This window comes from Candoia aspera, chromosome 3 (genome assembly GCF_035149785.1).
Source record: "Candoia aspera isolate rCanAsp1 chromosome 3, rCanAsp1.hap2, whole genome shotgun sequence".
NCBI lineage: Eukaryota > Metazoa > Chordata > Lepidosauria > Squamata > Boidae > Candoia > Candoia aspera.
In genome coordinates, this window is record NC_086155.1 from 186,748,345 (window position 1) to 187,036,702 (window position 288,358).

General features: G+C 40.0%; 3 protein-coding genes across 5 annotated transcripts; 2 read left to right on the forward strand and 1 right to left on the reverse strand.

Annotated features, from left to right (window-relative positions):
- The first annotated feature begins 66,595 nt into the window (after window positions 1–66,595).
- KCNS2 (potassium voltage-gated channel modifier subfamily S member 2) lies at window positions 66,596–68,029 on the forward strand. The gene has a single exon (XM_063300260.1). It carries the CDS (start codon window positions 66,596–66,598, stop codon window positions 68,027–68,029), a length of 1,434 nt encoding a protein of 477 aa, XP_063156330.1.
- Window positions 68,030–82,934: 14,905 nt separating this feature from the next.
- Window positions 82,935–233,971, reverse strand: STK3 (serine/threonine kinase 3). 2 transcript variants are annotated; one of them, XM_063299543.1, is made up of 11 exons: window positions 233,770–233,971; window positions 220,474–220,554; window positions 215,441–215,569; window positions 212,396–212,510; window positions 207,582–207,746; window positions 206,690–206,857; window positions 169,049–169,186; window positions 167,010–167,135; window positions 155,312–155,513; window positions 145,702–145,877; window positions 82,935–87,093 (listed from the first exon to the last, which is right to left on the reverse strand). In XM_063299543.1, the coding sequence occupies exons 1-11, from the start codon at window positions 233,790–233,792 to the stop codon at window positions 86,935–86,937; spliced, it is 1,482 nt and encodes a 493-aa protein (XP_063155613.1). In that variant the 5' UTR covers window positions 233,793–233,971; the 3' UTR covers window positions 82,935–86,934. The 2 variants fall into 2 exon arrangements, with proteins under 2 accessions (XP_063155613.1, XP_063155614.1); XM_063299544.1 differs by lacking the exon at window positions 233,770–233,971 and adding an exon at window positions 231,986–232,109.
- A 25,979-nt stretch (window positions 233,972–259,950) lies between these two features.
- OSR2 (odd-skipped related transciption factor 2) lies at window positions 259,951–264,583 on the forward strand. Of its 2 annotated transcripts, none has more exons than XM_063299545.1 (3): window positions 259,951–260,742; window positions 262,022–262,121; window positions 264,024–264,583. In XM_063299545.1, the coding sequence occupies exons 1-3, from the start codon at window positions 260,018–260,020 to the stop codon at window positions 264,204–264,206; spliced, it is 1,008 nt and encodes a 335-aa protein (XP_063155615.1). In that variant the 5' UTR covers window positions 259,951–260,017; the 3' UTR covers window positions 264,207–264,583. The 2 variants fall into 2 exon arrangements, with proteins under 2 accessions (XP_063155615.1, XP_063155616.1); XM_063299546.1 differs by having other exon boundaries at window positions 264,106–264,583.
- Window positions 264,584–288,358: the final 23,775 nt, after the last annotated feature.

Consider the following 288,358-nt stretch of genomic DNA (forward strand, 5'->3'; position numbering starts at 1 on the left):
ACCATAAGAGTTTCAGATGCTGCCAGTGCATCTGGTTCAAAAAAATATAACAAATGTTTTATCTGAAGATACTCCCTTTCAACTTTTTTGCAGTCCTCCTTCTTCAACCTGTGAAGATTGACAGAACAACCAGAAGTGTGGAGGCATTGAAGGAGAGTTTTCCTCTAATACACATTTTTGAATCTTTGTCTGCAAGATAATATCTGCTCAAGACTTCTTCCCCTTTGTGATTTGAACTCTGCAATAGGCATGAATGTGGGGTGTAGGACAAAGTCTATCAATGACTGTTATAGTTATTGGAGAAGAAGAATCTGCTCTAATGTTCACAAGTTCAAAACAGGCAGAGAAATATGTTCTCTCATTAGATGTTCATTAAAGAGTCATATTTAAACCAGAGCTTCATTCCATTGCAATTGGCTTTATTCCCCTTTAGAAATCTCTTGTGGAGGCTTAAAGGACATTCACACAGCAGTGATCTGTGGGCAGCTTGAAAATCATTTTAACAAGTTATCAAAAGAACTTGTTTAAGCATTGGCCAAGGAGATTTTCTTCCCTGATGTAGCCAGTACATAAAAGCTGTTAACTGAAGGTTCATTGCAAAGTATTATGTATTATTATTTTTTAAATCTTATGAATCTTTTGGTCATAACAGACTGAGATATGGCAGTCTGACAATGGGACACCTTCCAATTTTCAATAAGCACAAGAACCCCAGTAATAGCTGCAATGGAATTTTTAGAAAAACCCCAGAGTGATAAAGAGTGCTTATACAGTGCAAAGACTTGGCTATTCAATCCAGGGTTGATGGACAATGCAAACTCTTTGGTGGAATTATTTTCCATAATGAAAAGGGTTGCTGTATTTTAATAAAGATCTGAATAAAAACCTTTCTCATTACTTCCCCCTCCCCTAGCAATAAATGAATTGTTCAGTGATCATATAGATTCACCATATAGGCTGGGATCCTCATAATGTCATGCCCCCCTTGCATAATCGCTCATCCAGCTCAATTTAAAGCTTCTGCGTTATCAGCAAAGGAAGCTCAACCATGACTCCTAATCAATGTTTTTATTTCTAAAATATTATTTTACCAGAGTATTTCCTATAATAGTTTCTACTGCTGTTAACATTTATTTAGGGATGGGTGCTTTCATAATGATGTGAAAATCCTTGCCTAGGGATAAACTAGGGATTAAACGTTTAGAAATAGAAGAAGAAAGCAAAGGGCTATCAAGGAGTTGGCTCTCATTCCTAGACAAATAATAAACATAACCATACCAAGCCCACATCTATTATCCCTTGGAGCAGCAATGTTCAGGTTATAGCAGTGAGACCTCAGCTGTCTCCCATAGGGCACCCTGTGTAATGCAGCGGTTAAGGTGCAGGGCAGGGGCTGGGGAGACCCAAGGCCCAATCAATGATGGCTCTGACTAAGTGACTTTAGGTTACTTACAGTCTCACAGCCAAACTCCTCTCACAGAACTTTTGAGGTGAGGATAATATGAGTTTAGACTCCCATGTATACCACTAAAGTAAATGAGAAAAAGGATATGGATGTATTTGCAAGTAAATAAATGGAGGAAATGTTAAACTCTCTAATCCCCACTGAAGCAAGAAGTAGAATCAAAGATCTGCTTCCTCACCTACATTTCTTTAAAACTCAAAGGCTACATTCTGATGACCTTTAACAAAATTAAACATCCTGTAGTTTTCTTTCCCAAGGATGATATAAAATCTCCCTGTCTTCTTGCCTCTTAATGGCCTTTGCAGCTGAGAGGTAAAAGGTGGCTCAACACCTCTTCAAAGGAGAAACAGAAAAGTATTTAAGATTTTATCTTTGGTTGTAATTTCACTGAAGAATCCCAAGGGCTAATCATCATTTAGGTAGGTGGTAGATGTGGCCTTGACTTGGTAATAAGGACCATTCATCTGAGATGAATAAGCTTTGACCTATAAAGGCTTATCTACAAAAATTGTGCTTCCCTTCCAGGTGCTGTTAGACCAGTTTTTTTTTCAAATTTGGCAGCTTTAAGATGTGTGGACTTCAACTCCCAGAATTCCCCAGCCATGTTGCCAAGTTTGAAAAACACTGTGTTAGACGATTTGTTGCATTCATTACAATGGAATAACATGGTTTCCTTTGATTTGTTTAGAGCCGATTTCAAGTCAACCCCCAAATGGGTTGGGGTAACAGCCCCCAGAATTCCCAACCAGCATGCTGGGTTGAGGAAGACTAGTTTATAATTCATGGAGTTAAACATTGTGATCAATTTGCCAGGAAAGTCATGGCAGAACCTGTCCTTACTGGAATTCAGCGATATATATTTTATGAAGTATAAAAATAAAATGAGTTGGTGGTGGCAAAGACCACTTCCCAAGATGTAATAATGGAAAATTCCCTTCATGAATCGGTGTTTAGACCTCACAAAAATGCGCAGCAAATTGCACTGTGATTTATTTGTCAAAGTCTTTATAGGCTGGGCGTTACTTTACCCCACAGCTGGAGTCAATTTTTAATATTTAAAAGTGGAAAGAAAGCAAAACCTAAACACATACAGATTTGTCTGTTTTAGATTGTGCCTTTCCCAAACATTACTGTTTAGAACTGAATCCTGAATGTTTCTCTGGAGGAAGGGGCAACTTGTATTATAATTTGGGCTGGACTGATGAGACCAAAAGATCTCTTCAACTGCACCTTCCATGACCTGAGATCCATAATCTCTTCAGCTTCAGGACACAACCATTGCATTATTTTCCCCCTTTTCCTGACAAGGAACATGTGTCAGATACATTTCTCTTTGCTGTCCTGTCTTTTATGGGGCAAACACTAAATATACTAGGTGTGGTACAATGAACTCTGTTTAAAACTCAGCAGTTGACTGAACGACTGCCAAGGAAACAGACTAAAACAGAAAGAGAGAGGTGGCATTGCTGATTTACATCAGTCTTGAATCACACACAGTTAGGGCAATTGCTACAGCATTGTACAACAAGAAACTTTTCCAATGTCCTTCAACTTTATTTGCTTAGCCAGAAGATGCAAACAGTGTAACGGCCCCAATGGCAAAGAGATCCAACCTCAAGGCACATCTTGCAATCAAAATAAAGGAATCTGTCTTTGGCAATTTATTTCCAGCTGCTTTTAGAAATGTTCAAGATCAATTTGAGAACTAGGTATTGACTTGTACAGGCATCCTTTACTATTTAATCTAGATCACTCTTCACTTTTCAATTCCAAACCAATTCATATTAAGTGTGCTTGTGATCATACCACTGACAAATGCACACTGTGGGAGAAGGCATTTTCTTTTGTTTAAGTTTCTATGTCCAGGCAGGTAATAACTTAGTCATAGAATCAACGAATGTGAATTGGAAGTCATTTAGTCCAGCCCCTTGCTTAGTGCAGGATTTACGATGCAATGTCAGCATCCCTGACAGACTTTTTTTTTCTTATAAGCATCTGTTACATGCATTCTGGCTGGGTAGAAAAGGAATGAGGAAACGATACCCCATGCCGTTCTTCTGATAATCAGTTTCACTGCATCATGGCAATTTTGAGTCATCGGGTCCGTCCATTAGCTGTTCTGCTTTGCACAATAGATTTTACCCCACCAAGCATCCCAAATAGCTTAACTTTGAAATGAACTCTTCTAAAAATCCATCTTCTTTCCCCCAATTGGACTGGGGTCACGAGGAAGGAAAGATTTAATTCTTCCCTCCCCTACTGCAATTATTAGAAAGAAAGGGGAAATACGTGCATTTATTATGTGTAGGTGTTTTCCCTATGTAGCTACTAGAATGATGGGAGACAGGTGGAATTGTGGTCCTGGCAAGAGGATGGGGAAGGATTAGGCTCCCTTCTCCTGTGGTGTAGCTTTGACCCAAAATACGCGTATAGTGACACCGATACTTGCATAATGTAGCTGCTTTCAAAAGAAATCACATTGGGGGATTCCATCATGATCTTCCCATGTGGCTAGAAAGAGAGACAACCTTGACTTGAGCTTGACTCTTGATAACTGCAGGAATTCACCCACACAGGACTTTTGGTAACCATATAGAAGTAGTCGTTGCTGCCTTCTGGGACCTTTTTTGACTTTCCAGCCCTTCCAGCCCTTCCTAGTTGTCTCTCATCCAAAATCCAACCCAGCCTGACCTGACGAGGCTGGTCGATTTTTTTCTCTGCAAGCTTGTGAGTCCACTGCCAGTCAGTATGGACAATGCCAAGCTAGATAAGCTAAGGCAGCTTAATTGGAACTGGAATCTAAAGAACATCTGTAAATATTGTGTGAATCAATGTAACCACAATACTTCCTCTGCCACTATCATGAAGGTATCCAGAATGTGCATCCATCCATGCGCTGATAGCAAACTGCATCAACCAGTCAAAGCAATCCATATAAATGTGACCACCTTCACACAAGTTCCTATAAATCTGTTGGCTGGATTTATACATTGGATTAAGCCAAATTTCAAAACCATAATTTGTTGAACAAGCCACACTAGTCTAGCTCACACATAACATTAAGTTGTAATAGGTAGGTTTACATGTCACACTGACAAGCCCTATTAAGATAGTGCGATGTGTGAAGCCAGCCCCTGAGCTGAAAGTATTTCACCGAGTATTATGCCTGCTGCAGCTTGACTTCATTAGCAGTAGACCTCCTTCATGTAAATACTGAGCTGCTAGGCTCCTCTCACCAATTTTCAAGTAGTGAGTCACTTGCTTAAAAGAAACAAGTGGAATCTTCATCTCATGCACAAATGTGCCATTTCAGATCTTGTCTCTGAAGCTGTGTTTACACATGCAGCAGATAAAATAGGACTGAGGGATAGCTTCCCATAGTGGTAGAAGGGGCTGTATTACTGTCTTTCTGCAAAGCTTTTTTAAAAATGAAGGAGGATTCATTTTCAATGTTTCTCTTTCAATTAAAACCAAAACTCTCCTTGCAACTAGCCAACCTGCCCAGTGTTGGAGATGTTAACAAATCAGCATGCCTCAATTAGCATGTAAATGAGTTTGTCCCATGATGCAACTCTCCATGCTTGTTAGAGGAAGCTGTTTCTTGCCACCACCACTTCTTCTCTCTTTCTCCTTCTTTCACCAACTGAGGAGGCAGCATGCATGCTGCTCTCTCTCTCTCCATTTTGGCAGCATGCTTGGGCCTTGAAGAAGGATTTTTCCCATTTTCGGCATGCAGCTCTTAGCAGCTATGAGGGCTAAGAGTTCATTAAGTTTAGGGAACAGAAGAAACAAAGAATCTTCATTTTTCCACTGAAGATGGATGTAACTGAACCAAGAATAAAATCAGTAAGACTCTTTTTACTTTCAAACCTACTTTGTCTAAGTGTGTGATTCTTTATGCTTGGGAGGGCTGAGTGTGTAAGATCAATAACCTGTATTTCTCTAACATGCTCATTAAAGCTATTTAAGGTAATATTCTTTTTCTGTGTGCAGCTTCTCTGCTGTGTTAAGCTCTGCTCTATTCAGTGGTCTGAGCTGTCCACTAATGGCTTCACCCAGTAGGGGGTGGGCTGGTATAATATTTCCCTGGAAGTACTAAGTTGCACGCAGGGAGGGGTGCTTTTTTTGACATGATGCTGGCATTCCTCACTTGCAATATTAATGACCTATCCAACATTACTGCTGCATCCAGCTTTTGTTCAGATCAGGCCTTAAATTTGGGATGTGCAGTTTGGGCCACGAAGGTTAGAGGTAGGCATTGGTTGCAAGGAATATGGTTGCCACAGCCCCTCCTAAGATAGCACTTGACATTTTTAATGTGACAGAAGAGCCCATGAAAATAAAGAAGCAGGAATCATATGAAGTGCATTTAATGATTAAATGACATTTTAATCACATTGTGTGTAATCCAATTTAAGTTTTGTTCTTTCTACCAGGCCCATTTATTTTGGGGAAGGTGACCCCTGCACACAAATTATGGACCTTTGCTGCATCCTGCCCCTCCCCTCTGAGTTGTTGATCCTTGCTTTAGATGGAGCCTTCAAAGATGCCACCTTGGAGAGTTTCCGTTTGAACTGGTCCTCCTTGCAACAACACGTGACATGGGGGAACTTTGTCTTTTTTCTTCCATCTCACTGCTCAAGCCCACTGCTTTGCACACTTTTGGAGCCTCTTTTGATCAAAACAGTATGTGGCCATAGATGTGCTTGGAGGGATTCGAGCATCCACACAGAGCCTTGCAAAGCCTCTGTTGGAAGGGGGCAGAGTACCAATTGCTATTGTCATGGAGACAATACCAGGCAAGGGAGTGGAGAAGCATTACGATTTATTCAGGCTCCCTCTTTTCCCATAGTGATGCTCTGTTTGGTACAAGACTCGTGCCAAATGACAGCCGCTTCCAGCTCCACAGAGACGCTCTGTGTTTTAGTAAACTGCATATGGAAACATGCACACACTTGGAAAAACAAAGGCATGTGCCTTTGCATGGCATATCACACTTCATGGCCAATTTCAGCCTCAGAGCTCTATTGTTCTGCTGGTGATTGGCACCAGTTCCCCGAAAGTCTGCCATGGGTGTGTTTACCAACACAGCTCTATTCTTTAACATACACCATATGTCGGAATTACAAAGATGAAGGAGAAGGCTCCCATTTGGTAATGCTGATTGGGCTTTTTCTTTTCCTTTTCTAGTTTTTATATTATCTTCCCCCAGCAGAGTCAAAATGGATGCCAAATGGAGCCCAGGGTAGATCAGAAAAGCGATCCATTGGCCATAAATGCATCTTGCTCAAGTGGGAGGGACCTGCGGAAAGCCATTCTCTCCCCTAGGGGGAGACAGCTCAGGAGAGTCTTGATTTTGCCCCCAGGTCATCAGTGGCTTAAACCTTGGCTTTGAAAAGGGTTCCAAGAGACATTTACAACAGCTGTGCTAAACTAAGCTGTGTTGGGTTCTTCCTGATTGATCTGGACAACAGAACAAGAAAGATGTTGTGAAGTTCTGTCCTTGTGGATCCCAAGATGAAATCATACAGAAAGACCATCAGAATTTTTGGCTATGATATGTACATGGACCGTTTAGGTTGTAAACAATACAGGCCAGAGTTGACCTAGGATCCACTTCCATTCCTGGAAGAAATGTAATTTGGGCTGGCAGCTGAATCTGTCTTTAACCCTGGCAAGGGGGGGCTGCATTTTCAACCCTGGTTAGATTCTAGTGCAGCGTTTCTCAACTTCAGCAACTTTAAGATGCGTGGACTAAAGTTTCATGCTGGCTGGGGAATTCTGGGAGTTGAAGTCCATGCATCTTAAAGTTGCTGAGGTTGAGAAATGCTGTTCTAGTGTGGTCCAGTTAGGCAGCAAGCAACTACTTTCCTCTTGGTTTGCATAATGTATCTACTAAGTTAAAAACAAATATAAAATACTTCATTCTTTATGATTAGTGTATTCAGTTTCTCCTGAATTAAACTGCCTTGGTTTTTCTCATTGCTTCATGCCTCAATAGTGAGGAATAAAGTTCTTGCATTGAGTAAAAGACATTCAACCCAACTCATTCCATTCAGAAGGACACAAGCAGTTCTTTCCTAATATCAAGTCTGTTTGCACAGCCTCTTTCATGTCTGGAAATGATATTCCCTTCCATCCATATGCAGTCATAAGAACTGGGTGAAGATAAAAGTTTCTGCTCCAAATTTTAGTTAATATGTAAACATGGGAGCTCACAGACATAACTGCTAGCAAATATATAGATCTGCTGGTTTGTAGTCTTGCCCATATTTGGTATTAACAACAGACAAGGAAGGACAACCTGGTTTCTGATCCTCCCAGAACCCCATCTGGCCACATTTGATAAAAGTCAGCAGTGCAGCATATTTTCCTGCAACATACATACAAAAACTCTAGTGTGTCCACCACAAAATAGGCTTAGAAAAAAGAAAGGAAACATCCCAAATTCCTCCCCATCAAGACCAGAAAAATACAGATAACTGGGTCTTTTCCCATGCACACTTTCCATCCTTGCTCCACCCAGTGAGGTCCATGTCTTTCCCCATTGTTGCATGTCTTCCACAACCACCAAGCGATTGCCCAATACTTGTTTTGGCATTAATATAATTGGATTTCTTTGTCATTGCAACAACTGGATCAACATGGTTATCATGAAGTTTAGCTGACTTTAGAAGAAAGTGGACTAGGAGGAGGCAATTTAGGGTACCCGCAGATGTTTTGGACTACATTTTCATTAAGACTGAAGGAAAACACATCCTGATTTGGGATTATAGGAGTTGTCATTCAAGACAGGCAGAGGAAACCAGCTTGCCTATCCTTGATTTGGATGGAACCTCAAATTAAATCCTAATTTAGGTAGAATCAGATTTCAAGAGGTAGCAAATGCAATTGTGTCTTTCAGAAATTCCAGTATATTTGGAACACATATCAAAGTTTCCCATTCAGACATAGCAAAACATGGTGATTGTTCCAATAGAAGAGAATATCCGTAGCTCAGGGTTGAACTGTGGAGTCCTTGGTGCTCTCTGAGCTTGGTCATTTGCTTGCAGACGTTTCATTACCCAACTAGGTAACATCATCAGTGCTGGTGAGTGTGGGATTTGCAACACAGAACAGTTCGGAAATCTCAGTTTGGAAAAGAGAACATCTCAGTTCCATGATACTGAAAAAAATACTCCTTTGTACAGTACTGTATAATAAATGCAGCATTACTGTTCTATATTAATTGATAGATAGATTGATTGCATTTTTAAAACTTTCCTTTCCTTAAAAGTCCAAGACCACTCCCACCTCCATAAAGCTAAAATTCTAGAACCAAGCATAACACTAACATAACTAAAAGTAGAATTAAAAACCTATTGTCAGGTAACTCTAGAAATTTAGAATTGGAAAGACCTTGGAAATTACTTAGTCCACCCACTCTTTTCAGTGCAGGAAACTGGCCACTACAGCATCCCTGAAATGTGGCTGTCCAGCTTCTGTTTATTGCTAGACACCATTTTCTCTCTGCATGAGGATGCAAACACGTTGCAACAAGTGTGCGTGCACATATTGGGAATCCTCCAGCCCCACATCTTTCCTAACAGGTATATTTCAAGAGTGCAAATCTTTCAGACAATCACAGCAATGGTTTCTACAGTCCTTGGCCCCTTTTTCAAAGACTTATAGCCTCCCTCTCAGCTGCCTTAGGAAAAGGCATAGTGATACTAGGGAGAGAAGACATCCTCGTTTCTTTTTGAAGTGAATTTTGTGAGATTCTGATGGGAGAGCTGCATTTATTTCTTCTTTTAAGAAAACCACAGAATCCCCAGAATTGTTCAGCTGGTGCATATTATGCAAACTAAGACATTTACATATGTTTCCCTGTCTAAAGCTGGATGGCTTGCTGGGAGTTCATTAACCAATTTATTTTGACAGCCTTGAGGCAGAGGTAACAGAGGTTCCTAGAATGCTGGTTTTACTACCATCTATGAGACTGGGTCATGAAGAAATGGAAGTGACTGAATGTCTGAAAGAAACACTAGGCTTTTTCCCATTAAGTTTTTGCATATTGTTATCTACTCTATATTGCATAATGTATCTTGTTCAAAGGCAAGATACCCACAATGGCCAGATGCTATGGCCAGTTAGGATGAGACTGTTATCATTCTTGTGGCTCTTTGATCACAGAACCACATGGCACCAAGAATAGCCTGTAAGCCTGGAAGAGGACCATATTTATTTTCTTATTGTTGCCAGTGTCATGCTGATTGCGCTCTTCACTGGTTATCACCTTCCTATGATGGGTTTGGGTTTTTTTGTGATCTCTCTTTTGTTATGCTTCCCGCATAACAAAATCGATGAGCTTTCATTAACTAACTTGTCTTTTGTTGTATGGTTTGGGACCACTCTCCATTGTCATAATTACTGCTGGGCTAGAAGTTAACAATTTGCCCACCATCACAGTAGGCTTAAGGGACAAAATAGCTAAACAAGCCTCGTAGTGTCTGCGGCTTGCAGAAAATGTACTATGCTAAAACCAATTTGGAGGATTGAGGGCTGAGCATGCAGTGGGAGTTCAACCTTTTTCTTATCCTGTTGTGTAAACCAGGCCATCAAATCAAGCAATACTATGGTTTATTTGGGGACTGCCTGCACTATGAACTTAGGGATTGTGTTTTATTAGCCTGGGTTTGGGTTTCAAAGGGTTGTGCTTTTGTCTCTTTCTGACCAAAAAAGAAAGAGATTCTGTCTGAGTGCGCCCTAAGTCCTGTGCTCCCTAGTGACAAAGTATATGATTTATCCACCCACCCAGGAAACTTAACTGAGTAAATTATTGAGTTTCAGGGGGATGAGGGTATTGAAGAGACAAGTAGAAATAGGTCCTCCTCCAGCTGCCCCACTGCCATTCTTTTTTCCATCCATTTCAGTTACTATTTACACTTCTAAAAGGGCACATTAGTTGTCTTTAGACAATTAATAATCTATTTTGCAGGGCAAACACTGAGTCATACTGTGACTGTTTTCCTCCTGTCCTTTTCGGTCCCTTTGTCATGCCTCCATCCAGAAAGGTTTCCTTAAAAGAGAGGAAGGGAATGAAGAAGAATGATGCTTAACCTTTCCCGCCTTTCTTTGGCTAATGAGTAACCTGATTTTGAGGTTATGTCTTAAAAGTCTGCTAGGATATATAGCTTAGAAAGCATGTAAATATCCTCCATTATCTTCATCAGTGAGGTGTGTGCTTAATAGGAGGAGAAGCTCAGCTCTTCACATTTTTTCTTTGGTCTCATTTTAGTTAGGTTTATTCCATTGTGCTAGATTTTGTTGTCCAGCTGTAATAGTTATCTCTGCTCAACATCCATCTCTTCGACAACATTGCTAACCTAATCTGAATGTCTTAAAATACTATGAATAATGGTGACTCCAATCATACAGTACTTGCTTGAAGGAAGAATGGGACAGAATGAACAAGAATAAACCCACATGAAAATGACATTGATCAGAAAGATACATATTTCCTTGATTAGTTTTTTGTCTTCTGTTTAAAAGCTCTCAAGCAGAAACGCTGGAAAAAAAAACTTTTCCTGGGATATTTGAAAGGCCACATCAGAAGATGATTCAACAGATTCGTATATATTCATTTTCCTAACTTCATTTTATACATCTCTTTTGGGGGAGATGGGCGGTGACAAAATTTGATAAATAAATATATCCATGAAATGCTAGAAAAATTGAAGCCAAACTATAAGAATGATGACTCATTGCAAAGAGCATGTTCATTTGGCCTAGTCTCAGCCAACCACTCCACATGTTATGAGATGCTGGAGAACTTAATGAATAAAGATGCAGAACTGGGACAGCCAATGAACTAAGCAGGCATCAGAGAGAAAAATATATACCAGAACATGGTTAGCCATTAAAAAAAATAGAAAGGCTGGCTGGGGAATTCTGGGATCTGAAGTCCACACGTCTTAAAAGTTGCCAAGGTTGAGAAACACTGCCCTACACAGTGACATTGACAAAGGAATCTGGAAAACAGTTTCCCCCCAAAATTTTAAGAAATGACAGGTGGTTGGTATAAATTCTAATGTGCTCTTTCAAGTATTTGAATACTCCCTCCCTGAAGTGAAGTGGGTGGTTTCCAGAGACAGAGCCTTCTTGGTAATGGCACCCCTATTAATAAAGTCCTGCCCTTCAGCGCTTTACCTGGCATGACAAGTGGTCCTTTTCAAGCAACTGATAAAAACAATATATATTTTCTGGTTTTAATTAATTACTGTAGTCTTACTCTTGCATTGTTACATATTTCCTCTACTGCAAAATGTTATTGCTTTGCTATTATATTTTAGAATGTGTGTAACATTAAAAACACAATGCTATAAGCCCCTTTAGCAATCTTGCATTGAAATCTGGGGTTTTTCTTGGTTATTGTTTGTATGTATGCCTTTGAGTCAGTCTTGACTCCTGGCGCCTGCCTGGATGGGTCCCTGCAGTTTTCTTGGGAAGATTTCGGAAGTGGTTTGCCATTGCCTCCTTCCTAGGGCTGAGAGAGAGTAACTGGCCCAAAGTCCTCCATGGAGTCATCCAGCTGGCTTTGTGCCTATGGTGGGAGTTGAACTCACGGTCTCCTGGTTTCTAGCATGGTACCTTAACCACTACACCACACTGGCTTGCTGAAAGATAAAATAGATACACTTAAGCAAACAAATGCATATTTTAGTAAAATAAATAAGATGTCATCAATTTGCATTTGCATCGTCAATTTGCATTTGCAGTACACTGATTGTCTCATTTAGCTTCCCCAAACCAGTGTCTGCCAGATGTGTCAAACATTCAGTGCTGGGTGGTTACAGGAATTAAAACCTAACACATCTGAAGGGGAAGTTTAGAGAAAGCGGGTCTAATTGCTTTATTAGCAGTAATTATTTTGCACACTGCTTTGTATATTCAGTCATAGGAAAAGTATCCTTGGAAAAAGAATGCATACATGGACATGAGAAATCTTTTCTTCCCCCTGAAATTTTAGATGTGGAAAAAAAAACCCTACTTAATAGAGACTTTTGCATTGTTCCCATTTCACAAAACCTAAAAATTTTAACCTAAATCAACTTGACAGTGTCCTTTTAAGCTTTTCATGATGTGGATTCTTTGAGTTATTGTTCACTTGTCTGCTTTTCATTTATATATATTTTCTTTCAATGCAACAACAGGCTGGTTTACTTTTAATATCACTGTAGCACGCAAGCAATAAAAAGAATGACATGTCTTTCAAATGTATGAGTTTTTTACTCTATTAAACAAGGCCTAAAAAGTAGCAGGGATTCTTGAATCTAAGGAAGCAAGCTTTTGATTTTATCCTTAACAAATGGATACTGGGCCATAATTAGAATGGACCCACTGAAATCAATACGTCTTAGAGCAAGACTAATTTATGGACCTCTTGTTTTAATAGATGCTGTTGTTCTGCCATACTGCCCCCCCACACACGCACCAACCTTAAGAAGGATTCAGAATAACTAAAATGGGCAGAGAAGGGCAATCATTTTAGGGTGCATCTGTACAAACAATATTTCCAATTTGTTCTGTTGATCAGGCTTCACCTCAAGTTCTGCATCCATATTTAAGTACCACGCTTGAAGAAGAACTCAAACTCTCCAGAACAGGTTCAAAAAGGGGTGATGAAGATGATCAGGAGCTTGCAAAATAAATCCTGTGAGAGGATTTGAGGGAATGGGGTACATTTAACCTTGCAAGAAAACAACTGAGAGGGATATGAGAGCACTTCTAGTACTTGAAGGGCTGGGAAACACAAGGCCATAGTCTGTTCTTTAATTCTCTATGGAATGACAGGCTTATGTTACAGCAAGGCAAATTCCCCTACAGACAAAAAGGCATGTTAAGTCTCCTCTGAGCCCAGTGTGAAAAATCTGGAAGAAGCAGGATAGAATTCCCCACCCATCTGTTGCAACCCCCTCCCCTTTTGCAGGTTAAGAACTATTCTGAAAGTTGTATACAAGGTGAGAAGAAAAATATATCCTCAAACTGAGGAGAAAGAACTAAAATGGTGTTGGAGTGGTGGTGGTATTTCTAAATATTCCTCTCATAGATATACAGTATTATGGAAGACTGTTGCAAAATCCAGATAAACACTAGGTGGCAGCAAAGAGTTGTAGCCTTATGTGTCTCTTGGTGGCCATCCTGCTGTTGCTTGGATTATTGTTGTCCTAATCCTGTGATATTGAAACAATGAGTTTTTAACTCAGAATCTTTCTCTTGGTTAAGAGTTCTCTTTCAAGTGTTCCATTATCGTCCACACGTATCAATGGTGGAATTAAGATGTCACAGTACTGTTTCTCCAGAAAAATAAAATCATTGATGAACACTGTGCTTAGCAGACTGTTTCTCACTCATCCACCCACCCACCCGGACGTATGTACTCATCCTTATCAAATTGGTTGCATGGGGTGCCATGATGTTTCTGTCACATGATTGTCTCTGTGAGAAGCCTGAAGAACATCTGACCCAGCCTAGAGAAAAGCAACCGAGGTAGGTTTGACTACATGTTAAAAAAATTAAAATGTCCAGTGCAACTCAGTTTCCAGAGAATATAAAGTATTCATTTTCTGCAAGCACATCTGTTGTTCAGGAAATCAGTCCACTGAGGACATAATTATCAGTGTAGAAATGTGAATTGTATGTGGGAAATTTGAGAGCTTTAATTTAGCAAAAAATGACTGGTGAGGAATATGGAACAGTAGAGGATTTATAACAGTACACATAATGAGAAATGTCCTTCTCCTTGTTTTGTAGCATCAGAATTCACGAGCTTCTGTTTTAAGTTGCTCCTCCCTTCACAACAGTGTGGGAGGAGATTTCTGTGACCCCACCCTTCCATCTGCTGTGCCATTATATCTCATACCATTTCCATGGATTCCTCAAGCCAAAATGGGCTACCCAGTGATACTGGGGAGAACCAGTTTGGTGTAGTGGTTAAGACACCAGGCTAGAAACCAAGAGACTTTAAGTTCTAGTCCTGCCTTAGGAACAAAGCCAGCTGGGTGACCTTGGGCTAGTCACTCTCAGCCCTAGGAAGGAGGCAATGGCAAACCACTTCTGAAAATCTTTCCAAGAAAACTGCAGGGACTACTCCAGGCAGTCGCCAGGAATCAACACTCAAGTTTAAGGCACATACACACACAAAAAAGATACTGGGAGAAGGTTCTGGTTAAAGAAAAGAAATATTTATTTTCACAACTTGTTATGAAATCATGGAATGTGCTGCCCTAAGATGTAGCTGGAGGAGCTACTTAATGATGTTTCTGCCTGTGGTGCTAAGTAGTCATTAAGTATAAATCCTGCTTTTGATTGAAAGTTTATTAAAAACACATTAGCATAAATCCAAACATTAAAACAATTACCTTGAATTAAAATAATGCACAAACTGGCCTAACATGGGTAGAAATAATATCAAATGAGTTGCTTGAAAAAGTATCTCAGAAAAAGCACACTGTAATCCTATACTGACTTAACTGGGAGAAAGCCCCATGGAATGCAATAGGACTTATTTCTGATGAAATAAGAGCTCTTCTTTTACAACCAATTGTAAAGAGTTAAGTTTGTGTCCCTATCTGAAGAAAGGGAAGGAGGACCTTTTGATGCTCTCCCCAGGGTCTTTGTATGCTATGCTCTTCCTGTCAGTGTAAGACACGTCCACTTGTGAGGAATGAGAAGTGGCAATGATCCTCATAGGTATTTTTGCTGTAATATTTTACATGTTTACATGTTTAGATATTTCTTGACCTTGCCTCATTCCACAGGCCAGGGACTGAGAATATAGGACCCTTCAGGTGTTCTGTCTTCTGTTCCCCTAATCCCTGATGGTGGCTCTGCTACCTAGAGCTGATAAAAATAGGATCCATCAATATTTAGAGGGTGATGTGGCTAGAGGAACGGGAAGGGGGGAAAAAAGCCTTGTCTGAGAAATTGATGGAAACCACATTGGTGGTAGAAGGTAATGTATTTGATTCTGAAATGCATACCATTCTCTTTGCTTAGAGGTTATGGTCAGCTCTCAGTTTCTTGTTATTTTTCTTACTGTGTGTGTGTGTTGATTTTATTTCAAGACCAGTATGATTGCATGTTCACTGCACAGCTTTCTTTGATTGGAGGGCATGGGTTCTGTATTCTATCACTGACAGCTATAGCATTAAGTGTACAATGGCAGGGAAGGGTCATGATTACCCAGAGAGAAAAATAAATGTGTATGCACTTATTGGCTTATTTGACTTGGAAGCTCACTGTTAGGTATGGCTGCCCTGAGCGTTATAATTGGTATAAGAGAAGCTGCTTAAGGAGTGCAATCAATTTAAAATATTTAAAGAGAAACATGCATGAGTAGGCAATCTATCCTACTTGCTTTCCAGAGGGTGGCTGTTCCACATTACTCTGCTATAAGCAGTAACCATCTCTTACAAGATTTCCTGGGGCCCATTGATCTACAAAAGGGCAGTAGGTTTCACGTAAAACAGGGTCACAAACAGTAAAACTTCTGACTTTCTTTTCTGCTTTCAGTTCCACTTTATAGAGTAGAACCCATAACAATTAGATTAGCTGATTTTCCTTTACCACCTTACCCCATGGGGGGGGCAGGGAGAGGAAGGGGGGAATCCTTTCATCTGTGTAAAACAGCACTTAAGAAAAATGCATTTCTGATGTCAATGTCGCTATTCAGCCAGCTAGCAGTCAGATGTATGTTTCTGGATTCCAAGGTGTTGTTCATCTAAAATAATCACAAGGGCATCTTTTGAACAGATGTTTATAATAGGAAAACTGCTACAGTCCATAGCCAGGACATACAAGAATGTAACTTAAACATAAAATAAAAGAACTTTTCGTCACCATCTTGGTTCCGCACTGATTTTATAATTAATCCCTTTTATAATTAATCCAATCAATTATTTAATGTTTAAACAATGTTTAATAACATGCATGAAACTTGATAGGCTTTATGATGAAGACACTCAAACACCTGACTCCTCCCTTTCTGGCCGTAGTGGCATCTAGTCTGTGAGTTGTTAGTACTAAGTTTGCCATTCATAGGAATAGGATGCAGAGAACACAGCCATAACAAATTTACCACCAACCAGGACTAAGTGGATTGCAATGGCTGGGGGATGCATTTGGCAGGGGGAGGGGGGCATCTTAACAGCTAACTTTGGATGGGTGACTGGGAAGCCAGGAGCTACCAGTTCAGGATACAATTCCTGCTAAACACGGTTTATGTGGTGTAGTGGTTAAAATAGTGGGTTGGGAAGCCTCATGTACAAGCTCACCGTCAACCTTAGAAACTCACAGGGTGGCTTTCAGCTAGTTGCTCTTTCTCAGGCTTGTTGTTGAACAGATAAAAGGGAGATCTTCATGGAGGGAACTTTGAGTTGCTGAAGAAAAGGCAAGAGAGAAATTGAGCAAATAATTAAATAAATAAAATCAAACATATTCTAGCTAAATGCCCATGAAATAATCAAGTTAGGAGGGACCTTGGATTTGAATCTATTTTGGCATTCCAGCTGCAGTGCATCTCCAACAACTATTAGTTCAATTTCTGCTTAGCGACCTTTAACAAAGGAATCTTTCCCTGCTCCCTGCCAGCAGGTTCCTCTATGCCCTATCAAGATGTTTCTCTGAATATTTTGCCATAATCTGTTCTCCTCTAATTGCCACCTGTTATTTACTTGTTGCTAGAAGTACGTCCCTGTCCTCCTTCAAGGAGTTCAAGGCAGCATATGTCATAGCTTTGCCTTCATTTCTCTCCTCACACAATAAAGCTGAGCATTATGTTTTTCTGAGAAACAGTGACCAGTCCAACTCACCCAAGAATGTCCATTTTGGAGGGTGGATTTAAACTCTCTGGCGCAATAGAAGTGAAATTTCTGTTTTCTGAATAACAGCCCTTCAAATACTGGAAGGCAGTTGATTGATCAATTACGTGCCATCAAGTCATTGTTGACTCATAACAACCACAAAGATATTCTCCATGACCATCTACCCCTAACCTGGTCCTTCAGCTCTTCCAACATTGCACTCATTGCTACTGTAACTGAGTCCATCCACCTTGCTGCTGGTCACCCTCTTCTCTTTCCTTCTACCTTTTCCAGCATTAGAGCCTTCTCCATAGAGCTGGATCTTTGCAGTAGTTAAATATTATTACCAAGTGTGCTGCTTTTTATTTGTTTATTTATACGTATCTTTATTTTAGGTTGCATCTATTTGTCCCTGTTCATCTTCCTGAGAACATTTTAATTAGAGCAACTCATAAATGTACATAAATAAAATTTTCTCTTCCTATTCTTCGTTCCTTGATAAAATGCCTTGCTTTTTCAACTGTTCCTTTGAACTGTACTAAGTTCTTCCATTAAGCCTACTGTTTGCAGAACCTGATTTTCCCCCTCAGTGTAATTTTGTGTTTTGAAATATGCTGACATGCAGCCAAGTATTCCCAGGTGTTATCAACTAGTAGAAGAGAAGGTTTACCTTATAGTAGATGTGCTCAGGGACAAGCAGACAGTGAGTTTGATTTATGGATGACACCAGATTTTTCAGGACTTACAAACTGATTGTGAAAGACTCAAAAAGGATTTTCTCCAAACTGGGTAAATAGGCAACATGATGATAAATGATATGATTGGAAACAAGTGTAAAATGAAGTATTTTAAGACAAACAATTCACAAAACCCAATTTTGCCTAGGCAAAGATGGGATTTAAACTGACTGTGACTGTCTGGGATTTTGATGGGTAGCTCTGTGAAAACAGTGACAAACTCCATGTCAGGGATTGTTAAAACTGGTAGTGGAAATAAAACAGTGTCTTTTTTAAAAAAATAAAAATGATATGGCTGCTTTTCGAATATTGTGCACAGATCTGATTGTCTTGCTGGGAAGAGTAGAAAAGGAAACAAGCAAAATTTTAAAGAGGGTGGTGCATATTTTGAAAGAAAAAGGCTGAAGGGAGGTGATCGAATTGTGAATAGTGTGCAAAAAGTGGAAAAGGAGGCACTTCCTCCTTTTTAATATAATAAAATAAGTCAAAGTCACCAGTGAATTGGCTGCCAACATGATCAGAAGAAGCAAAGGTTCTTCACTCAGGGAATTCTTCAGCTGCAGCAGCATGATGGTTAGAAGAATGTTAAAAGGGCATTAGACAATTTCATGAAGCAAAGGCCATTCATACAATTACAGTAGGTGGTTGATCACTGCAGCTAAACTTGATTCTTTTCAGAAGTAGTACAGTGATACATCATATACCATATTTTGGCCAGAATAGAAATCCACAGAATATATATAAGTGAAAATGATAAACAAGCCCAGTCAAATGCCTTTAACTAAAATTAGACTGGAATAAAAAGATCCTTAATGCACATTTTTAAAGTGTATATCTGTGGTTAAACATGAATCTTTTGGAACAGAGCTCCATAAATGAGGCTATCACTGAAAAGGGTCCATTTCTGCTCTCACCTTAGCAGTATATCTTGAAGAAAGCTTCTGTGGTCCATCCTAGAGTTTGGTCCAAAGTTTTTTCAAAAAGCATCAGGTGGCTGTTTCAGAAAAGAGGAGGATAGAAGATATTAATTAATCTGTCTTCCTGAATTTAGTTCAGCACTTAAAAAACTACACTGGGTTGTATCATTTTGTTTCTCTAGTATAGTTTTTACTTAGCATATTCTTCTTTTTTGGTCTCATTCTCTATCTGTTGTGTTAAGCTCTGTGTATAATGTTGTTCTAAATAGGAAACTACTCAGGACATTAGTTTCACTCTAGATAAAGGTATTTAGGTTCGCAATTCAAAATCCAACTCAAAAGCAAGCCCCACTGAACTAAATGGGGCTTACTTCTGAGTAGGCATGTATAGGATGACTCTGTCAGATGTTAGACATTCCTAAAATGCACACTGTTTGGATTAAATACTTAAGATAGGATCAGGTCTGGCAGAAGAGATATATTGTGGGTCTCATCTCCAAAGGTGTTACATCTGGCGGGCCCCAGGAGACAGGCCTTTTCTGCCATGGCACCTGCCCTGTGGAACATCATTCCTCCCAAGGTGAGACTAGCCCCATCCTTGATATCCTTCCAGAAGTCCCACAGAACATAGTTATGTCAACAGGCTTGGGGATCTCAAGCAAGTGGTGAACTAGTGAGTGGCTGCATTGCTTATAATATCAAATCCTCTCTGTTAGTCTGTTAATAGTAACACTGCTTTTTTAATTGTAGAATGTTTTTTAATACTGTTTATTTTATGGGTTTTTTTTTATTATACACTGCCCAGAGTCATGTATAAATAGGCTGCCAATAGTAAGGCTGAACCTCCTGATGCACTCTAATCTGTGGGGAGTTTTTAGCTTTTCTATCAAGAATTTCTCCCTTCAGCCCAGAATTCAGAAGAATCAAAAAGGAAGGTGCCTTGGATCTTCTTGTGGAAGTCCCCCCAAAAAACCAACCTTGTACAAATGTTGCAATACAAGGGGTGGCCAGGTAACTGTTCAGCCTTGCACGTGGGAATCTTTTAGTGATAAATTAACTTATTAAACTAATGAAGCCATATCTCTAGGTTTAATAAAGAGTTTATTGAGAAAAGGAGAATGCAGGAAAACCAGGGAATCAATAACCACATACAGAATTCCAAATAAAGCCCATATAGTCAGTCTAGCTAAAGTAATTCCTTCCTTCCTTCTTAAGTAAGATCTTGGGTTTCAGGACATGTTCACCATTCATTGCAGAGAGTATAGTGGAACAGAGATTATCTGAGTCTTCATCTTCGATGTTATTAGGCCTGCCTGTCTGCCTGCCTTCCTTTCTTCTCATTTTATTGGATACAAAGAAAAAAATGAAAGCTAGCATCTGTGGGGACACTGACATTTTCTCCATCAAACAAATACTCCATCTCTGATGTCCAGCAAATCAGACATTACTGAGTGGCTGAACCTACCTTCCTGAAGAACCATGTTGGAATGACAAGACAGTCTACTTTCTACCACTTGTGGCTTTGTGTTAAAAATAATATAGGAGAGACTTTTTTAAAGACAAAAAATGAATCCCATTTATGCAGGCCTCTCAACATGAGGTTGAGTTATCAGATGCTTTAGCTGGCACTTTATGTTATATCTGAACGGAGGAGTTGTTTTCAAACTTGGTTTAGTCTTGGCATGTAGTTTGAACTTCACTTTTGAATGAAAGTGTTTCCCATCTCCAGGGCATAGACTGTGATGTCTACACATCTCCTTTATTAATACCACTCATCCACTAGCTAGTCAAAGAAATTGGCCCCTTTAATAGAGCCTGATATCCATTTAACATTATCTTCACTTTGCATTCTCAGATCTTTGCCTACCCCAATATTTCATAAATAAATCCTGAACTCAGAAGTGAAACAGGTTTCTGTTGTGCAACACAAAGTCCAGGAACTTGAAAAAGGTTTGTGAACTTTTGCAAGACTACCAAGTTGTTATTTTGAAGTTAAAGAAAGGATTCTGCATGCAGTAGAAGTATTTGAAACAGGAACACTATTCCAATAGTGATGATTTTAGTTGTTGTTTTTGTTAGGCTTTGTTGCTTTTACTGGGATTTAACCAATTTATTTTTTGCCTTTTTCTGTTTACTATTCTGTTACTGCTTTCAGTTCCCTCCATGTAAAAAGACAGGATATAAATTGAAATAGTAATGGAATTTTAAAAATCCAATTGTATATGGCATCACAGCTGCTTATGATGACAGGACAGGAAGTAGGCCAAAAGACATCTCAGGCATCTCCACAGTGGCAGATTGGACCATCTATCCATCTTCTCTGACATCATAATGATAGGGGAAGAAGGAAGCTGGCAAAAGCCATTTATTTATTTCCAATTCATAGGCCACCTCATTCAGAGTTGCCTTGAGTGGCCTACAGTTCAAAACAAACCAAAACAATGCTGGCTGTAGAATTTTGGGAGTTGAAGTCCACATATCTTAGAGTTGCCAAGGTTGAGAAACACTGATGTAGCCTAATCCTAGTATACAAGACATATTAAAACAAATTGCTCATGATGACAGAGATTATTTTTGTATCAGTTGTACCAACTAGATTTTAGACTTTCTTACAACATTTTATGATATATAAGAAATGTATTCTATAGTAGCTATAGAAGTGGTTGTATGAAGTGCTTTTGTTGGGGTTTTTTTCTGCCAAGGTCTGTATATGTGAAAGAATGAGTAGGGAAGGAGGCATCTGGAAACTCAGTTAATATCTGCCTCTCTTTTCTATTTCATCACATCATCTGGAGAGTTCAACCCCCTAGGGCAAGATGCCTAAGTGTTCTGTTTGCTCTGGAAGGGGTTTGATTTTTCTGGAAATGTAACAATACAAATACTTCACGTAATGGCCGTGAATAAAACATTTTCTAAATACATGCAATGTGAGATGCAGCTGCAAGCTTGTAGAAGCTAAATTGGTGGGCAGAAGTGACAAAGCACTCTTATCTTCAGGAATGCAAAAGGATAATGGATCCCTATTCAGTCACTTTTAAAATCCTGGGTTTAATTAAGGTCTTTTCATTTCAATGGGCTTACTCTAAATGATATTAAATCTGAATCCAAACCTATACTATATAATTATACAAACATGTGAATCTTGTAGTCAATGGCAAGCATTAGCATTATGGCAGGATAAACCAGCAGCTCTCTGCTATTCATTAATTCAGCCCAACTTTTTCAAGTTTCCATGCAAACCTAAAAAAAAAGCTGCTGCTTTAAGAGTCATGTTAACGTTAGTAAGTGCATTTTGGGGGGTTCCAAATGTTGGAATTATCAGGGGTCAACTCAGCATTGTCTCACGAGCATAATAAGAGGGTTTGTCTGATAGGCCTGTCTCTATTGTGCTTGTGGGAAGTCACATGGGTCACCTGATTTCCTCTTCTTCCTTCTTCTTGAGTCTGGGAGATTCACAGTCTCCATCTTTACTTCATGGGTGTCATGTTCACTGTTTCAATGTATAGTATACATCGTAACATTTCACATGCCATGGCGCTGACGCGTGCTTCTGTTTGGGAGGGAGCTGCTGTGAGACCTTGTACCAAGCTCTGTAGGTGAAATCAGTACAATGGAATGTGTTTGGGTTGTGTTCTCTGTTCAAGGCCTTTTCCCGCAGACCATCAGAGACCGTTAGGAGCACCTGGGATTGTGAACTTGGGAAGATTCTATGGGGGGAGGGATCTCATTTACACCGAGGGTTTTTAGTTTGCATTTGGCGTGCTTTTATCATTCTCAGCTTTCTCTGTGATCCTGCACAGTGTTCTTTAATAAATCAGATATCTTTGAATTCCTGCTCATGAGTCTGGTAGTGTTTTAGAATAGGCAACCATTACAATGGGCAGACATGCAGGCAGGAGGACTGAATAATGCAGGCCTTGTCCTCTAACACCTCGCTTGCACACAGACCTTCTATTCCACATAGAAAGTGTCTACAAAGAATCAGTGATGAAGTGCCTTTCTACTATGAACCTACCTGTATCCAGATCTGCTGAATAAAGTGAGCTACCTCTACTTTTCTTCACCTAACTGCTGTGTGAAGACTGAATTTATTTCTGAACACAATTAAGCTTAATGTGCAAGTTCTCTTTTCTGGTCCACGCTTCTACTCTGCAAGATTGCTGTTAGCTGCTTGGAGTTCTTTTATTAACCTTTAAAAACTCCATCACCAAAAGAGTATGATATCTTAAGAATATTGATATTGTGTACACAGAAATATAAGGGTTCACATGGACAGGAAGGCTCCACTACCATTACTCCAGATGTTCATCAGATGGCAAAAAAGAAATACAAAAAACTTTGCTTCATCTAATGGCCATCCAGATTTCTGCAGCCGAGATCTGGTAGGCCTGCCTAAAAAGGATTCAGAATTCTCCCCTTGAACCTTTGTCTTCCCCAAACAAACTAGAAACACAGCCAAACTAAGAGATTAAAACTGGACAGTCCTCTTAACACTTGTCTAGCCACTCTTGCCACAGCTGGAAGCCGACCCCCAGGCAGTTACCAGAGGGGTGGCAAAGAAATCAGGGGGAGAGGATGGCTTTTTAGCCTCCAGATCTCCAGTGCGACAGATCATTACAGGGGCCTGGAGAACCATCAGCTCAAGAGCTACCTCCTCAGCCTTACTTGCCAGCCTGCAAAGAGACTTTCAAGAGAAGGGAGGATATTCATTCAGTCAGTCAGTCAGTCAATTTCTATAGCTCCCCATCTCAGCAAGTGACTCTGGGCGGCTATAGTTATATGTATCTAACAGTAATCTGGAATGTTCCTGAGCATCTGTCACTGCTCTCCGGGGTCATCTGCATGGCTGGTGAGCTATGAATGGTAAAGCAGAGAGCATTGCCTATTCATTGAGCATAACCATACAGATACACACACACAAACACACAGAGTGGATCACCTAGCTCAGGCACAGGTTTTGACAGTGGACTAGCCATCTGTAAACATTTGTTTCCTTCCTTAGGGACAACAATTGGATTGTTTTCCAGTTAGCAGCTGAATCCACCAATCACTCCTCTTGAGTTGTCATGCATTAAATCAGTGGGGGGAGCACTGGTTGCAATGACAGCAATGTGAAGTACGCTAGCATACTTTTGTATGTCCTTGTAGATTGAAGGAAAACACATTAATGAGACCATATGGAAGGGCCCAGTTACATGCAGATTTTTTCCAGAATCACAGGAAAAGTAGAATCTTCATCATCTGGCATTTGCTATGTCCTTATCTGTTAGATACTGTGCCAAGTTGCACAGCAGTCCACAGAGGATATTCCTGCCCATCCACCCTCACTCAGAAAGCTTTAATAAAAGCCTCCTTTTTGTGTTTATGATGGTTTTAAGTTGTTGCAGAAAGAAATCAGAACTTCTGCCCTGGCTTGCCTCAGCCAAATCCTCTTCTATGCTAGGCCTTGCTTTGTCAGTCAGTGTAGGTACAAAGTTATTCTAAAGCCTCTGTTTACAACTGAGGGGAAGAACGAAAGAGCAAACAGCATGACTGCCAGGCCTACAGCTATGGTTACATCACAACCAGAGGTTTTTATGAGCAATGCTGGGCACTTTTAAAGGCAGGAGCTGATGCTCCAAAGTCCCTAAGAGGATAAAATCAGCATGGCTGGCCCGAACATGAGCTTTATAATAGCATTTGCAGCCCAGGCTTGTTCAACAGCTCTTAACAGTTGGATAATTTTACATTTTCTAAGATGAAAATGTTAACAATTTGATCCTTTGTGAGCTGGCCCTTGGACACTTCATAAATTTGGCTGGAGAACCTAGTCTTATTTATAAGCACAAGGGGTTGGTATGTCTGCTGTAGCTAATTTCCCATTGGATCTGTCAGTGATCTGGTTACAGCTCCTTAATTGCTTGCCCAGGCTGACTGAGCCTTGCATCAAAAGCAGGCTCTCCTTATAAAGAGAGGGGGAAGAGAGCTTGGGGCTGGGTGGGAGGGAAAGGGAGTCCATTCTCTAGAGCAGGGTTTCTCAACCTTGGCAGCTTTAAGATGTGTGGACTTCAACTCCCAGAATTCCCCAGCCAGCAATGGGAGTTGAAGTCCACATATCTTAAAGCTGCCAAGGTTGAGAAACCCTGCTCTAGAGCAACTCCTTGGGAAATCTGCTTTGTTCAACCTCCCTTTTGAAAGGGCACCTCTTCCTACCTTTAGGAAAAAGAGCAGTAGTCGTCATCTTTGTTTTCATCATCTTGAAGGGGAAGAATAACTGCACCTTGCACTATATTGTTAAATCAGGCATGCACAATTCCTAATTCTAGACTACCTGCCTAATTTGATACCCTTGACATGTGAAGCAGAAGTAAACTCACTGAATGATGGTACTGTAGATTTTAAGAGTTGACAGTTTACTCAGAAATTGTATATTCCAGTCCCTTTCTCAATGCAAGTTCTGAAATATAGGGTGCAACTGAAATATCCTCAGGAGAAGCCTGTCCAGACTCTACAAAATCCATCCAGTGAATCCTGCCCATACCCCTTACCCTAACTCTGCGGAGAGCTTAACCTTACTGCTAGGAAGTTTCTCTTCATGTTTCATCACACCTCTGTTTCCTTGAATTTTCAAGGCTGCCTTCTGCAGGACAGCTTGGGGCCCAAATATCTACAAGAGGACTTCAGAGTATGCATTTTTTTCTTTTTATATTTTTATTGTGGCACCACCAGAGTTATGGAACAACCACCCCACCTCAAGGTAGTTTGACTGGAACCTACATTGCAGATTTTTCCATTCCAGCTCAAAACGTTTTCTGTTCACTCAAGTAGCTTAATTGGTTTGCTGGTTTCCCTGCTAATATATGGCTTTGTTAGTGGTGCCTACTTTTTTTGATCCATTCTTCCACACACACCCTCCACACCGTATTGGTTAAAGACAGCAATATACAAATTCAGTAAATAGATAAATATTTGTATACTACTTACAAATAGGGAGGGGGAAAGCATAAATAAATAAATAAATAAATAAATAAATAAATAAATAAATAAATAGTCTGTACAGTTATTTTGTGTCGTATTTTTAATGTCAGCCTGACATGGATTGGGAGAAGGAGCAGATTCCAAATCCATAAGTAACCCATTACAGTGACAGCCATAAGACACTGATAAGTTCTTTGATCCTGCACTACTCTGTTGTTCTAGACTTGCTTCCTTGAAGATTTAACATTCCACAATTAACATTTTCCCAAGTCAAGCAGCAGCTTGAAAGGAAAACTGTCAGCTAGTTATATTCTTGTTTGTCTTCCGCCACATGGCCATAGGAGAAATGGCCTTAAACCTGATATGCCAAAATTATTCCCCACAGAGATACAGCTGAAATCCTGGAATAACAAGGTAGCATAAACACAGTCAAATACAGAAGGAGAATGAAATGAGAGCAACAACCTTTTCTTATTTTTTTTTTCTTTGTTTCAACATTGCTTTCCAAGTTAAAATCTGGCAAGAGGCAAACCTATTACTAGCTAAGTTTACTGTCTAAGCGGGATAAAACATAATACGCTGTGCTGGGATTTAGATTCGTACTCCACCCAAGAGCTGTTCCTCCGAGGGTCACCATACTTTTCCTGGGCTCAAATTTGCCCCTGCTGGAAACTGGAGCAGCTGACAATGAATATTTTTTGATTTAGAGGTAGATAGAGAGAAAGTGCAGTTTCTGAGTCAGAATTAGCACATCCCAGACCTGTCATCTTGTTTGCTCACCAAGCGATAGAAATATAGGATGAACACAGTGGAAAGATCACACTTGGCTGTGGTTGGCTTTTGATGGGCCTTGAGAGTTGTCTTACCACCTTATCTAGACCACGGTTGTTTTTGAAAGCGATTTCCCTCCTCGTTACACCTTTTTCTCTTTCTCCTTCCTTTATCTTGTGCCCATCTGGATCCTGATCTTTGGGCTTGGTCTACATATTTTACTTTGTTCTATTGTTGCTGATTGCTTTGCTTTCCAGCCTGTGTGATCTCTTAGGATGGCTTAGTGTTGACTGTTTGGGTAATTTCAAGTATTGATCCTTCCCTCCTAAATCAAACTGGCATCTAACCCCTGTACAATTTTTAATGGGATGAAGCAGGAGGGGCAAGCAGGAGGTTAACCAGATAAAGCAGGAGAGGGCAACTTCTGTCTGGGCCAAAAGGGGGAAGGACCAGGATATGATGCAGAAGGGAGGCGTGTTTGGTTTTTTATAGCAAGGTAAAACAGGTTTGTTAAGTCTCTGCAAAGCGTAAGGCATCCATTTTGACTCTTATTCCCCCAAATTCCCCCAAACAGGCAGAAGGGATAGAGTTTCTGGCCACATCCATTCGGTGAGTTGGAAAAGGCTGCTGGGAGGACTTCACTTTCACACTCCCAAATGGAAAGAAACAATGTCTACTATTCTGTAGATTAGATTTGGTTCATCCCTTAATCCAACTGAAGCCACGTTTTCCGCACCTAAGCTATTCGCTTAGATATAGCTGTTGTACAACCTATGAGGTTTACATATTGCTTTATTTATGTATTTTGTTTGTTATATTTTGTCTTGCTTTTCATTCAGGATATCAAGTTGGCATATGTAGCATTTCCTCCCAACCCTGTGAGATCTGTCAGGTTGTCTAATGGTATGTGGGAATGACCTTGGGACACGGGGTGGGGGGAAGAGCTGCAGCCAGGGCAACAGTTTGATAAGAGGCAGCTGAGCCTGCAGAAGGAATATGGGCATGGCAAACATCTCAGAAGGGACCTCCCTAATTTTGGGGGCTATAAAGGTGACGGGGGAGAAATGTACTTTCAGACTTGGAAGATTCTGTTAATGTAACCTTACAATAAAGTAGAACTAGTTCTTCCGGATATGCTTCTTATCTGGACTACCTTGCAAGGCTGACAGGCTGAGAGAGTGCCTAGCCCAAAGTCCTCCATGGAGCTTCTTACAAAAAAGCTTGGACATCTCACAGAGGGGAGCAAATATGCTATTAACTCCCCACTACAGTGCCTCCAGAAAATCAAAGACCTAAAAATTGAATGAAACCATAATTTCATCTTCTAAGTCACAGCACTCTTTACATCCATAGATCTGGAACTAACAAAAGAATCCATGGCAGCAGTACTACACAACACACCTGATCTAGCCAAATACACTAAGCTCAAAATACCCAGAATCATGGACTTCATTGACCTCTGACTCACTACCTACTTTCAGTTTGATGGACAAATATACCAACAAATCAGAGGAACACCCATGGGATCACTACTCTCAGGACTCAGAGCAGAGACCGTAATGCAGTGTCCAGAAACTATAGCACTCCCACACATACAACCCAAAGTATGGATCTGGTATGTAGACATCACCTCCATCATAAAAAAGAGGAATAACTAGAAAAGACAGATGAAACAATTAACAATATCTTCAAAGGAATAAAATTCACAAGGGAAGAAAACCGCATACCACCATTCCTAGATATCCTCAGTAGAGGAAACTCTATAGAAAAGAGTTTCTAGATAGATAGAAAAGTCTATCAATGGCAAATTAGAAACACAAGACTATCAAAAAACCACCCACACCAACCAAGTGCTCCACTACCAAAGTAACAACCCAACCTCCCAAAAGAGGAGCTGTGTAAGAACATCATATAACGCACTGCAGCAACCCAGAAGACCAGAAAAAGAAAACAGACTGCCTACACAGCATCTTCCAACAAAATGAATACCCACACAAATTTATCAGAAAGTGCTTGACCACTCAACCAACATAATCTATGAAAAGGATAACACTACCATAGATCAAAAACATCTCAGAAACAACCAACAGATTATTACAACCACACAGCATCACCATAGCACACAAACCAACTAAAGCCCTCCAAAATATCTTAAGTAAACCAAAAGACCCAGTAGTCCAAGAAGAAAAAACAGGAGTTAACTACAACACTCAGTGTAAAGCCTGTAGCAGCTGCTATGTAGGACAGACAGGCAGAAGACTAGCAGAGCGCATCCACGAACACCACCTGCAGTCAGAAGACACGATGAGAACTCCTTAATCTCATAACACATGGACAGACTCAACCATACTTTCAACTGGGTAACTGTGAGCATCCTAGACCAAGCTAAATCCAAAAACACTAGGGAATCCCTGGAAGCTTGGCATTCAGACAAATCAGTCATCAATAGACACATAGAGATAAACCACATTTACACACCATTCAAAAGAGACAATAAAAAAGCTAAGAAGGAAACAAAACCACCAGAGCACTTCCTCTCCAGCAGCCAACACCCAGATAAGCAGGGATTAACTCCAGACAAACAATCAAACAGACCAACCATCAAGCAAAAACAATACCCTAATCGAGGAACTACCAAGGAGAAAACCACACCCTCACCAACATGGGCAGGGCAAGCTACTGTATGTAAATAGGGAGCAAACCCCACACTCACCAGCACTGATAATGTTACGTAGTTGGGTAATGAAACATCTGCAAGCAAGCAACCAAGCTCAGAGCACACCAAGGACATCACAACACTGATTTCATCACTCCTCTCATATTAATGGAAGTTAATTCAGCAGATCATATATGCAATAAAGTAGGAGAGCTGGGGATGTGGGTAAGGAGAACATCTCATGAGAAAACAGTGAGAAAAAAGAGTTTGAGAGAAAAGCTGCTGGGAAGTGACTCAGCAAACAGCACAGGGACAGAATAGGAAAAAATAGAGACCATGTCCTCACTTGTAGCAAACCATGGACAAACTGTGGTTTTGTTCTGTTTCTAAAACAAGCTTGATTATATTTATAGTGCAATATTTTCCTCTTATTCTGACATTGTGCAAGGATACCCTCAAAGTGTATAAAATCTGATGGGTCTGGGGCTCATCCACATCTCTAGCTTACCTTGACACAAGGTTGGCCTACTAGCCATTTCTTGAGAACGGGAATGTATACCATCATCCTCAGGCTCCTTTCAGCTAACTCTAACTTCCACCCTTCTTTTCTTGTTCTATATCAAAAAATAATTTTCCAACTTCTGCTGGAGCATGCCTGCTGTGCTTCACTTTTGTTGTAGGCAAATGCCTTGGCTCTGGCTGCCCACTGCATACTGTGGCAGAAATGCTCACTGGTTGCTGCCCTCCACAGTTACTTCAGCTTGAGCTGCTGGGCTGCCTTCTCCCTTCAGAAGGGAACTTCCCATGGTGGACCAGCGAACACTGGACCTTTTATTTTTTTAACTGATTCACTGGTGGACTGGTAAAAGGCTGGATTTTTAAATATATTAGTAATTTTATCAGTGGGCCAATGAAAAAATAGACTTGACTTGATTTGATTTTTCTTTTCCAGGTGAAATTCACAAAAGTTCTCCCAGTTTCCCTTTCTATCCCAAATGACACAAAGAAGAGTAAAGCTGTGGTATCAAGTGGGAAGGTAAGGTGTCAGATGCAAGGAGAGGAGGTCTCATACAAAAAGTCTATCAGTGGACACTGCATATTCTCAAAGACCTGTCCATGGAAACAGATTGGTGCTTGCTTTCCAGGTAGACCATGGTAAGTGAATGGCAGTGACTGAGAATAGAGAGGCAGACAGGGACCCGGAATGGGGACAAAGCATTTGATGCTACTATTATTAGAAGTTAAGAAGTTAGTTCCCAAGCCGGGCTACAATAGAAGGCAGGAAGACACATGTGGAGGATCAGGAAACTTGCTGATCTCTGCCTGCTTGCTGATTTGGCAGAGCCCAAATCAGCAAGCCAGCAGAGATGGGCAATGGCCACACTGATCATGCCTTGTCACCTTTCTTACAGATTTCTAATCCAAAAGTTTAAGCCAATCATTAACAATGTGGGTGCACCTACTCTGCTTCACCTGTTTACACTCTTATAGCATGGACACCTCGCATGTAGTCCCCCTCCTCTCTTATCTGTGGTTAGCCACAATGCCCACAGAAGCAGCACCTACAGTTAACTACAATGCCTAAGCCATTAATCTTCCTCACACACAACTCTTGTGATGTGCTCACTTACCCATAATGACAGAGCTAGCCCTCCCCTGCAAAATGGCCTCACTGTTGCTCATGACAACCTCCAGCTTCCCACCAGTTCTTATGCTACTTTAGATATTATTGTAAACAAATAAAGAAAATATTCCAACAGTATAGCCTTCTTCTGCTCAATGATGGGCAAACAAGCATTATAACTTTATGGTGGGGAAAGGCCCACTCTAGAAAATGAAGCATTGGAAATAGGGTTGTTTAATATAGGATCTAGCTCTCTATAATTCCTGATCAATTCTTAAGGCTTTGCAAACCCAGCTTGACAGCCTGACCTAAAGACAGCAGCAAGAAGTAGCAGCAGGATAGCTGTGATCAACACCAGGTGCTTTGGAACTGCCATTTTAATTTCTTTCAATCTGTTTGATATAAAATGGTGACTCTGAGCAGCCAAACAAAGGCCCAGGCTAAGTGTTGGGGCAGGAAGGGGAAGGCACAATGTCCAAGGATGTCATGTGTTGAAACAGGCCTACTGCTAGGACCAATTGAATTAATGTAACTGTTGGGTAATAACAGCTAAGTAAATACAACACAGGAAGAACAGAATAGAGCTTCTGGGACAGCAATATTCCCTTTAATTTTTTTTTTTAATGTAAGTTGGCTGAAATACAAGTACCGTCATATAGATTAGAAACAGGCTGAGCCCTATAAACAAAGAGTACTGAATGATAAACAGCCAGGCACAGAGTTCATCAGGAAGTATCCAGTGTGATACTAGAGGGCTCTGTGTTAGATCTGGTTTTATTTAGCATCTATATTAATGATCTGGAAGAGAGGAATAAACAGCATGTTAACTTAGTTTATATTCCTTGTAGTAGATTATAACAAATTGGAGGTGTTGCAAACTGCTGCCAGATCCTGAGAAAAAAAGGAGAACTGAAAGAAACACCCACAGTGTGGACAATCAATATCCAGCAGCTGGTGAGACTCTGGTTTGAAAATGACAAAATGCAAATGATACTGGAAACAGAGGGGGTTTGGGGGCAGAGGCTGCTTTTTTCACAAAAATGCTCATTGGAAAGGAGAGAATTTGGAGTGCAGCAATTCAAAAAGCCCCAATCCCATTGTGATGAGCCACAAGCATGTATGAAAGATCATAGTAGGGAACGTATTGGGGAAATAAGCCAAATGAATTGATGAATGGCAGGGAATTGATGAGGAATGCAATGAGATCTTTGATGGTTTACTTGGCAGTAAAGCAACAGCAGAGAGATCCCAAGGGTTCTATTCTTCCTTTTTACTCTGTAAGCCCTGAAGAACTGATAGGGATGACTGCCAAGAGAACGATGCCTGACTTAATTCATGTGTACCGAAAGTCCTCCTGTTGAGTTGTTATATAGCTGCAGCAGTGTACAAGAAACAACAAGGAAACGATATGGCCTACATACTTATGCAGGAAGCCCAAAGCAGGATATGAAGGGAATAGCCTACCTACATCCTTGCTCTCCCAAGCTGGCAATTGGCAAGAGTAGGTGGGCGGGGTCCATGACTCTATTTGCAGCCCAAAACCCTGAATTCACACTGTTAAAATTTAGTGGCAAAATGGCTAATTATCAGGGGCATGAATTTTCAGGGGTTTGTTGTTGTTGTTAAAAATGAGATTGAGACACAAATCATTCCCATTTGCACCCTTAAACACAGCAACCCCTCTCCCTCCAAATGTGCCACTGAACTTGTGACTATGAAGGTCTGCCAATTTTCAACTGTGTTTTGCTGGCACTATTCTGAAACTGGGTGGGAAGGAGTGGGAAGGATTTAAGTATGGAAATGGTGTTTTGAGTCCCAGAGACCTTCCACTGTCGTTCCTTCAATTCACTACTCCAAAATAATAAAGGGCCCCACAAAATTGCCCAGGACTCTTCCATAGACACCATAATGGAGGCAACAGAATGTTGATTGCCTGTTGTGAGGTGGGAAAATAAAACTGGGAGAAAGAGGGATGGGATGGGATGGACTTCCTTGTAAAAGTCATTGCTGGCTGCTTTGGTCCCTAACAGGAGAATATTTCACTGCAAATCCCACTGGTCATGGCTAATAGCTATCAGTGCTCTGAGAAAATAAGCTACTGAACTCACAGCATGAGTTCAGTTTGGTCACTGTTGTTACCCAAGTGACAACAGACAGATGCAAAGATTTCTAATAGTAATTAAGGAAAACTTGCTCATGAACATCTTCTGCTACCACTGTTTTATCCACCACCCGTTGGGTGAAATAATAAAACAACAGATGTTTGGCAAGCCCTATAGGGCAGAAAATTGCCTGGATTTTTATATGTTCTTGATACGTCACGCCTCATGTAATCCTTGTAAGTTAGGAGGATCTGCCTCTAATGATGCGACTTGGTATATTTCCAGACTCCACCCAAAGTGAAGAGATGACCAGCCACAGCCATAGAGAAAGTGACTTTTGAGCTGCAACTATTGTATAGCAAGCATCACTGCCTGTTGCCAGTTCCCATACTTTACCGGTCATGCAGGTATGAATTGCAAATACAAAACATGATACCTGCTTGCCAACATAGTTAAGTTGTTGCTTCCTTTATGTTATGTCCTTTAGGTGTGTCTTCCACAGGGTTCCTTTCTGTGGACTGTTTGAGACAGCCCTGTATGGTTTTCTAAAAGTTGTCTTTGAATACTAGATGGAAAGGATTTCAGCTATGGGGATATCATGTATCTCCATGCCCTTCTAACTCCCAGGATGCTCTGTTCCACTTCACTTTGTCTTATTTTCTGGGCAAATAGACTTATTTCCAAACAAAGAGCTGAATTTTAGTCCCTTACTATTTTTATTTCCTTCAAAATACATAAACTGCCTCTTTCCCTAAAAAACATCCTCCCAAATGGCTGAATCAATCAACGGTCAACAAATGAAAGACAATAAAATGTGCCTACAAATATAACCCTAGAATACTCCTGGACTAAAAAAATTACAGAATGAATAGAACTGAATCCAGTCCTGTATGGATACAGACCTAGCTAGTTCTGCCGTTAGGAATCTGCATCAGAGATGACACAGGGACCTATTTGATTGGGCAAACTCAAAAGTATAACAAGAAATTACATTGTTTAATAATGACATGGAAACGCTAATCAGACAAAATAAATGAGACGGTGGTTGTGATATTGAAAACAATTTTAATATACCTGCATTGGAAGAGAGCCAGAGATATTGAAATGTGCCTGATATATTTGAAAAGTCTTACGTTTCTTGTCTGCTGATAGGACAGGGTTTTTTTTTCTTTATTGTTGCAGACAAAAATGCTGCAGTTCTGTTTTCTGTGCAAAATGTTTCAGTGCACAGATAACAAAGTAAACGATGCTTCTTTTCCCTTTCCCTTTCCCTTTTTTCCCCCTTCCTTCCTTCCTTCCTTCCTTCCTTCCTTCCTTCCTTCCTTCCTTCCTTCCTTCCTTCCTTCCTTCCTTCCTTCCTTTTCCCTGCTTTTACTCCCTGGGTTCAAAGTAGCATACCTACCACTCCTAAATCCAGTTTTTACCCACAACTATCTTGTTAGGTAGGTTGGGCTGAAAGAGTCCCTGGCCTCAAATCCCTCAGGGAGCTTCCATAGCATTCTGAGGATGGACTTAAACATGGGTCTCCTTAGTCCATCTAGCACCTTCATTTGCTTTCTCCTTCTGTTGAAGTGAAGCAAGCCAGGTGGCCATAACGGCAGAGCCTTTTCAGGTCTGGCACCTGAACTCTGGGAGATCCACTTGGCGTCCACCTGGTTCAGTTTTCATTATGCTCTGGCCATTTAGACGAAAGAGAGGCACGTTTTAGTGACAGAGAAGCATATCTTTGAGGGCAATGAATGAACATGGGTGGATGGGATGCATCATATATGTAGACCTGGCCAGGATTTTCCATGGAAATTTAGTTATATGCAGAGTTAGGTTCTTTGATTATTTTATCCCGCCATTATAATTTTGTGTAAATAACTCAAAGCAGGGAACGTACCTAATACTCCTTCCGTCTCTATTTTCCCCACAACAACCCTGTGAGGTGAGTTGGGCTGAGAGAGACTAGAACTCAACGTCTCCTGGTTTCTAGCCTGGAGCCTTAACCACTAGACCAGTGTTTCTCAACCTTGGCAACTTTAAGACGTGTGGACTTCAACTCCCAGAATCCCCTAGCCAGCATGGCTGGCTGGGGAATTCTGGGAGTTGAAGTCCACACGTCTTAAAGTTGCTAAGGTTGAGAAACACTGCACTAGACTAAACTGGCTCTTGTTTTGATGTTTTTCCCTACATTTTGGGAACATCAACCAAGGATTCAGGGAGGGCTGAATGGGGACATCAACCAAGGATTCAGGGAGGACTGAATGGGGACATCAACCAAGGATTCAGGGAGGGCTCAATGCATACTCTTGCTTAAATTAAATCTCAGCATTATGATGAAATTAGATGCTGCTAAATATAATCATGGTTGGATGGTTTTATAGCATTATAATTCTTCACTTTTTCATTTCCTTTAAAGTGTTTATGACCTGGATCCCGGGTGCAGCTGCAGATATCTCTCATGGCATCTGCCAGATTCTGTGCCCCAGCTGACTTTTTTAAATAGATCTATATTTAGAGATATTTAGATATAATAAATTAGATATTTAATATATCTAAATATATCTTTGTCACTCTCTGTATAAATATAAATATTTTAATTTTACGAATTGGGAAGCCCTGGCACATTACAAAAGCAAACTTCAGTTTCCAACATATTTATTAAATTTCCAGCATGGCTATGTCCCCAAATGCTCCGTAAGCTTTTTTAGAAGGCAACTTGGTGTCCTCCTGAAGCTTTGAACGACAACTTTAGTTTTTCTATTTCTAGTTTTATTGTTGTTGGTTTTATACTGTTTTGTTGGACATAAGCCATCCAGAGTTGTTTCCAAGATGGGCGGCTAGAGAAATGTTTTAAATAAATAAATAATCCCCTTATCATTGCTGGTCTTAGTTCAGGATGATGGAGAATGAAATGCAACACTAAATTGCCTGTTCAGCATTTTGTTTGGAAATAGATCCCCTTGCTTGGAAAAAGAATAGAGATTGGCAGAATTGTACAGACCATCCTGCAGATGAGGGGTTTAAATAACATTCTGGCAAAGTAAGTGGCCAACTCTTTTGTGAATGGGCAACCCCATAATCATTTTGTGAGAGTCCCTGCGACAGTCCAAAATTCCAAATATACCCACCAGCCCAAAGTTTGGGGGATCCCTGTTTTCTATTAAAAAAAAAAAAAAAAACTTGGAGACTAAAACAAGTGTCGTGGAGAAAGAGATTAAAATGGTGACTCCCATCTTCAGAAAGCAATGCCTTTTCTATGAGTTTATTCCTTTCCAGCTCAGCCCCAGCTGAATGCCTGAATGCAAGGTGTTTACTGTTGCTAACAGATGGAAAGGCTGCTTGGAATGTTTAATTCATAGCAGAACATGCAGCTCTTGCCCCGTGCAACTCGGCTCTTATCCGATGATGATATAAATAAACAAAGAAATATTCAGAGAAAACAAATCACCAGTCCATCAAAATGCCTGATAAATTAGTTCAACAGTCTGGACTACAGACATATCCAATGAATCATCATCTGCACCCAGAGTAAATAAATTCAGATTAAGCCAAACTTGATTGAACCCTGCTGAAGTTTGGCACTGTGGATCAGTCTGAAATCTCACGTTAAGAACACATAATCTCATAAGATTTATGACTGTTATTGCTCACCACATGTGTTTCTAGGTTACTGTTTGCTGTGTTAAGAATGGGATGCTCAGAGTTTATAAAGTTCCTGCAGTTGTTATATACTTTAATCTCTTTAAAAGCATGTGTGCTTTGCTTAAACTCACACATTTCTGGAGGTGAAAAGCGAATTTTAACCTTTGTCACATTTTTTATTCCCATCTTCCTATCTTTATATCCCTGGCTTTTAATCTGCAAGACCTTTTGGATCAGAATTCTTGTAAACAGTATTGTTCGGTTTGGTTTGTTTTTAGCAGTGAAAACTTCCAATTTGAGGGATGCAATTTGGACCTGAAGCTTTATTTTGTTTTGTTTTGTCTCACTTCTGATAGCCAGTTTCAAAAATGTGTAGAATTTGCTCATTGCCCATAGACAAAACACATATTTTTTGTCTTCCATGATGTTCTCTGACCAAATCTAGTTTGAAAGAATTCATAACACTTCAAACTTACCGCTGGGGGGAAAAAAAAAACAAAGGAGGACAGTAATTATAAATTTTTCAGAGTCTGTCAGGAAACCTTCCTAGGAAAGCCACAAGAGACAGGTAATATATTTTCCCTCATCTTAGGTCCAGAACACCTTTTGATTTTTTGAAAACTATTTTTAAAAGAGTACATATAAATATTTTTATGCCACTCACTGGAGGAGAATGAGAGTTACAGTATTTTTTTTTTATTGTTAGGAAAGACTTCCCTAAAAGTGCCCAACATGTTGGAGCCAAACCGCTAGAAAGTTAGTATAAAACTTAGGCCAGATGCTATTTGAGTTGCAAAGTTCATAATATAGTATTTGTCCTAAATCTAGATTTTTCAAAATTCTTTCCATATCCCTTGCTATTTAGTTCTAGAAACCTTAACTCTAAAATGAAGGCTGACATTGGGGTCAGCATCGTTGTGTCCCCATGACCTAGTAGGAGTGTACTGCCAAATCCTGTTGGTCCTTCCTTCTTGCTCTTGTTTCCTGTTCACCATTATCTGTGAATGGGATTTCCACCTTTACTGACGGTCAATCCAGAGATGCATCCAAGATTGTATCACCTAATGTAATTATTATATTTGTGATACCATGCAGGAATCCATGGATTTGTGATAGTTGCATGTTAACTCTCCAGTGAATGGAGATGATAAATCAACCAGAGATGACTGTGGTGAAGTGTTAGAGTCTTCGACCAGGACTAGGAAAATAGTGGAAAGCTCATTATCTTTGCAAATCTCTCCAAATATTTCTATTCTTGCAAACCATCCTTGTTTCCACCACATCCCATATACTAATCCATGCATCACTTAACAAACTAATCTATCTGTAATTTTTGGTTTCACTTTTACTACTTTTCTCTTTATATATATAGTGGAACCATAACAACATTCTTCCACATCTCGGAGACAGATACAGTCTTCCCACAGATGTTAAATAAGTTGCACAGCCACTGCATTAGCAAGCCAGATCAATATTTTATCAAGCTGTCCCATGTTAAACTGTAGCATTACCATTTTTCAACATTCTCACAGAATTCATGACTTCCTTTTCAGCAATTTTCTTGGATATATTTGTAGCATTCATTTTTATATTAAGTTTTGAATCTAATGTGTCTTAATTTGTCACCTATGGCAACAAATGAATCTCTCAATTATTGTTTAGTTAACCATGCTTTGCTGAATAAATCACAATTGGTTCATGCAAGCTACTAAACTATTGACTATAGTTGCAAAATATAATGGCTGGGTTCACACAACCCACTTGTGTGAACTAACTAAATGGATAAAATAACCAACTTATTGGGCTTAGTACAATGTATGAATTATTTGCACTGATTCTAGTTATCCATGCAAACTAAAAATTACCCAGTGTTAAAAAGATTCAACTGTAAAATGCAATACTTAGTAATTTGCTTAGGCTGGTGCAAGAAATGACTCAAGGATATGACTCAGGTCCCCAGACAGAAAATGACTCTTGATATTTTAAGAAGGCTATAAAATGTAAGTAGTTTAATTGTAATCTTCCAGGACTTGTTCCAACTATGACTTTCCATTGTCTGTTTCCACATGCTAGTTCTCATTCTGCTGCTTGGAGAGATCTTTGAGGATTCAAGTTTTAGCATCTCATAAAGTCGCAACCAGGCTGCAGCCCTGTCTCCAGTTAAGAATAGAGCAAATCCATTTCCTAAAATAAAAACCATTGAGTTACTTTAAGATACATGATCTCATCCTTTAAACTTGGGCAACAGGTTCAATCATAATTCTTTGAAAACATCCCATTCCTATCTATATAAATATCCCATTTGTATTCATAATTTGAAGTGAACCTGTAGTTATAAATAGAGAAAGAAAAAACAATTTCCAGCTAGAGTTCTTACAGTAAGACTGCTTTTATACTTATTTAGGATGAAATTTCACTTACACAATTTAATCCTATATCATTCTGATAGAAGATATTCTTCCTTCTAAATATCCTTTTCTTCCTTGTTTGCAACATATGAAATATCCAGTTCTTCCTTCTAAATATCCTTTTAAGTCATGAGAATATTTTTGTTGTTGTTACTAGATTGGGGAATTCTACTATGAGACTGCAGTGTTTAGTCCTAATCCATTAATTAATTAATTAATTAATTAATTCCTAATCAGGAAATGTCATTGTGTGGACTGTAGTGTCCCCCACCTGGCACCACTGGCCATGTTAGCAAGAACTAATAGGAACTGGAATTCTACTGGATGGGAACGACACCTCCTGTGCCTGGTATAAACTTGCTTTAGGAGAACTGAGAATCAAGTTGTTGTTTGTTGTTTATTCGTTTAGTCGCTTCCGACTCTTCGTGACTTCATGGACCAGCCCACGCCAGAGCTTCCTGTCGGTCGTCAACACCCCCAGCTCCCTCAGGGACGATTCCGTCACCTCTAGAATATCATCCATCCACCTTGCCCTTGGTCGGCCCCTCTTCCTTTTGCCTTCCACTCTCCCTAGCATCAGCATCTTCTCCAGGGTGTCCTGTCTTCTCATGATGTGGCCAAAGTATTTCAGTTTTGCCTTTAATATCATTCCCTCAAGTGAGCAGTCTGGCTTTATTTCCTGGAGGATGGACTGGTTTGATCTTCTTGCAGTCCAAGGCACTCTCAGAATTTTCCTCCAACACCACAGTTCAAAAGCATCGATCTTCCTTCGCTCAGCCTTCCTTATGGTCCAGCTCTCGCAGCCATATGTTACTACGGGGAACACCATTGCTTTAACTATGCGGACCTTTGTTGTCAGTGTGATGTCTCTGCTCTTAACTATTTTATCGAGATTTGTCATTGCTCTTCTTCCAAGGATTAAGCGTCTTCTGATTTCCTGACTGCAGTCAGCATCTGCAGTAATCTTCGCACCTAGGAATACAAAGTCTTTCACTGCTTCTACATTTTCTCCCTCTATTTGCCAGTTATCAATCAAGCTGGTTGCCATAATCTTGGTTTTTTTGAGGTTTAGCTGCAAACCAGCTTTTGCACTTTCTTCTTTCACCTTCATCATAAGGCTCCTCAGTTCCTCTTCGCTTTCAGCCATCAAAGTGGTATCATCTGCATATCTGAGATTGTTAATGTTTCTTCCAGAGATTTTAACTCCAGCCTTGGATTCCTCAAGGCCAGCTTGTCGCATGATGTGTTCTGCGTACAAGTTGAATAGGTAGGGTGAGAGGATACAGCCCTGCCGTACTCCTTTCCCAATCTTAAACCAGTCTGTTGTTCCGTGGTCTGTTCTTACTGTTGCTACTTGGTCGTTATACAGATTCTTCAGGAGGCATACAAGATGACTTGGTATCCCCATACCACTAAGAACTTGCCACAATTTGTTATGGTCCACACAGTCAAAGGCTTTAGAATGGTCAATAAAACAGAAATAGATGTTTTTCTGAAACTCCCTGGCTTTTTCCATTATCCAGCGGATATTGGCAATTTGGTCTCTAGTTCCTCTGCCTTTTCTAAACCCAGCTTGTACATCTGGCAATTCTCGCTCCATGAACTGCTGAAGTCTACCTTGCAGGATCTTGAGCATTACCTTACTGGCATGTGAAATGAGTGCCACTGTTCGATAGTTTGAACATTCTTTAGTGTTTCCCTTTTCTGGTATGGGGATATAAGTTGATTTTTTCCAGTCTGATGGCCATTCTTGTGTTTTCCAAATTTGCTGGCATATAGCATGCATTACCTTGACAGCATCATCTTGCAAGATTTTAAACAGTTCAGCTGGGATGCCGTCGTCTCCTGTTGCCTTGTTATTAGCAATGCTTCTTAAGGCCCATTCAACCTCACTCTTCAGGATGTCTGGCTCTAGCTCACTGACCACACCATCAAAGCTATCCCCGATATTGTTATCCTTCCTATACAGGTCTTCTGTATATTCTTGCCACCTTTTCTTGATCTCTTCTTCTTCTGTTAGGTCCTTGCCATCTTTGTTTTTGATCATACCCATTTTTGCCTGGAATTTACCTCCGATGTTTCTAATTTTCTGGAAGAGGTCTCTTGTCCTTCCTATTCTATTGTCTTCTTCCACTTCTGCGCATTGCTTGTTTAAAAATAATTCCTTATCTCTTCTGGCTAACCTCTGGAATTTTGCATTTAATTGGGCATATCTCCCCCTATCACTGTTGCCTTTTGCTTTCCTTCTTTCTTGGGCTACTTCTAGTGTCTCAGCAGACAGCCATTTTGCCTTCTTGGTTTTCTCTTTCTTTGGGATGTATTTTGTTGCTGCCTCCTGAACAATGCTGCCAACTTCTGTCCAGAGTTCTTCCGGGACCCTATCTACTAAGTCCAGTCCCTTAAATCTATTCTTCACCTCCACTGCATATTCCTTAGGAATATTAGTGAGCTCATATCTAGCTGATCTGTGGGTCTTCCCTAATCTCTTTAGTCTGATCCTAAATTGTGCAAGAAGAAGTTCGTGATCTGAACTACAGTCAGCTCCAGGTCTTGTTTTTACCGACTGTACAGATGTCCGCCACCTTTGGCTGCAAAGGATGTAATCAATCTGATTTCGGTGTTGTCCATCTGGTGAAGTCCATGTATAAAGCCGTCTCTTAGGTTGTTGGAAGAGAGTGTTTGTTATGCAGAGTGAATTGTCTTGGCAAAATTCTATCAGCCTATGTCCTGCTTCATTTTGTTCTCCCAGGCCATACTTACCTGTAATTCCAGGTGTCATTTGACTGCCCACCTTAGCATTCCAGTCTCCTGTGATGAAAATAACATCTCTTTTAGGCGTGTTGTCCAGTAGGTGCTGCAGATCCTCATAGAACTGCTCTACTTCAGCTTCTTCAGCATTTGTGGTTGGGGCGTATATTTGGATCACTGTGATGTTAGATGGCTTGCCCTGAATTCGAATTGAGATCATTCTGTCGTTTTTTGGGTTGTATCCAAGCACTGCTTTAGCCACTTTACTATTAATTATGAAGGCTACTCCATTTCTTCTGTGGTCCTCTTGTCCGCAGTAGTAGATCTGGTGGTCATTTGATGTGAAGTGGCCCATTCCAGTCCATTTCAGTTCACTGACGCCCAGAATGTCTATCTTTAATCTTGTCATCTCACCAATAACCACATCCAATTTGCCCTGGCTCATAGATCTTACATTCCAGGTTCCAATGGTGTGTTGATCCTTAGAACATCGGATTCGCCGTTCACCACCAGCACCGTCGGCCGCTAGCCGTCCTTTCGGCTTTGAGCTGGCTGCGTCATCACGTCTGGGGCTAGTTGAGCTCATCCTCTGTTCCTCCCCAATAGCATTTTGACCATCTTCCGACCTGGGGGTCTCATCTTCCGATGGTATACCAGAATCAAGAGAAGTGTTCTAATATTGCTATGAAAAGTAGTCAATCCATGATTGGCAATAAGCCCTGTATCTTCACCTCCTCCAAGGGTCTAAAAACTAAGACAGTGAAAGTTTCTCCCAATGGTTCTTCACACAAACATTCCAACCCTGGCATCTGCCCCTTTCTGGGGATTTGAAATGTGCAGCACAATAGGCAGTAAACATGATCTGGTGTGAGAATACATATGTCTTGTCTACCCAATTATTGGGTGTTGGAAGAACAGAGGACCAGTTTCCTGGGTGAAGTGTGGTAATTCCAGCAATAGATCTGCTTCCACTGGTGTTATAATTTTGTGAGATGTATTTAATTTGACACTAAAATACTGTACTATGATTTAGGGCTGGTATGTATGCTTGTGCGATTTTTTTTTTAATCCACTCTGATGGTTGACAAATAGAACAAATAGTTGTTTTGCTGCTGCCATTTATTAAGATAACTAGCTCTTAATTTCTGTCAATGGCACAGAACGATTTGGCTATTGCTGATGTTCCAGATTTGGACTGCAACAATTGACTGACCATCCGGTCATCTTTCAGGAGAATAATTGGGTCACTTAACCCATTTGGTGATGATGTTGATCTCCATCATACTTTAAACTACTGAAACAACATTTCATATGCTTGTTCGGGATCCAATTTTATATTCATGTTCAAATATCAGATCAACCCCCCTGCTTGCAGACATTTTCAAAGCAAGGAGAAATGCAAACACAGTGCTGTATGTCTTTTGAGTACAGAGTCACTGAAGTTGTAGTTGGTTACCTACTCAAGTACTTATTCTGTGTTTAAGGGCAAATTCCAGCTTCTGCTTACAATGAGATCAAAAGAAATGTAACTCTGATTCCCCTTCACATAACACAATTAACAGAGTTATTTAAAGATTCATACAACATGCAATGTTTGATTAATTTTCCTGTGGAGTAGCATATGTTTTCTTTATGATTCAACATACTGCTAATTAAATCATAATTAATAAATTACTTCAATAAGTACGTTAAGCATTTGGATGAATGCAGCTAATATGAAATATAATCCTATGCAGATTTCCAGGAGTGTCTTGCGAGACTCAGTGGATCTTAGTCCCTGGCAAGTGTGTTTAGGAATTGGAGGCCATAATATGCTATCTCTATGCCTCTTTCAGGGAAACAACACTGGGAGCAATTAATGGTACGCATGGGGAACAGGCTTACTGAGTATGCTTGCTTATTTAGAATGATCAGATAGATCAATACTTCTTCTCCAACAAAGCCAATCAAATCAAACATAAGTTAACCTCTATTTTTACTAAACCACTGACTCCAATGGACAGTGGAGAAAAATTACAATCACGTAAGATACAGTACAAAGAAAGTGAAGAAATGTACAGTATGTAGAATGATTGTTCTGTTCTGAGGACTCTCCAAGTCTTAAAAAGTCACTGACTTGGAAGACAATGTTTCTGGAATGGAAATGGTGTGCATTCCAGGAGAACGTAGCTAAAGACTCTCTTGAGTCAAACTCAACTCCCACCCAACTCCCACCCATTCTTAGCAAGAATGCCAAAGTAGTGTCCCATTGTCTTCTTCTCAGGAGAACCTAATGTGTTTCAAATGCTAAAATATCATCTTGCCCCTCTACCTGTTTTGAAGAGCGCCAGAAGCTGGCACAATCTCTCAACTGTTCTTTTATGTTTATGTTTACTACTGGTATTGCAACTAATTGCTATGGGAACCATAAAAAGAGGGCGAAGGAAAAGGTGGAAGATAAGAAGGATAAAAGTAATAATGTGCAACACTTTCTGTGCCTTTTCCCATTCTTTAAGCAATGAGATGAAGCTGCATAGAAAGAATAGATAATGGGGTAATACAGGTATGCGCATAAAAGCCAGGTGGAGTTTGATTGCACGTCATGGCTGCCATCTTGACTTTTACTGCCATATCCTGTGGACCTGCAGTAAGATACTAGAGGCCTTGGGAATGTTCCTGCTGAAATCAGAAACCATCCGTGCACCTGGCCAACTCACAAGAGCCTCAAATAATGCTGTGCAAACAGCCAGAGGCTATTTTACTAAATTTCTTATAGGCATTATTTACATTACACATTCACAGTCGTTTCCCCCCTAAACACATGCAAGGCGTGCACCGCAGCCCAGCTAATTGATATTTATAAAGCTCTTTCAAGATCACGAGCAGGGAACCACCAGCCTTTTGATTTGCTTCAAGACCACCTGCATAGAAAAGGGACGCTTTCCTTTGAATGCTGCCTGGTCCGATGCAGCCGCCGACCTGATACCACTCCGGGGAAACTCATGGAACAGATGTGGCTGTCACTTTTAATTTTTATTTTTCTAAAAACACAGAGGGCAAGGAACGCCTTGAGGTGGAGCAAAAGCAAAACACAACCCCCCCCCAAAATGAAGCACAGAAAATGGAAGAGCAAAAGAAAACCCGTTGTTTCTAATTTGTGCCGTTTGAGGAGGTACAATTGATGTGTTGGGGATGGCTCACTCTTTCCAGAAAATGAAAAAGAGCTGGATTCAGCATCCCCTCCCCTCATTCTAAGCAGCGATATGACATGTCCTTTCATCTTTGTCATCTCTTCTTGCATCTGAAAAAAGTACTACAGAAGGAGCAAATATAATATGCAACAGAGAAATGCTTTCATTCTTTCCTCTCTCTCTGCTTCATAATTATCCGCTTGCATTCTTGGCATAGAAGGGCTCTCCTTTGTATCTTTTACTGCTATGTACATTCATAGCGATAAAAACAATCATTTTTAACCCTACATCTCAGGCATATTTCACCAAATGGGGCACAGAACCTTCCTCAGCTTTTCTGTTTAAAAGCATGCACACATATACAGTACATTTCTAGCATTGTGATTGCAAAGAATAATTTCAAAGAAAAAAAGATGACGGGCATCATCTGCCACTCAGCATCTGCCAAGCCTCCAAGAAGCAAACACACATCCCATCTTGACTTTTACTGCCATATCCTGTGTACCTGCAGTAAGATACTAGAGGCCTTGGGAATGTTCCTGCTGAAATCAGAAACCATTCATGCACCTGGCCAACTCACAAGAGCCTCAAATAATGCTGTGCAAACAGCCAGAGGCTATTTTACTATATTTCTTATAGGCATTATTTACATTACACATTCTTGTGTGTGTGGCTTGTTGCTGAATAAGCCAAAATGGTTGAGCCCACATACCATATTAAGCCCTGATCCATGATTTGGATACCCCAGTGACAGAGTTCAAACCACCACTAAGCCAAACACAAGACCAAGTTATGGCTCACTAAGCCCAAAATTAAATCACATGATGATTCAGACTTTAACCCCATCCACTTAATGATAGCATAGGGCCATGGTTGGTTGTCTGTGGGACTGCCTATCCCCAATTGTTTCTGCCTGCCCAGTACGATTGGGCAGAGTGGGTGTGCTCCAGGCCCCCTCAATTAAATGCTGTCATCTTGTGGGACCAAGGAAGAGTGGCTTCTCTGTCACTATCCCTGCCCTCTGGAATAGCATCCCCTCAGAGATACATTTGGCACCCACTCTCCTGGGATTCCAGAAAGCCCTTACAACCTGGCTCTGTTCCTTGACCTGGGGTAATGTGTTTGTGGAGCCCCCATTGTGTTTTTGTATTGTTATGGTTGGGTTTTATTTGTACAGTCTGACGTTGTAAGCTGCCCAGTCTTTTGGAGTGGGCAGCTGTAACAAATTTAAGTTGCCATTGTCATCATTATCATCATAATCATCATTGGTTCACAGCAGCAATTCCCACCCCTCACTCCCATCCCCTTGGCTCTGCCTTTATCTTGTCCTCAACCCAGGAGTTAAACACGCTTCATTTGGCATATGCTGTATTTGAATAAATGTAGTATTTTCCTCCTAATTCTGACATCATCCAAAGATAGCTTTTCTAAGTGAAAAATTCATTATGCTTCACCACCCATTACCTTGGAGGTGTAACAAAATAACCAGTAGTTCATGTGATCAGAAGTGTGTTTTGGAAGTATTGGGAGATGTTGGCCACCATTGGCCCCTGTTTCAGACACACCTTTCTCTTCCAGCATCCAACAGAGAAAAACAGACCTTTGCTATTTCATTTCTTTGTATTTGTCCATTTATTCACCTCCCACACCCCAAATGAAAAAAATGTTGATTGCCTTGCAGCTAGTCCGTTTTAATTCCTCGCCTTATAACAAGCAGCTAGCTGTTTGTCAGTGACTTGGAACAGGTGCAATTAGAGGCAAGATAGAGGCCAGCAGTGAGGATAGCAGATGTCACAATGGCATTGATTTGTGTGGACTCTGGGATAGGAGAGTAGCATTTTACCACAGTAGTGGGGAAAAGACCTCGGTGAATTTTGCAAATCCAGTCAGTATCTTAATGTTTCCTTGGTCTCAAAACATAGCATAATCCAGAAGTTTAAGGGAAATGTCTAATTAACAATTAAAGAAAAAATATTTTTTAAAAATCACTATAGATGCCCTGGCCACATACAAAGTCCTAGAAAGTCCTAAAAATATATTCAGGCAGAAGCTCTGCCAAAGGGTCCAAAAGGGGGTGTTTCTTCAAAATAAATAATCGGTAGACCTCCTGTTGTGAGATGTGGTAAAACCGAGCGGGATGAATACATTCTGAGATCAAACAAGTTGAGGAAACGAAGACAATCGTGTGGTTTGAAGAATGATCATGTTTTTAATTTATGGCTTTCAATAGTATGGTAATTGGATTCTTGCACCATGCCTCAGCTGGATGCTGTGTATTAAGGAAAGCACATTAAGGTTTAAAGCACAATTGCTTTGTCCAAGGCTGCAGTACAAAATCTGTGTCTGAAGTTGTCCTTATTATCTTCCTGCTAAGTTTGCATTTCTATAGCAACAGCATGCTTGCATCTGCCTGACAGTTTCCCTGTTTCCCAAAGAGAGCATAAGGGAGATGTAGCGGCAGCAGCAAGGATGATTCGTTACCTTAAGGAAGTGTAGGAATCAACAGAATGGCACTGATTCTAAGGATTCATTTATTGCAAAGCCTATCTTGCTGACTTCACCAACCTGGAGTTTCCATCTGTGTTGGACTACATCACTGGCTAGAGCATCTGGGGATTATGGGAATTATAATCCTACACATACAGAGCATACAGAATTTTGGATAGTTGGTACACACTATGACCCACCTAAAATGATACTTTCCAGTAGATACTTTACCAAGGGCCTCACTGAAGATCTTCAGGGACAAAGGACTAACAACTAGGAGAAATTACTGATGTTGTGGCCAGTTTGTAGGCTTTCTAGTAAATTAGATTAGACCAATAGAAGAGAATATCTGTAGCTCAGGGCTGAACTGTGGAGTCCTGGGTGCTCTCTGAGCTTGGTTGTTTGCTCGCAGGTTGGTTGTGAGCAAACAACCAAGCTCAGAGAGCACCAAGGATTCCACAAATTAGATTAGCTTTAGAGTTAAATGGACCTAAGTATGATCAAGCAAGGTATTATTTTAATTTAATTTAATATGTAAATATTTTACATATTATATCTGCCACTTCTTGTTTCTATTTATTTCACCATATATAAAGCATATGATTTTTTTTCAATATCATGCTGTGAGAGTGGTAAATATTGATAGCACTATAGCTTAGATATTTGTATCTGCAATATGCAATAACTACCCAGAAGTGAATGCATTTCTATATGGAGTCTTTGCACTGCTCCAGAATCAGTAGGGTTGCAGCTGGGGCACCAGCCACAGCTGGGAAAAAAAACCCTGACCACACCCTCATCCCTATTAAGCATCTGAATTATTAATTTCAAGCTTAACTGTAGTCCATCCAAAATTACAAAAAATAAAATTAAAAAAAGGAATCTTTCCATCTGCAAGGTAAAGTATCACAGGCCTTGTGATCAGTCCATTTTCCTTCCCTGTGGCAGGAACTCATCTGATCCCACCTCCCAGTTCTTCATCTGACATAACTTTCTATCCCTAAGTTCTTAAAGGCAAAAGAATACTTCATGATCCCCTTTCCTAGCAACCACTATTATTATTTTTTTGCCTACAGCCAAGTCCATTAAACAATCATGCCAGCAGATTGTACTTTAAATTGCAGCCAGCATTGATCTTAGCTGTTTTGACTCTTTGCAGATCCCAGTAACTGTTTCAGCCTGCCTCTAGGCAAAGGGAACTGGGGGACACAGATCAGAATTCCCTCCCTCCTTCCCTCCCTCCCTCCCTCCCTTCCATGGAGGGAGTACTGGTGATTTATTTTCCTTCGTTTTTGTCTGGGGTGGAAACCAAAGGAGTGCCCCAGTCATTATCCTGGATCTTGCCCACTTGAAGTGAAAAATTAAGTGAATCCAGACAATTCTGTCAGCAAAATGCTGTGCTAATTGATCACAGCAATCAGACAGGACTCCTGATGTTCATTCTTTCCTTACAAGCAATTGGTCACTCAAAACATGGAGGCAGGCGGACAAGTTGCTGATGCAATAAGAGAGGAGAAATAATGGTCATTTCATTTCATTTCATTTCATTTCTATGGCCACCCATCTCAAGTACATAACTTTGGGTTTTGCCTCTCTTATTGCCACAGAATAAGGTTATTTGAGGGACTGCCTCTCCCTGGTTATGTCTACCTGTCCCACCAGAACAGGCAGGAGAGGCCTGTTGTGGGTCCCGTCTGCTAAGAAGTTCCATCTGGTGGGACCCAGGAAACAGGCCTTTTCTGCCATGGCACCTGCTCTGTGGAACATTATCTGCCCAGACCTCAGATTGTCCCCAATCCTCTCAGCCTTGAGGAAGACCCTGAAGACATGGCTCTGGCACCATGCCTGAGGCTCTGGCAATGGTGGGGAGCTCTTACAGTGGCTGTATTGAGCTGATACAGAATGAATTCTGCTGCTGATTGTGATTTTATATTTTTTAAATTGATTATCTTCAGCAAAGGATCGCTACCTCGTCGTGGTGCTGGAGCTTGAGCACCTCAATGATGCCATGAGCTAAACCATGAAGGGCCACCCAAGATGGGAAGGTCATGACAGAGGTCAGATTAAATGCGATCCCTGGGAAAGGTAATGGCAACCCACCCCAGTATTCTTGCCATGAAAACTAAATGGATCAGTACAACCAGAGATATGTTGGTATACCATCGGAAGATGAGACCCCCAGGTCGGAATATGGTCAAAATGCTACTGGGGAGGAACAGAGGATGAGTTCAACTAGCCCCAGATGTGATGACGCAGCTAGCTCAAAGCCGAAAGGACGGCTAGCAGCCAACGGGGCTGGTGGTGAACGGTGAATCCGATGTTCTAAGGATCAACACACCACTGGAACCTGGAATGAAAGATCTATGAGCCAGGGCAAATTGGATGTGGTTATTGATGAGATGTCAAGATTAAAGATAGACATTTTGGGCGTCAGTGAACTGAAATGGACTGGAATGGGCCATTTCACATCAAATGACCACCAGATCTACTACTGTGGACAAGAGGACCACAGAAGAAATGGAGTAGCCTTCATAATTAATAGTAAAGTGGCTAAAGCAGTGCTTGGATACAATCCAAAAAACGATAGAATGATCTCAATTCGAATTCAGGGCAAGCCATCTAACATCACAGTGATCCAAATATACGCCCCAACCACAGACGCTGAAGAAGCTGAAGTAGGTCAGTTCTATGAGGATCTGCAGCACCTACTGGACAACATGCCTAAAAGAGATGTTATATTCATCACAGGAGACTGGAATGCTAAGGTGGGCAGTCAAATGACACCTGGAATTACAGGTAAGTATGGCCTGGGAGAACAAAACGAAACAGGACATAGGCTGATAGAATTTTGCCAAGACAACTCACTCTGCATAACAAACACTCTCTTCCAACAACCTAAGAGACGGCTTTATACAAGGACTTCACCAGATGGACAACACCGAAATCAGACTGACTACATCCTTTGCAGCCAAAGGTGGCGGGCATCTATACAGTCGGTAAAAACAAGACCTGAAGCTGACTGTAGTTCAGATCACGAACTTCTTATCGCACAATTTAGGATCAGACTAAAGAGCTTAGGGAAGACCCACAGATTAGCTAGATATGAGCTCACTAATATTCCTAAGGAATATGCAGTGGAGGTGAAGAATAGATTTAAGGGACTGGACTTAGTAGATAGGGTCCCGGAAGAACTCTGGACAGAAGTTCGCAACAATGTTCAGGAGGTGGCAACAAAATACATCCCAAAGAAAGAGAAAACCAAGAAGGCAAAATGGCTGTCTGCTGAGACACTAGAAGTAGCCCAAGAAAGAAGGAAAGCAAAAGGCAACAGCGATAAGGGGAGATATGCCCAATTAAATGCAAAATTCCAGAGGTTAGCCAGAAGAGATAAGGAATTATTTTTAAACAAGCAATGCGCAGAAGTGGAAGAAGACAATAGGATAGGAAGGACAAGAGACCTCTTCCAGAAAATTAGAAACATTGGAGGTAAATTCCAGGCAAAAATGGGTATGATCAAAAACAAAGATGGTAAGGACCTAACAGAAGAAGAAGAGATTAAGAAAAGGTGGCAAGAATATATGGAAGACCTGTATAGGAGGATAACAGTATCGGGGATAGCTTTGACAGTGTGGTCAGTGAGTTAGAATCAGACATCCTGAAGAGGTTGATTGGGCCTTAAGAAGCATTGCTAACAACAAGGCAGCAGAAGACGATGGTAACCCAGCTGAACTGTTTAAAATCTTGCAAGATGATGCTGTCAAAGTGATGCATGCCATATGCCAGCAAATTTGGAAAACACAAGAATGGCCATCAGATTGGAAAAAAATAAATTATATCCCCATACCAAAAAAGGGAAACACTAAAGAATGTTCAAACTATCGAACAGTGGCACTCATTTCACATGCCAGTAAGGTAATGCTCAAGATCCTGCAAGGTAGACTTCAGCAATTCATGGAGCGAGAATTGCCAGATGTACAAGCTGGGTTTAGAAAAGTCAGAGGAACTAGGGACCAAATTGCCAATATCCGCTGGATAATGGAAAAAGCCAGGGAGTTTCAGAAAAACATCTATTTCTGTGTTATTGACTATTCTAAACCCTTTGACTGTGTGGACCATAACGAATTGTGGCAGGTTCTTAGTGGTATGGGGATACCAAGTCATCTTGGATGCCTCCTGAGGAATCTGTATAACGACCAAGTATCAACTGTCAGAACAGACCATGGAACAACGGACTGGTTTAAGATTGGGAAAGGAGTATGGCAGGGCTGTATACTCTCTCCCTACCTATTCAACTTGTACGCAGAACACATCATGCAACATGCTGGGCTTGAGGAATCCAAGGCTGGAGTTAAAATTGCTGGAAGAAACATTAACAATCTCAGATATGCAGACGATACCACTTTGATGACTGAAAGCGAAGAGGAACTGAGGAGCCTTATGATGAAGGCGAAAGAAGAAAGTGCAAAAGCTGGCCTGCAGCTAAACCTCAAAAAACCCAAGATTATGGCAATCATCTTGATTGATAATTGGCAAATAGAGGGAGAAAACGTAGAGGCAATGAAAGACTTTGTATTTCTAGGTGCAAAGATTACTGCCGATGCTGACTGCAGCTGGGAAATCAGAAGACATTTAATTCTTGGGAGGAGAGCAATGACAAATCTCAATAAAATAGTTAAGAGCAGAGACATCACACTGACAACAAAGGTCCGCATAGTTAAAGCAATGGTGTTCCCTGTAGTAACATATGGCTGCGAGAGCTGGACCATAAGGAAGGCTGAGAGAAGGAAGATAGATGCTTTGGAACTGTGGTGTTGGAGGAAAATTCTGAGAGTGCCTTGGACTGCAAGAAGATCAAACCAGTCCATACTCCAGGAAATAAAGCCAGACTGCTCACTTGAGGGCATGATACTAAAGGCAAAACTGAAATACTTTGGCCACATAATGAGAAGACAGGACACCCTGGAGAAGATGCTGATGCTAGAGAAAGTGGAAGGCAAAAGGAAGAGGGGCCAACCAAGGGCAAGGTGGATAGATGATATTCTAGAGGTGACGGACTCGTCCCTGGGGGAGCTGGGGGTGTTGACGACCGACAGGAAGCTCTGGTGTGGGCTGGTCCATGAAGTCACGAAGAGTCAGAAGCAACTGAATGAATAAACAACAACAAAATTGATTATGGACAGTTTTCATATGTTTGTTTATTGCTTTTTTACTTGTCTTTTTATTGTTTTTACCTGTTGTGAGCTGCCCAGAGTCTCTTAGATGAGATGGGTGGCTGTACGAATCAAATCAATCTATAAATAAAATAAGACCAAATGTGGGCACATACTCATACTCAGTCAGATGAATTTCTTGACTACCTCTATCAGAGCCTTAGGTGTTTTTTCTTTCGTGTCATTTTCCATAGCAATGTTTCTCATCCTTGGTTTCAACTCTCAGAATTCCCTAGCCAGCCATGCTGTCTCACAGGTTCTCAGTAAACCAAGCAGCCATTTGAGATTGGCCCATGGAGAGGCCACTCAAGGACAATTTCTTCAAGGACCTGGGTTGCCTCACAATGCCAACAACAAACCAGGCCCTCAATAGATTCACCTGCCAGGTTGTCTGGAAATTCCCAAGCACCTCCCCAAACATCCAAATTCATGAGGCACTTAGGGCAGACCATATGGGTGGCAATCAAATTGCACCTGGATCAAGAAGCGTTGGTGATAATGGTCTCCCAAATCCAGATCATATAACAACTGCTTTCAGCAAAAGACATGGTGTGAAGTGTGTCCACATATGTATGTGAGGCCTGAGATCACCTAAGACAAGCCCATGGGTGCCATGGAGGCCATGAACTCCTGGGCCTGGCATCTATAATATCGAGACTGATGTCTCCCAACAATAGAAGGCGATGAGTCTCTATCACCAGTCTAGCAACCAGATCCAGAAGGCCAAGGAGGGACCCTGCAGAGTAACAGGGCAGCCAATGCACCCGCAGGATCCCTAGTTTCTCTCTATATCTTTATGTTATCTGTCTAATATAAGCACTCACACCCTGCCACTGGAGGAACAAAAACCTTGATCACAGATAAGGTGTCCTGGTAGATCAGTGCCACCTCTACTCCCCAGCCTTGGCCTCAAGATGATGCAGGACCCTAAAGCAACAGAGCAGATTTCAGAGAGAGTGATAGGCTCTGTAATACATGCCACGTCTGCCTGCTTGTCCACTACCAAATCACAAATGGACATGGTGTTATTGAGCATCACCACTGCAGCTGCCAATAGGCTTTAAAATACAACCAGAGAATGCTGGTTTTGCGGCTACCTCTTCATAGCAGTTGCACAGATTTTTTTTCTTAACGTTTTTTAAATACACGCACATAAATAAACACACACAATTTTGTAAACGCACACAGTCATCCTCTGCATGACATTGCTGATTAAATAATCTCCTTCTGTAGTTACTTGACCTATCACTGCATGCTGGTGGCACATGATTTGGGATGATTTGATCAGATGGCCAGTAGCACAAAGCTTTCTAGCTGGAAGGTGTCTCTTCTTTTCCAACTCCTATCCAAAGTAATTCCCTGTTTTTAAAACATCCCCAATATTAAAAAAGAAACAAACCTCCAATCAAACACAATCAGAAATCCTGAGTCAACCAATCTAGCCAAGGATGTGCAACTTTTTCAGGCCAATACTAGGTCTTTAAGTAGCATAAATGGACTCTATGTTCCAGTTCAACAGTAAGTGCAGCCTGGACAAAATAGAACAAGGATAAAACGCAAATTTGATTTAATTTATTTTCATGTATATTTAATTAATTAAATATTAAATATTCTTCTAATGTGTTTAACGATTTCTTCCTTCTGTCATTCAAAATAGAACAAGGATAAAACCCAAATTTACAGTGTTAGGGCCATTTGGGGAGAAGTGCTGGAGATCATACCCAAGAGAAGCAGTCCTGGACCTCAGGCTGGCCATCCCTGGCATGACCTATATACATACACACACAACACATACGTGCCCTGTTTTACATGTGTCACTTAACATCTAACTGCCTGCTTCATATATCAGCTAGTTTAAATCTAGCTGAGTCCAAGGCAACTAACGTTTAAAAGATGTCTTACTCCCTGGAAGCCTGAGCCAGCAACCACACAGTAGGCCTTGCCCTTTGGGGTCAGGTACCTTTTTGAGCTGACTCCAACCTCTGTGGATTAATTAGGCTAGAATAATCTCCTCTGTCACACTTTCTGCTTTTTCCATCATTACTTCAAATTATCTCACTTCGGACTGAAATAGATTGAAACTTGAAAATAAACCTGTCACATTCACAACATGCAATTAAGACATTTCTAGGTAAAGAAAAAGAAAACAAAACAAAACAAAAAGTCTTTCTGTTACTTAACACTCCTTTGAATTTAGAGACTGATGCTCATGTTACAAATATGAAGAGAAATGAGGAATCAGCTCGGTTATTTTGCCTGCAGTGAAGGGTGCAAATTAGCATAGATATTTTTGTCACAGCCATAAAGAACAACTTGCACGTCTCAACACTTCCCCATCCATCTTGATTGCATTTTTTTTACAAGGACTATTAAGTCAGTCTTGCTAACCTTGGACCTTCCAGATGTATTGGATTCCAACCTTCATGATCCCCAGCATCATAGCCTTTGGATCACAGGATCTGAAGGATGATATGATAGCACATATGGAGCGCATTAGATTAGGAAGACTGTGTTAAGCGAAAAATAGCAATACGTTAGATCTGCTAGAAAAGGCTTTTACTGATCATAAACTACTTGGATATGGTGGTCAGTCTTCCTTGCTGATAAAACTTTATTGTACCTTGTGCTCCACTTACTATATTTTTTAGCTCTCTGAGGTAGTCCAGACAAGAAGCACACCCAGGAGTCCTAGCTCTGTCTTTATTGTAAGGTTACATTAACAGAATCTTGCAATACTGAAATATCCCTCCTCTCCTTTCCTTTTACTCTCTGGAAAACTGGGGAGGGTCTGAATGTTTCCCATGCTCTCCCTCCTTCTGTGAGCTATCTTTTACAGACCAGTTGTCCAGTCTGCAGCTCCCCAAGGTCATTCCCACATACCATTACAACACTGTTTTTGTGACAGAACATAAAAAAGCCAAAGTTAGCCTGATTCTATTGATTGCAGCCAACAAGCCTACAGATAAGCCTATAACAAGAAACCCTCTATACATTTCTCAAGGGCTTTGGTTGTGCTCCCTGGAAACCCCCAAAACTGTAGCCAATCAACAGTTCTTGGTCAACATACAGTAAGTGCCAAATGGGTGGGATTTTGCTTGCACTGCCATGACTGCCATCACCATTTTTCTACCCTCTCCCCTTTTCCTGCTGGTACTTCTGGACCCAACTGTAATTTTTAAAATTATAATAGGGCAGGCAGTTATTAAATACATTGTTGAAAGGACATGTTAACACACACACACACACACACACACACAAATACTTAAACACACAAAAAGGGATCAATTTTTTATCCCATCCAGAGGGATTTATCCCATCTTCTGGCACTCCCCTTCCAAAAGATGGTATGCTATATATGCTCCCTGGTTGCATTTTTTGCACCCTTTGTATATAGCTATAAGATCAGCTCATCCAGTTGTTACAGGCAGGTAGTCTGGATGCAAAGCTGTCTCATAAGACATCATCATTTCTTGGTCCAATGTGCAATAGGTTCAATCCAGATTATGACTGCTGTCATCATGGAATAGTTAGTCTAAGTCATGGAACAGTCATGGAATAGTTAGACTAAGTATAGGCCATAATCCAAAATAGAATGTGAACATTTCAATTATACAACCATACTCATAAACCGGGACGCGGTGGCGCTGCGGGTTAAACTGCTGAGCTGCTGAGCTTGCCGATCGGAAGGTTGGTGGTTCGAATCCGCGTGACAGGGTGAGCTCCCGTTGCTAGTCCCAGCTCCTGCCAACCTAGCAGTTCGAAAACATGCAAGTGTGAGTAGATTAATAGGTACCCCTTCGGTGGGCAGGTAACGGCGTTCCATATAGTCATGCCGGCCACATGACCACGGAAGTGTCTACGGACAAACGCCGGCTCTTTGGCTTTGAAACGGAGATGAGCACCACCCCCTAGAGTCGGACACGACTGGACTTAATGTCAAAGGAAACCTTTACCTTATTCATAAACCATTTAAAAAGGAAAGTTCTACTGCTTTAAAAAGGATCTGGTTATCTGAGGGCCTGATTATCTGAGGGACTACCTATCTCCAATTGTTTCTGCCCATCCAGTGGATCGCTTCAGGTCCCTTCAATTAAACATTGCCATCTTATGAGACCTAGGAGGCATGTTATCTCTGTCATGGCCCCTGCCTCTGGAACAGCATCGCCCCAGAGATATGGATGGTGCTCACTCTCCTGATGGTGCTCACTCTCTGGAAGGCCCTCAAAGCCTGGCTTTGGTCCCAGGCCTGGGCTTTGTGTTTCTTATGTATATGCAGGGGCCCTGTTGTATTTGTATTTTTTATTATATTAGTTTTAGTCTGGGCTGCCTGTTTATGTGGTTTTAACTGTTTTAATTTTTCAAATTGTTTTGTAAGCACCCAGAACCTTCTGGAGTGGGCAACCATAACAAATCTAATAAATTTAAATTTAAATTAATCTGTAAATTATGTCATTTCTCCTCCTTTCACACAGCAGCGTTATCCCTTAGCCAATAATGACTAGCACATTATCCACTGAAGACTGCTTTCTCCTTGCCCCGGACCTGCCTCACCTGATACTCTGAAGGGTATATCCTGATAAGTGCAGCCCCAAATTTTTTATTTTTACTTTTTTATTTTATTTTTTGCCATGTAACACTGCTTGCTTGGAAAAGATATTCAAATGTTGTGATGTGTCTATATGTACAAAGATCAGAATAGTGTAAGCCATGATATTTCCTATGACACTCTGTGGAAGCAAAAGTAGGACTTTAGATCATTATGGAGAAAATCTGTCTACCCAACTTGACGGCACATAATCATTCATTCAAACACTGCATCCATAAAGGAAAAGTATGTTAGTCTTGGGTTTTGGGTTACTAAATGCACTTCCCCAGGAGCTGTATTTTAAAAACCAGGTTGCCAGCATATTTAGTTCAATAGAGTCAATTCTTATTAGATCAATCAGTTTAGGTTTGCAGGGTTAAGAAAGTTATGCACTGTTCCAGACTTCTGGTGGGGACATGGCAGACTGAACAGCTGTGCCCTCAGGCTCAGTGGGCAGAACTGACAATGTGGCAGTTTTTTCGGGCTCGGACAGGTTTTTCCTGAAGCCCAGGAGTGTTTTTCCAGAAAAAAGAAAACACCTGGAGTCACCCCATCTGTCCTCTGGATGGCTGCTTGTAGCCAGAAGATCGCAAACAGCATTTGCACTTGACTGGTAAGAGCAGCTGGGAGGCTGGGACATCACCATTTCCAAGCCGCGCTGTAGCCTTAAAGGGACATGAAGACCAGCCACCCCATTTCTAAATCACCCAATTCATATTTCTTTTAAGTACATGTACCCTAAGAGAGGCTTTCTATAGCAAGGAGAAGCAGGTTCTCTTGGTGCTTATCATTATTTTGGGGATTAATTTTTAAACAATTCTTTTTAAGTTTTGGAGTTTGTTTTCCATCCAAATATTAAGGAGGATTGAGAGTAAATAATTGTCTCCCTGTTATTATTTTTGTACTGAATTTGTTGATATTAGCATTTTCCTACACACTGAATTGGCTGTTTTGAACTTTCAGTTTTCTGCTTCCACTTTCCCTGGGGAACTGTCTGCATCCTTTCCCTTGTGTAAACATGTTCTGGAATTCTTTCATATCTTCAACTTTCGCTGGTTAAGCTCCTAGGGGGTGCCATAATCTACTGCCTGAGACATGGAGGAGTTTAAGCAGACTTTCTCTGAGTTTCACCAAGATTTTAAACAGATTCTTTCTGATTCCTGTCAAGTTTTTATGCAAGGCATTCAGGACATTGTGGAAAACTTGATGTCTAAAATGTGTCATCTGGTTGGGGGTGTCGTGGATAAAACTGAGGAATTTAACAGTGACAGAAATGTGTGTTCTAAGAGTGAGATCGGGACTTCTGTTGAAATGCTGGATGAAGATTGGATAGACGAGTCGAAGAAACTAAAGGAAGAGATTGAGTTGCAAGCCATAAGTGAAATTCATCTTCTGATGGAATGCCATGGAAAAGAAGGGGTTATTGTGTATGGGAGTTTTCCTGAAGAGAAGTTGGAGTTTTTGAGGGGGCCAGTTGGGCTGTTTGATTTTTTTAAGAAAAATGCTCTGTGCACATTGTGGACAGTGGGATAAGGGTTTAAGAATATTTATCTGGATTGCTTTTAGGGTTTGCCTGATTTCATTTATCTTTAACAATTTGGATTAAGATTATTAAGGTATAATAAAAAAAATAATAAATATCTGGTTTTGGGTTTAATATGATTAGGATTATTAAAATTGTTGTATTATCAAGTACAATGGCAGACAATTTGTATGCTTTTTAGTTTAATCTTTATTATAGTAGACAGGAATGTATCGAACAGTAGTAGGAAGGAAATAATTAAATAAATATTATCTCTGGGGGGAAGTTGATTAGGAGGTTTATATTTTTTCTTTTCATTTAATATAAGGGGAGGGAGCAACTGTATTTAGTGATTTTTATAATGTGCCAATGGAATGATTTATAGAAATAATGTGATTTTGGTTTAATATAAAGTAAGTGATTGATTATGGAAAATTGCTGTATATCCTTGCTGTTAAAAGTCAGAAGTCACCTCTTTTTGTAATTTTGAAAATTTTCTCCTGTGTTTCTACACCTTTTTATTTTTTTATTTTTTTCTTCGTAGTTTTTTGTTTTTCTGTAGCTTTTATCTTTGCTTAAACTTAATAAAATTCTTATAAAAAAAAGAGAAAGATATGCACTGTTCCAATGGAATCCTTCAAAGAGGTGATGGATACTGGCAAACTTTTGTCCCAGTGCAGCCCTGGATTAGCCATTAAGCAAAATGGCTTAATGGCTAATCCAGGGCACCAAGGGAAGGGGCACCACAGAGTTTTTTCCCAAGTGATCATGCCTTTAACTCTTTCACTGCCACACTCAACTTCAGTTTTCAGCATTCATTAAATCTTAATGTCTTGTCAGTTAAGCAGTGGAAGGGCCAAGGGGTAGCATTGTTGGACTGTGTTTAGAGCATCAGCTGGTCTTAATCCAGCCTTGTCCCAGTGAATGTGTGTTGACAGACTAGGAATGATCAGATACAAACATACAAATACTGAAATGTCTGAAGAGATGCAAAATAATGAACTGCCTATCTCTGACATTTGCTAGGCAGCATGATAGAGGAAAAAAGCAAATGCTTACCTAGTAAGTGGTTGTGCTTCAGAAAATGTATTCAGCATGATTCACTCCCATTCTCTAGAGCAAGGGAAGGAGAGCAGTTCTCGTCTATTCCAGCATGCATCTGGGGCTTAAATTATTAATTTAATTTTATGGGTGCATATACTGTAATGTTTAGGTTTGGGATGCTTTATTTTAATTATTTTTGTTGCATTTTATTGTTCTGTTGTTGTAGCCTGCTCAGAATCTGCTAGGATTGGAGTATGCTATAAATATTGTAAAGTAAATAATACATCTTGGAATAATTACGTATACCATATTTTAGAGTGTCCTAATGCTAAGCTACACTAGCGAGACACTTGCATAAAGTATCTTCAAATGTAAAAGAAAGCCAAGTTTGACAGGACCAGTGGTGTCCGCAAGAAGGAGATCAAAAACATCAAGATGGTGGCCCCAACCATGTGATTGAAACTTCATACTTTTTTAATGTGTGACACCCATTTAAAAGGGGTGGGGCTTCGATCATATGGATTTTTTTACTATCTGCAGGCACCCCTGGACAGGACTTTCAGTTTGAGTTCAGCAATGGATGGATAAATGCAGGTGTGTACAAATGAGAACCACACACCTTCACGGAACATTTAGAGCAGAGTTGCGGAACTTGAGTTACTTTAAGCATAGTTGTACATTAAATTAAATTAATAAAATATATGTAATATGGTGACTCCCCATATATGTAATAATTTTCCCATTCTGTCACATTGAAAATTCCAATTGGGTGGCCCATTTTGGAGGGGCTCTGGGGACACAGCTCAAGCTTTGGGGAATTATATATGATCTTAAGCTCCTCCTACTTTAGAGGACCTTAGGTCAGCATGCCAGTACAGCAATATTTTTTAATTGAAAGATTACTCTAATAAATCATGGTGCTTCCAGTCTTTGCAAAGAGGACAGCATACAGACTAATTTCCAGTAAAATTATTTCAACAGCTGAACTTCAGTGTGTTAGCTTTGCCCTCAGTACTTCACAACCACTGCATCAATGTGATCTTCTTAATGTGCATTCAGCTTGTGGAAAACACAAAGAGAGATGAATCATGACAACAGGAGATGTACGGAGAAAGGTCACGGTGTGTCTTGATAATTTGCAAAGAAGAAAAGAGTCTAGCAGTGATGCCAGCAAATAAATTCACCTATTTTATGCTGATCATCAAGTTGATACCAGGCTGCCTGGAGATGGCAGGATGGATTCACATGTTCTCCTAGCTGACAATTTTGCTTGTTTGGGGAGCTAATAGCCCACCCATAAAAAAAAAATCCCTAAAGTGTCAAACATAATGTCAGAGTACAATAAAACATATTCAAAGCACATGAACTAAAATATACACAGAGATACTGGAAACATGTAAAATCATAGCATGAGAACAAATGACCCAAGCTAGATGAAATTAAGTGCAAAATCCTGAGAAAATGAACCAAGATACCAAAACAGCAGCATAATAGGCAAGTGTCCCTTGGGAACTGCATTCTACCAGTATGATGCCACTATTGAAAAAATGGCACTTCCTCTACGTGTAGAGTGTGATGTGGGCAGTCTATATGGAGCCTGAGGCATGTCCTTAAAAAAAATACTTGGAGTATGACATACTTATATCACAATTTGGATGTATCAGTAATGTGAGAATGAGAGCCAGTTTGGTCTAGTGGTTAAGGCAACAGACTAGAATCCAGGAGACAGTGAGTTCTAGTCCCGCCTTAGGCATGAAAGCTGGCTGGGTGACCTTGGGCCAGTCACTCTCTCTCAGCCCAACTCGGTGCAACGTAGACTAGCCTCCTCGTGATGCACCCTGGGGAACGTGACTTGTCACGGCTAAATAGTCTACACGTCTGGCTGCTGGACCTCACAAGGACTTCCCAGCAAGAAAAGCAGCACGAACACCGAACTGCTATGCCATATGATTAATTAAAATAAATAAATAAATAAATAAAGTGAGAGCGGTGTGTATACATGTGCCTCTACTATGAAAATGGGATCGTTGGCCAGGTAGCTGGTCTTTGAAGCACCTCTGGTTCACTATTTCATACTTCCCATCTGTAAGTCTTCATTCATACATGGTGGCCGTCATAATAAGCCACCCCCCAATTGTTTTTTTGTTTTGTTTTTGGAAACAGGCAATTGCAGGACTTCAGAGGAAAGGGTTAAAAATGGAAGGCCGCCTGCTGTCATCAAAGTTACTCTGCCAAATGCAAATATATCCATTTTAGAGCAAGGATGAACAGTTGGGGAGAGGAAAAGGCTTTGAGTGGCATGTTAAAGTTACACTACAAAAGTAGGTATACTAACCTCACAAGTAACAGTTCATTATCTGGGTTATCCTGACCCTCAACACAAGAGAGAGCTCACTGAAGAACAGGATTTAAAGGGGTAAATGAATGAAGAAATCCAGAGGCAAACAAAAATCAAATGCCAGGAATTTCTTTGTAGAGTTAGAGCTTCACAACTGAAAGTTAAAGCAGGTCCTCAGTTTTACCCTGCTGAAGTTGTATTAGAAGTATTAGAAGATTCTGACTCCTGATCCAGCCTGATTGTTCTCAGCAGCTTATTTCCAAGTATCCCTGCATGGCTCAGCTGTCCCTTAGAAAAGTGAGTACTCCTATGCCTGTTTTTTGGCATTCTGCACCTGGATACATGTGCCCTTAAGGGTGGAGAAGACACCTGGTTCAGATCAGAATCCGCTACTCAAGGGCAAGAACTGTGGGGCTCTTCCTGGCATAGTTGCTGGGGTCTGGAATTATTGTATCTGGCCTTAGGACACCTATTCCAGGTTCTCCTGGTCCTCCTTCTCATCTGACAGGACCATGACAGTGGAGCCAGGACAAAGGCTAAATTACAATGAATTATACAAGATGCATACTACTCATACATTATTCATATAGTTAATAAGCTTATTCCCCATGTAGCTGATAAATATCCCCATCAGTCACATTACAACCTCCAATTTGGCAGCAACCTTTAGAGGGACTGTGGGTTGCACCCAGGGTTTTGGACCACATGCAACTCTGTGGCCTTAGGTATGTATCCCTGCCTTAAGAAGACTCTGGGGATGAGGAAATGCTGAGCCTGTTGTTCACTGTTTATTTCCCATGCCAAAATTATCTATCTTATAGATTTCTCCAACCTGATTTAACTTGGGAAAGACTCTGAAAACCTCACCAAACACATAGGACTTGCACTGGTTTAGCTGCTACCCAAGTTGTAGAAGACCAAGCCACATTTTGGAAGGACTGGAATAAAAACCATGCATTTCTCAGGGAGAAGGTATAAAACAGCATCAGACCAGTTTTAAAAAAAACCAGACTGTTGCAGAATCTGAACATGCTAGTCTCTTAAGCTTTTCCAACTTGATGCTTTCCAGAAGATTTGGACTGTAACTGCCATCATTCCAACCAACATTGCCTTCATTAGACTCAGAAGTGGAAGTAGCCAGTGAAGCTATTGGCTCAACCTTTCGCTCCATATTTTCTGGCTGCAAATTTAAGTAGGTCTCTAGACTTTAGCTGAGTCCTAACTAGAGAGTGGCAGCAATGAGATAGAGGGCTTTCTTAAAAAAACCCTCTTTGCATCCATCTGGAGGTCCAGATTTTTGCACCCAGATATAGTAGCCCTATTGCCCTTCAGACAAGTTTCCAATTTTACTAATCCTTAATAATGCAAGCATTAGCTACAGAAGGAAGATCAGTTTATAGGACTGCCAATGGAAGTAATTAGGACTTTTGCATGTAAGTCAGAAACCTGGCCAACCAGGCTTCCTGCTCAGATGCCATCAAGACAGGATTTGGGAGCAGACATCAAGAGGTTCACTCATCCTTGGAGGCCTTCAGATGCAACTAAATTAGCTTGCCTTATTTGGAAGCAATTCTCATAGATAGATACCAAGGGAATGAGTTAGACCATTATCCCGCAGGTAAAATGACCAAACTGGACCCAGTTTCCACTTATTTATTTATTTATTATTCAAATTTCTATCACCACCCATCTCCCCCGGAACAGGGGCACTCTGTGAAGCAGGTGTTGGTTGTGTAGACGCAGTATATGAATGTGTTCTTCCTTCATACTAATGTCAAATTCACGTGCAGAAATAGTCCTCCTACTAGGCAGTGAGGTGACTGTTTAAGTGCCAGATTAGGGGCAGGCATTAATAGTGCCTCCTGGCTGTTTCCATCTGCTAGAGCCATGTATGTTATATAGCCTATCCTAGGCTCCTAGTGCCCCAAGAATGGTGGAAGAGACTAATCTGTTGCTGGTGCTAAAGTAATATTCAACTGCTAATGCAGGTGGCATCTGTTTCTCTGCTTCAGGCAGCAAAAGTCTTGGGTGTGCTGCCCATTGAGGATCTTCCAGTCCTTAATAGATGCACTAGAGATATCTGAAAGAAGGCTAATTATGTGTTGTATGCTAATTTTTTTGTGTTCCGCTTCTAAAGAGGAAGAGACAACAAGCTCTGAAGTTGCTGCAATCAGTTTTATTGGCTGACCAAAATTCTTCAAGGCTTTGGAAGAGATATCCCACTGAGGTCAGCAGTGGTTTTCTGGGACTCATTGTGCTAAAACAGAAACACATAGCAAGGAATCAAGGTTTAGGACTTGGAAATGTATGGAGCAGAAGCATGGCTGACTTGGAGGATCACCATCAGCAAGATTTCAAGGGCAAGAGTGTTGAAGGCAGACAACTAACACAGGTCTCATTCTGTGTATCAAAGGAGAGGCTGGAACCTGTGGAATGCCTATATGGAAGTGGGAAAAGGAAGATTCCCTTTGGGGTTGGTTTTTAGGAAGAAAACTCAGGATAAAATGCTCACAAGAAAAGTAAACAATATCCCCTTGGACAAACCTCTATATGCACCTTGCACACAGTCTGGTTGGGTTCATATTACACAGTGAATCCCAAACTATGCAATCACATTTCAGTCTTGTGTGTTATGCAAAATCAACCCATGTGATTAGTGTATGGTTTAGTGTGTCATGGAAACCCAGACAGTTGGATTAGTTGAGTAGATCATGGTTAATTATGGTTGGTTGTGCCAATAACTGGTTGCCTAGCTAACCACATACTGGTTGGATGGGATTTCTTCTATTCAACTTCTGAAAACAATGGATTGTATCTGACCCATTTTCTGTCTGTTCATCTTGATAACAGAGAAGGTACATGATGTAGTCCTTAACCTGCCTGCCTCAAGCTGTTGCCCTTTAGTTGTGTTGAACAATTCCCATAATTCCTTAATCGTTAGACAGCTTGAAAACATATGGAGGAGACCACTTTGGAGAAGGCTGTCTGAAGCCACCTCCTTTTTGTGAGAAAATATGGGTTATTAATTCCGATCTTTAAAGAAAAGGTGTAGGCAAATCAGGAAAAATGAATAGGCAGAAGGTAACTAACTCTGCTGGAAAATAATGAGAATGATGAGAATAATAATAATAATACCATCACTTCAGGCTGCACTGAAACCCGTGTGGTGGCAGGAAACAGACTGTACACGATGGTGGGGAATTCCCTAGACAACCTTCAGCCCCCTCCGATCCGACCGTGGGCACCTTCCTCCTTTGCCTCGAGCGTCTCTCAGGTGCCTAGCTCCGCTGCAGCATCTGAACCGCCGGCAAAAAAGGCGGCGCCCACCTGGGGAGCGGGGGGAGAAGAGGCGCGTCCAATCCTCGGGCAGGGCTTGGCTGGAAAGCGCGGGGGGCTGCCGGTGGTCGCCATGACTGCTGCTGCAGCAGCCGCTGCCGCTGCCTGGAGCTGAGTCGGGAGGCGCGGCTGGAACGGAGCTGTCCATTCAGCACCACGGCGCGACGCTTTCGCCTTGGGTGGCGATTGTATTCCGGGCGGCTGGTCCAGGATGTAAGTCTTTGCCCGCTTACCTTTTCTAGCCAACGCGGTCCGTCTACCTCCATCGTACAAAGGTTATGTGTCGAATCTGGGAGCCAAGGCAACTAACCCCTAGAAGAAGGACCCCGCCCAGCAGTGCTAGCGGGCTGCTTGGGGAAGTTTCAGAGTGAAAAATGGGTCTCAGCAGCTCTTGAGGTATTGGGGGCAATGGGGAAGGGGGAGGACTGCTTGTGTGTAGGGTTACTCTAGCAATTTCATCATCAGAAATCACTGGCTTTCCTAGTTCCTTGTGATGGTGCAGACATAATAGCCAAAAGAGGTGAAAGGAAAGGTGCACAGGGATTCACCTTTGCTCCACTCACCAGTGCTACCGAGTTTAGGGAAAGACACTGTTTGCACCTGGAGCCTCGGAGCTGTCTTGGCTGCCCATCCAACCATTGAAAGCCGTGCCCTATTTTCAGCAGCACCATTCTTGTTTGAGGAGGGGGGAATAACAACCAAGAGCTGTATGAGATATTGTGTCAGTTACTGTACTGCCAAAGGGAGTGCAGGAAAAGGAATGAATGAAAAGGGGTAATCAAATATAACATATTAATTTGTGATTGAGCATTAATTACCACCTTCTTTCCAGTTACGTACAAAAACTGCATCTCATAGAAAGAAGCTGATGGTGTGGGAATCTCAAAAGGTGGGTGGTGGTATATATATGACTGTATTTGATCCAAGTATATCCTAAAGGGGGAGGAATGGAGAATTCTCACTCCATTCTATTGGCTAACATTGATTGCCTTCTTTTATTATTCCATAGGTCTTCTCTCTCCATATAGATCTTGGAAACATCCACAATGACAGGGTTGAATCTAAGGGGTTTATCTGATACCTATTTTGAAGACAATGAGATCAGTCTCAATGTCGGAGGCTTTAAGAAAAAGATGAGATACAACACATTATTGAGATTCCCCGAAACAAGACTGGGTAAGCTGCTGAGCTGCAATTCAAAGGAGTCAATTTTAGAGCTTTGTGATGACTATGATGACACTAAGAATGAGTTCTACTTTGACAGAAACCCTGAACTTTTCCCTTATGTGCTCCATTTTTACAATACCGGAAAGTTACATGTGATGGGTGAGCTCTGTGTCTTTTCCTTCAGCCAGGAGATTGAATACTGGGGAATCAATGAATTCTTTATTGATTCTTGCTGCAGTTATAGCTACCATGGGAGAAAAATGGAACCAGATCAAGAAAAATGGGAAGATCACAGTGATCAAGAAAGTACCTCTTCTTCATTTGATGAGATCTTGGCCTTCTACAATGATGCTGCTAAATTTGACAAACAACCATTTGGGAAAGTGAGGCGGCAGCTATGGCTAGCTTTAGACAATCCTGGCTACTCTGTCTTGAGCCGAATATTCAGTGTTCTTTCTATTATGGTTGTTCTTGGATCAATAGTAACTATGTGCCTCAACAGCCTTTCAGACTTTCAGATTGTTAACAGCTTTGGGAACTCAGAGGAAGACCCTAGATTTGAAATTGTGGAACATTTTGGTATTGCATGGTTTACTTTTGAGCTGGTGGCCAGGTTTGCAGTTGCCCCAGATTTTCTTCAGTTCTTTAAGCATGCACTCAATCTGATTGACCTCATGTCCATCCTTCCATTCTATATCACTTTAATAGTTAACTTGGTGGTGGAGAGTAGTCCTACATTAGCCAATTTGGGTAGAGTAGCCCAAGTCCTGAGACTGATGAGAATATTCCGTATCTTAAAACTTGCCCGGCATTCAACAGGCCTTAGATCTCTCGGAGCCACCCTCAAATATAGCTACAGAGAAGTAGGGCTTCTTCTCCTTTACCTCTCAGTTGGGATCTCTATATTCTCAGTAGTGGCTTACACAATTGAAAAAGAAGAAAACCGAGCCCTGGAAACCATCCCTGCCTGCTGGTGGTGGGCTACAGTTAGCATGACCACAGTCGGTTATGGTGATGTTGTCCCAGTGACCATAGCAGGCAGGCTAACAGCTTCTGCATGCATCTTAGCTGGCATCTTAGTTGTAGTCCTTCCTATCACACTTATCTTCAATAAGTTCTCTCATTTTTACAAGCGCCAAAAGCAGCTAGAAAGTGCCATGAGGAGCTGTGATTTTGGGGATGGGATGAAAGTGGTTCCCTCTGTCAACTTAAGAGACTACTATGCCTACAAAGTTAAATCCCTTATGGCCAGTCTCACAAACATGAGCAGAAGCACACCCAGTGAACTAAGTCTAAATGATTCCTTGCATTAATCTATGGTTCAAAAGCCAGGTTGCATGATGAAAAACCAGGAACTGTGTTTATATTAGTTGTTTCTCTCATCTGAGCCACTAATGCTAATGCACACCAAAATAAGAAGATCCATATAAGCTATTAATTTTGGTAATAATTCACATTTACTTGAGCATTGTGAATGATTCATCATGCATCAGTTTTAGGAACAATGTGTGTTTTGAAGTTAGCTCAAGTTTTACTGCCTTGCAATTGGAACACATATTGAATTGATCATAAAGGGATATGGGGAAATGGTCATGCTATCATGGAACTTTTGAGTTCCAGCAAGAATGAAGTTTAGTTACAGGTTAGCTCCTAGTACATTTTCATCGAGCTCCTACGAAGTAGCCTCCTAATTTTTGTGTTGAGTATTGTGGTCTCTATAACATGAATGTTGATGGTAGTGTGCTTCCTTGTCACATATATAATTTATTCTGAAAGTCCCTCTGACCAATGAAATATTTCATGAAGACCACAAAAACAAACAAAAGTCACCCCCCCAAATAGAAATATGATTAACCCAATTTCATAATCTTTGCAATATACTGCAAACATTTCCTAATTTCTCTTTAACTTTAGAAGATCAAAGATCTATACATATCACTAATATTGCATTTCAGAAACCACTTTCCACATCCATACATTACTGGGAATTCATTTGGGAGTTAAAACTGCCCCTTATGATAAGTAATGCTGTTGTAACATATTTGTGCAATTTTGATTGAGCTCGACTGTTCTTAAGAACTTGACCCTGAGTCTCATTTGTAAGATATTTTAAAAGTAGCAAAAAACATGCCAGCTTGGATATGAAAAGCTATGGGAAGTGATTACCATGGGCAATTAAGAGGCAGGATCAATTCTGGTTTTTCAAAACCTAACCCATACTAAACCCTGCCACTGAGTTCTGATTAAGAGTGTTCTTATATATAGAAATCCATCCTGGCTCTGTTTCTTGGTGACCTTACAGTGTGAATAACATTGACAGAGTGTGACTGAATGCTAGGGACTGACTTTCAAGTAGATGTAAAGCATGCTGAGTATACTATTCAAGACCATGCACTATTCACCTACAGAATTTTTCTTTCTCTGGGGTTCATTGATTAAACTCTATCAAGCCAAAGAATTGAGATTTAGGCCTATAATGACAGATCTTGAAAGACATTTCTTCTTCTTCTGCTGCTGCTGCTGCTGCTGCTAGTGAAAGATGCATTCTTAGGCCATCCTCTCAAAAGGATCTTCATCAAAATGAAGTTCTCCCAAGTATTTTCCAAAGCTACATGAGAAAATGCCTAGATAGCATTAACTGATACCACCTATAAAATCTGGATAGAGTCTATCATGCTCAAATTTCCATAATAAAATTAACTTAAAATATCTGAGCTAAGGGAGCAGTGTAGATTTCTACCTAACTAAGATACTCATGCAGCTCCTGCTGAAAAGAAATATACCAAATTCAGTGGTATAGAGTCTATCACACACAAACCGAAAATGATCACTACATAATTAAAAAACATACTTTTAAAATGTCATATTTATTTCTAGGATACTTTCCAGTTCTATCATAATGACTGGCTGAAAGCATAGAGGAAAACTAATGCCCAACCAGGTAATGGTTCATTTAGATGGTAGCCAATTAAACACTAACATTCCTAAGTACATTTTCTTCAAGGTAAAGATAGAACTATGTGTTATTCTATCACACGCAGAGACACCATTTTATCATGTATACTTGTTGTGAGTAGATGGAGAATAGGAGGAGAGCCCATTTTGAGTACAAGCTGATGCAGGTGGGTGTCCAGGACAGTGTCGAGATACTATTAGTATACTGCCCACCCCTCTGCCTGAATTACCTATGGTAATCAGGTAAGGTCTTGGATTATCCTAAACTTCTTGTCCTGGGAGATTTCAGTGACCATTGAGGAGAGCTTGAGGCTTCACGTCCCTCCCCAATGACTATGGGGCTATCCCAGCTGGCCCCACATATACAGTAAGGCACAGAAAGGATTTTGTTTTTTCTTCAGGAGAAGTCGGTGACCATAAAGTGGAGGTGTCCTGGGTGACTTCATTTTTATGGACACATCACATCTTTGTCTGTTTTAAACCTCTGCAGGGTTGGATGATTGGCTGAGCCTTCCATCAGCTTGCTGAGGCTGGTTGGGACGATAGGAATCCAACACAGGAAGGCAACCGTGGATATGCTAGCTGGGAATTATGGGAATTAAAATCCAACAATATACTGCTGCTTGTTGTGATAGAATATCAACAAAAAAATTGTTCCTGGCTTTTGGAACAATAAATATTAATTGATTGCTATATGTAAGGCCACTGACATTACCACATCGAAATATTAGCAAACTATTGGATTTACTTTTTCTGTACTGAAAATGGTTCTTACCTTTATCATACAGTAATGGGCAGAACTTTGGATCTCAGTAGAAAGGTACTTCTTTATTAAAACCATGCAACAGCTCACACAAATACTAAGAGCGAGAGAGGAGAGGGAGGAAGAAGTTAAACTCCAGAAGAAATTCAAAAGCAGCGTACATCTAAGGTGTCCAAGACATTTGTGGGGCATCACAGAAGCAATGTAGGATATCTGTGAAGTAGCATGTATTGTTCACAGGTTGAATTCTAGGACCAGCCAAAGCAGAACTATCCCTCTTGAATTTGTATCCTGCCTCACTGCTCAGAAGGGAGGGCTAAGAAGAAGCAGAAGAGAAAGAGAACTATCAAGATAGGGCTTTAGTGCAAAAATGCAAGCCCCATTCAGCAGAAAGAGCAGGACGATCCCCCAAACATAACAAGACTGACTTCTCACATTCTGAGGTGAGTAAAGTAAAAGAAACCTCACCTCAAACACCCACTGGCTTTTTTCATATATCCAAAGTCTAAAAATCACATAATTGGACCAATGAGAGGAAAGTCCAAATTCTTGCTGCAGGTTGGACCAGTTGCACAAATCCCTTGAGGCACTGTCTCCATACAATATTGCCAAGGTTCATACAATTATACATTGGAAATCTTTGCTTGTTCATTATACAAGGAACTTGCTGAGGCTCCTCAAACTGTTTATACATAATCTGATCTGCTCATTGGTACGTGGGCCAAGTGTTTTCTCTGTGTAAACTGTGCAAAGGACACATACCTGACATCAAAGGCAATACTGAGTGCATTGTGGCTATTACACAAAGAAAGGTTTTAAATGGTTAAATAAGGACTATTTTTTTTCAGATGGGCAATCTCCTGTGTTAAAAAGAATCATTTGTTATAGAACCAAGGCTTCAAATATTAAGTACCAATGAAAGATTAACATGTCATACATCCACTAAGAGCCAATGAATTGTTTTACCATTTGCAATGAAGCAATGAATGTTAACTCAGGTTTAGTTAGAGTCAACATTAATTATATTGGTTGCTAATTGCATATGTCGGAAGAATTAAAAATATACAGTATATTCACTGATTAATTAATTGACCAAGAAATGTAAGAATTCAATTCTACTTTAGCACAGCTTCTGGGAGTTTGGAATTCATACCTTTGGAATGGCTTCTCTCAAGTCCAGAAATGGGAAAGCTCTGTTTTGTGTTCCTATGGAGGCAACCAAGCCAACCATTCTGTGCAGAGGCCTTGAGTGAGCCCCCTTCTCTGAGCCTTCTTCACTTTCTTTAGTTTGTCTACTGTTGGAGGGCCCATCATGATTCTTGTCCTTCGCCTTTGAGGAAGCATAGGATGGTTTCTGTTAATGTGCTTGGCTTATATCCTCCTGGAAATATATATGGGGAAAAGTATATATGCGCAAACCCTATGTGGGATAAGTCAGAGACTACTGGCTTCCAGCTTTGTCTTACATGTAAGGAATACCCAGAAACTCAGCATGGACTTCAGTGTACTTAGCCACAGCAGAAAAGGTAAAGACACCCTCAAGTCATGCTTGATTTCTGTGACTGCACAGATACATCCACGTAACTATCTTGGCAATTCTACAGCTAAATTAATTCAAACATCCTCCCCTCTCCCCCACTTATTAATCAAAGTTTAGAATAGACTCTACTGACATTGAACCTGTTTTAAACCCAAGAGTGCTGTGCAGTGAAGGGAACTTTTCAATAAAAGTTAGAGTATCTGAGAGGGAAGAGTTAGTCTTTTCCTCCCCAAATGCTGCCATCCCAATAAAGAAACACATAATTACCCTCTCTATACCTTCCATTGCTATGAAGCTACTTTAAAGACTTTTTGCAATATAGAGACAGTGAATTTTTTAGGTGAAAGACTTGGGGAGGGTCTTAGGAAGCAACCCTTGTCTTAAAAAGTCCCACTCCAAACAAAAAGGAAGTCTTAAAATTGGTTCTGTTGACTCCTTACTTGATGCAAGGAATTAAGACCCAGAAGAGGGAGCAGAAACTGTGACTCCAGATAATGCTAAACTGTAACTTCCAGCATCTCTAGCCAGTGTGGCTAATGGTGGGGGATTCTGGGAGCTGAAGGTCAACAACATCTCAAGGGTTGTAGGTTCCCTTTTGCAGTTTAGCAGGACTTCAACCAATGTGGTCTTATAGTCATTAGTTGCGTTGTCAAATTTTTTATGCCATAAGAAAGGTTCTCTTGATGTTAGAGGAAATCGATCTTCCATAAATTTTGCTCATTAAAGCTAGTTCTGCCCTCTGGGGCAGAAGAGATTTGTGGAGGAGGGGAGATTATATTTCATTCCTATTTTATTAAGCTGAATATTAATGAAAAACAGCTTCTCCTTTCCTTCCCTTTGTCAATAAATAGAGGACACCACAGTCCTCTTTTCTTTTTGGTAGACTGGGGGCTTGGCAAAGCATCAGTAATACCCAGAGGTGCTAAATCAATATGCTGTGACCTTTCGGCTCTTTCATGATGAGTCTTCTCTCCAGGGGCCTCAGCCGTGCCATTGTTCCTCATGAGATGCTTTCTAAACTCTGTGTTCTTTACTCTATTTGCTATTTACGTCCACATGCAATATTTTTAAAAGCTTTCCAATATTTCTAATGGCAATCATGGATAACATTCATCTTGTTCTCACAATTTCTGTTCTTTGGGAGGAAAACGTCTCTTACAGTATTGCCGTTTCTGTCTTTCCTGGACTAAATTGGAACTCATCTGGGATGAAGTCAGGAAAGTGGTTCCATTTGCTTGCTGTGCTCTGAGACAAGGTTATAATGACACCCCACTCCATCCCACCCCCCAGCTTTTAGAAGTATCTTCAGATAACTACAGCCCTAACAGAGAAGGAATCCATTCCATTGAAACAGGAGATAATCCATAAGGAACTACACAGAGGAAAGTGCCAGCGTATTCATTGTGCAAAAATAATCCAGATCTTTCAAACATAAATCAAGGGGTGGGAAACAATGGTTGGTTTAATCATACTTTACTTAATAAACCACAACTGGCTGGTATTATACAATGTCCTAAGATCTGAATGATAGTTTACAGGTCAGAATGGCAGTGTTCATACCACATACTAAGCCAAATTCAAACAACTCACATTATGGCTTAGTATGTCAACAAGCAGATGATACCACTTTGATGGCTGAAAGCGAGGAGGAACAGAGGAGCCTTATGATGAAGGTGAAAGAAGAAAGTGCAAAAGCTGGCCTGCAGCTAAACCTCAAAAAAACCAAGATTATGGCAACAAGCTTGATTGATAACTGGCAAATAGAGGGAGAAAACGTAGAGGCAGTGACAGACTTTGTATTTCTAGGTGCAAAGATTACTGCAGATGCTGACTGCAGTCAGGAAATCAGAAGACATTTAATTCTTGGGAGGAGAGCAATGACAAATCTCAATAAAATAGTTAAGAGCAGAGACATCACACTGACAACAAAGGTCCGCATAGTTAAAGCAATGGTGCTCCCCGTAGTAACATATGGCTGCGAGAGCTGGACCATAAGGAAGGCTGAGAGAAGGAAGATAGATGCTTTGGAACTGTGGTGTTGGAGGAAAATTCTGAGAGTGCCTTGGACTGCAAGAAGATCAAACCAGTCCATATTCCAGGAAATAAAGACAGACTGCTCACCTGAGGGAATGATATTAAAGGCAAAACTGAAGTACTTTGGCCACATAATGAGAAGACAGGACACCCTGGAGAAGATGCTGATGGTAGGGAGAGTGGAGGGCAAAAGGAAGAGGGGCCAACCAAGGGCAAGGTGGATGGATGATATTCTAGAGGTGACGGACTCGTCCCTGGGGGAGCTGGGGGTGTTGACGACCGACAGGAAGCTCTGGCGTGGGCTGGTCCATGAAGTCATGAAGAGTTGGAAGCGACTGAATGAATAAACAACAACATGTCAACAAGCTAATGCATTTATTATATACAAACAAAATATCACAGAATAGATCTCAATTTTTTTTAACCAGGCTTGATTTCCAGCAAAATTGGAATGAATGGAAAGATAAAGCTGGTTTGCATTTTAAGCTAAATTTAAATTAAATTAAATTAAATTAGAGTTAAGATTATTACTCTTCATGTATTAATTATTTTCCTTCTGTCAATATTATACATTAAAAATTAGCTGCAACTTTTGGGAAAGCTCTGAGGCCCAGTCCCAAGACTTTTGAGAGTTACATACAATCCTAGGCTTCAGGTTGTATATGGCTAGCCTAATCTTTGATAAACTCTGCTTTCTTAGTCTAAATTAGACTAAGATTTAGACTAAGAAAGCAGACTAAGAACAGAAGTCTAACCTCTTCTGTTGAGCAACAGCACACAAAATACCCAGCAAGGAGTTAGTACACAACATAACAGGAGACTCCAGGTTGGGGAAGGCTGGTCCAATCTGTTACTTAGAGCTCAGTTTTCCAAAATTGAAGATTTCCTTTGCAAACTTGCATTAATATGCTTACCAACACAAATGTTTCATTAGAGAAAAGCTTGTATTAAATTCTGATGATTGGGGATAGATACCAACCCACCTACACCTACCCAACCCCTAAATAACTTAGTTTTGAATGTGGTAATTTTAAACTAGCATAATACCCTTCCCACCTATTGTACAAATATTCATATAGCTATCCTGCCTTCTAACATTCCAGGGTTTTTTCCCCTTCCCCTCCACATTCGACAAAGGAACACCTGACAGCTTTGAGTATATAAACAGAACTGATCACTATGGTTAGCAACTGAACAAGGTTTAGGTTTACCATACCCGGCATAGTGCTATTGGGTAGCTACCAGTAACTTAAGGATTATTGCATTATGGAAGATAAACAAACCTGGATGCCATTGCATTTTCCTGAAAGTAGAGTAATCAGTCTTCAATATCCTTGACTAATATAAAGGACCACTATGAAAACAGCCTATGGTTATGTTCAATCAGCAATTTGTATAAAATGTATACAACCACAGTGGTCACACTTAAACTGTTTCTGCTGTTTTGGAGGCTTTTCTACCAACATGGTAGAAATTTCCCATGCTCAGGGACAAATGAAAGCTTTTAGCTATAGCCAGATACTCACTTTTCACTTTTTGGCTGGCACAGTAGATTCTGAGCAAGCATTGTATGAGAAAGTTGTGCAGTGAAGCACCGCATTTTGCATCCATAATGATTCTTTGCAAATGCAATGAGGGAAGAACAATTAAGATATTGTTGTCTCAGTTCCCTGGCCCAATAAACCTAAGATGACAAGGACATATTCACTCCAGTTCCTTCTGGTCTGTTCCTAACATCGCAGAAATAACCAATCCAGCATTCTTTGCTAAAGTACAACCACAAGAGGAGATTTTACAGAAATTCAAGACAAATTAAAAATTGTATGGGTAAAAAGTAACAAAAAAGTAACAAAAACAAATATCCACACCTTGACTTGCAGCATTTATGCTTCAAGAACACACTTCTTCACATGCACACAGGCTGGGGTAGATTAGATTAATAGAAACTGAAAGAAAAAATGGACTAGGAATCCTGAAAAAAAAAATCTGATCTTTTTGGAGGAAATTCCAGAATTTAGCAATCCTTGGGATCCTGATTTTTTTAATGAGGTAACGTTTTTCTTGTTGCAAGATCCTTAATATCAAAGACATTTCTGATTGCATTTCCTTTAAATTCTAAACTATTCCTCATATTACGCCCATAATATGCCCAGAAGGAGTATTGCTATGCCTCCGGGATCTGGAAGTGGGTCTAGCATTGTTCTGATTTCAGTCTGATCAGTTTCTCTCTAGGCCAGGGTTTCTCAACCAGGGTTCCATGGAACCCTAGGGTTCCGTGAGAGGTCACTAGGGGTTTCTTGGGAGATCATGATTTATTTAAAAGAATTTAAAGAATTCTTTCAAAAGAAAGAAAAAAATTCATAATTTAAAGAATTCTTTCAAATTTGGGCAACTTCACATTAAAGAGGTATGTTTCATTATTTTTAGTTTAAGAACACTGTTAATGCATATATACAGGCCTACACATGAAACGAATATAGTAATTTTGTAACTTGTGGCCTTTATTTGAGCCTGAATGTGCAGGGGTTCCCTGAGGCCTGAAAAAAATTTCAAGGGTTCCTCCAGGGTCAAAAAATTGAGAAAGGCTGCTCTAGGCAGACAAAAGGCATGCACAATGAAGACAATGAAGAAACTTAAAACTTGAAAATGTTATCTAAGTAATGAACAATCATGGCATTCTGGTGTGAACCTAATGCGGTAGTCTGCCAATTTCATTTTCTCTGTTACTTGACACAGAACTTTTTCAGCAAGTACTTAGTTTAAGATTTAAATGTGTGACAGACTGATATATTATTTTATCACCATGAAAATGCAAACTGCAGTTGCTAAGAAAACACATGTTCTTAAATATTTAGAGGAGGGGAATTGCTTCTACAGTATGGCATGAGACATCGCTTTATATTTTCTTTGCTTAGTGTAATAACAAAATACGCTTTTTTTTTTTTACAATCAGGCAATTACAAAAAAGAATCTAAGCAAGCAGGATTCAAGCTTGAGCTTGCTAGAAATACAAGGAATATTTACTGACCTTGAAGGAGTTGTAATTTCCAGAATCAGATGGATTGTATCCTGTGATTGTCTTGCTGGATTCTATTCATTTTCTTTGAGAAATCTTAAAGAATGGGCAAAATACCAGATAATTGATGAAGGGGGAAAAGGAGGATTTGAGGAACTACAGAACATTCAGTTTATCTGGGAAGTTTCTAAAGTAGATCTAAAGGGATCAATTTGAAAATAATGCTATGATGACTAGAGATCAGCATATTTTGTCAAGAACAAGTCCTGGCAGATTGATCTTATTTAAAATTTTGATTGGGTAACTTCCTTTGTAGTAGTAAAAATGCTACGGATGTAATACATCTTGACTTCAGTAAAGCATTTCACAAATTACCCCCTGCCATTACTGTACTTATAGTACAAGCTTGTTTCTGTAAGGGTGGGCAGGATAGCATACTCATTTGGAGGGCATAAATAATACTCTAGAAAATGAATACAATAGGCTAGAGAAGTGGGCAGAAAACAACTTATGAAATTTTGTACAGTTGGAATTATTAAAAATTAATTATAACTATTTCACATTTGGTTCTTTTTTCTGCCCAAAGTGGGGAAATCTTAGTTTTTGTCCAAAGGCTGCTGTCCCTCTGTGGAAAATGGTCCAAGGCTGTTGCTCAGTGGTGGGATTCCCTGCTTGTTCCCCTCTTTTCCTGTTCCTCTGCTGTTATTACCAATGACATCCACCAAATGTCTTCTTTGCAATTTCCATATATGCTGCTCTGTTGATTGGTGAGAAAGGAGTGAACAGCACGGAAGGAGGAGCAAAGGGAGAGGGGTGTGGAGCAAGGGAAAAAGAATGGCTCCTGGACAGATAGTTTGGGGCAGCCTTTCTCAACCTTTGGACCCTGGAGGAACCCTTGAAATATTTTTCAGGCCTCAGGAAACCCCTGTACATTCAGGCTCAAATATAGGCCACATGTTACAAAATTATTATATTCGTTTCATGGGTAGGCCTGTATGTATGCATTAACAGTGTTCTTAAACGGAAAATAAATAATGAAACTTTCCTCTTTAATATGAGGTTGCCCAAATTTAAAACAATTTTTTAAATAAACCGTGATCTCCCAGGGAACCACTAGTGACCTCTCGTGAAACCCTAGGGTTCCATGGAACCCTGGCTGAGAAACTCTGGTTTTAGGGAGTGTGATGAGAAGGCTCACACATACCTGCTGCGTGGAACAGATGGGCAGCTGTACAAATTTGATTAATAAATAAATAAATAAATAAAAAGCAGAAACAGAAGGGGTGAGATTACATAAATGGTATCCTAGAATTTATTTCTGCTTTTTCCCTCCCTACCCTTTCCTTTCCAATCTCAGGAATAATCCTTTCAGAATTAAAACATTACAAGGATTTGGGAATAAACATGTGAACCTACTTCCAATAAGTTAAAGAGTGTAGAATTAATGAGCTGATTTGGCATTGTAAGCAAAAGAATTACCCAGTAATCAAGACCTAAAGTATTTATTTCAGAAGAGTTTTGTTTTGATGAACACATTACTTTTTAAACACGAATGGGTTGTTTTCCTTGCATAGCCTAGGAATATTATTTTCAGGCAGACGGGACTAGTAATAAATGTATAGAAAAATATGGGTTGCAGCAATTTTTTTAGCATATGGTTTTTATGTATAACTTTTTAGATGTTGATTTTATCTTATGTTTAATACAAAGTAAATTTATTTCTCATTTAGACAAGTAAGTATGCTTTAACATAAACGTTAGATAAAATGTAATAGTGTTGCCCTTTAAGAACTATGTCTGTTGTTTAGAATGTCTACATTCTGAACAAATTCCATGATTTGTTTTGCAATATAAAATCGGTAATCAAATAGTTTGATTTTTTTTTAAAAAAATCTAACCCTCTTGACAATAGTGTCTTCCAAAATGAACTGGGCTACCAATAACACTTTCCACACACACTGGATTCACTTTCTCTATTTTTGTTTGTGCATCTTGCTACTTAGATAACCAATTTTCAACCTTTTCCTGTATGTGGATTGTCATCAAAAATTATGGCAAACTACTATATAAGCCAAAAAGGGACAACATCATGGTGCCACTGGTGCTTCAACATACTTGATTATGCATTGGTGTGACCAGAATTGCAACATTAAATAGAAAAATAATTTTAAAAATTTAAATGGCTGAAATCTCCCAAGACTGCTAAATCTTGAGAGATGTTAGTGTTCTTGCCCAAAATCTTACTCAGTTTAAGGGGTAAGGTGAGGATCAAGCTAGAAGTGCACCAATTGAAGTATCTGTGGCCACACTAGGATTATGTTGGAGATCCAGGATTTAGAGAATCATATATGCCCTTCCTTGTGATAGATTTCTTATTTTCACTTCGCCATTTTTGCTTTCTACAATTGATTCTGCTTGCACATGGTGGAGCAAACGAAGCCTTAAAAAGAAGCATGCTATAGGTCTCTCTGTAACCACATAAAATGCGTGAGCGAGGAAGGTCTCCATTGAATAATGAGAGGATGGGCTACGGTTTGATAGCACATTATAAAAAGTTTCTATGTCCTTCAAAAGCAGATAAGGTGTAGTATTTTAAATTGCTATCTGCTTGTTTTAAAAAACTGACATTCAGATAAGAACTGACAATTCAAGGTAAATTAGAGAGAAATAACTCTTATGGTAGATAAAATGTATTCTCTTAAGCTTATACAGTACAGGGATGGATCTAGAATGCAATGTATTGAAGTTCTGTTGACATTGGAAGAAAGGGCAGGAAGATGATCCTCACAATGCCTTAGCCCAATGGGGCTCCTGACATATCCAGAAAAATGCCCTGGAAACCAGGAAAGGGGTGGGGGCAAGGGCTCACAAGATTCATTGACAAAGATTTCCCTGGCCATTCCCTGCAGCATGAAAGCTCTATTGAAGCCCATGAAGACTCATGAATGGAAAGAGCCTATGGTTCATGGCATGGCCAATCAGATCCAGACACCCTCAAGAAGTCATACTGTACAGTATTACTTTTAATAGAATGTTTTAATGCAAATAGTCATACCCTAAAAGTTATAAACTGAAGGAAGCAGACATCCAAGGAAATTTTAAAGTACAATCTTGCTCACTCATTTTTGCAGTATAGGACATCTAAAAATGATTCGCATGGTAGTTTTTTAAAAAAACATGTTTTCTTTTTCAAATTGAGTTTAGTTCATCTATTATTCCTTTTAATAAGCATCAAAAGATTTTAAGACAAAGACCCAAACATAAACTATATAATATACAATTATGGGTTGGAATAGTATACTAAAAATATTGCATCTATCACTAATTTTAAAGATACAAAACCCCAACTTTCTCAAAATTCACATCAAATTTAAATGGAACTGACATTTTGTGCAGCTTTCCAGGCTAAATCGCAGCTTTGCTAATAACATTGTTCTTGTTTTATCTGCTCTCTGTCTTTCTGGGGTCTTGTGAGACTCAACAATTTTTTGATCATTAAGTCTAGTTATGACTATTCAACTTGGCAACTAAAAACAAGATCAGGATATTCTGAAAGAGAGAAGGAAGGAATTTTGTTTCCTTCTGAACCATAGAAATTATAGAGATCCTCTTTCTATCATGCCTACATTTGGATTATTATGCACAGTGATGTTGAAAGCAAATAGATTGGCTGATCAGACCTTGAAATAAAGATGATCTGGTTTTCTCATCCCTCGTGTCCATTTAAAAATAGTGCCCTATATGTAATTGAGATGTAGCATATGGGCTTCCAAGAAGGATCTCAAAGATCACAGCTGAGTTTGAGAGCTTTAACCTTTCAAAGTGATTCTTAACACTTTATATTGCAAACATCCATTTGCCTAACACTATGTTGTATCTTATTCTGTTACAAACTTGGAACCAGCATTTATATCCTCTTCAATTATAAATGTGGCAGTAAAAGATACCCAGCCACCCCTGTACATGTCAGCAGCATTTACTACCACACCTATGAGATGTCCCCCCTCCCTTTACATATGAACTGCTTAAAGTGCCCTTGTAAGAAAACATCCACAAGAAGCTGAACTGAGCTAGGGGAAGGAATCAGACAGGGCCCAGTGGCCCAGTAAACCAAACTGTTTATATTCGCTGACTTTATCTCAAAAAAAGTTTAGCTATCATGCTGACCTAGTAGGAAGGGATAAATAATATCACCCAGATGGGTTTATCAAGAACATTCCAACACCATGCTGCAATTTACACACTGGCCTTTTCTTTTGCCTTGCCATTGTAACGTAGTAGGCCAAAGGTATATAAACTGTGGTTCTGCTTTTGCTCAGCAAGCTGCCAATGCTTTGCTGGGAGCCTGGATTACACTGTAGTTGTTTGCATACTTAATACCTTTATGTTGTATCTTCAGAGTGATTGGGTTGCTTTAGGTGAGCCAGGTTTTGGCCACAAAGTAAGAAGTCCCCATGCATCTGATGTGGTCTGAATGTCTCAGACCGTGAGATAAGGAAGATTATAGAATATTTAGAGATGCACTACACATTGCAGAACTTAGTTTGGCTTTGATATAAATTGTTGTGACTACATATTTTGGGTAAAAGCTATATATTAAATTCTAGTGTGAATTCCTTTCTTTAACTGGTCTTTTCCTTGTAAGATTGGGAAGTTAAAAAACAATCCAGAAAAAGCAAATGGCAAACCACTTTTGTATTGCTACCAAGACAACTGCAGCTACTACACCCATGTAATCACCAGGAATCAAGTTTGATTCAAGGACATCTTTACCTTTAGCCTAATGTTTGGTTAAATGAATTCTTTTGGAAGGAGTTTTAAACAGCTAGAACAATTTTATTAGATGATCCATGGCACTGCATTGTGTTTGGCTTCTATGATTGTTTTTCAATTATTAATCAAGTCAGACTTATTCTGGAATGTATTTTCACCCATTTATTAAATAATCACATTATTGACATCAATATGAATGAGGATAAAATCTCATTATTGATGGCTTGGCAAATTTCATAGTTTCAATATATTGGGAATTAGGACATGGTGATTTTAAGGAAGAAAACGTGAGAAGCAGTCCCAGTACAGTTCCCTATTCTAGCTGTGCTCTGGCCTACATACTAAAGATAGTGGATAGTGCAATATTTATGTGGGGAAGGGAGGAGGAAGATTATTCCCTTGAACCTCTCCTCCCAGTCCCTCTATCAACCAAATAGCCAAAGGGACTACTTGTGGAGGGGTGGGAGTGGGGTGGGAGTGGGGTGGGCACCCATGATTGGCTACAGCCAGTGTTTCTGGACCAACCCATTTGTCCCCTTTAACTTGTTCACTGGCTTTGTATAAGAGGTTAATGGCTGAGAAGTGGTATTAGAATGAAACTGCGCCAAATAAAGCACTTCTCCATTAGAAGGGAGTTATTGTAGAATTACTACTCTCACAACAAAAACATTTTTATTGTCAATTCCACTGCGCATAAGGAACATTTCTAGCTGCAAGTTGGTTTACTACTGACTTCCTTAAAATAATCCATACATTTTGCTCGCAATCTCTTAATTTAACACAGCTTCTGGGAGATCACTCTCAATCTGATTTTCAAATAGCAGACTAAACATGATTTCCATTGGTGTCTTCTAGAGAAAACTTTAATGCAAAGACTTGCCATTAAAACAAACAATATTCTAAGCAAAGCTGGCAAGCATTTGCATTGGTTCTAAAACATGCACATCTACAATTAAATTCTTCAATTTCAATGGAATTTACTCCCAAGTAAGCATGTCTAAGACTGTAGCTTAACTACAATTCCAAGCATGTTTATTCAAAAGTAAATCCCACCAAGTTTGATTGAACATTCTCCAGTAAGTGTGTTTAGTACACTGCAGCTTAAAAAAGCCAGTTGAAATGACATTAGATCAGGCATTGATGGAAAATAACTTTTTATTCAAAATGCTAACAAACAATTATCTTTCAGGGTTGGGGGAAACTGTACTTTAAAACATTAAAACTTTTATATGTGAAACAGGAAACAAACCATAAACCAAACAGTTAAAATTTCACAAGGTCAATGCTAGACTTATTGCAAGATTTAATTTTAAAAAAAGTATTTTACAAAGATATTTTCAGTAGAAATAAAAGTGGTTGGGGGCACAAGTAATGTATGTTTCAATAAACATTAATAAATATGAAATAATAAAGATCAACTGCATATAACTCCTATCCCTAAATTTCATTTTTATTATACAACTTGTTGCCTGATCCATTAACAGTGATAAAAATCAAATTATCTCCTCAAACTGATTATAATACTAAACTAACTGTAGAGAAATTAAGGGAATTCCAAACAGTATATTTTGTGTGCTACTTCTGCAATGTCATTTGCTTTAGAAAATGATTTTTTTAAAAGAATAAACCTTTTAACTACAGTGTTCACTATAGTTCCATTTTCTGGAATGAGAGGGCAAGTGTGATATTCACTGGCCCAATCAGGATGTAACATTTGCAGCTTTTTAAGCATGCATGCATGCATGCGCGCGCGCGCGCGCGCACACACACACACACACACACACACATATATATATATATATATATATATATTTGCTTGCTTGCTTGCTTGCTTGCAGATAATATATATAATTTTATTTTATCCTAAGAATGATCATTCATCTGCTAGCTAACATCTCTCAGCTTAATTTATAATAAAAGCACAAATTGTCCATATAAATCGAATTTAAAACAACACAATAAAACAATCAACAATTATTTAAAACACCAGTCAATTATACGCAGCAAAGGCTAAAGCAAGCATTACAAAAAAATAAAATATATTGGAAATAAAAAATATTTGTCTTGTGCCCATGCCTTCAATCCTGGCTTTGTCCCTTCCTGTCTTGGTGTATTGCAATTAACTCAGGATATCTTCACATAATCATGGGTTTCAATTATATTTGCACCTGGAAACTACAGGTGGCTTCAGAGCAAGACACAAGCTGAAATGACAGTTTGCAACTATCTGTAAATTACTGGCTTGTTCTGAACTGTCATTTGCTACCTGGATGCAATGGAAAACTAATGGTTATAGTCACCAAAAACTTCCTGGGTAACTTTGGCAAGTCAAGAAGAGAGGAAAGGACAGCATGAGGAAAGAGTGAAGATTGTGCATATCTTACAACAAAATGTACATGTCAAAACTATGTTAGTATCTGATCAGAGATCTCTCCAAGTGCTATGTCTTAGCCTAGCAGCTGGCTTTAATATTGCCCTTCTGGATTTCACTGTGTTAATAATAATCAAAGCAATACCAAAAGAAAGACTCAAGTAATTTTTAATTGGTTAAAGTCAATTATGCATAAGGCACACCAGGAAAAGCCAAGGCTGATGCCCTGATTAATCTTTTTGGTATTTTTCACAGATCCAAAAAAGAAGTGATTTAGACATTCATTTCTTTAAAAATGTACAAGATTTCAAAATGCTCTGAAAAACTTAGGACATTAAAGAAGGGGTCTTGCTGGACAATGAACACTTGCTTGGGACTAAGCTCATTACACGGAGCACATTTCTCAGTGCACAGTGGTAAGCCTGTGCTGCAACAGTTCACTCCTAGCTCTGTATGAAACAAGGGGGTTCTGAACTCCTTGTTGCTAGCAGCAAACGTTGGTCTTTCCACTAATTCAAGCAGCAATTGTTGATGCTGCTCTTTCAGTACTGGGATTTTTTTTCAGGGTGGGACCATGGCTGGTTCCTGCACTTTTAGATCTAGGAACCTATGCAGTCATATACTTAGGAATCATTCTTGACTGCTGAGTTCTATCCTACTTGCATGCTACAGACCCTAGCACAGTCTTGGCAGCTATTATGACACACAACTCTGCTGGCATTTCAACAGCTTGGGATTTAGGATGCCCATATTGCCCATATGCCTTGGGATCCTTCTGTATCACAGATTATTATAAAGTGTATTAGGAAGAAGGTTTATAAGTCACATTAGAATCACTTATAACTAACTATATATCTGCCTTTCTAGCAGATATATAGCAAAATGATTTAGATGCTTTACCCCCCCAAAAAAATTCACAGTACAGTACATCGCAATAAATCTGATATGAAAAACAGTAGGAGACATCAGCCCCAGTGAGTTTGCACCATAACTTTTTCTATTTCATTCATTAAGAAAATTAGGGTTTATAGCAGCTTTTTTAAGCTATAAAAGGTTAAGTGATTTTTTATTTATATTTTTTATTTCAATTTATGCACATGTACTCATACACATGGTAACATTGTTCTCAGCTGAAATATAAAGGAATGGTAATTTATTTCAATTATTTTAAGGCTTTTCAGAATATGCTATGTGGTTTTCCAGTTTTCAGTGCATAATGTAAGTGGTTCACAATGACTATGGACAATTCACTAAAATTCAGAATCTTACCATGTAAATTAGTGGTGAGGGGGAAGGTCAGGATGAAATAAACCTGTGGTCCCTGTTAACATAATTGTAACATGACTTGCAAAATGGATTCCATAAGCATACAAAAGTAGCTGTCTATACAGACAACAATAAAATACTTTTCACATACTAGATAGAAGAATGAATCAAAAACCAGGGGGACTCTATAACATATTGAAGATATTCAATTTAAAGGGTATATTTCCAAGAAAGCACACGAGAGAACAGACAAAAAGATCTATACAACACTACTGGGATACCTACAATAACAAACCTATTACCAGGGAAATGATTACAAAGAAGAGCTGCTGACAGGGAAACTACCAGGAAAAAAAGAAAACTAAGGGAAAACACGAAAGAATGCTGGAATCAGAGTAATGTTCTTTGGCTTTTCAATTAGTGTTTCTCAGAGTGTGCTCGTAATAGGAAAAGATTTCCAAATTTCAGTAAAATAAGGGGGGAAAAGTAAGTGGAGTGGAAAAGTAAGCAAAAAAATTCATGCTAGCTTATTAGAAAAAGATAACCTTTATTATAGAGCCAAATGAGATATTGAAAATTATGAAAAATGGAAAATAGTGACAGATAGAAATATGCACCATTAAGATTAGTGATCTGCATTTTTTCTACATTAAAAAGAAGGGGGAGGGAGGAGGGAGAGAACACACAGTATATAGGCACTTGTTTCTTACACTGTAAGATCCTGCCTAATATAAGTGAAAGGGACAGACTTAAGACAAAACCCACATGGAATTTTTCCAGTGCAAGTCCCCTGGAAAAAAGGAATTGCTTAAGACTGGATAACCCTGTTATTTTCAAAGAGAGATGCCCAAGCATGTAGAGGAGTAGACCGCATGCTCCATCCTTATGTAAGTATTTCTCTACGCTCAACATCAAGCTCCTGACCAAAAACCCCATGAGGCCCATGTGTGTGCTTGCACAAGCCAGCTGGAGCTAACACTCTTTACCTGAGTCAGGCCTTAATACAGCAATACATTCCATTTAGAGTGTGACCATAAACATACCCTTAACTTATTTTGCCCTGGCTTCCACTAGTACTAACTGCAAGCACCATTTATAGTTAAGAAACATTAAGCATAAAAATAAATAAATCACCTAAGCATGTAGAATAAATATGCCTTTAACTGATAGGCGCCTACATTGCCACTTAAAGTTCTGCATTAATTGGAAAATTTGAAATAGCTTTAAGTCTTACCAGGACCCCAACTCATTACTGCATAACACACAGCATTACTGAAACCCTGCTGAAAGAGATCAGGAATGTGAAACTTCTATTGTATTAAAACATGAAAAACAGAGCAGATTTTTCACTTGGGCTCAAGGACATTTGACGTGCTTTCCTTTAGTACTTCTGCTTTAGTTGTGGCAAAGCTCAAAGGACTCGTCTTCCAAAACCTGTAGTTACGAAGACTTTCCCAGTGTCCACATCCACTTGTAACATTATCTCCTTAAGTAAGGAAATCAGAAGTTCTGCTGCCTTCTTTTTTTTGCATCCATAGCATCCAGAATTGGTTGTCTCTTAGCAGTATATCTTTGACGAAGCTCTTCAATTTCACGCTCCATCATCGGATCTAAAGCCTTTAATCTCATCTGCAGCTCTTCCAAACTTAGGTTTTTTAGCTGTTCAGGAAAGAACAGAAACATAGTAAAATTTCATTAATAAAAAATATTTCCACCCAGAGTAGAAGCTGCAAATTAATATGTAACTGTCTACTTTTCTCACAGTCTCTTATATAAAATGACTTAGCAAACAGCGAATGAACCTCACCCAAGGGACTGTCAGGAAATTATCCTTATTTATCAACCAGCAGATTACATTCAGTTTAGTTTGCATTTAGCTGCAGGATAGATGGTTTTCAAAATTTTGAGACACACATGAGGGTATGCAGTACTGAATCACTTATTTTTTAAAAATTAGTATGTATGAAAATATATTGATAACTAAGCATAAGGAGTTTATGACAGAAGTTAAATCAACTTGTAAAAAACGACTAAGGTGGTCCAATAGGGCTGAAATAATTCTGTTTTCCACTTTGATCACTTCCTTGTGGTTCAATGTGAGCTGTGACTTTCTGACATTCTCTCACTTTATCTTGTGATTATGTACCAGCAAATTATTAATATTAATGTTGATCTGCATACGCTGCTTTAAAACTTTAATTTAATAGTTCTCATATAACACAAAGACAACTAAATTTTAGTATTTGGACAAAAAGTGGCCAGGGAAAAGTGGAGAGTGGGAGAGCATACCATTGAACAAGCCCTTTCCTATATATATCTTGGTTTATTTTTCTCAGCTTTATGGAGCTGGCCTACCCTTTATGAGGTGCAAAAACCAAAGGCTGATCAACTATTAAACAGGATTCTGAATGTCTAAGTCCATCAATCTGGGCTTTCTTAAACTAATATCAACCAGTGGCTTCCTTCATGGGGCTGAGGCATATGGGAATATAGATTTGTATGATTTGGATTAAAAAAATAATGACATTTTAATGACACATGCAAAATAAAATAATGCCTAACCAAAGATTAATAGAGAGTTCAAACACAGATACAAGAGCTAGGATATTATTTGTATTTATTGAAATAATAAAGGTGGGATAGAAAATAAATAAATAAACCAATTCTGAACGAGGATCAATAAAAAAAAATGAAAATTCAAAATTAGCAATAGTTAACAGGTACAAACATTTGAACTTGGCTTCCCATATCATGTTGGTGGATATTTTGACATATTGATATTTTTCTCCTCATCGTTAACAGTTTAACCAGAAGAAGGGCTGGTGGAAGTTGCTATGTATCATCTACTCTACTGTGCATTATTTACTTCTGATAAAACTAGCCTGGAATACCAAAGCCAAGACATCACTGAAACTTTTGAGTTCTCTTGTATAAAGCATTTCTTTTATTCTGTAGGTTCTTCCTGAAGACAGAAACTGAAAATAGGATGAAAATAATTATGTAAATAATATAAATTTGCAATCTAGCACTTTTTCTGGAAGACTTAGAATCACAAAAGCCTGCTAGTACAAGTCTGTACAGTTCTTGAAGATTAAATTAATTCAGTTTGGATCCCATAATTATACTGGAGTTAAAGAGGCATCCATATCATCCTTTGTTCAAGCCTTACAGGACAAATTTCAATCATCAACACTGAGAATGAAGTTGGGAGGTTTGAATGGCTTCATAACACAACATGCTTTACCTCAACTCTCTTTTGGATGGCTACATTCAAAGGCAGGGTTTGTACTATTTAAATTAAAAAGAAGCCATTGTTAAGAACCGCATCCCTGGAACCCTCTGAAATGAGATATTATAGGTTGTCATCAAACACCCTACTCTGGATGACAGGGTTTATCTAGACAACCTTCCTTAACCTGGAATCCTCCAAAAGTGATGTCTTTTAAGTCTCATAACTTCCAGCCAATATGGAGAAAGCCTGGGTAGAAATTATGGGGACTCAGCTTCTGATATATCTAGAGAGCATGAGGCTAAGACTGTTTTTACTAGACATGCTGCTCCAACCGTAACTGACTGAATGGCATAAAATGGCATAAAATATATCTAGACCCATTTCTTCTGGTAAGTTTTCAGAATTAAAACTGCCTTGGTCATCCTGATGATTTTTAACAGGAAAGAAATAGAGAAAACAATCTGTTAATTTTCCTGAATTTCTCAGCAGTTCTCAAAATGACCATCACCGACAAAATGATGATCATAGTATGATTTTACACTGACTGCTCACAGTAGGTAGGGCTAGTGTAAGGGCTAAACTTCATGGCTATTGCTATTTTGTTGTTACCCTGCTTTACTCCAGGAAGCTAATAATAACTGAAGTTGGTTGGGAAAAGACTGACTCAGAATGAAAAATAGGAATGGGAGGAAAGCTTTTAAGCAAAGCTTACTCAAAACTCTACTTCTCTTCATATATAAAGAAGACAAAAACTGTGATGTGATGTTGTGAAAAACTATTATTATCTCCCGCCTTCTTAATTTGTTTTCTCATATGCCTACTTGTAGTTTCTTGCAAACTCATGACTGCACAGAACTGGCTATGCTAATGAGGCCTCAAAGCATTCCCCCCCCCCCCTTAAATATAGATATTTCACTGGATTACTCCCACACTTATTTCAAGGCAAATTGGTTTAGGAAGATAAAATCCACCTGAAAAATGGTCCAAATTAAGGAGAAGAGGAAGGCTTTTTTTCCCTCTCAGAATAATACATTAGCAATTTTGAAAATGGAGTACCTGGTTAATTCCTTAGGAGTTTTACAAAGATAATTGATAATAAAGGTTATTTACAAAGACTCATGCAGAGACCTGATGATACTGGGGCCTTGTCAACCAAGCTGGGGCTCCAGGCTGGGACTACCCACCTGCGCTTGCAGGAAATAATCCAGTTTCAGAATGAAAAACAAAAGAGTGAGATTGATATTTATTACACCATCCCGGGGCAATAAATCATCATGAACCTGTCAAAGCTGGTGTCTCTGTATGTGTGCATGTATGTATGCCAATCATGTTCCCATACTGATTTTTTAAAAAGGCTTTAAAGAATCAACACGAGCATCTATTACTTGTCCTCAAAGTTAATTGATACTCAGTATTTCCAACAGCATTGCCTCTAAATATAAGGAAAACTAGTTCAGGAAAAGATCAAATAAATAAAAGATTAAAAAACTGAGATTGTGATCAGGCTGATTTAAAACAGAGTTAGTTGTAAGATTAAAAACTACATGTTTGAAAATACTTTGGGATAACTATTAGCAAATATTAGTAAGAATCATAAAGTACAACAAAATTTCAAAAATTCACTGCAGGAAAAACTTAAAGAATGTGATTACTATCAACAGCATACTATTTGAAACTAGGGATATGCTTAAGGATGTTTAGCTGTAGTCTTCAACTGGGTTTTAAAATACACTTTAATTTTTGTAAGTAAAAATTGTTACTACTTTCTCTATGCCAAGGAGATGGACTCAAATAGAAATAGTAACAAAATAAATAACTAAAAAATAGAAAATATTTGTAGCTATAAAATATACTTCTCTCTTCCTTTAAAATAATAAAAATTTACCCTTTTTTGTCAGTATAATGCCTTTGCCGGGGCTACCATATCCAGGCTCCAAATATCCAATCAACCACTAGGTGGGAGCAAAGAGATACAGAAAACTAACTCTCTACTACCATCTGCTACTATCTAGTGATTGTACAAATTTCTGTAGCTCAGATATGGTAGGAATGCTGTGTAAAATGTGCATGCACATGTATGCGTACACAAATCAAAATAATGTAGTAGGCAGAAAATGCAACTCACCATATAATGATTCAACCTACAGTAACAACTCTTCCCTATAAAAGGCATTTGCACCAAAATGAACAAGCATTCACTGAAACGTTTAATTGTGTAGCTAAATCATTTCCTCTTTACTCCTGTTATTAAGTAAGTAAAAGCTAAGAATAAAAATCCATAAACTACTCAGTTCAGCTCATAAAGGACAGTTTAAAGCTATCCATTTGATTATTTCCATCATGATTACTTAGGAAGGATTAAACAGAAACTTTATTTCCTGTTGAAGAAAACTCTGGCAAGAATACTCCATTGCTTCATCAGATAAAAACAATTTCCTGGTGAAGCTACTCTGTAGTCCAAAAATATCCTTGTGTCTACAAAACTGAAAACATATATCATACTTTAATTAAGTTGTACAGCAGAAAAAAAAAATCTGGGATGCAAAAAAAAAATCCCACCTGTTTTTGTAAAATATTGCTTGAAACAATGACATTACTACTGAGAATCTCCTACAACAACCAACCTCTACTCTATGAAAAAGAGGTTACAGAGCATTCTAATATGACAGCTGCAAGAGAATGGGCAAGGTCTTTAAATTACATTTTGACAGTTTCTTTTTTTAAAATTGCATTTTCTTCTAAATCAAGCAGCACTATTTGATGCCATTCTCTTAGTTATAAGGAAGTACCTCCCGTTTTAATACTGCTATGCTGGAAATGAATTTTTGAGAATAACAAGGGCCACCTGCGTTCTGCAAACAGATGCACAAATCTTCAGCTCAGATGTAAAGAGGCTTTACAAGTTTCTGTGCCTGTTCCAACAGATTTTCCTAGATGTCACTGCATCCAGCACAACAAAATAGTATGCAGAACTTCTGCAGATGCAGTCAAGTTCTTTGCATCATAGCAACAGAATTAACCAAGTTTACCTAACCAACTAGAGAAACTATGCAGTGGGTAGATAAATACACTTGTGTTAAGAACTCATTGCATCTATTTTCTTACCATCCTTTTGGAAAACTGCAGAAAAATCAAATATATCCTAGATAAGCTGTTTCATGCTCTCTTTTTACAAAACGGATATTTCTTCATACAGCTAAACCCTGAAATCTCTTCTTTGATGTTTCTGTTCCTGCCTTTAACAAAAACTGAAGCTTTCTTTCGTGTTACAATAGCAAAGATAGCAAATGAAACAGAATAGTCATGCTATAAGTGTTCTGTTTTCTACATAAAAGGACGGGGAATAATTGAAGCATTTAAGTTGGTAAAATCCTATATAGCACTGTCAATATCACATTTGTCTTGTAAATCAAACACTGCTGGTTGGAAACCCAATCATTTATAAGGTAACTAGTATAAATAGTGAGAGCAGTCTGGTGTAGTGGTTAAGGCAGCAGGCTGAAACCAGGAGACTGTGAATTCTAGTCTTGCCTTAGGCACAAAGCCAGCTGGGTGACCTTGGGCCAGTCACTCTCACTCAGCCTTAGGGAGAAAGCAATGGCAAACCACTTCCAAAACTGTTGCCAAGAAAACTGCAGGGACTAGTCCAGGCAGTTGCCAGGTGTCAACACTGACACAAAGGTGCTCGCACACATGCACGCACACACAGACAAAACGGTATAAAAAGTACATTTTAGAAGTAACTGCTACTTTAAAAGATGCAGAATTGTTGGAATTAGGCACTTTGCAGCTTGGAACAATCATGGAGTGTTTTCAAAAACCCTCTGAAGCACCAATTGTAACATTCAAGTGCCAAATAGGTAGGCAGAACCAATATTTGGATTAAAAAATGTCATAATGTGGTACACACAGAGAAACTGTTTTGTAAACAGCAGCACTGGATTTTGAAAGCAAACACAGCACTCTAAAGCCAACAGCAGACTGTTGGAAATATTGTTTAGAAATGTTACATTCCAAGCATGAGCAATTTATCAAAACTCTTCCTTGGATGTCCAAAGAATTCCCAAGAAACTCCACAAAGGTACTTGCCAAATACTATGATACCTTTCTTCCCAGCATGTTTTAATGAGCATCAGCTTTTAAATTTTAAAATAAATAATGCACATTACTGAAACAAAACATTCTGCAGTAGAAAACCTGGCTGAAAAATTGTACTTCAGAATAGAATTTCAAGCTCTTCGGCCTTTTAAGTTGATATATACACCTCAAAAGGCACAAAAGGTTAATGGTGACTTAACCAAACCACGTGAGATACAGAAAGGGACAAGACAAGGATGCCCTTTGTCCCCTTTACTTTTTATTCTAGTTTTGGAAGTGTTAAATAGAGGTATCAGACAAGATGAAAAAATAAAGGGTATGAAGGTTAAAAAGGAATTTTATAAATTGAGGGCTTTTGCTGATGATTTAGTTTTGGCCCCAGAAGATCCTTTGAATGATATTAAGCACCTGATGAAGAAATTGAAAGACTTTGGGGCAAAGTAAAAAACCAAGAATTAAGTATAAATTCTTACAAGATGCTAAACAAAGAGGGGGCTTAGGATTACCTGATTTGAAACTGTATTTTGATGCTTGCTGTTTGCTTTCAATGAAGGAGTGAGTGACTTTGAGGAATAAGAAATCCAGTGATTTCTTATTCCTCAAAGTCACCCACTCCTTCATCCAAAGCAAACAGCAAGCATCAAAATGGGAAGGGCATGATTTGAGATTCAGGTGGCACAGCTGTTTATGGTATGAGAAAGTTCGTTAATATGGATTTTAAAAATCATTTTATTAGACATGCCATACTAATAGTTTGGAGTAAATATAAAACAAGACTGTCTCCTAATGTACCCTTATGGTTATCACCCCAGGAAGCTTTTTTAAGAAGAGAGATGAGTGTGAAATCATCTTGGCTGACATATGCTGAGCTATTAACTTTTGTGGAAGGAGAGCCTAAGCTGAAAACAAAAGAACAGTTAGAAATGGAGGGTCACACTTCTCATTGGTTTACTTTGCACAACTGACAGAGTGATTTAATTTGGACAAGATGATTTAGAATTTTGTTAATGAAAAAACCCAATTTGAAATGGATTTATGTAGTAATGATGAGCATGTTATTACTAAGATGTATAAAATACTATTGCAAATGAACATGGAGGATGAATGTGTTAAAGACTGTATGATCAAATGGGCAAAAAACTTTGGATATATCATGCTTGATCAATGGGAGAATATGGGGGACAAAGGTTTGAAATTTACACTGAATTACTATTTGAAAGAGAACTTTTATAAGATGATGTACTGTTGGTATTTAATACCTGGTAAGTTGCCAAAGATGTATAAGGGGGTATCAAATGTATGTTGGAAATGTTCCCAAGGTGAAGGTACTTTTTACCATCTTTGGTGAACCTGTAAGAAAGCTAAGAAATATTGGGAGCAGATATGTATTATAATTCAAAAGATTCTTAAGATGAATGTACAATTAAAACCAGAAGTTTTTCTTTTGGATTTGATGGACAAATAACTGGAAACAAAATTTGGGGCTTTGTTTTTGTATATAACAACAGTGGCAAGACTTTTGTATGCACAAAGGTGGAAGGATTCACAGATTCCCACAGTGGAAGAATGGATGGTGGAATTAATAAAACCGGCAGAGATGGCAGAACTGACAGCATTGATTAGAGAAAATAATTTGTCTAGTTTTGTTTCTACGTGGAAACCACTTTTGGACTTTCTGCTTGTAACTGAAAAAAATGTAGTTTGATTTTGGGTTTTGATGATTAGGTTGTTATAGTTTATAGAAATAATGTTTATTATGGTTAGAATTAGAGTAAGAGGTTAGTGTATTGTGTATTTGTATCTGTGCTGGAGAAGGTCAGAAGTCACTCCTTTTGTAATTTTTTTCCATCTATTTCTGCACTTTTTTAATTTATTTTTTTTCTTTTAGTCTTTCTTCAGTCTTTTTTATATTTTTGTATTTTACCTGTATCCTGAAACGTTAATAAAGTTTTTAAAAAAAAAAATAGAATTTGAAGTTCTATTTACCCTTAAGGGCACTCCTCAAATAGACAGCAAGGTCCTATTTCCAGAATAACTTAAATAACATGTTTTATAACTCATCAGTATTACTAGACTACATAAGTCTAGTAGTGAGAGGAAATGCAATTTTCTGTTGGTTCAGGGTGTTGTTCTTTAAGTTATTGCATACTATCTTTACACAAATACACTTGGAGGCAGCAGCGGCCATGGGAGGGGGTGTCAAGATGGCAGCTGTGACCATGTGATCAACGCCCTACCCTCTTTTTACATGCATCACACAGAGAGCCACCATCTCAACATCCCTGCCCCATGAACATCTCTGTTTGGGGGGGATAGGAAATATTTGAGCTCCTTTGACTCTTCTGAAAGATTAGCTGCATCCGTTCTTCCTTCCCTTGCTGGTCACCTGGCAATGGCCATTGCATCAGATTGCAGAAATGAGAGTGAAGACAAGCAAGGCTACACTATTGGCTTTGATGGGAGACCAGCTTGTTCCTCCTGTCCCCATGCAGTTTCCACCACAGCAGGTTACTATAAAAATGACTTAAAGTCATTTTAAAGAAGGTGTCTTTCTTTAGCCCTCATTTTTCCTTTTCAGTCTTATCAATGAGTCTATAGGAGTCTTTTCAGCTGACAGTCTGTTGAACTGAATCTAGCAAATTAACAGATAATACTTGGAAGTTTTAAGTTCTTGAATGTACTGGGCTTCACTTCTGTAAAAATATACATGATGTCGCTGTTAATTACATTCTGCGTCACTGATATTACTTGGTTCCTGAAAATGTAGTCTAATCAATAAAGCAACATTGCTTAAAGAACACTGGCAGAGTTACACAGAAGTCATTTCAACTAAATTTGCTTCCGGGTCCAATTCAAGGTGTTGGTTATTACCTTTAAAGCCCTACATGTCACAGGGCCAGGTTACCTGAGGGACCGTCTCATCCCAATTACATCGGCCCGCCCCACCCGATCATCCAGAGAGGGCATGTTACGGACCCCGTCCATAAGAGAATTTTGTCTGGCGGGGTCCAGGAAGCAGGCCTTCTCTGTGGTGGCCCCCGCTCTCTGGAATATCTTGCCCCCGGATGTGAGGCAGGCCCCCTCTCTCCTGACCTTCCGGAAGGCCCTGAAGACCTGGTTTCGGCGTCTCACCTGGGGTGGGAAAGGGAATAACCATTCTTGGGGATGGCTCGCACCCTAGAGTCCCTCCCACCAGCCTGGATTTTACATTTCTCTTGGATTATATTTATTTATTGGGTTTTATTATAATTGTTTTATGTGATTTTAATGTTTATGTTTTATGGTGAATTTTATTGTAAACCGCCCAGAGTCCCTCTTCAGGGGGAGATGGGCAGTGGCTAAATATGAGTTTGTTGTTTATTCGTTTAGTCGCTTCCGACTCTTCGTGACTTCATGGACCAGCCCACGCCAGAGCTTCCTGTCGGTCGTCAACACCCCCAGCTCCCCCAGGGACGAGTCCGTCACCTCTAGAATATCATCCATCCATCTTGCCCTTGGTCGGCCCCTCTTCCTTGCGCCTTCCACTCTCCCTAGCATCAGCATCTTCTCCAGGGTGTCCTGTCTTCTCATGATGTGGCCAAAGTATTTCAGTTTTGCCTTTAATATCATTCCCTCAAGTGAGCAGTCTGGCTTGATTTCCTGGAGGATGGACTGGTTGGATCTTCTTGCAGTCCAAGGCACTCTCAGAATTTTCCTCCAACACCACAGTTCAAAAGCATCGATCTTCCTTCGCTCAGCCTTCCTTATGGTCCAGCTCTCACAGCCATATGTTACTACAGGGAACACCATTGCTTTAACTATGCGGGCCTTTGTTGTCAGTGTGATGTCTCTGCTCTTAACTATTTTATCGAGATTTGTCATTGCTCTTCTTCCAAGGATTAAGCGTCTTCTGATTTCCTGACTGCAGTCAGCATCTGCAGTAATCTTTGCACCTAGGAATACAAAGTCTTTCACTGCTTCTACATTTTCTCCCTCTATTTGCCAGTTATCAATCAAGCTGGTTGCCATAATCTTGGTTTTTTTGAGGTTTAGCTGCAAACCAGCTTTTGCACTTTCTTCTTTCACCTTCATCATAAGGCTCCTCAGTTCCTCTTCACTTTCAGCCATCAAAGTGGTATCATCTGCATATCTGAGATTGTTAATGTTTCTTCCAGAGATTTTAACTCCAGCCTTGGATTCCTCAAGGCCAGCTTGTCGCATGATGTGTTCTGCATACAAGTTGAATAGGTAGGGTGAGAGTATACAGCCCTGCCGTACTCCTTTCCCAATCTTAAACCAGTCTGTTGTTCCGTGGTCTGTTCTTACTGTTGCTACTTGGTCGTTATACAGATTCTTCAGGAGGCATACAAGATGACTTGGTATCCCCATACCACTAAGAACTTGCCACAATTTGTTATGGTCCACACAGTCAAAGGCTTTAGAATAGTCAATAAAACAGAAATAGATGTTTTTCTGAAACTCCCTGGCTTTTTCCATTATCCAGCGGATATTGGCAATTTGGTCTCTAGTTCCTCTGCCTTTTCTAAACCCAGCTTGTACATCTGGCAATTCTCGCTCCATGAACTGCTGAAGTCTACCTTGCAGGATCTTGAGCATTACCTTACTGGCATGTGAAATGAGTGCCACTGTTCGATAGTTTGAACATTCTTTCGTGTTTCCCTTTTTTGGTATGGGGATATAAGTTGATTTTTTCCAGTCTGATGGCCATTCTTGTGTTTTCCAAATTTGCTGGCATATAGCATGCATTACCTTGACAGCATCATCTTGCAAGATTTTGAACAGTTCAGCTGGGATGCCGTCGTCTCCTGTTGCCTTGTTATTAGCAATGCTTCTTAAGGCCCACTCAACCTCACTCTTCAGGATGTCTGGCTCTAGCTCACCGACCACACTGTCAAAGCTATCCCCGATATTGTTATCCTTCCTATACAGGTTTTCTGTATATTCTTGCCACCTTTTCTTGATCTCTTCTTCTTCTGTTAGGTCCTTGCCATCTTTGTTTTTGATCATACCCATTTTGGCCTGGAATTTACCTCCAATGTTTCTAATTTTCTGGAAGAGGTCTCTTGTCCTTCCTATTCTATTGTCTTCTTCCACTTCCGCGCATTGCTTGTTTAAAAATAATTCCTTATCTCTTCTGGCTAACCTCTGGAATTTTGCATTTAATTGGGCATATCTCCCCCTATCACTGTTGCCTTTTGCTTTCCTTCTTTCTTGGGCTACTTCTAGTGTCTCAGCAGACAGCCATTTTGCCTTCTTGGTTTTCTCTTTCTTTGGGATGTATTTTGTTGCCGCCTCCTGAACAATGTTGTGAACTTCTGTCCATAGTTCTTCTGGGACCCTATCTACTAAGTCCAGTCCCTTAAATCGATTCTTCACCTCCACTGCATATTCCTTAGGAATATTAGTGAGCTCATATCTAGCTGATCTGTGGGTCTTCCCTAATCTCTTTAGTCTGATCCTAAATTGTGCAAGAAGAAGTTCGTGATCTGAACTACAGTCAGCTCCAGGCCTTGTTTTTACCGACTGTACAGATGTCCGCCACCTTTGGCTGCAAAGGATGTAATCAATCTGATTTCGGTGTTGTCCATCTGGTGAAGTCCATGTATAAAGCCGTCTCTTAGGTTGTTGGAAGTGAGTGTTTGTTATGCAGAGTGAATTGTCTTGGCAAAATTCTATCAGCCTGTGTCCTGCTTCGTTTTGTTCTCCCAGGCCATACTTACCTGTAATTCGAGGTGTCATTTGACTGCCCACCTTAGCATTCCAGTCTCCTGTGATGAAAATAACATCTCTTTTAGGCGTGTTGTCCAGTAGGTGCTGCAGATCCTCATAGAACTGCTCTACTTCAGCTTCTTCAGCATTTGTGGTTGGGGCGTATATTTGGATCACTGTGATGTTAGATGGCTTGCCCTGAATTCGAATTGAGATCATTCTGTCGTTTTTTGGGTTGTATCCAAGCACTGCTTTAGCCACTTTACTATTAATTATGAAGGCTACTCCATTTCTTCTGTGGTCCTCTTGTCCGCAGTAGTAGATCTGGTGGTCATTTGATGTGAAGTGGCCCATTCCAGTCCATTTCAGTTCACTGACGCCCAGAATGTCTATCTTTAATCTTGACATCTCACCAATAACCACATCCAATTTGCCCTGGCTCATAGATCTTACATTCCAGGTTCCGATGGTGTGTTGATCCTTAGAACATCGGATTCGCCGTTCACCACCAGCACCGTCGGCCGCTAGCCGTCCTTTCAGCTTTGAGCTAGCTGCGTCATCACGTCTGGGGCTAGTTGAGCTCATCCTCTGTTCCTCCCCAGTAGCATTTTGACCATCTTCCGACCTGGGGGTCTCACCTTCCGATGGTATACCGACATATCTCTGGTTGTACTGATCCATTTAGTTTTCGCGGCAAGAATACTGAGGTGGGTTGCCATTACCTTCCCCAGGGATTGCATTTAGTCTGACCTCTCTGTCATGACCTTCCCGTCTTGGGTGGCCCTTCACGGTTTAGCTCATGGCATCATTGAGGTGCTCAAGCTCCAGCACCACGACAAGGTAACGATCCTTTGCTGAAGTAAATATGAGTAATAATAAATAAATAAATAAATTCATTAATAATAGGTATTATGGTATCAGATTAGATACTGTTAATTATATAAATGGAATCCATCAGATCTTTCTCATGGTAAGAAATGTAGGGTTTTGCACTTAGGATGGAAAAACCAGATACATAGATACTTGTGAGAGAATCTGGGTATCCTTTAGATCCAGCATGAGCCAGCAGTGTGCTGCAGCTGCCAAAAGAGCCAATGCAATCTGGGGCTGTATCCATAGAGGTATAATGTCAAGATAATAGAAAGAGATAGCTTTACTCCATGCTGTACTGCTCAGATAATACCTGGAATACTGTGTCCACTTCTAGTTGCCAGAATACAAGAAGAATGCTGAGAAACTGGAAAGTGTGCAAAGATCGTGATGGGTTTGAAGGCTAAATCCTATCAAGGATGGTTAAAGGAACCTGTATGTTTAGCTTAAAGAAGAGAAAGCTGATGGGAGACATGATAACACTCTTCCAATACTTGAAAGACTGTCACAGAGAAAAGCATTTGAAGGTTGGACAAAAACCAGTGAGTAGATGCTTTACAGAGGGAGATCCAAACTCAAAATAAGGAGGAACTTCCAGTCTCCTGGAGTTGAGGGTGCTCCATCACTGCAAGTTTTCAAGCAAAGGCTGCACAACTATTTGTCTGGGATGGTATGAGGATTTCTCTCCTGGTCACGGGGTTGGATCAGAAGACCTCCAATGACCCTTCCAACCCTGTGATTCTATGGCTTCCATCGTGAGTGGAATACTTTAATATTGTAAATAAAACAGATATTTAGTCAAGAAACATGTTATACATTTGAAACAAGTTGTTTATTTCAAAAAACAAGTTCTTAGCAACTATTTAAATAAATCTAGCAGATGCTCTAATCCTTATTAGAGTTTTTTGATTAAAAAAATATGGATGGCTAATACTGTATTTCTGAGTCATCTGTTTTTCCATCTGCTAGTAATTCCTACAATGTGAACTATCAACATAACGACTAACAATAATTTTCTATGGCAATTGCAATGGTGGTTTGCCTGTAGCACTTTCTAAGATTTAACTAGTGCATGCCTCAGATTGTTTTGAGTTGTTAATAGATTCAAGTAACAGACACTGTTTCTTCTACTCCACATTGCCATTCTAATTCATTCCTCCACTGCCTGCAAAAATATGGTTTTATTTTATGAAGTTTAGTCCACCAAGGAGCTCATTTTGTTGAAAGCTGTGCCTGAAATAAGAACAAGCATGTTAAAGGCCAGCCAGTTTATTTATCTGAGGTCAACAACCTACAGACCCAAACTGCTTATTGATAGCATTATTGGTCTCACTTAATGACAGATATTTCTATAAGCATTCACCTAACAATAGTGAACTTGTATCAGAGAAGCAGAGGGTTTTTTTCTTCCAAGTGATTTCCCGTGGGTGCAGGATCTGCTTTTCAGACCAACCAAATGCGCAACCAATGGATCAACATTCAGTTGGGCATTAGCATTGAACAAATATGTAGCTTAAGGACCAGGCAGATTTATAATCACACAAATTTTCATGGATTACATCCACTTTGCTAGATGAAGAGAACACATTTCTGTGATTTTGTAAATATACATAGCTGGATGGCAAAGGTAAAGGGGAAAAGGGGCGGGGTGAGAACGGGCAAGGCTACTTTGGGATCACTTCATCCAACAGTCTCCCCAATTGGTCTCCTATTCTGAATATGTTTGAAGAAATTTTGTCTTCTTTTCTTTGACAGGTGCTCCTCAAAGTGTAGTTTTTGTTTCTTTTAGGGTTAGCATATCTTTTGCCAGAGTTTGTATTCTTTTTTGGTCCCTTCATCTGAGCAAGACATTAATTTTTTTAAGAAAACTTTGCCAGTGAGTCACCACTCCAAAATTATTCACTATCTTTTCGCAGGGGCTGCTATGGTCCTATTGATAAATTGAAATTTCCTTCTGCGCAGGTATTTTTAGGAAGAGGAGTGATAATTGAAATGAGCTGATTTGACTGCTCCATGCATACCTTTGATGAACAGCACAGCAAAAATTTGACCTTCAATGAACAGGTGAGCTTTCTGCTATCTTCAAGAGCCACCCCCTTCTCTTCCCATCTGCTCCCAATTCTCAGCATCTGTCCCCTCCACTAACAGTGATTTTGCTAAGAAAATTCTGCATCACAGTATAATGGGCTCACTTCCCCATGTGCTCAATCTATTTTAATGCTTGTTGCAATTGCATTTTGGAAAGTATGTGAAAGAGATAGAGAAGAGGTAATTGACTGAAACCCCAGGGTCAGAATAGTTCAACATACAGATGAATGAACAATGTAGCTAAACTGAAGATCCCACAGAAACTTCAGTCTCAGACAATTTCTGGCTTAAAAATGGGGGAAAAAAAACCTCCTTCATAAAAGAAGTAAAGGCTAATTTGTGTACACAAGAGTAAATTAATAGGGAAAAATATTATTAATTTAAAACTGAACCATGAATTGCAAAGCTGGCTCTCAGATGTATTCCAGGTTCTGGCTGGAAGAGTTTAAGAAACCCTGCTTTAACCTTTGACCTTGCTTGTTAAGGTAAAGGTAAAGGTTTCCCTTGACGTAAAGTCCAGTCGTGTCCGACTCTAGGGGGCGGTGCTCATCTCCGTTTCAAAGCCTTGGAGCCGGCGTTGTCCATAGGACACTTCCGGGTCATGTGGCCAGCATGACTCACGGAACGCCGTTACCTTCCCGCCGAAGCGGTACCAATTAATCTACTCACATTTGCATGTTTTCGAACTGCTTGGTGTGCAGAAGCTGGGACGAGCAACGGGAGCTCACCCCGCCGCGCGGTTTCGAACCGCCGACCTTCCGATCGACAGCTCAGCGGTTTAACCCGCAGCGCCACCGCGTCCCTGACCTTGCTTGTTGGTCACTCTAATATCCTGTCCTGATTTAAGTATATATTCAAACTGAAATTCTATCACTGTAGTTTTAAATACTCTTAAAGCATTGTGGAAAAAATGGAAGCAGACCTTCTTGGCTCTCCCTTTTAAGGCTTATCTGTTTGTTTCTTCAGTATGTAATACATGGTTACATACCTATGTTGAGAATTCTATACAGGCTAAAGTGCCAGATACAGATCTTTCTTACTTACTTACTTACTTACTTATTTTTTATCCTGCCTTTATTATTTTTATAAATAACTCAAGGCGGTGAACATACCTAATGCTCCCTCCTCCTCCTATTTTCCCCACAACAGCAACCCTGTGAGGTGCGTTGGGCTGAGAGGGAGGGACTGGCCCAAGGTCACCCAGCTGGCTTTCATGCCTAAGGTGGGACTAGAACTCAGAGCCTTCTGGATTCTAGAATGCAGACAGTACCTTTTGTGTATTTTTTACTGGACCCCCTTCAATGTACACATCAATCTCACTAAAATCTCACTAAAACAAATTCCTTCTTCACCAGTCACCCCGCAGTATGGATGATGGAAGAATATGAATCATGTAACTAATACCTTTGGAGTTTAGAAGAAAACAATTAAAATAAATAAATAAATAAAAAGCAATGAATGCTACGAGAACAGGGGTTTTGGCAGAATGTGCTAGCTTCCTCTGCTGAATGCCACAGTAAACAAAAAACCTTGCCCTACTTCAGTCTATCTAGGGAACTTGTGTTTCTTATAATTTCATAAGACAGCTGAGCTATCTACAATCTATTTTTCCATCCTAGTTTGTTGCTCTGTGCTCTTGTCTAAGCTTGAACCTGTATGTTTAATTACAATAATCATCTTCTTAAGACTGGCTCAGAGATACAAAAGCTAACTTTTGCACATCCTGTCCCTATTCATTTTTTACATTGTTAATCATATATAGAGTAATGAGTTGAACGTTCAATATCCTTCTATTTTATTGATGACTATGTATCATACTGATGCAGCAGCTTACTTCCTGCTCTGTCAAGAAACAGATTTTTTTCGTTTTTGCAGCCCCATAAATTTATCTGTATTCTTTAAGTATTTTTTGGTATTTATTACATGCTGTATTCAGTTTATATCATATTTTCTTTATCTGTATCCATAAAAAAATATTTATTTAAACTGACTAATAGGACGACCCTTCTCAAGGAAAGTACATGTGCAACTATCAGACTTTTACAAATCTTCCACTTATCATACACAGACAGTAACATTAAAATTGAGGGGCCATATTTATTTAAATCCCAGATGCTCCTATAATATACAAGCTGCTAATAAGCTCAATACTGATCCCTCTTCTAATTCTTTCGAGTGGAACTGTGAAGTGTGTGAGATAAAACCACTCTCAGTCTCACCATTCATGTGGGGAAAGGGACGAGGAAAATTATCCCACAAGAATTGTATTCATTTAGGTCTGAAATCCATACACATATACAAATTAAAATGGTAGTCAAGCAGACATGATATTGGAGACTAGGAGGTACAGGTCCTTATTGTTTCTCTTTTGATACCTAGGGTCTACAGAGAAGAAAATCAGAATCTGAAAAACAAATGTTAATACTGCAGTTCAAAATAAAAATGTTAATCTGTCCTATAAATTTCTAGAACACCCACAAAAATCAGTATCTTTTTCAAAGCTTTTTAAAATGTAGAACCTACTGTGCTCTCCAAAATTTTAGTTAATTTAAAAAGCAGGCCTCAAGATTAATCAGCTCCTACAGACTTATCATGTACCACTGCTTAGTGGTATAGCATATGAGTGGCATAGAGGAAAATATCTAGCTACAATTCCTGGCACCTCCTGTTAAAAAGATCAGATGGCACCTGTTACAGAAATCCACTGCCAGGCATAACAGGGATGGAGAACAGGATCTAGTCCTGCAGCTGGATCAAGCCTGCACCAGTTTAGGAGATATAAGTAATGCCAGGGCATAGAACTTACGAGACAGAGAGGCCCAAGTCTTATTCAACATTCCATCCAAATATCATTCCTCAAGGGCACTCAGACAACTGCACTTGTAGGCATTCCAACTGGATGGGATACTCTAAATCAGGAACCACAGACAAACTCACAGCCAAGGTCCCTGCAATTCTGATTTTGGTAAGCTCACTCCACTGATATTTTCTCCCGTAGCAGAAGGCACAGCGGCAGACTCAGGCTTGCAAATTCTCCTGCTTGGCCCTTACAAGCTCTTGCTTTAGAGGAGATATTATTAAGTCTGGGCTTGGAGGCAGGACCTGGCCTTGCTTGAGGCCCTGTAGGCTGGAGGTTCCCTAGCTGAATTTTCCTCTCTGCAATGTGAATTTGGCAGAAGACGGCTCCTTATGTTTCATGGTATGCCATCAGTCGTCTTTTCCCCCTTCTTGCTCCACTTCATTTACAGGTGACAGATTTACCCTTGGTCTCTGAGGCAGTGGTACAGTTGTCAAATGCTTGAATGGGGCTTCCCTCAGTTCTCTTTCCTAATAGCCTATGATGTATATATATGCTGTGTCGCCTCCATTTTGCGGCAAACAAGTATAGATGGTTTGCAACAGATACAAAGAAAATTTATATTACAGACTGAACTATGGAGAATCTGCCATAAGAGATTAATTTCAAGCAAACTATATGCCAATTATTGTTTAAATGTAACAGTAACATTTTTATTACAGTAATATTTTATTACAGTTCTCCTTTCACTTTCGATCTCCAGGTTACATCAGCCTAAAATAATGTTATCCTGGTAAAAACTCAAGTCATCCTTCTCATAAACTTACAGGTGACATTCTTAATGGCATATTTAAAAAACACCTATTCTTCAAAAATTAACAGAAACACACCTAATGAGTTGCAAGCAGGATCGAATTATCACAATACTGTACAGTAGTAACAGGTTGGTGTTTGATCAAACTATGGCAACAAAAGTGCCCACCCCAAAGTCCCCACCCCTGGATAAATGATATTATAAAGGGCCACTTGAGAGGAAATAATTTCATTTGATCCCTAAGTTTGCTTTTACTAGCATAAATCAGGACCCAGTCAACCACTGCTGAAGAAAGCATAATTATAGTAGGGGAAACAGCTGAAAACCAAGATAAGAATTAAGCTTCTTTGTATATTTGTTTACGTTCTTTTATAAATTCAACAGCATACTTTTCTCTTTAATAATATTGCCTTTGTTTCAGCATGATAAAGGCACTCAACACAGTATAGTAATTGTCAAACTACTGCCAGTTCAGAATGGCTCTGTGCAATTCCCTCCAGCTGAATGAACCAACGAGTGATTTAGGAAGTCATGAGGAAATCCAAATGAAGTGATTTTTCCAGGTTGCCCCACTTCTGCACAGTATAATAAAGGTAAACATAAGAATGATATCATTTAATCTCTGCTATTCACCTTTCCAATGACCTTTAAGAAAATAACCTGAAGGCAGATTAAAAAATAAATAAAAAAGCACATGAGTCATGCAGGCAGGATAATATTACATCCTTACCCACCAGCTAAACACCTTTACTGCATTAATCTCTCCAGAAATAAAAATAAATGTAGTTGGACAGTAATATCTCAAGGACAAAATTAACATTTTGCTATATGATTAGATGGAATATGCGTATATGATTTTGAATTGTATTTAGGCATAGCTGTATTCTTCAGCAAAGGATCGTTACCTTGTGGTGGTGCTGGAGCTTGAGCACCTCAATGATGCCATGAGCTAAACCGTGAAGGGCCACCCAAGACGGGAAGGTCATGACAGAGAGGTCAGACTAAATGCGATCCCTGGGGAAGGTAATGGCAACCCACCCCAGTATTCTTGCCATGAAAACTAAATGGATCAGTACAACCAGAGATATGTCGGTATACCATCGGAAGATGAGACCCCCAGATTGGAAGATGGTCAAAATGCTACTGGGGAGGAACAGAGGATGAGTTCAGCTAGCCCCAGACGTGATGACGCAGCTAGCTCAAAGCCGAAAGGACAGCTAGCGGCCGACGGTGCTGGTGGTGAACGGCGAATCCGATGTTCTAAGGATCAACACACCATTGGAACCTGGAATGTAAGATCTATGAGCCAGGGCAAATTGGATGTGGTTATTGGTGAGATGTCAAGATTAAAGATAGACATTTTGGGCGTCAGTGAACTGAAATGGACTGGAATGGGCCACTTCACATCAAATAACCACCAGATCTACTACTGTGGACAAGAGGACCACAGAAGAAATGGAGTAGCCTTCATAATTAATAGTAAAGTGGCTAAAGCAGAGCTTGGATACAATCCAAAAAACAATAGAATGATCTCAATTCGAATTCAGGGCAAGCCATCTAACATCACAGTGATCCAAATATACGCCCCAACCACAGATGCTGAAGAAGCTGAAGTAGAGCAGTTCTATGAGGATCTGCAGCACCTACTGGACAACACGCCTAAAAGAGATGTTATTTTCATCACGGGAGACTGGAATGCTAAGGTGGGCAGTCAAATGACACCTGGAATTACAGGTAAGTATGGCCTGGGAGAACAAAACAAAACAGGACATAGGCAGATAGAATTTTGCCAAGACAACTCACTCTGCATAACAAACACTCTCTTCCAACAACCTAAGAGATGGCTTTATGCAAGGACTTCACCAGATGGACAACACCGAAATCAGATTGACTACATCCTTTGCAGCCAAAGGTGGCGGACATCTATACAGTCGGTAAAAACAAGACCTGGAGCTGACTGTAGTTCAGATCACAAACTTCTTCTTGCACAATTTAGGATCAGACTAAAGAAATTAGGGAAGACCCACAGATCAGCTAGATATGAGCTCACTAATATTCCTAAGGAATATGCAGTGGAGGTGAAGAATAGATTTAAGGGACTGGACTTAGTAGATAGGGTCCCGGAAGAACTCTGGACAGAAGTTCGCAACATTGTTCAGGAGGCGGCAACAAAATACATCCCAAAGAAAGAGAAAACCAAGAAGGCAAAATGGCTGTCTGCTGAGACACTAGAAGTAGCCCAAGAAAGAAAGAAAGCAAAAGGCAACACTGATAGGGGGAGATATGCCCAATTAAATGCAAAATTCCAGAGGTTAGCCAGAAGAGATAAGGAATTATTTTTAAACAAGCAATGTGCGGAAGTGGAAGAAGAGAATAGAATAGGAAGGACAAGAGACCTCTTCCAGAAAATTAGAAACATCGGAGGTAAATTCCAGGCCAAAATGGGTATGATCAAAAACAAAGATGGCAAGGACCTAACAGAAGAAGAAGAGATCAAGAAAAGGTGGCAAGAATATACAGAAGACCTGTATAGGAAGGATAACAATATTGGGGATAGCTTTGACGGTGTGGTCAGTGAGCTAGAGCCAGACATCCTGAAGAGTGAGGTTGAGTGGGCCTTAAGAAGCATTGCTAATAACAAGGCAGCAGGAGACGACGGCATCCCAGCTGAACTGTTCAAAATTTTGCAAGATGATGCTGTCAAGGTAATGCATGCCATATGCCAGCAAATTTGGAAAACACAAGAATGGCCATCAGATTGGAAAAAATCAACTTATATCCCCATACCAAAAAAGGGAAACACTAAAGAATGTTGAAACTATCAAACAGTGGCACTCATTTCACATGCCAGTAAGGTAATGCTCAAGATCCTGCAAGGTAGACTTCAGCAATTCATGGAGCGAGAATTGCCAGATGTACAAGCTGGGTTTAGAAAAGGCAGAGGAACTAGGGACCAAATTGCCAATATCCGATGGATAATGGAAAAAGCCAGGGAGTTTCAGAAAAACATCTATTTCTGTTTTATTGACCATTCTAAAGCCTTTGACTGTGTGGACCATAACAAATTGTGGCAAGTTCTTAGCAGTATGGGGATACCAAGTCATCTTGTATGCCTCCTGAAGAATCTGTATAATGACCAAGTAGCAACAGTAAGAACAGACCATGGAACAATGGACTGGTTTCAGATTGGGAAAGGAGTACGGCAGGGCTGTATACTCTCACCCTACCTATTCAACTTGTACGCAGAACACATCATGCAACATGCTGGGCTTGAGGAATCCAAGGCTGGAGTTAAAATCGCTGGAAGAAACATTAACAATCTCAGATATGCAGATGATACCACTTTGATGGCTGAAAGCGAAGAGGAACTGAGGAGCCTTATGATGAAGGTGAAAGAAGAAAGTGCAAAAGCTGGCCTGCAGCTAAACCTCAAAAAAACCAAGATTATGGCAACCAGCTTGATTGATAACTGGCAAATAGAGAGAGAAAATGTAGAAGCAGTGAAAGATTTTGTATTTCTAGGTGCGAAGATTACTGCAGATGCTGACTGCAGTCAGGAAATCAGAAGACGCTTAATCCTTGGGAGAAGAGCAATGACAAATCTCGATAAAATAGTTAAGAGCAGAGACATCACACTGACAACAAAGGTCCGCATAGTTAAAGCAATGGTGTTCCTCATAGTAACATATGGCTGTGAGAGCTGGATCATAAGGAAGGCTGAGAGAAGGAAGATGGATGCTTTGGAACTGTGGTGTTGGAGGAAAATTCTGAGAGTGCCTTGGACTGCAAGAAGATCAAACCAGTCCATACTCCAGAAAATAAAGCCAGACTGCTCACTTGAGGGAATGATACTAAAGGCAAAACTGAAAGACTTTGGCCACATCATGAGAAGACAGGACACCCTGGAGAAGATGCTGATGCTAGGGAGAGTGGAAGGCAAAAGGAAGAGGGGCCAACCAAGGGCAAGATGGATGGATGATATTCTAGAGGTGATGGACTCGTCCCTGGGGGAGCTGGCGGTGTTGACCGACAGGAAGCTCTGGCGTGGGTGGTCCATGAAGTCACGAAGAGTCGGAAGCAACTAAACGAATAAACAACAACTACAATAGCTGTATTAGGTATGTTCGCTGCCTTGAGTTATTTATAAAAATAATAAAGGTGGGATAGAAAATAAATAAAATTTAAAAAATTCAGATGTATTATAAACATCATTAATTTTATTTAATTAATTCAGAATTTAATTTTATTGACATTCAGAATTTAATAAAGAATAAAAAATTGTGTATCCAGCATTCTGACATATATCTATTATCATAAACTCAGCATCAGTGTGGAACAATGGAAGTAGTAAGAATTGTCCTATAATATTATAGCCTGGATTTCTTTTTTGGCAAAGTTGCTCATAGCCAAGGTTAATGATCCAATTAGCACCATTTGGTGATTATATGCATATGTCAAGGATCAGCAGTCTTTTAACAAGATAGACACAATAACTTGATTTCATACTATGGTGGTAAGATAAAGTTTGTGAACCCATTACAGTTATTCATAATCCTACATCATCATCATTCCTACAACACCTACAATGTCATCTGAACTTCATCTAAGTCCTAATAATAAAAAGATTAAACAATACACAAAACAGTATACTGTGAAATATCTGTATTGAACACACTGAGAAAATGTTCACTGTCATTGCTGGAAAAGGTATGTGAAGCTTAAACACTGGCAGTTGGTGTCACCTGCTTTAGCAGCAGTGATTTCAGCCAAATGTTTCCTGTACCTTTTGATTAATCCCACACATCAGTGTTGAGGTATTTTAGCTTATTCCTCTTTATGACATGCTTCAACTCATTGGTATTATGGGGCTGCCTTGTATCAGCTGTTCACTTGAGGTCATGCCACATTTTGATTGGGTTAAGGTTAGGGCATTGTCTCAGCTATTCTAAATTGTTATGAACCTGAAGTGAGAGACTGCTGGTACGAGAATTTTAAAGATTTGTATGGGATACATTGAAACGCAGAATTAAAATGAATGCTATAATTGTTAGTACTGTATACATGAAAAAAAAAATGAAAAAGGAGTTACAATGCTGTTAGAATGTGTAAAAATGGTAAGGTTGGAGGATGGTATAACAGAGAAATGTTAAAAAATGGATGAAGTTAACTTATGAAATTGCTGTGCAACAATGTGTGAGGAACACATTGAACAACAATGTCACCTGTGCCCTTATTGTTCCCCTATACAAAGGGGAAGGTAGCAAGAGTGAATGCAAAAACCACAGAGGGATTTGTTTGTTTAACGTGCCTGGGAACATGAATGGCAGGATATCATTCAGAGAGTATAACAGATGACAAGGAACAAAATTTGGGAAGTACAGTGTGGCTTTATGCCAGGCAAGGAATAGATAGATTAGACTTTTACTTTTTAATTGGTCATTGAGAAATGGATAAATGTAAGAAACTATGTTAATTTACTGAAAGCGTATGATAAAGTGAATAGGCTTAAATTCAAGGATTATTTACATGAATATGGAGCTTGACTCTGCATATTGTATTAGTAAAGCATTCTGGTACAACCAGGAGCATTGATCTAAAAATCAGTACATGAAAAACCAAGGTAATTATGTTTGACAGAAAGAATGGCAAAAAACTAGTGGAAATAGTTTAATTTATGCACATTGGCAAAATGTTTATTAAAGATGGTAAAAAGGAATGTAAATACAGAGGCTTCACAACAAGGTGCAAACCACTGGTAACACTCAAGAGCAGAAAGGCCAGATTAGACTTGGCCAGCAAACACCTAAAACAGCCTGCCCAGTTCTGGAATAAGATTCTTTGGACTGATGAAACCAAGATTAACTTGCACCAGAATGATGGGAAAAGAAAAGTATGAGAAGGAAAGGAACAGCTCATGATCCAAAGCATACCACATCATCTGTCAAACATGGGGGAGGCAGTGTTATGGCATGGACATGTATGGCTGCCAATGGAACCGGGTCACTGGTGTTTATTGATGACCTGACTGCTGATCAAAGCAGCAGGATGAATTCTGAAGTGTATAGGGCTATATTTTCTGCTCAGATTCTGCCAAATGCTGCCAAACTGATAGGACGCCACTTCATATTGCAGATGGATAATGACCCAAAACACACAGCAAAAGCTACCCAAGGATTTCTCAAGGCAAAGAAGTGGGATGTTCTTCAATGCCAAGTCAGTCACCTGATCTCAACCCAATAGAGCATGCTTTTCACTTACTGAAGACAAGACTGAAGGCCGAAAGACCCACAAACAAGCAGCAGCTGAAGGCAGCTGCAGTAAAGGCCTGGCAAAGCATCTCGAGGGAGGAAACTCAGCATTTGGTCATGTCCATGTGTTCCAGACTTCAGGCAGTCACTGACTGCAAAGAGATTTCATCCAGGTATTAAAGGAGATCCTTATGTTTGTAATGATGTTGGTTTGTTCCATTACTTATGAGCCACCAACGATGGGGTGGGGGGTGTATGCCACTGGCTGTACTTCCTGAATGGTTAGTGCCCCACTTTTGTCAAACCCCTTGAATTACAGCTGAAAGTCCTGACTTCGCTCCCATCTGGGTGTGTTTCCTTTCAACTTCAGTGTGGTGGTGTACAGAAGCCAAATGCCAGAACTGACTGTATAATGAATGTGTTATTGCAAATAACTTTTAATAAGTTTCCTATTCTTTTTCTTATTTTCAACCTTTAATTTCTTTGGCTTAGTATTTCTTACTCCTTTTTGGTGGTCTGCATAATGCTGCTTCCCCCCAAGATAAATAGCATATGTATTGCTTGTAGGTAGATGCAAAGCAAAAGGAGTCAGTGCAGAATAATAGCTGCACTCCAGTCCCTTGAGTGTACAGCTAACTGGAATTTCTTCTTGTTCATCGTATCCATGAGCCACCATAAAACATGGTAGCCCATCATGTAACACCCAGCCTTTTAACCTGGAAGGTGAATTGTCTGATGAAGCAGCTGGTTTAAAATGAAATATATTATCTACTTCAAACCTCCTTTCAAGAATACATATCCAACAGAATATCCCAGCTGCACAAGTGCTCAGTCAGATATATACTCACATATGCATTTGTGTGTGCACTCCACTGAAAACAGTACAATTGCAGATACAAGCACCTGTATTCACTCCACTGCTATTCTACCAATGGTGGAATTTCTCTAGCTAAGTCTTTGCTGAGCAATTCTTACCTGTACCAATAATATAGTAAATTTGATTTCTATTTACTCCATCTCATGATGTCCATGTATATATGCATCATTTGATTGTTTGAAGACGATGTTAGCAATGAGGAAATCATTGGTTTGGCAAAAATGTGTAAGTTGTTCTCCTTCATTTCTGTTTCCTAGGCCATACATCTAATTATATTTTCCTCCTTGCTACTTCCAACTAGAATATTCCAGTCTACAAATACAAGCAGCACATTTTGCTTCCATGTTCGGTCAAATTCAGATTGAATTTGACCATAAAACCAGCCAACCTCCTCTTCTGCATCCAAGCATAAGCTTGGATCACCATCATATTAATGGCTTGTCCACAGAATCTAATTGATTTTATTCAGGCTCTGACTGCACTATACCCAAGTACTGTCTTTGCTATACCCTTTGTAACACTATTCTTTCTTTCTTTGATCTTCTGACGGAAAGTGTCCAATTCCTGTCCATTTCAATATGCTGATGCCTAAGATGTCAATGCTTAGTCATTTCATTTCATTTTCTACTGTTTTAAGTTTTCCCATTTTCATGCCTCTTACATTCCATGTTCCCACTGTAATTCAATTTTTGCAGCTTCAGAGTTTATTTTCCTGCATGGCAACAACAGCAACTAGACATTCCAAAGGCTTTAATCTCGCTGCGTCATAAGCAACAGTAGTATTTCAAAAGATCCTCAGTTCTCTCAGTAGCATTTTGAATGCCACCATGAGCCCATCACCCAGCACTATGTCGTCAATCATTGCATTTAGTTTATCCATGTAGTTTTTTATGCTGGATCAAATTATATTAAGAATGTGATAACTTATTTAAGCAAGCATTTAAAAGCCACCCAAGAATAAAAAACAAACGAAAACTGGAAGCTTTGATTGTGGGAAAAATATAATAATGTAAGGAAGTTATTCCCTATATATTATGTGATGTGTGTGATACGCAGTTTATAATAAAAGGAAAAATAAGTCTGAACACTTGGTGGAATAAAACATGTAGTATGCATTGTCAGCCATGGACATGGCTAAAAGGGAAACCTAACTGAGCCATTGACTGCAGTGTTGATTGATTTTTGAATAAGCAAGCCAAAAACTATGTCAACCACACAAAGATTCATAAATCAAACAGAATTTGAAGATGGAGCTTTCCACAAAGTCAAAATCTAAGACCAGAAGTGGTGTAGTGGTTAAGACTCTGGTCAAGGACTGGAAAGACCCAGGTTCAAATCCGTTTCAGCCATGGAAGCTCCCTGGGTAAGTTTGAACTAGCTATTTTCCCTTAGGAAAACCCCAGCCTACATCAAGGGGTTGTTGTGCAAAAAAAAAAGGAAGGAGTGCTATGCAGGCTGACTATGTGGGATACAAATACAAGCGCAAATTACAAAATGCAAATGTATAAAGCAATTAGTGAAACCTTATTTCCAACACTAGCTGACCAGAACCAAGGGCTTAGAAAGCCAAGTTCCCATGCCTTATTTGCCAACTATCATAGAATAAACTCTTTATAATAAAACTCCTTGTCCTGAGTAGGACTCTAACTCTCAAATAAGTTCTTACTTCTAAGGAGACTTGATTTTTAGACATGCCCTGAATCTTTGGGCCTAAACCTGCAGGCACACATTTTACTAACACTTGGAGAGGCTTCTGTCTTTCTTTCCTAGTCAAGTGAGAATCCTTCTTTCTGATGATGGTCCAAATTTGGACCTATACTTCCTGAGCTTCTCTGTTACTAACACGAACATGGCCTGTGACATTTTTGCATTTTTTTGTCATCCTTTGACAATACTCCTCAAGAGGAGGCATAACTACAGGTCACAGAAGTCAGGATAAACTAAAGCTATTAATCCATCTGTCACTTTAAGACTTCTTTCAGGATGAAAAGTTAGATGGAAGTTAACTCTCTATTCAAATCCTGTAAAAATTATCTTCTGACTTTGAACAGCATGAAATTCTCTTAGCAAAACATGCTAATTTTTGTTTATAAATTACAAACATCAATGTGATTAGTGTTGTCAGGAAAATCCATGGCAATACTGAGTATATCATCTTGGATTAAAAAACAAGCATAGTCTCTCCAAAACAGGCCATAACAAGCAGTCACGCTTGCCCAATACAAAATGAACAAAATTGATTTCATGCAGTATAATCATAAGAGCATTAATCATATCAAATATTTCCTCAAAAGCTTGGCAAAAAACTGACAGGGATTTCTCTGCCTAAATCTAAGCTACATGCTGAGTTATAAACAAGTAATCAGAAGTTAGTAAACACAACCTAATTCATAGGCAAAAATGAACAAAATACATGTGCATGCATGTGTTTGTGTGTGCAGCATCAACGTTACTTTAAAAGCAGCACATGGGCCCTCTAAACTTAGTAAGATTCATAATAATAAGAATCTTAATGATGTCACATTAACAAAACATTGATCAGAAAACTTAAAACTGTGCAATTTGTCTATAATGAGGTGGAGTTTGTGTTTATTTGATTTGAATGATGACAAGATCAGAAAAAGCCAGGTCAGAATGAGAAGCTTCAGAGAAAAGTGATAAATTTCTCCCCAGTTTCTTTAAGTTCACCTTATTACTTTATCTGGTTACAGATTACCAAGTTATACATAGTAGTAGGAAGGAAATAATTAAGTAAATGTTATCTTTGGGGGGGAGTTGATTAGGAGGTTTATGTCTATATATATTTCTTCTTTTTTTTTTAATATAAGGGGATGGAGCAACTGTATTTAGTGATTTTTATAATGTGCCAATGGAATGATTTATAGATATAATGTGTTTTTGGTTTCATATAGAGTGAGGGATTATGGAAAATTTGTTGTATATCCTTGCTGTTAAAAGTCAGAAGTCACCTCTTCTTGTAATCTTAAAAAAAAAAAATCTCTTGTGTTTTTCAAACTTTTTTTAGTTTTCTTTTTTCTTTTTGTAGTTTTTTGTTTTTGTAATTTTTATCTTTGTCTCAAATCTAACAAAATTCTTATAAAAAAGATTATCAGGTTATATAAATGCATTTGCTTTTTCAGAATTGAAATAAGTATTAATGCTAGAGCTTTGAGATGAAAAGCAAGGAAAAAACCTTCAAAGCAGGACTAATAGCACACACAGAAGCCACAGTTCTTGCTTTAACTGGAAAAAAATCCACAGTTCAAACATATGTAGCATAACATTTGTTTTTGAGTTATGCTTTATAATGCATCTTCTTACTTCTACAATTTTTTTAACATTTCCACTGTCACATGACAACACTTCCTAACTGCCATGATCACACATAGAAACATTTTCAGGCAGTATAAATGTTTTCCAAATAAAAAAGGAGTTAAACAAAACATATCACTCTATACAAAATGAATTTTCTCTTGTGATTTTTGACAATGATTTATGTCCAACTCTCATTCCTAAATTTAAGTCATCATATAAAAATTCATCAAGGTAAAAAAAAAGTCTTAAATAGCACATTTAGAATTGTTTCCATTATTAATATATTCATTAATGGCATTTGAATAAAGTGCTACTGGATATATAGTTTCCTACCATTTTATAATTACCTCTGCTTCTAATTGTTCACGCCATGTGATTGATAAAGACAAATGTATAACTCAAAGAACTTTGTGTTTGTAACAATATACATAGCCTGAAAACAAATATCATTTTTAATGAGAAAGATAGAGTTGCATTAACCTTAATGAGCTGGCGATTGTGAGAGATTGTGTGTTGTCAAAGAAGGCATGCTTCCTCAGTCCCATAAGATGACAACATTTAATAGAGGGGACCTGGAACACACCTACTCCAGGTATTATCATGATATGAAGCTTTTTGTATCAGTTTTCATAAAAAATCATGAAGTTTTTGTTTTGTTTTTACTTGAATCCCATTACAAGACACTAACTCTTTGTCAAAGCCCCCTTCAAACTTCTATTCCTCCTTTCACAGAATCATTGAATTATGGAATTGGAAGGATCCAGAAAAACCAGCTAATCCAAGCCTCCGCAGTGTGCCCAGAAACCAATTAAACCATTCTTGAGAAACAGCTGTCTACCCTTTTTTTAAAACCTCCAGAGATGGAGAATCCACAACCTCCATAGGTACAACAGTAGTTGTATAGACCTTACCATCAGGACATTTTCCCATATATTTGAACAAAATATAGGTAGCTGCAACTTATACCCATTATTTCTGGGCCTAGTTTCTGTGGCAGTGCAAAATAATTCCTGTCTATCTTCCCCATGGTACCCTTTTATGACCTGAACCCTGATATCTTTGCCTTGCCTCAGTCGGCTCTTCTCCAGATGGAGCATTCCAAGCTCCTTCAGCCTGCCTCACGCAGGTTATTCTCAAGTCCCTGTACCTCCTTTGCTACCCTCCTCTGAACCTTTTCTTGTCAATATCTTGCTAGATGTCCTCCCTGGGGTGAGATTTTTCCCATATTGTAGTGCTGGCAGAAACAGCAATATGCTATACAAGGCTTGGGATGAGAGTGATAGAAAGGATATAATCTCTGTTCTATCTGTGATAGTTTAAAAAGAGATTCTGACACTTTGAGCATCTGTGCTGCAACCCTCACATCATTCCCAAGTATCTGTCGGCAATCATTTGTATCCTGCCATAAGTCCAAGAGCTCAACAGAACTTAGAGATATCTATTCCTGTTATCCCCACGGCAACCCTTTGAGGTAAGTTGGGCTGTGACTGGCACAAAGCCAAAGTGTGCCCATGTCTGAAAGTGGGCTTGTAACCAAGTCTTCCCAGTCCTAGTCCAGCACCTTAACTATGACACCACCTAATTATGATTGTGCAGGCTAAATTGATTTGTAGGCTGTATACCCCTTACCTACTGTTCATATAGATGCATGCTGCATGGGAAGGATGATTTCAGAAAATGTACTACTACCCCACATCAAGGGATATCCAATTTAGAATGTTAATTTGACTTATAATTTAACTAAACAAACCAAGTCATCTTAATGTATAAATAGCTGAGATTTTTTCCAGTATGTAACAATAATTTTAAAAATCAGGAAATATTTGGAAAATGTTATTTTTATGCAAATTCAAACTTCTAATTGCAATTGTTTTTAATTTGAATATATTTAAATATGTTCAGTTAGCATATGTTTCTCTGAATTTAAATTTTAAGGGAGGAAATGAAGGTTATGAGCATACTTTGTATATGCTCGCTAGGCATAAGCATCCCCCTGAAAAAAGGTAGCTTTAACTTTGATTTCTGGTCGTCAAATTGGACTTGTACTATGGTCCTTTATTATGGTACTGTTTAAATTTATGAAGTTTTATCTAATTCATTCATACAAGATGAATGAAATAACGTTTCAAAGCCTGCCTAGTGCATGGGATGTTACCAGCTGAAGGCAGACATATATATTAAAAGTACGTTGAAATGCAGTATAATAGCACCTTTTAATTAAAAGGCAGTATAATTAAAACTTATATTCACTTAGCTACATGACTAGATACTAAATATTATGCAGTTAAAGTTTAGGAACAGATATAAGAACATAATTGTTACAGGTATGTAAAATCTGTGAGTGATTTAATTTAAATGCCGCAAGCAGCAACTTCAAGCAATCTTTGACCATGTAAAATGTATTATAAATAGTTCTATACACAACATTCACTTGGAAGCTCACTAGAGACAAATAATGGCCTTGTATTTTGTTCTCATTTACTCTGAATTATCCAAACCTTCTGTTTTCAATACACCTGGCATGGTTTAATTACACCAAACAAAACCTCATTTAAACAACAAGGTGACCTTGAGTGTAATCTATCAAAACAACAGCTAGCTTTAAAAGTTAGCAGGTTTTAACAAACTGCCAGGATATACAAGAACATTTTTCATAATGTTCTCAAACAGCTTTTAAAGTAGTTTTAGTATATTTAAGGAACAGCTGTGTACTGGTAGTCCTTGGTTTACGACCATTCGGTTAGCGACCATTCAAAGTTATGATGGCGCTGGAAAAAGTGACTTACAACCAGTCTTCACACTTATGACCTGCACAGTATCCCTGCAGTCACGTGATTAAAATTCAGGCACTTGGCAACTGGCATGTATGTATGACAGTTGCAGCATCCCAGAGTCATGTGATCACCATTTGTGACCTTCCCAGCTGGCTTCTGACAAGCAAAATCAATGAGGGAAGCTGGATTCACTTAACAACCACATGATTCATTTAACTGCTGTGGTAATTCACTTAATAACTGCAGCAAAAAGTTCATAAAATCAGGTGTGACTCGCTTAATGACCACCTCGCTTAGTGATGGAAGTTCCGGTCCAATTCTGATCCTAAGTTGAGGACTACCTGTAGTCTTTTTGAAACAATAAATCCTCAATATTTTTTCATCATTAATTAAATTATTTAGATTTTAATAGACTTCTATGTAATTGATAAGCACAACTTCTTAAACACTCATATTAACTACAAGAGAAAATGTCAGAGTGATAATGGCTTCTTAAGAGTCCCTCTTCTGGGGGAGATGGGCGGTGGCTAAATTTGAGTAATAAATAAATAAAATAAATAAATAGCTTTAACAGTAAAAGAACATTGGCAGACTTGGCCCTTCCTCATAAACACAGTTGTATCATTCTTCTAGGAACCCTACTCTTCCTAAGAGTTATTAAAATATGATAGTAGCCAAATTATTTTGGAAATTTAACTTTGTTCAATCAGTGCAGAAACAACAAACAGTAGTGTCTCTAATGTATATAGCTCCATCCCAAATCAATAAAATAGAACCCTAGTGAAAGCTTTAGATGTGAAATCTAGACAATGAAAAACACAAAGAGCTACGGAACTTTAGGATTATTATTCCATACAGTGTTATGGAAAAGGATGATCTTACCTTAACATAGACAAGTATTTATATATTTCATTTCACCATTGCTTACACTTTTAAAAATGCCTCAAAATACCATGGAAAGCCATTGTACATTATTTCTGCACAGCTGCTAGTATATATTTGTATTTATGATAATACAGCCAAGGCTTAATTATTCATGGTTCAGCAGAATGTAGTAGCAGCCAACAGACAATAATCAGGTTTTTATAGGCTTATGACTATCCCAGCCACAACTGGTTGTACTCCCAGACTTCAGATTTATTTTTATGAAAATACACAATATGTTATATTATCTGTTAGTTACTACCTCAGTATTTCTATTATGAAAGGAAAACTGTCTTCTCCATCTGCTGCAATTTGATCAATCTCAGTCTTGGCCTCTATTTTCTTCTTTCCACAGCAGCAAATTGTTACTAACACCATTCCTTTAATGACATTCCATCCTAATTATTAATGAAATTAAACAGATAATCTTGCTCATATGGAAAAATGCTAAGAAAAATCCAAATCATCATTGTTCATGGTACCTTAAATATATGGCCTTTAACTGCTACCAACTTTAACTAGCTTCCAGGAAGATTAATATAGGGCACCTCCAGGGATTGATATTTTTTATTTTTTATTATTTTTTATTTTATTTATTTTTTATCCCACCTTTATTATTTTTATAAATAACTCAAGGAGGTGAACATACCTAATACTCCCTCCTCCTCCTCTTTTCCCCACAACAACAACCCTGTGAGGTGAGTTGGGCTGAGAGAGAGTGACTGGCCCGAAGGCACCCAGCCGGCTTTCGTGCCTAAGGCGGGACTAGAACTCTCTCTCAGTCTCCTGGTTTCTAGCCCAGCACCTTAACCACTAGACCAAACTGGCTGATATTCATTACTAGGGCAAGGATTTCTATGACATGTCATATTTTTTCTGGAATGTTTATTTGAATTTATAAGTAAGTTAAAACATGTTTTAGAGTAATCTCATGAGAATTAGATGCTTTTTATTTTGCCTGAAAAGTCATATTTTGACTTTTTAAAGGTGTTATGTCATATTTCTGCTTAATTTTGTAACAAACGTCATATTTTGGTCATATCTGGTCATTGGCAACCCTCCTGATAAGCCAGCAAGTTCAAGCCAGCAAAGAAAGTGAGAATTTGCCTGCTTTTTTCTTTTTCTTATTCGCTCCCCAACTCAGGGAGGGGTGTGTGTATGTGTGTGTGTGTGAGAGAGAGAGAGAGAGGGGTGGGCGTGGGGAGGTGGGAACAAAGGCTTCTCCCCTGACCAGACCTGAAAAGAAAGGTGAAAATTTGCCTGTTTTGTTTTCTTTTTCTTATTTGCTCCACAACTCAGGGGTGTGTGTGAGGGAGGGAGGGAGGGAGGGAGGGAAAGGGAAAAGGCTTCTCCCCTGACCAGGCCTGAAAAAAAGGTGAGAATTTGCCTGTCTTCTCTTTTTCTTATTTGCTCCCCAACTCAGGGCTCTGTGCTTATGTGTGGTGTGTGTGTGTGTGTAAGAGAGGGAGAGCAAATGACTTCAGCAGGCAGAAGCTTCTCCCCTGACCAGGCCTGAAAAAAGAGTGAGAATTTGCCTATTTTTTTTCTTTTTCTTTTTCTCATTTGCTCCCCAGCTCAGGTGCATGTGTGTTTGAGGTGGTGGAGTCATGTGAGAGCTGCAATCTGATTTCAGCATGCCTAAAAGTAGATGTTCAGCGAGTGTGAAATTACGGCATCTTGTTCAAGAATTTGGGGGGCAGATTTTCAGTAGTGATGGCGATATTTTGTTTTGTAAATTGCATGAAGTTAAGGTATTGGCCCAAAAGCGTTTTAATATTCAACAACACTGTGACACTGTGAAACACAAGAGTTGTTTAGCAAGATTTACCTTCACCGAGAACAGGCAACGTCTCCTTTTCAAGAGAGCTTCTTCTTCAACTGCAGGGTCATCAAATACCCAGTCAGAATTTTGTAAGGAATTTACTGTGGTGGTTACTTCAAATATTCCCTTAAGGAAATTAAGTAGTGGTAGCCTCAGGCATTTTTTGGAGAAGTACACCAGTCACCCGATTCCAAATGAATCAACTGTAAGGAAAAATTACATCTCTGCCTGCTATGAAGATGAGTTAGGAAAGAGAAGATCTGCTGTTGACAACAATAAGATATGGGTTTCAATAGATGAAACAAGTGATGTAAACAGAAGATATGTAGCCAATGTTATTATTGGCACTCTGAAATGTGACAAGCCTGGTGAAGTATTTCTTCTAACATCTGAAATTCTACAAAAAGTAAACAATTCCACTATTGCTATGCTCTTTGACAATTCTATGAAACTATTCTGGCCAGATGGTGTAAAAAGGAGAAATATCCTTCTCTTTGTAACAGATGCCACTCCATACATAACTAAAATAGCCAAGGGACTTAAACTTCAAATTTGAAAAAAAGCAAACTCATCTGGAGAAAATTCTGGCTCGAAGTCTTCAAATTTTGCTTCAAGTCCATTTAGAACATGACTTATTTTGCAAAGTGTTGAATAACACAAAATGATCCATATTGCATGCCTTGCACATGGTTTACACAGAGTGGCCAAAGAGATCCAAAGCAACTATCCTGGTGTAGATAAGATAATTTTGAATGGGAAAAAAATGTTCATTAAAGCTCCACTTCGAGTACAAAAGTTCAAAGAAATTGCTTCTACTTTGGCTCTACCTCCCCAACCTGTCATGACACATTGGGGGACTTCGCTGGATGCGGCTATGTATTATTTCACAAATTATGCTTCCTTGCAGTGGATAGTTAAAGAATCTGACTGTTGTGAATCTTCCTCCATCAAGATTGTGCAAGATAACTTTTCTGAGAGCTTGCCTGGAAACTTAGCATATATAGGATCTAACTTCAGTGGATTATCAAGAGCAATCACCCACCTTGAAACTGTAGGAATGGAACTTAGTGATGCACTGAACATTGTAAAACAAACTGAGAGTGATTTAAAGCAAGCAAAGGGGAAAGTGGCTGAAAAAAATAGTGATAAACTGCAAAGAGTGCTGCAATCTAATCTGGGTTATTCAACACTTTGCAAAATAAGTAACATTCCAAATGGACTCGAAGCAAAATTTGAAGACTTTGAGCCAGAATTTTCTCCAGATGAGTCTGCTTTTTTCAAATTTGTTCCTATAACCTCTTGTGATGTTGAAAGGAGTTTCTCCAGATACAGGAGCATACTGGTGGACAACAGAAGGAGTTTTGAGTTTGATAACCTCAAGATGCACGTGGTCATCCAATGCAATTCTGCTGTTAATGAAAACTAATCCAGGGATGACCATTTTACTCTCAAAGTGTTCACTCGATTCCTTCAATACTAGCACTTCTGCACTGGAAGTGAAGAAGAATAAACCTTTTAATTTGTGTTTGTATGTGTGTAAGCACAGATTTTTAAAAATTGGGTGCTAATTTCAGAAAAATTGTGAAGTCATATTTTTGGTTTAAAAGTCATATTTTTGGTTTAATTGGTCATATTTAAATGGTTTTAAGGTCATAAATGCCTGCGTATTTCTAACATTTTTAGGTCATAGAAATCCTCACCCTATTCATTACAAATGATTCTGTGTTATGCTATGTGGCTTGAAGGAATCAGAAGTATCCTATCTTCACAAGGCGCATGGTCTCCATTTCCAGAAAAAAAATATAACAATATTGTGGAGGTAACACTGGTCACACAACCTGCGCTGTTGCAGGTCAACATTAATAGAGCTTTTTGTTCCTTATATCCTGCTTTGAACACTCAATAAAAAGCTGAATAAGTGCTAAATATCATCTTTTTTATTATTAATTGGACTTATTGTAAGCTGAACCAGTCTCTGAACATACAATTCTTCTATGAAAAGGTTCCTTAAATAAAATTTAAATAACCCACAGCAGGAAGTATAAAAAGGGCTACAGACAAATTGCAGTGGGTTGAGAGAAAAATGCAGTGCTATTACTCTCCTCCACCCGCCCCCCACAACCTTCCCCAAATACTTGATCTTTAGAAGTTTGTAATAACTCCTGGTTAAATTTAATCATATTATTAATTGTTAGCTTTAGCCTATTGCTTAATATAGCATTGTGAAATTAATATAAGATGTGGCTATCTCAGTATAGAAAAAACAATTTCCCCCTGCAGTTATATATTATATACTAATTTTCTATCAGTAACTGGGTGTAGATCATTCCAGCTTTGAGTAGATAGTATGTTTGTTATGTTATACACAGCAATGTGACAAACTTTTTGCTATCTGTTGCACTGTTTTACCTTTTAAAGCCTGTTTTACTAACTTCTCCCTGTTCCCCCTGCATTCTTAATTATATATCTGTCTACCCCTCTTGAGTATTCCACTCAATTTACTAGTACTCTGGATAATGGATTGCTTCCCTGAGATGAGCTGCACCTCACAACAACCATAAAAAGTATGTTTAGCTCAAGCACGGTGAACTTGATCAGGAATGGAGACAAAACCCATGTTAGGATTTCAGATAAGCAATTGTGCACTGTAAAAAGAGGCAGTGTTGTTGTAATGCACTCTTAAAATATCTGAAGAAAAATCAGAAATACTGAGTACAAGGATTTTGGCCTTTATTGTGTATACACGAATGCCCAAGAGTATGGCAAGAAAATGATCTTGAACTCTCAGTTTAGGAAGACCAACCTGATTTACTAGATATAACAGGGAGCTAGCAGGATACCTGCCATGACAGGAATACAGGTAGTCCTCTCTTAATGAGCACAATTGGGACTGGAATTTCAGTTGCTAAGTGAATTGGTCATTAAGCGAATCTGACTCAATTTTACAACTCTTTGTGTTGGTCGTTAAGTGAATCACCATAGGCGTTAAGCAAACCATGTGGGCATTAAGCAAATCACGCAGTCCCCCATTGATTTTGCTTGCCAGAAGCTGGCCAGGAAGGTCGAAAATGGCGATCACATGGCCATGTGATGCTGCAACGGTTATAAATGCGAACCGGTTGCCAAATGTCCAAATTGTGATCACGTGAATGCAGGGATGCTGCAACAGTCGTACATGTGAGGACCGTTGCAAGTCACTTTTTCCAGCACCGTTGTAAGTCCAAACCATCACTAAACGAATGGTTGTTAAGCGAAGACTACCTGTATAGCAAGTGAATAATACATTTTTTTCCAAAAGGAGCAGAGGTAATATAAAAGGAAGAGCTACACTCTATGTTAAAAGTATTCACCCCTCAAACATTCAAGAGAATGAGCTTCCCAATGTAATAAATAATATCTATGTTAAAGTAAGTAGAGGAATGAATAAGAGCAATACAATTGTTGATGTCTATTGTCACCTGCCAAATCAAAAAGATGTATATTATTATCCATAAGCAAGCAGCAGATCTGCCCCAGTGCAGCACATTCCCTATCAGCAGATTTTGTTTGTTAAATCCAAGGATTTATTGCAATTATCATAAGACAGCATAGAGTTTTCAAGATCACAAGCAGCCAGGTTAACAGGATCTTAATTTTTATTAGGTAATTTCCTTAAGAGGTTGAGGATATAACATTATCTTGATTTCTGCTAGGCAAAGATTTTCTGAGTTTCTCCAAAGTAATTTGGACTGGTGGATTCCAGTATTAGCCTCCCTGTTTACATACATTGATCAGACAGTGATCATTCCCCAAGATCAGGACCTTGCCCTTGTAGTTCATATTCGCAAGAAAGATAATCAGAATCTTCCAGCTAACTACTGCCCTGTCATCTCCTCAGCATTAGCAGCAAGATTCCACTGTAAACAGAAGGCTCCTTCGGCTTATCTATAAATTATATGACAAGTCAACTATAAAGGTCAGATGTAACTCCCAAAGCCATTATACTAAGGAGATCCCTGTTAACAGAGCAGGGATGCATTCTAGCACCATCATAATTTAATTATTATATCAATCCTATAGTTGCCAGGATTAATAACCTTGCACATCATCTCCCAAAAGTGGCAGAGAAGCACATAGCAATTATCTTATATGCAGATGATGTAGTTCTGCTCCCACAGATCCAGACTGGGTCAAAAAGAGCATTGGCCAAATACTGTAATGCAAAAGCCCTAGAAATTCACTACAATAAAACCAAGGTGCAGGTATTTGCAAAATGCCCTAAAATGCACATCTGGAAATTAAATAATCATCCAATCAAGCAGGTTAAGTCATTTAAGTATCTCAGCATTGTATTTCATGCCACAACCACACACAGGTTACATATGGAATATGTAATCTGAAAAGACCAAAGATTTGCCACAGCCATTCAAACATTATTTTATACCAAAGGGGCATCGTATATTTCTGCATACTTCAAGTGCATTCAGCCCATGTTTGGGCATAATTATTATTTGGTGCTTAGATGAGCTCATACTGTTCTTATGCCCCTTTGGAAAGAGTACAGACTAAATTCCTCAGGACTTTATTCCAAGTCCCATGTTCAGTTTCAAATGCAATCCTATGTTGCAAGGCTGGTTTAAGATTGAATCCAGCACTTAGATACACGTTTTCACATATTGGACTAAACTGCTCTTCCCCCTAGGGAATATCTAACTCCCTAGGTTCTTTCTGATAAATTTGTTTCCTCTTGAGAGAAAGGCAATACATAAAAAACTGGAGCTTCTGGGTTTTCCTTAACTCAAGCGCACATGCTAGGGCACAAACACATAGTAGAGGCGATCAACCAATGCCTCAAGGACATTCAAGCAGACCTGATGTCCCTCCCCAAAGACATATTTCTAAGTAGCCCCCATATCCCTTACAGACTAGCCAGATATCTAAACCCAATTACTATTCCCAAACTAAGGAGGGCCTTAACCTTGGCACAGTTCAACACACTTCCATCAGCAGCTTTAGAAGGGAGATACAAAGGCATCCTGTTTAAATCCAGTCTTCCCCATGTGGTAAAGAAGTCACTGAAACCACCAAAAATGTTTTATTATACTGTCCATTTTACGTTGATACTCATTGTGAGCTGTTAACCCCAAACCGAATTAAATATCTTGGTCACTCTGATCAGTTTTATTTAAAACTTTTATTTTCAGATTCAAATTATTTCCTCTCCATAAGTGTGGCCAATTTTTTTCACAAAATATCTAAGATACACAGCAGTTTGACTGATCTGTTTACCTAATTGGTTAATCAATTTTACACATGCAAGGTATTTAATGGACCAGTCATTGACGACAATAAAAATTCTTTTTCTACTATTTCGATTTCAATAAAGCATTTGACAAAATACTCCATGATGTTCTGATCAGCAAACTAGTTAAGTGTGGGCTGGATGGCATGTCTTTTCAGTGAACCCACAGTACACAAAGAGAACTTGTCAATGGTTCCTCATTCAAACTGGAATGAAATATCCAGTGCAATGCCATGGGGTCCAGTTCTGGGTCTGATGCTGCTGCCAATGTAGCTTGCATGCCCTGGGCTGCAAATAGGGTCTGTGTCACCCGGGGCAAACATGGATTCAGCGCCCATTTTGGTGCCCTCCAGCACTCATTTTGGCACCCCCCCTGCACTCATTTTGGCGCCCCCCCAGTGCGGCACCCAGGGCACATGCCCCGGTTACCCCCCTAGTCGCAGCCCTTTTTTTTCTTTCTTGATTGTATAGTTTTAGTAAATAACATTATTACTTTACTATTGTTTATTTTTGATGTTATGTAAATACATTGAGAGCTCTTCCACCGAAGTCAAATTCCTTGTATGTCTAATCATACTTGGCCAATAAAGTATTCTATTCTATTCTATTCTATTCTATTCTATTCTATTCTATTCTATTCTATTCTATTCTATTCTATTCTATATTCTGTGCATGCCAAACTGAGAATCCACGTCTACACAAGTGAGACATGGCTTATTGTTATGCACATATTCAGACTACCCCATCTCTTCCTTCAGTTGGATATAGAAAAGGTTTGAAAATAATAAGCTTCTAAAAATCAAAGAACTCTGCAGAAGTCCATGAAGCAAGGCTGGAAGCAAGCAGGGTTTTCTGTTTCTTTGACAGCCTCTGATTTAAAGTTTTGGAATCTTCAAGGAAGATATCCAGGAAAGAAAGCAGAGGGCCTTTCCTTCAGGAGCCTGCTAATTCTGAAGAAATAGGTAATACCTCTCAAGATTCATAGCAAAACTAGTTATGCAATATCTAGAAATGATAGTCTTTCTATTAAATGAACCCAAAGTATGGATCTACCTCCCCACCCAAGCATGCACAAAGCAGGCAAGATAGAAGGATACTGAACTCCCGCCAACTTATGAACCTCAATTCTCTAAAATTCCTGCACTGATTATGTTACTTAGTAGGGTATGAAACATATGCAACCCCAAAACCAAGCTTGGAGAACTCAAATAATACTTTGGGTTTCATCTATTAAGTTATTGTTTTACTATCTGTACCAGGGTTCCGTGGAACCTTAGGGTTCTGCGAGAGGTCACTAGGGCTTCCCTGAGAGATCACAATTTATGTAAAAAAAAATTTCGAATTTGGGCAACTTCACATTAAAGAGGTAAGTTTCATTCTTTATTTTTAGTTTAAGAACACTGTTAATGCATATATGCAGGCCTACACATGAAACGAATATAATAATTTTGTAACTTCTGGTCTATTATTTGAGCCTGAATGTGCAGGGATTCCCTGAGGCCTGAAAAATATTTCAAGGGCTCCTCCAGGGTCAAAAGGTTGAGATAGGCTGTTCTGTATAGTGGACATTTTATCATTTTATTCTGAGAGATATTGTAAACTATCAACAGTCTCCTTGACTGCAGTGAGAATCAATCTAATACATAAATAAAATATCCAATTCTGGGCAAAATACCCTAACAAAATTCAGAAGGATGCAGAGAAGGACATGTTGTGGGATAATTTGGAGATTTATGAAGTCTTACGAAGGGAGAATGAATGAACCAGGAAATTAGAAATGTTTAGCTTTGAGAACAGAAAACTGGGTGGGGAATATAACAAAACTTTTCAAATACCTAAAAGGATGTTACAGAGAAGGCAAACAAGACACATTCTGTAATATCTCAGAAAGCAGGGCATAGAATTTTTTATTTAATACATAGTAAGATAGGCCTCATTTGAGTATTAGAAAAAAGTCTCTGAATTAAGAGTTGTTTGCCAATGGAACCAATTTCAAGAGCAGTGGTAGTTCCCCTTCTCTGGGTATATTCAAGCAAGGACTGGACAAACATCTATTTTAGATATCTTACTTTAGATTCCTGCATGGAACATAGATTTGAATGGCCTAAATAGCACTTTCCAATTCTATAAAATTCCATTTATATATACTGTAATATAAAGAATTACTTTAAAACTAACTATTTATGGAATTTTAATCGGAATGTCAATAACTATACCTACAACAAAATAGTAAGCTTCTAAAAACTATTCTCTTTAAAACATGTTTCCCCTCTTTTTTTAAAGCCATAAATCAAACTGGGGACCAAACTAATACTACGTTGCAGAAGGGGAGATCCAAACTGTGCTGTAGTACAGTAGAATCTAAAACAATGTACTGTATACGACTGTATGCAATGAGATCAGATTCCAGCAGTAATTGTCCACCAGCTTGCCAAGGCCCTAAACTTCCTCTGGATGACTGGGAAACATGGGAATGCAGTGGAGGAGAAGGAAATTTCACCACCTGAACAGGAATCCAATGTGGAGCAACTCTGTTTCACCATGTACTATCTGTACTGTGGCTTCCTGACTTGTGTATAGGTTTAGCAAGAGGACAACAAGTTGTTGTGAGATTCCCATTTTTCTAAGCACATTCCACAGCTTCATGTGATCCACACAATCAAAGGTCCTTCAGTGATCAATGGAAGTACCAACTGACTTCTTTTTACTATTCCTTGGTTTTCTCAATTATCCAGCATGCATCAGCAATGTCTCATGTCCCTTGGCCTATTCCAAAGCCAGCTTAAACATCCGGCGTCTCTTTTTCTATATGCTCTAATCTGTATTAGATGATCTGTGTAAGCGTTATCTACTATATACCAGAAATCATATTCTTTCTAGATTTTTCAAAAGTTTGGGATTTCGCAAATGGAGTATCTCTGCTTGGCATATGCCTACCTTTGACTATGCCTGGAGAAGCTTTGCATATGCAAATATAAAATTAATCGAAGAGAGTATTTGTGGCTGAGGGTTGAACTGTGGAGTCCTTGGTGCTCTCTGAGCCGTGTTGTTTTCTTGCAGACATTTCATTGCCAGACAAGGCAACATCTTCAGTGAGAAAGGGGTTTTTGTACTGAAGATGTTGCCTAGTCTGGCAATGTAATGTCTGCAAGAAAACAACACGGCTCAGAGAGCACCAAGGACTCCACAAATATGAAATGGATTACTAATATATTTTTAATTTTTTACCCTGCCTCTTTTTCATGGGCTCAAGGCAACATGAAGAGCATGCTAATTTTCCCTCATAAGTACCCTGTGAGGTCGATTGGGCAGAGGGAATAAATACGGAAAAACACCCAGCAATTTTCTTAGCACAGAGTAGAACCCGAACTTGAGTTTCCTAGGTTCAAGTCCAGCACTCTAAGCACTACTGTATACTACAATAACTGTAATAGTATGTATGTCATGAATTAAATGAGTGCTAGTTATGTAATTTTTTCATACAAATCTGCTACAAGAATTCTACATATACACGAATACATATGAAATACATATGAAATATGTATGGATAATAAAGATGAATTTTTAAAGACCAATATTACTTTAACTTACAGATTTACCTAGCATTTAAAACACAACCAAGCTCTGAGTGCTGTTCAGCCGGGGGAAAGCATGTTGGAAGGAGAAAGGGGCACTTTTAAGACCAATATCAGCATCACGTGAGTCTGTGTATATACAAATGCACAAAGAGATTAACTTATTACGTGTGTCTCATATAAAATAATATTTAGGGCATATTTTGAAGTACCCATACCTCCTCAGCTATGCCAAAGGGTCTTTAAATGTTAAAAGGATTGTTATAAAGAACCTACATCTGCTTACATAACATATTCAAAAATATGACAGAAAGAGAGAATGTCACTGATATTTTAATGAATGTTGCGAATATCATATGATTAGTTTCCTTTTCTAACTGTAATCAGCTTGGCAGATTTGAAAGGGATATTTTTGGCAAGTGATTATACAACACTAAGAGTAGCTAATTAACTGTCACAGAATAGAGTATTATAGTACAGGGGGGAAAGTTCCTGTAGGCACAAGTACAGTAATACATAAAGTATGGACTTGACGTAAACTAGCAAACCCCCTGCAAAATTCGTAATTATCAAAACTTGGTTAAGTATTTTAAGACATTCTTTCATTATAAATATAAATACAGGTTCTAGCCAGTGGTTTAAAAGTAAACCACCTGATTCTTGATTAGAAAGCTAGAAGTATCATGTTAAAATTGTTTTACATTTACAGGGAAGAACAAGTATAAATTTGGGATGCAGCTTTATTTGTAAATGTATCTGACATGTAATATTAAGGAAGAAGAGAGCAGAATCAGCCATATTATTTAAAAATTAAGATCCTTATTAAATATATTGAACTTTTTACGTTCTGGTAAAATCTTTCAGTCCAATACAAAAGCTGAACAATGTGATTAGTTCTCTGATTCACTGCCAGTTATGCAGATGGCTAGCAGTATTTTCCTCATTTATTTATTTATTTTCTATCCCGCCTTTATTATTTTTATAAATGACTCAAGGCAGCGAACATACCTAATACTCCTTCCTCCTCCTATTTTCCTCACAACAACCACCCTGTGAGGTGAGTTTAATATCCTCTCTGTAAAATTATATAATGAACTATATTTTATGAAATACTTTGCATTGGATCCAAGAGGGGCACAAATAGATGAGAATACTGGGCTTACATTTTATTGGTGTTTTTTATTTGCTTGGTTAAGGCATTTTACTCAATTTTTAAATGCTGAAAATTTAAGTCAAACAATCAAAACTGTTTTAACCTCAGTGCAGACAAAAACACTGGCTCCAAACTACAATACCACATGAATTTCCTGGGTTGGCTTGGAAGCCGGTATGACCAGAAAAATGACTTTCTTATGTACTGACAGACTGAGAATAAACCAGTATAATAATTTAGTTTAAAAAGTTAAAATATTACCAATGCAAGCAAGCATTCTGAAATGGCAAGTATACAATATATTTCAGCCATTCTGACTAAGCAAAACTTCAACTGAACTTGCTGTAGAGTATTAGTAAAAAGGGATAAAGAGAAGCTGTTTATTAGCCTAGCAAAGCACACTACCTAAAAATGTACACATTTCTCATCCTTAGTAACTCAGAAATGAAGTTTGTTTTCCTGTTGGGAAAAAATATGCAAATAACTATTTTGTAAGACAGCACATTCTGCCTAAGTAGGCATGGATGATCACCATCTTCAAGCAAACTTATGTGCAGGAATCAGCATCTGAAGTAAAAACTTCTTCTGATGTTTTATATAGAGGAGCAAATGGATCCTAGGTTACCATCTACATGTGAAATGTAACATATGTTTCAATAAAAATATCCTCCTCCAAGCTTAACAATTAAAAAAGAAAAAATTCCTAATTAAGTATTTTGCTTTAACACCTTCATCATAAGTAAATAAATAAAGAGAATTGTGCTGTAAGATGTGTGCTGTATACAAAATAAGCTGGAGAACTTAAGAAAAGGTGATGTCAATTTGGAGTTGTTGGGTTGTTTGTTTTGGTGTCTTCAAGTCAGACAAGTTCCTGCAGTTTTCTTGGCAAGATTTCAAAAGTAGTTTGTCATTGCCTTCTTCCTATGGCTGACTGGCCAGCTGGCTCTGTGCCTAAGGGAGAACTAGAACTCACAGTTTCCCGGTTTCTAGCCTGATGCCTTAACCACTACATCAAACTGGCTTTTTACATCAATTTGTACACGCTGAAAAATAGATTTCACCTAGGGGGAAAAAAAGCTTTTCATAGTCTAGATCTTTAATTAAAATAGTCAGAAAAGTTCTGACAACTGCAAAACAACTTCAAAAACAAAAGCACAAGGAAATGTCCTCAAACCTTCATAACTTTTAAAATAATACAATTTAAATTCTTGGCCTGTGGTGTTGCTTAGCTTTTTGCTGAGTTTAGCCAGAACAAGAAAACTATAGTTCAGCCTTCCCTAACTAGGTCCTTTCCAGGTCTATTAGGCTACAACTGCCATTAACCATGCTGATCGAGAATTATAGGGACTGCAGATAAAGACCTCCCGTTTAAGGCAGCTGCTATATCTGATTATTATCATAACCAAGAATCCTGCAGGAAACCGGAGCTGTCTTAAAAATGTACAGAAAATATTTATTATGCCTGGACAATATTCAACAAGAAAATAGAACAATCTGGACTGCTTAAAGATCCTAACCTCAACTTTGCAGATAAACTATTAAAAAAGCAGAATAGTTTTTCCTATTATGACAGATCACTTCAAATTCCAGCTCTGACCTGCTTAGTACCTTCTCCTGCTTTCCATTTTCACCCCTTGAAGTCTTTTCCACATTCTCTTTTTGAGGTGAGGGGTGGGGATTTTAAACACTATTATATATAAGCAAAATTATATGCATAAATAAGAACTGGAAGAAGCAAAAAGAAAAAAAGTATGATTTACCATTATTGATATTTTAAGTTTTTCACCTAAAATACTGGGGAATCTGAATTATTCCTGTTTATCTATGCTAAAATTTTGAAGTTTCTCTTTGAAATTTATGTATAGCAAAGTTCATCCTTGGCTGCTACATCATCAATCTTCCCTTATCCCACACAATTTCAACTGTTTGTTTTAAGTAGAATTGTCTTTAAAGGCTGTTCCTCATGTCTGAGTTAAAGTATTACCCATCTGTCCTTGACTTGTCAGAAAACTATGTTGACACAGTATGTGTTGCTTCTCCTGGTGATCCCTATTCTAACAGGAGTTTGATGCTGGCAGATGGTGCTGTCCTTATTTATGGTGTAGAAGGTACATTAAAGACAAGGATGGCTGGATTCCTCAGCTTTATTTTCTTCCCCTCCTACCAAACATTTCCAGCTGACAGCAAAACATCCACCCATCAATCTCCTTAACAGGGGAGGGGGAATGGGAAAGAGGCAAGTTTTGACAGATGGTTTTGCACAGTCTGTCTCCCTTTGGACATGGGTTTAGCACTATTCTGGAATATTCCAGAATAACGCCTGTCCAAAAGGAGCCTATCAGCGGATATTAGAAAAAGAAAACCTTTTTTTGAAACCAGTCCAAATAACAGCTGACAGGCATGGGAAGAGTTGCACTGTGAGATGGGAGAGGGAGGGAGTGCCCTTCTCCCACTTCATTCTAGCACTTCCACTCCTGCCTCTGCTTATCAGCTGCTGTTCACAATGGTCCAGGTCCCTGAGCACAGGATCAGCATGGACATCCGGCAGGCACGTGGGGCGAGCTGTACTTTCCCACTGCTAAGTCCTGTTAGTCCTGGACAATGCCAAGGGACCAAAAGGTATGGGCATGCCTACATTGGCCTAAAGTAACCAATGAGTGATGGGCTGAGCCCACTCCCCCAGTGGTTGGAATTGCAGTCACCTAACACTGACACCTGAAGAGGCTGCTAAAATGTATCAGATTGCAATTATGGCAAAGCTGCTGTGACTTGATGCCTGCTTTAACAGGAAAAACACCATTTTAACATGGGAACAGCTAACAACTTTAAACTGCATTAAGCATGGCTTGGGGATGAGATGGAAGCAATGTCATGAGGGCATGACAGAAAAAAAAGGCTGGTAGGGCATTTTTGTGCTGTGGTTGTGTGCAAGTTGGGAACGCCCCCTATGATGAAGAAGACTGATAGGCCTGATTAGACCTGTGGGCCAATGATTCTCCATCCCTGATAAGACAGATTTAAGTCATAGAACCATTGCTTTTTATACTTTTGATGTGAGGTGGACTGGAAGTGTCCTATGAAAACTGGATTCATTTTTTGAGGGGAAAAACTGAAGAATGGGCTTTTTAAGACAAGTAGCTGTACTATATCTTCCTTGTTTTTATTTTTAACATGAAAAAAATGGAAGTGATGTTTTGATTGCCATGACCAGCTTGGCAGGATGCCCTCTGAATTCTGCATTCTGGATAAAGTTCAAAATAAATGCTATTGAGGGCAGCCAATCTGTTCTTTTTAAAAGCGTCTCCATTCCCTCATTTTCAAAGGTAACACCTCACCCAAAAGCCCTTTTTATTTCACCCACTATCCAACTTCACTGATATTTCTCCCACCCTCAGCTTCTGCAGAGGAATGATTAACCCTGAAAAAATGTATATGGGAGGGAGGGTGTTCAGTCCAGCTTGATTACTGTAGATGCAGCAAATGATCCATGTGAACAAGACAGGCAAGAAAAAAATCTGGAACACATACCTATTTCAGGGCCAACTTGCTTGACTCCGTGAAGCCAATGAAAACTTAAAACTATAATTTGTTCTCTGCTCTGTTCCTATGGCAACAATTCTCTAATCACAGAAAACAAGTCAGATTCCTAGAACTATCCACAATTTCCCTCACTAGTTTTACACTAACCAACTTGTTTAAGATCACCAGCGGACTGTTGCCATAGCAGCTGATGAAAAGAGTGGAAAGAACAACTGTGAAGAGAGGCAACTGCCTACATATCTGATGTCCTCCATTAACTCTCCCCATGTTCCTTTTTGACATTTTGCTTGTACTCAATTGTCTTATTTCCAATATGTATTTCTAATGTAACTGTAAAGCAATCTGAAGTAAGGCATGAATGTTTATGGCTCAGATATGGGAAAGACATTCATATATGAAAATGGAGGTTATCTCCCTTCTCTCATTGGAATGGGTTCCTCTGACTCTGAGAAGGAAGAGGAACACCTAGCAGATTCTCAGCCTACGGTTCATGTGGCAACAGGCTGTCAGCCCCCTGTACCTGATGAGTCTGACTCAGTGCAGATGGTCACTGATTCCAACAATAAGGAATCAGAGACTATCCTTGGGAGTGCCAAGCCCCAAATCAGCTAAAGGTGAAGCAGAAAAGGTCAGCATTAACTCTTCTAATTAAGCACAACCAAGAATTCTGGTTATAACAGCATGCTCCAACCCCCTTCTCATTCACTTTCCTGCTTCTGACTTGTGTTCCTGTGACAGCTTGCTCCAGGTTCTTCCTGCTTCTTGCTCCATGATCAGACTTTGGGCTTGACTTTTAGACTGGAATTCATTGATATGTGATTTATCAAATAATTTGATCTCCTCTCAGCACTCTTGCCTCCAGACCTAAGCTAGCAGTTTGTGACACTGACATAATATAATACAAAATGCAATAGGAGGCGGGAGTATTAGGTATGTTCACTGCCTCGAGAGAGAGAGGGGATAAAATAATCTTCTTCCTCCTCCTCCTGTCTAAATTACCAGTTCTTATGGTTACTGGTAGAATATTCATAACATGCTAATAAAAACTCAGACTTCTAACTGCCAAATTTCTTGTTTGCATTAGGCTCACGCTTGCATAGGACAGTAAACATGTAAGTTTCTATGTAAAGTGGACGGGAAGAAGAGATGAATGTATTACAAACCTCCACAACATTGTTAATTTCATCTCCTCCTACAAGTGAAGGCAGCAGCGTACAGCTCAGAGTTTTCTCTATCCATGGAGCTCTGTTCAATATTTCAATATTTTTTAGTGACTATATACTGAAGAATAAGTCAAAATAAATCATTTTCAGTACCGTTTCTTACTTGATCTGATTTCTGTCTGTGTGTTGGGATTTATCTGATTTAGGAAGGAGAATTTCACCACTCAGTCAAAATTGGAAAGAGTGGCAATGTAAAATAATTCATCTAATTTTGTTGTATAATTATAGTTAGAGTCTTGGAGGCTTTACATATTGCTTGCTGTGTTGATGCTGCAACAGCCAAACTTTATTTGCCAACCCACCTTCTTCCTGCAGTAGCTTGGGAAATGATCTGTATACTAGTGCTGAATGTCTTTCTACCAGCACTTTCAAAGAAGATCTGGAAAGGGAGCAGTAATAAAAGGCAGAATGCCTGTAGTATAGCTTCTAATTCATCAATAAAAAACCCAGAAAACATTTTTTGCTGCCATTCACTCCTGCAAACATATTTTGTAGAGCAGGAGCTGAAATTATTATTGAATTAAAATGGCTATCCCAACCAATATACTAACCAGAAATAAGATCAACTCGCTGACATAAAACTGATGATCTGTAGTAGTAGCAGATGATGCCATAATAATTCCAATGATGCTTATGAGAATGAAATTAACATTTTAAAAATGTCAGGACTATGTACCTATAACTATTAAACTACTGGTTTTATCCAGAAATAGCAACATATACCTTTAGGACTGGAAGTTAATGTTAACTTGATGAAATGTAAGTATTTCACAAGTATTTGTGTTCTGGATATATTTTTGAAAGATAATATAGAACAGTATTAAACTTGAAAATCATGCAAAATCTAATACAATCCTATCAGTAGCCTTTCAGGCAACAACCTCAAGGGGTATTGCAGAGTTCAGAGTTGGATGGAATAACACAGGTTTACATGGAATGAAAAGAATCCCATTTCAGAATTAGAATCACATTAGACAAATAGCATCTTGAATCCCAAAGCTCAGTTACTGTCATCTGTAGAAAACATCTTCATGTTTTTAATCAAGCTGCAAGTATTTCAAAGCTATCTGAAAACTCAGGAAACTACAGAGAAATGCATGAGATATTAATATGAACGATTAGTTACTAAGGCAACAGTGACAAATATAACTGTGCTGCTTTTCTTTCACTATTCTCACCATTTTCTTCTATTCATCATTATTTTCAAATTATTCATGAATAATAAACCTGTTCTATAATTAAATAGATGTAGGAAAGTTGGCCACCAGCCTCTATAATCTTACTGACTCTCGAAACTGTCAAACAGTTACAAAATTTATCCTAGCTTGTTTTATAGGTTAACTATGATGAGGGATAATAGGGTTTTCTTTCCAAATCAGGCTGACTTCTTAAAATAAGCCTGGAAAGATCTAGCACAAGAGTAGCAGACTCTGTATTTAAATGTATAAACTCTGCTCACGAGGACAGGATAAGGTGACAAGCAAGCTTACTGGGTGGCTGTTCTTCCCCATTCTTCCTCTTCTTCCTCCTCCCCATTCTTAGTATCCTTGACATATGGCAGGCAATTGCTGGGAAAATGCAGCCTCCTCTAATATGGAATTGGCTCTGATACTTTAATGATGCTTTGAATCCCTATTCCAACCTCTGAACTTCTTGTGCGTTAGCTATTTTAGATGATGTAACACTAACTATGGCTTAATAACGGCATACAAGTGCTGAGCCTTCTTACACCGCTGTGAGAAGAAGAGAAGCTTTTACTAATTCTTTTAACTATTCAGGAACTGCCCCTTAGGCCTGGAAAACAGTTATTACATACATTCCTAATCTCTTACTCTATTATGTAATCAGTTGTCAGATGTACTTTTTTAATGCAAACTAAGCACTTCTTATTTACAATGTCATCATTTTACAGTAATTATATTTTAATATGTTTGTTGTTCTTGGAAGTCACTACAGAATTCTACCTCTTCTAACAAATTACCTTTCTACCCAAAAAAAATGGATCCACCAAAATATATCAAATAAATAAATAAATGAATGAATGAATGAATGAATGGTATAACAGCAACACATGATCTACATGTTCATTATTTAATATTAAACAATCTGGATACCATACTTACATAAAACAGATTTTAACAAACAGACAGTTTTCCCCCCACAGGCACTAATGTAAAATACATTTGCCTTTTCTAATTTTTTTACTTATCCTAACTAGAAAAAAGAAGCACTTACCGCATAGATACAGTTAAGATAATTAATTACATCAGTACTGATGAGGCTTTTAATAGCTATTTACTCTATTAGGTCATTTTCTACCTAATTTCTGTTTTATAACTACGTCTTAGATTCAATTGTTAAAACAATAATGCAAACATTAATAATAAATTGTCCATAGGATACATACAAGACTTTTTTTAAAAATACACAAAAGCCCACATTCAAAGAAAGAAAAAAATGTGTACTGTAATGTTTTTACAGAACATGATTGTTTCAGCTTTAGAGCTGTATAAGAAAAAACATTATTATGCGTTTTTTTAGTCCAAGCTAAATTTGTCTTAAGAGACTTGCATTTCTAAAATATAGTCCAAAATAAATTCTTGCGTTTTGTTTTCCCTCCTTCGAATTCAGGGGCATCTGCAGGGTGTGTATCAAGAGAGACAAGATGGTCTCTTTTGGTAGCATGACCTGTTCCTTTGTACATGTTTGTGACACTGTGTCATGAGTGCCGTTGAGCTGAAGACATCAGCGCAATGGCACACATGACAATAGCAAGGAAACAGGGGAAGGGGCTCAAGATAAGTAGCCATCAACTCACAAAGACTGAAGGACAAGAAACAATGGCTAAACGGATCGCGAGGCACACCCAAGCTGTTAGCGCTAACGCAACGGAGATCGCCCAGCCGACAGCAATCACCGGAGGAATAAAGAAACCGATGATGGGCGATCCCGGAACGCCAGCGGGGCCTCGCAACCCCTCACCTACCGGCAGGACAACGTGTTGGACAAAGGGGGGTGACGTAACCGCGAGTGAGGGGGCGCTGACCGGCGCGGGGTATTTAAACCCCGCACCGGCGCGCTCCTGTCACTCTCAGCTTTTTTCCTATACTGTACCTACACTGTGAATAAATCAGAGCCTGTTCCACAGAACCAGTGTCTGAGAATTATTCAGAGGTAGGCAGCGCATGACATAAAGCTGAGAGTCATAAACTCAGCCTCGCCGAGCCCCACCGGACGACAACGAGCCGCGGGAGGAGTAGACGGCGAGAAGACCAGGAAGATGAGGCCGGCGCGACGCGGACAAGGAGGGCGAGCCGCACGGCAAGAAGCAGAGGAGGACCGACCGAGGCCAGAGGCACCGCGGACTCCCGGAGCCATGGACGCCCACCCGACCCAACCCGAGCCTCAGCTCCAACCCCAAGGGGAGATGGCGACGGAGGCAACCCGACCACGGGAGGGAGCAACATACCTTCCGAAACCAGCGGAGAACCCCGCGCCCCACATCGCACCCCAGCAACGGGCGTGGAGCGACAGCCCAACGGTAAGCACGGAGGAGGACGATGGAGACACCCAGCAGACGGCGGAGGAAGCGGACCAACGGCCGAGAGAGACTGAACCCCACCGGCGTACTACCGCATCCGAATCAGGGAGGGGGACGAATGGAAGACTGCGTTCAACTGCCCCCTAGGCGCCTTCCAGTACAAAGTGCTGCCGTTCGGACTCGCGGGGGCCCCCGGGGTGTTTATGCAGCTCATCAATGAGGTACTGCATGAACACCTGTTCAAAGGGGTCCTTGTCTACATAGACGACGTCCTTATCTACACGAAAACGCACAAAGAACATGTGACCCTAGTCAGGCAAGTCCTCGACAAGCTCAGAAGGGCGCAGCTCTATGCCAAACCTACAAAGTGCGAATTTCATAAAGCGCGCCTAGACTACCTGGGGTACCGAATCTCCGGAGACGGCATAGAAATGGACCCCGCAAAAGTCGAGGCGGTGCTGAACTGGGAACGCCCCCGCAACAGACGCCAACTCCAGAGCTTCCTCGGCTTCGCGAATTTTTACAGGTCATTCGCCCGGGGGTTCGCAGAGATAGCCCTCCCCCTAACGGACCTCCTCAAAACCAAAGGGGTGGGGGACACCCGACGCGCCAAGAACCCGGGCACAGTATTGAATTGGACTCCCGCGTGCCAGACCGCATTCAACAAGCTGAAAGCGCTGTTCACCACGGAGCCAATCCTCGCGCACCCGGACCCAGAACGGCCGTTCGTGGTCCAAGCCGACGCCTCAGACTTCTCCCTGGGGGCCATCCTACTCCAAAAGGACCCCACGGGACTCCTGAAACCATGCGCCTACCTGTCGAGGAAATTTTCCGAGACAGAAAGGCGATGGCACGTCTGGGAGAAAGAAGCCTTCGCGGTAAAATCGGCGCTAGAAACATGGCGACACATACTCGAGGGAGCCACCCAACCATTCGAGGTCTGGACCGACCACCGGAACCTCGAGGCCCTCCGAACGCCCAGACGCCTTAGCCCAAAACAGGTCCGATGGGCCCAATTCTTCAGCCGCTTTAAATTCCAGCTGAAGTTCATGCCGGGCAAAAAGAACTTCATGGCCGACGCCCTCTCCCGACTGCCCCAGGACGAAGAACCCGCCCCAGACACCATTGGGACGGTCCTATCCACCTCGCAACTGGGGATGGCCGTGACCACCCGAAGTGGCGCCCGGAGGCAGCTCGACTCTACGGCACAGCCGACGGCGGGACAACCTGCGACCAGACGAAGCCCACCGCAACTACCAGGGGGAATACGCACGGACATCGCCGCCGCCCTCAAAACCGACCCCTGGTTCCTGGCAAACCCCGACAAGGTAACGATGGCACAGGACCTGGCATGGGGGGAAGGCAGAATCTATGTCCCGGACTCGCAACGCCAAGCGATCTTGCATAGGTCACACGACGCCAAGCAAGCGGGACACTTTGGGTTCCTCAAGACCCTACACCTAACAAGGCGTCAATTCTGGTGGCCCGCGCTCAGACGAGACGTGAAAGCATACGTAGCGTCCTGCCCAACGTGTGCTAGGGCCAAACGGGCACCAGGCAAACCCGCGGGGCTATTACAACAGGTGGCAGAACCCTCCCGCCCATGGGAGGAAATCTCTATGGATTTTATAGTGGACCTCCCACCCAGCCAGAAGAAAACGGCCATTTGGGTGGTGAAGGATTACTTCTCGAAACAGGCCCACTTCATCCCCTGCACGTCGGTCCCATCCGCACAACAACTAGCCAAACTCTTCCTCATCCACGTGTACAGGTTACACGGATGTCCCGCACGTGTGGTGACCGACAGGGGCACACAGTTCACCTCTAAATTCTGGCGGGCCTTCCTAAAGCTGACGGGGACCCAACAGGCCCTATCCACTGCCTGGCACCCCCAGACGGACGGAGCCACAGAGGTCCTTAATGCCACCCTAGAGCAATTCATACGCTCATACACCAACTATCATCAAGACGACTGGGCCGAACTGCTCCCGTTTGCCGAAGTCGCATACAACAACGCCGTCCACACGAGCACGGGGAAAACTCCGTTCGAGGTAGTCTCGGGGCGTGACTTCGTCCCCATACCGGAGCTACCACAACCCCCGGAACCCCAGGTGGACGCTAGCGACTGGGGACGGAAGATTGCGGAATCGTGGCCAATAATCACGGCAGCGCTGAAGGATGCACAGGCGGCCTACAAAGAGCAGGCCGACAAGCACCGGCGCCAACAACCGACGTTCCAGGCGGGGGATATGGTCTACCTATCCACCAAATTTCTAAAGTCACCCCAACCCTCGAAAAAACTGGGGCCTAAGTACATCGGGCCGTTCCGAGTCACGCAAATAGTGAACCCGGTGGCAATACGCTTGGACCTGCCACACAACCTACGGAGACTCCACCTGGTGTTCCACACCAGCCTCCTGAAACCGGCAACCACCTCACGATGGCACCCAAGCACGCCACAGCCCTCACCGGTGATGATCGACGGGCAACATCACTTTGACGTAAGGGACATACTCGACTCTCGCAGGCAACGGGGAACTTTACACTATTTGGTCAGGTGGGAACACTTCCCCCACCCAGAATGGGTGGCGGCGCACAACGTTAATGCGCCTGACCTGACCCGGGCTTTTCACCGGGCATACCCCGACAAGCCAAAACCAAGGCTAGCAAGCCGTCACCTGCAAAACCCCTCCCCCGCAGGCCCCCCCCCGCCTACCGTGCCCCAAGGGAAAGGGCCCCCCCAAGCCCGCGACTTGGGTGGACCTCCTCCCCCGGGACTCCCCCCCCACCCTGGGCCCACGAGGCAGTAACAAGCGTTCGCCAGCACCCTCCCCCCGCCCCGGGCCCACGGGGGAGTGGCAAGCAAGTCAACAGGGCATCCTGGGGGCAACACCCAGGAGCACACATAACAAAGGCGACGCACTTTGAATAAAAAAGAAGGGCCCTACCTGGAGCCGATAAGCACCCGACCAGCCACGCCTCTCTCCTCGCCGAACTGAGCCAAACTAACAGGGTGTGGCCGGAGCATGCGCACGCCAGGGTGTGACCTGGGCATGCGCACTAAGGACACACCCTAGGAAAGCACGTGGCAGAGGGCGGAACAAAGGGAGGGGCGAAAAACACTCCGGCGGGAATTTAAAAAAAAAAAAAAAAGTTACTTTGACAGCTCCCCTGGAAAAAAAAAAAAAAAAAACCAGAAAACCGGGGGGGGGGGGGCACTATTCGGACAGGGGGCAGTATGTCATGAGTGCCGTTGAGCTGAAGACATCAGCGCAATGGCACACATGACAATAGCAAGGAAACAGGGGAAGGGGCTCAAGATAAGTAGCCATCAACTCACAAAGACTGAAGGACAAGAAACAATGGCTAAACGGATCGCGAGGCACACCCAAGCTGTTAGCGCTAACGCAACGGAGATCGCCCAGCCGACAGCAATCACCGGAGGAATAGAGAAACCGATGATGGGCGATCCCGGAACGCCAGCGGGGCCTCGCAACCCCTCACCTACCGGCAGGACAACGTGTTGGACAAAGGGGGGTGACGTAACCGCGAGTGAGGGGGCGCTGACCGGCGCGGGGTATTTAAACCCCGCACCGGCGCGCTCCTGTCACTCTCAGCTTTTTTCCTATACTGTACCTACACTGTGAATAAATCAGAGCCTGTTCCACAGAACCAGTGTCTGAGAATTATTCAGAGGTAGGCAGCGCATGACACACTGACACACACAGAAAAGAGGCAGGGCTTCAACTGCACTCTTCTTTTGTCAATTTTCACTCCTAGCCCTACCCCATGGTGGGGGTAGATACTACCGCTGTTTTTCTTTCTAGTCTCTGTAAGATTAAAATCATGATTATACCAATACAGACAATGGAGTCTCAAATTATTGTTTAATTACTGATTGAGAAATATTTGTAAAGATTCTGATGGTCACTACCACATTTCAGAGTCTCATATTCTGTCTTTTCCTGTCTGTCTGTCTGTCTATTTCAAATTTCTGTCACCGCCCATCTCCCCTAAAGATTCTGGGCGGTTAGAACAGCTAAACCTTCTCAGTACACATTAGGGACTAAGTAACTGGAATGGATTTGCAAACCAGAGTCTCCTGTTGACTACAGTCAGGACAAACTGCATAAACATAAATAAATAAAGCCTTAAAAATTTATTGTGCTAAAAGAAAAGAATAAATATTGCTATCTCAGAACAAGGCACACTTTACTGGAAATTCCCTTTAGGCTCCTTTAATTCTGTAAAGATTATTTTAAGTTCTACATAATTATATAAACATAACAACTTTTACTAAAAACATCCATTAAATGGCATAGTTAGAAGATATATATTGCAACAAGTCTCATCCTGAGCAATTAGGTCCTTGAGATTCAATCACTTATTTCTGACATTGTTCAGTGTATCACGGGAGGTTGTATATTGGAAAATCTCATCAGAAGACAGCAAAGGAGAAAGTGCTATACTTGCTGAGTGTTTAAAATAAATACCTTACAATAAAAACGTTTTTAATTTGCTATCATTATGATCAGAGGGGATTGCTGATGGGAAACGCAATACTCTGCAGGAAGGAGGACTTAAACATTTAAGTTTATGTATATTCTGGCAATTTTAAGTTCATGCAAGATTTTCTGTGTAGTTCACAGTTATTTAATTTATATAAGAGTTGATTGTATCTGACCTAATTTTAATGGATTTTTTGTTTTGTTTTGCTTGCATTTTGCTGAACTTGAAGTAACTACTGGCAAACAAAATCTATTTCCTCCCTCTCTCTATAACGAGACTGATACAAATTAATAACCACATTGCTTTAGAATGATCCTGGATATTAGTTTACTTTTCCAGTTTAGAATTTAAATTGCTATTCCTTTTTGAAAGAACATTCACAATTAGATATTTTTGATCGCATTTACTGATAAAAACCATATTAACCAGAACTCATTACGGAAAAAAAATCATCAAAAGAGAAAGGGTAGAATTCTTACGGTAAGCTATCCATTATTCATATATTTTATGAACTGCATAAAACAGTATGTCAGCAATTTAAAAAATATATATTTTAAAAGAAGTACAAAATATATGCTCCGCTGTCCTCTATTCATCAGCAAGTGTCAGGCCATTAACAACTGTTAACAATGTACACAGCATCTAAGGCATTTTGATTTTGTAACTTAATCCAAATTCATGTACTTTTGAAGAAAAAAAGAAGAAACATTACTGATATTTTTCAAAAGAATGTTCATCAATTAAAAAAAAAACCCTAACAAGTATTTTATACATGAATAAATGTTGCTATACCTATAATAACAAGTTTTATTAACAACTATCCTTTCTGCAATGAAGTGGAAATCTTGTAGATGGCCTGAACTTTCATACAAATAAGATTGACAATACAAATAAATTATTTAAAAAATATCAAAGTTGATTAATTTCTCTCTGACAATCTGTAAGTCACTGACAGTTGTGGCAACACTGGATATTTATTAATATCCTAACTTCCTAATGAAAGGTTAGATGCACTGATTTCTTCAGTAGGGGAAAGAAAGAAACAGCTGGATCATCGGGAGAGGAAATAATACAGTACTGTGTGACTGAAAGAATGCACTGCAAATTTTATTTATTTGTAAACTGTATTTTCTAGTTCGAAGCAGCAAATTAAATGTTGGATTGTATCCAATTGTGTCCTCCAATAGTATAAGGCTCTTTGACTCAGCAAAGGCTTTTATGGTTGGAAACTTTTTTTAAAAATTGACAGTTTATTCTGTAGTACAACTATGACCTTCCATACCGCTCCAGAAGTCCCGCAATAATTGGGGGATAAAGTAGGATAATTGCAAGAATGGTTCAGAGGGGGAAAGGATCTCTGAACATCTATTCTTCCTGTTTTCTGCACATCTAATATTTCCAAGGACTCTCTAATGTTTCATAGTAATTCAAAAATTGCTTCCTCCCAGTCCAATTTTTAAAATCTTTGGATCGAAAAAGGCTTTTCCCCAGTGTAGGAAGGAATGACTCCAAACACACATAGAGGAACTGTTTCTTAGAAAATACAGGGAAAAGTATTACACTTAGTTCCAAATGTATGAGATTATCAGTTTAGAGAGAGGAAACCAAAGAGAAAGATCAGTCTACTTCTATTTGTAAGATTTTAGTCTCCTATTACAGAAAGTAATATTCCACATGAATACATGCTATTGCTATATGCTTAACACAGTGCGTAATGTAATATGCACTGAAGATACACTCCATGATAACATAATTCCCAACCACAAAGATGTAGGTGGACGTACAGTATATACTTGTATCATGTAGAAATACTAAATCAAGAATATCCACGTAACATGCAATAACATTAGGAAAGCAAACTGTACATAGTAACTTACAAAATCAAAGTCACCATCTTGGGGAACTTTCCAGTTATCAGGGAAAACATTCTTCGATATGTGGTAAGATTCATGTATATTCTGGTTGCAGTTTTCATGGGCCTTATTCTTGGAATCCTGTTTATCAAAGTAATCCATAAATGAAGGTCGCTGAGCCTGTGGTGATGTAGCATTTCCTGATTTGAAAATAAGAAAATTGTAGTTAAAATATAAAGAGAAACAATTCAAAGATCTCAAAGTGAGTTGTGCTGGCACAAAAGTTAAGTTGTCAACTTTTCCAACTATTAGAGAGGATTAGACACAAATTTGCTAAGAATAGCAGATAGGAAGAGAAAGTAATGCCTACCTTCTTGAAATGCCTTTAAAAAAAACCCTGCAATAATACACAAGAGAAGTGCACTGAAATCACTTAATTAGATGTTCATAAAATGTGTAAGGTTCACATTAAAGGATAATGTTTGACTTTCAGAATGTCACAGTCATTTTCAGAATTGCCTCATTACTACTTAGGCTGAATTTTGGAGGAAGATATATTAACAGAACTAATTCCCAACTGAAAAGCCACCTTCAAGGACTTACATTTTGAAATAAATAGATCAAAATTTATAATCCTAATACTACAATACTAGCAAGAGACATATTAAGAATCCCTGCCTTCAAACTAAAATTATAGGTATTAGAATAAAACAAACAAATCTCTGTTAATAAATGTATTAAGGGGGGATTACAGTAGTAGGGACATGGTGGCGCTGCGGGTTAAACCGCTGAGCTGCTGAGCTTGCCAATCGGAAGGTTGGCAGTTCGAATCCGCATGACAGGGTGAGCTCCCATTGCTAGGCCCAGCTCCTGCCAACCTAGCAGTTCGAAAACATGCAAATGTGAGTAGATTAATAGGTACTGCTTCAGCGGGCAGGTAACGGCGTTCCATTTAGTCATACCGGCCACATGACCACGGAAGTGTCTATGGACAAACACCGGCTCTTCAGCTTTGAAACAGAGATAAGCACCGCCCCGAGAGTCCGACACAACTGGACTTAATGTCAAGGAAAACCTTTACCTTTACCTTTTTACAGTATGCTTTACATGCCACAAATACTGTTGCACTTTTTTAGATATTAATTTAAACACATCTCAAAAAGCAAATCTGAGAATGATCTCTACTTGCAACTTATCCAAATATAGTATATTGCAGTGGGCTGGATGGACAAATTGTCAAACTTAGCATTAGGTTGATCCATGCATTCATGAATTGAAAGGGAAAACACAGCAATTTCTATGGAGCATTCACATTGCCTAGAGGTGACAGACTCATCCCTGGGGGAGCTGGGGGTGTTGACGACCAACAGGAAGCTCTGGCATGGGCTGGTCCATGAAGTCACGAAGAGTCAGAAGCGACTGAACGAATAAACAATAACAACATTCACATTGCAATCAGCCAAGGAAAAGGCATATCCAAGGTAAATGATGAAAAGCACAAGAGTTAAGAATTCTCGTCACTAGAAATCAAGGAAAGACTGTAGCCTTCAGACTCCACAAGAATACAGGAAGAGTTTTGGTGACTCCGAACAGTCACTCATGCCCTGGTTATCTCCCATATAGATTACTGTAATGCGCTCTACATGGAGCTACCCTTGAAAAATATCCGGAAGCTACAGCTGGTCCAGAATGCTGCTGCGTGGACAATCTTGGGTGCTCCAAGATTTGCACACATAACACCTTTGTTGCGTGAGCTCCACTGGGTCCCAGTTTGCTTCCGGGTCCAATTCAAGGTGTTGGTTATCACCTTTAAAGCCCTACATGGCATGGGACCAGGATATCTGAGGGACCGTCTCATCCCTATTACATTGACCCACCCCATCTGGTCATGCAGGTCATGTTACGGGCCCCCTCTATAAAAGAATTCCATCTAGCGGGGTCTCGGAAGCATGCCTTCTCTGCTGTAGCTCCCGCCCTTTGGAACATCCTTCCCCCAGAGGTGAGACAAGACCTGGTTTTGTAGGCAGGCTTGGAATGGGAGGGCAAATAATTATACCTGGGGATGGCTAGCGCCATGAAGTGATCCAGAGGGACCTACCACAGTGAAGGTCTGATTAAAATCTCTTCGCCATGTAGATTTTACTATATTTATATTTTTATTGTATTTTTAATTGTAACAGTTTTATATTTTAATCTTATTTTATTGTAAGCCACCCAGAGTCCCCCCGTTGGGGAGAGATAGGCGGTGAATAAATTTATAAATAAACAAACAAACAGAAAACTGAACTGGATCAGAACATAGGTATACTGTACAAATGTTTATGGGGAGCTCATAAGCAGGACAAAGGGGCAGCTGCATCTTTCATTCAAATGCCCTTTGCTCTTGTCTCAGCATTTCCATGCTTTCCAATCAGCTCTAAAGCCCGCTGCTTGGTAATTTGCTTGGAAAAGTCACCTTCTAGAACAATAAACTGTCTTCTATGCCTTTCCAACATCCTCTTCAGGGAATAGCTTAAAGAGAATGAGCAGCAGTAAAAAGTACTAGCAACCCTACAAAGATTAACTTGTGCAATATGCTTACAAGTTTTCTATTGGTTTTCTTTTTCATAGCTTACCTACTTTCATCCAAATTCTTGCCTTATTTATAGCACCAACTTTAATCTTCTTTTTCCTTCATACACTATTCATTTCCCAAAGACCAGTATCTTGCTTGGACTTTGAAGGGTAGGACTACTAGTCCCACTATATAGATTTGCCTTGAGTCTTTATTCTAAATTAACTTACTGACAATTTGCATCCCTATCATAGCTATCAAGATGCAGATTAAAAATAGATTGTATAATATAACCAAAAGATTATATGTACTTCTGAACTGCATGTTCTTACCTGTTCTCTGGAATGAATGTTTATTTATTTATTTATTTATTTTTAGGAAGAATCTAAAGAACTTCAGGAGAGCTGTCCTAGATAATACTAAAAGCAACATTCTATTCCATGTTGACAAATAGAATAAATTGAGAAATCTTTGAGCAGAATGTAAGCATGATCACATTCTTCAATTAACGTTCCCAAAAAACTGATCTTGAGAGGAATACTATTTCTGATGCTATTAATAATATGTAACCCAAGGCTACCATAACTGGACTGCAAAAATCCAGACAACTACTTGATACCAGAAAAAATCCAGACAACTACTTGATACCTTTTTGCTGCCATCTAGTGGTTATCTAGATTTTTACAGCCCAGATATGAAAACCCTAATACAGTATAGGCATTGTAGCTAGTAATTATCATTTACCTTATTTCTACCTTTGTCAGCGCTGCCTAAATGGATGGACTGTCATGAGTAAGGATGGCGAGCAGGGGGCTCCCATCCAGACTGTCAAGCGCATGCGTAGCACTGAGGAATTGGTCAGCCATTCAAAGAGACACAGATCGGGACCGCCTTAACCTTTGGGGTTTATATGTCTGGGTTTTCCCACGCTTCTTCAGTTTGTTAGGATTCCTGTTAAGTACTAGCAATAAATATTAGAGACCAGTTCCTTGTCTCAGCGTGTTTCCTGGCTGTTAGGACATGGACATTCATTATATTTTCTCAGAGTGAATTTTGCAGTTAACTATGCCCTGTGTGAAGAACCTTGCCTTTTTATCTGTGAATCTCCCAACGTTTAGCTTCACCAAATAATCCTTGGTTCAAGCATTATGGAGAGAGAAAAACTTTCCATCTTCTCAGCGCTATGCTTAATTCTATAAACCTCTTTCTCTTTATCCTCCATTTTTTTTCCTTTGCTAAACAGCCCCAAACACACACGCTGATCTAGCCACTTTATCATTTTGGTTGCCTTTTTTTGCATCTTCACAGCTATATAACACCCCTTCTTGACATGTGAACAGAATTATACACAGAATGCCAAGTGTATTTGCATTATTGATACTACAGAATTTAAAAAAGAAGCAGCAAGAGAACAAAGCATTGAAGAGAAATAATAACATATATTATGATGAGGAAGTGGAGAAGGGAGTCACTGTTTATGTGGAAAATGGTGTATGAGAAATAACAAATATATTTAGTAAAGATATGGCTTTCCAAATTAAAGCCTGACAAAATTGTTTAAATTCAAGAACAATCTAATCAAATTGGTCATCATAGAAAGTCCATCATGTCCATTTGATTTTTTTTCCATCTTCCATGTTTTATATTATCATATGTCCTCTCCAACCTGGGATATTTAATTTTCACTGTATTAGAAAGACCTCATTCCTGAAAATGTGTACAGGGCACAAAGTATTATTTATTGCTAAGTTGAATACAAAATGAAAGAGTAGAATGACAGACTTAGCTCTGTTCCAATTCTCAGCTTTATCTGAGTACAACTTCTATTTGCTGGAAGAAAAAAAATACTTCTACTGACCTTTTATCATAGTATTCAGGGGCCTAGTTGCCTATAAACAAATTTTTAAAAGAAGTATTACTGTGGCTTTTATTCTTGAGCAAGAAAAGAAAAAGTCATGGAGAATATATGCACAAAATCTGATGTCAAATATTTTTGCATTGCTAGGAGAAAAAGAAAATCCTCTCCCCTCAGCACAGAACCTTGCTATTTTATAATTATTAAATGTGCCACTCAACTATTAATAAAAAAGTAAACATGGCTTCAAGTCAAGCTCAGCACCTAGTAACTACATGGATACACTCGTGCAGTTTACTTGGCAAGAATGGTTTGCCATTTCTTTTGGGATCTTCTCAGTCTAGCCTGTAGCCCTGAAATTCCTCAATGGCCTTTCATATAAGTACTAATCAAGTACACAAAAAGCCAGCCATTATAAACCATATTCCAGGATCAGGCTGCCAGATCCACGTTGCAAGCCATTACAGCAGATGGTAGCAAAGAATTAGGAGTTTCCACATGTCTGCTGCCATCCAGTGGTCATCCAGATTATTTTGCAGCTCAGATGTGGCACCCTTATGCAAAGAGCCTGTGCAAAATTAAGTCAAGATATACATAGATCTTTGTCTTCAAAATATTACAAAACTTGGGAATAATTTCAGATGTCCTTTCTATATGTGCATTTTTTTCAGCTACGAACAATGCTACCAACTTGATTTTTAAAATGCCTTTCCAAAGTCTATTATACAATCAGATATAGTACTAAAGCAAATCTATGCTACCTGGGTACAAAAGGATGACTATATTTACAGGATGAACACATCTTTAGATTTATGATTTTAAAAATATCTTTTTGAAGTTCACTATACAATCAGATATAATACACTTGGGTAGTAAAAGATGAATATGTTTAAGTATATACAGGATGAACACATCTTCAGATTTATGAGTTATGATTTTCCATGATGATTGAAACTTACAATTGATGCAAAACATGGAGCCTGCAGGATTGTCTTTTTGCAATCTGTACATATACAGTAATTAAATAAAATCCTCATATTCAGAAGAAATACAACCTTCGGTATCAGAAGCTGAGACAAACAAGAGGAAAGGACTACTGTATTGTTTCCATGCCTTATTAGTAAGCTTCTGAAGGTTTTAGATTTATCTGTATTTGACATTTGCTAGATGGATCCTTAGAATGTGACCCAGAAGGTCCTTCTTATACCTCTGTATGAATAAGGTGTAAGGCAATAGAATGTATTGTATTCATAACGACATAGTATCACAGACATTTTCAATAAATGCACAAATCTACAGTGATTTATAGGGACGCGGTGGCGCTGCGGGTTAAACCGCTGAGCTGTCGATCGGAAGGTTGGCGGTTCGAAACCGCGCGGCGGGGTGAGCTCCCGTTGCTCGTCCCAGCTCCTGCTCACCTAGCAGTTCGAAAACATGCAAATGTGAGTAGATCAATAGGTACCGCTTCGGCGGGAAGGTAACGGCGTTCTGAGTCGTCATGCTGGCCACATGACCCGGAAGTGTCTATGACAACGCCGGCTCCAAGGCTTAGAAACGGAGATGAGCACCGCCCCCTAGAGTCAGACACGACTGGACTTTACGTCAAGGGAAACCTTTACCTTTACCTTACAGTGATTTATGGGATGGACAGAAAATCATTTTTTGCTTGAGGACCATATTTTCTCCTAACTAACCTGGGAACTCATATATATTAGTTTTTGGCAGGTTAAGCCAATAGGGGTGTAGGATCACATTCTGGCTAGAGCTGGTAAAAGTTATAATCCAAAATATGTGGACAAAAATAGGTTGCCTATCCCTGAACTATGGTTGTTCACTAATCTGTAGGCCACTGTTTCTGGTGGAGATCAAGAAGCTTAGGAAATTGGAAGTACAGAGATGAAAGGGTATTCATTTTGCAATTGAGATCAAAAGTTTAGGTTTCCAGTGGGAACATGGCAGTCTGAACAGCTGTGCTCGCAGGCTCCGCAAGCAGAACTGACAACACAGCAATTTTTGGGCTCAGGCAGGTTTTTCCTGAAGCCCAGGAGTGTTTCTCTGGAGGAAGGAAAATACTCAGAATTACCCCATCTGTCCTCAGGAAGGCTGCTTGCAGCCAGAAAATCGCAAACAGCGTTTGCAATTGACTGGTAAGAGCACCAGGAGGGTGGGACGTCACCATTTCCAAGCCGCACTGTAGCCTTAAAGGGACATTAAGACCGGCCACCCCATTTCTAAACCACCCAAGTTATCTTTCTTTTAAGTTTATGTACCCTAAGAGAGGCTTTCTACAGCAAGGAGAAACACGTTCTCTTGGTGCTTATTGTTATTTTTGTGATTAATTTCTTTTTTAAAAAATTCTTTTTAAGTTTTGGATTTTGCTTCCCATCCAAATATTAAGGAAGGTTGAGAGTACGTAATCATCACCCTGCTATTATTTCTGTACTAAATTTGAAGATTTTAGCATTTTCCTACAAGTTGAATCTGCTGTTTTGAACTTTCAGCTTTCTGTTGCTACTTTCCCTGGGGAACTGCCTGTTATCATACTTTGACTTCTGTAAACACGTTTTGGAATTTTTCTATTATCTCTCACTTTTGTTGGTTAAGTACCTAGTGGGTGTCATAATCTACTGCGTGAGACATGGAGGATTTCAAGCCGACTTTCTTGGATTTTCATCGAGACTTTAAATAGATTCTTTCTGATTCCTGTCAAGTTTTTATGCAAAGCGTTCAGGACAATGTAGAAAATATGAGATCTAAAATGTGTCATCTGGTTGGGGATGTCATGGAACAAATTGTAGAGTTTAACAATAGAAATGTTTCTTCTAATAGCAAGATCGGGGCTTCTATTGAAATGCTGGATGAAGATTGGATAGCCGAGTTGAAGAAATTAAAGGGACTGATCGAGTTGCAAGCCATAAGTGAAATTGAATTGCTAATGGAATGTTATGGAAAAGAAGGGGTTATTATGTATGGGAAGTTTTTTGCTGAGAAGTCGGAGTTCTTAAGGGGGGCAGTTGGGCTGTCTGATTTCTTTAGGAAAAAAGCTCTGTGTGTATTGTGGGGATATGTAAATGCTCTGGTTTATTTTGAAGTGGGGTAAGGGCTTATTAATATTTATCTGGATTGCTTCTAGGGCTGGTTTGACTTCATTCATCTTTAACAATTTGGATTAAGATCAATAAGGTATAACAATAAATGCTTGATTTTAGGCTTAATATGATTATTATAACTGTTGTATTATTAATTATAATGGCAGGCAATTTATATGCTTTTTAGTTTGATTTTTATTATAGTAGACAGAAATGTATAGAATAGTAGTAGGAAGGAAATAATTAATTAAATGTAATCTTTGGGGGAAGTTGATTATGAAGTTTATATATATACTCTGTGTGTGCATGTGTGTGTGTGTGTATTTCTTCTTTTTCTTTTAATATAGGGGATGGAGCAACTGTATTTAGTGATTTTTATAATGTGCCAATGGAATGATTTATAGAAATAACATGATTTTGGTTTAATATAGAGTAAGGGATTGATTATGGAAAAGTCATTGTATATCCTTGCTGTTAATAGTTGCAGGTCACCTCTTCTTGTAATTAAAAAAAAATTCTCTTGTGTTTTCACTTTTTTTTTAGTTTTTTCTTCTTGTAGTTTTTTGCTTTTTTGTAGTTTTTATCTTTGTCTTAAATCTAATAAAATTCTTATTAAAAAAAGAGATCAAAATTTTAATTTCCCACATTTCAGTATGCTTTTCTAGAAAACTGCATATCTGTGTTAATACACTGCCACCCAAAATAATTGAACTATTGTTCTTCTCTTACATTTGTTTTCCATAACATTGTCTTACGATTCTTTATAATACTCTTCCCTTACATGTTAATTAAATTAATTGAAGACTTTGGTAATCAATCTATTATTATTATTATTATTATATTTTATCTGCATCTATCTATCTCAAGACAGCGAACATAACTAATCTATTCACAAAATTTATAAAGCAAATAACTAGTTCAGCATCAAACACAAAATTTATAGATTGATATATTCTACTCAAATCATCACTCATTGATAGAACTCAAATCGTCACTCAATGATAGAAGATGTATCTAAAAATACATGTTTTGAAAAGGCTAAATTTTAAACCTTACCTAATTTTAATACCGTATATAAAACTTCATGAGTTTATTCTAACAGTTTGTATAGGAGCAATTTTATCATATGTGTATCCATCAGAGATATGGCAATATAACCATCAGGAAGAGTAAACATCATGCAATGCACACTTTGGGGAATGATCAGTTAAGTCAGGCCACCCATTTCCAGCTGAATTCCAGCAGTGTTCTGGTAAAATTGTTCCTCTCAGTTAATCAAAAGAGAAATGTGTTACAAGAAATTATTGCTTGATTCAGCACCTAAGGTCTTCTAATATTCTTTTAACATAATGTCAAGCAAATTCATTTAGGAAATTTCAATGAATAATTGAATATACTATATATTAGGGTAGTCTGAAGAAAAGCAGCATGAATAACAAGAAATAGAAGAAGAGTTGAATTAAATCAACTCAAGCAAAGAAAAGGTATCATTCAAGAACATTTTTACACATACATATAACTAAAATGTACTTAAAGCTATTCAACCATAATTTTTGGTTCTAAGATTATATGCATATTCAAATTTATCCAAAATGGCACCATATTTGAAGGATGTAGTGCATCTATGTATGCCTTTAAAATGCCCTTAATTCAAAACATTCTATAGTTCTAACATACATTATTTTTCCATTCATTCTACACTGAACTGTTGCATTACCAGCTTGAATAAAACACTAACATTTGAAAACATAGATTTCCATAGCATAGCATAAAGCATGCAGAAGAATGAGAACTCCAGAGATGGAAATTCAGGCATCTTGAACTGCCCTCCAGAAGAAATCTATGTATCTGAGCATTTTTTACGTTTGTCATTTTGTTTTGGTAGCTCAGGTGAACAAACTATTGGAAAGCAGTTGCCAGGGAAAATTTTAAAAATTCAAAATACAGATTAATTTCAATTTGCACAAACCACATGAATGTGGCTAGTAGCTACAGTGTATTAGCCCAGATGTATTGGTCTTAATTCTAACATTCATATAACTGAATAAAAATAGGTATTCACTGCTTACACTATTGGAAAAAAGCATTTAGAAAAACATTTAAACTGTTTCTTTTAAAAAGAAAAATGAAACATACTTTTCATGGTTCCATCTTCATCTTCTTCTTCATCATCATCATCACTGTTTATTACCATGGTTCCCAAGTCCAACTCTAGCATGGTGCTGTTATGTTCAATCATAGTTTGAGCACTATCACTCATTGTACTTGTGGCCCTCATTGTACCTGCATTCTCAGATGTGGTCTTCACCATGGTGTGGGAATCAAGCTCATCTTCATCCTGCAACCAAACATTGAAAAAAGAAATTACCTTCAAAAACACGCTGATCATGAGAACACTGTGACCTTCAACGATCTTCATCAGATGTTCAAGGACTTTCCCAAGTTGTCTCCTCCTTTCCTCAAAACAGCCACACAAAGCTTTCCATGGGTCACAGCTCCCCCAATGCTTTGGGGAGGAATGTATTGTTCATATGAAGATACTCTGCAACCCCTCCACATACATACACCTTTCAGTGTAATATACTGAAATAAGTTGTCTAAGTTTCTATCCCTTGTGATTTTTTGGTTTTGGTTTTTTCTTATGCTGATATTTTTAATCTTCTTGTAAGCTATGCGGAGTTGCTTGATGAGTGGGCAGTCTTAGAAATTGAAGAGGTAATATATTACTTTATATCACCTTTTTATATATACATACTGGTATAGAAATGTATACTGCTTAGCACAATATTTATGTATGTACTTATGGTACTTTGAAGTGCCTTTGGGTCATTTGACTCAACAGCATCTCTCAGAGTATCATGTTCACTGCGTCTAGATAAGGCAAACTGAGATAAGAGTTTCACATATAGCTGGGGCAATAAGGAATGTTAGTAATATTTTCATGAGGCTGGGCTGGAGGTGGCTAAAAAACATTGTTTTTCAAGCATGGCACCTATTCATCTAGGATCCCTCTAGAAGTTAAACTAGACCCCATAGTATTGGCTTTCTGGAAGCTAGCAAAGATTGAACTCTCCTGGAGGCTGTTTGCAATATGATCTCTCACAATCACCATTTGTTCCTTTCTATTCTATTTTTATTCTTATTGTTGGCTTTGGGGTTTTGTTTGGAGTTAGCCCTGATGTTATGAGAGCTATAAAGTAAATTGTTAATTGTTCTGTTTTTTCCCCTTTTCTTATAGTGGAGGTTTGATTATATACATATAGTTATGTATATAAAGGCAGTTGCTTTATTACATTTCATTTTGTTGTAAGCTGCTGGGAGTTTTAAAGGTTTGGCAACATACTAATGATAATAACAACAACAACAGAAAGTCAACTTTTTCCCTCCAAAAAAGAATTTTATTTTTGGATTGGGCCATTTTTAGCCATGCCTACTAAAATCACTTAAAATCAATTAATACTTGCTAGTATGAAACTATTCTCTCATTTATTTTAATCGATCAAAACTAAGCCTGGGTCAGTCTGTGCTCATTTTATTGCCTGCTCTACCATGTTAATCCATAATATCCTTGGAAGCTTTCTTTAGTAACACCAAAGCATACTATTTCTACAAAGCCATAACAAAACGTTACAAAAAATTTGGAAAAGGTACCATAAAAGAAAAATTATAAACACAGAAAACTGATATACAAATCTGTTTTAAATCACATTATGGGGCAATCAATGTGATTCTATTTATTAGCGCTCCAAGGTCTCAGACAACTATATTTCCCAGTTCTACTGCTTAAGGATTTTTTTAACCAAATACTATTAAGAACTGAATCTGGTACTTTCTTCGTGTAAATTACGTATTCCAACACTGAGCTATGCTTTTTTTGCTAGGAAATAGCCATAAAACTTCAGTGGACATGTATTCAGTAAATCTACAACTAAATATTTTTTCTTCCAAAATCCATCTCAACTGGCAAGCCGACTTCTCTCATTTGAATACAAAGGGTTTGTTAAAGTCATGATAAAAGGAGCAAGAAGAAAACCTGTTGATGCTTTGTAGAAAAGTATCTGCTGAGCAGATGCTCCAGGACTTTGGAGCAGAGTTAATTCCAGCAAAGAATACAAAAGCATTCCCAATCAGTGGCAGTAATGTGCCAGGAATGTAAAACAGAGAACTGATGATAATCCAGTTCATGAATCATAAAACCCATATGGAATAGAAGCATTTGAAAACATTATTAGGAAATCCTACTCCCTTTCTGAAGTCAGATGTGGAGGATGTGCACAATATCCAAGCTATTTAAGGACTAACATGCTGTTCTATGCCTCAAGTCCTTTTATAAGGGCACATTCTACTACCCACAAAAAACATCAGAATGTAAAAGAGCTGCTTCTTGATTGTATAAAAGCTTTCAATTAAGTGTCTAATTTTAGGTGACTCAAATAAAAAGAAAATTCTTGACTTCAGCTTGCTTTGGGGGCCAAATGAGATCAGCCAAATAAGCTTCCAAAACCTATTCTAACGTCAGCAAGTTTACAAAATGGCCCTACATGTTTCAATAACAGGAAAAAACCAAATCTCACTAATGAACGCCATGCATCCCCTCATGCAAAACATTCTTGAGTTCTCGGGGGCAAAGAGGAATCATCTTATGAAGCACTATGTCAGATGATACCCGTGGAATGTTAAAAAGTATCGTTTATGAGGATAAGACAACTCCTGCTTAAAAATACGATACTGGCCTTTTATGGATTTTTTTTCCCCCTCTTTAACACTGTTCTTCTTCTTAAGCCTTGCTTTTCTTCTTCTTTTTCCCTATCCTATTAAGAGATAAATATTCCTTTTATTTTCATACACTGAATTATATCCAGTGATAACTTTGCAGGGGCAGAAAACATACCTATGCAAGATACTTCTTTCAAGACATTCCTACATAATGCAACCAACTACTTCCAAAGAGTCGTTTCCAAGCACGGGGTTGAGCACTACTTGAACAGTATGTTTTGTTGGTCAGAGCACTTCAAAATAAGCAAACTAGAGTAGCAAAAACTAGGTGCTTTATTTCACATGAGCAGAAGAGTTTTCTATGCAAAGTTTCAATTGGATGCAATCCAATATATAATCCAACTCCCTTGGAGAGGAGTCATACAATTACTGCCTTTTTAAATAAATGATAAACCAAGTACCACATAATTAATGGTGCTTCTTTTAAAACAGGCAACTAGAACTGCAATTCTATGGATGAGATATTTAAAAAGCAGTTAAATTTCAATAGATACACACAGATTTGGTGTCTGCGTATGTGTGCACATGTGTGTATGTATGTATACACACAACACACACACACACACTTATTAGCTGAAACACCTCATTTTTCAAACTGAAGAAATACTGAGAACATTTTACCTCATTCATATTTATAGCTATTTAATTAACGTAATTTAAAACTCTGAATGAAAATCCCACCTGTACAAAATATTTTCACTGACAAAATAGTCAGCTTCTTTAAAAAATCTGTTTTTTAATGAATGGAAGATAAGATCTCTAGCTTATTTATAATATAATGTTGGTTGCATGTAATCTTAAAACTCTTTTCTGAAGCTACATCAACAATTTATTTCTTTTTGAGGGTCAGTCACTGACCCCCAAATGTCAATCAATTTGAATTCACTTACCATAATTCGAACTTTAGTAGTTAATTGACAAACCATTTCCATTCCCTCAGTAAAATAAAATAAATAAAATAATTTTATTATTTAGATGTTCAAAATTGTCATTTTAGACTTCAGCTGTTTAAAGTCAAGAAGACATGGTTTACATATTTTTGAGTTAATTCAAATACTTTATACATTTCTTGTTTTTTTGCTAATATTTTCTGCCTTCAATTTAATTCTATTCTAGAATAAAAAGTCATGATTTTTCTATTTTTGCTGTTTCTCTTCTGAACGGTTTTTTATCCACATTTTCTGTTCATTCTCTTTTCTAATCTTCACCATCTTTTCCAAAATTCATTGCATGTCACCTTCTATCTCTATGGGACTTTTTCTAAAGAGAATGGAAATTCTTATTTCTTTTACTTATTTCATAAAAAGTCATATTTAAATATGTCAAATTATCATAAATGATTATTTATTTTGCATAATTGGAATTTATTCAATGGTACAATTCTATTGTACATTTCAACAAGAAATGAAGAAATGGATCAAAATTCAAAATACTTCCTCCATTCACAGAAGTTTTAATAAAAGTCTTGGCATGAATTTGTTCTGATGGCTGACTAGAGGTAGATTATAATAAGGTTTACTACCAAACTTATTTTTCCTATCTTGTTTCCTACATAGCAGAGCAGTCTGAATTGTGAGATTGTGGGAATCTTCCACTAATTTGCAGGGAATATCTTAAAGCACACCATTAATATACTTCTTAAAGTTCAAATAAACTAATTTAGAGATAGAATTGCATTGAATTATTTTTTATTAACAACTGCAGTATCTTAATTTTTTTCTCAAAGTGTGTTTCACTATATATACAATAGATTAAATTCTAAGTTTTTGCTGGGTAAATGAAAGGAGCTTCTGTTTACTAAAGAATATTGCTCACATGAGTACAAACCACCTTTTTCATTTTGGAGCAATACCTTAAGAGTTAGGTCTATGCCAATTAATTCAGTAATTATTTCTGACTCTGCAAATGCTATTTAACATTTAGGAAGTTTAATGGATTATATTCAATAAGCCTCTTCAGAACATACCAATCTCCAATTTTATGTTTTTTGTAAACCTCTCAGATAATTCAAAAGTCACCAAAACAAAATATCAAATAAAATAAGCAATAACATTTCACCATTTATTTACCAAGCAGACACTTGTATCCTGAACTGATATAATTGTTCTCAAGGAAGGCCTTAGCCAAGAAAAAATGTACTTGAAAGTTCTTAATCCACGCAAAATATTTAACATATATTTCTGATCCATGTCAAGATAGACTGTAGGACCCACATTAGAGTATTGGGACCATTACTGTAAAGTTCTGAAATTATACATTTTTTATGGAGAAGTAAGCTTTGTTAATAGGTCACCCAAGAATTAGCATTTTCAAGCCTATTTTAATTCCCTCAAGTAAAGTAGTAATAGGAGGATTTTCCCAAGCCATTCTGAAAAATCAGTAATACTGCTGCCAGTAGCAACAAAACTGTGGGCACTCTGAAAGACCACAAGTAAATATGTTCTCTCTTTGGAGCCCAAAATGCCTTTCCCATTTAATGTACTGTTGAGTATGCAAAATAATACTCTTCTTTCCCTTCCTCTCTGAAAGAAACACTACAAGCACATCACTAAGAAATAGTAGCTGAGTTATGAAAATATTCAGAGGAGTAATAGGTTGCTTGCTAAAACAAAGTTTTATTTTATATGTGTATGAGTATATGACGATTCAGTGGGTGCTTTTAAATGGCAAGACAGCAAATGGCAACCCAGATTACTACGAATGAAACATATTTATATTACACCTACCTTTAGTGATGGACAGCAGATAGCATAATCTATGTACCATTTGTCTCAAATGTTACAGTAATGTATAATCTTTATTATCATATCCACCTGCTAAATCTTCTGATTATCTACAGATCCAAAATCGCATTTAAAAAGAAATAGTGTTCCTATAATAAACTTGAGTGTTTATCCTTAATGATATTCTTTATGACACTTGTGCATATTGTGCTTGTGCAAAACGAGATGTTTCATTTTCTTTTCCAGATCCACTCACTGAAGCTGAGAGGCAGAACCAGATGCTTGCAAGGGAACTGAGGCTGATTCAACGTCTCCTGAGAACGTCTTAGCATGTGTGTGCCTGTCCAGAAAAGAGTTTCATTGGAATAGCAGAGGTAAGTATCCACACATATGTCCAGAAGATCTCAGGGGTGACCAGAAGTTCACTTGCACAAATCTTCAAGTGATTGCAATCATGACTGCTTCAAAAGATATTTTGCACATTAGCAAAATACTTCGTTTAAAGATCTGCAGAGGCTACACTTTGCACATTCTATAAATAATTTTGTAGTTCCAATACATTTATTTAAAAATATTATATATCATGATAGAATGAATTAAAGAATTCCCTCATTCAATCAAATACTCCCCAATACATGCAGTGAAATTATATATGGAAGATACTAAAAAGCTCTCCTCTGAGGAAAAAATAATAAAATACGGTTGTCAGGATGCCAAGCATAAATGACTGCTAAAATCTCTTTATTTGAGGATGTTAGATACAAGATCTGGTGTTTTAAACAGTTATCTATCTATCTATCTATCTCATCACATTAACTTTTTCCTTCCATTGTTTTGAAAGAAGTTATCTTAATTCGATTAAGACTTCTAAAGCTGGAAAACTGTGGCTCAGTCTCTTGGCCTACAGCATATGCATGTAACTTCCAGCCCAGGAGCTAAATGTGTCCTGTTGATCAGCTGCAGCCTCTTATATCTTCCGCCATCTGCCTTATCCTGCCATCAGCTCTCTCTCTATATGGGAGAAGTATTACAAGAGAATAGGTATACTTCACGTCTGTCATTTATTTAATCCATTTTAAAGCTACAGATCAATTGCAATATGAAGGTTATGATCACTATCAGTATTATTTCTGTGTGGGTACCTGGACTAAAACTTTTTAAAAATAGTATTTATATTTAATAATTTTTATTCCCACCCACCTTTAATGTTTTAAAATGGCCCCTTTTACTGTTCAGTCCCCAACATGACACTCAAAGAACAGGGATGCGTAACTGCAATCAAATACAAGTTGCATACCCTTGACCTAAAGGGTATCTCACTTGTTTAGTATCTTCTTTACGTCTTTTAACATCTACTTGGGGGCAGCGGGGTAGACGTCTGATTTACAGGTTTTCTTAAGAAGTGTTTACAGCCAACACAATATTTCTTTTCTAACCAGTTGGGAAGTCCTCAACCACTGTCTAGACATTGGAAAGAACTGTATGCAGGTAGCAGCATCCACAGGGAGATTATATGCAGTGTCTGATGATAGCAGTGTTACAAGGTAAGCCCTTCCCCTTTTGTACATGCATTGTGACATCACACATGTCCCAAAGGAGGCGAACTTGGTGATGAAAGCAGCAGAAGCCTGCAGGCACCCATATACTCAGGTAAGAATCTAAAGCTCAGTCCAAACGAAAATGAAGTATTGCTGGTAAACTGACACCAGGCCTGGTCTTATAAACTATTTCCTTCTTTTGGAAGGAGGTTAATAGTTTGCTTACTTCTGGCTTGAACACTGGTCCAGAAGGTCAGATAACAGTAGTAGTTAGGACCACCATCTCTCAGTTTTCATTACAGGTAGTCCTCACTTAGTGACAATTGGGGCCAGCAACTCCATCACTCAGCACCATGGTCGTTAAGTGGAAAATCATGTGACCACAGCAGACTTATGTCATTCCCATTCAATCATTAAGCAAATCACTGCGGTCATTAAGTGAGACATCATGTGACCACAACTTGCGATACTACTTCAGCATTCCCCATTAACTTTGCTTGTCAGAAGCCAATGGGGAAGCATGCAAATGGCAATCACCTGACCACGGGACGCTGTACTGGTTGTAACTGTGTGCTGGTTGTAAATGTGTGCTGGTTGTAAGCACCTGAAAGGGGTTCATGTGACTGGGACACTGCAACAGTCGTAAATGTGAGGATTGGTCACAATGCTTTTTTAAAACACTGTTGTAACTTTGAATGGTTGCTAAACGAGGTAGTGGGTAAGCAAGGACTACCTGTAATACACCAGCTGTACTTCTTCATAGAGAAGGTATGATCCATGCCTTTGCTGACTCCCATGTGCAATACTGCACTGCACTCCATGAGGAAATTGTGCTTGAAGAGGGCTTGGAGACTGAAACCAGTGAAAAAATGGAGAGAGGGGCAAGCACTTTCTATTTTTCACTAACTGCACTGGTTTCCAATTTGCTTCCAGGGGCAAATAAAAACATTACTTCTTTCTAACTAAACTTAAAAGAGTGTTTAGCTACAGTATCTTAAACTTCATGAACCCTGCTATATGGCTAACATCAAAAGGGAAAATCTGTTAGGAGAAACACAGCACAGAAATTATTCTGTGGAATCATCCCAACTATGAAACCATCTCTTTATGGAATAAGATTGGCTTCATCTTTGTTTAGTTTTAAGTGGTCTATTAAATTTTGTTGTTATGTGGGGCTCTTTAAAAAATCTGAAATTTCTCAATTTTAAAAATGATGGTTTTTCTCGTTCTTAATTTATTTGATATATAGAGAAAGAGATAGAGACAGAGATAGAGATAGAGAGACAGAAAGATATAGTTTTTAAGTTACATTTTTCATTGCAATTCATTTTCTAGGGTACCATTTCTACCAAGTACATTTTATTAGAACAGAGCAAGCCTTTTTCTAACAACTCTCAGAAAAAGTTAAGTATTTCTGCATACCTTGCCAACAAAAGGATGATTTTCTCGGATAAAACTAGTAAAGAATTTGAGATACATCTGGAACCTGGCAATTATGAAAACTGAGAGAAAGTGTACACTAGAGGGCAGCAAAGACAATTGAGTAAGTTGGAATGTTCAACTTTTGAAACTTGTACCATATAAAAACAAAATCATACTTTGTACAACACAAATCAGTCTTCAAAAAATAATGCAAACACAGTTACTGCAGCATTTCAATAAACTACTTTAGTAGCCATATGAATATATAGGATAGAAATGAGCACAGTGTGGAAGACAAAAAGAACTAAACCAGTGACTCTAAAAGGATCTAATTATTGGCTATTTGAGTAACACATACATTATTTCAACTGATTCCAATAAAACAACACTAAAGCCCATGTAATGCTAAAGCTACTTTACATTTTACATGCATTTCTATTGTCACAGAGGAGTAAACTTAATTTGTTCAAGTTCTCTCATTTTTAACTCCATTTTTTAAAACAATAAATACTGTTTGCTATCTAGGGACAAACAGTTGTAGGAACCACAAGCATGGGAGAAAGCATATTATACTGAAAAGATCACTGTAATTTTTCCTTTCTTGTCAAATATTATAAAAAAATGTGCTAACTGAATTTACTGATTTGAAGTGTTTTAAGTAATATTCTGATAATTTACATGGAAATAATTTATACTGTCCGGTAAAAGTTGATTATTATTCATTTCTTAAATGATCCATAGAAATAAATATTTTGACATGTTTTTTGGAGGCTGCCAGGCAACAAATTCCTTTACATTTCCATAATACAGCTGCCCGACCTCAGAATCAAATCTGCATCATACTTCAAAAATGCATAAAAGAGATTTTTAGTAATGTGTTTAATAAAGCTTAAACTAACATTTAAACATTGATATTGACCTTCTGTAGGCTACTCAGCTTGCACTTTCTGAGTAATTTTTAAAAATCTATAAAATTACCACAACACCTATCAAAACATATCAATTTGCCAGAACATATCCTCATCAGACAAGTTATTTCAGTAACATGCCTAAACTTAGCTGTAAGTTTTTTGTGGCTGTATTCAGCTTAGCTTTAAAAAGGGGAGAAACTGGTACTTGATTGTGAGAGTTACAAACCCTACAAGTACCTCATTCAAGTTTTCAAAAATACAATTTTTTTAACTACTATAGCCATTTTCCTTTAATAAACATCTATACTTCAAAAATAGCTTAGAAGAATCGCTTTGGATTCCATGTAAGTACATAACTAAACAGGAGGAAGAGGAGGAGAGGAGCCCTACTCCCAGTGACTCTGGGCAATTTATAAATGATTTAAAACATGAAAAACAAGGCAGTAAAAAAAAAGGGTGGGAAAGACAAAAGATGACAAAATAACAAATCGGGTGGAAACGAAAGAAAACAACCTAGGAGGCTTCAGTCATCCTTAGCAAAGGCCTAGGTGAAATGCCAAGTCTTCATGCCCCTTTGAAACACCAGCAGGGTGGGGATCATTCGGAACTCAGGGGGAACCTCATTCCAGACAGCAGGCACAGCAACAGAGACGATGTGCTTCTGGGGTACCAAGAGATGGCATTGCTTAATTGAAGGAACCCAGAGCCTGTCAACCCTGCCAGATTGAATTGGCCAGACAGATACTATGGGAGATAGACAGTCCCTCAAGTTACCAGGCCCTATGCCATGTTTAAGAATCTTTAAGAGTCACTTAATGTCATGAGTACTGATGGCGAGCTGGAAGGGGCCTCTATCCAGGGGGGAAAACGCATGCGTAGTACTGAGGAATTAAGCAGCCATTCAAAGAGACACAGATCAGACCCGCCTTCTTTTGGGGTTTATCTGTCTGGGTTTTTCCCACACTTCTTCAGTTTGTTAGGATTCTGTTTTATGTAGCAGTAATAAACACTAGAGACCTACTCCTCGTCTCAGCGTGATTTCTGACTGTTAGGACACTTAGACTCTTAAACTCTTAAACACTTAAACTCTCAGACTTTAAGAGTCACTTTAATTAATCCACTCCTTAAATCAAGAGCATCTCTTTTGAGACACACACAGAAGCCTGCTTTAATTAGTAACAGAGAGGTGCTGTGTTTTCATGAAGTCCAAAACACAGTAGGAAACCTATCCTAACTTTATTTACAAGTTCAAAATTAATATGAAACTTATGAGTCTTTTTCTTATACCTGTGCCTCTAAAAGTATTTAAATCAGAACTAGTTCTAATAACTGCCTAACCAGTTTGTAAAAGTTACATCCTCTTGTCTCTGCTCCTTCTACTATGTCTAGTAAGAGAGACTGCAAAAGTATTTTTTCTTTTCTCAATACATGCAGTCTAACATAATGCCATGCCTTTCACCTTTGATAATTACACTGCCATTCATATTATTGAAAAATCTTTGTCAGGCAGAAGGGAGGGTTGTTAGTGCTCTGTATGCAAATAGCAAAACCAAACTAATTTTCTAATGCAAGTATTTTGAGTCACATCTAGTAAATTAGCACCTCATCATAAAACACATAGCACAAACACCCTGGTTAAGCCACCAGATGTAAATTGCTGCTATACTCCATTAGACCTAACACATATTCAACCTGACGTTTGTCTTTGACAATGCTATTTTTTTCCTAACATGTCCCTAACAACTGTTCCACTATTGTATTTTAAAATAAAAGCCAAAAATGAGAAAGAACAGACACAAAATCAGCCACATTAGAATTATTAAAATTTCTGAATAGTCACTAAAAGATTGTATGCTTTTCTTTATTGTAATTTTTCCTAAAAATTCTATTCCTAATGTACTCAAAGGGTTTATCTTTGAAACCAAGGAAGGAATGCAACCTTCTCCCTTAGTATTTTATGAAAGATTCACGTGAAGCCCTGAAAAACTGCTTCCAATCATGACTGAGCTAGATGGATGACTATTATGGGAACAGAACTGCATAATTTGACATGTGGAAAGTACAAAGTGCACATGGCAAAACAGCCATATTTAGAGAGCGGGCACGTTGGATCTTTGCATCCATTCAAATTATTTTCTTCTTAGAAGATGCTCCCATAGAAGATATTTATTTTCCCTTAAGTTCAAAGATCAGCTAAGATATTGGTAACAATAATTTTTAAAAAGGAAGTGAACTTAATTGTTCATGTGCTATTCAAACAACATATACATACCAATTTTTTTTAAAGAACCAAGAAAACATTTTTGTCACAAACTGCTTTTTGAACTGGGGATTATCAAGGAGGAAGGAAACTCAGAAAAATTAAAGAGAAGGCACCCCTCTTGATCAAAACCATATTACTTAAATATATAGATTATTTAACAGGCCAAAAGTAATTTGAAAACTTAATTAAATTTTCACACACCGAGTTTTCATCTTCTTCTTCTAGCTCCCTCTGCTGTTCTTCATGCTTTTTGGTCTTAATTTCCATAGCTTCAGTAATCAGGTCTCTCAGAATTGAGACTTGCTTGGCATTTTTAATAAAAGGATGCTAGAAAATAAACCCACACGGTTATACAACATGGAGCCTACAATCTGTACTAACAATATAAATAAAGTAACATGTTAGAACAACATGCCAATCAACTTCACAGACCAGCACATGAGAGAGCATTTCCCTTTGGACAGCAATTAAAATCTGGAATAAGAGAGCGTATGATCTGTTTAACTGCTTTACAACTAAATAGGATTTTCCTTTTTGTTTGTTTAGGTAAACAGCAACCATGAGAAGAATGTTACAACAAAACACAACTGCTTTACAGTTAAGGATATAATTGTCCAAAGGAAATGTGAATTAAGTGGTAAATAAACGAAGAGAAGATAGCCTGACAGAGAAAAACAAACTTTGTAATGCATTCGGTTATATCACTTTAATTCATTTTAACAAGCTGACAATGCGAATTAGCAGTCATAAGCAGAGCAGCCACTATAGCATGAGAAATCTGTATTCTGACAGAATACAAATCACTGAGTCATTGGCAATGATGAAATATAAATGAAGCAAAATTAAAATCATCAGGATGGGCAGTTGAAATTCAGCAAAAACATATCTATTTAAAGACAGCTTACACTCCTGTTTAAAAACTTCCATGCATCCTCTGTCAGTACTGTGAATTTGGAACTTATTAGAACATATCCCTAGGAAGCACAGTCAGCGGTGAAGGATGTTGGGAATTGAAGTTCAGCAACATCTGGAGTTTCACTGGATGTCTACTGTGAAAATCATTACTCATTTCCTGAGCATAACATAGATACCTTCCCATAAGACTGTGCAAGAGTTCCAGGGATACCAGCTTCTTTTCAGTTGTGGATATGAAATATGGAAAGTGGCATTTTTCTCTCATATTATATAGCCAATGCTGTTGTGATTGCCCAGTCAAATGTTGCTGTGTATTACAGGCCATGACATCAGTTAGGAAAAATGAACTTGCCCAAATTTAAACAACAGTAAATTATGCCCTTCTTCTTCCTGTACTGTCCACAGACTCTGCTTTTCTTTTTCTAAATCTTCTTTGTTGATTTTCCACTCAATGCAAACATCCAGATTCATCTATATAACAAAAAACTGGTATTCTTCTGTAACATATTTGCCACCAGTGCTATAGTGGGCAAAAAAAAATCACAAAAATAATGAGGGCACTTTTGAAGTCACTTCTCTTGACTTTCACAAAAGAACCAAAATTATAGTGCAAATCCTTAAAAGGATTATAATGAAAAAAAACATAAAGGTAAAAATTTAGCACCAAGAACAAACATCAGAGTCTACTTTGCAATATATATAATTTAATATTTAAAGAATGGAAATATACACAAACAAGAAAGGGGGACTCAAGCAGAAGAGAAGGATGAAAAGAAGAACCAATGAGAAGGATGAAACTGGTCAGACAATTCATATCCAAGTGTGTTGGCTAGTGAAAGGTATTCAGGAAATTACTGCTTGGAGCAGGAATACTGACTGCAGAGACAGTGTTATTCCAAAGGTCGCATGTTCAAAACAAACAGCAGTTTGAATACCAAATATGTGGAAAACTCATTGCAAATCAAAAGGATTCCTCAGATCTGCTTTTCTTTTTTTTTAAATAATTTTTATTAGAAGTTTTACAGAGAACATAAAAACTAACATTCTTTTTTTCTCTCTCTTTCTTTGCTTCTCAGATCTACTTTTCTGAAGGAATCAGCCACTTGCTAAAGAGACCTCCCTTTTCTTGCTTACCAAGCAGTTCCAGAAACAAAGTACAGTGAACCCCTGTCACTTGCTGTGGATACGCTTCTGAATCTTCTGTCAGCTATTAAGTGGAGAAAAAGTAATTCAATGGGGGCACACGGAGATTTTCATCTCACTGAGCAGATATTCAAGCTCTCCCGGGCTGACAGCTTCTTGGAAAAAACTAGCTGCATACTGACCTGCAGAAGGTGGGTTGCAGTGGCTCTCTGCTCTGGATTCTTCACTAAACATTTTTTCACAAAGTCAGTGAATTCATCAGACCAAAGCTCCGGCTTCCGGAATGTTGGAGGGGGATTTGTAGGAATCATAAATATTGCCTGGGGGGAAGGGGGTGACAAAAATAAATAAATAAGAATGTCACTATTACAGTAAAACAAGTAAGAAGTGCTTCAGTACCAAGCTTCCACTACCACATTCAGTACAATAAGTAATGCGACTAAGATCTCACTGGAATTGTGGAAAAGGTGATAATTCCATTTTCTGCAAATGGAAAAAAAGCATCCATTAATACATCAGAATTACATTTTATGTCATACTGTTTCTCCAAGTCAGTTCAAATATTCTAATACTTATCTTTTGTGAATACATCACAGAAACTATTTTTACCTTCAGAAAAAGCTGGCAACAAATAAAGTTGTCCATCATGTGTAAAAAGATTAACCACTGCTATAATGATTTTCTTTATGGTGATACAAGAGGATATCCTGATTTCAGCAAAAAATGATACAATAAATTTATTCTCTTTAGAGGTCATACCACCAAATTAATTCTTTACTTGTCTAAATGAATGTTAAAGAATGCTGAAGATATACATTTGCTTCTGTCCTTGACAATTATCAGCTTTGGACTTTGATTTAGTAAATTACCACATTATCTTCAACTTAACAAAGCAAATTTGTAGTAGCTTTCAGAAATCTGTAAGAAAAAATTTGTGTTAACTACTGTTTTTATAGCATCATCATCACAAAATAAACTTGGTCTATATAATAATTAACACTGATCTATGACACGCTGACTCAGTATAAATTTTGCTACATAAGCCACTATATACACATATATTAGAAAAGGTTGCAGCCTTTCAGGACTTCCGGTGGGGACAATGGCAGCTTGAGCTGTTTTTTTCCGTTGTCTATGGACTAACCTGTCAAAGTGGCTTTTTTTCTTGGGCTCAGGCAGGCTTCCTTGGAGCCCAGAAGTGTTCTCTGGATTAAGGAGAACCCCAGGAATCACCTTATGTGTTCTCCAGATGGCTGGTCACAGCCAGAAGACTGCAAAATGGTGTTTCACAATCGACTGGTAAGGAGGCAGGCCGTCGTCTTCTTCCCAAGCCACTCTGAAGCCATAACGGACCTTAAAACTGTCCACCCCATTTATACAGCACTAAGGTTTTCTTGTTTGGATTTTACCAAAGAGAGGCTTTCTACAACAAAGAAATGCGGAATCTCTTGGTGACTCTCATTATTTTTGAAAATTATTAACTTGGGAGTTTGGCTTTTTATATATAATTTGTTAAATTGAGATTTAAAGAATTTTTTTAAATTGCTTTTTTTATTAAAGTGATTTTTGAGGAATATAAAACTTTCTCTTCTTCGTTGAATCTGTGGATTGGAGTTTTGATCTATTTGGTTTCATTTTCCCATGGGAGTGCTGTTTGTTATTACTTTTTATTTTCCTGATTGGCCACACCGGAGTTAAAAAGGCTGGAGAGAGTGTTCAGTTACAGCGTTAATGACTTTCTCTTCCTGAGGCACTAGAGGGCACCATAATCTATCTTACCGTTAAGAAATATGGAGGAAATTAATTTGATATTTAAAGAGCTCTAAAATGCTGTTATTCAAGGCTTGGAGCATTTCTCAGAATTTGTGGAGTCCAACTTGTCACAAGAATCAAGCGAAACTGATAAGGCTGAAAACTACCTTAAGAGTAAAGTGGTTTCTCCAAAGAAAAAGATGAGAATTTGTGACTTACGTTAAATGGTCAAAGGAAAATTGAGTTGTCGAAAGTTGACGATAGGAAGACAGTGTTGCCACCACACCATGATCAAGAAAGAGAAATTCTAGAGGCTGGAAGATTTTGGACAAATATTTGGGCTTTTAAAGCAGGTTGTAGAATTTGAAATTGACAAGAAGAAAGCTCTGTACCTAATACTGAGACATTGTAAATGCCTTGGTTTACTTTTAAGTGGGATAATTGTCTAAATGTGTTTATCAGGATGGTTTCTTAAAGGTTTGGAGAAATGGTTATTGTCATGAGTAAGGATGGCGAGCAGGGGGCTTCCATCCAGGCTGTAAAGCGCATGCGTAGTACTGAGGAATTAGGTAGCCATTCAAAGAGACACAGATCGGGCCCACCTCAGTCTTTGAGGTTTATATGTCTGGGTTTTTCCCACGCTTCTTCAGTTTGTTAGGATTCTCTGTTATGTAGCAGTAATAAAACACTAGAGACCTATTCCTTGTCTCAGCGTGGTTCCTGGCTGTTAGGACAGTTATGCTGTTCTGAAAATTCTTACATTTTTGGTAAATGTCTAGGTTATTGTTTAAACGTGGTTATCAGGATGGTTTTTTAACAGTTTAGATAAATGTTTATGCTGCTTGGATAATTTTATACTTTTGGTTAATGTTAGTTTAGTTGGCAGACAGGAGCAAATTATAGTGAAGACAGGTAGTGTTTGTTACTATATTAGGTTCCAAATTATGTTTGAAGGGTTTTATATGTTTTTCTTTAATTTGGGAAGGTAATTTTGTTTTAGAAGGGAATGTAACAATGAGAATTTAAATGCTTTATAGAAATAATATTTACTATAATATGAATTGGAGTAAGATATTGATATTTATATATATCTTTGTTATAGAAAGTCAGAAGTCACTTTGTAGTAGTTTGCTTTGTGTTTTTTCACACCTTTTTAGTTCTGTTTCTTTTTCTTTGTAGGCTTCTTTGTTTCAATCTTTTTAGTTTTTATGTATATTTTGAAAATGTGTTAATAAAGTTTTCTAAAAAAGAAAAAAGAAAAGGTTGAAGCCTTTCAAGATGTTCCGAGGTCTTCAGCATTTTATTTAAGGCTATTTGAGAATCACACTGTCGGAAAATGCAATTTGAACTACTGAATTTAACCATTTGCTCAGTGCAGGAATCCAAGCTAAAGCACCCCTGATAAATCTCTGGTTTCAATGCATCCTGTTACTGTTAGGAACTTTCTTCTAGTATTTAATCTGAATCTGCCTTCCATAGCTTCAGACCTTATTCCATTATTCCATTATTCCATGACCTCCACTCTAGAATAATAAGGCTTGAGCTTCTTCTCTGTGCCATGCTCAGGTTGATAATAATGACTGCTCTTTTAGGGCCAAGTAACAGGCTACTTAAAACAAGCATACATATAACTATTTATATGAGCTATTATGGGCTGGATCCAGACTTAGCCATACTTAGGGAAGCCCACTGAAATTAAGAGGACAGTCAGAATTACTGACTGCCATGGCCTACTCTTAAACACGACTTCTTAAAGAACCAGATTAAATCCAACTGCTACCTTGGTAATTGTCCTATTCAGACTATGAGGCGGCCAGACAGAATTATTATTAAAACTCTTTATTTAAAGCAACTATTTACAGTAATAAAGTCCTGGTGAATAATAAGGCAAGACTGTTTCAATCAAGACCACCCAGGCAGTAATGGAAGAACAGGCAAGGCTGCAGGGTCAGACTGTGGCAGAACAGCAGAGCAGAATTCAACTAACTCACTGATAGAAGCTGCTGGGCTTGTTGAAGCTAGAGTGTGTGGCAAGGCAGGAACTGGAGGCAAGAGTCTATGAGCTGGCACACAGACAGGACTGGGCTGGCACATGGAGGCTAGGCAAGACTGAACTGGAACCACTGGGCTAGGCTTGACTCTGGAGGCTAGGCTGGACTGGACAGGACAGGACACTCTGGACAAGGCTGGGAACTGGAGGCAAGGATGAACTGTACTGGAGATTCCAGGCAAGGCTGAGAGCTTGAAGCGAGGCTGGGGTGAACTGGAGATCCTGGACAAGGCTGAGCACTTGGAACACGACTGGGCTGCACTGGAGTTCCTATGCGAGGCTGAGCACTCAAGGCGTTACTAGACTGGACTGGAGGTGCTAGGCAAGGCTGAGAGCTTGAAGCAAGGCTGGACTGGACTGGAGATCCTGGACAAGGCTGAGAATTTGCAGCACAACTGGACTGGAGACTCTGGGCAAGGCTGAAAACTTGAAGCATGACTGGACTGGACTGGACTGGAGATTCTAGGCAGGGCTGAGAACTTGGAGCATGACTGGACTGGACTGGAGATTCTGGGCAAGGTTGAGAGCTGGAAGCAGGACTGGACTGGACTGGAGATTCTGGGCAAGGCTGAAAACTTGGAAGCATGACTGGACTGGACTGGAGATTCTGGGCAAGGTTGAGAGCTGGAAGCAGGACTGGACTGGACTGGACTGGAGATTCTAGGCAGGGCTGAGAACTTGGAGCATGACTGGACTGGACTGGAGATTCTGGGCAAGGTTGCAAGCTTGAAGCACGACTGGACTGGACTGGAAATCCTAGGCATGCCTGGGAGCTAGGAGCAAGGCCGGGTGCAAACCTGGATCGCTCTGGAATGTGGCGGCGAGGTCCAGAGCTGAACACGAGACTGTGCTTGGCAGGGATGGCAGGGAAAGGATCCTCTGAAGCAACTTTTGCAGAAGGCAGTTCTTCGGAGGTAGAAGGTGCTGGCGCTGATTCCATTCTGGCTACAGGCGAGGCTTCTGACACAGGTGAGGACTCTTCCACAAGGGCTGTGAGCTCGAAGGATTGGTTGTCTCCGGCAACTTGCTGTCAGTGCGTCTGCCTTTTTATCTGATCCTTTGCACGCCTGTTTCCCTCTGCAGCCAATTGGGCTGCCTTTTCCGTGCTTTTCTGCATGCCTTTCCTGCGCGCTGATCGGCGGATTCCAAGTCTCCTCTGAAGTCTGGCCAATCAGCGTCTCGAGCTTCTCCCGCTCTGCTGAGTCACTTCGGAGTTTTGTTTTCCCAAGTTCTTCCTGGTAAGTTTCTGTTTCTCCTTCTGACTCAGAGTAGGTTTAATTTTCTGAGTCAGAAGCCGACTGAAACCTCACAGTAATAAAGGAGTCAGCAAATCAGGTTTTCTCAACCTTGGCAACTTTAAGATGTGTGGACTTCAACTCCCAGAATTCTCTAGCCAGCCATGGAGTTGCCAAGGTTGAGAAACGCTGAGTTAAGGCAACAAGAAGAAGATAACAATATAAGTCTCCCCATCCCCATCCCCATCCCATTCCTGCATAGTGATCAGTCACCACAGAATTAATTACAAGTTCAGTCAAAGGCAGTTTTAAACCAAAAGGTTGCTTAGGTGGGACTAGGACTATCATTATCTGAACTGCACATCTCTGTATAATCACTGCAGTGAAGATCTCCTTACTGCCATTTAGAGGTTATCCAGATTTCTGCAACCTAGATATAGTAGCCTTAGCTAAAGGCTTCCAACGTTAGACCAACACTTAGCTCCAAAATTTTACTATTGGAATCAAACTGCTGTTACTCATATGCTTTACAATGCTGGTGTTCCTGCCAGCAACACTGCGCTAGTCGCTGCTTCAGGACAATTCAAAGGTAGTCCAACATAAAGTGCATAAGAAGAGTTTGGTTTGAAAGCAACCAGTGCATGAGTGACTAATAACACAACAGATTGTTCTAGATACTTGCAATTTCCATACAATCTGACGACGACGACGATGATGATGATGATGATGATGATGATAGTAGTAGTAATAGTTGTAGTAGTAGTAGTATTGGCCACTCATGTAATCCACCAGGCAAAAAGTATACTCAATATGTGTACTTAGACAATCAAATGGAGTGCAACTGAGTCCAAACCACATTCATACCTCTATTCAGATCAACCAACTTCCAAAAGATGAAACCTCTATCTTTCCTGGATCAGGTTTCAACTTCTTTTAATTATCTGCCTCAGTACCACAGTCAGAAATACTCTTTTGAGCACCTTTTTAGAGCCTTAGATAATAAAAATGCAGAGGTATACATGAGTGTATTATTTATTAATTTTATTCATATCTTTCTGTCAATAGTGGGTCCAAATCTACAATAATTTTAGCCACTGAGACCCAAGGTTTATAGAAAAGATCTACACTAAATTTCCAAAAAATATGATCCAAGTTTCTCAGAACTTGGATATTATATTGTTTAATATGTTTTTTTTTCCTATGAGTTATTGTCTCTTTTCATGCTGTATGCCACCTAGAATCACACTGATGGTTGAGTTGGGTGGCCTTATAAATCTAATAAATAAATAAAATATATAAATATCTAGCTTGCATCTCAAAATCTCTCCTGCATTAGCTCAGCTAACCTCAGAGACATGAGATTTTTTCAACTTAAATTCTGACTAAAAGTGATTTTAAGTATCTGTCTTTGGTGTTCTTGTATCTAGAGTCCAGTATCTAGTTTTTGTGTTCCTGAACAGAAGAGATTGAACTTAGATACTATGGCTTATCAACCCATTAGTTGGTCTTACCTGGAATTGAAAGGGCCAATACAGAGATATATTGATTTTGATGCTGATCTCCAGAGAGACTGGTATACAACCCCCTCTAAGAATGGTGTGGCTTATCTATATATTGTTCATCCTAGGCAATTACTTTTTTATACCTTGTATTTATTACATAGAGTAGCCAGATTTAATGCCCCTGCCTGCTGTATCTCTGTTACTGCTTAAGAATTGTTTATCTAGATAAACCATATTGTTAAGCATCTATTTATTACTTAAGAATCTGTTCATTTTTCCTCTTTTTGTTTTGATTATTCAGATTAATTTAATTATTACTTTTCAGGTTATAAAAGGACACTTGGTCTTTGTCAGTAAATAAATTTCCTAGCCCTGCAAAGAAGCTTGAAGGCACACCCACCCGCCCACCTGCACTTCGTAGCACCTGCCTGCAGCATCCACCCATGGCACCTGCACACCCACCTGCACTTCGTAGTACCTGCCCACAGCACCCACCCATGGCTCTCACCTGCAGCCTGCTTGCCTGGGACTCCTGCCTCTTCCCACATCGTGCTCATGTGACATCCTCACCTAATGACCTGCGTGGTCCTGGGGTTATGATGGCAACCGGGACTGCCAGGACTGCTGTCACTAAGCGATGTTGCACTTTACAACTGCATTGCTAAGCAAAGGAAATTCTGGTCCCAATTGCCATTGTAACCCAAGGATTACCTGTATGTGGAAAGAAATTCAACACAAACTTCTAGTAATGGCCATTGAGATAGGATAAGAACTTCTGTGTCTCTAATCTGAAGCCGACTAGTCAGGCAAGGATATTAGTATAGTAGTATTGAATGCTGCCAATAAACAAAGAAGTATCAGTCAAATGCCCAATGCAAGTAATTCATTAATGTAACCAATTCACTACAGCAACCGAGACAATTTTTATTCTATTTTTGAACTGGAATGGATTTAAGCGATCTGTTTTCCATGAACTATCTGGAACAAAGGAAACAGTGTTACTTTGTTATATTTGTCTAAAGTCAAGAGGTTTAATGTTAGTTTCTTTTGTATGTTTTTCACTTCTGCTCCCATAAAAACATCAACTTCCTTCAAAGGATAATTAACTATCTTGGAAACCCAACTCCTCTTTAACTGCTATGATGAGCAAATGTTTGTCTAGATACTTTGACCAAACATTATGGAACAAGCATTTATAACTCAAAATGTTGTACCATCCATCTTATACCATTACATGACACAATATCTGATACATACAAATATATCCAACAAAATGCACTGCAAATTGTCACATTTTTATTACTTTATCCATTAGATATAATTCATTGTCTGAAACAACTGTATTGACCAGCTTTGAATAATCTTCTAGTAATGATTCAATATCACTACGGTAGAGGGAGAAAAAGAAAACAATGCTATTAACATTTCTGAAAAACTAGCTTAACTGAGTTTTGCCTCACTCCAGTCATCCAATAGTAATTTATTTTATTTATTTATCTAATTTATCCCCGCCCATTTCCTCCCGTCGGAGGACTCTGGGCGGTTTACAACAATCAATTAAAACCATCACCCTAAATACAAAGAGAATTTCCTATAGAAGGCTATAGTAGAGGGAGAAAAATTTAAGAAGTTACAGTACTTGCATTTAAAATATCAATTAAGGAAATTAAACTTACTTTGAATTAAGGAAGTGTGTATTCCCACACAGAGGCAACCATAAATAGCATCTAAGCTTTTCTGTTTAAATTATGTTTTTAATATTGTATAGAATTCAACTAGAATATTTTGCTTTTATATCTTGTGCCAGTAATTTGGCTGTCCATAAATCTGTATCTATGAACAGCATACTCCCTTAAAATAATGACCTTTGGATATTATTTTATGCACAGTGTGGTGCACTTAAATTGGTGCAGTAATAACTGACACAGAGGGAGGAAAAGATAAGGGAACAATTGCCATATGATTAAGAGTAAAGATGAGTTCCTGAGCTAGGCATTCTATGTTCAGGTACAAGATTATTCTGCAGTTTTACTCACATTGTGATAGCAACGCAAAGGGTCAAATGGATAAAAATGGCTTTCTGAACACTTTTCCACTCAGACCCTTCAAATAAACTTAATTTGATAGTTATGTACATAAACTATGGTCCCTTTATGCAACCTGTCATCAAACTGCATGTGAGAGGTAAGCAACATTTACTCTGAATGCATACACAGATGAGAGTAGAGATGCAATCTGATGTGCCAATAGATATTACAGACTCAGATGAGTAAACTCTTCCACACATCCCAAACACATCCCAATGTTCTGCACCTTAGAATAATTTCAGTTCTACAACATTTTCATCCAACCATGCTCTAATATTAAAAGTAGATCTGTCTGACAGGGTGTGCTTTTGAGGAAAAGTAACCACAATGTATCCCATACATACTGCAAAACAGGCCAATGCTTGTTATTTGTATTCCAAGAACCTCTGGATTTGTTTATTTTTAAGGGACATTTTACACTTTCAAAATTATAGACAAACCTGAGAACCCATGGAAAAATAATTTTTAGTGCAAAATAAGTTGTCCATCACTAGAATGTCTGCACTTACAGTATAACTCACCTTTAATTGGTAAAAGAGCTGTATGTACCTGGAATGAGTTTATGTTCCATTTCCCTCCTTTGTTTGCTTGCTTGCTATAAAATCCATTCTGATGTAAACTCCAAAGGTTGATAAACGATTTAAAAGCCATCACTATTTTAACATGACCCAAGTCTACAGAATGCAATCCCGGAAGCAGTTTTTTAAAACAAGGTTTAATCAGACTGAAAAAAAATGGAAACAATTCTTCCTGTATCCTGGGGGACAAGGTAATATAAATGATACAATAAATACAAAAGGAGAAAGGGAGCTGATTGTGAAAGCTAGATGTGCTCCAAACAATACACAAAGTTGAACCATTTATAACTAGTATACTCTAGTGCTCAAAAATAATTCAAGATTCAGGGTGATTCAATTAATGAACGCTATGTAGATGCCAATAAAATCTCTCTATGGGGCAGAGCCCCATACATTGAGACTTTTGTGTGGCATACTTAACATAAAGGTTGAGATATGTTGTTCATTGCATTGAAGATCTTGGGAATAGAAGCTGTAATTAGTAGAATTGGAAGAAAACATCAAATCAGTAAGGTTGCAGACTACTGTACAGATGTCCCATTAAGTTGGCATAAGGACTATGAAAAGCAGCTTATACACGTTGACTATAACATTTGAAGCTCCACTGTTTTCAACAGAAACTAGCACACTTCATTGTCTACAGACTACCAACAACATATGCCAGCAGTGGAACTACTGCTTTCTGTTATGAAACTTGGCATAGATTTTTTTTGAACCAAAGCCAAGGTTCAAAAAAAAAAGTACAGAAATAAAAAATCAATAATGGATTCATATCATTTATACCGAAGTAAAATTTTAAACTATGCATAATAGCTCCAGAGAGGAAGATCAGCACAGGGTCCATAGTATTTATGGAAAATGATTTAATCCTTTCATTACACACTATGTTTTTCCAGTCACCAGCCCAAATAACTAGTTACAAGGACTTTTAACTGGATTACAACAGAACAATAACACCCTCTTGAACTTTCCCCAAATTCCTCCACTGTACATTTTCATACTTTTCCTTATCTTATCTATACCTTCTTGATCTTCCTCCTACCTCTTAAATTGCTAATTGGTTGATCAAATCACTTTCCTATCAATACTAGTGAGATTAGGTTTCTTGCATAAACTACAAATTTAACCTTAGAAACATTAGCTGTTCTCAAACCACACTCTCAGTTTATACTGAGGCCAATGTGGGCATTTAAAGAAAAATATATCCTGGGTAACTTTTAGATTATAATTTTAAAAACTCCATACTGATTCAATGTAGCAAAATACCTATCCAACAAAATATATACCATTTCTTTTGCAGTCATTTAAGTTTTGTTAAAGAAATAAGTTTTTGAGCTGGAAAATAAACATGTAACATTTTTATAGACAGAAAGTTAGCATAGGTCACAGATACAATTTTGTAGACCTTTGAAAAGCTTTTAAATATTTATTGGTCCAGCCTGTATATAAGATTGAAGCTAAGAATCAGAGTTTTCATAACAGAAACTTGTAAGCTCCTGGCAAATTCCAATTATCTTAAGTGATTCATAACCCAGTCTATTATGCTTTTACCACAAAATAGTTAAGATATGATCAAACTATTAAGAATTTTTTAGCTCCAAAAGAAGCTAAAATTTCACAATATCTTTATGACTTGGTAAAGGAGTTATATTCTATTAGTGAAGAACGAATGTTACAAACTCAACTCAATAGTTTAAAGAGATCATAACAACCAAAGCAGATGTCTAAACCTGTTTTATATGCTCATATTTTATTTATCATACAGGAAAAATTTCCCAACTTTCTCTTTTCCTGTATGAGTCCTCAACTATGTGATATTTTGTTTGTGTTTCAATTATACTAATTCAGTGCAGGTCATTTACTTTTTACTGAGTCCAGATGATATTTACTAAACTAAACATGGAACAATTGGTTTTTAAAAAGTATTCTGATTGCCATTGGGTGGGTCATACAGTGGCTATAAGGTATGATTGTCTTGATTAACCCCAAAACAGAAGTTAGCAGCAACTAACATTTTGCATTATTTTTATTTTCCTCAAGCTTACATTGGCATTTAAACTACCACTTAATAGTCAGTTGAAAGGTAAAAACATCGCTTCCTATTTTTCTTTTCTACAACTTGGCTTAAAATGCATTGTTGGTACTCCTGATATAGAAACAATACAATTTGCATTTCTATTTAAATGTCAACTGACTGCCTTTTTTAACCCATCTGATGATTTGAAGCTATTCCATAATGGTCATGACTGATTTACTATCAAAACCAGCAAAGGTCTAAACTTGCCCTGCTTCTTCAACAATATTTATACTTTTAAGTTAACCTGAATTAAATAATTAAGCACTGGTTGATCCTATTAACATCAATGGATTTCAAAGTTTAAAGACAAAAACCTTGAATGAAATTTTATCAGTGACACGGTCTTTATCTTTCCGATACAAAATTCCTTAACCATGCAGGGGGTTATAACATAGCTACAAATTTATCTTGAAAACTGCTGGATGGCCTATCAATTGCCTGTCCATTCTAGCACTCTGTATGACACAACAGACAACCAGAAGAATCCTGGAAGTAGCAGCCTTCTTTCAATGATACTTCCTAGCAACTGAATCTTAAGCAGGTGCCTTTGATTGTGGAACTAGTTTGTACTCATCAAATCTAATAACGACTAATAGCCCTTCCACCTTGAATTTGTCTAATCTCCTAGACAAACTGGTCTAATGATCCCTGAATTAGTCTAACTGTCACACCAATAGCAAATTTCCTAATTTAACTATGTGTTGATTAAGAAAAGATATATTTTACTAGTATTGAACCTCCCTTCTTTATTAAATTTACAGCTTCCTAATAAATTTGGCCAATATACCTGAGAAGCCAATATAATGCTAATTTCTTTTTAAAAAACAAGAAATTTTAAGATGTGCAAATGCTTGAGGTTTCTTGCAAGAGTAAATTTATCAAAAGAAGCTTAAACTGCTTTAAATAGAAATGAGAGCTGGGTCAGGAGAAACATAAGACTGGGTTAAATGCAGCAGGAATGGATTACTTAAAAGACAAGAATGAATTGGCACTGAACGAATGTGAATTGAATACAAAACTGAGCAACCAATATGAAAGAAGTATGTTGAAGTGATTTGCTCATATAGAGAGAATGAACAGGATCTGAACTGCAAAACAAAGTATGAAGGAAGAGTAGATGGACTGAGAGAAACAGGAAGACTGAAGAAGTTGTGACTGGATAGGGTTGGTAGGATTCTCAAAAGAGAGGTGAGAAATTTAAAAAATAAAAGGTAATGTGGTAGAAATAAGAATGGTGTGCATTAGGTATAGTGAACAGAGTTGGTATAAAGTTGATTTAATTTTTTCCTTTTCTGTTTCTTATCTCTTATCTTTAATTTGTTTGGCTTACAATTTCTTACTCCTTTCTGCCCTTTGCATCATGTTACTTATCCTGAACAGGAATAACATAATGATTATGTATGTATGTATGTACGTATGTATAAATTACAGCCATTTAGTTTAATGTTTATCCTGGATAAATTGATGGAAAGTATTATGATAGTCTTATCAAGCGTACATAAAAATGAGTCTTGCTGAAGAAGGTGCAAGACTTTTTTAAAATGACTATTTCTCAGCATGCTTTTGGTATTCTTTAAAAGTATAAACAAGTGTGTGATGAAGTAATCTTATTTATAATATCTGTAAGTTTTTGCCAAAGCATTCTGAGTAAACTTAGCAGACATGGGATAATAAAACAGACCTTCCTATGTGATATTTATTAAATTATTTCTTATCCATTCTGTATCATGAATGTTTTATTGGAATAAACTAGTAATTAAAACCCAATGCAAAGCAATTCATAAAGCAAGCTATACCGAGTATGAATTATTAGCAGTCACAGGTTTTTTTGCTAAATCAGGCCTTAACCTTATATTTAAATGAAATTAAAGCTGGCACCAGTGATGATCTTTGGTGGAAAGGTATTCCATAGTTAAGATGCCAGGGATAAGAAGGCTCCTCCTGCATTGTTACATGATGTAAAATTCTCAGCAATGGGATGCAGACACCTCCTTTGCAAACATTAATACACAAGCAGGTACTAGCACAGTCCTGCTTAAGTAGTGATATCCCAATAACTGTAGCTTTAATTGTTATTACTAACACCCTGAACTCAAACTAGGTATGTACTGGTAGCCAATGCCAATCTAACTACTACTTTCTGCACTAACTGCAATTTCCATGAACATACTGTACTAAACTACAATGTCTTTGTTTCTAATAGTGAACCCATCAAAGCTGGCCAAAAGCACTCTTAAACTTCTAGTGAAAAAGATTATTTGAACAGTATTCCTAAGCTACAGTTAAAATATGTTTTATCCCAGAGTGTAAATCCATCCATTCAGAGTAAACCTGTTAATTTTCCAGCCTTGGAACCCACCACTCCATAGAACCATCATAATATCGTGATTCAGCTTTAACCCATTATAGCCATCCAATATATCTGACTATGATTTTGATGACAGGAAAAAAATAGAATTGGCAACTGTTATATCACTGATGCCAACTACAAATTCCCTGACAATATTAATAGCTTCACATAGATATTAAGCCACACAGAAAATAAAATGAAACCTAGTGGTACCATAGAGCTTAAAACTAAGGGGCCAAACAGAAGCCCTCCAATCCTAACTACTGGAGATTCTCTATAATCTACTGAGATATCCTGATGGCTCTTGCCTGGGGCAGGCATCTCTCAGGACAATCAAGGCAATCTTGGTCTCAAGTCCTGGATCGAAACTAATGTGGAATAGTTCTAAGTAAGTTCTAAATAATCTATTCCTTATAAGAACATATCAAAGTGGCTATGACCACTTTTCAAGCACTTTGGGTGGAGGGGTATTATAGCAGTGGCAATGATGGGATGGTGATATCAGCAACTGTCTAGCATTTTTCATACCTATAGAACAAACGAGCTCTTTTTCCAAGAAAGCCATGCTCCTGTCAAAATAAGTCAGCAGGCAGTATCACTAATATAGTGAGAAGTTCATGATTCCCATAGACCCATTAACTAAGAAATGGATTCCACAGGAATTTGTACAGACACTAGTACTAAATAAATAATGCAATGTTGGGTGAGAAAAGAAGTGAATTAAGTTTGTGACTGATATTAAATTATTTAGGATGATAAAAATCCAAGTGTGTTACAAGAACCTTTAGAAGATCACCTTGAAACTAGCTGAACAAGGAAAACAACTAATGAAATGTAATAAAAGTATTGGGTGATTAATACTGAAAGAAAAAAAGCTTTTGAAGTAAACTTGTTTCAGATACAGATTAATCTGCTTACTTCAAAATGAGACATTGAATAAATGTCCATATTTTTTATACAAATTTAATTCCTGGTTTATATAATTAATATGTAATCCTCAGGTTACTTATTATAGTTACTAACCTAAAGGGCAGAATTTCCAAACAGGTAGGCATTTATGTGACCAAGAAATCTCTCTGCTGCCCAACATGTCTACATGCTCATTTGAAGTTATCTGGAACTGTTTAGCTTTTTATAAGTAACACAAAAATTTTAACTAAATTTTATTAAACTACATGAAAAATAGAGACTTCCAGGGAAGAAATGGCAAACTGAAGATGGCTCTGCTAAGAGCAGAGCCGACAACTGTGGCAGAATGAAGAGCCTGTGCATGGACTGCCTCTTCGTGATTCCTCTCCAGATAAGGAAAGGACTCAGAATCACCCACAAGTGCTCCAGACAGTTGCTCCTCATGAGGAGACCGCAAGACAGTGGTCTCTGGCAGGTTGAAAGTTCTGGGAGATGAGGGAATGCCATCTTCTCCCAAACCACAATTGGCGCCTTTATGGACACTGGGTTTGCATACTTCCTTTTCTAATCACTTTTGGAAATTGCTTGTTAATTGCTTTTCAGCTATTAGAAAATTTTGGAGCAACAGGTTTTACAGGTTTTACAGCACCTGTTCAATCCTTACTGAAAGAAGTTGTAAATACAAGTTTAAGGATTTTAAAAAATTATTTTTTTGGAATAAACAGCAAAAGGGTAATTAAAATGTTATTTTGGAAAATTACAAACGGACTAAGGGTCCAGACGGATTTCAAATAAGATTTTGGAATTAATTATAAGAATCCTTCCTGTAGGAAAATGCTGTTGTTTTAATTTCTTTAAAAAAGAACGTGATAGGATGGGACTTCCAAGGTTGGGCACTAGAGGGAACCAGAAGCAACTGAAGATTACAATTAAAGGAGAAGAACACTTAAATTTGACTTACTAATGCAGAATGGAGCAAAATCCTTTGACTTTGGACATATTGAAGGGTATTTTTGAACAATGCACCCAGAAGTTAATTTTAAGAGTGTCTGTCATTATAGATAGATTGTGTTTAAAAGATGTTATGCAAGAGTAACAAGTTTTACCGGACAAGACTGAGACTGATCTGAAAGTGGATTTAAAAAGGACAGGCTACAAGAATGATATGGAAAAAGCTGCTATACTGGATATAAAATGAAACTGGCTGAGGTCTTAATAATTAAAAGGGATAAACAAATAACAAACCAAGAGTGACTTGGATAACTTTCCTATATTGGATTTACAAAAAACATTATCAAAAAACAGAAAGGCTTAGAGAACACTTTGGAACCATTCTGTGTGTGTGTGTGTATGTGTGTGTATTAAATTATTAATTACCTTTTTTTAAAAATAAAAATTAGATAGACAGATGGACAGACAGAGAGACAGGATGGTTCCAAAGTATTCTCTAAGCCTCTGGAACTGATAGTGCACTGGAAGATTTTCTGCTGTAGTGAGGAGGGAGAATTGCTAAAAACTGTGCCCTTTCACTTACTTTATCAAAAATGAAGTATCTTCAGTTAAGTGTTTGTCTAAAGACAGAAAGGGGATATTTTTAAATGGGCAATAGGATTTTTGTAGTCAGTATCCAATTAATTCTACACTATCTTTTGAGTTACATCATTTTGTATTTTTATTACCAACAGCCACCCTTCTTAGGATGGAGCTTAGTCCACCTTTAATGGTAACTTTTATTCATATATCAAACAGTATGGCAAATGTTTGCTTGACAATATAATCCAGGAGAAGGCAAGTGGGTAATGTATAGCCTTTTAGCCCCATTTTTTTCAGCCCACTGAATTTCCCAAAAACATTTTAATCACCAAAAGTATGATGGTGTCATTTGTCCCTATTTTAAAAAAAAGGCTAACATAAATTTGCTAATCCTCCAGTAGGATTAGCACATCTATTATGCTTTTTTAAAAAATCCTTACCATTACAACATGCCAAAAATGTTAGCCCCATTACCTTTTAGTGACATCTCTGGGTCACTGCCATGACTTCAGCAAGTCTTAAAGGTTGGGGTTTTTTTTTCTTTTTACAGCAGCCCCTAGCAGTAGGTGTTGCCCACCTCTGTCTACCGATATTCGCTCCTATCCAAAAAAAATGTGTGTCCTGAATCAGTCAACTCAAATACGAAATCTGGCATAACTCTAGGACTGACAGGGGAAATCATTAGTCTCTGAAAACAGACTCTGTGGCTGCCTGTTACTTGCCTTCAAATGTGAAATAAACTGTGCCAGGCTTTTGTAGCCTTAAGACTTCTATTCCTGCAACTGAAATGGATAGGAAGATATTATTAAATTCCCTTGGCACAAAAAATCCATGTATGTTGCCAACCTGCAGTTGAAGATGTCCTCCATTCATTTTCCTTATATGTCACTAAACAAAATTTTCTTAGCTACTGGGCTTTGATTAATTAGATTACAAATCAGACAAGGCATTTTTATTTTCAAATAGAATGATTGCCCAGATCTTGCAAATCAAGGCTTCTTTGAAAGTGGTAGCCTCAGAGTTAAGCATCTCACTTAAAAGGGTAAATGTTCTGTGTGTGTGTGTGTGTGTGTGCGTGTGTGTATGGTGAAGATATGAAAAAAAATGTTCTTTAGTATCTTTCTTTACGTACACATAATGTAATGGCCTATAGCTACATACACAATAAACGTACTTGGACTTGGAGTCACCCTGAAACTATCCAGATTTGAATATCTGTTTTTCATTATCAAACATAATAGATATTACAGGAATATGTCCAGAGAGCTAATTTAGCATAGTAGTTAAAGGCACCAGGTTAGCAACTGGAAGACTAGGAGTTCTGGTCCTGCCTACTAAGTCAGTTGGGTGACTTTGGGCCGGGCACCGTCTGTCAGCCACAGGAAGAAAACAATGGCAAGCCATTTCTAAAAGTGTTGCCAAGGAAACTGTATGGGCTTATCCACACACCTGCCAGGAGTCAAGATTCAAAGACACATGCACAAAAAAAAGGAATTATGTTTAGTACATCCACCCATCACAGATGTATTTAAAAATAATTTAAACACAAGTCTTATCTTGGACAGAAAAGTTCAAACTGGGATTAACTCAGAGTTCCCCAAAGTGGCAAAATTGACCCCTAAGGGTCGATGGGACTATCCAAGAGGGTGATGTTGTTATTAGTAGTAGTAGTAGTACTATTAGTTAAAGTAGTATTTATTAAATTATTTTCTTATAATAGGTGTTTGGGGGTTAATGAACAATCTGAAACTTCATTAAGGGGTCAATGAGCTGAAGAGTTTGGGGACCCCTCAATTAACCGGACTACCTCTGTAAACTTAAGAAAGAGAAAACCAAGAAGGCAAAATGGCTGTCTGCTGAGACACTAGAAGTAGCCCAAGAAAGAAGGAAAGCAAAAGGCAACAGTGATAGGGGGAGATATGCCCAATTAAATGCAAAATTCCAGAGGTTAGCCAGAAGAGATAAGGAATTATTTTTAAACAAGCAATGCGCGGAAGTGGAAGAAGACAATAGAATAGGAAGGACAAGAGACCTCTTCCAGAAAATTAGAAACATTGGAGGTAAATTCCAGGCCAAAATGGGTATGATCAAAAACAAAGATGGCAAGGACCTAACAGAAGAAGAAGAGATCAAGAAAAGGTGGCAAGAATATACAGAAGACCTGTATAGGAAGGATAACAATATCGGGGATAGCTTTGACGGTGTGGTCAGTGAGCTAGAGCCAGACATCCTAAAGAGTGAGGTTGAGTGGGCCTTAAGAAGCATTGCTAATAACAAGGCAGCAGGAGACGACGGCATCCCAGCTGAACTGTTCAAAATCTTGCAAGATGATGCTGTCAAGGTAATGCATGCTATATGCCAGCAAATTTGGAAAACACAAGAATGGCCATCAGATTGGAAAAAATCAACTTATATCCCCATACCAAAAAAGGGAAACACTAAAGAATGTTCAAACTATCGAACAGTGGCACTCATTTCACATGCCAGTAAGGTAATGCTCAAGATCCTGCAAGGTAGACTTCAGCAATTCATGGAGCGAGAATTGCCAGATGTACAAGCTGGGTTTAGAAAAGGCAGAGGAACTAGGGACCAAATTGCCAATATCCGCTGGATAATGGAAAAAGCCAGGGAGTTTCAGAAAAACATCTATTTCTGTTTTATTGACTATTCTAAAGCCTTTGACTGTGTGGACCAGAACAAATTGTGGCAAGTTCTTAGCGGTATGGGGATACCAAGTCATCTTGTATGCCTCCTGAAGAATCTGTATAACGACCAAGTAGCAACAGTAAGAACAGACCAAGGAACAACGGACTGGTTTAAGATTGGGAAAGGAGTACGGCAGGGCTGTATCCTCTCACCCTACCTATTCAACTTGTATGCAGAACACATCATGCGACAAGCTGGCCTTGAGGAATCCAAGGCTGGAGTTAAAATCTCTGGAAGAAACATTAACAATCTCAGATATGCAGAAGATACCACTTTGATGGCTGAAAGTGAAGAGGAACTGAGGAGCCTTATGATGAAGGTGAAAGAAGAAAGTGCAAAAGCTGGCTTGCAGCTAAACCTCAAAAAAACCAAGATTATGGCAACCAGCTTGATTGATAACTGGCAAATAGAGGGAGAAAATGTAGAAGCAGTGAAAGACTTTGTATTCCTAGGTGCAAAGATTACTACAGATGCTGACTGTAGTCAGGAAATCAGAAGACGCTTAATCCTTGGGAGAAGAGCAATGACCAATCTCGATAAAATAGTTAAGAGCAGAGACATCACACTGACAACAAAGGCCCGCATAGTTAAAGCAATGGTGTTCCCTGTAGTAACATATGGCTGCGAGAGCTGGACCATAAGGAAGGCTGAGCGAAGGAAGATCGATGCTTTTGAACTGTGGTGTTGGAGGAAAATTCTGAGAGTGCCTTGGACTGCAAGAAGATCAAACCAGTCCATCCTCCAGGAAATCAAGCCAGACTGCTCACTTGAGGGAATGATATTAAAGGCAAAACTGAAATACTTTGGCCACATAATGAGAAGACAGGACACCCTAGAGAAGATGCTGATGCTAGGGAGAGTGGAAGGCAAAAGGAAGAGGGGCCGACCAAGGGCAAGATGGATGGATGATATTCTAGAGGTGACGGACTCGTCCCTGGGGGAGCTGGGGGTGTTGACGACCGACAGGAAGCTCTGGCGTGGGCTGGTCCATGAAGTCACGAAGAGTCGGAAGCGACTAAACGAATAAACAACAACAACAACAACATCTCTGTAAACTTATATTAAATCATAGCATCAAGTTATTCTTAACGCTAAATTCAAGGAGCACTCATTTTACAACTCTGTTGGTTAAATTTCAGTATATCTTACAGAATTAGATCTCTGCCATTTGGATTTAATAACATCTCACAAATGATCTTCAAAAAAGGAAGGAAAAGCCATATTTGGTAGACTGTCATTGGAAAGGTTATTTAAAACTAAGCAATCACATAGTTCTTTCAATTCTATCATATTACCAATAATTTCATCAGAAACATATGTTAGCAGCACAATTTAGCTAGAATTGAACAACTTTTTTTCACTTTCATAACAAATTAGGCAATGCATAGCTGATGCATCTGAAAAAAGTTACAGAATCACAAGCCTTAAGCCAAAGAACTGGGTGTCATAATCCAAACCATCACTGACTGAAATTCAAAGGCAAAGGAAGTCAACACGTTACACTACGCACCCAATTGCTTTTATTTATTATCATCTTTATTTGCTAATGGCACTTAAATGCTTAAATATATTCTGAAAACTAATAAAAAATCTGTAATACTCATTTTAAAAAGAGGAGGAGGGGACAATGAAATATGCATTGTTACACCTACATACTGTACAAGATTTGTATGTTCCAAATGATACAACAAACTACTTCATCTGAGCTACTTTGTGATGGCCAACCAATCAACACTTTTACTTTTTTTCCACTTGATTAGAATTCAAACATACAGTTACCCATTTGGGGTCAGAGCCACTATATGTAGGTTAAGAGGGTTAATGAGATTAATGGCTCATCCAGAACTTTTGTTTGTATGAAAAATGCCCATGTGCCTGTAAGGAGAGATGAAAATCAGATGAAAGTGTGTAAACACTATTGTGTCCTCAGTCACTCCTGCCACACAGTTCTATGTTTGGATACTAGAAGGTGTTAATTATTTGTTAATTCCCAATAAAGGTTTGTAATATAGGATGCCCTGGCTAAGGTCTATAAACACAAAAGAAACTATGGTTTCATATTGTGGCTATTCCTCTATTTTATCTACAATTTCAGCCATAGTTAGGTTCAGACAACATACTATGACTAACTACAGTATGGTTTAGCATGACATATAAACATATTAAATATTTTATTAGACATTACACACTTACATGTACACTATTCATAGCAGTGAACAAACCAAACACCATCTATATAAATCCAGACAAAATCCATATAACTTCATTAAGATGCCTGAATAGTAATAAAAACAACAATAGTAATAATAGTAATAATAAAAACCCCTTCCTCTGCTTTTCCTGCCTCTTTTTATATTCTGTATCCAAAATCTATATGTGCCACTGTACAGGTACCTTCCCGCATTTCCCCCTTTTCATCTACCTGCTTGTGATCTTGTGCTGAGTCATCTGTCTTCCCCACCCCACCCCAAAAAACCCCATGACCTTGGCACAGACCCAACCACATTCCTTTGGCCTGCCACACTGCTGATTTGCAAATTACAAGTCAAGCTAAAGAGGAGAACAAAGCTAATTAGTTTTCACAATATCTCTTTAGCATATACCCATCATTTTCAAGAACATCAGGAATCATTTTCAAGTCCTGAATCTTACTGATAGGGAACCAGGGGAAATATGGAATGAAATCAAAGAAGCTAACAGTGAAGTAGAAAGAGAGGAAAGCAAACTTGGATGTCAGAATAGACAGTAGAAATTGCCAAAAACAGAGAAGCCAAAGCTAAAAAAGATAAAGATCTCAGGGAAGAACTTAACAAAGAATTTCTGAGAACTATTAAGAGAGACAAGAAGCAGTTTTCCAACAACATCTGTCAAGACACTGAAGATGGAAATTGATGTAAAAAGAACAAGGAAAATCTTCCCAAAGATAACGAAATTCAGAAGGTTTCAACCTCAGATTGGTATGCTAAAGGATGCCAATGGATGGATAGTGACTGATTCAAAGGAGATCAAACAAAAATGGAGTATACCGAAAATCTGTATAATAGAGATGTCAACATCCAAGACATGCTAGAAGTTATTTCTTATTTACAAGATTCTCTAGTATTAGAAGATGAAGTTAAATCAGCACTCTGGTCATTAGAAGACTTCAGGAATTGATGGAATATCTACAGAAATATGGCAAGCAACAGAAGAAGGACCAGTAAAGTTCTAACTTTTCATTTATTTTTATTTTTTTATGACAGCAAATCTGGAAAATGACACAGTGGCCAATAGATTGGAAGAGATTGGTCTACATACCAAAATCAAAGAATGGAGACTTAACAAAGTAGGCAAACTATTGTATAATACCCTCAATTTCACATGCTAGCAAAATAGCTTAGGATCATTTAATGCCCTATCTGGAAAGAGAGGTGCCAGATGTTCAAGCTGGGTTTTAAAGGAGTTAAAGAACAGGTCACATTATTGCTAATGCACAATGAATAACTGAGAGTACCAAAAAAAACCCTCCATATGCACTTTACTGATTATGAAAAGGTTGCTGATAGTGTCAACTACATCAAGCTGTTGAATGTTCTTATGAAAATGAGAAACCCAGAACATCTCATGGTCCTAATGAGAGGACAGGAAGCCACAGTCCAGACAGAACAAACTGGCTCCAGGTTGGCGAAGGAATAAGACAAAGCTTACTACCTTTTAATTTATTTAACTTGTATGCTGAATGTATATTAAGGGAAGCTGGATTGGAAAAACATGACCATAATTGTAAAACTGGAGGAAGAAACATTAGTAACCTGCGCTATGCTGATGACACTACTCTGACACCTGGAAATACAAATGATCTGTAAGCTCTAGTAAGGAGTCAAGGAGGACAGTAAAAAAATATGGGACTAAAATTAAACAAAGAAGACCAAACTAATGACAACAGGTATAGCAACTAGCCTCAGAACTGACACTGAAGATACTGAAGTGGTGAATAGCTTCTGCCTTTAAGATCTCCTACCAACACTGAAGGAACCAACAGTGAAGTAATACAGCACACACCAGGACTTGGTAGAGTAACAATGAAGGCTTTGGAAAAGATATTCAGATACTATGATGTGCCTATACTCACAAATATCAAAATAGTGCAGGCAATGGTTTTCCCTGTGACATGTATGGAAGCTAAAGCTGGACTCTGAAGAAACCGGGTAGAAAGAGTATTGACACTTTTGAATTTTGGTGTTGGAGAAGACTCCTAAGGATACCATGGATAGCACAAAAAACAAACAAATGAATTACTGTACAAAACAAATCAATCCAGAGTTTTCACTTAAATGACTAGACTCAAATGATCATATTTCAGACACATTATGCAAACACCCAGGTCTTTTGAGAAGTCTATAATGCTGGGAAAGGTGAAATAAAAGAGAATAAGAGGACAACCAGCAGCAAGGTGGATGGACTCAATTATAATGGCACACTGTTTGAAGACTTGATGTTTCAAGCCAGGGACAGATCATCCTGGAGAAGGTATCTATGTGGTCACTAAGAGCTGACAACAACTTGATGGCACCTAACCAGTATACAAATAGATACACTAAAAGTTGTGCTAAGAATCTAGAAAGATTATCAAATCTATTCTTCATAGAAAAAACAGCTTTTTAGGAGAAGAAAGTGTTCGGCAGGAAAAGCTATCCTGTAATAAAAATAATTTTGTCCTATAAAAAAACCCAAGAAAAAGTAGAGCGCAGGGATATATGAACGTAACTACTGTTATCTGTTATGTCATGTCAGGATTCGGTTGTCTTTTTGTGATTTGGCCCTTGTAAATGCTGTCCTATGTTTTTCAGCCTAATGTTCTTTTAATTGTCTTTAATTCTGTACTCCACAGAACGTCCAGTTTGCACAGCGCAACTGTACCCACAATGGCAATTTATTTTACACGCTGCCTTTGTTCTTGGTTTTGAAAGTTTATCCTTATCAAAGGGTAGCTGTTGTTTAATCTTGTTCACCATCCCAAATCTTTTTTTTTTTGGTCCGGTATTTCTCCAGAAATACCAATTCTGTTATTGCAAGTTTAAAACACAGCTGCACATGCAGTATCAGTAAAAATTATGGACTCCCAGATCCTAAAATAACCTTAGAGCATTATAAATGACCAGATTATCTACTTAAATATACAACAAATATATTTAATGTTTTTGCAGAAGGGTATCCCCAAAACTAACCTTTTGGCCACCCTATAAGCAGACATACTCCCAAACTTCCTGCAAATTACTCCTGACATATCCAAGCATCACCAGGTTCAGTACTTTTGGACAGAAGCCACTGTCATGCATACCAATGTTATATCAATAATTATATCTGCAATTTGTGGTGGTCCAAAACTTCACAGGCACAGTGCTAGATTCCTACTCATATTGGCATGAACCCAGAGCATTTGACAGTGTTTGGCATCCAAACAAAATACTGGGCCAGACCTGAGCATTAAGCATATCATAGAAAACATACAGTGTAAGTGTAATTTGGGATATACATTCTCATATTCATGTTAAGCTTTATCACATATTTAAAAAGTTCTACAAAAACGTGTTCTAATTTGCAGCATCCTTTGTGGTTTTGGAAAAGGAGATTCTTTAATTCATGGAGATAAGGACTATGTAATAGTTTAAGACTTATTTTAAATGTATGGAACTTCAGTTCCTTATTGAGATTGCTAACGCTTTCTCTCAGAGCTTCAGGTGAGTTTTAACTAGATACAAATTTTCAAATGAGGTTAAAATAAATAGACTTCAAGACTTCTGTTATCGGAAATATGCAGAGAATAGTACTTCTCCCATTCTGGCAAAAGATTACTATAAAGCTGGCCTTTCATCAGAAGAATATTCTTCAGACTTTATTGTCAATACTGCACTTTTACAACTTGGTGCCTATAATCATGCAGTGCTTATGAAAGAATAGTGCTCATTCAATGGATTTTTTTTTTTTGCAAAGTCAACCACAAATTTTAATTGCCAACTCTTCACAAAACCGATGGGAGAAAAATATACTGTATTCCTACATTGCCAGCATTATATTCTCAGGGATGTTTGATCAGGGCTACAAAAATTCCAGATGACACAGATGTCTACTACTCTTCTCTTCTTGTGCCAGCTGGGAACACAGCCAGGACTCTGCTTTAGCAAAGGAAATAAGTCATGGAGTTACTGTCATAGTATGTAACCTCACTCAAAGGTTGTGCATTCAACTCTTACAATATATTCTATTTGTATTAAAGAAGAAGTAAACATACCTGCAGAAGTTGCATGGCTAGGAAGGTTAATAATATTTTTCTCCCACATCTTCTTCACAGTAGTGTGGAGTCCTTGGTGCTCTCTGAGCCTTGTTGTTTTCTTGCAGACGTTTCATTGCCATACTAGGCAACATCTTCAGTGCAAAAACTGAAGATGTTGCCTAGTCTGGCAATGAAACGTCTGCAAGAAAGCAACAAGGCTCAGAGAGCACCAAGGACTCCACAGTTCAACCCTAAGCTACAAATATTCTCATTGATTGGCTTCACAGTAGATAAATAGCATAAAATAGCCAGAATGAATAAAGTAGTCCCACGTTTTAAAGTTGACAACAATACATGTCACAATCCAGATCATGAAAGGATTTAATATTTCCTTCCCAAGAAATTCCATATATCCATAGAACTGCCCAGAGTCCCCCGACGGGAGGAGATGGGCGGGGACAAATTAGATAAATAAAATAAATAAATAAAAATGTTTATCTTCTTTTTTCATTCTAAATAGTAAAGTGCCTTTAACAAGTTACAAACAATTCTTGTGTTCTCATTCCTACATGTTCTGAAGCATCTTTACTGAATCAAAAACACTGCATAGTCCTAGAGATATTATCCATATATTTGTCTTGCAACATAAGTTTTCCATAATATGTGATTCTATTATCTATTTTGTGATATAAACTCACTTCTTAAGAATAAATGGATGACTCAAAATCAGTCAAACACAAACATGAAACTACCTACAGCCAATTCCTGAATTTCTGACTTCGTGGTTTGTGTCCAGGGGGCAGATAATAGATCAAAAAAGGATTGTGATATTGAGTAAATTATGGCTCTTGAAACATTCTAAATGGTTACTTCCCATCTGACAAAACAAACGTGCCTGTTCCCAACCCTAGAATGCAAATGTTTGAGATGGCAGATTATTAGGGAGCTTTCCCAAAATGTCTATAAACAGGCCTCAGTTCAATATAGCCTTGCATGAATATCTACACTGAAAAAAATGACATCCATAATTTCTAAATGGCCATGTAAGAGAGACTGTCTTTACCTTATCATTTCATATAGGACACAACCTCAAATCAGAGCTGGCTCAAGGTTTATGGCCTGAGTAAAAGACAAGATGCCATCCTCTTCCCAATCTGATATACAGAAATAGATTGGCAATTTAAATTTAATACTGAAAATATTGGCACATAATGTCTTAAAGTGTTCATCTTAGTGCTAGATAAATGGGAAAAATTGGAGGAGAAAAATGGTCCACAGCCAAAAGAAGCAAGTGTTTTACACATGATGGAATTAGAGTAGATCCGCTCCAGACTGAGCAAGGGAGTAGCAAACTTGGCTGATTCTGGAAAACAGCAAATAGCAAATTATGTTAGCAGAGAACTATGCCTCTCAAAGGAGAACAAGGGGAAGGAAAAAATAACATATTCTACACAAGAGATCAGTTGACCCGCGACTGCTATTTTGAAGGGACAACTCTGATTTTTTTTTTAACTGCAGAAAAATAGTTATTACTTTGAAAAGAAATAATTCCCTACCCAATTTCCCTTTGGCCACCAGGATCCAAAATTATTATTCCATTTGTATGGAAGAAAAGAATATGCTATATAAATCCATGTGACTTTCAAGACACTTCGGCATCTTCCATTACATCTATGTATAGTTGCAAAAAAGTATTCTTCAAATCTTTCTGGAATGGCAGCAAAGTTTTTCAAGTTCTATTGTCCTCCCTTGCCCTGCCTTTTCTAATCTATCAGGAAAAGAAAAAAGAAAAGAAAAGAAAAGGACTATAGACTTATAATGCTTAAAAGTCCATATACATGTTTATGCATTTTAACCAATGTTCATAGTCAATGTAAACTTACTGACACTATCAAAAAGTCACAAGGGTAAAAATCTGGAGGTAACATTTGTGTTGGCTCTCTTACTTTCCCATGGGAATCTCAATAATGAAAACTAACTCACATCTGGAAACAACCTTGGATTCAAGCAATGTTAAAAATATACCATGCAAGCTAAAAATATGTACTTTTTAGGTCTATTTCTCAAGAAGGGAGCTACTCTTCATTTAAAATACACATTCTTAATTATTGCTTTGTAAAACATAAATCATAGTTTAACTCTGTTTTCATTCAGAGCACTGAATGTAAAGACAAATTTAAAAGTAATCCAGAATTTTTGTTTTAAAATTGCAAATTATGCACCATGAAGTTTTGCTCTACAGCTATGTCACAAACTATAACAGATGTGTTTTACCTCTGTTTAAATATTTAGTCAGCAAACTAAAGGGCTAAAAAGAGAAGGCCAGAGTGATTTCATTCTTAAATCAGGGTGGTCTATTGGTAACTTTTGGTACCAATGGTGTTGCTGTGGGAACAAAAATGAAACCAGGTGCCATCAAATTCAAATTAAAGATTTTGTGCTTTTTTAAACAATCTTAAACCAAGTTTCCATAAACTCCTTAACTGATACTACTACAAAAAATTGACTATTTTATAACAAGAAAGGAATTATAAGTTATCCACAGACCATCAAATTCTACCTGCAACAAATTTAAATTGATTGGCACCTATTCTTTATAAATAAGGCTGTTACATTAAATATACATCATATTCACCAAAAGATATCTTGGTATTATGCCTCTTTGACTAAGCTAAGTAAAGACATTGCATACATAAATATCTTAACAGATTTAAGTTTAACCTTATATTTTAACTATCTTCTAGTCTAAATAATCTTACAGTTTCAGCAGTCAATCACTGTATTGGACTTGTAAAGAGAAGAGCAGGATGGAAGCTTAATATTCTCCAGACTATATGGTTTTATCCCACTTTGTGATTAAAACTTTGATAATAATCTTAAACCCCCACAAAAAACTAAGTGAATAATTATATTTTAAAGTATAATGTGTTACAAATGTGGATGCTTGTTGGCCAAATTTATACATGTGATTGTGTCAAATCAAATCCCATTACAAAATACTATGCTCCAACCAATGGAGGTAATATGACTTTTGTCTGAACTGAATTCAGAATTACAAGAGAGAGAGGGCTCTATCTGCCAACAGAAGAGGCAAGTAAAATGCATTTCAGTTCCAAGGAACAAATAAAGCACCATACACTGGTTTGGAAACCCAATATAGGCAGGTTTTCTGCAACACCAGCAGCAACTATGAGTTTAGAATCTACAATTCCAGGAGTCCAAACTATGCCTCAGAAATGAGTATGTGGAAACATATACTATGATAGGTGAACATAGTCAGCAGGAGCTTCAGAATCATAAAATTATGGAATGCAGGAGTCTTGGGACCTTGGAGATAATCTAGTCCAATCCATGACTACAACATTTCCAACAGATGGCCACCCAGCCTCTATTAAAATACCTCCTGTGAAGGAGATACTGTCCTTTTCTGGAGGCAAGTCCATTCCTGTTGAACTGCTGTTACCATTAATTTTCCCTGCTATCTAACCAAAATATATTTCCTTGTAATTTAAGATCATTGTTTCCTGTCCTGACTTCTGGAACAACTCTAAACAACTTATGTTGCCTGCAAATTTGATATTCATATTTTCTAATATGAAAATAATTTTTCCCTCATCCAATTCATTTATAAATAAGTTAAATAGCACACAGCCTAGAAGACCTGCAGCATTTCACCCAAAATTTTTCTCCAGCTTAACATGCAGTCATGGATTTTTGTTGGATACAATTGTTCAACCAAGTCTGTATCCATATAATAGCAGCATTGCCCAGCTTACTTTTTGTCATCATCTCTATTAGGATCTCATGATAAACTTTACTGAATGCTTTACTGAAGTTAAGGTACACAGTGTTTACCACATTCCCATGGTCAACTAAATTTTGAACTTTTGCGGTTCATATTTCAAAATAATTTTCCTTGCACTTTGGCCCATCTGGAGATTTTAGTCTCTCACATCCTAAGCAATCATGTTGCAGAGCAATTGTAAACAATTTAACCTAGTTCATACTTTTATTTCTAGCTTTCCTCTTAATAAAAGCAAGCTAGCTTATTACCACACAATAATAATTCACATTAAGCAAGATTTGTTGAGCAATTTAACCACAAAGATTGTTGCATCAAATATATCTTCAACAAAGCTTAAAAATGTTAGGTTCTGATCCAAAGTATACAACAATACTAAAGGAGACTTCTATGGACATCGGAGAATGAATAAGCTCTTAACTATTGCTACAGTGTCTTTGAAATTAATAGCCCCGGCTTAAACATTTTCCTATTAAAACATCCTGAAAATAAATGAATAGAGCCATGGAACCGTTCTTTTTTCAGATTAGCACTTGTAAGCATTTGAAACATGTAACAAAAATATACAGCATTACATGAAACTTACCATCATCATACTTCCTTTACAGTTATTTTAGTTAAGGTTTCAAGTTAACTCGCTGGCGTGTAATTATGAAATTATTGTTCTGATCCTCTGCTTACTTTGAAAGTGATTAATCAAAGTCAGAGAAAGCCAACCATCAAGTCAAGTATGTTTCAAATTTCCTATTCAAGGATAAAACTAAAAAGATGAGCTAATTTTGTTTTAATTAAATCCTCATTTAAAAGTTTGAAATAAATGTTTTCTATTTAGGTTTCAATTAGACTTGAGTTGTAGTCCAGATTTCATATATTCTTTCCTTCTGCTACTCTATTACACATTCCCAATTATGTTTTCCTACTTATACACCCAACTACATAAAAGATTTCAAGTATTTTTTTCCTAGACTTAGTAACAATGCACATTTTAATCCACAATAAGGCCATCCTCCAGGATTGCGGAACCCTGGGTGAGGCCTCATCCAAAGGAATTGTTTTGTAAACTCAGTGAAAAATTCCTGCCCCAAAGTCAGTTATATTTCTTTTCAAGCTGGCATGCATTTTCCCACTTAGAACAGAAAAGAGGAATAAAGACAAAGCCCCAGCCAAACTGGAATGAAAAAAGGCATATTTCTTGTTATTGTGCTCTGGGTAGAAACAACTTTAGCAAAGAAAAATTAAACTTTTCCTTTTTCACCACTCAAGCTGCTCTATAACATCATATGAAAAGACAGGGGTGTCTTTATTCTTTCATTAGAATAACGTATGTTATTTGCCAAACTCAGTGTTTCTCCAGTGTATTTGACTGGAGTCAGGTTCCCATGCTCCAAAGACATCTGTGAAGGATGTTTTTTAAAAAATCCTTCTGCCTAAATCTAGGAAAGGACTCTAGGTGGAAGTATGCTATGCATGTTAAGTGCAGTTTGTACAGATCTGTGCAAAAAGACATGTTATAGTATTTTCATTTTGGATGTAAGCACTAAAGGAATGCATAGTGAAGCAAAGCATGAAGTTAAATGGTGGTCCCAATGAAAATACTAACTACACTAATACACTAATACTAATACACTTAACTTCATTTTAAAGTACAGCAGAAATGTTCATTTTTCTAAGATTACACCCCAATTCTAATCAGAATACACTTAACCTATTTTTAAAATACTAAACATATCCTCAAAGTTACACCTTCCCGCATTGCAAACTGTGATTTAAACCTACCTTGTGATCAGTATTTCTGTGTGCCTAAAGCCTTCTACTAAAGTAAAAGAGTTAAGCTTATCACTGACAATGTAATGTGCAAAAATGTGCCCTCCCGCAGCAATTTTATAATGGAAACAAATTCCAGTGAAACTAGAGGTTGTGATTCCAAACATGCATACTTGGAAAAATATATTACCGAAAGCCATGGAAGTTACTCCTTAAGTGAAAAAATCAATGATAAGGCTGTAAATACATGTAGTTAAATTTGCTTATGTTCACTCTGTTTGACCCTCTCTTCCTTTTCTGCCTTTACCCCTTTTCCTTCCACCTCAAACTTAAGGATTATACATTTCTTAGTGTACAACCTAGTCTTTTGCATGCACAGTTCTATAAAGAACAAAGAACACCTGTAATGTCAATAAGTAAAAGAGCCATCAAGAATGTGATGGTGGCCTGTGTGAGCCAGAATTCAGTCAAGGAACTGATTTTAAAGCACAGCATACATTCCAGAATCTGTGCGTTTAGGACAGGTACACCATTTTAAAAAGGATCACTTTCAAGCATCTACTAGTATCTTTTCCAGACTCAATTTTTCCTATATCTATAAGGCCACTTCATACTATATGTCTGCTTTTTCAATGAAAATATATAGGGCTTTACTCCATACAGTGTTCCGCCGCACAGAAGCAAGCTGGTGTATGTACAACAGGGACTGTTCAATCACTGCACCATTCTGGAATACTCTCCCTATGTGACTCATACTGTCCACCAAGGAATTAATAAAACGATGGTTCAAGAATGGTTTACAGTCACGTACCAAGGGGTGTTAATTGACTGCCACTGATCTAAGTTTCGGTATTTGCAGTTTTTTTCCTAAAAATGTAATTTTATTTTTGAAATAGTTACGTGCATACATGTATTTTGGCCCCATGAATCTCACAAAGTGGGATGACCCTCAACAGGTCACATCTAGATGTCCATAACAGAAAGGCAGTTTCTGCCTTGGCAAACCATTACCTGGCATATTCCAGTGCTGCACCATAAAAATCTTTTTGGATATTAATTGGGCCTGGAAGTACACCAGTAGCCAAAGCAGCAACTTAAGGATTTTTGTTATTTTATGTGTTATTTTATGCTTTCTAAGATACTCCTATCAGTAATCCATCCACTGAATTCTGTATCAGTTGTAGTTTCTGGGTTCTCTCCAAAGGCAGTTCTGCATAGTTTTGTAGTAGTAGTTCAGCTGAGTAGTGTTCAAGGCATTCATTACCATCTCCAGTGCATCATGGGCGAAGTATGGCTCTAATTGGTACACCAGTCAAAGGTGGCTGTGATTTCAACTCTCTGCTATAACAGGAGATGGGAGTTCAGGAGGACCTCCAAGTCATGAACCACTTCTTAAATCAAAATAACCTACCTGTCAAAAATAATGAATAGCCATTATTTTGTATTCTATAACCATCTAAACTTTTAAAAAAGCATAATTTGAGTTAAAGGAAATTGTATTTGTATATAATGGCAAATAAAATATAATTTAAATAAGGAAAAAGTTATTTTTCCAATTTCTGGGAGGAGGCACTTTACAGTATACAGTATTTATTACAGACTAAAATATTGCTTTGATATGTCAGTGGAGATCCTCAGTCATTCAGGTGGAATTGTCTGTAGGTTGAGTCATGGCAACTGGATTTCTTTCTTTTTGGTTGAAACATTTCACTGCTTGTCCAAGCATCTTCTTCAGTCTGGGCAAAGGTTGGTAAGGGGACCCCATATATGTCTTCCAGGGTGGCTGCATTGTCCCTACACCTGAATAGCTTGTTAATTGTGTCATGGAGGTGTGGATTGTCTTTGGGATGTCTTACTCCTAAATTCCTTGCTCATCCCCAAGTGGATCGTTAAGTGTGGCCTTCCTGGTGAACTTGTGAAGTGGTCTTAATCTTCCTGGGGACTAATGAAAGAGCAGCATGAAAAATGGGGGACAAGTTGTGTCTGAGGCCTCCACCTCTATTGAGGGAAGGATTTTCCACTTTGGCATGAATGGATTCCTTAACTCCTCTCTCACACCACCTATCTTCTCCATCCAAAATGTGAACATTATTGTCCTCAATAATGGGGTCCCCTTACCAACCTTTGCCCAGACTGAAGAAGGTGCTTGAACAATCAGCGAAACATTTCAACCAAAAAGAAAGAAATCCAGTTGCCATGACTCAACCTACAGACTATCGCTTTGATAGTATTTTCAGGTATGATCCTTCAACTGAGTTCAATGTGTGTATATTCACAAGTGCAGCAAGATTACATCAAGTTTTCTTCTAACTTATTAAGAAAAACCAAGCCTAAAAGAAGTATTAAACCAAAGTACAAACCGTATCTGATACAACTCTGTAAAACTTTCAAAGACACACAGAAGAACTTCAGCACTGTGCATCTGTACTGTCATTTCTAGCTGCTATTACCATGAGTTTATTTTCTTATCACAAAAAATTATGGGACATCCAGGTGATTACAATTTATTAGAATTCAAGAAAAAAATCAATAGATAGCGTTGATCGTGCTTCTTTGTGTTTTGACTGAAAAGTGGAATATACTGTATGTCTAATTCAAAATAAACATAACAACTGTGCCAAGAATGCTTTGCAGTAGCCTCTTCAAAAGCAGCTAACCTCTCTAGAAGCAGCAGCTATAGTGTGAGTAAACAGAGTCTGCAGTGGCAGCTTTATCGGAAACTACCATTTCAGTGGTAGTGCAGAAAAAGGTCAAGAATATACTTTTTTATGTTTCATTACCAATCATGTTATATATTACTCAGCATTATCTTGGGAATTTGGGAGAATAACCGGTTGCCCAATATTATTCCAATTATCAAAAACAAAAGGGGGGGAAGGGAAAACTACAGCCTAAAGTGCTCAAAGATAACTCCCCCCCCCCCACTTTTTATAAGGGTACCAGTTTCCAATGGAATGCCCCGATCTAGGCTAAAGCTATAAGGCAATATAAACAACATCAAGAACTCTGGAGAAAGGCAGCTGCTTGTAAGATACATTGGAAAGAAACTGGTGATCACAAGCAGATTAGTCCATGGTGGCAGTGACACAAGCTAAGCAGGAGGTATGGATAATCTGGGTAAATGCCATGGAAAAATAAATATCATGATTGGACTTCAGGCAAATGGAAACATTTCAAATTGGCTTCCTACAGCTGTCTGTGGAACATATGATGTCCACATGTCCATTACCAACAACTTCAGCACAGAACACAATAAAGGCAAATGCTGGATATATTTTCAAGATATTGCATTACAAGCCTCTCCCAAGACAAAACAGCATAAATTAGGGGAGGGGGCAAATTTGCAATGCTAGCTTACTTATACAAAAGGCTGGCAATGTTTTCTTGGAGTACCACCAGGGTTGAAGCCTTCTTGGAAAGCTTATGCGGGTATAATCTAAAGGATAAAGGAAGGAACATTAAAGTTATCCCAGGGTTAGGTTCCAGCTGGGCTTCAGAGGCCTCCCCTCTATTCTTTGCTTTCCCAAATACTTGCTGGTTGATACAGGTTCTACTCCTTGCTAATTCTATTCCTTATTTCTTGGTGTAAAACACAAGTATGAATGTCTCTTATCCAGACCCAATGCACATATGAAGTACATTCATCATAGTGTGCTCTGCCAATTTGTGTCCTCCAGAATTATCCATGTCGGAACTGCATGTATGAATGTGTTTGTATGTATATGCACACATACACACACACATACACATGCCTAAGAGCATTCTGAAGTAGATGTAAGTTTTTATTTTCAAATTTGTCTAGTAACACTACCACCCAACATTAAAACTATGCATCTATTGTATGCAGACATTACCTATTAGCTACAATCAGAAAAATGAAGGGTCAAATACAATGTGATTCCCTGCTCCAGTTTATATCCCCGAAATAGTTCTCTTCAAACATTTTTCTTCCAACATAAATGGAAAGGTAAGCAACACTGTTCAAGCAGAAAAATGCTTGGGGAAAAGAAAGTGCAAGTGAGAAGTACTTCAACTTTCATTATTCATGCAACTTTTGTTCAAGACACAAATACCCAGTCCAGTCTTAGTTTAAATGCACTAGATGTATTCCATGTTTAAGCAGCAGTCATTACATCTACCTGAGTCCTAAAGTTTGTTTAATTTAGAACATGGCACCATCATCTCCAGGAAGCTAGAAGAGTGCAGTGGTTAAGATTTTGGACTAGCAGCAGGAAGACCCAGTTTCTAGTCTACCCTCAGCCACAGTAGTTCACTCGGTGACTTTGGGTCGGTCACCCTTATAACAGAAAGAAAAATAGAGCACTATGTATACTGTTTTGAGCTCTGGAAGGAAAAGTAGGATATAAATCTAAATTAATATTTTAAATCTATTATTAATGAAAAATTTGCAGAAATATGAGAAGAAGCTTTACATTAGCTATTTTTAACACAGACCAGAACATTTGTGGTGGTTGATTTAACAGAGATTAAAGAGATCTAAAGGATTTTTTAAACAAGAAAATCAGGTACTGGTAGAAGGATATACTGTCACGAGACTCATGTCTTCCTTCAAAAATAATAGCCATGCATTTTTTCCTTTCCCCCAACCATCTATAATGTCCACTACTACCAAAAGCATTATGTAACGTCATAGGGTTCAAGTTTCCCCTGCTTTGTCATGAATTTTTAAGGGCTAGGCATTACATTAATTTATTTGTGAATGTTCCCACTTCCACTTTATTTAATTGACAAATATTTCTGTAGGCAAGAAAACTTTCAGCATAGTGATATTATGCTACATATATTGTAGGAGATGATTCTTATGGCAGCTAGACAAGCTACAATATTTGAAAAGAAATTATATCTGTAATATCACAATTACAGTCACTCTTCTATTTCCAGGTTAATTTCCAATTTGGTTTCTATCTAATATATGAACTCTGAAGCACCAAATAGATTCCTTTCCTTGAGACTTCCTGCCACAAAAGACTGGTAGTTAAAAGGTTTTGATACCTAAAAAAAGAACCGTTATTGATACCAATAAAGCAGGTGGGCCTTCTATCTGACATTCCTAAAACTACTATCAACATTAGGGTCACCTATAAAAAGAAGCCCCAGACATGGTGCACAGCTTAAAAATATACTGTAACCAACCAGTTTACAGCACACTGATTGTCACCACCTTTCCAGCCGTGACAAGAATGTGTTCACTTTGTAAAAAGATCTGATATATATTCCCATAACTGTAGCCATAAAGTACTTTAGTACAGTCTTTCCTTACCTTTGCAACCTCACAAACTTTAGCACAACTCCTTGAGTAGCTAGTGTGTGGTTAGAAAGAGGAAGCTATGCTTGTTTGCATGGAATCTGCTATTTCCGCCCCTGCCAAAACACTTGTTTAAAAAGTCATGTAATATCTCTATTAGACTGTAAATGCAATTGACAAGGAAATGGCCTACTGACAAAGCATTACCTTTGTGGCAGCGCCAACCAGCCTACAGCAAAATAGCATACAGAATAACTTCAGCATGCATTCCCAAGTAACAAAACAGTGTTTTACATAAATACCACAGAATCTAAGCAAGATCCAGAAAAAGCAATGAAAGTTTGCCCAAACTTTCATGCTTGCCTGTATCAATTGAATGTCTTAACTAAAACAAAATAGAAAAGCATCTACATATGTCCAGGAATCTTATGAAGTTGGATCATATAACACTGGGAAAACTATCGCAACTGAAATCTGTGTATTTCTTCTTAACCACTGTAACAACTCACTAATAAAAATTAAGAACTATGGGGTATCAAATATACAAAAGAATATTAACTGCATACAAGCCCTTAAAAACCAGAACACAAATTATTAACAAGAACATGTGTTCTCTGTAAGACAGAATTGTTATTTTAAAAATGGCTTTGCCCTTTAATACATTTGATTACAAGGATTAAAAAGTTTCACAATCTGTCCCTTTGAAACAGACCCTTTAGCTAGAAGCAGCTATATTCATACTAAAAGAAATACTTTCTAATAATTTAATTTTTTTCATTATTTAATACAACTTATAAGCAGCTATGTCAAAATTATTCCAGATACGCTCAAGAAGATACCATTTAATTTAACCATTTTTAATTAAATGAAAGTGTTGTTTAACCATGACAGACAATATCCAACATTTTTGTGAATGTCTCTGTTTCTAATATATATCTATCAATGCATTTAATGGCCACTATGAATTGTTGGTTCATACTGGTCAACTGGTTGGGTTCAGACACTGCACTAAGCAATAAACTTTGGTTTGCAAACCACAGGGGCTGGATTCATACAATACAGTACATTACTACTACTACAATCAAGCATTTTCCTTACTAGTAGGACACAAGAGCAGAAACTAAAAGTTAGGAATAATATCTTCAACAGCCCAAGCCTAGATTTAAAAGCTTTTCTCCAAGGCTAAAAGTGTAGAAGTTTAATTCCGAAGGTTTTTTCCCCTCATACCAGAAAGGAAACCATGGTCCCTCAGGAAGCACCTTTAAAATGTGGTGGGAGTTATACATATACATATATATTATACATACTCTCTCTCATTATGCTCTGTTACCCATTGTTTCAACATCCTTGAGTGAAACACAATGAATATCTATAGGATGTGCTCTGCTTGAGAAAGACAGCTGCAGTTTAACATCTAAAACCACTAACAATTAGTCTCCTTCCTAATTATGAATCAAATTATATTGCCTGTCATCTCAAGAGAGAAGAATTAGCTAATATCACATACAATGGAAGCTCCATCACTAACCTTTGAAAATCCACAATATTATCAGCTGTAATATTTAAAAACGATGTTGAATGAATAAAATTACTATCCCTTAGGAATGCTAGCTGTAGTTGTACTAAAGTGACAACTCCTAAAATGCCAAAATAAGCTAATACATAAGCAAATGTCAAAAAGGATTAGTAACAATAAATGGCATTTTGAAAAATAGTTGCACACTTAAAATGTATAACTATACAATTTAATAACAACAGCTATTTTTCTTAGATCCTGTTTGAAATAATTATTTTATTTAAATGTCATAAGCATAGCACAAACTACTTTAACACCCTCTATCACTGTAACAATTGCACAAAATACAGAGTCAGTTTAGCAAGTACTGCTTCTGCTTTTCAATGAAAAAAGTTTACAGAACAAAGCTACTTACTCAAAAACTCAAACTTTATGTTTCTTACCCTCATTGGATGAATATCAGCATATGGTGGCTTTCCTTCAGCCATTTCAATTGAAGTAATACCAAGGGACCAGATGTCTGCCACACAGTTATAGCCAATTTCTTGTATTACTTCTGGGGCCATCCAAAATGGAGTACCTATGACAGTATTGCGTTTTGCCATTGTATCCTGTAAAACAATTTTTTAAATTTAACACAAAATATGTAGAATCTTTGGACTGACAGCAGCTCAATATACATACCTACATGGAAAGACAATTACATCAGCCACTGTGTAATTCATGAAGCATCCCCAAACCTCTGAGCCTATATTTATCAGTTACAACCATTAGCCAAAGGTTTTTCTTTAATAGTTTATCACTCAAACATTGAAGTCAACCTGTTCGTAGAGTCCCATGGTAAACTACTTACATTATGACCATTGTATTTCAAAGCATTATATAGTAGATTCCATCTTCATTCAAAATCTATACAGGAAATCACTGTTTGGACAAAACCTTGAAAAATCCCCCAAAACAACTAAATGCAGCAACTCTACATACCCAAGAACCCTATTTTTCAGAGCCTTCTACATCACAGAAAAAGGGTTAAGAGAATGTGAACAGAAACCTTCTTCAGAGTTATCCTGCTTAAAGCTGCAATTCAAGAGCTCACTGGACAAAGCTTCCTCTCCCATTATAGACCACATATGAATAGTAAATATCCCCATAAAACTGGTAAGTCAAACTGATTTTAATTAGCAAAAGAGTCACACAAGCCAAACCTCACTATTAAAAGATGCGTTATCTTTCAAAAGCCTCTCATACCTTATTATTGAAAAAGAGCAAGTATAACAGACATTTATTTGTTGAGTGTACTAACATATAAAATAGTACTTTTAACTCTACACTTACAGTTAACTGTCCAGCCACTCCAAAATCAGCTAACTTGGCATGCCCTTCAGTATTCAAGAGAATGTTTCCAGCCTTTATATCTCTATGTATTTTTCTCATGAAGTGCAAATATTCAAGCCCTTTAAGGGTAGATTTAAGAATGGTTGCAATTTCATCTTCTGTAAGCTGTAAGAAAAAATAAGTTACCAAAGTTTCTCCTTGGTATATACACATTCCAAGTGATGGCACACTTATACAAATACTGTGAATCAGACTACAACACAAAAAAATACAAACTGTCTTATAATTATTACTCATGTGGCATACAAATATTGTACAAAATGTTTTTAAAATGTAGAAAGCAAGACTTCATCAAGGACCCATTCATGCCATATGGCTTCTTTGAGCCTACATAAAATTGTGTATCAGTCAACAAATTCAGGAAGGAAACAGAGATACTAACAACAAAGCAAACACTGCAAACAAAAAACCTAAACAAATACAGTAAGAAATGCCTAAGAGATTATAAGCATGTGCAAAGCCTGGATTCTGAATTACATTCAATTTTCTATGTCTTCTAAATGCAATTTAATGGGTTTAGGATGAAAACTCTTCAGATAATGTAACTTTGGGATGTATAAATACAGAGTACACCAACACGTGAAACATAAATTTCAATTATCAATTCAATTTGACTACAAGACCCTTCTCAGAGCCCTAGGTAAATGAAAGATCACTTATCTCCATATGCACCTATCCAAATTAAGTTTTTTTCTTAAGATAGCTGAAAATTTTCTGAAGTAATTTCATACCAGATTTTTATTCTTTCTAAATGTTCATTCTATTCCTGCTTTAAATTTCAGTAGGACTCTAATATCCCTGTATATTTATAAGTTTATGGTATGTGATTTTTTTTATTTTTGTGGTGAACTCAATTAAAACTATATACAAACATAAAATGATACTGTATAAACATAAATAATTCCCCAACACTACTCAAAATCCTTGGATGCCACTGCAATAGAAATAAGTCATTTTCCACAGAAGTTAAGATTTCTAAATCAGCCCTCTTTGATTTCAAGATTCATGTTTTAAGTAGAATAGACCATGTATTAGTTTGTCCTTCATCCTTAAGATGCTTCCAGCAGAAGAGACACAAGAATTATATGATAAGTTATACAATATATGTTGCTGGATTTGTGAATAGCTCATGTGGTCAAACATAGGTGCTGAAAATGTTGCTGCTTTATCTCTGTGGAAAGATACCTATGGAGACCAATAGGACCTCACAGTCAAAATAGGACTACAGATGTGAACAAAGATATAAAACAAACACAGAGGTTCAAATCCTCTTCTTTTGCATTTTGCTACAAAGTAAGTTTTTATGACCCCATTTCTTTTGATGTTTATCATATATAAGCAGCACATGTGTATAAAATCATCAACTAGGCAGTCCAATATTTTCTTTTCTTTTTCTAAAACATGCAAGTACTAAACATTTTATCACTGAAGCTATAACCATATTCATGTGTTGTGCTAAACCATAATGAGGATTTTTTTGGTGTCTGGCTCAGTGTGTATTGTGAAGTCACCCTTTGTGGCCTAATTATCCTTGGTTAAGTAACCTATGTCTTTGCACAATAGGGGTACAAACTTGCCATGGACTTTTAATTATTTCAAGTATCATTTTCTTACCTCTACAAATTTATTAATAATGAAGAAATAAAGTTCCACTGAACAGATACTGCATTTTCACATCCCAAGATTAAAACAAAACTTGAAAGATTATATGCATATGAATAACTATCACATTCTATTCAACCTAAAAGTCTTTAATCAAACTGACAATTATCTTAGTTGTAGTAATAAAAACTAGCTTACATAAGTATATGTTACAAGTCATGACGTTAAAACAATGACATCTGCAACATAATAATATCACACAAATTTTATTTTTATGTAATATATGTCATGATGTCTGACACCAGTATATAAGTCATATTATTTGTATGATGATATCATGATGTACATGTTATCATTTGGCTCACCTTGCCCCTTTGCAGATTTCCATGGCAGCATATTCATAACAATTAAGAATATTAAGGCATTAGACCAGTATTTTGTATGAGTTTATATGAGATACCAGTGCAATGCATATTGCAGTGGAGGCAAGGGATTATATTCCGTCTACACTGAAGGAAGAAAATAGAACCCAGTTCCCTATTAAAAGCTGTAAAAGAGATTACATTATCTAACATAGTAACTGCAAATATATATCAGAGTGAATGAAGGGTAAGAACAACTAGAATGTACACTAACAGATTCTCATTCCTGTATATCAAAAGGTTTAACTTCATTTAACATGACATAATTACCTAAGCTCAGTGGGAAAGCTAAGTGATTCTAGCAAGAGCCTTACGGATCATAAAGGAAAATGTAAAGGTATCTTCTTTACTGAAGATCTAAAACTCTGAACATGTGAATTGTTTGACTTGGAATGTAAGAGGAATAGGGAATACAATTAAGCAAAGGAGGACTGCAGGTGGTATCTTTAAAATCAAACTTCAGATTTTGTTCAAGAAACATACCAAATCTGAAGAATAATTTGATCAGGCAAATAAATAAAGTACTGCAAAAGGAAGGGAGCAATAATATTAAGAGGTGATTTTAATATTTGTATAGAGATACCAGCCAAAAAAGAGAGTAAATTTTTTTTGTAAAAGCAGAGGGATTTTTAACAAAATGTATATTAAGGGACAACTGGAGAGATTTTAATTGTAATGTTAATGAATCAATGAGGCATACATATTCAAGGATTATATTCTTGTTTCATCTGTGATCCACAAAAAAATGATTCTAAAATCATTTCACATTATGCAAGTGAAAGTATATATAAGAGAGAATAAAGCAAATAATAAAATCTGGAGACTTAATACAACTTTATTAGCAAAGGAGGAAGGCATCAGGAAGGATTGCCAAAGCAGTAGATGAATTTTTCAATAAAAACATCATGGTAGAAGTGACAATACACTTCTACAGCATCAGCTTCAATTAAAAAGACCAATCTGAAAACACAAATAGAGTTAAAGAAAGAAACAGTGCAATTGGAACAGCAACATAAAATTATAACAGCTAAAAAAAAGTTCTACATTACTAGCAATGCTTTGAATAAGGAGACAAATTTCACCTTTTGAAAAATGGCAAACTAATTCTAGACAATACAGATGGTCAAGGATGAAAAGATACTACTTTTAGGCTTATAGTACTACTCAGCCTAAAGAACAGATATAAATAATTATTTGAAAGAAACCTCGATCCAACTTATTACAGAACATAAAAATCAATTGATGAAGATGATATTATCAATTGAACTTGAGGAAATAACTAAAATACAGCTGGTTATGGATCTAAATCGGTTGACCAGTTATTTTTATAAGAAATTTAAGAAACACTGCATATTTTTGCTACTTTTATTATTCTGTCCCACAGGAGGGTTTAATTTGGGACTCTACCTTCAAATCTAGAATAAAAGTCATCCCAAAAGATAGGAAGGCTCATAGGCACATTTAAAAGTATAAACCTTCATTGCTGAACTAAGATATTAAAATATTTACATCAATATTGACCAATAGATGAAATTCAATATTGGTAACTATATTAAACTAGATCAAAAAGATTTCTCTAAATAAAGTTTATTTAGATGCCTATAAGAATATTGGAATGGCCACTATTGCTTAAGATATTGGAAAAATGCATAGTAGGAGTTAAGTTTATAGATTAAATCCACACATTTTACTTTAAATCAATTATTTAAGGCTAAATTATTTGGATTCACAACCTATGATTTATCAAGAGGAGCAAAATAGATCTGACTACTCTTTCCACTACTGTATAACATCATTGAGGGCCTTTTTCCAAAATTAAGAAAAACTCAACTATTGATAGTAGTAACACCCTACAGGGAATGGCTTGTGAGCTCATTTGCAGACCATATTGTTTTGCTGTTGTCTAAGTCAAATAAGGATTTCCCTTAGGTCATAGAGGAACATTAAAATATCCAGAGGTAACAGGCTTATTTTAAAAAAAAAAAATTATTGTGGCAAATTACAGAATGAATTAAGGGATAAATATTATTTCAAGATTTATCATAAACATATACAATATTTAGGGATTTTAATTCTCTAACCCATTTCCAAATTATATATGTTGTATATTAAAGTCAACAACTTAAGTCATGCCATTCATTCAACTTACCTATTTGAAGGAAAACTGTATCCTTGAAAATGATTATACTCTCTAATATATCTTTTTCAGACCCTATCAGTCTCCTTAACTGGAAAACTTCTAACATCATTCAAATAAATTTAAAAATACGTATTCAAAAAGAAAAGGCCAGGTATAAATAGAAAAGTACTATAACCTAAAATCTCAGAAGGATGGAAATTTCCAAATATATTGTTTCATTTTATAGCTTTCAAAATGAAACATACTATCACCATCTTTTTAAGAAATAAATTTAAAAGATGGCTAGAAATTAAATTATCCAATTTGTATACTCAAGGTCTGGGTGTAATCTTATTTATTTATGAGAGAATACATTTAAAATGTTATGAGGAAATCTACAAAATCCCTTTTTGAAATAGTCTATAGAATTCTGGCAAAAGTACTGCCAAAAATTAGTATCATCCCCTTCTCTACTAATGCCCTTTACAGGACATCAACCTTTTTTTGAAGAATTTAAAGGAACTATATGGTAATTTTTCAAGGGGCCTGTACAGCATGTCCCTAGAGCAAAAATTTAAGACATAATATTTTATAAAACAATAAAAACTTACCGTTTTATTCCGTAATCTAATTATGTCTGAGACAGAACCAGCTCCACAGTACTCCATAACAATCCAGAGGTCTGTGTTCTTAAAATAGCTGCCATAGTACTTGACAACATAAGGGCTAAACATAAAAACATGGCTGTCAACATATAGAAGTTAACCTTTAAGGATATTAGGAAGTAGTTCAGTGTTTTTTCCCCTGAGCAGCTACACAGATCTTAAATTTTATGATAAGATTTATTAATCTTCAAAATAAAAAAGAACTGCTGAGCACCTACAAACGATAAAAAGTCCTTAACAGATAATCACTCAGCAATTTGTACAAGAACAGCTATCTTTTTAAATGTTTATATAAGCCATATAAGACAAGTGAGAGAAGCAAAAACAAATGATTATGGAAATATTCTCAAATGGAAAGTATCCATACACTAGACTTTCTAGTAAGCAACTGCAATCTGAAAAGCAGTTTTTTTTAAAAAGGCAAAACCTGTCTACCCCCCATCTAAAAATCTCCATGAGCTCTAATACATATTTGGCCAATTCCTTTATTAGGATCAATCAAATGACCCACATGATTCCACAAGCTTTTGAATTTTTCCAATCTTTATCAGGAAAGTCCAGAAAGTAGTCCAGAATTTAACATGAGGTTTGCAATTCAGGCAATTGAGTCTACAAACCGAATGTTTCTGCATATACCTTCTAGCACAACTGGTGGTCAACTTCATCAACCATCCGACTGATACTCCCATGCATCACAGGGAAACCTTATGCACAACACCCTCCGTCATTCACAATTTTCAATCAGCAAGGAAGTCTCAGGTGCATGTTTGTTCACAATTCACAGTTAACTGACTTTGTCCAAAGTGCTCCCTAAAATTTCTATTTGACCACCCAAGTTATCTTGAGTGAGAGCACCAGCTTTGCATGCAGAAGAGGGCCCTAAGACCATTCTTTGCATCTTCAGGTAGTTGAAAAAACCTCTGCCTGAAGCTCTGCAGAGCAGCAGCTGGTCAGTGTTAAAAGTTGCTGTCTAGGTAGACCCATAATCTGACTTAACAGAAGTGAATTCATCCCTCCAGTGATTACACTGTTTAAAGCAGACAACAAATACTGGATAATGGCAGAATTTAAGGCTTTCAATCTCCTGAAGCTAGGTAGCTTTCAAGTTAGAGGGAACCTCATTTTTTTTCTTTTACTACCAAGTTTACTACATCTATTACTACATCATACTAATATCATGACATCTCAACACTGTTCAATGAGCATCAACCCCCATCTGAACAGGTATCTAACTCTAAATAAAAGTGCCATAAAATCCATTACATCCTTATCAGAGATATATAGTAGACTTTAAACCTTCCACCTTACAACTGTGCTATTCCTGAGATACTACACTTTGGGACCATCACCATAACAAATCCTGACAACCTTACCCTAAAGGTTAACAACCTGCAGTAAAAGGAATGATTAAAGAACTGCCGAAGTATATTATATTTGAATATTTAGAGTCAAGTAGTTTTCTTGAAATTTTCTAAGTCAGGTTATATTAGTCTTACTTTAACTACTGTGTGTTTTTGAGCATTTGTAATTTGTCCATAAAGATCTTTACTGATATAAAACAAACCTCAAAAGAAAAAGAGTTTTTCTCCCTGCAAATATTTTACAAGGGAGCGATTCACCAATATTTTACTAAGGGCACACCCTTATCTTTGTTCATCAACTATCAATCACTTCCAACCTTGGCATGTAAAGAAACCCCACTTAATCCTTTGTACTATATTGTCTACCTTTGCAATCTATCCAAAGAACCATTTATAAAGCTACTATGTCTCTTACTTACACAAATAACTCTGCTATAGTTTAAGAAATTTCTGCATATTAATATATTGGCTTTTTTCTCTTTGCTTTATTAGCTTGGGGGAGTTGCCTCAGCAAAAAAATAAAAATATAAGCATTTATTTGAAACAAATAATCTTATTTGCAAAAAAACCCAACGATATTCCTAAGGTTTTCAATCTGATATAAACAGCTTGAACATAAATAATATTTCCATTAGGAAACATTTAAATAACATTAAATTGAGAGCCATTGTATATGGAGCACACTCTATAGTACAATTGTGCCCATTTAGAAATGGTTTTGTAAAAAGTGTGAGCACAATATCTCTCTTTTACTCATTAAAGCAGGCCATTATTTTTCAGGCTATATGTGACTCTGAAAAAAAGCTGCAGCCACTTTAAGGACTTTTAAAGCAACCACTTTTTTCAGGCACACATAGAGGGCTGAAAAATGATGGAAATGGAAGAGACAGATACTGTGCTCACATGAGGTCCAAAAACATTCTTCCAAATCATTCCCAAGCATGTACATACCTATTTCCTGGTTAGTCAGTTCATAGGCATTCCCACCCCACCTTATATAATAGTATATTTTACTAGACAGCATAGATAGATGACAGATGATAGAGGATGGATGGATGGATGGATGGACGGACGGACGGACGGACGGACAGATAATCTTCCACTGGTTATTTCACTTCAATATTTATCTTGCTTCTGATTTTAAGAATGATAGGTAAAAAGTTGCATGTTTTAAGATGAATACAAATGGAACCAATTACCTAGGAAGGTAACAGTCACCCTTAACTGGATGTGTTCAAGCAGCTATCTGGATTAATGTTGGATTCTTGCACTGAACAGGGCGTTGGTCTCAAAGACCTAAATTGCCCCTTTGAACTCTGTGATTCTTTAACATATGCACAGTATCTGCCAGGGCTAAACAGATAAAACTTTTCATACAACCAAGAAAAATTGCAGCAACTGTGTTTTCACACCATTGCCTCCATTAGTCCATTCTATCCATTCATCTATAGCCAGCAAGCAGGAGAATGGAAAAGCTGAAAAGCAAATAAAGCATCTATATTTTTATCACCACCTAATTAAAAAAAATTCAAGTTGCTTTCAGGCTCTGCTTGAATTTTTCAATAGATCACTATCTAATAAAAAAAAACCTTAAAATGGCACAGAGTTTGCACCATAAATTAATCCATACCTGTCACATTGTTGCATTATAGAAATTTCTTTAATTATTTCCTGTAGATCTGATTCAACAGGGACTTGCTTAATTGCTACGACTTGTCCCGATTCTTTATGAATAGCTTTAAATACACTGCCGTAAGACCTAAAAGGGAAATTAATATTAATTCAGGCTGTTGTTAACAAAATCATCATGTCCACTCAAGCCACTGATTACAATAGTTTCTGCAATAGACACATTTATGTCTTATACCCAATATTAACTACAACATTATGAAGTACAAGAGGAAGAATAAGTGGGTTTATGCCACAGTCTAATACGACTTTTCATTACTTATCCATTGCAAGTTATTAAATGGTTATGCATACACTTTTTTTCTTAATTATTTTCATTTTGCATTAGCTGCCTGTTAATTTTTCCATCTGTCAGTTCCTGATCAGCAAAACAATGGAAAATAATGCCTTTCCTCTTTTAGTAGCCAGTGATCAGCCTAATGGTAGGAGGAAACCAGCAATCCATATGCTACTTCCTTCTTTCCTCTTCAGAATTGCTAAAAGGAGGAGCTTGGGCATCCTAACACATTCCCAGCAACCATATTACAATTACTGCTTTCTGCAAAGGTGGTAGTGCCTCCCTCTTAAGCATGGGCACTGACATTTTAGACAGAAATGTACTGGCATCTGGAGAATGAACCCACTGTTAGCATGTATATACAGAATTAATGTTGCAAAAGGTCTATCTATGCGGTCTCAAAGAGTTGACACTGACTTGATGGCACATAATCAATCACACAATTAATAAGCAAATGGATATGAAGTGAATAGTGCATACATTTTTTCTTAAGTTTTAGCTTCCTTTTAGGCTTTTTGCACACACTTTCCACTAATACATGCATTTTTGTAAATATCTGCCCATCATGCTATTCCTTTAGGGTAATATGTTTAGCAAAGAAACGAGTAAATAATATTTAATTTTTAAAATTAAAGACATGAAAAGAACAGGAAATACAGCTAAATCTAGTTTGAATCGAAATAGACATTTTTCTAAGCAGATTGTCATGAGTAAGGATGGCGAGCAGGGGGCTCCCATCCAGACTGTTAAGCGCATGCGTAGCACTGAGGAATTGGTCAGTCATTCAAAGAGACACAGATCGGGACCGCCTTAACCTTTGGGGTTTATATGTCTGGGTTTTTCCCACGCTTCTTCAGTTTGTTAGGATTCCTGTTATGTATAAGCAATAAACATTAGAGACCAGTTCCTTGTCTCAGTGTGTTTCCTGGCTGTTAGGACACAGATACTCACCAGTCAAAATTCTTTTTTATCTTTGGGTCTCCTTTTTTTCCTTTCATCTCATCCCGCTCCCCATCCATTTATGTTATCTAGTAATTTCTCACTTTGATCACATTCATTCAGCATCCTACATAGCTTTTCCTAAAGCTTAACCCTGGTTCTTCCGTTATCACCATTCACTGGAGCATAACATGCAACTATCACCAACCTATGGATTCCTACATCTATACATACCCACAACTACCTAGCTGACACCACAGATATTGAACTCTACAGCCCATTATCACTTTGATCAATCAATGCTTTCATGTAACACTTTTTACGTAGACTAGGTAAAAAGTGTGGACTAGGTTACCAGCTTTAATTGTGCCCAGGTGACATGCAACAGATTGGCAAACAAACCCATCCTGAAGAAGGCAACTGGTTTTTCTGCAACTCCCACTGCCCAAGTCTCTATAACATTGCCAAGGTAATATTGCCATCAAAAAGACTAATCAAAGGTCATTCCACTAGAAGCAGGCAACCCCAATGCCTCCTATTGCAGGCATTACCTATATCACACAGATGAGGTGAGGACAGAATAGGTTGAGGAAGTATAAACACCCAGACTAGTCCCCTTACGTCTTCCAGAAGACAAGACTAAATTATAATTGGACATCAGGAAGAATCTCATAATGGTAAAACAGGTCAGGAGTGGAATAGGGTTTCTCAGGGCTTGACACTCTCCTGTTCCCATTTAACATCTACATGAGACTGCTGGATGAGGTCATCTGCTGGTGTGTGGTCAGATATCATCAATATGTAGGAGATACCCAATTGTATATCTTAACCCCTTGCCAATCAAGTGATGCTGCTGAGATTCTGTCTCAGTGTCTGGAGGCCACTACAGTTTGGCTGGGAAAGAACAAGCTTAGGCTCAACCCTAGCAAGACTGAGCAGTTATGAAGTAATGGGTCCTCTGTTTTCAGGGACCTTAGAACTTTAGTTCTTGATGGGGGAGGGGGGATGACTTCCCCAGACAGAACTGACCCATAATTTTTATCTTTCTAAAACTAGAAAGGCATAACACAGAAAAGTCTAACCACCATCTGACTGGACATCTACAGAGCCTAGGCAAACAAAATAATCCTCTTCTTTCTGCATTAGGCTCTATTACAGTTTTACTTGTAGAACATTTAAAACAACTCCCCTAGTCCACACATTCTACAGCTATTAGAAAGCAGTGGCATACATCAGGAATTGACAGACAAGCTTTGGAAAGTTATTAGGATAGAGAGAAAAAGCAGCTGTTGTGGTGGCATAATTAAAGTGAAAAAAACAGACCTTAGGAAAATGAAATAACTCCTCCTTCCATTCTGTACTATTCCTCCATTCAAAGTTGTAGCCTTTCTATAGTTACATGTGTTTCTTTAATACATTTAGAGCCCACATTTCTATCTTTGTAGAAGTAAATGTAGCATAAATAACATTTCCAGACATATTTCCATCCAACAACACAAGACCAGACCCAGACCCACTTCAAAGAGACTCTTGAACTGAAGGGACCAGTTGTAAGGAAAAGCTACACATAACCCCAGAATGCTGTCAAATTGCAAACTATGTCATTTGTGTTGATTTACATCATTTATTCCAATTTACATTATTTGCATAAATTAAAATCATCCTGAATGATGTAAAATTAAAGTAGATGTAATTGCTTATCTGGACTACTTCAGGTGCAGCACAACTATTCATTATTTCAAGGGGATATCCAGATGGAATTTGGTTTACTGTAGCTGACGTCCACTAAATAGGGGTAAATTAAATCAATATTTCAGTATATTATGTGAGACAAAATATTCAGATAAAGAATACCAAATGCATTTTGCAGCAGTTTTCTATATTGCTATTTTTATTCATTAGTAAAAAAAAAATAGCTGGACCCAAGAGGCTGCAAAAAAGCAGATTTTTAAAATCTTTGATACTATATTACCTAGAAAAAAGCAAAGTGCAGTTTAAGAAGTCCAATAATATTTCATGCATTTTGGAACTGAACTAGAACTTATCTAGTGAAACAACAAATTGAAGAATGTTTCTGCTGATCAGAAAAGTATGATACCCTCTCTTCCTGCAGCTCCATTTACTGTCACATATGCTCCAGAAATTCTTCCAGCCTCCAAAGCAGATTTTGAGGGGGAGGAGGCTTCATGGGGAAGGAAAAAGTATCATCATGTAAACAGATTTCCACTTGCATAATATTAGAATTTACTTTAGTGTTAATATTTTTCTTTATCAGAATTAACATTTATCTAAGGCAGGAGTTCTCAAAGTATCATCTGGGGATCCCCTACATATCAATAGATATAACCCACATAAACCAAAGCTCTTTGGGGTCCTCAATCATTTTTAAGAATGTGAGTCCTGAGACCAAAATGTTTGAGATCTAACTACTGATCTAATGCATTCCTATTTTCGCTTTTTCTATGAGTGCTCAAGAGAGTACACATGGAGAACGGTAAACTGCAAGTTTTAAGACAAGAATGTTATATTTTTGCTTCTATCTAATTAATAATAGGGATTTCTGATTTTGACATTTTTCTTTTTCAAATACTGGTATTTATACTGGATAGTGTATATGTATAAATATGGAAAGAGAGAAACATTCTCTAGATTCAGGCACCCCCCTCAGAGGAGGGAATGTGTATATCCAGATATTACACCGTATACATTGATGATTCCAGCACAGAAGCAATTTAACTGATAATAGTACTAAGAAGTAAATCATTTATCATTTCCTTGTAAATAAGCACAATACAGACATGGAACAAAAACAGCAACGAATGCTCTAACATACTACAAGTCTTGGAGGCATCACTAGAGTACAGTCGAGGCACAATTACGTGTTGCAAAAAAGAATAAGGCTGCTGGACAAACTATTTAGATTGGTAGTGTCGGGAACTATCCCCCTGAAAGCACCAAAGGACAGTGCTCACAGGACATGGCTGACCCCACAGCAAAGACTGACCACAGTGAGCACACAATTACTTATATCCTGGCAATCATTGTCAATGCCTTCCTAGTCACTGCAAAGAAAGCTGGGAAGTCCATACTGGACAAAAGATCCCCTGCAGTGGCTCGATTGGGATTGGTGCCATACAGACTTAGCCGGCAGTATGGATCCTACTCTGTTCCCGTCCATTCTTTCTCTTCTATGGTAGCTGCAAGGTTGACAACTATTGAAATGGGAAGAGAGAAAGCAGTCCTAAAAGTTCTATGTCTCTGGAGTTCTCGTCCTATGAACAAGGAAATATAAACAGCATGGTAGGTTCCCCACAATTCTAACATAACTCTTGATCTGTAGAAAATATTAGTTAACTAGGATATACACTATATGGAAGTTAAACTGGGACACATTCACCTTTACTAGGAGGCAAAACATATATTTGGAGCTTCTGAGGTACACCTAGCTTGAAACTACAGAAAAAGCTCACAAAAGAATTTATCTTTTCCTTTAATCAAAACCACACTTTCCCATTATTTTTTATATATTAGGAATGCAGGCACTGAGCTTGTTACACATGTACATGAGCAATTTGTAAGTTTTTCTTTATAATACTATATACAATCTTGTTAGGCCAGCTGGATTTAGGCACCAGTCCAGATACGGAGGATTTTCCAACTCAAGGTCATGCTCACTATCCTCCTCTATATTTGCATGATACATGTTTTAAGTTTCCCCAGCCATTTATACATCTCTACATATACAAAGTTGTACATACCCCTCACCAAGCTTCTCCAAGACATCAAATACTTCTTCAGGCTGTTTAGTCAAGCTGTCTTCACTGAGCTTTTTTAGCTTGCTAATAAAAATATAAAAACATTTGAAATAGTCTACAATTAATAATTTGCAATTTACTTTTATCTTTAATTACTAAATATAAATATATACTTTATTTTCTTAATAACAAATAGAGAGCTGCAGTTTCAATGTGCACGACATACCTTCTCAAAAAAAGACTAAGGTTACTTCAAGTATTTTATTTAACTATCTATAGGTTTCCCTTGACGTAGAGTCCAGTCGTGTCCAACTCTAGGGGGCAGTGCTCATCTCCGTTTCTAAGCCGTTAGAGCCGGCGTTGTCCGTGGACACTTCCGGGTCATGTGGCCAGCATGACGACACGGAATGCTGTTACCTTCCTGCCGAAGCGGTACCTATTGATCTACTCATATTTGCATGTTTTCGAACTGCTAGGTGAGCAGGAGCTGGGACTAGCAACAGGAGCTCACCCCGTGCGGTTTCGAACCGCCGACCTTCCGATCGACAGCTCAGCGGTTTAACCCGCAGCGCCACCGCGTCCCTTATAACTATCTATAATTGTTCTCAAAATATAAACTAAGGTGTTAATATATTAAAGTCAAAATCATAGCCAACTCTTAATCACAAGAACATTCCATTCACAATTTCCCATCTGAATCCAGTTTTAATGGACGACTAAGCACACAAAGGGGAAACAGCAGAATCAAGCAGATCACAGCTTTGTGGAGGAGAAAATATCTGTCCAAAGGAAAAACAGAACAACAGTTGTCCAACTGGCTCCCACCTTACTCATTCTTTGGAAAGCCATCAAAACCTGGCTATTCCAGAGAGCCTCAGGAATAGAGATGAGGGGGGACACTCCTGTTATGGGTCTGAATGTTGTAGTTTATTCCTTAAGGCATTATTGCTTTGGCTTTTTTGCTTTCTCACTGATGTTATTTATCAACATGTATCATATTGCAAACTGTTCAGAATCCTACTTGGATTGGAGCACCATATAAACTAAACTTTTTTTTGTTGTTTATTCATTTAGTCGCTTCTGACTCTTCGTGACTTCATGGACCAGCCCACGCCAGAGCTTCCTGTCGGTCGTCAACACCCGCAGCTCCCCCAGGGACAAATCCGTCACCTCTAGAATATCGTCCATCCACCTTGCCCTTGGTCGGCCCCTCTTCCTTTTGCTCTCCACTCTCCCTAGCATCAGCATCTTCTCCAGGGTGTCCTGTCTTCTCATGATGTGGCCAAAGTCTTTCAGTTTTGCCTTTAATATCGTTCCCTCAAGTGAGCAGTCTGGCTTTATTTCCTGGAGGATGGACTGGTTTGACCTTCTTGCAGTCCAAGGCACTCTCAGAATTTTCCTCCAACACCACAGTTCAAAAGCATCGATCTTCCTTCGCTCAGCCTTCCTTATGGTCCAGCTCTCGCAGCCATATGTTACTATGGGGAACACCATTGCTTTAACTATGTGGACCTTTGTTGTCAATAAAAAATAAAATAAAATAAAATAAAATAAAATAAAATAAAATAAAATAAAATAAAATAAAATAAAATAAAATAAAATAAAATAAAATAAAATAAAATAAAATAAAATAAAATAAAATAAAATAAAATAAAATAAAATAAAATAAAATAAAATAAAATAAAATAAAATAAAATAAAATAAAATAGCATTATTTTCCTTCCATATATATGTGCTACTAATTCTGATACAGATACTTGTCTGCTGTAATACATAATCATTCATAAAATTTAAAAATTGCCATAAATTCCCTTCGAAAAACTGTTTGTTCATATATAAACAAAACTGATCCCAATGCAATACAGTCCAAGTCTGATAAGAATACGTATCACATGACAACACAAAACATGAAAAAGATCAACTATGACCAATGTGATACATTTCAAGAAATAAACAAAGTAATGTTGGTTTTCTTAGATTACAAAAATATATCCAAAGGTTAGATGAAATATACTGTCTCTCCCAATCGCCACTTAAAATAAGCTATTCTAATGTCTTCCCAATTTAACTTTGTATTTAGAATGGAAAAACATAAACTGTTTGCAAGAAGTCCAACAGATGAATTCTATTTTGAATTTCAGGTCTATTTAAATTCTCTGTAGTGCAGATGCTATAGAATGGACCAGTTATGGGGAAAAGAAACTCAATCATCGTATGCTCATTTTTTGTTTGTTTGTTTGGTGTGTGCGCGTGCGTGGGTACATGCATACATGCACGCACCCTTCGAGTCATTCACAACTCATGGAGACTGCTGGACAAGTCCCTGAAGTATTCTTGGTAGCACTTTCAGAAATGGTTTAGCATAGCCTTCTTCCCAGAACTGAGAGTGACTGGCCCAAAGTCACCCAGCTAGAATTGATGAAGCAAGAATTCTGTTTTGATTTCCGTGCTCCATAAGTAAAAACAACAACAACATCTTGGCAAAAATAATACTTATTAAATTGAGAATACATCCTACAGGTTTTAATGAAATTTATTTTTGAATAAGCATACACAGCAATCCTTTATTATATAATGTCTGTAATCATCTATTGCTATTTAGTGCAAATTAAGGAAACAAATTACTTTTCTACTCCTCCTGTATAGATACGCAAGGCACATTACCTAATGAGAGAAAGAGCAGAGGTTCTGATGTAGTAATAATACAGGATGAGGTTTTCTTCCCTCATTTTTTCGGATAGAACACATACTTCTATATTGAACTTCAATATATTATCACACTGCAATATGAAGTCTTCTAATTACACATACACACACACATCACAAAATTCCATTACACAATTCACTCAATTCATATCTTTATACTTAAATTTCATTACTGTAATTCAAGAGAATCATATAAGCAGGTTTTTACAAAAAGATTATAAGCACTAAACTCCACAAGATAACAAATTAGAGTCCTTTGCAATTATTATTTACTGATTCATTTATTTAACAAATGTATATAGCTGCCCAACCACCCAAGGAACTCTGGGCAGCTGTACTATATAGTAGTCTATACTTTAGAGTAGAAAACATGGCTCAATGGCAGAGCAGAGTATGCTTTGCACAAATTAAATGCATCTCAAATTATCAGATAAAGGTCTTTTTCCATTCTTGCTATTTATGTATTTATGTTTTTTTATGTAAAAACAGCTTCCTTAATTTCAAAATGAAGAAGAAAAAAGAGTGTAGAGTCCTTGGTGCTCTCTGAGCCTTGTTGTTTTCTTGCAGATGTTTCATTGCCAGGCTAGGCAACATCTTCAGTGCCTGAGTTAATAGTTAATAGGCAGTCAACCAAGCAGCAAACAACAGCCCAATCAAAGAACTCCCAAGGAGAGAACAACACCCCTACCAACACAAGCAGGGCAAGCCACAGTATATAAACTGAGAGCAAGGCCCACTGCACTGAAGATGTTGCCTAGCCTGGCAATGAAACGTCTGCAAGAAAACAACAAGGCTCAGAGAGCACCAAGGACTCCACAGTTCAGCCCTGAGCTACAAATATTCACCTCGATTGGTAAAAAAGAGTGTGTGTGTGTATAAATTGTAGGCAATTTTCAAGTATTTTTTTTCCTGAGCACAGAAAAGTTATTGAACAATATTATTCAGGTTTTTGAAGAAAGAAAAGAAATGTAAATTACAAAAATGTTTCCTAGTTACTATTGCAAGTTCAATAGTTTGAAATAATACTTATTGAGATTTTTAAAACACATATGAATTGGACACACATACTTAGAATAGATTTACCAGCATGGTCTGAACTTGTCCCATTATTGTGACATCTGAGGCTGAAATCAACAATATTGTTAATGTGTCTCTGGATCAATCAATATATATTAAAGATGCATACCATCCTTGATTGGAGAAAGTAGTAAGGAAGATAGCAGGAGAATGGGTACAAGCTGTGGTAGATAAACCCTTGAGTAAATGGATGATATATCCTGCCTTGAAAAGACCAGTGGTGTGTTCCCTCCTTTAGAAACCATCATTTGACCCAGCAATTTTAAACAACTATGGACCGGTTCTAACCTTTCCTTTCTTCAGCAAAGGATCATTACCTTGTGGTGGTGCTGGAGCTTGAGCACCTCAATGATGCCATGAGCTAAACCGTGAAGGGCCACCCAAGACAGGAAGGTCATGACAGAGAGGTCAGACTAAATGCGATCCCTGGGGAAGGTAATGGCAACCCACCCCAGTATTCTTGCCGTGAAAACTAAATGGATCAGTACAACCAGAGATATGTCGGTATACCATCGGAAGATGAGACCCCCAGGTCGGAAGATGGTCAAAATGCTACTGGGGAGGAACAGAGGATGAGTTCAACTAGCCCCAGACGTGATGACGCAGCTAGCTCAAAGCCGAAAGGATGGCTAGCGGCCGACGGTGCTGGTGGTAAACGGCAAATCCGATGTTCTAAGGATCAACACGCCATTGGAACCTGGAATGTAAGATCTATGAGCCAGGGCAAATTGGATGTGGTTATTGGTGAGATGTCAAGATTAAAGATAGACATTCTGGGCGTCAGTGAACTGAAATGGACTGGAATGGGCCACTTCACATCAGATGACCACCAGATCTACTACTGTGGACAAGAGGACCACAGAAGAAATGGAGTAGCCTTCATAATTAATAGTAAAGTGACTAAAGCAGTGCTTGGATACAATCCAAAAAATGATAGAATGATCTCAATTCGAATTCAGGGCAAGCCATCTAACACCACAGTGATCCAAATATACGCCCCAACCACAGATGCTGAAGAAGCTGAAGTAGAGCAGTTCTATGAGGATCTGCAGCACCTACTGGACAACACGCCTAAAAGATGTTATTTTCATCACGGGAGACTGGAATGCTAAGGTGGGCAGTCAAATGACACCTGGAATTACAGGTAAGCATGGCCTGGGAGAACAAAACGAAGCAGGACATAGGCTGATAGAATTTTGCCAAGACAACTCACTCTGCATAACAAACACTCTCTTCCAACAACCTAAGAGATGGCTTTATACATGGACTTCACCAGATGGACAACACCGAAATCAGATTGACTACATCCTTTGCAGCCAAAGGTGGCAGACATCTATACAGTCGGTAAAAACAAGACCTGGAGCTGACTGTAGTTCAGATCACGAACTTCTTATTCCACAATTTAGGATCAGACCAAAGAGATTAGGGAAGACTCACAGATCAGCTAGATATGAGCTCACTAATATTCCTAAGGAATATGCAGTGGAGGTGAAGAATAGATTTAAGAGACTGGACTTAGTAGATAGGGTCCCAGAAGAGCTATGGACAGAAGTTCGCAACATTGTTCAGGAGGCGGCAACAAAATACATCCCAAAGAAAGAGAAAACCAAGAAGGCAAAATGGCTGTCTGCTGAGACACTAGAAGTAGCCCAAGAAAGAAGGAAAGCAAAAGGCAACAGTGATAGGGGGAGATATGCCCAATTAAATGCAAAATTCCAGAGGTTAGCCTGAAGAGATAAGGAATTATTTTTAAACAAACAATGCGTGGAAGTGGAAGAAGACAATAGAATAGGAAGGACAAGAGACCTCTTCCAGAAAATTAGAAACATCGGAGGTAAATTCCAGGCCAAAATGGGTATGATCAAAAACAAAGATGCCAAGGACCTAACAGAAGAAGAAGAGATCAAGAAAAGGTGGCAAGAATATACAGAAGACCTGTATAGGAAGGATAACAATATTGGGGATAGCTTTGACGGTGTGGTCAGTGAGCTAGAGCCAGACATCCTGAAGAGTGAGGTTGAATGGGCCTTAAGAAACATTGCTAATAACAAGGCAGCAGGAGACAACAGCATCCCAGCTGAACTGTTCAAAATCTTGCAAGATGATGCTGTCAAGGTAATGCATGCTATATGCCAGCGAATTTGGAAAACACAAGAATGGCCATCAGACCGGTAAAAACCAACTTATATCCCCATACCAAAAAAGGGAAACACTAAAGAATGTTCAAACTATCGAACAGTGGCACTCATTTCACATGCCAGTAAGGTAATGCTCAAGATCCTGCAAGGTAGACTTCAGCAATTCATGGAGCGAGAATTGCCAGAGGTACAAGCTGGGTTTAGAAAAGGCAGAGGAACTAGGGACCAAATTGCCAATATCCGATGGATAATGGAGAAAGCCAGGGAGTTTCAGAAAAACATCTATTTCTGTTTTATTGACCATTCTAAAGCCTTTGACTGTGTGGACCAGAACAAATTGTGGCAAGTTCTTAGTGGTATGGGGATACCAAGTCATCTTGTCTGCCTCCTGAAGAATCTGTATAACGACCAAGTAGCAACAGTAAGAACAGACCACGGAACAACGGACTGGTTTAAGATTGGGAAAGGAGTATGGCAGGGCTGTATACTCTCTCCCTACCTATTCAACTTGTACACAGAACACATCATATGACATGCTGGGCTTGAGGAATCCAAGGCTGGAGTAAAAATCGCTGGAGGAAACATTAACAATCTCAGATATGCAGATGATACCACTTTGATGACTGAAAGCGAAGAGGAACTGAGGAGCCTTATGATGAAGGTGAAAGAAGAAAGTGCAAAAGCTGGCTTGCAGCTAAACCTCAAAAAAACCAAGATTATGGCAACCAGCTTGAATGATAACTGGCAAATAGAGGGAGAAAATGTAGAAGCAGTGAAAGACTTTGTATTTCTAGGTGCAAAGATTACTGCAGATGCTGACTGCAGTCAGGAAATCAGAAGACGCTTAATCCTTGGGAGAAGAGCAATGACAAATCTCGATAAAATAGTTAAGAGCGGAGACATCACACTGACAACAAAGGTCCACATAGTTAAAGCAATGGTGTTCCCTGTAGTAACATATGGCTGCGAGAGCTGGACCATAAGGAAGGCTGAGAGAAGGAAGATTGATGCTTTGGAACTGTGGTGTTGGAGGAAAATTCTGAGAGTGCCTTGGACTGCCAGAAGATCAGACGAGTCCATCCTCCAGGAAATAAAGCCAGACTGCTCACTTGAGGGAATGGTATTAAAGGCAAAACTGAAATACTTTGGCCACATAATGAGAAGACAGGACACCCTGGAGAAGATGCTGATGCTAGGGAGAGTGGAGAGCAAAAGGAAGAGGGGCCGACCAAGGGCAAGGTGGATGGATGATATTCTAGAGGTGATGGACTCGTCCCTGGGGGAGCTGGGGGTGTTGACGACCGACAGGAAGCTCTGGCGTGGGCTGGTCCATGAAGTCATGAAGAGTCAGAAGCGACTAAACGGATAAACAAAGAACAACCTTTCCTTTATAAAGATGTTGTTCAGAAGGTGACTGGGCTACACACACAGCCCTGGATGAAATGGATTAACTGGACTCTTTTGAGTCAGAATTCAGGCCTAATTTTGTTAGATCTTAGTGGTCTTCTACATACATGGTATAGTAGTTCATGGTATTCCCCTAGACAAAGTACAAGGTTTGGGAGCGGGAGGCATTGTTTCCAGTAGTCTTTCTCCTTTGTGAGCAGCCAGTTCCAGTGGTGGTTGGAGCAGGGAGGCAGAACTTAAGCTCTGAGCTACTCCATTATAGGTGCCATAGGACTCAGTTCTCTCTTCATACTGTTTAATATCTACATGAAGCCACTGGGAACGGCAAAATGCCAGCAAAGGGGGAGGTATCATCAATATACTGATACCAATTACATAGTTCTACCACAGGGCATGCAACAGATGTGGTGGAGGTACTGATGTGGTGTCTGAAGAATGTTGGGATCTGGAATGGAGAGAAACAGGCTTAAATTTCTGGCTATGGATTTGAAAGCTGAATGTGTCTAAAGATAGTCCATCTTTGACTCTGGATGTGGTAGTCCTTCCCCCAGATGGAAGCTGTGACCATGAGGGCTTTGCACAGTTACATCTGGTGCACTAGCTGTGGCTTTTCCTGTATCAGGAGGCTTTACTCACAGATTGCTGCAATTTACATCACATGGACTGCCTCTGAAGACCACCAAAAGCTGTAGCTGGCACAACACGCAGTGGCCCTAATCATTATGGGCACACCAAGGTTTGCCCATGTAACACCCATTACTATGGGAGCTGCACTAGCTACCAGTTAGCTTCTGGGTACAATTCCAAGTGCTATTTGTCACCTTTAAAGACCTACTGTATATGACTCAGGGCCTGGATATCTTCATGACCTCCTTTTCCAAATTGAATCTGTCTATCCAAAAAGATTTGGGAGATTCCCTGCTAAGGGAAGGCCATCCTCAGGGCCCCTGGGCTGAAGCCTTAGAACAGTTTGCCCTGTATATCTGGACCACTCCCTCCTTGCTACATTTTTGAGAGCTGTAAAACCATGGGTCTTCAGAAAGTCATTTGAATATGAGTAAGATAATATTACCCCAAATTGAAATATTTATGGATCTCAATTCTGACTTCAACAGAAAGGAGGAGAGTTTGAAGATCAATAAAGCATGGATACCAGCTTTAAGCCACACCAAGATTAAACAACCCTTATCTAATCAAAACTAATCTGTGCAGCCTCACCAGAAAGAACACCTAGCAGCATCCTGGCTCAAAAACAGTCAGGAACCAGCCCTCTTGGAATTCTCCAAAATAAACCAGAAGTCCACCTACAGAAGGAACCAATCAGCAACCTGATTCAAGACAGCCAATTATGAACCGATTATCTTGGAACTTCTTCAAACTTGGAAGTCTAATTAAATGAGGAACCAATGAGGAACCAACTTCTTTGGACGCCTGTGACATGAACCAATCAGATATCAGCTTGCCAACTTCAAATACAAGAGCCCTGTCAGCCCAGGTCAGTTGCTGCGAACTGCTGAGAGGTATACCACAAAGCAGCTCACTTTGCCTCTGAAGATGTCAGCCACGGTCGCTGGCAAAACATCAGGACAAAAGAAAACTAGATCACAGCCGTTGTCCTGTTCAGACTATGCAGCCAAGCAATTTCTTAAAACACACATTATTAAATAACCATTTACAATAATTAAGTCCTGGAACACGAAGACTCAAATCAAAAGCCCAACTGGGCACAACAGGCAGCGAAACAGGACTTTCTCACTGGACAGGAAGGCTGGATATGACTGGAACACAGTGTTCTGAAAACAACAGATCTCGAACTGGAACTGAGTGCTGGAGCTATTCTGGCACTGAATCACTGGCAATCTGAGACTGGACTGGAACTAGACACAGCAACCGGAACTTGAAGCTGGACTCAAACTTGGAACAAGGCTACGCTTGGACTAGGCGAGTTTTTCAGGACTGGAATCTTGGAGCAGGACTCGGTACTTGGAACAAAGCTGGGAACTGGAAGCAAGGCTGGACTCAGCTGGAAGCCCCGGACTAGGCTGAATTCTCTGAACTAGAGTCCTGGAGCAAGGCTTGGAACCTGGATCAAGGCTGGACTCAGCTGGAACCCCCAAAGTGACCAGGGACCCAGATCCTGAACAAGATAGTGGAAGTTCAAAACATGGTTGAGTCTGCAAAGCACGACTGCGAAGGACTGCGAACAAACGGTGGTGCAGGAACCTCTCGGCTTGACTACGCTGCTGAGGAGATCTCAGAGTTTCAAGGCCGGATGCAAGGTGAAGGCTGCTGGGCTCGGCTGATGCTGGTTCCTCAGTTGCAGCAGACGCAAGATTCAATTCCTCTTTGGAGTGGAGCTTGAGTGCTGATTCCCCTTCAGCTGCCTCTGTCACTGGTAAGGACTCTTCTTCCAAAGCTGCAGGCTTAGAGAATTGGTTGTCTCCGGCAGCCCACTCTCCGCGCAGCTGCCTTTTATACTGTTCTTTGGCACACTTGGAGTCTCCTGCAGCCAATCGGGCTGCTTTCTCCTGCACGCACTTTTCAGCTCATTGTTGGCGCGCGCTGATTGGTGTATTCAAATCTTCCTCCGAATCTTGCCCAATCAGTGCCGTGGATTCTTCCCACACTGCTGGTTCAGCCTGGAGTTTCATTTTCCTGATTTTGGACTGGTAAGTTTCCAATTCCTCCTCTGACTCTGGAAGAGTTTCACCTTCCAAGTCAGAGACAGGCTTGGTTCTGACAGCCATTCAGCCCAAAAGCTCATCACTGCTTCTTTATGTCTCTAGCCTTTCAGAGATTGCTGGAACTTAATCTGAACTTTTATAAGACTTTATACTGAAAAACTTTTTTTTTTAATTTGTAAGCAAGATAATGTTCACATTTATTCCAATAAAACAGCTTTAAGAAAGAGACTACAAATACCTCTGCATGAGAACTTCCCAGTTTTTTTTCTGGAGAATATTCCTATGCTCAGAAATTAGACACCATATATGGTTATGTGGAATTCTAGCTAATAGTATACTTTACATGCTACTTTGGTTTAGGTTTAACAATGTTATTCCTATTTTTAGTACAGTGTACATGTGCACAAGGGTATGATTTCAATGCTCAAATATACAAAGCTTGTAGCCTACTAAAGCAGCATTTGATTTTTAGGGTAAAAAATTCTCAGATTTTGCTCATTTTTTCATCTGTTCTCTTGAAATGAACAACAAATATGGTCACACACATCATAAAACTAGCACTGGATGTCCTTCTGCAACTTCAGAAGCATACCAGTACAGTTAAAAGGAAAAGATAAAGTTAAGAAAGACCCAACAGAGATTCTATTAGATTACTGGGGTCTAACACCGAAAAAAATGGAGAACAATTTTATTATGCTGGATGCAAAAGAAATGGTCCTAGTTTCTTTTTAGCAGCTTACTTGGTATCTGCACCGGGGACAAAATGGGGGCAGAGAAGTCTGCCCCTCCTCCATCAGCTCATTCATTCACTTGCATGAAATTTCTGGCCAACTAGGCTGGTGCTTAACTACAAGGGTCAACTTAAGGAAGAACCCTTAATTTTTCCCAGGAAGGGAAAAACTTCCAGGTAAAGAAAGATGAGAAAGAACAACGACAGTTATCTAGAGTAGTGAATTTTGCACCATAATGTTTTCCAAGCAGTTTTAGGTGAAATGGGTGGTACTGTAAAAGACAGGCTGCATCAGAAAGATTCCAAAGGAAAGTCCCAATAACTAGTGTAGTCAGGACCAATATAATTTACAAATATGGAGAATAAACAAGATGACAGTTTATAGTTTTTGGAGGTGGGGAAATTAGAATTTAATTGAGATCTAAAATTACAAAAAAAGAGCTGTAGGTTCTTAATCATGGTCAGCTTAAAGGTTTAATACACTCATTAACTTAAGCAGTACAGAATAAGAACATTAAACACACCCATTAATATCAACTTCCTTTTTAGTGTAGTTGCAGAACAATATGGAAACTTGGCATATAAACTGTTTTCTTCAGTGGTTTTCAACCTTTCAAATCTGAAGTGCCACCAGTCATTCCATTAAAGAACCTAGGTCCCACCGTGATAGAAATAAATACCCTACCCTTTCAAGAAGGTTGTTTATATGTTCACAGGCATTAATGTTATTTGCTATTTATGATAAAAACTTAGTTAAAGTTTTAATGACTTACCCCATGTCCCACCTGGATTACTTCGGTATCCCACCTGCAGTATATGTATCACCAATCACTGACCTACTACTTTCAAGGAGATGTCAACATTATATTAATATTACAATAAAGATAACCTAAAGTACCTTTGTTTTCTCTGAAAAATATTTTGGAAATCTAATGTTTATGCATATGTAGAATACTGTTTTAAAAAGTACGTTTCCATTATTCAAAAGTTTAGTATTTCACAACTGAGCTCTTCTCATCCACTGCCTATGTAACTGTAATGTAACAATTTAATATGAACAAAAACACAGTATAAAAATGAGCCACAGTCTTCTGCCATTGTCCATTTCAAGCACATACTTTCAAAACCCATTGTGGTAATACCAACATGCGAAGATTTCCCAAGCCTCCGTTTTCATACTCTTTTATGAAGACAGAGAGTCAAATGTCTCTGGTGGACATTTACAAGAGAACCAATGGGGACATATTCTCTGCCCCAGGGAGGCACCAGCAGGGAGGACTTAGATGGGTGCTATGCACACATATTTTCATGAAAGATTAATTTCTGCCTCATTACTACCAGGACCACAGATGAGGCTATGTGGGACGTCTTTATTTCTGTATGGGCTTAAGCAATAGTACACACCAAGGACACATTAACAATACATTGAAGCTTTCTTATAATCTAACAATACTGCTGCCATCAATCCAGAGATGTCACTTGAGGCACAAATGACCAGGCTCAAATTACCTTACTTTGGACATATTATGCAAAGACCCAGCTCTCTAGAAAAGGCTGTAATGCTGGGAAAGGTGGAAGGAAAGAGAAAAAGAAGACAACCAGTAGCAAGGTTACAATGGCCATGAGTGCACCATTGACACATGAGAGAGTAGGTTAGGGATAGATTGTCATGGAGAAAATCTACCTATGTGGTCGCTAGGAGTCGAAAACTACTTGATGGCACATAATCAATCATCATACTGCCACATCAAGAAGTGAATGATTAAGGCAGTGTTTCTCAACCTTGGAAAATTTAAGGTATGTTGACTTCCACTCCCAGAATTCCCCAACCAGCATGAATTCCCAGAATTCCCCAACAGCATGCAGGCTGGGGAATTCTGGGAGTGGAAGTCCACATATCTTAAAGTTGCTAAGGTTGAGAAACACTGGATTAAGGAATGACCAGTAGATTACAGTACTTCCCTAGGAAAGCAGGCAGTGAGCCACACACATCCACGTGATTGTTTGCACTCACGAATTACTCTGTGTCCTAGTGCTGTAGAGAGCAAAAGAACAAGGACATGAACCTGGGAGTTGTACGTCTGTATTTAAAAACACGTGTGGGATCAAGAAGGATCAGTTTCTCTCCAGGGGATGTGCACTGAGGGCTTCTCTAGGCGGACAGATTAAAGCAGTCTTTCCAAGGGATGACCTCCAATCATCTTGGACTACAACTCCCATCCCCTCTAGCCAGTCCGTGGGAGGCACCACGCTGAGAAAGGCTGGGACAAAGCCTCCCTTCTCTGCTATCCAGAAATGGGGGGATGAGCCGCCCCTCACGCACCTACATACATGCACACAGCAAGCGCACAGGGTGAACCAAAGGCGCGGGAATCACCAGCGACACCTCAACGCGGGAGGCCTCTCCGGCGACGGGGAGACCAGGGGGCGAGGCGGGCGCTCAGGAGCAGCGAACTGCGGGGCACGCGGCCTACACTGGCCTCCTTCCTTCCGCCCAAAATAAACCGCGCCGCCGCCGCCTCAGTCTCCCGGGAACGAGGAAGCCCCTACCCGTTACCTTTTAGGCGCTGCCTGCTCCATTCTGAGGTCAGAGGGTCCCCAGACGGTCGGCCCCACCAAGGCGCGGTGCGTTGCTGCCACCCTGAAGGAGCCAGACAAGGACCGATCAGGGATCCCGAAGAAGCGCCCCCTCAGGAAACTCTCCCCGCAACTTTCTTCCGCTACTGGCCCTTTAAAAGTCAAACACGCCTCCTCCCCCTGCCGCGAAGGGGCAGCTGACGAACTCCTATACTCGGCTCGGCGCTTGACGGCTACTCCAGAAATACCGCCCCCCCAGCCCTCCTATTGGTGGAAAACGCGCGGATCCAAAACGCGCATTGGTCTTTCCAAAGGCCAGCCGGAACTCCGCAGAAGACGGAAGAGAAAGTTGCTTCAGGCCTAGCGAAACTGCGCGGTGCAATCGCTGTAGCGGCCGGCGAAGGAGTGGGGTATGACGTCATGGGCAGAGGAACGCGGAGGAGAAAGGTCTTCTTCGCCCATCATGCGTCGCGCCAATGAGTTGCTTTTGTGGAAGGATGCACCTTGGGTTATGTAGTTTTTTTTAGTCTGCGTCGGTCTAGGGTGTTAAGTTACCATTCTGAGCAACCGTATCCCTTGTAGCGTAATATTTATTACTTCCGAGTAAGTGGTCTGTTTGCACAACATGGTAACCCATAGTTTACTGAACCATGCTTCCCTGAATCCATCCAGAACTCTAGATTCATTCACACAACCCACTTACTCAAAGTAGCCCACCACATTTTAACCTAGGTCAGTGTTTCCCAACCTTGGCAGCTTTAAGATATGTGGATTTCAACTCACAGAATTCCCCAGCCAGTATTCTGGAAGTTAAAAGTCCACACATCTTAAAGCTGCCAAGGTTGGGAAACACTGACTTAGGGTGTTGTTCAAAACCAATGTCGTGTTTCAAATCACAAGTCTTGTATATTATTTGGTCCTGTATATTCAACAAAACCTGTATGTAGAATGTATTACAGCAACTTAAGCTGTCATGTCCCAGATCCTTGTACAGTTGCAACCTTTAAGCAGAAGCTGCAGAGGTAATCTTTTCCTCTACTTCCCAGTCTCAGGGACATAGCTTTTCCCCACCCTCACCCCACCCCCACCCCACCCCCTTTTTATCTCCTATTTCTCTCTTTTCATCCTCAGTCTCATTCTCTCTGAGGTCTGGATTGAAAACAACAAAATATTTCTTCTCCCAAAGGGGAGATGCTGGGGGAATCTCCTAGGTGTATGTGCAGGTAAATGTATTCCGAATGGCTGCAGTTACCATGACAGGCAGTCTGGAGCATTTGGTGGTAGACAGAAACTGCAAAGGACAATTCTCACAACAGCAGGTTTGAAGCAGATCTAATAGTTGGTAGGACTGTACATAATCTCTGGTCATGGCTGTTCTTCATAAGGCCACAGAACAAGACAACAGGCCATCCACTTGTTATAAGAGTGCAGATATTTCCCTTTATATCTGCTCATGACACTAGAAATTTCTTATTCTTATTAATCTACCAAATAGCTCAATTTACTCTAATTGGAACTATCAAAATTCTCTGCTGGCATCAATCAGTTAGAATACTTGAGTAACATGGAAGTTTCACAAGAATGGAATAGTTAACTACCTTGACATACGTTGCAAATCTAATTTGGCCAAGAATTGGAGATCCAATAAATGTCCTTTCTTGCTGATTTGATTTCACAGAAGGTAGAAGAAGGAAGAGTGGTTTTTGTTATTCCGCACCCAATTCTTACAACAGGAAGAAATTGGTTGAAGAAATAAAGGTAACTGGAATCTTCAGAAAAAGTACCCATGTTATTCTTGAACTCATGATCTGGAGGAAGAGGGAACAGTCAAGCTTGTATACTAAATTTTGAAATCCTGAAGGAAAAATGTGTCAGGAAAGGATGGGAAACCCTGTGAAATGAGATACTGATGGTGCAACTGCAAACAATTCCTACTAGAAAGAAAAATGGGGAACATCTAAATAGATGAATGAATAGAGCCAGTCTGGTGTAGTGGTTAAGGCAACAGGCTAGAAACCAGGAGACTGAGAGTTCTAGTCCTGCCGTAGGCACGAAAGCCGGCTGGGTGACCTTGGGCCAGTCCCTCTCTCTCAGCCCAACTCACCTCACAGGGTTGTTGTTGTGGGGAAAATAGGAGGAGGAAGGAGTATTTGGTATGTTCCCCGCCTTGAGTTATTTATAAAAATAATAAAGGTGGGATAAAAAAATCTTTAAAAAAAAGATTGGTGAGATACATAAAGAGCTTTCTAATATTCTGAAAAGAAAAAGCAGAACATTCTGCCTTCTTCTAATATCCTCCTCCATAACATGTACAGTTAAAGTCTTTCCACTGCATTGGTGCAGATTGCTTCGATAATGTGGCAAAGCATGTCTGGCTTGGTTTTCCGCATGTTGGCATGGCTAGGGCTTTTTAGCAATCCCTACAAACACATTAGAGCCAGTTTGGTGTAGTGGTTAAGGCATCAGACTAGAAACTGGGAGATGGTGAATTCTAGTCCCACCTTAGGCATGAAGCCAACTGGGTGACCTTGGGCCAGTCACTTTCTCTCAGCCCTAGGAAGGAGGCAATGGCAAACCACTTCTGAAAAACCTTGCCAAGAAAACTGCAGAGACTTCTCCAGGCAGTCTCCGAGAATCAGACATGATTGAACAGATTTTTAAAAAAACCAGACATGTTAACATTCTTTATCCTAGACTTTGACCTTGACCAGTTCTGAGTTTCTTATCATCTTCACAGCCCTTTCTAAGATTAAAACAGTTTACATCTGCAGCTTGGGGACAGAGCCTTGTCCCAAGTGCTCCCAATCAGTCTGCCCGTGAGGTGTCCCTTCTGCCGACTCAAAACTCAGTTATCTGCTTTTTCATTCAACCACCTTATAGCAGATTCTCAACCACTGTTGTCCTCTCATGAAACCAAGCACTTTCATCAGATTTTCACAAGTCAAGGCATCCTTATCCTCAGCAGCAGCATCAAATGGATAACATTTGCTCCACCTGGATCCCTACATCCAACAGAATTGTTTATGATAGGAACAGCTTACAAGCACAATAAAATAAGCAAATAAAGTAAATAATCATAGCTTTGTTTATTCACTTTACAAAAATGTTTCTACAATCCCACATCCTAGTCCAATATTTACCATAACTACTTTATTCCATGATAGGACAAAAGCTATAGTAGGTTATATAAAATACGATTGTGCTTAGAGCTGATCTACTGTATTTAAATAAATGGGATTTAGATTAGTTGTCATTAATTTGTCTTGATTTCCTTTATTTCAATGGACCAATAGACAATAGAGCCATTCCTCGCCTGCCCTTCCCTCTATTTTTGCAGTGTTTCTCAACCTAGGCAACTTCAAGATGTGTAGACTTCAACTCCCAGAATTCCTCAGATAGTACATGCTGTCTGGGGAATTCTGGGAGTTGAAGTCCACACATCTTAAAGTTGCCCAGGTTGAGAAACACTGCTCTACTGTTATTGTCTTTCCCCATATCAGCATCATCTACTGGCAGGAGACGTGCACAAACTGGGTTGCTATAACAAAGAGGAAGGAGCTACGACAATGACCTGGTGCCTTTCAGCCCAGCATCCTTCACCATTGTGTAAATTTAAGCATGCCTTCTGATCCTGTCCTTCCTCCCCCACCCCTCATTTTATTTCTAAGGGCTCAAGATACTGTATGTCAGGCCAAAAGATGGCAAGTTTCAGCTGAAAAACAGAATTGATTACATTGGGTTCAAGAAAACCTGTTGAAATTCACAGGGAACCTTGGAACATTCAAAAATGTTTCCTTCTTTCTGTGTTCCTCAATACTGACTTCATTTTGTAAAAGAAAAAATCTATTTGTGGAGGTGACTGTGAGAATGGTGCATTGTGCTTTTATGTGGCAGGTGAGTGGGGGAAAAGAGAAAAAGAAGTGTGCTGTGAAAAGCAATCAGGCTTATATCCAGCCAAATACCTAACCCAGTGTTTCTGACCTAACCAAGTGATATAAGGAAGGAATCCTAACAAAGAGGGCAAACACCACACAAGATGTAGAGGAGTACAGAGCTCACCCAGAAGAAGGAATGCAAGAGTTGTTTGGTAAACATCTACTTAGTCCTGGGAAGGAAGCAGGGGGTGAGAAAGAAACTCACGATAACCCCACCTTGATACTCTTTGGTATAAGAGGGGGCAGAAAGAAGCTCTGTCAGGCTTTCAAGATTCTGTTAATAGCGCCTACAGCAATAAAGTCTTTATGGTGTCTGTTTCCTGACCTGGCCTACCTCAAAGGGCTGATGAGATGCTAGCCAATAAGTAGATGGAAGTGGACATGACCACACTTCTAGATAGACCAGCACCTGTGGCATCATCTAGATGCATTTCATCTGAATTTCAGTCATATTTCCCCCCACCAGAGGATGAAAATTATTATTGTTGTTGTTGTTGTTATGACTATTTTGAATGTAATGTTAGTGTCATTAATCCGCACCTGCAACTATAAGACATGGAAATCTGACACACTCTGGGCTAAAGTGATGAAGATTAGAAAGACAATATTAGAGAACTTTGCCTTGCTGAATACATCTCATAACCTTGGCTAGGTCCTCTACTGCTGCAGGGCTGTAGTCTCCTCCATTGCAGGCAATGGTGATCTTGCTCCTTGACACTAAGCTGCCACACCAGATGCAACCAAGGGGCACAGAGAGAAATTAGAGGAGAGAGAAGCAATGGCAGTGCTTTCTGCTGTGGCACCTGACCTTTGGAACATCATTCCCTCTGAGGTCAGATTGGCCTCAACCTTGCTGGCCTTCCAGAAGGGCCTGAAACCACGGCCTTGTCATCTGGCCTGGGGATCTAGTAATGTGGTTATGGAGTCCCTAAGGTAGCTAGGGACTCTGTGCTCTTCCACAAATTATGTTTTATGGCTTTAATGGTTTTACTGCTTTCAATTTTTTTAATGCCTTTTGTTGTTACGTTTTTGTTACTTGTACTGTTCTTTTTAAACTTCATTCACCACCCAAAGTCACATGTGTGAGATGGGTGGCTGTATACATTTATCAGATAAATTAATTAATTACCCAGATATGAACCAAAAATGATGGGTGACACATAAAAAGTTTCAGCAATATGGAAAAATACTACTGGATTTTAATAGCTGTTACAACACTATAATAGGACAATATATTAACACCAATAAACTATCTCTGCAAGTTTGTTAACTGCTTGGCTTAAGTAGTGCTGTCAGGATACAAATCTTCAAAGGAAGCTGAGGTCCCTACTTTGAAGAACGGCTGACCTGCCACACTGTGAAGTGAAATAATGAGACATTTCCAGCTAAAGACCATCACCACCCACTTGTACCTATCCATCCCCATAAGAACACAAATAACAGAATCCATAACTGTTTAACTGCACCACTAGAAGTCTAGAAAACCATGACCATTTTAATGAGTTCTTACAAGAAATGTTATTATGGTTTGAGGATTGTGTATGTGTGTGTGGTATATCTGTGAGTCCATCTAAGAGATAAAGTTGACTAGCCACCATGAGAGTCTTTCCTAACTATAGTAATATTACTCCAATAGAAGAGAATGTTATTCCTCAACTAATACACAGATGGTGCCCCTTTCTCTCTGGAAATTCTGTCCAGCAGTATGTCAGTGACTCCTCAAAATATCCTACTATTCCTGAAGCAGGAAATAGGAAGGTACAGTAAATGAACAAGAACGTTCAGAAATGTCATTGAAAGGAGGAGAGTAAGACCTCCAAGCATTATTTGGAAAAAAAGAAACCAAAGCATCTTGTCTAATACCACCCTCCTGTCCCCTGTGATTCCTCCAAGAAAAACAGCCCTCTCATCGTGGAGAATACTGTAGTTCAAAGTTGAGTTGCTTGGTTCTTGACGTTCTCTGAGCTTGCTCCTCCTTCTCCAGTGCTGACGTGTTGCCTAGCCCGGTAAGGAAATGTCTGCAGGAAGAGAAGCAAGCTCAGAAAACATCAAGAACCCAACAACCATTAGCCTTCTTGGGACACCCTGAAGATGCAAAAAGCCAGCATGCACATAAGCCACAACTGATACTTTTGCTTTTGACACGAAAGCATAACCTGCAAAATCACTTTTTACTACTGATCTGGGTTTGCCTCACAGTTTATAAACTTCTGCACAAAACCCACTAATATTTATGGGAAAGCGTGCAATCATGTCTAGAGTATCAACTACAGTATGGCTATCTCGTGCATCCATTGTTTGCCAGGCACGCGAGCATAGACAGGCTGAAAAGCTGTGGCCAAAGGGGGCTTCCAATGGGTGAATGTTCAGAAAGAAAGTAAGTGAAGGTGATCATTAGAACAATGAAGAAAATGTGCAACACGTTCAGCAGTCCCTGAGATTAAAAACAAAGATCTACCCTCTGCTTCTGGACACAGGTTGCTTTGTTGCGCATGAGCTTTCCAGCTTCTAAATCCTTCTCAGGAGTCAGACACCTCCATCCTTACCTTTCCTGGAAGTGGCTTCCTTGGGGTCCGCTGAAGTTGTTTCCAAGAGGGTGCGGTAAACAACACAGCCTACATCACAGGTATCTGGGACAAAATGTGACAACATGAAAATGATGAAAAGTCTGTATTGTGGCTTTATGACAGAAACTCTTGCCCCCTCATTGCTGTGACTGATGTTGCACCCAAGTGCATTAGTCACATGGTTGATAAGATCCCCCCTCCCCTCCATGGATGTCCACAGTTGCCTTGCATCTCTGGTTTTGTTTTAAAAATTCTGTATTTAAAAAAAACCCGTAAACTTGATCAGTTAAGACCCTAAGTGAAAAGCATAAAATCAATCACAGCCTTCCATTTTCATGGTGTTGCTCAACATTTTCATTTTACCTCAGCTGATCTCAAAGAAGTTCAGCATGGTTGGTCCTGATTAGTACTGTATGTGGATGGGAGACCACCATTAAGACCCCAGAAGGCAAAGGCAAACCGCTTCTGTCCTGCTGCCAAGAAACCGTATCTGCATTCTTAAAATCACCAGGAAGCACCTTTTTCAGACTATACTTAAGGGAAAGCATAAATCCAGGCAGGGCTCACCAAAAATTATGGCTCTTTTACCTTGCTTCAGTTAAAACTGCAACTGTTTTCTTGACAGCCTTGTTACTTCCCATACTCGTTCTCGCACAACGAGAAAAAATGCAAGAAAGGTGTAACCAAAGATGCGGGAACGAAGCGCATTAGAACAGTGTTTTTCAAACTTGGCGACTTTAAGATGTGTGGACTTCAACTCCCAGAATTTCTGGAATTCTGGGAGTTGGAGTCCACACATCTTAAAGTCGCCAAGTTTGAAAAACACCGCATTAGAACGTACTGTGGGCTCGAAGGCACCCTGCAAAAACGCAACCCCGTTCAAAACGGCGTTTCTCTCCTACTCTCACGCCGAAAGCCTTGAAGAGTTGAGTTTTGGAGAATAAACGGAGGTCGGCTGGTAAAGCCGGGTTAAGGAAACCCAAGCCTTGCCTGCCCGGCGGTCTTCTTACAGCGCGGGGCACCGTCCTGCTGAGCGCCGAGCGCGCGCCCGTACGAGGCGCAGAGCTTTCTCCAGCGAACCCGCTCCTTGGGTTCTAAAGGGCAGCGTCTCCACGAGCGCCGGCACTGCCAGCTCGGGACCTCCCGCGTGCCTGGTTGTGAGTCTCTTTCTACACGTCCCACGCTCCGCCGCCGTCCATTGCTGCTCTCGGCGGCGGAGGCTGCGCTGGCTGGTCCCGGGCTTGCGGAGAAATTCTGGCTGATGGGGAGGCGGGGAGAGAGTCCCCCGCCTCGACAACGTTAAAAGGAATCTCAGCTCGGCTGTTTTTGTCCCGGAATACACCCATTACCATTCTGAACCGCCCTTACCCTCCGCTCCCTTTAGCATGATCCAGATTAATTGGGTCCTTCGCAAGTATAAACGGTGGCCGAGCAAAACTTACATCGAGAGGAAAAGCCCGCCGTTTACAAGGCTACTAGGATGCTTTTAAAAGACTGAGTGAATTTGTTTACCAAGTACCTGACACTGTCCCACTACCCATTAAAGGATGGGGGGGAAATGAATCGTTAACGGGAAATTTTCATTCCTTAGCTCAAAATACTGTTTTCTTCGGAACTTCTTACCGATTTTACGATTTGGTTGCCTGTGTTTTCGGAACAAAGCCGTACCCCCGATTTATTCCTGGAAATTCGTCAAATAAGAGTCCCCAGTTTTGAAAATCGGCGAGGCTTTTTCATCTGGGAAGAAACACTCTTAAGGGTGGATGGGGGCATTTCTGAGTGGGCAGCTAGAAGACTGCGCTGCAAATTACCGACTGCTTTGCTCATCCTTCATGATTTATAATCATTATTTATCATAAAATATAAAATGTAATAATATAATAATAACAAATAAGTAATCATCATAATTTCTCCATAAGCTGACGAATCTATTAAACATTGTTATTGAGTAGACGGGAAAGATATGTTTGTCTTTCTTTTTCAATAATCAGAAACCTAACACAAATCAAAAAAATTTATTTTTCTGTCTGAACCAATATTTGTCCATAAAAGATTATGAAGATGGTGGTGATGATCTAGGTTTTGGGTGGGGTATACAAGTATTAAAAATAATAAATCATCTTTTTATATTTGTCCTATGCCACAAACCAGCATGGCTATAAACTTGCTCAGCTCCAACTAATCCGGTAAGATTAGTTTGTGGATGGCTATTGGGTGGCAGGTTGCAACACCTGGCCTCCATTACCTGGGCTCCAAAACCCAGTAGGATCCCATCAGATTTGTTCTTGGATGGGAGACCACCAAGAAATCCCCCAGCTATAGGCCTCAAATCCTTGGGGGGAGGGGCAACCCACTTCTGGAATGCTGCCAAGAAAAATACACAGAAGGGTGGGCGCAGTTGCCAGGAGGATCCCAAATCCCTGCACCGCTCTCTGACTGTATTCAAGCTCTTCAATCATTTTCCCTTTAGGAGAGTAGGAAGGGAAAGCGCGATAACATGCCATCTCTAACCCGGTGGAGTCCCCGCGGGGGATTCCTTTCTAAAGAGATGCCTGGGTCTTCTCGCTTGAAGGTCTCCCTGATTACAGTCTATCCCTTTCTGAAGTCCGGACCCGAGAGACCCCAGGAGGCGAATGTCTTCTGAGAGACCTCTGCAGGAAGGAAGAGAGGGCTCCTTCCCGGCTGTGGCTCACTGGTGGATTTCGATTCTCAAAGAGAGCGTTCATTCTTCCTTTTTCCCCTCTGCCTCGACCCGGAGGCCCCATTAGACCCGTGGGGCGCGATCTTAAAACCGCGAGACGACCCCTCCCAAGTCCCAAAGGATGGTATTGAAAGGAGATTCCACTGACTGCTCTGGGACTTGGTTAAGTTGCAGGAGAATTAGGAAGCCACTAAATTCTGACAGGGACGGCATTCCAAAATACAGCCCATCGCCCCTCCGTCCTTCCCTGGGCCACGACTCAGATGCAGCCTCAGACCCAAAACACGGAAGGTCACGCCCAGCTGGACCTGCTTGGGTTGCGGTAGGATTTGGAAATAAAGCCCGCTGAATTTTGTTTACAAGAGAAAGAGAAGAAACAAACTTGGGAGTGGCATATGGGCGATCTTGGTCCGAATGGCACGTGAAGAATGCTGAACAGTACACAAATATCCACATTGTTAGTGTAGTATTTAGGAACACGGTGGGGTGTTAATCAAATCCAGGAATCCCTTTGTGTCTTTTTCAAGAGAAAATAAGAGTCAGGGTGAAGAGAGATGTGCTTCAAATGTACGGTTCACAGTAAAATAAACCAACTCCTTCTCTTTCTTCCTTTCCCAATAGGAATAAATAAATCTAAAAAATTTTCATGCTTCTGGGACGAGGTCCAGAGATTATAAAAATGTTGTTTTAAAAACTCAATAAATCCAATTACGGTAACAAAACTCTCTTGCAGACTAATCCGCTTCGTGCTGAAAAGGCCCAAACGCGCTTGGGTTTGGGTCGAAGGAAAGGCAAGCAATTCGGTTTAGCGGAGCAATTCGGTTTAGCAGAACCGACAGTCGATTGGGATTCTTCAACAAATTCACCTTAGGTTCAAGTAAGTAACTGCCAAAGTTGGCTGATTGGATTAACTTCGGGCGGGGAGAAGAGGATTCAGAAGTGTGGAGGGGGAGGACAAAGAAAACCTAGGTAGTCCATCTTGGCTCCCCCGAGCAGTCTCCGGGCGCTCAGGTAGGGGTCTGCCAGACGGCCCAACACGCTCAGCCACAAAGCAGCCAACCCCACCTGAGCCTGGCAGGTGTGCAAACTTAGCCCGCGTGGCTGGTTCGTGATCACTGTATCCCGAGAACCCAAAATATGGAGCTACATGAGGAAAGCAGGGTTAAGTCGACCAGGTTCTGATGGCACCTTCAGGATTGGGTGGGGGTGGGGGGAGCAGGTGGGGAAATGTTAGGTGAGGGAAAGGAACAATTCAGAGTCTTTCTTAGGGTTTCTGTCTGAGTTGCCGGCAGAAGTTATCTGTTTGGGAGGAATCTGTGTGTGAACTGGAGGGAAAGCGAATTCCAGCGGCAGGGAGCGCTAAATCACTAGGACATCGTCGCCATGTGGTGGCTTAGCGTGTTGGATGAATCCAGCAATCATGGTTTATTTGCTATGTCATGCCTAAAGAAACCATGATTTGGCTCAATGGGTGGATTAGGTCAGTGTCTTTAGAACCACAGAGGAGACGGCATTGCCAGGGCTCCAGACTGTTGGAAGGGTAATTCTCTCACCGCTGTGATTTACAGCCTCCTCGTGGGTCAACGCAGCTACCGTTGTTTCTATAGAAAGTCTGCCTGTTTTTGCTGGTATCTCGGCACAACCGCGATCGGAGAGCGCTAGAAGAGGCTGTAACACTCAAACGCGGTGGGTTCAGGGATGAGTCCCAGAATCACAGGAACAGGAGCTCTGTGAGGCCAAGGAAAGGGCGGCCTCCTTCAGTGGGAAAGGGAGCAAGTTGACCCAATTGACGGGGTCCCGATCCTCAGGAGATTTTTTACTTCGGGAGACGATCCGTTTACTCTGCCGGGACTCCCGCCAGGTATCGTGGCCAGAGGCCCAGGGCAGTTATCGCGCAGCAACCTGGCTCAGATCGTGGGCAGGCTTCCCCTCTCCCGGGAATCGCCGCAGACCCGCCGCACGCGGCTTCCCATCCCTTGGCTAGACTTGGCCCTCGCTCACTTCTAGGCTCCTCTGAGCCGCCTGGCAGCTGCTTTGGCAAGTTCGGGCCTGCAGTCGGGCCGGATTAAATTCAAGTTCCACTCAGAGGCGTTCAGTCAAGGGCAGGAGACAAGGGGGCTGCTTTGGCCCCGCCCGGGCTCCCTCTCCATCCACTCCTCGGCCTACCTCTTCAGCAAACCTGGCTGGAGGGGAGGGGCAACAAGTGCTGTGGGGGAGAAGCGGTGCGGAAGGAAGGAGCGGGGAATCGCTGCCTCTGCTGAGCACCTGGAAACGGACTCTCGGAGGCCCCGCAGCTTCCCGGATGGCTGCCGGTCCTCTCTTCCCTTCCTCCCGAACGGCTCGTGCCCGCCCCCAATTGCCGCAGCCTGGGGCAGCTGGGCTCGCCCGGAGGTGCCTCTCCCGGGCCCCAGAGAGAGAGAGCTCTAATTCCCCCCTTTCTGACAAATCTCTACCACCCTTTCAGGGAGTGAACCCATTTAACTGAACAAGACCTCCTTCGGAGAAACTTGCATAAGATTCTGTGGTTAATGGAGAATGTTTATTGTGGAAAATCACTTGTTTTAAAAAGCTGGCGCCGGATCCAATATACTGTACATTGCACTTCCTTTTTTTCGGGCAGCTTCCCCAGCCTGGAGCCCTCCAGGCCCTCGGTGTGATCTTTCAGGACCAGCAGAAGTGACAAATCCTTCTTTCCTCCCGAAAGCTGGACTGCGACACCTCCAGCCTCAGCTCCAGAGGTTCTGCTCCGCAGCTGGTGCAGTTCACGTCCGACACGGATTATTGACCTGGGCAAGCCATTCACGCTCCATATGTTGGAGGCTATCAAGACCCTGAAGCCCTGGCTAGAGGCGAAAGAACAGACCTTCCGTTCAGCTGCAGGAGGATTCTTTCCTAAGCAACAGCAGCAGCCGACTCCGGCCAAGCCATTTCCCCAGAGTTTACCAGGAAACGTGAGAACCCCCCCCCACCCAAATCCTTTTTCCTCAAGCCAAGCCAGACTCCCTGAAAGGGTCGGCAGGCCGCCGTTCCTCTCGGGAGTCTTTCGGTGTCACCCAAGCTTCGCTGCGCGGAGCTTTCTATGGCCACAGCGACGCCCACCCTTCAGATGCTCCCCGGGGCCCTCCTTGAAGCCACGCCTCCGCCTCGCGGGCAGGGATGCCTCTCTTCTTCCGGGGGCAGCGCGTTCTGTGGCCGTTCTAGAACGCAGCTTGTCAATCATGCTCGCGAACAAGCTCTTCGACTGAGCTCCTCCGGGCTGCTTTTTAGCCGAAGCCGGCAATCCGTCTGGAACGGCCAGAGGCAGGCTAGGGATCAGGGGGCGCCCCGCTGCCCGCCGGAAGCGCAACCTGAACTGCGCTGTCTGAACTGAAGAGGCTTCCTCGGATCCACGTGCGGAGACTTGAAGCCTAACCTCCCAAGCAGAAAGGCATCTGGGAATCCGCGGAGCTTTGGCGCACAAATAAACCCGCCGTGTGGGCTGAATTCACGCCTGTTTCACGCTGGGCCGTTTCTCCTGCCAGCAAAACATCTTCCGACGCTTCTTTCACCCACGGACCTCTCGTGTATGAATGGGCGCGCTTTAGATCGTCCTGCTTCCTACTAGGATTATGCGGACGATACATTAGGGTTTTTTTTAAGGTGCCAGAACGTCTTACATTTCGCTATTGCTCTGGCCAGTATTATATTTTATGAATATGATTATGTTGCACATGGCATGCTGTAAATGGACAGTACACAGCTTCAAAACGCTGCTTTCATCATCATGCTTTGGGTTTGAGGATTAAAAGTGCAATTCTATGACCTCTTACCTAGAAGTAACCTGTAGTAAAATCAGTGGAATGGATTTCTTACATGAACTGCAGAACTGCATTTTACTAAAGGAATTTCCAAGCATATTTGCATAATCCTGCAACTGTTATCACTAGATGGTGGGTTGTAGGAAAATTCAGTCATAGTCTATGCTTAAATATTTAACCATATCTCCACTGTCCCATGACTGATTCCTCCCCCTCCCTAGCACAAGAGGTCAGTTGCAATCCTATGGCCATCTACTTAGGATACCCAGGAATCACGCCACTGGACAAGTATGAAACTGGTGTGGTTTCCTTTCAGACTGGAACATAGCAGGATTAATTAATTACTGTAACATTCTTCTGTGAATTCCTGATGTCTGAGACGGGCTGTTTTTATGGAAAGAAGAAAGCATTCTGCACATGCTTACATACACTCTTCTTCACAAGGCCTTAAAGCCGAGACTTTGTGGGACTCGGCTGAGCTCTGCCGTTTCCAGCCGAGCTGCTGCGCTCCCTGTCGCAACAAAAGCCCTCTTCCCTCCCGAGCAGCCAGGAGCACGGCGCCGTTGGCCTGCTCAGCCACTGCTTGGCTAACTGGCTATTCCCCGGGGACCCACCGGCCAGGACTCCGGGGCCCGCAGTACCGCCGGGTATCTCTCAGGCACCTGCCTTCGACCGCCGAAATCCCCAGGGACTAGGATTTCCACTCTCCTAATTCCGCGTCCGCAAGAGGAGTATGGGAGTTGGAGTCCCACCCCCCTGAGTGCGTCGTCCGGGTGTGAACCGTTTCCACATCCTCAGCTGCTCGGTTGGCTCTCCTTCCTCCTCCTCCTCCTCCCTCCTTCTTGGTGCGCAACGCTGCGGGCTGCCTCCAGGGGGCGCCGGAGGCCTTAGTTTCCCGTTACTAAGGGTCTGCCTGCAACTTCCACCGGACCCGCTCCCTGACCCGGTTCTTCCCAATGAGCGCCTTTGCCAGCCCACCCGCCAGGGACACGGCCCGGATCACGGTCAGCAGCGTACAGCTCTTTTGAACGTACTTGGGGATGGCCCGTCCCGTCCGACCGACCATCATGGAGGGTCGAGACTGCTCAGCGAATGAACGCCGGGGAGACAGGCAGCTCCACCAGCAGCAGCGGCTTCCCGGCGCACAGAGTTCCCGCGGGGAAAGAGCGGTGCGGAAAACCTGCCCCTGTCCTGGGCAGCGGGAAATGCCAGCCCCTAGGCTTCCCGCGAAGAAAAGGCGATTGGCCTTCCCCAACCTGGTGCCCTCTGGATAGGTCGGACAAGAGCTCGCCCGGTTGCGGACAGACACCAGGCTGGGGGAGGAGGCGGCTTCTAAGGCGCTAAAGACAGGAGGCGTTTGTCCGAAGGGCAACCACGGGAGAAAATTCGCGGGGAGAGCGCTTCCAATCACGTGCAGAGTACTTTTGCTTAGATAGAGGGGGTCTAATGCAAAAAAATGGGGGGGAGATGAGTGGGTGTGGAGATCCGCTCTTCCTTCCCTTGAAAAGGAGCCCCCACCCTCCAGTCTCCCTCTTTTTGCCTCCCTTGATGATACGCTCAATATTGGGAGAATGGGCCGGAGTGGGGGGAGCTTGCAGTTGAATTCCTCCCGGGCTTTTTTGGCAGAGGAAGGATGAAGGTGTCTCGTGCGAAGGAAGAGAGGCGCTTTAGAGGCTCCGGCAAGATCGCGGGGGCCCTCTCCACCCTCCTCCTGCCAGGCTGGGACCAGCTCTCCCTTCCCTGCCCCGGGGGAGGGCTCGGAGCTGCTTTCCAGCCCCCAGGTCCGGTCGAGGAAGAGAGGCAGCAGGAGGGGGCTGAAAGCTCCCTCCCGCGCAGGGCGGCTTCGAAGTTCCCTCTGGGTCCGCAATGGAAAGGGCCCTTTCATTCAGCTGAGAGAAGGGGGTGGGGTAAGCTCACTGCCTCCTTCCCCCGCTTGTTCAAAAGGTTCCCAAATGCCACAAGAAGGAAGCTCCCTCCGTGAATGCAGGTCTTCTGTCGCTTTCACCCGTCTCCCCCTCCTGTCCTAAGCTTTTTAGGGAGAAAACGTCCGGATACGAACCTAAGTATCAGGACGGATAGGAGGGTATTTGGGGGGATGCACCTAGAGCGTCCTCCTGCTCCACTGGCGCCCCCACAGCACGTTTCTTCGACAGGAAGCCCCCCCCCCCGCCGCCCCCAGCGCGCGCTCGAGCTCCCAAGTGAAAGGCAGCTGTCTGGACCAACCAGACTACGCACCTGGGATGTAAACGGGGGCAACTTAGGATCAGACCCCGCTTCTTCGGGAGGAGGTGGCCAACTGGGCAAGGGGTGGTTCATTTCCACCCGACTTAAGCCTCTCTGACAGCCTTTGCCGGTCAATTCAGCTTGACTGGAAAGTAACACCTGCTCGGCCTTCCTTAACTTTCTTTTAGGATCGGGACCCCAATTGGTTCCTTTGGCAGCAATCCTCACCTCCCTTTCTCTCTCTGAGGAAGTCTCACCGATCCCAGAAGAGAAGATGTCCTTATCTGTTCTATCCCTGCTAACTGCGACTTTGGTCGCTGAATAGTAATAGTAATAGTAATAGTAATAATACAATAATAATAATAAGTTAAGGACAGCAGCAACACCACTCGGGAATTTTACCTGGGTATTTATTCACCCTGTTTCTCTCATTCCCGCGCCGATACTTTGTGCAAAATCTGCATGGGTCATTTTTATTTTTGGTTCTTTAAAATTTTTAGAATCCTGAATCTAAGAACATCCACAGCGACCATTCAGGAAGCACCGCCATCGGATGTCCGGTTTTTTCGTCTTTAATGGAATATTGATTCCCCTAGAATGTATTGTCCTTCTTTGAAATGGTGAAAGGGAGTCAAAATTGCGGGAGACAGAAGGAGTTATTTTTAGAGATGCTTAAACAATCAGTATTTGCCACTCTCCCGGAAAATGCCAACTGGCGAAAGGGGCAAGGGGGAAGGCTTCTCGATATGTTTTCGGAACTTGAATCTCACGTACCTTCTCAAGAGAAGGCAGAATAGCTTCTCCAGAGAAGAAAAGACGGGAACCGCGGTGAGCGCGGATCAGTCCAGGTGAGGGGTTCCTTTGAAAGCCAGCGCAGGGCAGTGGATTAGGTGGTGGTGGTGGGGGGGAACCAGGGTCAAGTCCAGCCAAGAATATTCACGGAATATCTTTGAGCCAGTCCCTCTCTCACACTCGAGCCTACCTCACAGGGTTCCTGTTGCAGCGATAAACTGAAGAGAGGTCGCCAGGGAGAAAAGGCAGGGTATAAATCAAACCGACAAAAATGAATGCACATCAAGTGAAGTCGTTCTTAATGCCGGAGCTTAATCGTGCTTAATAAGTCCCTGCTGCCTTCGATGTATTTACTTACAAATAAATGTCCTACAAGAGTAATCCTATGCTCACCTTGAAAGCAACACGATTAGGATTCCGTGGTAAACTCAGAGTCTGCCAAGAGTGCCTGGCAAGTGACTGGAGCCACCCTTGGAAACCTGTCCTTACAGTCCGAGGGGGGCTTCGCTTCCATCCTAAGCTAGGGAATCCGGGAGGTGGGGGGAGGCGACCACATTCGCCTGTTCTGATCGCTTGTTTACCTTTGAACCAACAATTCCAGATTCTTGGAGTGGTCTTTTCCCGGCCCCGCTTCTGCCAAGACCTTCTTTAGTTTGGAGGACATGATTTTCTCCTTTTCAGATCGTCCGGACTTTCTTTTCTATAAAAGAAAAAAGAGAGGTATAAATAGTACTTTCCGGGCGAGGGAGACCGAGAATTATCCAATACCCATTGTTTGGTTTTTTATCAATAAAAAGCGGAGGTTTTTAGGTTGTCCTGTCCAGTAACTTACATTTTCCAACGTTTCCATTTCTGGCCTGTTTATTGTTTGTATTTGTTCTCTCTCATGAGTTGAATCAAACACGCCTTCTCGTCTGGCCCATTTGCTCCTGATCTCTCTCCTTCCGTCTCAAGATCTCACAGAGCAGGTCTTGCTCCGGGACCCGTCTGGGTGGGGAACCTGCTTCTGAATGTCATTTCACAGTGTGGGTCGTGTTAGGTTTCAGGGAGCGGGCCGGCCCTGCAGAATTCCGCCTGGGAGCATGTTCAGCTTTTCTCGCTACCCCTTTCAATGAATGAATACTGTAGTTAAGTAATATTCGTCTAAAATGCAGTGCTCGACTACAATTTAAGAACAAGTAATCTGTTTCTATTTATCCAGGGGCTCAAGTTAAAGAACGTGTGATTGGTCACTTGGGATGAGCAAAAAAGCAAGAACAAAATACCGTCTTGGATCGAAATGGAGAAAAAGTAGTAGCAACAAATCCCAGATCTGTAAATCTCTGCATAGTTCTTACAGCTGGGGAGAGATTAAAAAAAAATCTAAAGGAAATTTCTCATGCAGAACTGCAGAGGCATTCGGAATTGTACAGCGTGAACTTGGAAAGTTTTAAAATTAGTTTTCACCACTCCCTTCGTGAGATGCAGAAAAGTTGCTTCGGTTTATTGACCCTATCTTTGGATCCACCTGTTTCAGGTGGAAGAAAATATATCGTTTTTCTTTGTAAGTCAAGATTCCGGAAGAAAATCTACCTACTGTGGACATGGAGATGATGATCGTAACGACGACGAGGATAACAATAATATTAATAGTCTGTAAGTATGTGACACAGGACAGACTTACTTAAACATGAGAGTCCGAAAACGTTGCAGTCCAATGAAGAATATCAGTAAAACGGGAAAAAAAAGGATTAGAACTTTCAAAAACAATCGATTTAATAGCGATTTGTTTTAGATAGATGGGGGAGGAGAATGCAAGGGCTTAGAAATTACTGTCCGTATAGTAGTATAAAATACAATTAGGATGTTTAATGCCTATCAGTGATTTTCTGGACACATTTAAGGGAGTGGGGTTGCTTTGAAATAACTACCGCAGTTCCTGCAGCTGATGTAGCCAGGGTCACAGAAGTCTAAGGAAGGAAGGTTTGATTTATGACCTGGCCGCGTTTTCTCAAAGAAAAAGTCACCTTAGGTAATGTGTAAGAAAGGGGAGAGAGAAGGAAAAAAGATATCTGTCTCTTTAAAGCCAAGTTGCTATCCAAACACAAGTAAACAGAGGGGTGGAAAAGAAAGTGGAGGCGGGATTTTGAGGGGCAGTCTCACGATTTTACAGCCTCCTGAACGTTCGGCGCTGGGCGTGGTCAGAGCGTCCAAGCCGTGAACATTCGACTCGCTGCGGCTCGGGGTGGGACCGCGGGCGGGGACACGGCTCCTCGCCGCTTGAACTGCTGAAATGTGATGGACCCGGGAGGGGGAGTTGCAGACTTGTATCAAACTCCGCCGGAGTCGAAGGCGAGGCGCTCTGGAAGCAGCGCGGTCGGGGGAAACGCTTATGCAGGGTCTCCCGAGCGGGCCGGGACTTTCATCTACCACCCAGCCGCTAGGGAAACTCGGGAGGCGGGAAACGACCGCCCCGAAGCCGCCTCGCTGGCTTCTTGAAGCCTCCCAACACAATACCATGCAAGAGCTCCGGGAGTTTCCCGCCCCCTCCGCGTGGATCTAATGAGACGGCTAAGGCGCTGAGGCCGGTGGGCTACCGCGGTGCTTCCCGGAGGCCAGTCGGAAGGAGGCTCGAGGGCGAGGCAGGTAAGCGGCTCCGTTCGCGCTAGCGCTCGGCGGTCCCGCTGCCGTGTCCACTGCGAGGGAGGCAGCCCGGCTTCCAGAAGGGCGCTGGGCGGCGGGGGTGGCGGGAAGGCATCCAGGCGAGCGCGCCCCGGGCAGCCAAGTCGGAGCGTGTCCCCGAACTGCTTCTCAGGCGCTCCGCGGCCGGGAAGCTGCCAGCCGCTTGCCCGCGAGTAAGTCCCGATGGACGCGGTGGGGTTCGCTTTCGGGAAGGGAGGCCGAGAGCCCGGGCGATGAGGCGCTTTGTCAGCTCCGAGTGGGCTCCGAGGTGGTTGAGCGTTTACTTTCGGTTTGACCGTTTGCTTGCCTTGGTCGCTGGACGCGGGCAGGGCTGGCTGCGGCTCTTGTGCGCGCAGAGCCGGAGTTGTTCTGCGCTCCGGGGCTGTTGAGCAGCCGCCTTGGCTGGGCGAGCGGAGGAGTCCCGTTAGTCGTACTGCCACGTTCAGGCGATTCTGGAAACGAGTTTCTGGCCTCGGTTATACCTGCCCGAGTGGGATGACCTTCGGGGGACGCTCCTGTGGAGCCAAAATTAAATTAGCCTACAAAATAAAAATCTTATCAGATGAGTTAGAACGGATGCTTTCTTCCCCCCCGCCATCTCCATCCACCAATGCTTGTATACCTGATAGCTGAGGACCATCAAACTCTATTCTTAGTCCCCACCCCTGCTTACCTCCCCCCTCCTTTCCAGAGCAGTTGGTTGTTTCACTCTCACACCAAAGCAGAGGCGCCCGCGAAGGTATCCGCCAGCCCTGGCCCTGAGAAGCGCTGGGAAAGAGAAGCCAGTCGCAACCAGATACCATTTCGGAGAGAACTCGTATCTAGACACCGATTTTAATTAAACTCGGGATTCCGATTGGGAAGGAAAGTGACAGGGCGCCTAAATTACATCCGCGTTTGATTCGCGCCTGACTAGCAGCGGCCTCTCCAAGTAAAAGGTACCGTTTCCGCTAATTCTCTGCAGGCGCTTTCCGATTGTCAAGTTGGCACCTGGACCTATTTATTTTACGTTGTTCTGATTTCAGTGGCTACCGCATACAACCCCATTCACAGCTTAGTCATAGTTTATGGCTTTCTATCCCAGGAAAGAGTTTTGTATGTGTCCTTTGAGAAGCATTTTACTGGTATCTCCAGCTTGATTTCATGAAGTATTAACCTTATCCAATGGAAAATATGCATTAATAAGTATACAACATATAGATAATTGCTGTATCTTAAAACAAAGATCTTTCTGTTACATTGTACCATTTTTGGAAACAACTGAGAAATCGTTTAACTGAGATAACCTCAACACCATCTTTTTAACCCTTTTAAACAAAAGGTTTGTTACTGAAATAACTAGAAGAGGCAAAGCATGTATCTCCTTGTGTCAAACAGACACACCTCTGAAAATGTGGATGTAGGAGCACTTGTAAAATGTGATCCTAAACAACCCCACTAGTTTTGCTAAAATCAGCTTTATTTGTTTAAGCATCAAGGAATCTGTTCAATTTACAGCTCACTTACTAAGAAATAAGCACTACTAAATTAGTGGGACCTACATCTGAGTAAACATGCATCGAATTGGCCTTTTGTAGGTAGTGGAAAAATCTAGACATGTCTACTCATGAGTAAGTCCCAGTAAGTTGATCTCACTTTGAACTTAAGCATGCATAATATTTCTGTTTAAAAGTGCTTGTATTTTAAGCAAATTATTCTCATGCGTTTGGATTTTTTTTTACACCCTGGTGTTAATAGGAAAATAATATAATTCAGATTTTCAAAACTCACCCTTATGTAGTATTTATTAAAATGAACTGTGACTGTATAGTAGTTTATCCTGTCTGCTAGTCCTAAATGAGTTTATGCTGAAACCAATTTCCACTGATTTTTAATAGAGTTCTTTTTCAGTAACAGCACAATCCTATGCAAGTTTGCTGAGCATAATCCTAATCTAATTTGCTCAGAAGAACTCAGAGGAATTTACTTGTAGATAAGCTTGTGTAGGATTGCAGCAGAAAGGTATATACCTGCAGCCAGAAGTAAATTCTGGTTGAATGAATTCAGTTGATTTTTTGATGAATGTGTTTGCCTGTTTTATTTTTTAATCATGTCTACACAGGAGACATTTTTAAAGCAAGCCAAGCTGTTCAGGCCATTTGGATGGAAAATGTCAGATGACACTAGAATGATTCTCACTTTGGGAAACATTAATTTGGAAGCAAGTATCATTGAAAGCAGTGCAACTTACTCCCCTGTAAATATGCATGTTCTTGGGAAGGGGGAGGGGAGAGACTGTCCTATCTCGCATGGAAGTAGACCTAATTGCTCTGATGCTACACAGTGCAACTATTTTAATAAAGGACAGTCATTTAAAAGATTGGGGGGAAAAATATTTTCCCAGTCTTTCTAAAGCACTCTCTTCTCACTCCTCTTCCTGAACGACTGGGAGGTCGGGAGGGGGGGGAGTGAATGCTGCCTAATGTTTTATATAAATCAAAAAAATCCGCTTCAGATTTGCAGACTTGCCTTCTTGTCTTTTGGGAGAGAGTCCTTTGAAGGAGGAAACCATTTGAAACCCCCACCCCCACCCCATCCCTTCCAGTGGAATGGAAACCTCAGTAGAAAAGTCAACCGGTCCAGGATTAGCACCGACCTGAAGAGGTTCTCCCCACCACCACCTACCCACCCCGCTTCTCACCCTAGCGGGGCCTGACTCCCAACCCGAGGAGGTTCTGTCCCTGCTGTGGACAGAACAGAGAGACCTGCTGCTTCTTCCGAGGCGGCGGGCCCTCCGTCCGCCTGTTTCAGAGGGGAAACTGCAGCTGAGAGAAAGGAGGGGGCAGCTGCAGTTTACAGTTTCGGTTGAAGGGGCTGAGCTAACCCCCTGTCGCACACCTCCCATTAATTCCCTCCCCTGCACTCTGGGATCCCAGACCGCCAGAGAGGAGGGTCTGGAGGGCGCTCGCTCGTTTACCAGGAAGGAAACAAACAAAACAAAACTTGGCGCAGCGCAGAGAGGGGCAAGAGGGGAGGAAGAAAAGCCGCTGCTGCCCTCTGGCTCCTGCCAAGCCCAGGGGCGGCGGAAGGGCCCGGGCAGACCCTCCGCCCTTGCAAGAGAAGAGGCGACGCAGCAGGTCTTTTCCCACGCTGGATGGCAAGCCCCATCATTCTCTGCTGGTTAGAGCGATGGGATTTGTAGTCCAGAGTGTCTGGAGGTCACCCGCTTGGGGAAGGTTGGCCTAAATTATCAATTCACACCGGTGAATGTTACCTAGTTTTTAAAAAAAAAATACAAATATTTAATCACGCTTTACAGTATACTAAGCAGGTCGATTCTTTCTTCTTTTCCCCGGCGCTAAATTGTCGCGCGACACATTAAAGCCTACCTCGCTGGCGACGATCGCCGCTGACAATTTATTTATTTGTTTATTTAAGAGATTTATATGGCCGCCCAACTCACGGTGACTCCGGGCGGCTTACAAAAATAAAACCCCAAATACAAAACCCACTACAATTGAACAAGCGGGTGGTTAAATAAGACTTAAACGAGTGTTTAAAATACAAAAATAAGGCAGTTCGAGATATAAAGTAGCACCCTCTGAACGCACTTTTGACTCTGCTTTGCGGGCCAGAGAGGGAGCGAGCTGAACAGGCTCGGGTGAGTCGGGCTGCCCAGCGCAGCCTTGTAACTCCTGATTGGATTTTGGTGCCTCTTTCTTTTCCTATGCAATATCACATTTCCTACACCCTTTCCACAGCTCCGTAAGAGGTTCCAAATGTAGTAAGGACTCGGAGCCGCGAACAGCCAGATTCCTACTGCAGGAAAGCAAGTGTTAGAGAGGAAAGGCGGGGGGAGGGGGGGAACAGAGAAGACTCACCTGCTCGTGCGTGGGCTGGCCGAAGGTCTGCCAATGACACCTCTGCGGGCCTTGTTGAGACCCCTCCGCCCCGCCTCTCTCTCCTGCCCGCAGCCCGAAACTAAACCTTTTCACATGGGAGTTGACCAGCGCCGCGCCGGTTGCTTACAAGCGGAGCCGCTGAAAGCCCGACCCGAGCGAGGTCGCCGTTGCTCCATCCCCGAAATCCGCGGGGGTGTCTCCTCGGCCAGCGCAAAGCAGGGCAGGCCAAGGCCAGCGCTCGCCTTGGCCAGCTGGAAAGACTCCGGCCCGTTTCCTTTAGACACAGCAGAGCGCGAGTGAGTCGAGCGTTGCTTTTCTCTGGGCCGCTTATCTTGATCAATGGCTTGTTGCTGAAGGAAGAAAAATAAGCGCCGCGCTGCAGGCGTGCGGCAGAGGAGAAGCGGCCGGGGAGCTCCCCTCGCAGCAGCGCTCACCCGCGGCCAACCTCAGCCGGTTACTTTGGAAGCCCTGAAAAGGCCTGAGCCTGGGGAAACTGTCCCCACGATGCCCAGAAGACTCGCTTCCTAGTGGGGCGACCCAGCTTCTGAGCCTTGACATCTCCCACCCCCACCCCCGCTTTCCAGATGCAAGGCCGGCTGGTCTTCTAGGCCTTGATACCCGCTCTTTCCGAACGAGGCCCTGGCTGGGCTTCAAGACAGCGACACCTCGCTTTTTCCAAACGCAGAACCCAGCTGCACATCTAGGCCTCGACTCCCGCTCTTTCCAAGGCAGGGCCTTGGGCTCAGCGTCCAGGATCGGGACCATGGGTCGAGGCCTAGAAACGGAGACGGGCATAAATGCTAGGGAGAAAACAGACGGAAGGCACGGAGCAATCGACCGTCGCCTTTCCGAGCTTAGGCCAACCCAGACGCTCTGCCTCGCCGTGTTTTCTCCCTTCTCGTTCCGCCGCCTCCCACTGCAGCTGAAACGCCCGCTGTCCCGAGGAAGCAAAGGGATTTGGCTCCGGGCTCCGCGCACCTCTGATCGCGGGTCTGTTCTGTCGAGAAGACGGATCACCACAGCAGTATTTTTTCAGAACTCACACGCATCTACGAAGGTATTACTGTACAGAAGTATTTTATTTCAAGGACAGGGGTCCATCATAGGACAGATCTCCTAGGATCGCATTGTATTTTTCTCTGAGTGAGCCGGGGTGGGCTAAGGAACCCCGACTGCCAGGGGTTCAACATTGGGCAGTGGGGACTTGCTCTGTTCATGGTTCGTGGAACGCTGTTCCCAGAGGAAGCGCACAAAAATAGGAAATCTGAATTCGAATCCACCCTGGGTTCCCACTTTATGGGACGCGCCATGCTGCACCTTCGAGGCGAGCTGAAGCCATTCCCTTGGGGCTGCTGCTTAGCTAGGCTTCTCTCCTTTCTGGCTGGTTAATTTAATTTATTTTATTTATTATTCAAATTTCTATTACCGCCCATCTCCCCCCTAAAAAGGGGGACTCTGGGCAGTTTACAATAAAATTATCCTTTAAAAACCTCAACACATAAAATTACAAAATCAACGTCCACAATACTAAAATAATAAATATAAATATAAAATCCAAGTGGGAAAATTTCCATTCGGTAGGGAGAACTCTAGGCCACCAGCCACTCCCAGGAAGAGCTATTTCCTTCCCATCCCAGGCGAGGCGGCAGAACCAGGTCTCCACACCATTCTGGAAGGTCAGGAGCGAAGGGGTCTGCCTCACTTCGGGGGCAGCATGTTCCAAAGGGCAGGCACCACTGCAGAGAAGGCTCGCCTCCTGGATCCCTCCAAGTGAAACTCCCTTGCCGGTGGGATCCCTAGCATGCCCTCTCTGCATGAAGTTCTATGTAAAGGGGACGGTCCCTCAGGTAGCCTGGCCCCGTGCCATGTAGGGCTTTAAAGGTCATAACCAACACCTTGAATTGGACATGGAAGCAAACTGGCACCCAGTGCAGCTCACGCAGCGGTGGTGTCACACGTGCTGATCTTGGGGCACTCATCACTGCCCCACACCCCCGGGGCCCCGCAATGAACCGAGCCTGCGACTAATGCGAGGAGACCGCACGTTCCCTTTCCGGGGAAGGTGGGGGGCACGTCCCAACTTCTTCCTAGGCCGTAGCACGCGGCTGAGGGCTGCCAGGGATTAGCCTACCTAGAACTGCTCCGGAATAAGCCCTGTGGCCGGCAACCCAATCCTCTAAGCCAGGGCCGCAACTGGAGGGGGGGGGGGCAAGCGGGTCATGTGCCCCGGGCGCTGCGCTGGGGAGGCGCCAAAATGAGCGTTGGGGGGGGGCGCCAAAATGGGCACAGAATCCATGTTTGCCCCGGGTGACAGAGACCCTAGTTGCAGGCCTGCTCTAAGCAACTCAGTCAGCGTATTCCGACGCTTGCAAGGGCTGTCGAGCATTCCTTTGCCCCTCCGTTTACTAGGGCCGGAACGAGCAAAGCCGGCTTGCCATCCCGTCCTTCCCCGTCGGCCTCGCAGGACACCCTCCTTGGAGTTTTCAGGCGGCGCTTCGTGCTCCTCCGCGAGCCCTTCAAAAACGGGGGCTCGGAGTTTGCTGGGCCAGAATGCAGCCGCTCTTCGCTTTCTAGGTGTGTGTGGGTGGGTGGGGGGGGGGGCAGCCGATTCAGGTTTCCCCTTCATCTTAAAAAAGAAAAAAGTTTCTAGCCCTCATGTGTCTATGGAGGTGGTGATTTTATTCTTTTTACCCGCTTCTAAATAGGACAGGGGACAGTTAACCATAAACCAATCACACGGCGAGAAAAATCAATCGGCGTTAGGCCGGCTCAGTGTCGCGGCACCTGCACTTCCTGGCACGCTGGTGTTTGCTTGGCTCTTTCTCTTGAGCGCCTCGGCCAAGCAGCGCGTGTCTTCGGTTCAGTGGCCTCTGACTGATCCCCTCGCCAAGTGTGTAACTTTGCACCCTGTAGGCGCTGCTCCCCAGCCGGTTCTGGTGGCCTGACTCGCGCCCCAATAAGCTTCAAGGTACCGCTTGCAAGTTGCATTACCCCCTCGCTGCTCCGCCTGAGGAGAGGGGAAGAGCTGGTCCCCTTTCAAAAGCGCGGCCGGGCTCTTTCCTCCGACCTTGGCTGCGGGGGAGCTGAAGTCATCCTCCAGCGCTGGCAGGGTTGGTAAGAAGAGTTGCCACCATCAACTGGGATGTCTGGACTGCGCTTCCCACCCGCACGTTTAGCGCCTCGCGTGCTCATGGTTCCTGGTCAGAAATTAGCCAGGGTCTGGTCCAAGTCTTGGCTAGCCTGCTTCTCTCCTCCCCGCTTACCTTCCCACATGCCCGTTCAAGCCGTATCTCTGGTCATCCCCGGCCACAAGTCCCCTCACCCGGCCGCCTTGAAAAGCGCAGTTCGTTTCCCCCCCCCCCCGCTCCATTTCTTCTCCCGACTCCCCCTCCGTTGTAGCGCGTCCTGTCAGCTTAAGTTTGAAGGATGGGCATGGATTGGAGTCTGGCCTTGGGGAAAAGGCAGGGGCCGAGTGAGGTTGCCGGGAGGTTTTGGAGTGAGAGAAACCACAGGCGAGGAAAGGGCCGGTCTGTGCCTCTCTTCGAATAACCCGCAATCTTTTCTACTTCTTTCCATGTTTCTGTTCTGCTTAGGATCTGAAGGACGTCCGTGCGCGCTTTCCGACCCTCGAGTTCAACCAGCCAAGCCAAGCCAAGCCAAGGCCCGGCACAATGGGGAGCAAGGCCCTGCCGGCGCCGATCCCGCTGCACCCTTCGCTGCAGCTGACCAACTATTCCTTCTTGCAAGCCGTCAATACGTTCCCGGCCGCAGTGGACCACCTGCAAGGCCTCTACGGCCTGAGCGCCGTCCACACCATGCACATGAACCATTGGACGCTGGGCTGCTACGCAGCCGCGGCCGCCGCCGCCACTGCCACGGGCGGCAGCGGCGGGCCAGCCGAGATCGGCCGCTGCTCGGCGCTGAGCGAGATGGCGGCGGCGCAGGGGCTGGTGGAGCGCTTCCCCTTCCCGGCGCTGCCCTTCGCCACGCACCTGTTCCACCCCAAGCAGGCCGCCGCCATCGCGCACGTCCTGCCGGCGCTGCGCAAGGAGCGGCCCCGCTTTGACTTCGCCAACCTGGCGGCCGCCGCCACCCAAGAGGACCCGCCCAAGGCGCACGCGGTGGCGGCGGCCGCGCAGGCTCAGGGCGAGCTGGCCAAGCTGGGCGGGCCGCTCTCGGCGGCGCTGGGCAAGCTCTCCCCCGACAGCCGGAAGCCGGCGCGCGGCCGGCTGCCCTCCAAGACCAAGAAGGAGTTCATCTGCAAGTTCTGCGGGCGGCACTTCACCAAGTCCTACAACCTGCTCATCCACGAGAGGACCCACACCGACGAGCGGCCCTACACCTGCGACATCTGCCACAAGGCCTTCCGGAGGCAGGACCACCTGCGCGACCACAGGTCAGCCTCTGCCTCCCCCGGCCAGGCCGGGAGCCCTCCTGGGAGCCTCCCCGGACGGTGAGGCTGGGGTCGGCCGCGCCGTTCCCCTCGGTTGGGCTTAATCGGTGGTCGGAGAGCCTGGCTTAGGGCGAAGTGTTTTATTCGGAAAACCATAGTTCAAACGAATCGAGGCTTACCGAGTGGCCTGAACCCAGTCAGAGGCTGGACTCAGGTATAGTGCTAAGCCAACTTGTTGACGGCTATGAAGCCATTGCCTCACTACATTTTATGGTTTATAGCCTGTTCAGCAAATCCTAGTTAAACCCAATCATGATTTAGCATGATGTAGGAATGGGGCTCTCCACTGCAGACCTGATCTAAACCCCAGGTGTTCTTATTGTCCTTCTGAATAAGGTCAGTAGGATTTACTTCCAAGAGAATAAAATTGGAACCAAGGAGGTACTCATTCTGTTGGTTTGCCTTCAACCATTCATCTGAAAGGACCGCCTGATTCCGAAGCCAAACGATTCCTAAGATAGTGGGGCTAAACCATGTGATATGGTTGGAACAGGAGGCGGAATTCCTATTGCTTTGAGGAAGAATGATTGACTTTAGTCTTACCGCCTTCAGTGGACCATATTTCTAAGGTTAGAATCTCAGTTTAGAATTCTCCCTCATTTGAAGGTCCTCTGATGCTCTCGATCACAGTCCTTGCCTCTGCTTCCTTTTTCGCCTTTGGGCTATAATATAACTATCACTAAAGACTTGGCAGTAAGAGCACAAAAATGTTTATGGGTTTGCAACGATATACCAATCTCTACAAAGAGACTCCCTTGTGGCTTATTTTGAGAAGCCAGAGAATTTTTGGTCTCTCTCTATTCCACAAAAAAACCTAAATTCGCCTGTCAGATTTATCAACTTAAGCACAAACGTTCAAGCTGACATCAATCAAAGGGCAATTTTGATTAACTTCACCCAGAATTACCTGCCAAAGTAGTAAATTGGGCTTACACCCATGAGCATTTACATAGGATTACACCCTTGCTAACCAGCCCTACACATGTTTACTCAGAAATAAGCTTCGCTGTATTCAAAGGGGCTTATTCTCTTAGAAGGCAACAAGAAGCGGTGAAGCATCATTGTAGAGGGTTTGAACATGTTAAGAAGGGATGCTGGGGATGAACAGCTAGGCATCATGTGCTTTTGGTTTCAAAGAGTTGATCATGTAGAAGTTGGATTGCTTATGGCACTTGCTGTGTATATAGAGATATTGACTCCAGACACTTCGGTTGGTTTCCAGGTATATCCACTCCAAAGAAAAGCCATTCAAGTGCCAAGAGTGTGGGAAAGGATTTTGCCAATCCAGGACTCTAGCGGTTCATAAAACTTTACATATGCAGGTAAGGCCAGGCTCAATTATTTCACACATTCTATTTTGGTCTTAACTGACTGTGAATACAAACACACAGTATGATGAGTAAAAAAAGATGCAAAAAGAGATAGATGTATGATTCTTTTTCATCTGAAATCTTTTCTGCTATTTTTCTCACTTGCTGATATGCAGAAGACAGCAGAACCCATATTTAATGTGTTTGGGGTTTGTAATATGGGCATTTAGGTGGGGAGGACAAGGGGACAGATGATGAAATGGGCCAAGTGATACCATCATGCCAGTGTTGTGACTCACATGTACTTGCATCAGATGTGTCAGGATGCAAGTACAGAATAGCATTTGTGTTAAGACAGCACGCCTGCATGTCATCATTTTGATGTAATTGCCATTCGCTGCAGAGGCCTTGTGTCTTGTTCTTTGGCTGGTAAAAACAACAAGCACCCAAATTCCAGGAGAAAAATAAGGATATCCATGAAATAAATAAAAATAACCATAAAATAGTTAACATTGCCTAATGGCTGTGAGCCTGTGGACATTTACTTAAGAGTAAATTCCATTGAATTTAGCAGGATTTACTTATAAGGAAAGGTAGCCTGGTTAAGGTTGCCTTTGTTCATTTAAGACTTCCGTGTTCTAACACTTGAAAAAGCTCCTTCAGTAGCCAGACGCTCTTGAAGCAACCTATAAATGACTAAACGAGATGTGCCCTTTGATTGAAAAGCCCAGATTAAAAAGACTTTGTGCTTTGTGGAAGACTTCTCACTTAAAGAGATGAGCCAAGTCTCCCTGGGAAGCCGGGTGGATTAGCAGGAGACATTTTTCCTTAGATTCTAGGAACCAGGAAATGCAAAGCAAGGAGGACTGGCCTTGAGAGGCAGGAAGCTATGTTTGTGCAATTAAGACTGTGATCTTAAACACAGTTACAAGGGACTGCAAGTAAATCAGTAGACCTGCTTCTGGATCCCAGATGCATTTTCTGGAAGCAATTGTGCCTGCAGTTAATGTTAAAGTAAAGCTGTGATTCTAAGATCAGCCCCAAACAAAATTGACCAATTGGCTGGAGAAAATATGAAATCATACCTACATAAATTGTGGTTGGAGTAATCTAGTTATTGAAGTTTATGCAGATTTTCTTTCAAGTAAATGTATTTTTGATGAACAGTATGCACAGAAGGATATGAATCTCAGATTCTAAATCTGAAAGTTTATGTGCATTTATTTGGGAGTGACCTCTACAAGGGACGTGGTGGCGCTGCGGGTTAAACTGCTGAGCTTGCCAATCTGAAGGTCGGGCGGTTCAAATCCGCGTGACGGGGTGAGCTCCCGTTGCTAGTCCCAGCTCCTGCCAACCTAGCAGTTCAAAAACATGCAAATGTGAGTAGATTAATAGGTACCGCTTCAGCGGGCAGGTAACGGCGTTCTGTGTAGTCATGCCGGCCACATGACCACGGAAGTGTCTATGGACAAACGCCGGCTCTTCGGCTTTGAAACGGAGATGAGCACCGCCCCCTAGAGTCGGACATGACTGGACTTAATGTCACAGGAAACCTAAACCTCTACTGAATCTTATTGGAATGATTTCAAAGTAACTTTGCATAAAATCAGGCTGTAAATGCATGTACAGGGCAGTCCTCTGTATTTTAATCTTGCCTATTACTGCCCATTTACATTGGCACCGAACTGCAGCTGTACATGGAACCCACCTGCATTGGTTTTCTGTGGGTGAGGGCTTGGATGGCAAGTTTGTTTTGCATGGCCACATTCTTCATGTTGTACTACAATGTAATGAGGCCAAAGTGGGTGGGGGGTGGGGAGGGGAGGAGGAAATGCTGAGTGAACTTTGAAAAACTCATATAATCCAAGTCATTTGTAAAGGGTTTAATCCTTTGCTTGCTTCAAATCTGAACAGGAATCTCCACACAAATGCCCCACATGTGGAAGAACCTTTAATCAAAGAAGTAACCTGAAAACTCACCTTCTCACCCATACAGACATCAAGCCCTACAACTGTGAGCAGTGCGGCAAAGTGTTCAGGCGCAACTGTGATCTGCGGAGGCACAGTCTAACTCACACCCCGCGGCAGGACTTCTAGAGCAGCCGAGAACCCCCTCCCTGGGGAGCTAATTCAGGCTCAAGGACTTGAACTGTAGCGTAATCTTTATGTCCACGCGGGTGATGTGGGCAGGTGCATCTAGGAGCTTGGCCCCATATCCCCCAGTTCCAGCCAGGCCTCTTTCAGTGGTGGTGGGGGAGGGATGCCAGCTCCAAGTGTTCTCCCTGCACGAGCGGAGCGGGCAGGCTGGTTCCTTGTACATAGTAACGGAGCAGCTCATTTTCGAGCTCGGCACAGAAATGTGTTTGCTTTCTATTGTCTTACCAAATGCACATTGGTACCAACAGCAAAGCCTGGGAGTGAAGATACCTTTTTCAAATTGTATTTCCAAATAAACACTTTCCCTCTAAATGTAATTCTCATTCTGCTTAGTTTGAATAAGTAACATACTTTACTTCTTCTCTCCCTTTGGGGCAGTTAAAGTCAAAAGTTAAACTGTTCTTTTTTAAGGAAAAAGCTTTGAGAGAGAGAGGTGTGTGTCTCTGTGTGTGTGTGTGTGTGTGTGTGTGTGTTTTAAAATTTTTTTGGTACCTTCTGGGCAGTTTTTGACTCCTGGTGACTGCCTGGACTTGGTCCTGCAGTTTTCTTGGCAAGGTTTTTCTGGAAGTGGTTTGCCATTGCCTCCTTCCTCAGGCTGAGAGAAAATGACTGCCCCAGGGTCACCTGTGGCTTCATGAACTTATGGTCTCCCAGTTTTTAGAAGTGGAAATCTCTGCACATTGGATCAAAAGTAAAAAGCCATAAAGGTCTTGGGTGCTCCTGGATGGAGGACTCCCTGCTATGCCAGATTGGATGGCTATTCTGTCTTTGAGCTATGCCTCTAATGATGTGATGGAATGCCATGCGGTAAGACATCCTCAGTCATCCTCAGAAACAGCCAAGCCAAGCCAAGCCAGGGAGAACAGAAGGCTAACCTCATGGGGAAGCATCAACATGGGGTGGAGGCTGTTCCTGTGACATGGTAAATAGCTAATTTTAAAAAGCCCTCTTTTTAATGTTTGAGCTAGAGGAAGAATACGGAAGGGTTGTAAAGATGATGGTTGGGTATCCTCCAAAATTGAGGACACTGGCAAGGTGATTTACATACTAAGAACCTTATGTGGAAGCACCCCAGTTAATATGGAAATGAATCTAGCAGCACTGCCTGATGGTGCAGTTGCATTTACTGATCCTGTCTCCTCACTAAATCCATCATGGAATCTACCTCCATCATTCTGTGGGTATTTACTCTGAAATAAGTCACACGGAATTCATACAGTCGTACAGTCAACATGTTCAGGTTGTAGTCTACTTTTGCTCCCCTGGATTATGTTCATGCAGCAGGCTTAATCCATCAATCATGGCTTACATGCTACACTGGCTGTTCACAAAACATACTTAGCCATGGTGGTTTGTATCCCACAGTCGAAGCATTAGCATCTGGGGCCAACTCAGCCTGTGGGTCTCTGCTTCCCCTTCTTCCCCTCACCGAAATAGCTCCAGGATTCAGCCCGCGTACAATGATTGAAAGAAAGGCAAACGGGGGCCAGGGCCGGGAAATGCTTTAAAATCCTCCCTAAAGCCTAAAGGGATTTATTAGTTACTTATTGGCAATCAGGCCAGCTCTTCCCGAGAGATCGCCTCCTCCTTTTTAGACTTTGAACGCAGGCGGCTGCAGCTTAGAGACAGACAGGGACTTTACACCGCCCTGGACGAGGCGGGCTGGCTGGCCGGCCCGGACGCTCTGCAAAACAAACAGCGCGGCGTCTGCAAAGCTGCCGGTTGGGCGGTGGCCGCCTCGTCCGGAGGGCTTTCCAGGAGCCGCACTGCGCGAGTTCATCAAAGTCGCCAAGACTCCGAGAGCCGCGGAAGGGCGCTGTCGCCGCCGCCACTTTGTCCGCGGCGCTTGGGCCGAAGCTCTACTTCGGCGCCCAACGCGGCGCCGCCGCTGCCGCCGCGTCCCGATGTCAAGAGCAGCTGAAAGCCACGCGGGATCGTGGGCCGCAGCCCCTGCAGAGGCAAACGAAAAGTCCCGGGAGGAAGGGGCGGAAAGTTCCGCGGGTGCGGAGATGCTCCCCACGACGGCTCTAACGCCCGCCTTGGCCATGCGGAAGCCTTCCCAGGGCGCCCGCGGCTGCTTGCGGCGCCTTCTGCTCCGGAGCCGCGCGGAAGGGAAGGAGGCCAGCTTGTCAGGGCAAAGCAGAAGAGGTCGCTCGGGGGCGAGAGGCAGCCCAGGCGAAGGAGCGCAGTCAAACGCTTTCCGTGCCGAATCCCGGATGGCCGCGCTCATGATTAAGATCGTCACGATCGAGTTTTAAAATGGTCACAGCCCAGGTTTCTTCTTCGAAGAAAGTTCAGTAACAAAATAATCGACGGCGGGCCAAGCCATGCATTGAGTGGGTTTGCATGCAGAAGTCCATAAGGCTAGGCAACCCGGCCCTTTCCAAATGTTATTGACTACAGCTCCCATAAGCCCCTGCCTGAACGGTCCGCGATCTAGATTCTGCCAGTTGTAGTTCAAAGCATCCAGAAGACAACAGGTCACCTACTCCCCCATCTCAAACGCTGCATAGGCTGGTGATAAAACTAGATTCGGGCCACCAGAGGTAGGCTGCAAAAATTGGACAGCTCTTAAATGAGAGCAAGGTTATGTAGGAAACGCAAAGCCTTTGCTGCCATCCAGGGGCTGTCCAGATCTTCACAGCCCAACTCTGGTAGCCGTAATAAAATAAAATGAAGTGGTAAGCCTCTGACGCGTGGTGCGTGAGCGGGCCATATTGTGTCGGGGTAGCAAACGGCAACCAAGCCAACTCAAATGGTGGATTGCAATCCTGCGGCGGGGGTGGGGAATGAGCATCTTTGAAGGCCATTATTCATGGTCCTGCTTTGCCCAGACGTAGGTGGCCTTTGCCAAGCTGCTGGAACCAGCCAGGGCATTCCTCTGATGGCACTTACAGCAACAGCTCCTGCAAGCCCCATGCACTCCAGGGTGTTGCCCAAGGTGATCCAGCCAGGGCTGAGGGAAGGTGCCAGGCTGTGCTTGTGTGCCTGCTCCAGGCAATCAGTGGCTGGGGCTGTTGGGGAAGCAGAGAAGCAAGCCAGGGAAATCCATCCCCCCTTATCTTAACCTGGTTTGCAGTAAGAAAGCAAAGCCAGCACCACTGGCTGGCCTCGTTCCGGGTGCAGAATTGGGGTCAGCCGTGGGGGCCACCCATTTTGATGCTGCATGTTTGTCTTTTGGCTCAAGGACTGGTGGATGGCATTTGAGCCTACTAGGGAGGAAGAGCCCCAGAACACTTGCAAATCCGGACAGCTCCCTTTGGAGTGACCTGGCAGGAATAAGAGAGAAACTGTCCTCTTACCTGTATGAAGGGTGTACTCATAAATTAGAACCCTTCAGCAGATAAATCCAGCAGGGGCTCAAGAACAGATGGAACAGAGGCAGAAAGCAATGGGACAACAACTGCTATGTCAGCTAGAGCTGTGCAACTCTTGGGTATAAAAAAAAGAAATGGTTGTGCCAGTGCACGGAGCACTTACCAACACCTATCAGCGACTCCTTAAAGAAGCTGGGCTCACACAACCTATAGAAAAGATGCACTTGACTTAAGAAAGTACCAACAGGGCTTCATGCAAACCCATCCATGCTCTAAGTCTCCTTAACCCCTTCAAATTCACATCACTGCACAACCCTAATATCTGCGTTGTTTTCTGCCATATCAAGGATGGGTGACTTGCATGGTAACTCAAGTGAGTCAGATCATGGGTTGGTTCGTTCTTCTAGCAGCACCTAATACCTGTGCTAACCCCAAACAGCTTGCATGCTTTAGAAGAGTTGGAGGGCAACTCCATAATGGCAGCATCCACAATGGTTGTGTGTCGCACTAAGCCATCATATGATTAATTTGTTTTTGGCTTGGTGCAACATTCGGCTGTGGCTAACAGCAACTGTCCAGCTTCTCCAAAACCTCCCTGAAGATATCAGATAGTGAAGCTGGACCCTTCCATGCAAACTATGTGGCCTCCACTGAGCAGATTCTTCTCTGTGGGAAAGATGTGGTTTATTTTGTTGTGGCTCAGTATCCTGTGTGAACTCAGTCTCTGTGGCACCACCTGGATGACTGGCTGATTGTGAAGAGCAAGGCAGGATCAGACATGGTTTGATGTATCCTCTGCATATCCTCTAAGTTCATTCTGCAAAGAGTCCAGGTGAAATGTGTTCATCTTAACATGTTTTCACTGGGGGCTGCTGGTTAATCTAATTCTTTTTCTGTGGTGATTGTTGTCCTAAAACATGGTTTGCTAAACCAGGTTTAGTTGAAAAACTCACAGTTTGATGTCTTAGCCAACATGCTAAGTGAAAAACAAATCACATTTTAACTTTTTGAAATGTGCGAAGTGCAACGTAAGCTAGGCTGAGGTTTATTTAACCATGGTTTTGTCTGCATGCACAAGACACATTAAAGGACTGTAAAACTAAAGAAGCCACGATGTTACTTAGTGAGTTGGGTGAACCTGCCCAAAATGTATATGCACAAATAAACAGATATACACAATCTACATTCTGGAACCTTTAAATACTGTATAGCAGAATACAGGAAAATAAACATTTGGGCTTCTTAATACAGATGTTAATAATACTGTTGAAGATTTTCAAGATTTCTATTCCTCTATTCAATGTGACACAAATGGAGTGGACCTATTTTTCCAAGCACTTTGCTGCTTCATTTCTTACAGTTGTGTTTGCAGAACACATGCTTGTACGCCAACCTAAAATTTGAAACCAACATAAGACAATGCAAAAGTCCATGCTAAAAATATCCAGGCAGCTGGAAGTAGCAGAGCCATGTAGTACAGAATGTGGGCTGTTTGTTTCCAAAGATTTCTTCATAGAGTTTCTCCATAATTCAAAAATATGGTCTGTCTGTCCAGCTGCCATGACTTTCTAATCACAGCCTCATGTCACAGAAGGACGCAGGAAGCAGGATCCCCCAAAGACACAGAGCAAGACCAAAGCTGTGATTATCCCCATGGTTTTCCAGGGGGGATAGGGGGAGGAAAGGAATATATATCATGATGTCATCAGACACATGGCAAATTTATTCATTTTATCAATTTATATGTCTGCCCAACTTGCAAATTACAATTTTGGCCAGCTAACATAGGATTAAAAACAAGAATAAAAAGTTAACCAGCCAATAAGAACAGTAACATAAAAATATGAGGCCACAATTCACATTCACACATTCCCAATCATTGCAAGACAGGCTCATCCAACATCCTGGCCCAATGGCCAAGGGAAGAGACATTTGTGTCATTTGTGTGACAATGCTGTGTGACTCTGGGCCAGTCCTGCTCTCGCAGCCCAACCCACCTCACAGGGTGGTGGTTGTGGGGAAAATAGGAGGAGGAAGGAGTATTAGATATGTTCCTTGCCTTGAGTTATTTATAAAAATAATAAAGGTGGGATTTAAAAAATCTAAAAAAAATGTCATGCACTTGATGTCATCAAGGTTTGTACCAGACACCCATGACCTTCCAGAATTCACTGGGGGAGGCAATATCTAAGTTCCAAAAGCAGTATGCTTTGTTTTGGCTTGGAAGGGTTATATGAATCAAGACACTGTATTTATTGCTTAATAACCCGTATGGTCCCAGCCACTGTGGTTTGTTAATGTGTGGCCTCAATTAGTGTCAGAAGAACAGACGAAGCATGACTTTTTAAAAAGTTTCTGAAGGACAGGTACTAAGTATTGCTTCAAGAAATGTAACTTCCTCCTTTAAAAAAATGTTTCAAAATGTGTAGTTTACACTGCTTTGTGGTCATAAAAACAGCTGCTGCTTCAGTGTCTTGGAAAAAAAGGTGAAAGTGAAAGGTCCCCCATACAAGCACCAAGTCATGTCTGACCCTTTGGGGGGATGCCGCTTTTGCAGCTTTTTATATATATAAAAAAGGGACTGTTGTTATTTGCTACTGTGCACTCCACACAAGACATGTTGCTTGAGCATCGAAAAATTAACACATATACCCTGAACTGTGTCGTCTGTAGGGAGATAATAGATTTCAGCCCTGAGGCTGTTGGACTGCAAATTACACCAGCCCCAGCCAATGTGGCTAGTGGTCAGGGATGATGAGAACTATGGTCTACATCTGGAAAGCCAAATGCTTCCCACATCTGGAGATGAAGAATTTGTGTAACATTTCAAGAGTTTTTCCCCTTCTCTTGGGTTTTCAGATTCTGTGAAAGAAACAGCCTAGGAAAGCTTTTGATTTTTTTTACAGGCAAAATAAATTATCATTAAAAAAACACAAGCCATAACACAGTGAGATGTGAATGCCAACATCAGTGGAGTTGGGTGATTCACACAGAGAACCATAATAACCACAAGCAGACATGTTCATTGATCTGTATTTTGAATTTCAAAGACAAAAAAAAAAAACGATTAGCAATCACGGCAGCTGAATCACACTTTTCCCAAGATTAAACAACAACAACAACAACATGAAACATATGAGATTCAAGCACTGATTAAAAGCTAGGCCACACCAATTAGTACCAGTAATCAATGTGAAAATGCCATTAGGCAAATGAGGCAGGTCTCTTCATGTAGTGGATTTGGGGTGCAATTAAAGGACACGCAGCTGTCAGCTTTTTAATTAAAATGTATTTTTTTACTATATGTTAGGGCGGTTCAATTGTATGTTTCTCATGTCAAGGACCTTGGGGTAGTTTTTCTGGGGTGTCAATTACTTTGATTAAAGAACATTTTCCTTTAATGCGAAGTGATCTGAGATGAACTGGGGTTACTCAGTGGTGATAGCAATTGTATTCCATGCACGTTCAGAGGACCCCTTTTGTGAAGTATTATCTCCTATGTTCCATCACTGAGTTCTAGTATGAAAAATAGTTCAGTGCTCAGTTCCAGAACCTATTAAATACTGATTACTTCTTCCATTCCCATCACAACCAACAATAAGATCTAGTTTTAAAAAATGGGAGAGTTCCTGATTAAAATTTATTGGCCATGTAATGTTGCATTTTTTGAGACATTTTATACCTAGATTTACATTTTTGCAGCTTTTCTCCTTCTTCATTTTTGCTGCTTTTTACCACCCATCACATTTATAATTAAAACTTACAGTGTTCATTTTTGTCTGTTGTACCACTGACATTAATTTCTAAATGGATGTGTACAGTATGTATCATCCTGTTGGTTTAGAGTCTCTGTGGTGTGTGTGTGTGTACACATACACACATGTCTAGTGTGTGTGTGTGTGTGTGTGTGTGTGTGTGTGTAGTGCAGATTTGTTAAATGCAGCTTTAGGAATCCAAATTTGTGAAAGGTTAGTACTTTCTTTCTGGAAATGGATTTTAATTATAATTTCAGTGTTTAGACAATATTCAAACCAAGCCATTCATCTGGGAGTGGTGCCAGGGAGAAGAGTTCCTTGAAAAACATCTATACCAGATAGCAAATAATTGCTATTTACAGTAGTTGGCCCACAATTTCACTCTTCACTGAAATCCAAGTTTCATCTATACCGTTAGCACCGGTGTTTTGGACCAACACAATATGATCGAAGGCTTATACATTTCAGCTTCCCCTACTGTGATACTTGTTTTTCCCCTTATATTCCATCACATCTATGCAGACCAAACTTGTTTACAACACACTGGAAGACAACGTAGCTATGCAAGAGGACCAGTGCTTACTTGGCATGATGTCACTTTAGATGCCTATTCAGACAGTGGCCATATAAGTGACATGCTTTTGTTAGTGTCTTTAAGATGTGTGGACTTCAACTCTGGCTGGGGAATTCTGGGAGTTGAAGTCCACACATCTTAAAGTTGCCAAGTTCGAGAAACCCTGGTCTAGTTAATGTCGCTTCATAGCTTCCTGCAGCCAGATGGAAACTTCTGTTCCCTCTGGGCTCCATTGCCTATTCCAGCAGTGGATCAAGCACTCAGTGACTATTTCACCTTTGGGACCTGAACCAGCCTCTGCTCCTGGAGTGGGTTATATGATCTTTCTCAAAACAGCCTTTTCTGAACTGGCACACCAGAACTGGCACTCCCAACATCATGGGAATTGAAATCCTAACTGAGTTGGACAGCAGCAGGTTAAGGGAAGGCTGGTCTGGGCAATCCAACTGTCTTATGCAACATGCCGAATGCAATTGGCAGGATAAAAAAGGGTACAAAACTCTTTGTGCCTTGCTTGGCTCAGTCTCTCTCCATTGTAGGAGGAGGGGCTGTTTTGCATGCTTTTAAGTGGTTGTGTTTGCATGACACATTTATCCATGACTAACTCAACCATCGTTTACTCAACCCAGTTTTCTGAGCTTGCATCGCATAGCAAATCCTGTCTTCTGGGTTTGCCCAAGAGGTAGGCTAAAACGTGGTTGATTAATCTATGGTTCAGTGTGCATGCAAAGAGAACCTGCCTGTCTTCACATGGGGCATAACTGGGCCAAGAGCAGGTTGTTATTGTCCTGCGAACATCATTACCCAGTCAAAATTGGAGTCAGAGTGAAGATGTTTTAGCTTGAAACAGCCCCACTATTCTTGTGGGTCAAACTAACTTCCAGTGATCAGCTGCCCTGTACAAACATGACACAGAGAGTTAATAAAGGGTAAGTCTTCTGTTTCCACTGCTGACTCAGAATCCTAGAACAGCTTTACAGAAATGGGGCAACGCTGCTTCTTCCTCTATTTTGCTTTCACCTTTCAAAATTAAATAGTGTTGGAGAAGTTGTAATAAACTTAGTGCATATTGCCATCTCTGGTGGCAACGCACATTATTTATTCATCTTGGTCAAAAGACGTTGAGGACATTGGAAAAATTAAACAACACTCTTTAATAATGAAAGCTGGTAGAACTTTATAGTCCACTTATTCTGGGACAGTTAATATTTATTTATTTAATAAATGTATATGGCTGCCCAACTCAATCACATCTTTGGATGGCATACCATCAGGAAGCAGCAAGTAAACCTTCTAAAATGACAACAGACACAGATAGGTGATTGAGAATCCAAATTTATATTGCATCCCTTTAGGCAGAAACGCCAACCACCTTGGTTTCAATGCTTGAGGAAAGAATCAGGGTTTTAGAGCCTTTCTAAAGGCCAGCAAGGTCAGGCCTACCTGTATTTTGGGGGAGGGGGTCATTCCAATGAAACAGACATGCCTCCTGGGTCCCACCAGATGCTATTGCTTCAATGAAGGGACTCACAGCATGTCCCTCCCTGCTAGAATGTATGGGTGGACAGATACCACCGGAGACAGGTGATCCTACAAATAATCCAGTCCTGTGCCATGTAGGACTTCATAGCTGATCACCATTGAATTGCACCTGGAGTGAGTCTGCATAGGCACAATCTGATCCAAGGGTGTTGTTGCCTTCTCATTCCAAGTGGTGACTTGAAGCCTCTGTTGGACCATGCATCAAAGCTTCAGGAACAATCCCAAGTTCCCTATGAAACCCTATTCGGTCCATCAGTCACCTGGGGTGGGCCAAGTAAATAGGTCCTGCCTACCTGCAATGGGAAACAGCAGGAATAAACTCCAGGATTAATAGGGAGTGATTCATTCATGACAAAGGATTGATGGCAATATCTCCCAACTCTAGAATACATCACCACATCACCACTGCTCCAAGACAAAAACTAGGTCTAACATCTGCTCCACCCCATCCCCAGTGAATTAGGCCTTCAATAAGCTGAATCAGGCCCATGGTTGCCATGGAAGCCATGAACTTCTCAGAGTCTGTACCAAAGGAAGGCAGATTGAAATCCCCAGTACCAAAAGCCTGGGAAATTCCACCATCTATTCAAACACAGCATTGAGCAGCATAGACAGGGAAGTCGATACATAGCAGGGAAGCTGATACAGTATCAGCAACCCCAAAAGATTAATCCCTAAGATTCAACCTCACAAGTAGGGTCTCACACCTGGCTATCTGAGTAGCAACATCCCTGAAAATCTCCAGAGTCTCCTGGATAATCATAGCTATTCCCCTACCACTCCCACACATTTATCCATGACTAATTTAATCATCGTTTACTCAACCCACTTTTCTGAGCTTGCATAGCATAGCAAATCCTATCTTCTGGGTTTGCCCAAGAGGTAGGCTAAAATGTGGTTGATTAATCTGTGGTTCAGTGTGCATCTAAAGAGAACCTGCCTATCTTCACATGAGGCATAACTGGGCCAAGAGCAGGTTGTTATTGTCCTGTGAACCTCATTACCCAATCAAAATTGGAGTCAGATTCAAAACCCAGATGGGCACATTTCTTCCTTGCCCAGCCAGTAATGCATGCCAGGTTAGCCCGTTCACCCCATGTTAGATCCTGGTTGAGCCTTATTAGAGATCAACCTGGCATTAGCAACAGCTGAAACGTGAGTTCCTAAGGCTTGATAACCTGGTATATATATAGGGGGCAAATTCAGGGGGTAGAATGTGGTACCAGTACAAAACACGAGGACTCTATTTCCTGTGAATGGCTCTCCCACTGACTCCCATCAGTTTATCCTTGTCCCTCACCATTGCAATGTTCCTGTAACAGAAGAAATTAGTTAAATCTTTGTTGTTAGTTGCCAAATTTTCTATACCCCAAATCAGTGTTTCTCAACCTTGACAACTTTAAGATGTGTGGACTTCAACTCCCAAAATTCCCCAGTCACCTATGCTGGCTGGGGAATTCTGGGAGTTGAAGTCTACACATCTTAAAGTTGCCAAGGTTGAGAAACACTGCCCCAAATACTGGTAAGATAAATCATATAAGTATTGTATTAAATTAAGGACTATTGTATTCCCTTTTTGTCTCAATTACAACCAAGTAATTTCTAATAAATTAGTTCCATTTATAAAAATGTCTTTTTTATTTTCTTTGGGGTACTTTTTGTTTTCTATTTTTTAAAAAAAATTCTAACTGTTCATTACTATTATTTTAACAGGTTGTTGATCACTATATATAAAAGACTAATAAAAAGGATGTTAAATATGCTGATATGTGAAGAAAAAAATGCAGTTTTTAAAGACATGGCAGTGTCTTTATTAGGATCAGTATAGTAGGACAAGCGACTGTTCCTTGATTATACAAAATTTGAAAACCAAACGTGTTTTTAATGAAGTCAATGAAAGACTTAGAAAGATAATCCCAAACATAACTTCTATTTTTTTTCTTTATATTTTATCCAAATTACTGAAATAAACAATAAAAGTCTCATTTCAACCAACAGAAATGGAGAAAACAATTATAATACAGTTTACTTACCACTGGATCCTCTGTAAAGGTCCACTGTTTACCCAAAATCACAGGCTGGGTTTCCATATTGTATTAAGTCATTGTTTAATTATGGCTTACCGAATAAAACTCATTTGGCCCAATTCAGAAAACAAGCTAAACCATAAATCAATCAGATCATAATATGGCTTAGTACTAGGGTGGAAAACCTATAGTCCTCTGGTTGTATATGGCTCCAAATCCCCTTTCTGTGGCCACCAGAGTACCCTCTGACCAGAGGCATCCACAAGGAGGGGGTGTCAGAAAAGAGAAGATGGCGGTCATGGGGTGGGACCAAAGCTTTGCTCCTTTTTTGTGTGCATTGAGGGACACATAAAAAGTGTTGGGGCTTTGATTGTGTGGGCATGGACCCCATCTTTATGTTTTTGATCCCCTTTTGTGGATGCCCTGCTTCTGACCTCGATGGCTGAAAAACGATGGTACAATTTCCCATCATTTTGTTATGTGAAGCACATTAAGTCTGCATTAATTAAAACAAAAAAAGAGAATCCAAAAAAATTCTCTCCCAGACTCTCCCTTCCCTGCCTACATGTGTGAAACAGCCTCATCACTCTGCAGTCCTTAGCTCCTAATACTTGCAATACTTAGCCATCAAAAGTCCCTAGATTCTGGTTTAATGCCACTGTCCACACATCACAGTTAGCCATAATATTGTTTGCTAGGCTTTGGCCCATTGTGTTATAAGATCTAATCATTATGGTTTGTGAACCATGTTCTATGGCTTAGCATGTTATGTGAATTTATTTATTTATTGCATTTAGAATACCACCAAATCAACTACAGACTTTCAACTATTTATAGTAAAAATTAACAACTGTGGTTTATTCAATACACCATAGTTAAACAAATCATGGCTTAGCATGATGTAGATGTGCAAAATGAGTCCTAGAATAATGCTCTGAACATTTAATGTTGGATTGACAATATGCCTGTTGCATTTATTTTGAAAAAAATATTTTTTCTCTTAAACATTTGCAGTTCTTAATAATGAGTTAAAAGTCCTTTGCCATTTTTCTAGCAGTAGAAAAACAGTTTGCATATGTTCTACAAATATATTCGAAGAGACGATGCCCGGCTGATTTTCCTGAAATGAAGAAGTAGCAAAATATTTTATTTCACAAGTCTGAAGGCACAAATTGATGTCCTGTAGCATCATTTCAACCTTAGGCAACCTGAACTGTTGCCTAAGGTGTCTAAGGATGCTTGAAGGCGTGTCAGCCGTAAGACGTGTCAACCCTGGATTTCCTTGGAATGAATTAAAAAATACAGTTCCTAAATCTCCTGGTGACCTTTTATTTATGGATCACTGGTAAGAGAGAATGCAATTGCTCCTGTCCATCATAATAATACTAGTTTACCTCCATGCAAGCAAAGTCATGTGGCTGGCCTGGGGAAAATTGGTGTTAACAGGGTGTGACTCTGCAGGATTAAAGTGCAAGGGGGACAGGGCCTGACACTAGCAATTAGGTAGGTAAGTTTTTTTTTATCATGGCGCCATTATTGGTGTGCTTGTGGAAGAATGGAGAATTACATGGCTACAGGAATGTGGTGGAGGGTGTTGGGGAAGGCCAGATTCCCTGTTAGGGAAATTGGGATGGGAGTGGAAGTAGAACACCAGCTGTTTATTTATTAAAGGATCATGATGATGGACTACAGGGGGAAGGAGGCCGCTGAACATCAATGGAGGCCAATGATGGTCTGACTGTCTAGAGAGAATTACTGTGGCCTGGACCAGGAACAGCATCCAGATTGTGAGTTGTTTTCTCAGGTGCTGGAGGGCCTCTTGTCCCTAGATTTAGGCAGCCTCAAAGTTGGGGTCACCTTTTTGCTTGTGGTGGCCTTAGCTCCATTAATTTTCTTGGTTGCCTCAATCACTGCATGTTTGTGGGCAGCTAGTAGTAGAAGCAGATGGAGCCTCCAGGGAAGGTTTTGTGCTTTTGGTAGGACGTCAGGACCTGTGGCTGTCAGTGTGGGACTGGCTTTGCAGCATGAATTCTCTGGTCTAATTTAGCTCCAGGAGGCTTTGTATCATTGCCCCCTCCCCACACATTTGGGGTGGAGGGTGGCTCCCTACTGCATGGACCTTTTACCATTGGACTGGACTTATGAGATCGTGCTCTCTATCAGTGTGGGTTCTCCTGTGTTTGCTCTTCACACAAGACCATCAGGAAGTTGTCACTGGGTTTGGAGTTTGGGGTCTTAGAAAGATGTGTTGGGTGCCATGGTCCCCAGTTTTGTTAGTGACCACCATTTTTAATGAAAATAGGGTGGGAGGGCAGATGAGGAGTGTGGGTTGGAATGAGATGAGTGGGGTGTGTAAGGAGCTGTAACAGCTCAAGAGTCACCCAAGTTGACTGAGTCTGGAATGACATGGTAGAGCACTCTCTTGGTGTGGGTTGGGATGAAGGAACATCTTGGAGAAATAGGATTATGGTCTTGATAGGCAAGGGGAGATATGGTGGGAGGCTGAGACCAGGCTGCACTAGAGGAATGAAGATTGATATCTCTGACTGATTCCCCCTTCTGGCTCTTAGTCTTCATCCCAACAGCTAGTAATAGATCTTTGAAACCCTGGGACTTCAACTGTAGCTTCTAAATGCCAGATTTATCTGTAATAAAAGTACCTCCATCCATGAGTTAATTGTGGATGAGAAGGCAGATCTGGTTTACACTATCAAAACTTGGGTGGGGGAGGAGGGTGTGTTTCCTATTCTGAGTTCTTTCCAGGTGGGTTTTGGGTCTGGTACCAGCCACAGTCCCAGCAAAGGGTGGGTATTCATTGTTATCTGGGAGACTCTGTTGGCGTCAAGAGGTGCTACTCTACAGATAACTGGATGTGAGACCTCATTTGGGTAGCTGGGCCACTGGGGCCAGTTGAGTGTGCTGTTTGTATAATGCTCCCCTTGCTGCACAGTGCATCCCTACCAGGGCTGCTCAACCAGATTGCTGGGTTGTGGTGGAATTCCCTAGACCTGTAGTGCTGTGGAACTTGAATCTTTCCCCTCGGTGAGGGGACTGGAGTGACCCAGAAGTTCATGGACACTGACAACCATGGACCTAACCCAACTTACTGAGGGCTCAATATAAATAAGCAGTCACATGCAAGATCTGGTTTTTGTCTCAGAGCAGATGCAACACAATCTGAAAGTGGAAGTCATTGAGCTTTGCCCCTGTTGTGGACAGATCACTCTATGACTGCTATGGAGTTTCACTGCTGACTCCCTCCTCACTAGGAGCTTTTGGGCAGTTTCCAAAGGATCTGATGGGCAGTTCAGTTGAGATCCTGATTACCCGATGGAATAAGGGGCAGCTATGGTATTTGATTAGATCGTAACAGAGCGGCTTCTCCCCTCTCCCCGCTCTGTCACAATTCCTTGGTTTACTGAGGAACTCAGGGAGATAAAGTAGAAGGCGCCATGACTGGAACATCACTGGAGAACAACTTGTTGATGATACCGAGTTATACTATTGGCCCCAAGTCAAACAGGTGATGCAATAGAAGTGCTTACCCAGTGCCTGGAGGCTGTCATGGTCTGGATGAAGTAGAACAGATTCAGACTGAATCCCTTTAAAACAGAGTGGCTTTGGTCTCCAAGCCAAAAGGTTCAAGGATAGTGCCATCTTTGGCTCTGAATGGGATTATATTCCTGGTCTACAAATTTGGGGTTCCTTATGGACTCACAGTTCCTGCTGAAGGAGCAGGTGGTAGCGTGGCCAGGAGGGCTTTAACACACTCTATATGGGGCTGCCCTTGGCAAGCATTCAGAAGCTACAGCTGGTACAAAATAAGGTGGCCCAGGCAATGATGGGTGTTCCCAGTCACACTGCTGGAGGACCCGTACTGATTGCCATTGATTTGGTATACTGGGGAGATTGATCTGTTACTGCTGCTGATTTTGTTTGTACTAGATGTGGCTTATATATTATTTTTGAGGGTTTTGTTTTTAGTTATGTAATGATTCTGAGTGTTAGCTGCTCAGAGGCTTTGGACACGGGCAACACAAAGTAAATAAAATAAAAAATAGTAAACTTGGCTCTAGTTCAGATCTTCAACATATACTTTATTTGCCACTTCTGTATTCTGTTTGCTCTTTCAAAGAACCCAGTGCTTTGCAGAAAGTAGGTATTGCTAAAACTATCACTTGCCTGGTTGCTCCATCGTGGGGGTGGGGAGGTGGGGGGGTTGGAGGTCAGGTTGGCCAATTCCTAATCAGACACTGAAGCCAGTAGGCACCTCAGCAGAATCTGTCTATTTCAAAGCCATATTAATTAAATTCCATGGGGACTGGGCTGAATCATATATCATCTTAGCTAAATGCACAAAGGCATTCATATGACTGCCACTCATTTTCACAGAATTCTGTGGCAAATTAGTTTTCTGGATATGGCCCTGGAGGGCCTTTAAGTCCCTACTCATTGATGGGGAAAAGGAAGCATATCCATACACACTTATTTTAGCATTATCTTATGATCATGTATGTGATATCAGCATATATACAGTATACAGCAATTGCCATGCAAAAGACAGTGATGTAACTCAGACCTTCTTTCCTTTTAGCACTCTTAGGATCTAGTAATTATACTAGCCCTACAGCTCTGATTGCAAAATCAGAGTAACATTAGATGAGAGAAAGTAAATGCAGAAAATGAATTATTTGCTGCCACTCAGAGGTCATCCAGATTTTTCACTCCAGATCAGGAAGTAGTGTCTTATACAAAACTGATTTATGGGGAGGTCAATCAATGATCACAACTCAGTGATTCCTTTAAGAGTTGTTCTATTGTTAACCTGCCACTCTGAAGTTCACAATGGATCTTTCTTTAGCAACATCAAACTGGTGAGCAAAACTCAATTCCACTTTGACTGACTTGTTTGGTTCATCTTCCTCTTCAAGAATGCTACTTTGAATATTTTCATTTTACCAGACTTCCTTCCTCTGAGTCTTTTGATTCTGAATTTGTTTATTTTATCGACTGCTGCTATTTCTACTGTTCTCATTGTATTGAAACAACTTGATTCATTTTTACTTTTTTTAAAAAAATTATTAAATCACTGTAAGACATTTTGAAAATGTATGGTTTGAATAGCAGTCTGGAAATGTTTACATAAAAAGATTATTGTACTGTATATATACATAATATTTCTAGACCGCCATTCTATCTAGGGATGCTCAATGGACCTTTGTAATATTAAAAACCCTAAAATTTATAAATAATAAGTTTAAGAAGAGGAAATGTTAGGAAATAATATTTTCAAGCTCTACAATCAGATCTTTTTTAACCAGTGGATACTAATCATATATTTAATATTTCATTTCTCTGACAATGAATATAGATGGCTTGGCAAAGTTCAGTCTGTGCTAAAAGAGCATCAGAAGAGAGGACAAAAGTACATTTAAACTGAGGTTATAGTGGAACCAGCTAGATTTTTTGGCTTTGTCGTGATTAATTGACATATGCCCTACTTTGGCTGCAATTCTATGCAGATTTAATTGAGAAAAAGCACCAATGAATCTACTGAGATTTACTGTCAAAAGATCTTCAAAAAATCAGTTATGGATATATAATCTTCATATACTGTATCTTCAACACTGGGAGTTTCTAATCTATCTCGTATTAAAAGCTTATTACTATAGCAAACATTTGGTTCACATTTCACACTAAGCCATGTTTCCTTATTCATGATTCGTTGAATAATATGTGATGACTGGGTTTACACATAACACTAAAGCATTATGTATATAACTGTCAGATCTGGGGTGCAAAAATCTGGATGACCACTAGTTGACAGCAATGAGTTTGTTATCATCTAATGGTCATCCAGATTCTTGCAGCCCAGCTCTGGTATCCTAATTATGTAGTCTGTCTGTTTTTTACAGTATGTAAAAGGTATAAACTTTTGTGAACTACGGCTGATTTTATCAGATGCATGGAGTGGCTAAACAGATCTAGAATTTAAAATGGGATGACCCTGGGGGAAAAAGGGAGGGAAGACAAGGTGGATATGAAGATGTTGGCTACACAGGAGACAGATTACACGTACCTTATCAATTAACAATTGCAATGTGTTAAAAACCCATTATGTTTATTGAGCTTTTGAGACAGTTTGAAACCTTTTGATGTCTGTAAGTTAATCAATCTTCTACTCAGCTGTGTTGGTAAAATTTCTTTATTCCAAAATTGTTCTTTGAAATCTGTAATGAAGTGTCCTGGGAGGTCACAAATGCTTTGATATTACTTTGCCTTGTTTTGAGTCCTGATGTCAAACTTATGTCTTTTCATTCTTTTGTGCAAAATTTGACCTGTTTGCCTTACATAGAATCCAGAGGGGCATTTCTGGCAGATGATGGCATATATCATATTAGAGGAGAAGCATGTGAAGGTGTTTCTAATCTTGTGTGTGAAGTTGTTGAAGCCTAGTGATGGATGGTACTGTTGGTGTAACTGTGGGGGCAAAATAGACATGGCTGTCCTCTTACAATTTGGACGTTGATTTGGGAGCCTTGATGTTGTTGTGACATGATCTCTGCACAGCAGTCTTTACTCTGATCCAATATGATTCCCAAAGGGGTCAGAGAGATTGGGGCCTGGGTGTTCAGAGCAATGTGTCTTGAGGCAGCTACAAGTCAACCTGGTGGGCCTCCTCTGTTGAACATTTGCTGCAGGTGAGTGAAATCTTGCCTTATGCTTCCATGCTCACCTTTTTGCCTATTGTTTTTCTACATGTATCTGTCAATCGGCTTTGATCAAACATCCCAGATTTCAAGCAGCAGCATGATTCTACCTACTGCCTCTTACTCATCTCTCTCTCTCAGTCATTATCTTAGTAAACATCAGTATGAATTTAATTTTCAGAAGATACCGATGAAATCAAATATGCACATAATGAGATTAATAGTACAAATCAAATCATGTCTACTTGGAAGTCAGTCCATTGTTTCTGGTGGAACTTATTTCAAGGTAATTGTGTGCATATTTAATTGAGCACAAATCCCACTGAACTCAGCAAAATTCATTTCCAAGAATTATGTTCTCTGTGTGTGTTTCTAAGTAGATTTAGCAGAAATTCTGTTTTCTTTGAGAGCATTTCTTCCTGGGCTGCTAGTTTTAATGAGTTATAGGGAAATTCATTGAGAATTTATGGCAGATTAAATATTTTGTAACTATGTGCGTCTCCTGCAGCCAGAAGACAAAGAATAGTGTGGCACTTTAAAGACTGATGATTGACCATGTTATTGCCTGACCTTTCATGTACTTTACTAGCTGCTTGGGATCCAGACTTGAACGAAGCATCTGGGGAGAATAGGGAAAGGAGAGTGAGAAACCAAATTCCTGTATAAAGCTTTGTTGAGGATCAAAATCTTGGGTAATTTGGTCCCTCAACTACTGTTATTTCCTCAGGATTAAAGAAAAGAAGGGAAGGATTAAATTGTTTCTTCATGCTTGCCTTCATTCCGTTACTTGTCACCTCCCTATTTACATTTTTAAAAATATTACATGTAATGGAAATACAGATTTTAACACTGTGTCTACTTACCCTTGGAGAGCTCCTACCAATTAAAATGGGCCATTATCCCAAAATTCCTATGGAGTTGGGAATTATAGAACTGTGATCTAGGATCTACTGAGTGTAAGTTCCAAATAAGAAGGCAATGTTCTAGGTTTATAATTTCATTTACAAATTTTATAAATAAATATAATTCTTCTAGGAAATAAAACCAGGTGACCAGATCTGGGCTGCAAAGACCTAGACCAGTGTTTTTCAAACTTGGCAACTTTAAGATGTGTGGACTTCAACTCTCAGAATTCCCCAGCCAGCATGCCAAGTTTGAAAAACACTGATCTAGACAATCAATAAATGGCAGCAAAGAGGTACAGAAATGCGTAATGCTTTGCTGCCATTTTGGGGTAATCTGGATTTTTCAGCCCAGTCCTGAGAGCCATAAATAACATCCATTCCATACAGTGGATAGAAAAAGTTGTGTGAAAGAGAAGTAACAGAGATTGCCCTTTCCAACTTTTCTTTATAGCTGCTGGTTAAACTGCATGTGGCAGGCATTTCCATGGTCATAGGAAGATGAAAAGCATAGCAAAATACTGGAGTGGAGAATAGCAGAATGTAACTCTTCTTCTGTCATTTGCCCTTCGAAAATAACCCTTTCTGAACTATTTTTTCTTAATGGGCTCCAACAAGGTTCAAGATTCATCCTTCTTAGGCAGGTAGGAAAGCAGACTGGGGATTGCTACAGAAAGCAGGGGAAGGGTTAAATTCTCATCTCATCTCATCTCATCTCTTAGTCACATTTCAATACCTCTCAAATGATTTTAATTATTTGTTTGTTTGTTTAATATGGCTGCCCATCTCACCATAGTGACTCTGGGTGGCTAACAACATAGAAAAACAAAATAATAAACTTAAAACCCAGAATAAATACAATGACGATTGAGGTGACACAGCAATCTACAACAAACGAGACAACAGACACTTCATGGGCTCCAAATAACGCAGAAAAATCATGGAGTTGCCCATCATAGGTCATTTGGCCCTTTCTTTTCAGTTTTTTATAGACTTGTTTCATGTGTGGAACTTCAGTTCCAAATAATTATGATACAAATGATGATTATCTATTTTTTTAATTGGTAGACTTGCAAGAGACTTGGTTGATCAGCAGAATAAAAAGCTTCATAAATACATATTTAATAAAAATATAGCACTTTTTTCCAGGGTGAGGAAGATAAGTTGACTCAGATGGGCTCTCTGTTTGAAGTTACTCTGATATACATAAACTGTCATGAGTACTGATGGTGAGCAGGAGGGGGCCCCTATCCAGGGGGGAAAACGCATGAGTAGTACTGAGGAGTTAAGCAGCCATTCAAAGAGACACAGATCAGACCCGCCTTGACTTTTGGGGTTTATCTGTCTGGGTTTTTCCCACGCTTCTTCAGTTTGTTAGGATTTTCTGTATAATGTAGCAGTAATAAAACACTAGAGACCTATTCCTTGTCTCAGTGTGGTTCCTGACTGTTAGGACATAAACCCTATGAACAAGTTTGCCTGGAGTTCTTGTTTTTATTACAAATGAAAGGGTATCAAGAGAAAACATCGGTCCACTTTTTAGTTCTAGGCTTGGCCTTTTCTTTTGCTATTCTGGAAAAAGCAGTTAGGTTGCGATTTCTCAATCACTACTTGGTGAGAGGTAATGGGCAATTTCATGGGTTCCATGTTGCAAACACTTATCTGTGCAATCCATTTTGCTGACAAGAATAATTAAACCAAAGAAACTGCTTACACATAATGTAGGCAATGCAAAAATGGACAGATGTGGGTTCAGAGGGGACCCAGCTGAGCATGTGATTAGAACCACGCCAAGCATTTTGTGAATTTTAAAGAGTAGGAGATGGGGTCCTTGCAGGTTGAGGTCCCGGCTGAAACAAAACTGATAAAAGATAAACTGAAACTTAACTCCTGCTAACAAGCCATGTCTTTTTCCTGGCAACCATGTGGAAGTGGTTGGCCACTGGATTTTTTTTTAATTTCTCAGTTTAGCACAGCCTTTCTCAACCTTTTGATCCTGGAGGAACCCTTGAAATATTTTTTCAGGTCTTGGGGAACCCCTGCACATTCAGGCTCAAATATAGGCCAGAGGTTACAAAATTATTATATTCGTTTCATGTGTAGGTCTGTATATATGCACTAACAGTGTTCTTAAACTAAAAATGAAGAATAAAACTTACCTTTTTAATGTGAAGTTGCCTGAATTTGAAATAACCTTTTAGACATTGTGATCTCCCAGGGAACCCCTAGTGACCTCTTGCAGAACTCTAGTTGAGAAACCCTGGTCTGGCCTATACCCCTTGGATTCTGGAGTGGTCTCCCAATCAAGTCTAAACCAGACCTGACCTTGGTTAGCTGTTTCAAGGTCAGTTAGGTGCTATTACCTGCAGATGCAAAGAAAGCAGACATGAGTTAAAATATTTTCATGGTGCAGACCACGTCTTAATAAACCAGAAATAATTATTTAGCGGGAGGAGAGATGTCAGTGGAACAGTCGCCACACCTGAAATCCACTAAGCCGTGGAGAGAGCTGAGGAAGTACAAAACTTGTCCACATCTTCCTTACCACCCAAGTCCAACCGCCCAGGCCCAACAATCTGGGATTGTGCCTTGATAAAGACACATCTCTCACACATATCTGTATCAGCACACACATCAGCAAAAAGAGTCACACTGCTAGAAAAACATGAGAATTTCAAATGGATGAAAATACAATACTTCAATGGCTGGAATAATAATGCAATTAAAATGTTAAAAAATAATTGAATTGACTGGGCCTGATTAATGAAGCTCTGCATTCCTCACATTCCTGCTATAATCATGTGGAAATATAAACAATCACATTCCTGTGATGTGTAATCTCTGCCTTGCCAAGACTGTAGGCAAAGTTGTTCATAGGGTTTATGTTTTAGGAAAAATTATTTAAAACGTTGGCAAAGCATGCAAGTGTTGCTTTATTTTCTAATGGAAGCCTGATCGGGTGCTGATAATAAAATCTCAGGAGGAGTAAAAAGGTTAAAATACTGGTTTATTTCTTTGCTTTTACTTCATTTTATGCAAATTTTCTGGATTCAGTTGGAATATGTTTCAGGTTTTATATGTTTTTGTGTTTCAGAAACTCTATTTGCAGAAAATTGATACTATTATTTGACCCAAAAGACTGGCAGGAAAAATGGAAAACACTACAGAGTAATAGAAGGGACTTAAGAGTCCCTTGGACTGCAAGGAGGTCAAATCAGGCAATCCTACAGGAAATCAACCCTGACTGCTCATTGGAAGGACAGATACTGAAACTGAAGCTCAAATACTTTGGCCACCTAATGCGAAGAGAGGATGCACTGGAAAAGACCCTGATGCTGGGAAAGACTGAAGGCAAAAGGAGAAGGGGACGGCAGAGGATGAGATGGTTAGATAGCATCACCGACGCAATGAACATGAATCTGAGTAAACTCCAGGAGTCAGTGGAGGACAAGAAGGCCTGGCATGCTATGGTCCATGGGGTCACGAAGGGTCAGGCACGACTGAACGACTGAACAACAACAAAAATAGAACAAAATTTAATAGAGATATCAGTAAGAACATTTGAACTGCTATTAATTTATTCATCGCTTCAGTTTATATAACTCCTTCAACAAGTTGCTCAATGCAGTTTAAAACATTATTTAAAATAATGGTGTCATAAATTCCACAGTAACCTAAATATGGTTTTTAGGGAGAGTTCTGTGGCTCTTGAGGCATAGAGGATCTCCAGAGACCACTTTCCCAAGGCTGGAGCCCGGATGCCTCCTATCTTGGAGGGGAAAGATATAATGTTGGATTGCTCTTTCCACCTCCAGATGGCCTCTGCTGATCAAAATAACGTTGCTGCTCTAAAAGTGTTCTCTTCCGTAGCTGCAATCCAAGGGAGAAGTGAAAAAAAAATTGGGTCCAGCATAAACATTATTTCCTGCCTGATCCTACTCTAACTGCAGCAGTAGAGGTCCCAGAACATTCTATCATCAAAGTACTCTAAGCTTGGATATTAATATTAATTATAATTAATTGATATTAATCATTGGTATCAATGAATTTTATCTTGAGAAATTCTGACTGAACTGTTTTTTGAAGGTGATTTTGTGAGCCATTTCAGAATATTCATGATGACCTGCCTTTTAAAACATCTGAAAATATAAAAGCTATAAAATATTAGAGAGAGGGCTTCCCATTCAGAGGAACTGTAAATCAAGGTAGGTGTGATAAAATCAGGGTCATCTGCAGGAGAGGTCAAACAAGTCAGGGTGGCAATTATGGTTGTTCAGTCAAAGCCCCACCGCATTTTACATGGATTGCAACACAGGTAAAAAGGGGCAGGGTTTTCATCGGATGATCGTGGCTGCCATCTTAATTTTCTTGACACCCGCCCCCTCCATGGATGCTCCTGGATAAAATTGTTACTAACCACAATTTACCCTCCCAAATCCTCTCTTTCCTTATGTACATGTCCTAAACATGTACATAATATCCCAGTACTTTTTTCATTTTAGATATCTTTTAGGTCCACATTTCTACTGTCTTCTTCAGTGAGCAGGCAGGATTTATCTGTGCATGCTTTTTAAAAAAAAAATTGTCTTATTTTCATTAAGTTAGCTTCCTGTTGATATCATTCTTGCATTATAGAGAACTTAATTTAAACCATGACATAAATGCTTTTCATCAGTTCCTTCTTTTTTTGTTCTTTGTGCCAAAGTTCTTGCGTTTTTAAAATAAAGAGCATGTTGTATAATAATTGCTGTAGGACAGGATCTTTTATTTTTAAATATGAAAGACAAATGGGGTGTGACATGCATATGTTTCAACATGCAGGAATTATTTCTTCAGGACCTCATTTTTTTCATATCTATTTTTTTACTTCCATTGAATATTTTACTTCCATTGAATTTGACCTCATAATAACATTATTTCCACTAATGATTAACCAGGAGGTTAAAATGTTTTTCACACAATATTCCACACACTCCATGAACACAATTCTAGTCAGGTACCTACAAATCATACTTTTAATTACTCCCTTTTAGAAACAGTGCTAGAATGCTTCAGTACTCTCAAATTCTGCTTTAATGCCCAGTAATTGTAATACAAAATCTACTGAAAGACTATAATTTCAGGAATAACCTGACTCAGGGCAAGAGAAGATCCTCTTTTCACTGATGGTAGTATGATGATGATGAAGATGAAGAAGAAGATCAATATTTAAAGAGGTATTAAGAGAAAGCAATGTTCAAGTTTATCTGTTCTTACTTTGAGCAA

Excerpts from the sequence above, each read along its gene's own strand:
- OSR2 (XM_063299545.1), top strand. The coding sequence starts at position 260,018 with ATGGGGAGCAAGGCCCTGCCGGCGCCGATCCCGCTGCACCCTTCGCTG. Across the intron at positions 260,743-262,021 it reads GACCACCTGCGCGACCACAG|GTATATCCACTCCAAAGAAA; the intron begins GTCAGCCTCTGC and ends GTTGGTTTCCAG. Across the intron at positions 262,122-264,023 it reads ATAAAACTTTACATATGCAG|GAATCTCCACACAAATGCCC; the intron begins GTAAGGCCAGGC and ends AAATCTGAACAG.
- KCNS2 (XM_063300260.1), top strand. The coding sequence starts at position 66,596 with ATGACAGGGTTGAATCTAAGGGGTTTATCTGATACCTATTTTGAAGAC.
- STK3 (XM_063299543.1), bottom strand. The coding sequence starts at position 233,792 with ATGGAGCAGGCAGCGCCTAAAAG. Across the intron at positions 212,511-215,440 it reads ATAATGCAACAATGTGACAG|CCCTTATGTTGTCAAGTACT; the intron begins GTATGGATTAAT and ends TTTTATGTTTAG. Across the intron at positions 169,187-206,689 it reads CTGATATTCATCCAATGAGG|GCAATATTTATGATTCCTAC; the intron begins GTAAGAAACATA and ends CCTTCCCCCCAG.